Source organism: Pseudophryne corroboree, chromosome 3, assembly GCF_028390025.1.
Source record: "Pseudophryne corroboree isolate aPseCor3 chromosome 3, aPseCor3.hap2, whole genome shotgun sequence".
Classification (NCBI taxonomy): domain Eukaryota; kingdom Metazoa; phylum Chordata; class Amphibia; order Anura; family Myobatrachidae; genus Pseudophryne; species Pseudophryne corroboree.
In genome coordinates, this window is record NC_086446.1 from 9,888,981 (window position 1) to 10,123,756 (window position 234,776).

Genomic DNA, 234,776 nt, shown 5'->3' on the forward strand with positions numbered 1-234,776 from the left:
GCTGCCGGGTATTTTCCCCTCCCCCTTTCAACCATGTGGTGCAGTCTTTGGAATCATGGGAGCTTTAATAAAATGGAGTCTAGCTTCTGTCCCATGCGGTATTGTAGGGTTAGGGACTGCCAGTATGGGTAAGGTCAAGTATTTTCTCCACAAAGATTCTCAGCATTGAATAACTGCGCAGCGATTGTTCCTCACATGTGTAAGCTTCGCTGCAACCATATTGATCTTCTTGTTATTGTGAGCCAATCTCTCTCTTCTCCTCTTTCTCTCTTATTTTCTCTTAAATAGTAATTGTATTATATTTCCTGTGTAGTTATCTGGTTAGGTAGTCTATGTTATATTGTAGTGTATGATTTGTATTTGTATTAATTCTTTTGCAAGTATATCATTCATAATATATATATCAGGCGTTGGACCCTGAGCACGGTATCTGTGTATTTCTTATAGTGTTAAGTATTCTCAGAGCGTCGGTGACGCTAGAACAGCTTTAAAGGTAATAAGGTTATACTGTGTTGCATTTACACTCTACCACTACACAGAGGTTTACAGTATAAGTACATTCCTTAAGGTATAGTTAAGGGAGTACCCTTGCGGTACTTTTTGCGCCAATTGCGTACTGTGTTCTTTAACCTTTAACGTGTTTTTAATAAGATAAATATTTAGCTTTGTTAGATGGGGGCTCTGGTCCGGGATATCACGATCTTAATGATGCACTGTACATTACAAACGCGGCTGTAATTGACCGGCTAATGATGGACATCTCGCAAAATGCCGAAAGAAAAAAAAAAAAAACATCCACGTTAATGTATTGTGGTATCAGTAAGACGCTGATAGGAAATTTTAAGGGACAAGGCATTTCTCATAATATTTAAGATGCTAAAATGTATTTTTATTGTCGCAAAACCAGGTTCAAATGGATCATATCGTGTTTGATTAAGATTAGATTGTTTATCTGTTTAAGTAGGTTTAAAAGTACATTTAAAAGTTACTTTGGGAGCTAGCATGGTGATTTTCTTTATGGCAGGAGAGGCCGCATGGTCTGTCCACCATTTTGTGTGACCCTCATGGAGGTGGAAGGGGGAGGAGCAGCGGCCATTTTGGGAAGGTCAAATTTTTTTATTTTTTTTGAACGGCTGATTTTCAGTTGACTCAGGAAATAATCAGCCATCCATTGTCAAAAAGAAATCATCATTTAATGAGTTTTTTAATGCATTTATTTAATCTATATCATAGTCAATCATAAGTAATAGTGATTGGTACTTATATGTAAAATCTATATGCGTGTGCTTACATCAATGTATGTTATTAGATTAAATTTAGAATTGCATTTTCATCTGTGTACTTTCACATATCTCACCTTCCTGTTTGCCATTTGAATTGATAAACGTGCTAAGAGAGATTTGTCGCTATTTAAATAGTTAAAGTGTAAAAGTAATACATTAAGGGGTAAATTGTAAGACACACGCACAGCTTTACCTGAGATACAAGGAAAGACCTGTGTGGTGCTTGGTAGATGATTACAGTTAAAGATCATCTACATTGATAAACGTGCTAATTGTATTTTTGTGGCCAGCGTACACGTGTCTCTAACAAAAGACTGAGACTCGCGAACGCAACACAAAGGCCGACGCACGCAGCGTATATTACGCAACGGAGCGTACGGGTACGCCCACGTAACTCAAATCACAAGTGTTAATTTTTTTCAACGCGATAAATAGCGCAACGCGGTAAATAACGCAAGGCGATAAATCGCGCAAATCTATTCTAACATTCGAAATTTAAATTAACAGATCCTTCTCCTAATTGGTAACACATCTGGTCTAAAGAGAAATTTCTGCGCAGAAATAGAAATAGAAACAAAAGTGTATATGTGGTGAGTGAGTGTTTGTTTTTACAATTTTTGAGGTTGAACCACAAGAAAAGTCGAGTTCTCGTGAGGTACATGCGTGTAAGTGACGTACATGGTGGCTAGGGAGGCATCCCTGGTTAAAACATACAATTTGAGCATTAGAGTGTAGCAGACCAGGAGGTCATACTGTAACAGACCAGGAGGTCATAGCAGACCAGCAGGTTTAGGTACAGCAGACAAGGAAGTCCGCTATACAGTCCACAGGCACAACACCAAGAAAGGGTTGGTGCAACACCCATATAGGCCATACAAGCTCTGGCTGAAGGAATTCGCAGCCGTAATTTTCGATTCCACTGGTCGCTCCGTACATAAGATTAGTTGCTTATGTGCTGAACTATTGGACCGCACGTAATTGTGTACATTAGTAAACCTGACCGGTACTATTTGTGTACGAAGGTCACAAACGCTATTTGTACATTCTAACGTGATTTGTGTAATTTTTTTTATTTTAAGGGAGGTTCGCTGCTCACTCAGGAACTATCCAACAACCAATAGTTACTGGAAAGAGTAAGTGTTCTTCGGATCACCCTCACAGGTTCCAGTAAATAGAGGTTCAGGTCGCAGGGGCCCTGGGTCGAGTACGCCAGCACCATATCGGTGTGATCAGGTCGTATTGGTCGGCGTGGGCGAGTGAGTGGGGTACTCGGTAAACCGCCACCGTCAGCCTATTTTGAACATTTTGGTTTGCGTAAGGGTTGGCTGAATAAAGCAACACCTTCGAACTATGGGGGCCACTTGTTCAGGTAGGGGGCGATCAACCTCGGTTCGGGTTGATTCAGTGAACCGACCAGTCGGGTCGGCAAGGTATGTAATGTGTGAGAAATACGGAAGTCACACAGAAGCTTTATGTGATGAATGGGAGAGAATGACAGTACATGACGGGGAGAAATTCCCAAGAGTAGGTAGCTTCAGCACAGAAGTGTTAACGAATTTAAGGAGAAGGATATGTCTCATTAAATCAGCAAAGAGACGAATCAAGCATTATGATTGTTTGCAGTTATGGCAACAGGAAAGTGAAATGCAAAGAAATGTAACTTACATACCTAACTTTCATCTTGAGAGGAGAGACATGGCAATGGAGAGGATTATGGTTGCAGAGAAATGGCACAATGTTGTATGATAAAAACGCACTTAGCAACTGTAGTATAGATGATAAGAATAAGTGTAATAAACATAACAATGATAATTGTAATGCTGTTACATGTACAAATGTTATCCTGTGCAAGTCGCACCCCATGTTAAACTTCCCTCAGGATTACCAACAAGAAAGTGAGCCCAGAACGATGTCGGCATCTCTTCCAGCAGCCAGCCTACAAGACATCCAGGTGGACGCGACCAAATTGGTAAAGGCAATAATCAAACCCCTTAACGGAGGGTCAGGTGAGGTCGTGTCCACAGGTACGTACAATGTTTTATATCACGCACAAACAAATGTACCCCATATTGTACGACCAAAACAAGGTGATGTAATTGAGTTTAGTCCTGTCAGGGTGATCACAGTCCCCAATGGGAAGACTGACGATCAGGGAACCATTCCCGTCAAGGACAGTGCAATGCGCCATCCCTGGTCCCGGACAGAATTGAGATCAATCATGTCTGATTACCCAGATCCTAGGAAAGATCTAAGTGTATGATCAAAGATTCACAGAAGGTATATGAACCCCCTAGACAACGACATAATCATGGTATCCAAGGAATCAGGTAGGTACAGGGAAAGCGGTTGATGGTGATGAGCATCCAAGCGTTTGAGGAGGCATCAAATCAACCAAAACCCCAGGCCATTGGCACATGGAGGAACTCAAGGGTTTGTTATCTTTGTAAAGGAGAAGGGCATTATGCCAGCAGCTGTAATAACCCACATAAAGTCAGACCCCCTAGACCCAGAAATGAGCAAAATTAAAACACACACAATTATAATCAGGGACCATATAGGAAGAATTTTGGGCCACACCCATGATATGTGGTCAGGAAAGGTGATCATTAGAACTGATGGTAAGCCTGAGGTAACGGTTAATAAATTGGGAGGTCATTCCCTGAAGACACAGGAATGACCAGGTGAAACGTTGTAAATGTATCTGTGAAATGTTTCTTTTTCTCTCTCCCCATCTCTGACGAATATTGGTAGGATTCAAACATTGCATATATACTTGGTCTTTGCAGAAGTCTACCAAACCCCAGCATGACCTATCCGCATCAATGTATCCTGGCCAGATACAGAAAGTGGAGTATGGTGCTGGGGGGAGGGACTGCGCAAGGAAACCATTAGACATGTAGATATGACAGCCTGATGATCTGACAATGTTTTAAAATGTTTGAAAAATGTTTTTTTTCTCTTTTCCTATTGATGGCTATTGTTGATTTAAGTAATATACACATGCATATAAATTGTTCTCTCTCTTTGTTTTTTTTTGCTGTTGTTGTTTTCTCTCTCTTCTCACTCATGCTTTCATGTTTTAAAGATGGTATGTCACCCATCAGTTAGACAAATGGTAATGCAAGATTTTTGCTCCTTATAGAAAGATCGCTGGTTTGGAGGGAATATTGCATCACCAGAATGTTCGTTTGGAAGACTGAGAGACAGCACCTTTGAGAAGACAGCAGAACAAGAAGAACAACAAGACGAGAGAACTAATTATCGTAACAAGTTTCTCTCCCCCTCAAACTGATTTTCTGTACCCCATTACAAATTTCTTCTTTTCTCCTCCTGTAAGATGGACTTGCCCCGAGAGACTGTGATATGGATTTTCCTGTTGACCATGACGTTGACCCGAGCAGTCTGTTTCGGTGAGAGTACCAGTGAGGTCGAGAAAGGATCCAGAAAGGTTCCAATGACTAAGACGGAGGTGTAAATTTCCAATAGCAACACAAGCAACGAGCAAAGGCGAGTACCGGAAACGATCTAACAGCCATGTTATTTGTAAACATTGTTAGCTGAAAAGAAAACTGTATCTGTAGGCTCTGTAACAATGTAGTTGAGGATGGGTGCATTAAGAAATGCCAATCCAGTTTTAATATCCACATGGACCGGCATCCATTGAGTGACTATCACTCCTTAGTGGGTAGTGTGTTAAATAAGACAGATTGTTGGGTATGCTCTCAAGTACCTTAAGGTCATAGCAAATCAGGGCTAGTACCATTTCCTTTAACGGTAGGGGAGGTACTTGAGCTAAAGGGTGGGAGACCGGTGGACAGGAGGTTTAATATCTCTAGTCCTCCTAGTTTGAAGCTCCACCAATATCATGTGGATAGGTCCCTATTATGTTTTAACATCTCCAATCCCCGAAAGCCGGGAAATTGGGAAGTGTCATGGAGTAATCAAACCATGACCTTTTCGCATAGAGCAGATAGAATGCCTACAGATACAGAGCTTATACGCCACATAGCCAGTAGAGGAAAATCTTTCCGGTATAGGTATACCTTAGGAAATAGGATTACGAGAGTTGGAGAGGTATCACCAGGATACTGTGCACATATCGTACAACCTGATACGTGTACTAAGCAGATGGAAGAATTAGGGTTAGGAGATTTCACATGGAAGGTGTGTAATATGGTTATGTCCTACTCCGTCCCATATGTTCTCCCCGATGATGCATATTTCATATGCGGGAGAAAGGCGTATAAGTGGCTTGCCCCAAACTCTGAAGGATTGTGTTATATTGGAAAAGTACTACCTGAGGTAATGAGTCTAAGGAGTGAGGAAACTGTAATTCCAATGGACTTGATTTATGACCCAACGGTAGAAACAATGATGTGATGAAAATGCGATTTCTACGGTCCGTTTCTTTCACCTGTTTTTCCGTTTTCTCCAAGGTAAAAAGACCCACTTGGACGAGGAGTTTGATGAGCCGATATACAGACAACAGATGGATTAAAGAAGAAGTTTTGACAACCTGATACACAGATTTTTGATGAACTATGCCATGGATCCCCAGTTTCCCTAGAAATTTTAAAATTACGCTAGCCCAACACTTTTGTAAATCTATGGACATTGACAGCTTTTGCTCGCACCTTATGGGCAAAAGCACAAAGAAGACTGCATTCAACAGACACCAAACAAGACCTCAATCGACGAATGTTCATTTACCTGACATAGAATACCACCGCATTTACCGTAATTATGTCTTTTCTTCATTTCTACAACCCTCAGGTAATGACACACATAGTCGATAGGGAATACAGGCACAGATATCAGCAATCACATATCACCCCCATTCATGTATCATCAACTAAAATGTGCTCCCCCATTTTGTTACAACCAAAGCCGAAAAGAGCTCGGTAAAGTTTGACAGCCCATCCACAGACCCGTACCACGGGATAAGAAGGAATTCAAATGTATACTTCGCAATACCTCGAAGCTTGATTTAAAACACGTACGGCACGATGATACATGACCCCCAAGCACGGATTCATACACACATGCTTCTGCTATCTCACTAGGTCATACCCTTTTTCTACCTTCTCCTCTCCTCCCCTACCCAACCATGTAAATGTATTAACCCCTGACATATATTTTTCTCTTTTTGAAATGTTTTAGGAAGTGGCAGTTATTGGTGACTGCCAAAGGGTGGACTGTCAAAGTCAAAAATATTACATAGAGAGAACATACAAACCACACACACATTTAAGTCGATATACTTGCAAATATGCGCAGCGAGCACAGCAATATATGGAAACACACGCATTTGCTCGGACATGGCACGGAGATGGATTCGGCGCTTGTTTCATACAGTACATGGTTATAATAATGTCAAGCACCAGACATCATGGAGATTTAGAATTGGCTGATGAATTGATGTCATGAATATGTATTATCTGAACAGAACCAGATGCGCCCATCATGTTTGGTATTGAAGCAAGCAGAATGATGTGTGGGTTAGTTTGATGCTGGTTGTGAAGTTGTGGGACATTGCAGCGGATAGATATGATTATATGTATAAAAGCTGAGATCACTTTGTTGAGAACAATGGATGATCAAGCCAACCTTTTACTAAGATTTTCAGGGCTGAACCTGATTAACATATACAAAGGAGAGAGAGAGACCCCTCCCCTAGGAACAGACACACAGGAGGATAGTTCCTGTCTGGGGGGGTTGGGGGTCAGTTTTTGCAGGTGGCCTCAGAGAACAGATGTAATGAAGCTACACTCAGAACAAAGCTCCCAGAAGCATGGCTGGATCATCACCAGGCACCAAAGGCTAAGTATTGAATTCACATGGCTAGATAAGGAAATATAGACAGATTGCTTTCTGGTTTAAATAGGATATTGTAACTTGGTTGTGTGATTGTTGGGTGTTTGAGTGATAGATCTGGGAATCTGTGATGGTAGCTGGGACATTAGACAACCTGTAGCATAGCATTTGTGGTATTTGTTTGCCTATGGTGATTTAAAATAGATTGTGCTGGTTAGTTATAATATATCTTGTTAATCATAAATACCACCATGCAGTTACGTTTGAACATGTGCTGGTAGCAATGGCAGGCTGAGATGTGTGGTTACATTGTGATCTGGTCTTGTGATGAATATGCTCTGGTTATTGAGATACTGAAGTTGTTTGGAATGTGAAAGTGAATAAGATGGTTCTAGGAAGTTGGATTGAAATTGTGAAAGGTGATTTAGATGGTTTGGAATTGTAAAATCAGAACATATGCATTGTTCTGAGGCTTGGACAGTTTGGAATAAAATGGAGTCTTGTGTCTTCTGCTATGTGATTGTGGGGTAGCAGAGAGTGCCATGTGTTTGGACCTGCAAATCTAAAATGGCTGCTGCCGGGTATTTTCCCCTCCCCCTTTCAACCATGTGGTGCAGTCTTTGGAATCATGGGAGCTTTAATAAAATGGAGTCTAGCTTCTGTCCCATGCGGTATTGTAGGGTTAGGGACTGCCAGTATGGGTAAGGTCAAGTATTTTCTCCACAAAGATTCTCAGCATTGAATAACTGCGCAGCGATTGTTCCTCACATGTGTAAGCTTCGCTGCAACCATATTGATCTTCTTGTTATTGTGAGCCAATCTCTCTCTCTCTCTCTTCTCCTCTTTCTCTCTTATTTTCTCTTAAATAGTAATTGTATTATATTTCCTGTGTAGTTATCTGGTTAGGTAGTCTATGTTATATTGTAGTGTATGATTTGTATTTGTATTAATTCTTTTGCAAGTATATCATTCATAATATATATATTAGGCGTTGGACCCTGAGCACGGTATCTGTGTATTTCTTATAGTGTTAAGTATTCTCAGAGCGTCGGTGACGCTAGAACAGCTTTAAAGGTAATAAGGTTATACTGTGTTGCATTTACACTCTACCACTACACAGAGGTTTACAGTATAAGTACATTCCTTAAGGTATAGTTAAGGGAGTACCCTTGCGGTACTTTTTGCGCCAATTGCGTACTGTGTTCTTTAACCTTTAACGTGTTTTTAATAAGATAAATATTTAGCTTTGTTAATATTGTAACAGGAGACTTGCCAGAATGTGCTCTGCTACAAAAAATCCACCAACGACCGACTCCAGTCTTGTGCAAAAACAGCAAATAACCTTTATTCAGGTAGCTCAAAAACAAAGATATGCATAAACAAAGATCACTGTCTTGAGTGTAAACTACCAGGGAGGTTAGGCCCTGCCTCACTCCCTCTTACTTAATAAGGAACCCTTCAGGTCCCGGCATCCTGACACTAGTGGCCCAGCCCTCCGGATCCCACTGTCCCTAGCAGGCCTATCACCTGGACACTAATTGCCTTCAGGAGCCCTGACTCATGGGAGAGACTCTGCTTTAAGCCCAGCACCCAGGTGCTGGCTGATGAAGCAGCTGCTTGGGCTAAGAAGCCTATAAGACCTGGTCTGGGCCAAATGGATGGGAACCCGGTCCATCCACACTTCCCACCCACCCCCAGGACCCTGTGTGTAGCTTAAAGGTGGCAAAGTACCTCTCCTGCCACTATATATATATATATATATATATATATATACTACACTAACACACTCCTCCTGCGCTATTTGGTTTCAGAATAGGCAATTAGATTGAATTATCTCTAAGATAGGCTGCCTGGTTCCTTGAAACAGAGGAAAAATGACGCCCAGGGATTTACAAGTACCCTTATACAAAGACTGTTCCTTAACAGGTTTCACAATCAATATTTATACAAGTTTTTGAAACATATAACGGACTGTTCATTTCATAAAAATTTATTAAAACAATTATACAGAAACATGGAGTGTGTCCATCATTATTACATAAACAATACAATGTAATTTCTCCTACAGAGATCCATCAAAGGGATATAGAGGAATGAAGGCAACTTTCTATTGTATCCTTATTCTTCCTCATTAAATATTCGGAGATAACATCAACAAGAAATATGGTAACCCAACGTGTTTCGTCTAGGAACTAGACTTCATCACGGGTGCGTCTAGAAATTATAGAACAACTGTTCAGTAGGTTAAAAAAAATACATAAAAGATACATAAAAAATACAAACAGTCCGAAAAAACAAGGATGGGCAAGACAGGGGAAAAAAGCCAAAACATGGAATGAGCAGTTGATAGTCTTACATGATTAGTCTAAACCTTAAACGATTATTCATAAATGTGGTCCACCGGAAATATTTTTAAACATTAGACATACCTTAGATAATAATGTCTATCCAAGAGAGTAACAAGCCTAGACCTTTGGTCGAATAGGTTCATACGGGGCTTCAAACCATCAATGAGGCGTGAGATAAGAGCATGAATTCAGCCTAATTGAGAATATAACAGGTTCTTAAAGGGATGTTATATCTAGATTTAGTTAAACAATAGAGGTTGAATAATATACCACATACCTCGTGAATCTGGTAACTCAGATTACATAGAGCTCAAAATAGAAGCATTTGTATGAAAAGGGGGAATCAGCAACTTCATGCACACATGGAAGACCTAATGAATTAATTATCGTTAATTAGTGTCTAACCTTATCATAGTAAAAGATATGAATAAGAAAAGGGCCTAATCTCAGAGACCGTTCATTTCATGATTCACTGGTATATAAAACACCTTTATATCAGGGATATAAGGACTAATCTGACCACCGAATTCTTTTATAAAGGGTTACTATTAACCCGTCATATGTCAGATACCGTGACCTTAATTCAAAAATGGGCATATATTACCTCTAGTCTCATTTTTCTGTTGTTTTAGACTAATTAGAAGTGCATGGTTAATCACTTCTATATGGAACACACATGCTGGTGAATCTACACCTTATCAATAAAGTCTCTGTCCCATACTACAATTAGTCTATTATCATTAGGATTCCACAAACACAAAATACAGTGATCATAACGTACCTCGAAGGTCAAATAAGGGTGAAAAATGCAGAAATATATACAGAGTCCTTATGGTATCCTATGGGTATGATACCTAGAGGATTTAATTGAATAGCAGCAGTTAGGACCTATGTTGACTTAGTCCTAATCTGATAACACATGTATACAATCACACTAGTTTAAATCCAAATGACCCAGAGATGTATAAGAACAAAAAATGGGAACTATAAAGAGTCCACTACTTAATTACCAACAGGTGGACAGTTGATGGAAAGAGTACTAAGAGTACAAAATTACACAGCCCAGCATGATGGCTTATATATAAGAGTATATATCAGCAATTTAACAGAGTGTGAATACATATTGGTGTATCGTAAAAAAGAAATCCAGAATCAACTTGAAATAAATAGAGCCTGGTGTAGAATGTCATAACGACAACATACCCTTACCTTCCAAATAGTGATCAGCAGTGAGCCAGTAGTCATGCAATGAAGCATGGGAGATGGGTGCATGCTTATATAGGGGGAGCTTTGATGATCTCACTTCCTTCAGTGATTTTTATTGGTGTTTAAATAACTGTGAATAACTAGTATTATAAAGTAGAAAAAAGGGATCTTTATTAATACCCAATTACATTATTAATATATAAATATTTTACAGCATGTGACAATTACAATAGACCTAAAGTTAAGCCACATAGAGCTTAATTAATTAACTTTCCCATAATGCCCTATTGAGGCTAGTGTCTATATGGGTTAGGTGTGATTCTGAGTGACAGCTCACGGGACCAATAGAGATATAAGTAAAAGTGGAGGCGGGACATATAATTTCCACGCTTGTTCTCTTAATATGAGTCTGAACAGGCCTCCCCCAAAAGGCTACTACCGTTGCCCACAGCAACGATAAACATGCGGCATGTCATCACGCTGACGCCAGAGCTGAGAACCCTATTCTCCGGCGCCGCGGGTTGTTTCTCAAACCGGGATGACAAAGAGGCTGATCAGTCACGTGAACGGAAGACGCTGGGATGGGACGGCTTACGTTCCATCTCCATGGTGACCCTTACGTCACCATTCCTCCATGGGCATTTCTTTCTGTGATACGGTCACATGTTGTATAATGCGGCAACAGTGAATTATAAGTAAATCTAAGTCATACAGACATAAATATATATATATATATATATATATATATATATATACACAGACACTTACTTGTAGTTCGGTACTCATTAAATGCACGCATATTACCCTGGTGTCCTCGTCCAGCATGGCCTAGCCAAGAAAAGAGAACAATTGTAGGAGCGACGGCACTCAGAGGCTTTTTGGAACACAAAGTAATTTATTCACAAAGTAACATGAGGCAGCACGTCAACGTTTTGGTGCACAACGCAACATCTTCAGGATTTATTTAACAAAAGCACGACATATACACTACACGGATGAGTCACATTATTATGACAACTTTCTAAATTTGACAGTGCCAGCACATTGCCCATAAAGTACGGCACATGTCGTACATTGGCTTGGTGGGTATATAAGACATGCCAAAGTCCGTTTGCACACCTATCACTTGTTACTGACATTGTGAATAACCAAACCAAAAACTGGGGAGCAGCACGGGTCATTGATGTGAGAGGTGAATGGCGGCAATGAAGGCGCGGGAGGACTGAGCGAAACACGATGGTGGAGCAGCTCACCGTAAATCTGCTGTGGTGGTTACATTTTTGGAACCCTTTAATGAAAGTACCTACAGTCAGATTTTGGACATTTGCCAGGACACAGCTCCAATGTCTGTTACAAAGTAATTGGCAAATATTTGTCTGACGTTGTTTGCTGTTGTGCCTCCTCGTGCTGTGGGTTCTCGTGGGAAATCTTCCAAGCCTGTTATTGTTGTAGTATCCTCAATCTGAAAACCATCTCTAGCCCGAACAAAATTATGGAGAATGATAAAAGCCTTGACAATGTCAAGTGCAAAATCGGGATTGACATTAGTTGGTCTGTGGAAAATTCTCCACTTGTTAGTTAGAATGCCTAACGAGCATTCCAAATATCTACGGGCTCTACTCAGGCGGTAGTTCAAAATAATTTTTTCTTGCGTCAGGTTTTGGCCACCATAAGTTCGTAGTAGATGCTTATGAAGTGCAAGTGCTCCGTTACCAACAAACACATATGGCACTTTAGGACTTTCAGTTCCTGGTAGACATTTCTCGTCCGGCAGTTGGTGTGTGTTTGTTACAATTGACCTCCACAGACTAGATCTTTTCCAGATAGCAGAGTCGCAGTCTTTACCAAAACCAAGCCATTAAGACTACAGAATAGTAATTGAAGTACATTGAACTGCTACTGGATGGACAAATTAGTATATGTTTGCCATCTAATGCCCCTATGCAATGTGGGAAGTTTGCATTTTTTCTCAAAATCAGCTGCTATCGATTGCCAATGCTCTTTTGTAGGTGTAGGTAGACATTCTGATTGCATGACTGACCAAATCGCTCAGCACACTTCTTAAATTATCTGAACTGCAGTTGAAATTCCGATTCGATAAGTATAATGAAGATCAGTAAAAGTGCACCCACTTGCTAGATATCTGAAAAGAACAAATACAAACTATGAGTAATTGTTCAGTAGGTCTTTCTTAAACATTACAAAATGAAAAACATTTATATTGTTATTGAATCATATTGTTCTAGGTAAAGAAGTGATGAGAAGAAGGAGCAATATCCGAGACTCCTTTTTAAAGTCGTTCAAAAAAATTGAAGAAAGTAAGAGATCTGGAGCTGGGGCAGTGAAGCATAAGAAATATGTGTTTCATGACCAGATGCAATTCTTTAAAAAACTGTATGCGTCTAGGGTTGCTGAAGAAAATTTCCCTCAGGATGTGATGGAAGATGCTGTTAGTGAAAACTCCATTCCTGAAAATGAGGTCGAAAACACAACAGTTACTCCACCACCACCAGCAGCCAGTGCCACACATGGTGGTTTTCGGCCACAAACACGCCGCCGTAAGCCGGATGAAATAGAATTAAAAATGCTAAAGGCTCTGGAACCTGAAAAACCAAATCGACATCTATCGTTCTTTCAGGGGATCATGCCTGCCTTAGAGAAATTAGATGAAGATGAAATCTTACAATTCCAAATAGGGGTTCTACAACTTATTTCTAATATAAATCAGCAAAAATGGAGATCCTTGCAGCCTTCGCCCCTGCCTTATCAGTCTACGCCAATGCACCAAACACTGTCGATGCCTCTACAACAACCTTATGCTCAAAATCCTATTCAACAAACACAACCTCCGCTAACATCTCAATTGTACCCACATTCTGAAATCATGCCTCCAATAAAGAGCCCTCAAAGTTGTCCTTCTCAGACTCTATCCTCAGCACCGTCTACTGGTTCATACACTTCTGTGGACTTTGCATCACTGCATCCATTATAAACAGCAATCTAGGCCGGATTCATCCAAAAATCACACACATGCAATTGAATTCCGACCATTGCCAGTTTCTTATATTTGTTACCTAATGTTTTGGTTATAACTTGAGTGCAAATATTGTTCATACTTAAAATATGTCCATTTTCAATCTGAAATAAAAACATTGTACCTTCAAATGTCTCCGATTTACTTACCTTGGTGCAACTGCTAACATTTGAACAGGTTGAATACAATTTTGCATTTTAGAGTTGTCATGTTGAATATGGTCTCTCAGCCGCGTATGTAATTCGTCAAAAGATGACAAGGACATGCGAAAATAATTTAAGAATTTATTCTCATCTGCTTGTAGGTCTTGAAATAGTGAGTTGAATGTATCCAATTCATCTCTTCTTAAGTTAATTGGCTGAACCCAATAAAGGCGGTTACGCCTCTGGGCTCGGCGGTGACGATATAACAACCACATCGCAATAATGCGTTTGCCATCCATGTGATAATGGTGCTCAGTCACACACACACTGTGAAATGCAGCTGCTGTTGTACATGCCTCCTTCATCCAAATTTATAACCACAACATTAAAACCGGCTGCATGTGAAAGGCACTGCCGGCCGGCAAAAATACGGACAGCTTTTGTCTGGCTTTTTGCGATTCGGTCAAAACCGGGTAGTGTGTAACAGCCCTCAGGGACTTAGTGTGGTGACCCAGCTGAGTTTACTTAGCTAAAAGGGCGCGGTGTGGCTGGCTCCATTTTCTATGTCTCCCTGCGGGCTCTGTGTGGGTTATACTGTGTTTTCGCCTTCTGTGTGTGGGTCTGTGTGTTTCCCTTCACATTACCATGTCCAGGGACTGTGTTTCCTGCACAGCAGAGTATCTGTCCTCTCCCGGAGACTCTCTACCGTGTACCCAGAATAATGCACATTCTCAGGCTAGTGGGTCAGAACCCACATGGTTAGATTCCATTAAGGGGATGATGTCTAATATTTCTACTAAATTATCCCATACTGAGAAAGAGACGCAATACAGTCTATGGAGATTCAGTCCCATACCAGCGTCTCAGACCCCTGCCATTTGCCCACAAAAGTGTACTCTGGCCCAGCTCATGCAGGCTGATACTGATGACGATACATCAGACACAGAGGGGGATGCTGTTCTGTCACAAGGAATACAGGCCTTGATAGAAGCTATTAGAGATGCCCTGCACATTCCGGATAAGGTGGTGAAGGTAGAGGAGGAATCTTATTTTAATGTAAAAAATAAATCCTCAGCTACTTTTCCAGCATCAAAGGAATTGATTGCCCTGTATGAAGAAACTTGTGCAAAACCTGACAAAAAGTTTCAGATCCCTAAAAGGTTAATTACATCCTTTCCCTTTCCTCTGGAGGATAGAAAAAAATGGGAAACCCCGCCTATTGTGGACACATCGGTGTCTAGGTTGTAACGTAATATAGTCTTACCTGTTCCTGGGGCAGCAACCTTAAAGGACACGGCTGACCGCAAGGTCTCAAATCTTTATACACTGCTGCTGTTAGAAAAGGCATTGGTAATCCAGTCGATGGTGCGGGATGTTCTAAAACCAGCCCGGATATCGGTGCATCTATGCATTCGTCTTCTGGGGAAGATGGTAGCCTCTTGCGAGGCTGCAAGACCCTTCCAGCTGAATCTGTTGGACAGATGGTCCGGATAACATCTTCACATGCACCAGAGGATACATCTGTCACCAAAAGCCAGGATTTGTCTTCTGTGGTGGCATCAGACTTCTCACCTGACCGAGGGTCGACGGTTCGGGGTTCAAAATTGGATTCTACTAACCACAGACGCAAGCCTCAGAGGTTGGGGAGCAGTCACCCAAGGGGAACAGTTCAAAGGACGGTGGTCAAGTCAGGAAACCATTCTTTCGATCAACATTCTGGAGCTAAGGGCCATATACAACGCCCTTCTACGGGCATCGCATCTTCTTCAAGATCACGCCATTCAAGTTCAGTCGGACAATGTAACGGCAGTGACGTACATAAAGCGACAGGCGGAATGAAGAGCAGAGCAGCAGTGTCAGAGGTAACAAGGATTCTCCTCTGGGCAGAAAGACACACAGTGGTGCTGTCAGCAATCTTCATTCCAGGAGTAGACAACTGGGAAGCGGACTTCCTCAGCAGACATGACCTCCACCCAGGAGAGTGGGGCCTTCACCAGCAGGTGTTCGAGTCCTTGACACGTCGGTCGGGAACTCCTCAAATAGACATGATGGCCTCTCGTCTCAAGTAGAAGCTCAGGCGGTATTGTTCCAGGTCGAGGGATCCACAAGCAGTGGCGGTGGACGCTCTGGTGACTCCGTGGGTCTACTAGATGATATACGTCTTTCCGCCTCTTCCATTGATCCCAAGAATTCTCAAAAAAACAAAAAGGGAAAAGGTTCAAGCAATTCTCATTGCTCCGGACTGGCTAAGTAGGGCCTGGTACGCGGATCTACTAGAGATGCTCCTAGAGGACCCGTGGCCTCTTCGAGAGGATCTTCTAGAACAGGGGCCGTTCGTTTAACAAGACTTAACACGGCTACGTTTGACGGCATGGAAGTTGAACGTCAAATTCTAGCCCAGAAGGGGATACCGGACAAGGTTATTTCAACCCTGATCCAGGCCAGGAAAGGGGTAACGTCTAAACATTACCACCGTATTTGGAAAAAATATGTCTCATGGTGTGAAAACAGGAAATTTCCTACAGTGGAATTTCAACTGGGATGTTTTCTCCTTTTACTACAGTCAAGTGTGGATGTGGGCCTATGTTTAGGCTCCTTAAAAGTCCAGATTTCGGCCTTATCCATTTTCTTCCAGAAACAATTGGCTTCCCACCCTGAAGTTCAGACGTTCTTGAAGGGGGTTCTGCACATCCAACCGCCCTTTGTGCCTCCCACGGCACCTTGGGATCTCAACATGGTGTTGCAGTTTCTACAGTCAGAATGGTTTGAGCCTTTACAGGAGGTTGACATAAAGTTTCTTACGTGGAAGACCGTTACACTTTTGGCCTTAGCTTCAGCCAAGCGGGTGTCCGAACTGGGGACGTTGTCTCACAAAAGCCCCTATTTGATTTTTCATGAAGATAGGGCTGAACTCAGAACTCATCAGCAATTTCTTCCTAAGGTGGTGTCTGTGTTTCATATCAACCAACCTATTGTGGTTCCGGTGCTTACTGACACCTCTGCTACCTCAAAGTCCTTGGATGTTGTGAGGGCTTTGAAGATCTATGTGAAGTGGACAGCTCGTCACAGAAAGTCTGACTCGTTGTTTATTCCCTATGATCCCAAGAAAATTGGGTGTCCTGCTGCAAAGCAGTCTATTGCTCGCTGGATCAGGCTTACTATCCAGCAGCTTCTTCTATGGCAGGATTGCCGGTTCCTAAAGTACGGCCCACTCTACTAGTTCGGTGGGTTCTTCCTGGGCCGCTGCACGGGGTGTATCAGTTTTATAGCTCTGCCAAGCGGCTACTTGGTCAGGTTCAAACACGTTTTCTAAGTTCTACAAGTTTGGTACTTTGGCCTCTGAAGACCTGCAGTTTGGTCAATCAGTTCTGAAGGAACCTCAGCACTCTCCCACCCAGTTTGGGAGCTTTGGTACATCCACATGGTACTAATGTGGACCCCAGTATCCTCTAGGACATAAGATAAAATAGGATTTTAATTACCTACCGGTAAATCCTTTTCTCGTAGTCCGTAGAGGATACTGGGCGCCCGCCCAGTGCTTCGTGTTTCCTGCTCTGTTACTTCATTAAGTATTATTGTTATTCAGCTGTTGCTGTTCCTGTTCAAGTTGGGTTAGCTTGGCTTTCCTCTTGTTTGTGTGTGCTGGTTCGTATCTCACCACTGTTCTGTTACATCCTTCCTCAGGATATGTCTGTCTCCTTGGGCACAGTTTCTAGAGTCTGGTAGGAGGGGCATAGAGGGAGCAGCCAGTGCACACTATTGATTTCTTCAAGTGCCTAAGGCTCCTAGTGGACCCGTCTATACCCCATGGTACTAATGTGGACCCCAGTATCCTCTACGGACTACGAGAAAAGGATTTACCGGTAGGTAATTAAACTCCTATTTAAAAAAACAACAACAACTTGTGGCACAGGGTTTTTCCTGCAAAGGGGTTTTGGTATTCAATTGCTGGGCTGAAAGTGAGACACAGTGATTTCTATAGAAATCACAGTATCTTTTTTTCTTGGCACCCTGGCTGCACCATCCTTGATAACTAATTAAGCAATTGGAGATTTCCAATTAGCTTAATTAGTCTGTAATTACCTTTTTAAAGCGGGGTCTTCTGCGTCCAGCGTTGGGAGCTGGGTCTTCTGTAGCAGCGGTGTGTGTAAGTGTTTATGAGTGTCTGTAATTGCATGAGGTAGTGAATGTGTGTATGAGTGGGCATGACCCCCCTTTCACCCTTTTCCCGTGTAGCGTATTCACCCCCCAAGCTGGCCACTGGAAGAACTGCATCTCCCAGAAGCCCATGCACTTCTTAGCAGCCCCCTTAGTGTAAAGATGGAGGGAAGATCACCAGTTGCAGGATTTTCAGTGAGAAAGCATTGTCACTGCTCCATCCCTCACAGGGTAACCCGCACATTAGCAGCAAATACAATATTCAATTGACACATTCCCGAGAACTAAAGTAGACGCACGTTTCACTGTAAAACAGCATTCTCAAGGCTGAATCCGATTGTCACAGCTGTGACTATCTTTATTTATTAGTTGGAGCCAGTCATCCTCCATCCTGAGTTCATGTGAGTAATCCTACCAATCGGGATCGTCCATTTCCGTCCTGATGTCACATCACGTGGTATTCAGTATAAACAAGCCTGCCAAGTCACCTGATCCATATCTCCCCAATCACAGTAAAACTGTTCCAGATACCAGGTAATCTTTTGTAGTCACGTTACTTAACCCCGCGTGGTATATGTATATAACTCATCACATGATCAGTTTCTCCACCAGTCATATTAGGGATCTGTTATTACAAGCTTCAACAATTATAAATGATAAACAAATGTGTTATTGTATCCATTATTATCACTATTAATTTTATTATTAAAAAACACAAATTGCCCCCCCCCTGATATAAAAAAATAATAATAAAAAAAATATATATATACACACACACACACACGCCACACACACATTGGGTCCGACAGGAAAAAACTAATACATTGTCCCCAAAGGAAAAAATAAAATACATTGCCCTCCCAGGAAAAAAAAATATAGTTGCCCAGCAGCCCAGAGAAGACTGACCTGGTCTGTCAGTAGCAGACAAACATAGAGGAGTGAGGGCTTCAGCCAGTTCGGGGGCATGTGGCCCTGCAGGAGGTGCTGACTGTGGTCTGATAGGGGCCCTGCAGCGGGGAGTGCCCATGTTGCTGCTGATGGGAGTGATGATGCTACCTTCCACTCAGCCTCCTCGCAACATACCTGCTTGAAAACCAACAGCAGAGCAGGTAAAAACAACTCGGCAGGCGGGTGGTGTACAGTGGGGCAAGTACCTATGCATCTTTGCCAGTTACAGGACTCAGCGGGCCGCTACGCAGAGGCGACTTCAAAGTGGTCTTCACGAAGGGGACTGTACGAAGGTGAAGATCTCCAGGCTGCTGTTGCGGGGCAGCTGGACGGGAAGCCGGGGCTGGTCACAGAGGTGCTATCCTGCATGGGGGTCAGGGAGCGGACGATGGCAACTGCTGGCAGTGGTGATGGGTAGTCTCTTATGGCCCAAGGTACATTGTGGGAGCACGGACCAGTATAGTAGTGATGCTGTTCCATCTGCTCTGCTCTCCGTCCACCATGTGTCACCACTGTGAAATATAATCCCTGTGCAAGGTTTTTGAAGACAATAGGTTGAGAACATCCCCCAAATTCCCCCCAGAGTCTGAAGGCTGCAAGGACCTTGCAGATAGTAGGGGTCTATTTACTAAGCTTTGGAGAGTGGTAACTTACCAGCCAATCAGGTGCTAAATGCCATGTTACAGCTAGCATTTTTTTGCAGTCCAGCGATCAGATAGTCGCCGCATACAGGGGAGTGTATTTTAGCTGTGCAAGTGTGCGGTACATAAAAACTTTGTGCAGTTCACATCAGCCTGTCCAGGGCCGGAATTGATGTCAGACACCTTCCCTACGAACGCTTAGGCACGCCTGCGTTTTTCCAACCACTCCCAGAAAACGGTCAGTTGACACCCACAAACGCCTTTTTCCTGTCAGTCTCCTTGCGATCCGCTGTGCGAATGGATTCTTCGTAAAACCCATCGCACAGCAACGATCTGCTTTGTACCTGTACAACGCGCCTGCGCATTGCGGTGCATACGCATGCGCAGTTCTGACCTGATCACAGAGCTGCAAAAACCACTAGCGAGCAATCAGGTCTGAATTAGGCCCTGTGTTTGGAAAAATGACAGGAGCTGATTGGTTGATACTTTATCTTTCTCCACTATATCTCTCTATAAGGCTTAGTAAATAGACTTCTTAGTCACTAAGTTCTTCTCAAATTGAAGCCAGTTTGGTCCTTGTAGATAATGTGGTAAGGTGACTTTCAGTTATCTAAAACTTTTATAGCCTACATTTAGAAGTGAAATGGGACAACAGGAGGCTGGTAAGGTGGGGGCAGGTGAAAATGGTAAGTGATGTTCGTATGTGAACGAAGAAAGAATTATATGGGGCCAGAACTTTGTCTTCATAAAAGCTCCTAAGGACGTTTAGAATATTTTTTTCTCGCTCTGATGGAATATATCAAACTCATCATGTAAGGATACAGAGCCTGTCCTATCATTCTGCAAAAGGCTACACAGTAGTTTCCCATTCTTGTCAATCTGGTGGTGAAACAAGAACCTACCAGCGTGGAGATGTAGCGTAGATATATATGTCACCTATGTACTGCACTAATGAACCAAACTGCATCCTGCATTCCACATGTATGAATTTAGTACTGGTGGTGGGGAGTGTTTTCGTAGATTGGAGGTTTGTAATACACTTTAGACTGGGCCCATGGAAAATGCATAAAAAATGTAAAAATATCTCCCAGGAAGACCGTCTTGGCCACCTGCCAGAATAAACTCGGATCCATTAGGTGCTGGGGTGGAGTGGACAAAGAAATGCCATGCCTTGCATTTGTGTGTGAGAAGGCCAGGTTCCCAGGTAAAACACAACTGCATACCATTACTTGTTCTTCTGGTTGGCACAGATTGGGGTATGATCAGGCAAGCCAATAGGCCCTATGCCAGTATCATTTTGTCAGGAAGTCAATGAATCGGAATGATGGACATAATTAAATCTCAAAAGTTAATTATGAATGGAAGAAAGGAACGTAACGACCTCATCTAGAGGAACTCTGAGACACCAGCTGCCTAAAAAAGGTCCACAGCAGTGGAATGGGGAAAGGAGTCCATGGGAACTGTACAGCTGTTAGGCTCCACTGTAGCAGGCAGGCTTTGAACCCCATGTGGAGAATAGGCAGTCCCCAAGTGGCAGCTACTGTAGCTGTAGCCAAGATGTCGGCCAGTTGTGTACCAGATAATTGCTGCATATGTCAGCTTTGGTGAGGTGAAGGTTGAGGAGCTACTAGTTGTCCACATCAGATGGAAGTCGGCTGTGACAAACAAAGAGACCAGTCAGCAGCAGCAGGCACAAATCAGAGGGTAGGCCGCAGAGACAGAGCAGCCTAACCAAAGCCAGGGAGTGATGATGAAGGGGCTCAGTCCAAACCAAAGGGGCAGCAGTGGAAGTTACTGAGGCAGGTAAGCCAGCGGCAGAAATGGAAAAGGGGATTGATATCCTAGTAGCCAAATATCCATGCTTATGTTGGCCACAGGAAGTTCATGGTTAGTAGCCATCGATGTTCCTGGTTCGATGGAAATAGTTTTACTATTTGATGCTGGGATTGCAGTGTTTGCCACCATTGCCTGACAACTTCTGATGTTCACCTTCTACTGCAGACACCCAGAAGCGATGTTGTGTATGTGTGAAACTTCAAACTGGACTGCGCATGCGCAGTGTACAGACATTGGTGGTTTAACCATGGATCGCTACATATCATCGCAGAACAAGCTGCAATGGCAGCATTTCCACCACTATTGGGTGGCCATCCCTAACCTCCCGTCCTCCTCCACAGGCTCCCAAGCCTCGTCCCTTACCTGTATTGTTATAATACTTTTCTTACAGCAGCCAGTATTTATTGAGAGTGGTTACCCTAAGGAGCTGACTCAAGAATCTATAAAAAATTTTTTTTAATGTAAACTGAAAATAATTATCAGCAAAGGGCCTGATTGAGAGATGGACACAAAGATGATATATTCGTAGCTGATTGTTTATTGGCGGACTGCGCATACGTGTAACTCGCTGTGCGTGTTTCCAAATGGTCACAGAGAGGATTCTTTCACAAAGTGGTTGACAGCTAGGGACCGTTTGTGAGAGGCAACGGGGGTGTAACACCATCAATGTAGAAGTAGCATAACTGCTTAAGGGCGTGTCTGAGGCTTCGACTGCCATCTTTTATGCAGCTGCAATGTCTCCGCCATCTTATTTCCTATGGGCATCTTACAATGTAGCTGCTATTTTCCTTGTCTCTGCCATCTTACTTCCTGTAGCCATGCTGCAATGTCTCCACCATCTTACTTCCTCTGGGTATTCTGCAGTGTCTCCGCCATCTTATTTCCTGTGGCCATGCTGCAATGTCTCCGCCATCTTACTTCCTCTGGGTATTCTGCAGTGTCTCCGCCATCTTACATCCTGCAGGTATTCTGCAATGTCTCCCCCATCTTACTTCCTGCGGTTATTCTGCAATGTCTCCGCCATCTTATTTCCTGCGGGTATTCTGCATGTGTCTCCGCCATCTTACTTCCTGCGGGTATTCTGCAATGTCTCCGCCATCTTACTTCCTGCGGCCATGCTGCAACGTGTCCGCACCATCTTACTTCCTGGGGCTGCGCTGCAATATGCCCTCCATCTTACTTCCTGGGGCACGCTGCAATGTCCCTGCCATCTTACTTCCTGCGGCCGCAGTGTAATGTCTCCTCCATCTTACTTCCTGCGGCTGTGCTGCAATGTCTCTGATATCTTACTTTCTGTGGCCGTACCGCAATGTCTCCTCCATCTTACTTTCTATGGCCGCACTGAAATGTCCCCGCCATCTTATTTCCTGCGGCCGCACTGAAATGTCTCCTCCATCTTACTTCCTGCGGCCATGCTGCAATGTCTCCGATATCTTTTTTTTTGCAGCCGCATTGCAATGTCTTCTCCATCTTACTTCCTGCGGCTGTGCTGTAATGTCTCTGCCATCTTACTCTTTGCGGCAATGCTGCAATGTGTCCGCCATCTTACTTCCTTGGGCCCTCTGCAATATGCCCGCCATCTTACTTTCTGGGGGTGCGCTGCAATGTCCCAGCCATCTTACTTCCTGCGGGTATTCTGCAATATCTCTGCCATGTTACTTCCTGCGGCCATGCTGCAATGTGTCCGCCATTCTTACTATCTGCGGCTGCACTGCAATGTCTCTGCCATCTTACTCCCTGCGGCAACATACCCTCCAACTGTACCTTTTTAATAGGTACAGTACCTTTTTTATATGGTCTGTACCTATTTTCGGCTCTCCAAACTTCCATTGAAAGTATAGGAAAAGGGGCGTGGTCACGCCCCTTTACACGTGGCCACGCCCCTTTTTCTAATTTGTATCGATTTTTGTGTGTAAAATGTTGGAGAGTATGCGGCAATGCTGCAATGTATCCGCCATCTTACTTCCTTGGGCCCGCTGCAATATGCCCGCCATCTTACTTTCTGGGGGCGCACTGCAATGTCCCAGCCATCTTACTTCCTGCGGGTATTCTGCTATGCCTCTGCCATGTTACTTCCTGCGGCCATGCTGCAATGTCTCTGCCATCCTACTATCTGCGGCCGCACTGCAATGTCTCCTCCATTTTACTTCCTGCGGCCGTGCTACAGTGTGTCCGCCATCTTATTTCCTGGGGCTACACTGCACTGTCCCAGTCATCTTATTTTCTGCGGCCATGCTACAATGTCTCCGCCATCTTACTTCCTGGGGCTGCACTGCAATGTGTCCTCCATTTTACTTCCTGGGGGCGCACTGCAATGTCCCAGCCATCTTACTTCCTGCGGGTATTCTGCTATGCCTCTGCCATGTTACTTCCTGCGTCCATGCTGCAATGTCTCTGCCATCCTACTATCTGCAGCCGCACTGCAATGTCTCCTCCATTTTACTTCCTGCGGCCGTGCTACAGTGTGTCCGCCATCTTACTTCCTGGGGCTACACTGCACTGTCCCAGTCATCTTATTTTCTGCGGCCATGCTACAATGTCTCCGCCATCTTACTTCCTGGGGCTGCACTGCAATGTGTCCTCCATTTTACTTTCTGGGGCCACGATGCAATGTCCCCGCCATCTTACTTTCTGGGGGCGCACTGCAATGTTCCAGCCATATTACTTCCTGCGGGTATTCTGCAAATTCTCTGCCATGTTACTTCCTGCGGCTATGCTGCAATGTGTCCGCCATCTTACTTCCTGCTGGTTTTCTGCAATGTCTCTGCCAGGTTACTTCCTGCGCCCATGCTGCAATGTGTCCGCCATCTTACTTCCTGCGGCCGTGCTACAATGTCTCCCCCATCTTACTTCCTGGGGCTGCAATGCACTGTCCCAGCCATCTTATTTCCTGCGGCCATGCTACAATGTCTCTGCCATCTTACTTCCTGGAGCTGCGCTGCAATGTCCCCGCCATCTTACTTTCTGGGGGCGCGCTGCAATGTCCCATCCACCTTTCTGCCTGTGAGTATTCTGCAATGTCTCTGCCATGTTAATTCCTGCGGCCATACTGCAATGTGTCCTCCATCTTACTTTCTATGGCCGCACTGAAATGTCCCACTGGCCGCACTACAGTGTCTCCTCCATCTTACTTCCTGCGGCCGTGCTGCAATGTCTCTGCCATCTTACTCCCTGCAGCAATGCTGCAATGTGTCCGCCATTTTACTTCCTTGGGCCCGCTGCAATATGCCTGCCATCTTACTTTCAGGGGGGGGGGGGGTGCTGCAAGGTCACCTCTATATTACTTCCTGCGCCCGCGCTGCAATGTCTCCGGCATCTTACTTCCTGTGAACGTGCTACAATGTGTCTGCCATCATTGCTTCCTGTGGGTATCCTGCAATGTCTCCGCCATCTTACCTCCTACTGGTATCCTGAAATGTCCCTGCCTAGTTGGATTAGACACCGGACACGTGTAGTCAGCTGGATGAGCATTAGGAGGTGACATTACACATGAGAGAGAATAAATAAGATGATGGCGATGAGGATGTGATACATCCGCTTCCTAACTGCAATGTAACATCTCCTGGGTGATAAAGTGCAGTACTATATATGTATGCCCCTGTACTGTATACTGCGTGTCACACCTATACTGTAACATGTGAGGGTACCTGTACTATAACTGACACTACATTCTGTATATAAATAATATAATAACACTTTATATCCATTATCTACCATATATCACAGCGAGCTATGCACATAAGGAGTAATGTAATGACTCACTGAATTGGCTACACGTCTTATATATACCAGCAGCCATAACCAGGTGCCGCCAGGGGGCAGTCACACACTATAATGTTATCGGGAGCCAGACGCGGCCATTATCCTATAGCCACAGCTATGAGACCTATGAGTGACGTTCACGTCCGCTGCTAACGTGTGACGCGTAGTGGAGGCGGGGCCACAGAGGCCGACGCCGCCATTACAGTTTCTGACGCTCGGTGCGCACTGAAGGTAAAATGTCCAGTATTATTATATAGGGGAGAGGGGACTGTACAGTGATATATGAGGAGGAATAACACAGCTCCCGGCACACGCTGATATGTGGTATTATTATTATATAGGGGAGAGGGGACCGTACAGTGATATATGAGGGGAATAACACAGCTCCCGGCACACACTGATATGTGGTATTATTATTATTATTATTATATAGGGGAGAGGGGACCGTACAGTGATATATGAGGGGAATAACACAGCTCCCGGCACACACTGATATGTTGTATTATTATTATATAGGGGAGAGGGGACCGTACAGTGATATATGAGGGGAATAACACAGCTCCCGGCACACACTGATATGTGGTATTATTATATAGGGGAGAGGGGACTGTACAGTGATATATGGGGGGAATAACACAGCTCCCGGCACACGCTGATATGTGGTATTATTATTATTATATAGGGGAGAGGGGACCGTACAGTGATATATGGGGGGAATAACACAGCTCCCGGCACACGCTGATATGTGGTATTATTATTATTATATAGGGGAGAGGGGACCGTACAGTGATATATGAGGGGAATAACACAGCTTCCGGCACACGCTGATATGTGGTATTATTATTATATAGGGGAGAGGGGACTGTACAGTGATATATGAGGAGGAATAACACAGCTCCCGGCACACGCTGATATGTGGTATTATTATTATATAGGGGAGAGGGGACCGTACAGTGATATATGAGGGGAATAACACAGCTCCCGGCACACACTGATATGTGGTATTATTATTATTATTATTATATAGGGGAGAGGGGACCGTACAGTGATATATGAGGGGAATAACACAGCTCCCGGCACACACTGATATGTTGTATTATTATTATATAGGGGAGAGGGGACCGTACAGTGATATATGAGGGGAATAACACAGCTCCCGGCACACACTGATATGTGGTATTATTATATAGGGGAGAGGGGACTGTACAGTGATATATGGGGGGAATAACACAGCTCCCGGCACACGCTGATATGTGGTATTATTATTATTATATAGGGGAGAGGGGACCGTACAGTGATATATGGGGGGAATAACACAGCTCCCGGCACACGCTGATATGTGGTATTATTATTATTATATAGGGGAGAGGGGACCGTACAGTGATATATGAGGGGAATAACACAGCTTCCGGCACACGCTGATATGTGGTATTATTATTATATAGGGGAGAGGGGACTGTACAGTGATATATGAGGAGGAATAACACAGCTCCCGGCACACGCTGATATGTGGTATTATTATTATATAGGGGAGAGGGGACCGTACAGTGATATATGAGGGGAATAACACAGCTCCCGGCACACACTGATATGTGGTATTATTATTATTATATAGGGGAGAGGGGACCGTACAGTGATATATGAGGGGAATAACACAGCTCCCGGCACACACTGATATGTTGTATTATTATTATATAGGGGAGAGGGGACCGTACAGTGATATATGAGGGGAATAACACAGCTCCCGGCACACACTGATATGTGGTATTATTATATAGGGGAGAGGGGACCGTACAGTGATATATGGGGGGAATAACACAGCTCCCGGCACACGCTGATATGTGGTATTATTATTATTATATAGGGGAGAGGGGACCGTACAGTGATATATGAGGGGAATAACACAGCTTCCGGCACACGCTGATATGTGGTATTATTATTATATAGGGGAGAGGGGACAGTACAGTGATATATGAGGGGAATAACACAGCTCCCGGCACACGCTGATATGTGGTATTATTATTATTATATAGGGGAGAGGGGACCGTACAGTGATATATGAGGGGAATAACACAGCTCCCGGCACACACTGATATGTTGTATTATTATTATATAGGGGAGAGGGGACCGTACAGTGATATATGAGGGGAATAACACAGCTCCCGGCACACACTGATATGTGGTATTATTATATAGGGGAGAGGGGACCGTACAGTGATATATGGGGGGAATAACACAGCTCCCGGCACACGCTGATATGTGGTATTATTATTATTATATAGGGGAGAGGGGACCGTACAGTGATATATGAGGGGAATAACACAGCTTCCGGCACACGCTGATATGTGGTATTATTATTATATAGGGGAGAGGGGACAGTACAGTGATATACGAGGGGGAATAACATAGCTCCCGGCACACGCTGATATGTGGTATTATTATTATATAGGGGAGAGGGGACCGTACAGTGATATATGAGGGGAATAACACAGCCTCCAGCACACGCTGATATGTGGTATTATTATATAAGGGAGAGGGGACCGTACAGTGACATACGAGGGGGAATAACACAGCTCCCAGCACACGCTGATATGTGGTATTATTATTATATAGGGGAGAGGGGACCGTACAGTGATATATGAGGAGGAATAACACAGCTTCCGGCACACGCTGATATGTGGTATTATTATTATATAGGGGAGAGGGGACAGTACAATGATATATGGGGGGAATAACACAGCTCCCGGCACACACTGATATGTGGTATTATTATTTCTCTAAACGTCCTAGTGGATGCTGGGGACTCCGTCAGGACCATGGGGATTAGCGGCTCCGCAGGAGACAGGGCACAAAAATAAAGCTTTAGGATCAGGTGGTGTGCACTGGCTCCTCCCCCTATGACCCTCCTCCAAGCCTTAGTTAGGTTTTTGTGCCCGTCCGAGCAGGGTGCAATCTAGGTGGCTCTCTTAAGGAGCTGCTTAGAAAAAGTTTTAGGTTTTTTATTTTCAGTGAGTCCTGCTGGCAACAGGCTCACTGCATCGAGGGACTTAGGGGAGAGAAGTTCAACTCACCTGCGTGCAGGATGGATTGGCTTCTTAGGCTACTGGACACCATTAGCTCCAGAGGGAGTCGGAACACAGGTCTCACCCTGGGGTTCGTCCCGGAGCCGCGCCGCCGACCCCCCTTGCAGATGCTGAAGATTGAAGGTCCAGAAACCGGCGGCAGAAGGCTTTTCAGTCTTCATGAAGGTAGCGCACAGCACTGCAGCTGTGCGCCATTGTTGTCACACACTTCACACCATTAGGTCACGGAGGGTGCAGGGCGCTGCTGGGGGCGCCCTGGGCAGCAATGTATAATACTTTTTATGGCTAAAAAATACATCACATATAGCCCTTGAGGCTATATGGATGTATTTAACCCCTGCCAGATATCTCAAACTCCGGGAGAAAAGCCCGCCGGAATAGGGGGCGGGGCTTATTCTCCTCAGCACACAGCGCCATTTTCCTGCTCAGCTCCGCTGTGAGGAAGGCTCCCAGGACTCTCCCCTGCACTGCACTACAGAAACAGGGTAAAACAGAGAGGGGGGGCACTTTTTTTGGCGATATTTTATATATTTAAGCTGCTATAAGGATACAACACTTATATAAGGTTGTTCCCATATATATTATAGCGCTTGGGTGTGTGCTGGCAAACTCTCCCTCTGTCTCCCCAAAGGGCTAGTGGGGTCCTGTCTTCAATAGAGCATTCCCTGTGTGTCTGCTGTGTGTTGGTACGTGTGTGTCGACATGTATGAGGACGATGTTGGTGTGGAGGCAGAGCAATTGCCGATAATGGTGATGTCACCCCCCAGGGAGTCGACACCGGAATGGATGGCTTTGTTTATGGAATTACGTGATAATGTCAGCACATTACAAAAATCAGTTGACGACATGAGACGGCCGGAAAACCAGTTGGTACCTGCCCAGGCGTCTCAGACACCGTCAGGGGCTGTAAAACGCCCTTTACCTCAGTCGGTCGACACAGACCCAGACACGGACACTGAATCTAGTGTCGACGGTGATGAAACAAACGTATTTTCAAGTAGGGCCACATGTTATATGATCACGGCAATGAAGGAGGCTTTGCATATCTCTGATACTGCAAGTACCACAAAAAGGGGTATTATGTGGGGGGTGAAAAAACTACCTGTAGTTTTTCCTGAATCAGAGGAATTGAATGATGTATGTGATGAAGCGTGGGTTAACCCAGATAGAAAAGTGCTAATTTCAAAAAAGTTATTGGCATTATACCCTATCCCGCCAGAGGTTAGGGCGCGCTGGGAAACACCCCCTAAGGTGGATAAGGCGCTCACACGCTTATCAAAACAAGTGGCGTTACCGTCTCCTGATACGGCCGCCCTCAAGGATCCAGCTGATAGGAGGCTGGAAACTACCCTAAAAAGTATATACACACATACTGGTGTTATACTGCGACCAGCCATCGCCTCAGCCTGGATGTGCAGTGCTGGGGTGATCTGGTCGGATTCCCTGACTGAAAATATTGATACCCTGGATAGGGACAGTATTTTACAGACTTTAGAGCAATTAAAGGATGCTTTTCTTTATATGCGAGATGCTCAGAGGGATATTTGCACTCTGGCATCGAGAGTAAGTGCGATGTCCATATCTGCCAGAAGAAGTTTATGGACACGACAGTGGTCAGGTGATGCGGATTCCAAACGGCATATGGAAGTATTGCCGTATAAAGGGGAGGAATTATTTGGCGTCGGTCTATCGGATCTGGTGGCCACGGCAACGGCCGGGAGATCCACCTTTTTACCTCAGACCCCCTCCCAACAGAAAAAGACACCGTCTTTTCAGCCGCAGTCCTTTCGGTCCTATAAGAACAAGCGGGCAAAAGGACAGTCATATCTGCCCCGAGGCAGAGAAAAGGGTAAGAGAGGGCAGCAAGCAGCTCCTTCCCAGGAACAGAAGCCCTCCGCGGGTTCTGCAAAGCCCTCAGCATGACGCTGGGGCTTTACAAGCAGACTCAGAAACGGTGGGGGGTCGACTCAAGAATTTCAGCGCGCAGTGGGCTTGCTCACAGGTGGACCCCTGGATCCTGCAGATAATATCTCAGGGTTACAGGTTGGAATTCGAGAAGTCTCCCCCTCGCCGGTTCCTAAAGTCTGCTCTGCCAACGTCTCCCTCAGACAGGGCGACGGTATTGGAAGCCATTCACAAGCTGTATTCTCAGCAGGTGATAGTCAAGGTACCCCTCCTACAACAGGGAAAGGGGTATTATTCCACACTATTTGTGGTACCGAAGCCGGACGGCTCGGTAAGACCTTTCTCTGACGTCCTAGTGGATGCTGGGACTCCGTAAGGACCATGGGGAATAGCGGCTCCGCAGGAGACAGGGCACAAAATAAAAGCTTAAGGATCAGGTGGTGTGCACTGGCTCCTCCCCCTATGACCCTCCTCCAAGCCTCAGTTAGATTTTTGTGCCCGGCCGAGAAGGGTGCAATCTAGGTGGCTCTCCTGAGCTGCTTAGAATAAAAGTTTAGTTAGGTTTTTTTATTTTCAGTGAGTCCTGCTGGCAACAGGCTCACTGCATCGTGGGACTAAGGGGAGAAGAAACGGACTCACCTGAGTGCAGAGTGGATCGGGTTTCTTAGGCTACTGGACACTAGCTCCAGAGGGACGATCACAGGTTCAGCCTGGATGGGTCACCGGAGCCGCGCCGCCGTCCCCCTTACAGAGCCAGAAGAGACGAAGAGGTCCGGTGAAATCGGCGGCAGAAGACATCCTGTCTTCAGACTAAGGTAGCGCACAGCACCGCAGCTGTGCGCCATTGCTCTCAGCACACTTCACACTCCGGTCACTGAGGGTGCAGGGCGCTGGGGGGGGAGCGCCCTGAGACGCAATATAACAGAATACCTTAGGTGGCAAAACAGAATACATCACATATAGCTCCTGGGCTATATGGATGTATTTTAATCCCCTGCCATTTTACACAAAAAAGCGGGAGATAAGGACGTCGTGAAGGGGCGGAGCCTATCTCCTCAGCACACAAGCGCCATTTTCCCTCACAGCTCCGCTGGAAGGACGGCTCCCTGACTCTCCCCTGCAGTCCTGCTTCAGAATCAGGGTAAAAAAGAGAAGGGGGGGCACGTTTGGCAGCAAATAAATATATTAACAGCAGCTATAAGGGAGTAACACTTATATAAGGTTATCCCTGTATATATATATAGCGCTGGGTGTGTGCTGGCAGACTCTCCCTCTGTCTCTCCAAAGGGCTAAGTGGGGTCCTGTCCTCTATCAGAGCATTCCCGGTGTGTGTGCTGTGTGTCGGTACGCGTGTGTCGACATGTATGAGGAGGAAAATTATGTGGAGGCGGAGCAGTTGCCTGTGTTGGTGATGTCACCCCCTAGGGAGTCGACACCTGACTGGATGATTGTATTTAAACAATTAAGTGATAATGTCAGCAATTTGCAAAAAACTGTTGACGACATGAGACAGCCGGCAAATCAATTAGTGCCTGTCCAGGCGTCTCAGACACAGTCAGGGGCGCTAAAACGCCCGTTACCACAGTGGGTCGACACAGACCCTGACACAGATACTGAGTCTAGTGTCGACGGTGACGAGACAAACGTAATGTCCAGTAGGGCCACACGTTACATGATCACGGCAATGAAAGAGGCATTGAACCTTTCTCTATCGTCCTAGTGGATGCTGGGGTTCCTGAAAGGACCATGGGGAATAGCGGCTCCGCAGGAGACAGGGCACAAAAGTAAAGCTTTTCCGATCAGGTGGTGTGCACTGGCTCCTCCCCCTATGACCCTCCTCCAGACTCCAGTTAGATTTTTGTGCCCGGCCGAGAAGGGTGCAATTCTAGGTGGCTCTCCTAAAGAGCTGCTTAGAGAGTTTAGCTTAGGTTTTTTATTTTACAGTGAGTCCTGCTGGCAACAGGATCACTGCAACGAGGGACTGAGGGGAGAAGAAGTGAACTCACCTGCGTGCAGGATGGATTGGCTTCTTGGCTACTGGACATCAGCTCCAGAGGGACGATCACAGGTACAGCCTGGATGGTCACCGGAGCCGCGCCGCCGGCCCCCTTGCAGATGCTGAAGTTAGAAGAGGTCCAGAATCGGCGGCTGAAGACTCTGACAGTCTTCTAAAGGTAGCGCACAGCACTGCAGCTGTGCGCCATTTTCCTCTCAGCACACTTCACACGCTGTCACTGAGGGTGCAGGGCGCTGGGGGGGGGCGCCCTGGGAGGCAAATGTAAACCTATATACTGGCTAAAAATACCTCACATATAGCCCCCAGAGGCTATATGGAGATATTTAACCCCTGCCAAACTTCACTAAAAGCGGGAGACGAGCCCGCCGGAAAAGGGGCGGGGCCTATCTCCTCAGCACACAGCGCCATTTTTTCTCTCACAGAAAGGCTGGAGAGAAGGCTCCCAGGCTCTCCCCTGCACTGCACTACAGAAACAGGGTTTAAACAGAGAGGGGGGCACTAATTGGCGATATAAATATATATATAAAGATGCTATTAGGGAGAAACACTTATATAAGGTTGTCCCTATGTAATTATAGCGTTTTTTGGTGTGTGCTGGCAAACTCTCCCTCTGTCTCTCCAAAGGGCTAGTGGGGTCCTGTCCTCTGTCAGAGCATTCCAGGTGTGTGTGCTGTGTGTCGGTACGTGTGTGTCGACATGTATGAGGACGATGTTGGAGGAGGCGGAGAAATTGCCTGTAATGGTGATGTCACTCTCTAGGGAGTCGACACCGGAATGGATGGCTTATTTAGGGAATTACGTGAAAATGTCAACACGCTGCATTGTCGGTTGACGACATGAGACGGCCGACAAACAATTAGTACCGGTCCAGGCGTCTCAGAAACACCGTCAGGGGTTTTTAAAAAAACCGCCCATTTACCTCAGTCGGTCGACACAGACACGGACACTGAATCCAGTGTCGACGGTGAATAAACAAACGTATTCCTCATTAGGGCCACACGTTAAGGGCAATGAAGGAGGTGTTACATATTTCTGATACTACAAGTACCACAAAAAAGGGTATTATGTGGGAGTGAAAAAACTACCTGTAGTTTTTCCTGAATCAGATAAAATAAAATGAAGTGTGTGATGATGCGTGGGTTTACCCCGATAGCAAATATTGGCGTTATACCCTTTCCCGCCAGAAGTTAGGGCGCGTTGGGAAACACCCCTTAGGGTGGATAAGGCGCTCACACGCTTATCAAGTGGCGTTACCGTCTCCAGATACGGCCGCCCTCAAGGAGCCAGCTGATAGGCAGCTGGAAAAATATCCTAAAAAGTATATACACACATACGGTGGTTATACTGCGACCAGCGATCGCCATCAGCCTGGAGATGCAGTGCTGGGTTGGCTTGGTCGAATTCCCTGACTAAAAATGTTTTATTGATATAGAGCATTTAATAGGATGCATTCTATATATATGCATGCGAGATGCACAGAGGGATATTTGCACTCTGGCATCAAGATAAGTGCGTTGTCCATATCTCCCAGAAGATGTCATGGACACGACAGTGGTCAGGTGATACAGATCCCATACGGCACATGGAAGTATTGCCGTATAAAGGGAAGGAGTTATTTGGGGTCGGTCCATCGGACCTGGGGGCCACGGCTACAGCTGGGAAATCCAACCTTTTTACCCCAAGTTACATCTCAGCAGAAAAAGACACTGTCTTTTCAGCCTCAATCCTTCCGTTTCCCATGTGGGCAAGCGGGCAAAAGGCCAGTCATATCTGCCCAGACATAGAGGAAAGGGAAGTAGACTGCAGCAGGCAGCCCCTTCCCAGGAAAAGAAGCCCTCCACCGCGTCTGCCAAGTCCTCAGCGTGACGCTGGGGCCGTGCAAGCGGACTCAGGTGAGGTGGGGGGTTAGTCTCAAGAGTCTCAGCGCGCAGTGGGATCACTCGCAAGTTGACCCCTAGATCGTACAAGTATTATCCCAGGGGTACAGATTGGAGAGTCGAGACATTTTTTCCTCGCAGGTTCCTGAAGCCTGCTTTACCAACGGCTCCCTCCGACAGGGAGGCAGTATTGGGAAAAAATTCACAAGCTGTATTTCCAGCAGGTGATAATCAAAGTACCCCTCCTACAACAAGGAAAAGGGTATTAGTCTTCCACACTATATTGTGGTACTGAAGCCAGACGGCTTGGTGAGACATAGTCTAAATCTGAAATCTTTGAACACTTACATAAAAAGGTTCAAATCAAGATGGAGTCACTCAGAGCAGTGATAGAGAACCGGAAAAAAGGGGACTATATGGTGTCCCTGGACATCAAGGATTACCTCCATGTCCAAATTTGCCCTTCTCAACAAGGGTACCTCTGGTTCGTGATACAGAACTGTCAATATCAGTTTCAGACGCTGCCGTTGAATTATCCACGGCACCCCGGGCCTTTACCAAGGTAATGGCCGAAAAGATGATTCTTAAAAGAAGAAAGGCATCTTAATTATCCCTTACTTGGACGATATCCTGAAAGGGGCAAGTTTCCAGAGAACAGTTGGAGGTCGGAAAAGAACTATCTAAAGTAGTTCTACGACAGCACGAGTGGATTCTAAATATTCCAAAAATCGCAGCTGTTTTCCGATGATACGTCTGCTGTTCCTAGGAATGATTCTGGGCATAGTCCAGAAAGAGGTATTTCTCCTGGAGGGGAAAGCCAGGGAGTTATCCGACCTAGTCAGAAACCTCCTAAAACCAGGCCAAGTATCAGTGCATCAATGCACAGGAGTCCTGGGAAAAATGGTGGCTTCTTACGAAGCGATTCCATTCGGCAGATCTCACGCAAAAACTTTTCAGGGGGATTTGCGGGACGAATGGTCCGGATCGCATCTTCAGATGCATCAGCGGATAACCCTGTCTCCAAGGACAAGGGTGTCTCTTCTGTGGGGGCTGCAGAGTGCTCATCTTCTAGAGGGCAGCACGTTCAGCATTCAGGACTGTGTTCTGGTGACCACGGATGCCAGTCTGAGAGGCTGGGGAACAGTCACACAGGGAAGAAATTTCCAAGGAAGTGTGGTCAAGTCTGGAGATTTCTCTCCACATGAATATACTGGAGCTAAGGGCAATTTACGATGCTCTGAGCCTAGGAAGACCTCTGCTTCAAAGTCAACCGGTGCTGATCCAGTAGGACATCATCATGGCAGTCGCCCACGTAAACAGACGGGGCGGCACAAGAAGCAGGAGGGCAATGACAGCAAGGATTCTTCGCTGGGCGAAAAATCATGTGATAACACTGTCAGCAGTGTTCATTCCGGGAGTGGACAACTAGGAAGATTTCCTCAGCATGAATGAATTCCACCCGGAAAAGTGGGAACTTCATCTGGAAGTTTCCACATGTTTGTAAACCGTTGGGAAAGACCAAAGGTGGTTATGATGGCGTCCCACATGAAGCGCCAGGTCTAGAGACCCTCAGGCAATAGCTGGGACGCTCTGGTAACACCGTGGGTGTACCAGTCGGTGTATGTGTTCCCTCCTCTGCCTTTCATACCCAGTGTATGGAGAATGATAGGAAGGAGAGGAGTAAGAACTATACTCGTGGCTCCGGTTTGGCCAAGAAGAACTTGGTACCCGGAACTTCAAGAGATACTAGAAAGGATCTTGATTCAGCAAGAATCATGTCTGTTCCATGACTTACCGCAGCCGCGTTGACGGGTGAACGCCGGATCCTAAGGGAAAAAGGCATTCCGGAAGAGGTCATCCCTACCCTGGTCAGAGCCAGGAAGGAGGTGACCGCACAACATTATCACTGCTTAGGTGAAAATGTGTTCCATGGTGTGAGGCCAGGAAGGCTCCACGGAAGAATTTCAACTAGGTTAATTCCTACATTTCCTGCAAACAGGAGTGTATATGGGTCTCAAATTGGGGTCCATTAAGGTTCAAATTTCGACCGGTCGATTTTCTTCCAGAAAGAAATTGGCTTCAGTTCCTGAAGTCCAGAAGTTGTTAAGGGAGTACTGCATATACAACCCCCTTTTGATGTCTCCAGTGGCACTGGGCGATCTCAACGTAGTTTGGGATTCCTAAAATCACATTGGTTTAAACAACTCAAATCTGTGGATTTGATATATCTCACATGGAAAGCGACCATGCTGTTGGTCCTGGCCTCGGCCAGGCGAGTGTCAGAATTGGCGGCTTTATCTCACAAAGCCATATCTGATTGTCCATTTCGGACAGAGCAAAGCTGTGGACTCGTCCCCAGTTTCTCCCTAAGGTGGTGTCAGCGTTTCACCTGAACCAGCTTATTGTGGTACCTGCGGCTACTAGGGACTTGGAGGACTCCAAGTTGCTGGATGTTGTCAGGGCCCTGAAAATATAGTTTCCAGGTCGGCTGGAGTCAGGAAATCTGACTTGCTGTTTATCCTGTATGCACCCAACAAGCTGGGTGCTCCTGCTTCTAAGCAGACTATTGCTCGTTGGATTTGTAGTACAATTCAGCTTGCACATTCTGTGGCAGGCTTGCCACAGCAAAAAATATGTAAATGCCCATTCCACAAGGAAGGTGGGCTCATCTTGGGCGGCTGCCCGAGGGGTCTCGGCATTACAACTCTGCCGAGCAGCTACGTGGTCGGGGGAGAACACGTTTGTAAAATTCTACAAATTTGATACCCTGGCAAAAAGAGGACCTGGAGTTCTCTCATTCGGTGCTGCAGAGTCATCCGCACTCTCCCGCCCGTTTGGGAGCTTTGGTATAATCCCCATGGTCCTTTCAGGAACCCCAGCATCCACTAGGACGATAGAGAAAATAAGAATTTACTTACCGATAATTCTATTTCTCGGAGTCCGTAGTGGATGCTGGGCGCCCATCCCAAGTGCGGATTATTCTGCAATACTTGTACATAGTTATTGTTACAAAAATCGGGTTATTGTTGTAGGAAGCCGTCTTTCAGAGGCTCCTTTTGTTATCATACTGTTAACTGGGTTTAGATCACAAGTTGTACGGTGTGATTGGTGTGGCTGGTATGAGTCTTACCCGGGATTCAAAATTCCTCCCTTATTGTGTACGCTCGTCCGGGCACAGTACCTAACTGGAGTCTGGAGGAGGGTCATAGGGGGAGGAGCCAGTGCACACCACCTGATCGGAAAAGCTTTACTTTTGTGCCCTGTCTCCTGCGGAGCCGCTATTCCCCATGGTCCTTTCAGGAACCCCAGCATCCACTACGGACTCCGAGAAATAGAATTATCGGTAAGTAAATTCTTATTTTCTGACACTACAAGTACCACAAAGAAGGGTATTATGTGGGGTGAGAAAAAACTACCAATATTTTTTCATGAGTCAGAGGAAATAAATGAGGTGTGTGAAAAAGCGTGGGTTTCCCCCGATAAAAAACAGCTAATTTCTAAAAAATTATTAGCATTATATCCTTTCCCGCCAGAGGTTAGGGCGCGTTGGGAAACACCCCCTAGGGTGGATAAGGCGCTCACACGTTTATCAAAACAAGTAGCGTTACCGTCTCCTGATACGGCTACCCTCAAAGAACCAGCTGATAGAAGGCTGAAAAATATCCTAAAAAGTATATACACACATACTGGTGTTATACTGCGACCAGCAATCGCCTCAGCCTGGATGTGCAGTGCTGGAGTCGCATGGTCGGATTCCCTGACCGAGAATATTGATACCCTGGATAGGGACAATATTTTGTTAACTATAGAACATTTAAAGGATGCATTACTATATATGCGTGATGCACAGAGGGATATTTGCACCCTGGCATCAAGAGTAAGTGCTATGTCCATCTCTGCCAGAAGAGCGTTATGGACGCGACAGTGGTCAGGGGATGCGGATTCCAAACGGCACATGGAAGTATTGCCGTATAAAGGGGAGGAGTTATTTGGGGCTGGTCTATCGGACCTGGTGGCCACGGCAACGGCTGGAAAATCCACCTTTTTACCCCAGGGCACTCCACATCAGCAGAAAAAGACACCGTCTTTTCAAACTCAGTCCTTTCGTTCCCATAAGTACAAGCGAGCAAAAGGCCATTCTTTTCTGCCCCGGGGCAGAGGAAGAGGAAAAAGACTGCACCATGCAGCCGCTTCACAGGAGCAGAAGCCCTCCCCTGCTTCTGCCAAGTCTTCAGCATGACGCTGGGGCTTTACAAGCAGACTCAGATATGGTGGGGGCCCGTCTCAAGAATTTCAACGCGCAGTGGGCTCACTCGCAAGTGGATCCCTGGATTCTACAGGTAGTATCGCAGGGGTACAAACTGGAATTCGAGGCGTTTCCCCCTCGTCGGTTCCTGAAGTCTGCTTTACCAAAGTCTCCCTCCGACAGGGAGGCAGTTTTGGAAGCCATTCACAAGCTGTATTCCCAGTAGGTGATAATCAAGGTACCCCTCCTGCAACAAGGAAAGGGGTATTATTCCACGCTGTTTGTGGTACCGAAGCCGGACGGCTCGGTGAGACCAATTTTAAATCTGAAATCCTTGAACACTTACATAAAAAGGTTCAAATTCAAGATGGAGTCACTCAGAGCAGTGATAGCAAACCTGGAAGAAGGGGACTATATGGTGTCTCTGGACATCAAAGATGCTTATCTCCACGTCCCGATATACCCTTCTCACCAAGGGTACCTCAGGTTTGTAGTACAAAACTGTCATTATCAGTTTCAGACGCTGCCGTTTGGATTGTCCACGGCACCTCGGGTCTTTACCAAGGTAATGGCCGAAATGATGATTCTTCTACGAAGAAAAGGCATTTTAATTATCCCTTACTTGGACGATCTCCTGATAAGGGCAAGATCCAGGGAACAGTTAGAAGTCGGAGTAGCACTATCTCAGGTAGTGTTACGTCAGCACGGGTGGATTCTAAATATTCCAAAATCGCAGCTGATTCCAACGACACGTCTACTGTTTCTAGGAATGATTCTGGACACAGTCCAGAAGAAGGTGTTTCTCCCGGAGGAGAAGGCCAGGGAGTTATCCGAGCTAGTCAGGAACCTCCTAAAACCAGGACAGGTCTCAGTGCATCAGTGCACGAGGGTCCTGGGGAAAATGGTGGCTTCTTACGAAGCGATTCCATTCGGAAGATTCCATGCAAGAACATTTCAGTGGGATCTACTGGACAAATGGTCCGGATCGCATCTGCAGATGCATCAGCGGATAACCCTGTCACCAAGGACAAGGGTGTCTCTCCTGTGGTGGCTGCAGAGTGCTCATCTACTAGAGGGCCGCAGATTTGGCATTCAGGATTGGATCCTGGTAACCACGGATGCCAGCCTGCGAGGCTGGGGAGCAGTCACACAGGGAAGGAATTTCCAGGGCCTGTGGTCAAGCTTGGAAACGTCTCTTCATATAAACATTCTGGAATTAAGGGCCATTTACAATGCCCTAAGTCAAGCAAAACCTCTGCTTCAGGGTCAGGCGGTGTTGATCCAATCGGACAACATCACGTCAGTCGCCCACGTAAACAGACAGGGCGGCACGAGAAGCAGGAGGGCAATGGCAGAAGCTGCAAGGATTCTTCGCTGGGCGGAAAATCATGTGATAGCACTGTCAGCAGTATTCATTCCGGGAGTGGACAACTGGGAAGCAGACTTCCTCAGCAGACACGACCTTCACCCGGGAGAGTGGGGACTTCACCCAGAAGTCTTCCACCTGATTGTAAACCGTTGGGAAAAACCAAAGGTGGACATGATGGCGTCACGTCTAAACAAAAAACTGGACAGATATTGCGCCAGGTCAAGGGACCCTCAGGCAATAGCAGTGGACGCTCTGGTAACGCCGTGGGTGTACCAGTCAGTGTATGTGTTCCCTCCTCTGCCTCTCATACCAAAAGTACTGCGAATCATAAGAAGGAGAGGAGTAAGAACTATACTCGTGGTTCCGGATTGGCCAAGAAGGACTTGGTACCCGGAACTTCAAGAGATGCTCACGGACGAACCGTGGCCTCTACCTCTAAGAAAGGACCTGCTACTGCAGGGGCCTTGTCTGTTCCAAGACTTACCGCGGCTGCGTTTGACGGCATGGCGGTTGAACGCCGGATCCTAAAGGAAAAGGGCATTCCAGAAGAAGTCATCCCTACTCTGGTCAAAGCCAGGAAGGAAGTAACCGCAAAACATTATCACCGCATTTGGCGTAAATATGTTGCGTGGTGTGAGGCCAAGAAGGCCCCTACAGAGGAATTTCAACTGGGTCGTTTCCTGCATTTCCTGCAAACAGGACTGTCTATGGGCCTAAAATTAGGGTCCATTAAGGTTCAAATTTCGGCCTTGTCGATTTTCTTCCAGAAAGAACTGGCTTCAGTACCTGAAGTTCAGACATTTGTGAAAGGGGTGCTGCACATACAGCCTCCTTTTGTGCCTCCAGTGGCACCTTGGGATCTCAATGTTGTATTGAGTTTTCTAAAATCACATTGGTTTGAACCACTTTCCACTGTGGACTTAAAATATCTCACGTGGAAGGTGTCGATGCTGTTAGCCTTGGCTTCAGCCAGGCGTGTGTCAGAATTGGCGGCTTTATCATATAAAAGCCCTTACTTAATTTTTCATTCTGACAGGGCGGAATTGAGGACTCGTCCTCAATTTCTACCTAAGGTGGTTTCTGCATTTCACATGAACCAACCTATTGTGGTGCCTGCGGCTACTAGGGACTTGGAGGACTCCAAGTTGCTAGACGTTGTCAGGGCCCTGAAAATATATGTTTCCAGGACGGCTGGAGTCGGGAAAACTGACTCGCTGTTTATCCTGTATGCACCCAACAAGCTGGGTGCTCCTGCTTCAAAGCAGACGATTGCTCGTTGGATTTGTAGTACAATTCAGCTTGCACATTCCGTGGCAGGATTGCCACAGCCAAAATCAGTAAAAGCCCATTCCACAAGGAAAGTGGGCTCATCTTGGGCGGCTGCCCGAGGGGTCTCGGCTTTACAACTTTGCCGAGCAGCTACTTGGTCAGGGGCAAACACGTTTGCTAAATTCTACAAATTTGATACCCTGGCTGAGGAGGACCTGGAGTTCTCTCATTCGGTGCTGCAGAGTCATCCGCACTCTCCCGCCCGTTTGGGAGCTTTGGTATAATCCCCATGGTCCTTACGGAGTCCCAGCATCCACTAGGACGTCAGAGAAAATAAGATTTTACTTACCGATAAATCTATTTCTCGTAGTCCGTAGTGGATGCTGGGCGCCCATCCCTAGTGCGGATTGTCTGCAATACTTGTACATAGTTATTGTTACAAAAAAATCGGGTTGTTCTTGTTGTGAGCCGTCTGTTCAGAGGCTCTTACGTTGTCATACTGTTAACTGGGTTCAGATCACAAGTTGTACGGTGTGATTGGTGTGGCTGGTATGAGTCTTACCCGGGATTCAAAATCCTTCCTTATTGTGTACGCTCGTCCGGGCACAGTATCCTAACTGAGGCTTGGAGGAGGGTCATAGGGGGAGGAGCCAGTGCACACCACCTGATCCTAAAGCTTTATTTTTGTGCCCTGTCTCCTGCGGAGCCGCTAATCCCCATGGTCCTGACGGAGTCCCCAGCATCCACTACGGACTACGAGAAATAGATTTATCGGTAAGTAAAATCTTATTTATTATTATATAGGGGAGAGGGGACAGTACAGTGATATATGGGGGGAATAACACAGTTCCCGGCACACGCTGATATGTGGTATTATTATATAGGGGAGAGGGGACCGTACAGTGATATATGAGGAGGAATAACACAGCTTCCGGCACACGCTGATATGTGGTATTATTATTATATAGGGGAGAGGGGACAGTACAGTGATATATGAGGGGGAATAACATAGCTCCCGGCACACGCTGATATGTGGTATTATTATTATATAGGGGAGAGGGGACCGTACAGTGATATATGAGGGGAATAACACAGCCTCCAGCACACGCTGATATGTGGTATTATTATATAAGGGAGAGGGGACCGTACAGTGACATACGAGGGGGAATAACACAGCTCCCAGCACACGCTGATATGTGGTATTATTATTATATAGGGGAGAGGGGACTGTACAGTGATATATGGGGGGAATAACACAGCTCCCAGCACACACTGATATGTGGTATTATTATTATATAGGGGAGAGGGGACCGTACAGTGATATATGAGGGGAATAACACAGCTCCCGGCACACGCTGATATGTGGTATTATATAGGGGAGAGGGGACTGTACAGTGATATACTAGGGGGAATAGCATAGCTCCCGGCACACGCTGATATGTGGTATTATTATTATATAGGGGAGAGGGGACCGTACAGTGATATATGAGGGGAATAACACAGCCTCCAGCACACGCTGATATGTGGTATTATTATTATATAGGGGAGAGGGGACCGTACAGTGATATATGAGGAGTAATAACACAGCTCCCGGCACACGCTGATATGTGGTATTATTATTATATAGGGGAGCGGGGACCGTACAGTGATATATGAGGAGGAATAACACAGCTCCCGGCACACGCTGATATGTGGTATTATTATTATATAGGGGAGAGGGGACAGTACAGTGATATATGGGGGGAATAACACAGCTCCCGGCACACACTGATATGTGGTATTATTATTATATAGGGGAGAGGGGACAGTACAGTGATATATGGGGGGAATAACACAGCTCCCGGCACACGCTGATATGTGGTATTATTATATAGGGGAGAGGGGACCGTACAGTGATATATGAGGAGGAATAACACAGCTTCCGGCACACGCTGATATGTGGTATTATTATTATATAGGGGAGAGGGTACAGTACAGTGATATGCGAGGGGGAATAACATAGCTCCCGGCACACGCTGATATGTGGTATTATTATTATATAGGGGAGAGGGGACCGTACAGTGATATATGAGGGGAATAACACAGCCTCCAGCACACGCTGATATGTGGTATTATTATATAAGGGAGAGGGGACCGTACAGTGACATACGAGGGGGAATAACACAGCTCCCAGCACACGCTGATATGTGGTATTATTATTATATAGGGGAGAGGGGACAGTACAGTGATATGAGGGGGAATAACACAGCTCCCGGCACACACTGATATGTGGTATTATTATTATATAGGGGAGAGGGGACCGTACAGTGATATATGAGGAGGAATAACACAGCTTCCGGCACACGCTGATATGTGGTATTATTATTATATAGGGGAGAGGGGACAGTACAGTGATATATGGGGGGAATAACACAGCTCCCGGCACACACTGATATGTGGTATTATTATTATATAGGGGAGAGGGGACAGTACAGTGATATATGGGGGGAATAACACAGCTCCCGGCACACGCTGATATGTGGTATTATTATATAGGGGAGAGGGGACCGTACAGTGATATATGAGGAGGAATAACACAGCTTCCGGCACACGCTGATATGTGGTATTATTATTATATAGGGGAGAGGGGACAGTACAGTGATATACGAGGGGGAATAACATAGCTCCCGGCACACGCTGATATGTGGTATTATTATTATATAGGGGAGAGGGGACCGTACAGTGATATATGAGGGGAATAACACAGCCTCCAGCACACGCTGATATGTGGTATTATTATATAAGGGAGAGGGGACCGTACAGTAACATACGAGGGGGAATAACATAGCTCCCGGCACACGCTGATATGTGGTATTATTATTATATAGGGGAGAGGGGACTGTACAGTGATATATGGGGGGAATAACACAGCTCCCGGCACACGCTGATATAGTGTTCACTCTAGGAATTTTTTAGGGCAGGGTGCTGATCACGGGTAGGGCACATTTTTCATTCGGGAGGGCACATTTTTCAATTAGAAGGGCAAAATTAGGTACATACTATAATGCTTGGTCCTCCCATTCCCACATGATAAAGAATGGGCAGTGCGCGCCAAAGGCGAAAATTTAGGGGCGTTGTTTTTCGTGGGGTTAGGGGCATGGCCACATAATAGTGGCAATTCACATTACACCACACAATAGTGCAGCTAATACACACTGCACCAGGTAGAACCTCCTATACACACTGCGACAGGTAGAGCACGTTATACATATTGCGCCAGGCAGAGCACATTCTACACTTTGCGCCAGGCAGAGCACGTTATACACATTGCGCCAGGTAGAGAGCACTGAGACACACTGCACCAGGTAGAGAGCACTGAGACACACTGCACCAGGTAGAGAGCACCGAGAAACATTGCACCAGGTAGAGAGCACTGAGAAACATTGCACCAGGTAGAGAGCACCGAGAAACATTGCACCAGGTAGAGAGCACTGAGAAACATTGCACCAGGTAGAGAGCACCGAGAAACATTGCACCAGGTAGAGAGCACCGAGAAACATTGCACCAGGTAGAGAGCACCGAGAAACATTGCACCAGGTAGAGAGCACTGAGAAACATTGCACCAGGTAGAGAGCACCGAGAAACATTGCACCAGGTAGAGAGCACCGAGAAACATTGCACCAGGTAGAGAGCACCGAGAAACATTGCACCAGGTAGAGAGCACCGAGAAACATTGCACCAGGTAGAGAGCACCGAGAAACATTGCACCAGGTAGAGAGCACCGAGAAACATTGCACCAGGTAGAAAGCACTGAGACACATTGGAGGAGGAGGGGGGGGGGGGGGGGTAGATGGTTCCGCACACACATAAGACAAGGGGTAGTGGGGCCACACACAGGGGGTTGGGGGGGGCAGGAGGGCACAAGGTGTCACACACACGGGGGGGGGGGGGGGGGGGGCGCACAAACCAGGGTGAGGGGGGTAAAGTGTGCCACACACAAAGGCTGGGGGTAAATGGGGTCACATGCAGGGGGTGGGGGCAGGATATGGCAATGCATTAAAATACATGTTCATTACTTTGTGTGTATCTACTTACTCACACTCTGGCAGCTGAGGGTCACACTCCGGTAGATGGGTACGCTGGCCAGTGGCACTGGCTGGTGGGAGATGGGGGCTGCCCGCGGGTGTCTGGCCATGCACACAGAGAGGAGGGAGGGCTGGGTTTGCCTCGGCGGGAGAGGCAAACCCAGCCCTCCTGTATCTCGCAGAGGAGGGGAGATGCGGCGGCTGACAACTAAGGATGGACGAGGTGGGCGGGCGGGACGGACGAGGTGGGCGGGACAGATGGGGCGGTACAGACGGGGCGGGCCGCGGAGGTCTCTGTCTCTCATGCTGGGAGACAGTGTGACTGTGATTAAGCACACTGGATTACTGCAGTAATGTGTCCGGTGGCTTGGCGGGGTCCGGCGGGCAGCAAAGTGCGGGGCGGGAGGGCGCACACAAATGGGCAGGGCGGCATTCAGGTGTCTAAAAAAGGGGCAGGGCGCAGCGCCCTGTGAAAGACACCTAGAGTGAACACTATGATATGTGGTATTATTATTATATAGGGGAGAGGGGACCGTACAGTGATATATGAGGGGAATAACACAGCTCCCGGCACACACTGATATGTTGTATTATTATTATATAGGGGAGAGGGGACCGTACAGTGATATATGAGGGGAATAACACAGCTCCCGGCACACACTGATATGTGTTGTTATTATTATATAGGGGAGAGGGGACCGTACAGTGATATATGGGGGGAATAACACAGCTCCCGGCACACGCTGATATGTGGTATTATTATATAGGGGAGAGGGGACCGTACAGTGATATATGAGGAGAATAACACAGCTTCCGGCACACGCTGATATGTGGTATTATTATTATATAGGGGAGAGGGGACAGTACAGTGATATACGAGGGGTAATAACATAGCTCCCGGCACACGCTGATATGTGGTATTATTATTATATAGGGGAGAGGGGACCGTACAGTGATATATGAGGGGAATAACACAGCCTCCAGCACACGCTGATATGTGGTATTATTATATAAGGGAGAGGGGACCGTACAGTGACATACGAGGGGGAATAACACAGCTCCCAGCACACGCTGATATGTGGTATTATTATTATATAGGGGAGAGGGGACCGTACAGTGATATATGAGGAGGAATAACACAGCTTCCGGCACACGCTGATATGTGGTATTATTATTATATAGGGGAGAGGGGACAGTACAGTGATATACGAGGGGTAATAACATAGCTCCCGGCACACGCTGATATGTGGTATTATTATTATATAGGGGAGAGGGGACCGTACAGTGATATATGAGGGGAATAACACAGCCTCCAGCACACGCTGATATGTGGTATTATTATATAAGGGAGAGGGGACCGTACAGTGACATACAAGGGGGAATAACACAGCTCCCAGCACACGCTGATATGTGGTATTATTATTATATAGGGGAGAGGGGACCGTACAGTGATATATGAGGAGGAATAACACAGCTTCCGGCACACGCTGATATGTGGTATTATTATTATATAGGCGAGAGGGGACAGTACAGTGATATATGAGGGGGAATAACACAGCTCCCGGCACACGCTGATATGTGGTATTATTATTATATAGGGGAGAGGGGACAGTACAGTGATATATGGGGGGAATAACACAGCTCCCGGCACACACTGATATGTGGTATTATTATTTCTCTATCGTCCTAGTGGATGCTGGGGTTCCTGAAAGGACCATGGGGAATAGCGGCTCCGCAGGAGACAGGGCACAAAAAGTAAAGCTTTAGGATCAGGTGGTGTGCACTGGCTCCTCCCCCTATGACCCTCCTCCAAGCCTCAGTTAGATTTTTGTGCCCGGCCGAGAAGGGTGCAATCTAGGTGGCTCTCCTGAGCTGCTTAGAAAAGTTTAGCTTAGGTTTTTTATTTTACAGTGAGTCCTGCTGGCAACAGGATCACTGCAACGAGGGACTTAGGGGAGAAGAAGTGAACTCACCTGCGTGCAGGATGGATTGGCTTCTTTGGCTACTGGACATTAGCTCCAGAGGGACGATCACAGGTACAGCCTGGATGGTCACCGGAGCCTCGCCGCCGGCCCCCTTGCAGATGCTGAAACGAGAAGAGGTCCAGAATCGGCGGCAGAAGACTCCTCAGTCTTCTTAAGGTAGCGCACAGCACTGCAGCTGTGCGCCATTTTCCTCTCAGCACCCTTCACACGGCAGTCACTGAGGGTGCAGGGCGCTGGGAGGGGGGCGCCCTGGGAGGCAAATGAAAACCTTTTTTGGCTAAAAATACCTCACATATAGCCTCCGGGGGCTATATGGAGATATTTAACCCCTGCCAGAATCCGTTAAGAGCGGGAGACGAGGCCGCCGAAAAAGGGGCGGGGCCTATCTCCTCAGCACACAGCGCCATTTTCCCTCACAGAAAGGCTGGAGGGAAGGCTCCCAGGCTCTCCCCTGCACTGCACTACAGAAACAGGGTTAAAACAGAGAGGGGGGGCACTAATTTGGCGTTAGAAATATATAAAAAAGATGCTATAAGGGAAAACACTTATATAAGGTTGTCCCTATATAATTATAGCGTTTTTGGTGTGTGCTGGCAAACTCTCCCTCTGTCTCTCCAAAGGGCTAGTAGGTCCTGTCCTCTATCAGAGCATTCCCTGTGTGTGTGCTGTGTGTCGGTACGTGTGTGTCGACATGTATGAGGACGATGTTGGTGGGGAGGCGGAGCAATTGCCTGTAATGGTGATGTCACTCTCTAGGGAGTCGACACCGGAATGGATGGCTTATTTAGGGAATTACGTGATAATGTCAACACGCGCCAAGGTCGGTTGACGACATGAGACGGCCGACAAACAATTAGTACCGGTCCAGACGTCTCAAAAACACCGTCAGGGGTTTTAAAACGCCCGTTTACTTTAGTCGGTCGACACAGACACAGACAGGGACACTGAATCCAGTGTCGACGGTGAATAAACAAACGTATTCCTTATTAGGGCCACACGTTAAGGGCAATGAAGGAGGTGTTACATATTTCTGATACTACAAGTACCACAAAAGAGGGTATTATGTGGGATGTGAAAAAACTACCGTAGTTTTTCCTGAATCAGATAAATTAAATGAAGTGTGTGATGATGCGTGGGTTCCCCCCGATAGAAAATATGGGCGGTATACCCTTTCCCGCCAGAAGTTAGGGCGCGTTGGGAAACACCCCTTAGGGTGGATAAGGCGCTCACACGCTTATCAGAACAAGTGGCGGTACCGTCTATAGATAGGGCCGTCCTCAAGGAGCCAGCTGACAGGAGGCTGGAAAAATATCATAAAAAGTATATACACACATACTGGTGTTATACTGCGACCAGCGATCGCCTCAGCCTGGATGTGCAGAGCTGGGGTGGCTTGGTCGGATTCCCTGACTAAAAATATTGATACCCTTGACAGGGACAGTATTTTATTGACTATAGAGCATTTAAAGGATGTATTTCTATATATGCGAGATGCACAGAGGGATATTTGCACTCTGGCATCAAGAGTAAGTGCGATGTCCATATCTGCCAGAAGATGTTTATGGACACGACAGTGGTCAGGTGATGCAGATTCCAAACGGCACAAAGGTGTATTGCCGTATAAAGGAAGAGGAGTTATTTGGGGTCGGTCCATCGGACCTGGTGGCCACGGCAACTGCTGGAAAATCCACCGTTTTTACCCTAAGTCACATCTCTGCAGAAAAAGACACCGTCTTTTCAGCTTCAGTCCTTTCGTCCCTATAAGAGTCATATCTGCCCAGGGATAGAGGAAAGGGAAGAAGACTGCAGCAGGCAGCCCATTCCCAGGAACAGAAGCGTTCCACCGCTTCTCACAAGCTCTCAGCATGACGCTGAGACCGTACAGGACCCCTGGATCCTACAAGTAGTATCCCAGGGGTACAGTTTGGAATGTCGAGACGTTTCCCCTGCGCAGGCTCCTGAAGTCTGCTTTACCAAGGTCTCCCTCCGACAAGGAGGCAGTATGGGAAAAAATTCACGAGCTGTATTCCCAGCAGGTGATAATTAAATTACCCCTCCTACAACAAGAAAAGGGGTATTATTCCACACTATATTGTGGTACTGAAGCCAGAAGGCTAGGTGAGACCTATTCTAAATCTAAAAAAATTTGAACACTTACAAAGGTTCAAATCAAGATGGAGTCACTCAGAGCAGTGATAACGAACCGGGAAGAAGGGGACTATCTGGTGTCCCGAGACATCAGGGATGCTTACCTCCATGTCCCAAATTTGCTCTTATCACTAAGGGTACCTCAGGTTCGTGGTACAGAACTGTCACTATCAGTTTCAGACGCTGCCGTTTGGATTGTCTACGGCACCCCGGGTCTTTACCAAGGTAATGGCCGAAATGATGGTTCTTCTTCGAAGAAAAGGCGTCTTAATTATCCCTAACTTGGACGATCTCCTGATAAGGGCAAAGTCCAGGGAACAGTTGGAGGTCGGAGTAGCACTATCTCGGATACTGTTACAACAGCAGGGGTGGATTCTAAATATTCCAAAATCGCAGCTGATCCCGACAACAAGTCTCCTGTGCTTAGGGATGATTCTGGACACAGTCCAGAAAAGGGTGTTTCTCCCGGAAGAGAAAAGCCAGGGAGTTATCCGAGCTAGTCAGGAACCTCCTAAAATCAGTGCATCATTGCACAAGGGCCATGGTAAAAAAATGGTGACTTCCTTCGAAGCAATTCCAGTCGGCAGATTTCATGCAAGAACTTTTCAGTGGGATCTGCTGGACAAATGGTCCGGATCGCATCTTCAGATGCATCAGCGGATAACCCTATATCCAAGGACAAGGGTGTCTCTCCTGTGGTGGTTACAGAGTGCTCATCTTCTAGAGGGCCGCAGATTCGGCATTCAGTTTTGGATGTTGGTGACCACGGAGGCCAGCCCGAGAGGCTGGGGAGCAGTCACACAAGGAAAAAATTTCCAGGGAGTGTGATCAAGTCTGGAGATTTTTCTCCACATAAATATAGCTAAGGGTAAAATTATAATGCTCTAAGCTTAGCAAGACCTCTGCTTCAAGGTCAGCCGGTATTGATCCAGTGGGATAAAACATCACGGCAGTCGCCCACGTAAATAGACAGGGCGGCACAAGAAGCAGGAGGGCAGTGGCAAAAACTGCAAGGACTTTTCGCTGGGCGGAAAATCATGTGATAGCACTGTCAGCAGTGTTTCATTCCGGGAATGGAAACTGGGAAGCAGACTTCCTCAGTAGGCACGACCTCCACCCGGCAGAGTGGGAACTTCATGGGGAAGTTTTCCACATAATTGTAAACCGTTGGGAATTACCAAAGGTGGACATGATGGCGTCCCGTCTGAACAAAAAACGGGACAGGTATTGCGCCAGGTTAAGAGACCCTCAGGCAATAGCTGTGGACGTTCTGGTAACACCGTGGGTGTACCAGTCGGTGTATGTGTTCCATCCTCTGCTTTTCATACCTAAGGTACTGAGAATTATAAGACGTAGAGGAGTAAGAACTATACTCATGGCTCCGGATTGGCCAAGAAGGACTTGGTACCCGGAACTTCAAGAGATGCTCACAGAGGACTTATGGCCTCTGCCGCTAAGAAGGGACTTGTTTCAGCAAGTACCATGTCTGTTCCAAGACTTACCGCAGCTGCGTTTGACGGCATGGCGGTGGAACGCCGGATCCTAAGGGAAAAGGCATTCAGGAAGAGGTCATTCCTACCCTGGTCAAAGCCAGAAAGGAGGTGACCGCACAACATTATCACCACATGTGGCGAAAATATGTTGCGTGGTGTGAGGCCAGGAAGGCCCCACGAAGAAATTTCAACTCGGTCGATTCCTGCATTTCTTGCAAACAGGAGTGTCTATGGGCCTCAAATTGGGGTCCATTAAGGTTCAAATTTCGGCCCTGTCGATTTTTCTTCCAGAAAGAATTGGCTTCAGTTCCTGAAGTCCAGAAGTTTGTCAAGGGAGTATTGCATATACAACCCCCTTTTGTGCCTCCAGTGGCACTGTGGGATCTCAACGTAGTTCTGGGATTCCTCAAAACACATTGGTTTAAAACCAGTCAAATCTGTGGATTTGAAGCATCTCACATGAAAAGTGAACATGCTCTTGGACCTGGCCTGGACCAGGCGAGTGTCAAATTGGTGGTTTTTTTCTCAAAAAAGCCCATATCTGTTTGTCCATTCGGACAGGGCAGAGCTGCGGACTCGTCCCCAGTTCTCTCCCTAAGGTGGTGTCAGTGTTTCACCTGAACCAGCTTATTGGGGTGTCTTGCGCCTACTAGGGACTTGGAGGACTCCAAGTTGCTAGATGTGGTCAGGGCCCTGAAAATATAGGTTCCAGGACGGCTGGAGTCAGGAAAACTGACTTGCTGTTATCCTGTATGCACCCAACAAACTGGGTGCTCTTGCTTTTAAGCAGACTTTTGCTAGTTGGATGTGTAATACAATTCAGCTTGCACATTCTGTGGCAGGCCTGCCACAGCCAAAATATGTAAATGCCCATTCCACAAGGAAGGTGGGCTCATCTTGGGCGGCTGCCCGAGGGGTCTCGGCTTTACAACTTTGCCGAGCGGCTATTTAGTCAGGGGCAAACACGTTTGTAAAATCCTACAAATTTGATACCCTGGCTAAGGAGGACCTGGAGTTCTCTCATTCGGTGCTGCAGAGTCATCCGCACTCTCCCGCCCGTTTGGGAGCTTTGGTATAATCCCCATGGTCCTTTCAGGAACCCCAGCATCCACTAGGACGATAGAGAAAATAATAAGAATTTACTTACCGATAATTCTATTTCTCGGAGTCCGTAGTGGATGCTGGGGTTCCTGAAAGGACCATGGGGAATAGCGGCTCCGCAGGAGACAGGGCACAAAAGTAAAGCTTTCCGATCAGGTGGTGTGCACTGGCTCCTCCCCCTATGACCCTCCTCCAAGCCAGTTAGGTACTGTGCCCGGACGAGCGTACACAATAAGGGAGGAATTTTGAATCCCGGGTAAGACTCATACCAGCCACACCAATCACACCGTACAACTTGTGATCTAAACCCAGTTAACAGTATGATAACAGCGGAGCCTCTGAAAAGATGGCTCACAACAATAATAACCCGATTTTTGTAACTATGTACAAGTATTGCAGATAATCCGCACTTGGGATGGGCGCCCAGCATCCACTACGGACTCCGAGAAATAGAATTATCGGTAAGTAAATTCTTATTTCTCTATCGTCCTTGTGGATGCTGGGGTTCCTGAAAGGACCATGGGGGATAGCGGCTCCGCAGGAGACAGGGCACAAAAAGTAAAGCTTTCCGATCAGGTGGTGTGCACTGGCTCCTCCCCCTATGACCCTCCTCCAGACTCCAGTTAGATTTTTGTGCCCGGCCGAGAAGGGTGCAATCTAGGTGGCTCTCCTAAAGAGCTGCTTAGAGAAAGTTTAGCTTAGGTTTTTTATTTTACAGTGAGTCCTGCTGGCAACAGGATCACTGCAACGAGGGACTTAGGGGAGAAGGAGTGAACTCACCTGCGTGCAGGATGGATTGGCTTCTTGGCTACTGGACATCAGCTCCAGAGGGACGATCACAGGTACAGCCTGGATGGTCACCGGAGCCGCGCCGCCGGCCCCCTTGCAGATGCTGAAGTAAGAAGAGGTCCAGAATCGGCGGCTGAAGACTCCTGCAGTCTTCTAAAGGTAGCGCACAGCACTGCAGCTGTGCGCCATTTTCCTCTCAGCACACTTCACACGGCAGTCACTGAGGGTGCAGGGCGCTGGGAGGGGGGCGCCCTGGGAGGCAAATGAAAACCTTTTTTGGCGAAAAATACCTCACATATAGCCCCCAGAGGCTATATGGAGATATTTAACCCCTGCCAAGATTCACTAAATAGCGGGAGACGAGCCCGCCGAAAAAGGGGCGGGGCCTATCTCCTCAGCACACAGCGCCATTTTCTCTCACAGAAAGCCTGGAGAGAAGGCTCCCAGGCTCTCCCCTGCACTGCACTACAGAAACAGGGTTAAAACAGAGAGGGGGGGCACTGATTTTGGCGATATTGAGATATATATAAAGATGCTATAAGGGAAAACACTTATATAAGGTTGTCCCTATATAATTATAGCGTTTTGGTGTGTGCTGGCAAACTCTCCCTCTGTCTCCCCAAAGGGCTAGTGTGGGTCCTGTCCTCTGTCAGAGCATTCCCGGTGTGTGTGCTGTGTGTCGGTACGTGTGTGTCGACATGTATGAGGACGATGTTGGTGAGGAGGCGGAGAAATTGCCTGTAATGGTGATGTCACTCTCTAGGGAGTCGACACCGGAATGGATGGCTTATTTAGGGAATTACGTGAGAATGTCAACACGCTGCAAGGTCGGTTGACGACGTGAGACGGCCGACAAACTATTAGTACCGGTCCAGGCGTCTCAGAAACACCGTCAGGGGCGTTAAAAACGCCCATTTACCTCAGTCGGTCGACACAGACACAGACACGGACACTGAATCCAGTGTCGACGGTGAATAAACAAACGTATTTCTCATTAGGGCCACACGTTAAGGGCAATGAAGGAGGTGTTGCATATTTCTGATACTACAAGTACCACAAAAAAGGGTATTATGTGGGAGTGAAAAAACTACCTGTAGTTTTTCCTGAATCAGATAAAATAAAATGAAGTGTGTGATGATGCGTGGGGTTACCCCGATAGCAAATATTGGCGTTATACCCTTTCCCGCCAGAAATTAGGGCGCGTTGGGAAACACCCCTTAGGGTGATAAGGCGCTCACACGCTTATCAAGTGGCGTTACCGTCTCCAGATACGGCCGCCCTCAAGGAGCCAGCTGATAGGAAGCTGGAAAGATATCCTAAAAAGTATATACACACATACGGTGGTTATACTGCGACCAGCGATCGCCATCAGCCTGGAGATGCAGTGCTGGGTTGGCTTGGTCGGATTCCCTGACTGAAAATATTTTATTCATATAGAGCATTTAATAGGATGCATTCTATATATATGTACGTGAGATGCACAGAGGGATATTTGCTCTCTGGCATCAAGATAAGTACGTTGTCCATATCACCCAGAAGATGTCATGGACACGACAGTGGTCAGGTGATACAGATCCCATACGGCACATGGAAGTATTGCCGTATAAAGGGAAGGAGTTAGTTGGGGTCGGTCCATCGGACGGCAACAGCTGGGAAATCCAACCTTTTTACCCCAAGTTACATCTCAGCTGAAAAAGACACCGTCTTTTCAGCCTCAATCCTTCCTTTCCCATGAGGGCATGCAGGCAAAAGGCCAGTCATATCTGCCCAGACATAGAGGTAAGGGAAGTAGACTGCAGCAGGCAGCCCCTTCCCAGGAAAAGAAGCCCTCCACCGCGTCTGCCAAGTCCTCAGCATGACGCTGGGGCCATGCAAGCGGACTCAAGGTGGGGGGGTAGTCTCAAGAGTCTCAGCGCGCAGTGGGATCACTCGCAGGTTGACCCCTAGATAGTACAAGTATTATCCCAGGGGTACAGATGGGAGAGTCGAGACATCTTCTCCTCGCAGGTTTCTGAAGTCTGCTTTACCAACGGCTCCCTCCGACAGGGAGGCAGCATTGGAAACAATTCACAAGCTGTATATCCAGCAGGTGATAAATCAAAGTACCCCTCCTACAACAAGGAAAAGGGTATTATTTTTCCACACTATATTGTGGTACTGACGCCAGACGGCTTGGTGAGACATAGTCTAAACTGAAATCTTTGAACACTTACATAAAAGGTTCAAATCGAGATGGAGTCACTCAGAGCAGTGATAGCGAACCGGAAAAAAGGGGACTATATGGTGTCCCTGGACATCAAGGATTACCTCCATGTCCAAATTTGCCCTTCTCAACAAGGGTACCTCTGGTTCGTGGTACAGAACTGTCAATATCAGTTTCAGACGATGCCGTTTGAATTATCCACGGCACCCCGGGCCTTTTACCAAGGTAATGGCCGAAAAGATGTTTCTTCAAAGAAAAAAGGCATCTAAATTATCCCTTACTTGGACGATATCCTGAAAAGGGCAAGTTCCAGAGAACAGTTGGAGGTCGGAAGAGCACTATCTAAAGTAGTTCTACGACAGCACGACTGGATTCTAAATATTCCAAGAATCGCAGCTGTTTTCCGACGATACGTCTGCTGTTCCTAGGAATGATTCTGGGCATAGTCCAGAAAAAGGTGTTCCTCCGGGAGGAAAAAGCCAAGGAGTTATTCGACCTAGTCAGAAACCTCCTAAAACCAGGCCAAGTATCAGTGCATCAATGCACAGGAGTCCTGGGAAAAATGGTGGCTTCTTACGAAGCGATTCCATTCGGCAGATCTCAGGGGATTTGCTGGACGAATGGTCCGGATCGCATTTTCAGATGCATCAGCGGATAATCCTGTCTCCAAGGACAAGGGTGTCTCTTCTGTGGGGGCTGCAGTTTGCTCATCTTTTAGAGGGCAGCACACTCAGCATTCAGGACTGTGTTCTGGGGACCACGGATACCAGCCTGAGAGGCTGGGGAGTAGTCACACAAGGAAAAAATTTCCAAGGAAGTGTGGTCAAGTCTGGAGACTTCTCTCCACATGAAAATACTGGAGCTAAGGGCAATTTACAATGCTCTGAGCCTAGGAAGACTCCTGCTTCAAAGTCAACCGGTGCTGATCCAGTAGGACATCATCATGGCGGTCGCCCACGTTATCAGACGGGGCGACACAAGAAGCAGGAGGGCAATGACAGCAAGGATTCTTCGCTGGGCGGAAAATCATGTGATAACACTGTCAGCAGTGTTCATTCCGGGAGTGGGCAACTGGGAAGATTTCCTCAGCATAAATGAATTCCACCCGGAAAAGTGGAAACTTAATCTGGAAGTTTCCACATGATTGTAAACCGTTGGGAAAGACCAAAGGTGGTTATGATGGCGTCCCACCTGAAGCGCCAGGTCAAGAGACACTCAGGCAATAGCTGGGACGCTCTGGTAACACCGTCGGTGTACCAGTCGGTGTATGTGTTCCATCCTCTGCTTTTCATACCCAATGTATTGAAAATGATAGGAAGGAGAGGAGTAAGAACTATACTCGTGGCTCCGGTTTGGCCAAGAAGGACTTGGTTCCCGGAACTTCAAGAGATACTAAGAAGGGTCTTGATTCGGCAAGAACCGTGTCTGTTCCGGGACTTACCGCAGCTGCGTTGACGCCAAGGCGGGTGAACGCCGGATCCTAAGGGAAAGAGGCATTCCGGAAGAGGTCATCCCTACCCTGGTCAGAGCCAGGAAGGAGGTGACCGCACAACATTATCACCACTTAGGTGAAAATATGTGCCAGGGTGTGAGTCCAGGAAGGCTCCACGGAAGAATTTCAACTAGGTTACTTTCTACATTTCCTGCAAACAGGAGTGTCTATGGGTCTCAAATTGGGTCCATTAAGGTTCAAATTTCGGCCTGTTGATTTTCTTCCAGAAAGAAATTGGCTTCAGTTCCTGAAGTCCAGAAGTTGTTAAGGGAGTACTGCATATACAGCCCCTTTGATGTCTCCAGTGGCACTGGGCGATCTCAACGTAGTTTTGGGATTCCTAAAAAATCACATTGGTTTAAACAACTCAAATCTGTGGATTTGATATATCTCACATGGAAAATGACCATGCTGTTGGTCCTGGCCTCGGCCAGGCGAGTGTCAGAATTGGCGGCTTTATCTCACAAAGCCATATCTGATTGTCCATTCGGACAGAGCAAAGCTGCGGACTCGTCCCCAGTTTCTCCTTAAGGTGGTGTCAGCGTTTCACCTGAACCAGCTTATTGTGGTACCTGCGGCTACTAGGGACTTGGAGGACTCCAAGTTGCTGGATGTTATCAGGGCCCTGAAAATATAGTTTCCAGGTTGGCTGGAGTCAGGAAATCTGACTTGCTGTTTATCCTGTATGCACCCAACAATGCTGGGTGCTTCTGCTTCTAAGCAGTCGATTGCTCGTGGGATTGGTAGCACAATTCAACTTGCACATTCTGTGGCAGGCCTGCCACAGTCTAAATCTGTTAAGGCCCATTCCACAAGGAAGGTGGGCTCATCTTGGGCGGCTGCCCGAGGGGTCTCGGCATTACAACTTTGCCGAGCAGCTACGTGGTCGGGGGAGAACACGTTTGTAAAATTCTACAAATTTGATACCCTGGCAAAAGAGGACCTGGAGTTCTCTCATTCGGTGCTGCAGAGTCATCTGCACTCTCCCGCCCGTTTGGGAGCTTTGGTATAATCCCCATGGTCCTTTCAGGAACCCCAGCATCCACAAGGACGATAGAGAAAATAAGAATTTACTTACCGATAATTCTATTTCTCGGAGTCCGTAGTGGATGCTGGGCGCCCATCCCAAGTGCGGATTATCTGCAATACTTGTACATAGTTATTGCTAACTAAATCGGGTTATTGTTGTTGTGAGCCATCTTTTCAGAGGCTCCGCTGTTATCATACTGTTAACTGGGTTCAGATCACAGGTTGTACAGTGTGATTGGTGTGGCTGGTATGACTCTTACCCGGGATTCAAAATTCCTCCCTTATTGTGTACGCTCGTCCGGGCACAGTACCTAACTGGAGTCTGGAGGAGGGTCATAGGGGGAGGAGCCAGTGCACACCACCTGATCGGAAAGCTTTACTTTTTGTGCCCTGTCTCCTGCGGAGCCGCTATCCCCCATGGTCCTTTCAGGAACCCCAGCATCCACTACGGACTCCGAGAAATAGAATTATCGGTAAGTAAATTCTTATTTTTCTCTATCGTCCTAGTGGATGCTGGGGTTCCTGAAAGGACCATGGGGATTATACCAAAGCTCCCAAACGGGCGGGAGAGTGCGGATGACTCTGCAGCACCGAATGAGAGAACTCCAGGTCCTCCTTAGCCAGGGTATCAAATTTGTAGAATTTAGCAAACGTGTTTGCCCCTGACCAAGTAGCTGCTCGGCAAAGTTGTAAAGCCGAGACCCCTCGGGCAGCCGCCCAAGATGAGCCCACCTTCCTTGTGGAATAGGCATTTACATATTTTGGCTGTGGCAGGCCTGCCACAGAATGTGCAAGCTGAATTGTATTACACATCCAACTAGCAATAGTCTGCTTAGAAGCAAGAGCACCCAGTTTGTTGGGTGCATACAGGATAACAGCAAGTCAGTTTTCCTGACTCCAGCCGTCCTGAAACATATTTTCAGGGCCCTGACAACATCTAGCAACTTGGAGTCCTCCAAGTCCCTAGTAGGTGCAAGGCACCACAATAAGCTGGTTCAGGTGAAACACTGACACCACCTTAGGGAGAGAACTGGGGACGAGTCCGCAGCTCTGCCCTGTCCGAATGGACAAACAGATATGGGCTTTTTTGAGAAAAAACCATCAATTTGACACTCGCCTGGTCCAGGCCAGGGCCAAGAGCATGGTCACTTTTCATGTGAGATGCTTCAAATCCACAGATTTGACTGGTTTTAAACCAATGTGATTTGAGGAATCCCAGAACTACGTTGAGATCCCACAGTGCCACTGGAGGCACAAAAGGGGGTTGTATATGCAATACTCCCTTGACAAACTTCTGGACTTCAGGAACTGAAGCCAATTCTTTCTGGAAGAAAATCGACAGGGCCGAAATTTGAACCTTAATGGACCCCAATTTGAGGCCCATAGACACTCCTGTTTGCAGGAAATGCAGGAAACGACAGAGTTGAAATTTCTTTGTGGGGCCTTCCTGGCCTCACACCACGCAACATATTTTCGCCACATGTGGTGATAATGTTGTGCGGTCACCTCCTTTCTGGCTTTGACCAGGGTAGGAATGACCTCTTCCGGAATGCCTTTTTTCCTTAGGATCCGGCTTTCCACCGCCATGCCGACAAACGCAGCTGCGGTAAGTCTTGGAAAAGACATGGTACTTGCTGAAGCAAGTCCCTTCTTAGCGGCAGAGGCCATAAGACCTCTGTAAGCATCTCTTGAAGTTCCGGGTACCAAGTCCTTCTTGGCCAATCCGGAGCCATGAGTATAGTTCTTACTCCTCTACGTCTTATAATTCTCAGCACCTTAGGTATGAGAAGCAGAGGAGGGAACACATACACCGACTGGTACACCCACGGTGTTACCAGAACGTCCACAGCTATTGCCTGAGGGTCTCTTGACCTGGCGCAATACCTGTCCCGTTTTTTGTTCAGACGGGACGCCATCATGTCCACCTTTGGTATTTCCCAACGGTTTACAATCATGTGGAAAAAACTTCCCGATGAAGTTTCCACTCTCCCGGGTGGAGGTCGTGCCTGCTGAGGAAGTCTGCTTCCCAGTTTCCATTCCCGGGATGAAACACTGCTGACAGTGCTATCACATGATTTTCCGCCCAGCGAAAAGTCCTTGCAGTTTTTGCCATTGCCCTCCTGCTTCTTGTGCCGCCCTGTCTGTTTACGTGGGCGACTGCCGTGATGTTTTTCCCACTGGATCAATACCGGCTGAGCTTGAAGCAGAGGTCTTGCTAAGCTTAGAGCATTATAAATTTACCCTTAGCTCCAGTATATTTATGTGGAGAAAAGTCTCCAGACTTGATCACACTCCCTGGAAATTTTTTCCTTGTGTGACTGCTCCCCAGCCTCTCGGGCTGGGCTCCGTGGTCACCAGCATCCAATCCTGAATGCCGAATCTGCGGCCCTCTAGAAGATGAGCACTCTATAACCACCACAGGAGAGACACCCTTGTCCTTGGATATAGGGTTATCCGCTGATGCATCTGAAGATGCGATCCGGACCATTTGTCCAGCAGATCCCACTGAAAAGTTCTTGCGTGAAATCTGCCGAATGGAATTGCTTCGTAGGAAGCCACCATTTTTACCAGGACCCTTGTGCAATGATGCACTGTTTTTAGGAGGTTCCTGACTAGCTCGGATAACTCCCTGGCTTTCTCTTCCGGGAGAAACACCTTTTTCTGGACTGTGTCCAGAATCATCCCTAGGCACAGCAGACGTGTCGTCGGGATCAGCTGCGATTTTGGAATATTTAGAATCCACCCGTGCTGTTGTAGCAGTATCCGAGATAGTGCTACTCCGACCTCCAACTGTTCCCTGGACTATGCCCTTATCAGGAGATCGTCCAAGTAAGGGATAATTAAGACGCCTTTTCTTCGAAGAAGAATCATCATTTCGGCCATTACCTTGGTAAAGACCCGGGGTGCCGTGGACAATCCAAACGGCAGCGTCTGAAACTGATAGTGACAGTTCTGCACCACGAACCTGAGGTACCCTTAGTGAGAAGGGCAAATTTGGGACATAGAGGTAAGCATCCCTGATGTCCCGGGACACTATATAGTCCCCTTCTTCCTGGTTCGTTATCACTGCTCTGAGTGACTCCATCTTGATTTGAACCTTTGTAAGTGTTCAAAAATTTTTTTAGAATAAGTCTCACCTAGCCTTCTGGCTTCAGTACCACAATATAGTGTGGAATACCACCCCTTTTCTTGTAGTAGGAGGGGTAATTTAATTATCACCTGCTGGGAATACAGCTTGTGAATTTTTTCCCATACTGCCTCCTTGTCGGAGGGAGACCTTGGTAAAGCAGACTTCAGGAGCCTGCGAAGGGGAAACGTCTCGACATTCCAATCTGTACCCCTGGGATACTACTTGTAGGATCCAGGGGTCCTGTACGGTCTCAGCGCCATGCTGAGAACTTGTCAGAAGCGGTGGAACGCTTCTGTTCCTGGGAATGGGCTTCCTGCTGCAGTCTTCTTCCCTTTCCTCTATCCCTGGGCAGATATGATCTTATAGGGACGAAAGGACTGAGGCTGAAAAGACGGTGTCTTTTTCTGCAGAGATGTGACTTTGGGTAAAAACGGCGGATTTTCCAGCAGTTGCCGTGGCCACCAGGTCCGATGGACCGACCCCAAATAACTCCTCTTCCTTTATACGGCAATACACCTTTGTGCCGTTTGGAATCTGCATCACCTGACCACTGTCGTGTCCATAACATCTTCTGGCAGATATGGACATCGCATTTACTCTTGATGCCAGAGTGCAAATATCCCTCTGTGCATCTCGCATATATAGAAATGCATCCTTTAAATGCTCTATAGTCAATAAAATACTGTCCCTGTCAAGGGTATCAATATTTTTAGTCAGGGAATCCGACCAAGCCACCCCAGCTCTGCACATCCAGGCTGAGGCGATCGCTGGTCGCAGTATAACACCAGTATGTGTGTATATACTTTTTATGATATTTTCCAGCCTCCTGTCAGCTGGTCCTTGAGGACGGCCCTATCTATAGACGGTACCGCCACTTGTTTTGATAAGCGTGTGAGCGCCTTATCCACCCTAAGGGGTGTTTCCCAACGCGCCCTAACTTCTGGCGGGAAAGGGTATACCGCCCATAATTTTCTATCGGGGGGAACCCACGCATCATCACACACTTTATTTAATTTATCTGATTCAGGAAAAACTACGGTAGTTTTTTCACATCCCACATAATACCCTCTTTTGTGGTACTTGTAGTATCAGAAATATGTAACACCTCCTTCATTGCCTTTAACGTGTGGCCCTAATAAGGAATACGTTTGTTTATTCACCGTCGACACTGGAATCAGTGTCCCTGTCTGTGTCTGTGTCGACCGACTAAAGTAAACGGGCGTTTTAAAAACCCCTGACGGTGTTTTTGAGACGTCTGGACCGGTACTAATTGTTTGTCGGCCGTCTCATGTCGTCAACCGACCTTGCAGCGTGTTGACATTATCACGTAATTCCCTAAATAAGCCATCCATTCCGGTGTCGACTCCCTAGAGAGTGACATCACCATTTCAGGCAATTGCTCCGCCTCCTCACCAACATCGTCCTCATACATGTCGACACACACGTACCGACACACAGCACACACACAGGGAATGCTCTGATAGAGGACAGGACCCACTAGCCCTTTGGAGAGACAGAGGGAGAGTTTACCAGCACACACCAAAAACGCTATAATTATATAGGGACAACCTTATATAAGTGTTTTCCCTTATAGCATCTTTTTTATATATTTCTAACGCCAAATTAGTGGCCCCCCCTCTCTGTTTTAACCCTGTTTCTGTAGTGCAGTGCAGGGGAGAGCCTGGGAGCCTTCCCTCCAGCCTTTCTGTGAGGGAAAATGGCGCTGTGTGCTGAGGAGATAGGCCCCGCCCCTTTTTCGGCGGCCTCGTCTCCCGCTCTTAACGGATTCTGGCAGGGGTTAAATATCTCCATATAGCCTCCGGAGGCTATATGTGAGGTATTTTTAGCCAAAATAGGTATTCATTTGCCTCCCAGGGCGCCCCCCTCCCAGCGCCCTGCACCCTCAGTGACTGCCGTGTGAAGTGTGCTGAGAGGAAAATGGCGCACAGCTGCAGTGCTGTGCGCTACCTTTAGAAGACTGAGGAGTCTTCTGCCGCCGATTCTGGACCTCTTCTTACTTCAGCATCTGCAAGGGGGCCGGCGGCAAGGCTCCGGTGACCATCCAGGCTGTACCTGTGATCGTCCCTCTGGAGCTGATGTCCAGTAGCCAAGAAGCCAATCCATCCTGCACGCAGGTGAGTTCACTTCTTCTCCCCTAAGTCCCTCGTTGCAGTGATCCTGTTGCCAGCAGGACTCACTGTAAAATAAAAAACCTAAGCTAAACTTTTCTAAGCAGCTCTTTAGGAGAGCCACCTAGATTGCACCCTTCTCGGCCGGGCACAAAAATCTAACTGGCTTGGAGGAGGGTCATAGGGGGAGGAGCCAGTGCACACCACCTGATCGGAAAGCTTTACTTTTGTGCCCTGTCTCCTGCGGAGCCGCTATTCCCCATGGTCCTTTCAGGAACCCCAGCATCCACTAGGACGATAGAGAAAAGAATTTACTTACCGATAATTCTATTTCTCGGAGTCCGTAGTGGATGCTGGGCGCCCATCCCAAGTGCGGATTATCTGCATTACTTGTACATAGTTACAAAAATCGGGTTATTATTGTTGTGAGCCATCCTTTCAGAGGCTCCGCTGTTATCATACTGTTAACTGGGTTCAGATCACAGGTTGTACAGTGTGATTGGTGTGGCTGGTATGAGTCTTACCCGGGATTCATAAATCCTTCCTTATTGTGTACGCTCGTCCGGGCACAGTACCTAACTGAGGCTTGGAGGAGGGTCATAGGGGGAGGAGCCAGTGCACACCACCTGATCCTAAAGCTTTACTTTTTGTGCCCTGTCTCCTGCGGAGCCGCTATTCCCCATGGTCCTTTCAGGAACCCCAGCATCCACTACGGACTCCGAGAAATAGAATTATCGGTAAGTAAATTCTTATTTATTATTATATAGGGGAGAGGGAACAGTACAGTGATATATGGGGGGAATAACACAGTTCCCGGCACACGCTGATATGTGGTATTATTATATAGGGGAGAGGGGACCGTACAGTGATATATGAGGAGGAATAACACAGCTTCCGGCACACGCTGATATGTGGTATTATTATTATATAGGGGAGAGGGGACAGTACAGTGATATATGAGGGGGAATAACATAGCTCCCGGCACACGCTGATATGTGGTATTATTATTATATAGGGGAGAGGGGACCGTACAGTGATATATGAGGGGAATAACACAGCCTCCAGCACACGCTGATATGTGGTATTATTATATAAGGGAGAGGGGACCGTACAGTGACATACGAGGGGGAATAACACAGCTCCCAGCACACGCTGATATGTGGTATTATTATTATATAGGGGAGAGGGGACTGTACAGTGATATATGGGGGGAATAACACAGCTCCCGGCACACGCTGATATGTGGTATTATATAGGGGAGAGGGGACTGTACAGTGATATACTAGGGGGAATAGCATAGCTCCCGGCACACGCTGATATGTGGTATTATTATTATATAGGGGAGAGGGGACCGTACAGTGATATATGAGGGGAATAACACAGCCTCCAGCACACGCTGATATGTGGTATTATTATTATATAGGGGAGAGGGGACCGTACAGTGATATATGAGGAGTAATAACACAGCTCCCGGCACACGCTGATATGTGGTATTATTATTATATAGGGGAGCGGGGACCGTACAGTGATATATGAGGAGGAATAACACAGCTCCCGGCACACGCTGATATGTGGTATTATTATTATATAGGGGAGAGGGGACAGTACAGTGATATATGGGGGGAATAACACAGCTCCCGGCACACACTGATATGTGGTATTATTATTATATAGGGGAGAGGGGACAGTACAGTGATATATGGGGGGAATAACACAGCTCCCGGCACACGCTGATATGTGGTATTATTATATAGGGGAGATGGGACCGTACAGTGATATATGAGGAGGAATAACACAGCTTCCGGCACACGCTGATATGTGGTATTATTATTATATAGGGGAGAGGGGACAGTACAGTGATATGCGAGGGGGAATAACATAGCTCCCGGCACACGCTGATATGTGGTATTATTATTATATAGGGGAGAGGGGACCGTACAGTGATATATGAGGGGAATAACACAGCCTCCAGCACACGCTGATATGTGGTATTATTATATAAGGGAGAGGGGACCGTACAGTGACATACGAGGGGGAATAACACAGCTCCCAGCACACGCTGATATGTGGTATTATTATTATTATATAGGGGAGAGGGGACCGTACAGTGATATATGAGGAGGAATAACACAGCTTCCGGCACACGCTGATATGTGGTATTATTATTATATAGGGGAGAGGGGACAGTACAGTGATATATGGGGGGAATAACACAGCTCCCGGCACACACTGATATGTGGTATTATTATTATATAGGGGAGAGGGGACAGTACAGTGATATATGGGGGGAATAACACAGCTCCCGGCACACGCTGATATGTGGTATTATTATATAGGGGAGAGGGGACCGTACAGTGATATATGAGGAGGAATAACACAGCTTCCGGCACACGCTGATATGTGGTATTATTATTATATAGGGGAGAGGGGACAGTACAGTGATATACGAGGGGGAATAACATAGCTCCCGGCACACGCTGATATGTGGTATTATTATTATATAGGGGAGAGGGGACCGTACAGTGATATATGAGGGGAATAACACAGCCTCCAGCACACGCTGATATGTGGTATTATTATATAAGGGAGAGGGGACCGTACAGTAACATACGAGGGGGAATAACACAGCTCCCAGCACACGCTGATACGTGGTATTATTATTATATAGGGGAGAGGGGACTGTACAGTGATATATGGGGGGAATAACACAGCTCCCGGCACACGCTAATATGTGGTATTATTATTATATAGGGGAGAGGGGACCGTACAGTGATATATGAGGGGAATAACACAGCTCCCGGCACACACTGATATGTTGTATTATTATTATATAGGGGAGAGGGGACCGTACAGTGATATATGAGGGGAATAACACAGCTCCCGGCACACACTGATATGTGGTATTATTATATAGGGGAGAGGGGACCGTACAGTGATATATGGGGGGAATAACACAGCTCCCGGCACACGCTGATATGTGGTATTATTATATAGGGGAGAGGGGACCGTACAGTGATATATGAGGAGGAATAACACAGCTCCCGGCACACGCTGATATGTGGTATTATTATTATTATATAGGGGAGAGGGGACCGTACAGTGATATATGAGGAGAATAACACAGCTTCCGGCACACGCTGATATGTGGTATTATTATTATATAGGGGAGAGGGGACAGTACAGTGATATATGAGGGGAATAACACAGCCTCTAGCACACGCTGATATGTGGTATTATTATATAAGGAAGAGGGGACCGTACAGTGACATACGAGGGGGAATAACACAGCTCCCAGCACACGCTGATATGTGGTATTATTATTATATAGGGGAGAGGGGACCGTACAGTGATATATGAGGAGGAATAACACAGCTTCCGGCACACGCTGATATGTGGTATTATTATTATATAGGGGAGAGGGGACAGTACAGTGATATATGGGGGGAATAACACAGCTCCCGGCACACACTGATATGTGGTATTATTATTATTATATAGGGGAGAGGGGACAGTACAGTGATATATGGGGGGAATAACACAGTTCCCGGCACACGCTGATATGTGGTATTATTATATAGGGGAGAGGGGACCGTACAGTGATATATGAGGAGGAATAACACAGCTTCCGGCACACGCTGATATGTGGTATTATTATTATATAGGGGAGAGGGGACAGTACAGTGATATATGAGGGGGAATAACATAGCTCCCGGCACACGCTGATATGTGGTATTATTATTATATAGGGGAGAGGGGACCGTACAGTGATATATGAGGGGAATAACACAGCCTCCAGCACACGCTGATATGTGGTATTATTATATAAGGGAGAGGGGACCGTACAGTGACATATGAGGGGGAATAACACAGCTCCCAGCACACGCTGATATGTGGTATTATTATTATATAGGGGAGAGGGGACTGTACAGTGATATATGGGGGGAATAACACAGCTCCCGGCACACGCTGATATGTGGTATTATATAGGGGAGAGGGGACTGTACAGTGATATACTAGGGGGAATAGCATAGCTCCCGGCACACGCTGATATGTGGTATTATTATTATATAGGGGAGAGGGGACCGTACAGTGATATATGAGGGGAATAACACAGCCTCCAGCACACGCTGATATGTGGTATTATTATTATATAGGGGAGAGGGGACCGTACAGTGATATATGAGGAGTAATAACACAGCTCCCGGCACACGCTGATATGTGGTATTATTATTATATAGGGGAGCGGGGACCGTACAGTGATATATGAGGAGGAATAACACAGCTCCCGGCACACGCTGATATGTGGTATTATTATTATATAGGGGAGAGGGGACAGTACAGTGATATATGGGGGGAATAACACAGCTCCCGGCACACACTGATATGTGGTATTATTATTATATAGGGGAGAGGGGACAGTACAGTGATATATGGGGGGAATAACACAGCTCCCGGCACACGCTGATATGTGGTATTATTATATAGGGGAGATGGGACCGTACAGTGATATATGAGGAGGAATAACACAGCTTCCGGCACACGCTGATATGTGGTATTATTATTATATAGGGGAGAGGGGACAGTACAGTGATATATGGGGGGAATAACACAGCTCCCGGCACACACTGATATGTGGTATTATTATTATATAGGGGAGAGGGGACAGTACAGTGATATATGGGGGGAATAACACAGCTCCCGGCACACGCTGATATGTGGTATTATTATATAGGGGAGATGGGACCGTACAGTGATATATGAGGAGGAATAACACAGCTTCCGGCACACGCTGATATGTGGTATTATTATTATATAGGGGAGAGGGGACAGTACAGTGATATGCGAGGGGGAATAACATAGCTCCCGGCACACGCTGATATGTGGTATTATTATTATATAGGGGAGAGGGGACAGTACAGTGATATATGGGGGGAATAACACAGCTCCCGGCACACACTGATATGTGGTATTATTATTATATAGGGGAGAGGGGACCGTACAGTAATATATGGGGGGAATAACACAGCTCCCGGCACACGCTGATATGTGGTATTATTATATAGGGGAGAGGGGACCGTACAGTGATATATGAGGAGGAATAACACAGCTTCCGGCACACGCTGATATGTGGTATTATTATTATATAGGGGAGAGGGGACCGTACAGTGATATATGAGGAGTAATAACACAGCTCCCGGCACACGCTGATATGTGGTATTATTATTATATAGGGGAGCGGGGACCGTACAGTGATATATGAGGAGGAATAACACAGCTCCCGGCACACGCTGATATGTGGTATTATTATTATATAGGGGAGAGGGGACAGTACAGTGATATATGGGGGGAATAACACAGCTCCCGGCACACACTGATATGTGGTATTATTATTATATAGGGGAGAGGGGACAGTACAGTGATATATGGGGGGTATAACACAGCTCCCGGCACACGCTGATATGTGGTATTATTATATAGGGGAGATGGGACCGTACAGTGATATGAGAGGAGGAATAACACAGCTTCCGGCACACGCTGATATGTGGTATTATTATTATATAGGGGAGAGGGGACAGTACAGTGATATGCGAGGGGGAATAACATAGCTCCCGGCACACGCTGATATGTGGTATTATTATTATATAGGGGAGAGGGGACCGTACAGTGATATATGAGGGGAATAACACAGCCACCAGCACACGCTGATATGTGGTATTATTATATAAGGGAGAGGGGACCGTACAGTGACATACGAGGGGGAATAACACAGCTCCCAGCACACGCTGATATGTGGTATTATTATTATATAGGGGAGAGGGGACCGTACAGTGATATATGAAGAGGAATAACACAGCTTCCGGCACACGCTGATATGTGGTATTATTATTATATAGGGGAAAGGGGACAGTACAGTGATATATGGGGGGAATAACACAGCTCCCGGCACACACTGATATGTGGTATTATTATTATATAGGGGAGAGGGGACAGTACAGTGATATATGGGGGGAATAACACAGCTCCCGGCACACGCTGATATGTGGTATTATTATATAGGGGAGAGGGGACCGTACAGTGATATATGAGGAGGAATAACACAGCTTCCGGCACACGCTGGTATGTGGTATTATTATTATATAGGGGAGAGGGGACAGTACAGTGATATACGAGGGGGAATAACATAGCTCCCGGCACACGCTGATATGTGGTATTATTATTATATAGGGGAGAGGGGACCGTACAGTGATATATGAGGGGAATAACACAGCCTCCAGCACACGCTGATATGTGGTATTATTATATAAGGGAGAGGGGACCGTACAGTAACATGCGAGGGGGAATAACACAGCTCCCAGCACACGCTGATACGTGGTATTATTATTATATAGGGGAGAGGGGACTGTACAGTGATATATGGGGGGAATAACACAGCTCCCGTCACACGCTGATATGTGGTATTATTATTATATAGGGGAGAGGGGACCGTACAGTGATATATGAGGGGAATAACACAGCTCCCGGCACACACTGATATGTTGTATTATTATTATATAGGGGAGAGGGGACCGTACAGTGATATATGAGGGGAATAACACAGCTCCCGGCACACACTGATATGTGGTATTATTATATAGGGGAGAGGGGACCGTACAGTGATATATGGGGGGAATAACACAGCTCCCGGCACACGCTGATATGTGGTATTATTATAAAGGGGAGAGGGGACCGTACAGTGATATATGAGGAGGAATAACACAGCTCCCGGCACACGCTGATATGTGGTATTATTATTATTATATAGGGGAGAGGGGACCGTACAGTGATATATGAGGAGAATAACACAGCTTCCGGCACACGCTGATATGTGGTATTATTATTATATAGGGGAGAGGGGACAGTACAGTGATATACGAGGGGTAATAACATAGCTCCCGGCACACGCTGATATGTGGTATTATTATTATATAGGGGAGAGGGGACCGTACAGTGATATATGAGGGGAATAACACAGCCTCTAGCACACGCTGATATGTGGTATTATTATATAAGGGAGAGGGGACCGTACAGTGACATACGAGGGGGAATAACACAGCTCCCAGCACACGCTGATATGTGGTATTATTATTATATAGGGGAGAGGGGACCGTACAGTGATATATGAGGAGGAATAACACAGCTTCCGGCACACGCTGATATGTGGTATTATTATTATATAGGGGAGAGGGGACAGTACAGTGATATATGGGGGGAATAACACAGCTCCCGGCACACACTGATATGTGGTATTATTATTATTATTATTATATAGGGGAGAGGGGACAGTACAGTGATATATGGGGGGAATAACACAGTTCCCGGCACACGCTGATATGTGGTATTATTATATAGGGGAGAGGGGACCGTACAGTGATATATGAGGAGGAATAACACAGCTTCCGGCACACGCTGATATGTGGTATTATTATTATATAGGGGAGAGGGGACAGTACAGTGATATATGAGGGGGAATAACATAGCTCCCGGCACACGCTGATATCTGGTATTATTATTATATAGGGGAGAGGGGACCGTACAGTGATATATGAGGGGAATAACACAGCCTCCAGCACACGCTGATATGTGGTATTATTATATAAGGGAGAGGGGACCGTACAGTGACATACGAGGGGGAATAACACAGCTCCCAGCACACGCTGATATGTGGTATTATTATTATATAGGGGAGAGGGGACTGTACAGTGATATATGGGGGGAATAACACAGCTCCCGGCACACGCTGATATGTGGTATTATATAGGGGAGAGGGGACTGTACAGTGATATACTAGGGGGAATAGCATAGCTCCCGGCACACGCTGATATGTGGTATTATTATTATATAGGGGAGAGGGGACCGTACAGTGATATATGAGGGGAATAACACAGCCTCCAGCACACGCTGATATGTGGTATTATTATTATATAGGGGAGAGGGGACCGTACAGTGATATATGAGGAGTAATAACACAGCTCCCGGCACACGCTGATATGTGGTATTATTATTATATAGGGGAGCGGGGACCGTACAGTGATATATGAGGAGGAATAACACAGCTCCCGGCACACGCTGATATGTGGTATTATTATTATATAGGGGAGAGGGGACCGTACAGTGATATATGAGGAGGAATAACACAGCTCCCGGCACACTCTGATATGTGGTATTATTATTATATAGGGGAGAGGGGACAGTACAGTGATATATGGGGGGAATAACACAGCTCCCGGCACACACTGATATGTGGTATTATTATTATATAGGGGAGAGGGGACAGTACAGTGATATATGGGGGGAATAACACAGCTCCCGGCACACGCTGATATGTGGTATTATTATATAGGGGAGATGGGACCGTACAGTGATATATGAGGAGGAATAACACAGCTTCCGGCACACGCTGATATGTGGTATTATTATTATATAGGGGAGAGGGGACAGTACAGTGATATGCGAGGGGGAATAACATAGCTCCCGGCACACGCTGATATGTGGTATTATTATTATATAGGGGAGAGGGGACCGTACAGTGATATATGAGGGGAATAACACAGCCTCCAGCACACGCTGATATGTGGTATTATTATATAAGGGAGAGGGGACCGTACAGTGACATACGAGGGGGAATAACACAGCTCCCAGCACACGCTGATATGTGGTATTATTATTATATAGGGGAGAGGGGACCGTACAGTGATATATGAAGAGGAATAACACAGCTTCCGGCACACGCTGATATGTGGTATTATTATTATATAGGGGAGAGGGGACAGTACAGTGATATATGGGGGGAATAACACAGCTCCCGGCACACACTGATATGTGGTATTATTATTATATAGGGGAGAGGGGACAGTACAGTGATATATGGGGGGAATAACACAGCTCCCGGCACACGCTGATATGTGGTATTATTATATAGGGGAGAGGAGACCGTACAGTGATATATGAGGAGGAATAACACAGCTTCCGGCACACTCTGATATGTGGTATTATTATTATATAGGGGAGAGGGGACAGTACAGTGATATACGAGGGGGAATAACATAGCTCCCGGCACACGCTGATATGTGGTATTATTATTATATAGGGGAGAGGGGACCGTACAGTGATATATGAGGGGAATAACACAGCCTCCAGCACACGCTGATATGTGGTATTATTATATAAGGGAGAGGGGACCGTACAGTAACATACGAGGGGGAATAACACAGCTCCCAGCACACGCTGATACGTGGTATTATTATTATATAGGGGAGAGGGGACTGTACAGTGATATATGGGGGGAATAACACAGCTCCCGGCACACGGTGATATGTGGTATTATTATATAGGGGAGAGGGGACCGTACAGTGATATATGAGGAGGAATAACACAGCTCCCGGCACACGCTGATATGTGGTATTATTATATAGGGGAGAGGGGACCGTACAGTGATATATGAGGAGGAATAACACAGCTCCCGGCACACGCTGATATGTGGTATTATTATTATATAGGGGAGAGGGGACAGTACAGTGATATATGGGGGGAATAACACAGCTCCCGGCACACTCCGATATGTGGTATTATTATTATTATATAGGGGAGAGGGGACCGTACAGTGATATATGAGGAGTAATAACACAGCTCCCGGCACACACTGATATGTGGTATTATTATTATATAGGGGAGAGGGGACCGTACAGTGATATACGAAGGGGAATAACATAACTCCCGGCACACGCTGATATGTGGTATTATTATTATATAGGGGAGAGGGGACCGTACAGTGATATATGAGGTGAATAACACAGCCTCCAGCACACGCTGATATGTGGTATTATTATATAAGGGAGAGGGGACCGTACAGTGACATACGAGGGGGAATAACACAGCTCCCAGCACACGCTGATATGTGGTATTATTATTATATAGGGGAGAAGGGACTGTACAGTGATATATGGGGGGAATAACACAGCTCCCGGCACACGCTGATATGTGGTATTATATAGGGGAGAGGGGACTGTACAGTGATATACTAGGGGGAATAGCATAGCTCCCGGCACACGCTGATATGTGGTATTATTATTATATAGGGGAGAGGGGACCGTACAGTGATATATGAGGGGAATAACACAGCCTCCAGCACACGCTGATATGTGGTATTATTATTATATAGGGGAGCGGGGACCGTACAGTGATATATGAGGGGGAATAACACAGCTCCCGGCACACGCTGATATGTGGTATTATTATTATATAGGGGAGAGGGGACAGTACAGTGATATATGGGGGGAATAACACAGCTCCCGGCACACACTGATATGTGGTATTATTATATAGGGGAGAGGGGACCGTACAGTGATATATGAGGAGGAATAACACAGCTCCCGGCACACGCTGATATGTGGTATTATTATATAGGGGAGAGGGGACCGTACAGTGATATATGAGGAGGAATAACACAGCTCCCGGCACACGCTGATATGTGGTATTATTATTATATAGGGGAGAGGGGACAGTACAGTGATATATGGGGGGAATAACACAGCTCCCGGCACACGCCGATATGTGGTATTATTATTATTATTATATAGGGGAGAGGGGACCGTACAGTGATATATGAGGAGGAATAACACAGCTCCCGGCACACGCTGATATGTGGTATTATTATATAGGGGAGAGGGGACCGTACAGTGATATATGGGGGGAATAACACAGCTCCCGGCACACGCTGATATGTGGTATTATTATATAGGGGAGAGGGGACCGTACAGTGATATAAGGGGGGAATAACACAGCTCCCGGCACACGCTGATTTGTGGTATTATTATTATATAGGGGAGAGGGGACAGTACAGTGATATATGGGGGGAATAACACAGCTCCCGGCACACGCTGATATGTGGTATTATTATTTTCTCTGACGTCCTAGTGGATGCTGGGAACTCCGTAAGGACCATGGGGAATAGCGGCTCCGCAGGAGACTGGGCACAAAAGTAAAGCTTTAGGACTACCTGGTGTGCACTGGCTACTCCCCCTATGACCCTCCTCCAAGCCTCAGTTAGATTTTTGTGCCCGGCCGAGAAGGGTGCATTCTAGGAGGCTCTCCTGAGTTTCTTAGTAAAAGTTTAGTTTTAGGTTTTTTATTTTCAGTGAGACCTGCTGGCAACAGGCTCACTGCATCGAGGGACTAAGGGGAGAAGAAGCGAACCTGCCTGCTTGCAGCCAGCTTGGGCTTCTTGGCTACTGGACACCATTAGCTCCAGAGGGACCGAACACAGGCCCAGCCTCGGAGTCCGGTCCCAGAGCCGCGCCGCCGGCCCCCTTACAGAGCCAGAAGCAAGAAGAGGTCCGGAAAATCGGCGGCAGAAGACATCAGTCTTCACCAAGGTAGCGCACAGCACTGCAGCTGTGCGCCATTGCTCCTCAGGCACACTTCACACTCCGGTCACTGAGGGTGCAGGGCGCTGGGGGGGGGCGCCCTGAGCAGCAATAAAAACACCTTGGCTGGCGAAAATACATCACATATAACCCCCATGGCTATATGGATGTATTTTAACCCCTGCCAGAATACAGCAAAAAGCGGGAGAAAAGTCAGCCGAGAAGGGGGCGGAGCCTATCTCCTCAGCACACTGGCGCCATTTTCCCTCACAGCTCCGCTGGAAGGACGTCTCCCTGACTCTCCCCTGCAGTCCTGCACTACAGAAAAGGGTAAAATAAGAGAGGGGGGCACTAATTAGGCGCAGTATTAATTAAACAGCAGCTATAAGGGGAAAAACACTTCTATAAGGTTATCCCTGTATATATATATAGCGCTCTGGTGTGTGCTGGCATACTCTCCCTCTGTCTCCCCAAAGGGCTAGTGGGGTCCTGTCCTCTATCAGAGCATTCCCTGTGTGTGTGTGCTGTGTGTCGGTACGATTGTGTCGACATGTATGAGGAGGAAAATGGTGTGGAGGCGGAGCAATTGCCTGTAATGGAGATGTCACCCCCTAGGGAGTCGACACCTGAGTGGCTGAGCTTATGGAAGGAATTACGTGACAGTGTCAGCTCTTTACAAAAGACAGTTGATGACATGAGACAGCCGGCTACTCAGCTGGTGCCTGTCCAGGCGTCTCAAAAGCCATCAGGGGCTCTAAAACGCCCGTTACCTCAGATGGCAGATACAGACGCCGACACGGATACTGACTCCAGTGTCGACGATGAAGTGACGAATGTGACTTCCAGTAGGGCCACACGTTACATGATTGAGGCTATGAAAAGTATTTTACATATTTCTGATAATACGAGTACCACTAAAAAGGGTATTATGTTTGGTGAGAAAAAACTGCCTGTAGTTTTTCCTGCATCTGAGGAATTAAATGAAGTGTGTGATGAAGCGTGGGTTTCCCCCGATAAAAAACTGATAATTCCTAAAAGGTTATTGGCATCATACCCCTTCCCGCCAGAGGATAGGGCACGTTGGGAAACACCCCCTAGGGTGGATAAAGCGCTCACACGTTTGTCTAAACAGGTGGCACTACCGTCTCCTAATACGGCCGCCCTTAAGGAACCTGCTGACAGAAAGCAGGAGAATATCCTAAAATGTATATACACGCACACGGGTGTTATACTGCGACCAGCAATCGCCTCAGCCTGGATGTGCAGTGCTGGGGTGGCTTGGTCTGATTCCCTGACTGACAATATTGATACCCTAGATAGGGACAGTATATTACTGACTATAGAGCATTTGAAAGATGCATTTCTATATATGCGTGATGCACAGAGGGATATTTGCAGACTGGCATCAAGAGTAAGTGCGCTGTCCATTTCTGCCAGAAGAGGGTTATGGACGAGGCAGTGGTCAGGTGATGCTGGTTCCAAAAGGCATATGGAAGTATTGCCTTATAAAGGGGAGGAGTTATTTGGGGTAGGTCTATCAGACCTGGTGGCCATGGCAACTGCTGGGAAATCCACATTTTTACCCCAGGTAGCCTCTCAACATAAGAAGACGCCATATTATCAGGCGCAGTCCTTTCGGCCCCATAAGGGCAAGCGGGCAAAAGGCTCCTCATTTCTGCCCCGTGGCAGAGGGAGAGGAAAAAGGCTGCAGCAAACAGCCAGTTCCCAGGAACAGAAGCCCTCTCCCGTTTCTGCCAAGTCCTCAGCATGACGCTGGGGCTTTACAAGCGGACTCAGGCTCGGTGGGGGCCCGTCTCAAGAATTTCAGCGTACAGTGGGCTCACTCACAGGTGGACCCCTGGATCCTTCAGGTGGTATCTCAGGGGTACAAATTGGAATTCGAGACGTCTCCCCCTCGCCGTTTCCTAAAGTCTGCTTTACCGACGTCTCCCTCCGACAGGGAGGCGGTATTGGAAGCCATTCACAAGCTGTATTCCCAGCAGGTGATAATCAAGGTACCCCTCCTGCAACAGGGAAAGGGGTATTATTCCACGCTGTTTGTGGTACCGAAACCGGACGGCTCGGTGAGACCTATTTTAAATCTGAAATCCTTGAACACTTACATACAAAGGTTCAAATTCAAGATGGAGTCACTCAGAGCGGTGATTGCGAACCTGGAAGAAGGGGATTATATGGTGTCTTTGGACATCAAGGATGCTTACCTCCATGTCCCAATTTGCCCTTCTCACCAAGGGTACCTCAGGTTTGTGGTACAGAACTGTCACTCAGTTTCAGACGCTGCCGTAGGGATGGTCCACGGCACTCCGGGTCTTTACCAAGGTAATGGCCGAAATGATGATACTCCTTCGAAGGAAGGGAGTTTTAGTTATCCCGTACTTGGACGATCTCCTGATAAGGGCAAGATCCAGGGAACAGTTGGTAGTCGGGGTAGCACTATCTCAAGTAGTGTTGCGACAGCACGGTTGGATTCTCAATATTCCAAAATCGCAGCTGATCCCGACGACACGTCTTCTATTCCTAGGGATGATTCTGGACACAGTCCAAAAAAAGGTGTTTCTCCCGGAGGAGAAAGCCAGGGAGTTATCCGAACTAGTCAGAAACCTCCTAAAACCAGGCCAAGTGTCAGTGCATCAATGCACAAGGGTCCTGGGAAAAATGGTGGCTTCCTACGAAGCAATCCCATTCGGCAGATTCCACGCAAGAACTTTCCAGTGGGACTTGCTGGACAAATGGTCCGGATCGCATCTTCAGATGCATCAGCGGATAACCCTGTCACCAAAGACAAGGGTGTCTCTCCTGTGGTGGTTGCAGAATGCTCATCTTCTAGGGGGCCGCAGATTCGGCATTCAGGACTGGGTCCTGGTGACCACGGATGCCAGCCTGCGAGGCTGGGGAGCAGTCACACAGGGAAGAAATTTCCAGGGCTTGTGGTCAAGCCTGGAGACATCACTTCACATAAATATCCTGGAGCTAAGGGCCATTTACAATGCCCTAAGCCAAGCAAGACCTCTGCTTCAAGGTCAGCCGGTGCTGATCCAGTCGGACAACATCACGGCAGTCGCCCACATGAACAGACAGGGCGGCACAAGAAGCAGGAGGGCAATGGCAGAAGCTGCAAGGATTCTTCGCTGGGCGGAAAATCATGTGATAGCACTGTCAGCAGTGTTCATTCCGGGAGTGGACAACTGGGAAGCAGACTTCCTCAGCAGGCACGACCTCCACCCGGGAGAGTGGGGACTTCACCCAGAAGTCTTCCACATGATTGTAAACCGTTGGGAAAAACCAAAGGTGGACATGATGGCGTCCCGCCTCAACAAAAAACTAAAAAGTTATTGCGCCAGGTCAAGGGACCCTCAGGCGATAGATGTGGACGCTCTGGTAACACCATGGGTGTACCAGTCAGTGTATGTGTTCCCTCCTCTGCCTCTCATACCCAAGGTACTGAGAATTATAAGGCGGAGAGGAGTAAGAACTATACTCGTGGCTCCGGATTGGCCAAGAAGGACTTGGTACCCGGAACTTGAAGAGATGCTCACAGAGGACCCGTGGCCTCTACCTCTAAGAAGGGACCTGCTCCAGCAAGGACCCTGTCTGTTCCAAGACTTACCGCGGCTGCGTTTGACGGCATGGCGGTTGAACGCCGGATCCTGAAGGAAAAAGGCATTCCGGAAGAAGTCATTCCTACCCTGATCAAAGCCAGGAAGGATGTGACCGCAAAGCATTATCACCGCATTTGGCGAAAATATGTTGCGTGGTGCGAGGCCAGGAAGGCCCCAACGGAGGAATTTCAACTGGGTCGATTCCTGCATTTCCTGCAAACAGGAGTGTCTATGGGCTTAAAATTAGGATCCATTAAGGTTCAGATTTCGGCCCTGTCGATTTTCTTCCAGAAAGAACTGGCTTCAGTTCCTGAAGTTCAGACGTTTGTCAAGGGGGTGCTGCATATACAGCCTCCTTTTGTGCCTCCAGTGGCACCTTGGGATCTCAATGTAGTTTTGGGGTTCCTAAAATCACATTGGTTTGAACCGCTTAAATCTGTGGATTTGAAATATCTCACATGGAAAGTGGTCATGCTGTTGGCCCTGGCTTCGGCCAGGCACGTGTCAGAATTGGCGGCTTTATCTTATAAAAGCCCTTACCTGATTTTTCATACGGACAGGGCAGAATTGAGGACTCGTCCTCAATTTCTCCTTAAGGTGGTTTCAGCGTTTCACCTGAACCAGCCTATTGTGGTACCTGCGGCTACTAGGGACTTGGAGGACTCCAAGTTGCTGGACGTTGTCAGGGCCCTGAAAATTTATGTTTCCAGGACGGCTGGAGTCAGAAAATCTGACTCGCTGTTTATCCTGTATGCACCCAACAAGCTGGGTGCTCTTGCTTCTAAGCAGACTATTGCTCGTTGGATTTGTAGTACAATTCAGCTTGCACATTCTGTGGCAGGCCTGCCACAGCCAAAATCTGTAAATGCCCACTCCACAAGGAAGGTGGGCTCATCTTGGGCGGCGGCCCGAGGGATCTCGGCTTAACAACTTTGCCGAGCAGCTACTTGGTCAGGGGCAAACACGTTTGCAAAATTCTACAAATTTGATACCCTGGCTGAGGAGGACCTGGAGTTCTCTCATTCGGTGCTGCAGAGTCATCCGCACTCTCCCGCCCGTTTGGGAGCTTTGGTATAATCCCCATGGTCCTTACGGAGTTCCCAGCATCCACTAGGACGTCAGAGAAAATAAGAATTTACTTAACGATAATTCTATTTCTCGTAGTCCGAAGTGGATGCTGGGCGCCCATCCCAAGTGCGGATTGTCTGCAATACTTGTACATAGTTATTGTTACCTAAATCGGGTTATTGTTGTTGTGAGCCATCTATCCAGAGGCTCCTCTGTTATCATACTGTTAACTGGGTTCAGATCACAAGTTGTACGGTGTGATTGGTGTGGCTGGTATGAGTCTTACCCGGGATTCATAAATCCTTCCTTATTGTGTACGCTCGTCCGGGCACAGTATCCTAACTGAGGCTTGGAGGAGGGTCATAGGGGGAGGAGCCAGTGCACACCAGATAGTCCTAAAGCTTTACTTTTGTGCCCAGTCTCCTGCGGAGCCGCTATTCCCCATGGTCCTTACGGAGTACCCGGCATCCACTACGGACTACGAGAAATAGAATTATCGGTAAGTAAATTCTTATTATTATATAGGGGAGAGGGGACCGTACAGTGATATATGAGGAGTAATAACACAGCTCCCGGCACACACTGATATGTGGTATTATTATTATATAGGGGAGAGGGGACCGTACAGTGATATATGAGGAGGAATAACACAGCTCCCGGCACATGCTGATATGTGGTATTATTATATAGGGGAGAGGGGACCGTACAGTGATATATGGGGGGAATAACACAGCTCCCGGCACACGCTGATATGTGGTATTATTATATAGGGGAGAGGGGACTGTACAGTGATATATGGGGGGAATAACACAGCTCCCGGCACACGCTGATATGTGGTATTATTATTATATAGGGGAGAGGGGACCGTACAGTGATATATGAGGGGAATAACACAGTCTCCAGCACACGCTGATATGTGGTATTATTATTATATAGGGGAGAGGGGACCGTACAGTGATATATGAGGAGTAATAACACAGCTCCCGGCACACGCTGATATGTGGTATTATTATTATTATACAGGGGAGAGGGGACCGTACAGTGATATATGAGGAGGAATAACACAGCTCCCAACACACATTGATATGTGGTATTATTATATAGGGGAGAGGGGACCGTACAGTGACATACGAATGGGAATAACACAGCTCCCGGCACACGCTGATATGTGGTATTATTATATAGGGGAGAGGGGACTATACAGAATAACAGCTCCCGGCACACACTGATATGTGGTATTATTATTATATAGGGGAGAGGGGACCGTACAGTGATATATGAGGAGTAATAACACAGCTCCCGGCACACGCTGATATGTGGTATTATTATTATTATATAGGGGAGAGGGGACCGTACAGTGATATATGAGGGGAATAACACAGCCTCCGGCACACACTGATATGTGGTATTACTATTATATAGGGGAGAGGGGACCGTACAGTGATATATGAGGAGTAATAACACAGCTCCCGGCACACGCTGATATGTGGTATTATTATTATATAGGGGAGAGGGGACCGTACAGTGATATATGAGGAGGAATAACAGAGCTCCCAACACACACTGATATGTGGTATTATTATATAGGGGAGAGGGGACCGTACAGTGACATACGAGGGGGAATAACACAGCTCCCAGCACACGCTGATATGTGGTATTATTATTATATAGGGGAGAGGGGACTGTACAGTGATATATGGGGGGAATAACACAGCTCCCGGCACACGCTGATATGTGGTATTATTATATAGGGGAGAGGGGACTGTACAGTGATATACGAGGGGGAATAACATAGATCCCGGCACACGCTGATATGTGGTATTATTATTATATAGGGGAGAGGGGACCGTACAGTGATATATGAGGGGAATAACACAGCCTCCAGCACACGCTGATATGTGGTATTATTATTATATAGGGGAGAGGGGACCGTACAGTGATATATGAGGAGTAATAACACAGCTCCCGGCACACGCTGATATGTGGTATTATTATTATTATATAGGGGAGAGGGGACCGTACAGTGATATATGGGGGGAATAACACAGCTCTCGGCACACGCTGATATGTGGTATTATTATTATATAGGGGAGAGGGGACCGTACAGTGATATATGAGGGGAATAACACAGCCTCCGGCACACACTGATATGTGGTATTACTATTATATAGGGGAGAGGGGACCGTACAGTGATATATGTGGAGTAATAACAAAGCTCCCAACACACACTGATATGTGGTATTATTATTATATAGGGGAGAGGGGACAGTACAGTGATATATGGGGGGAATAACACAGCTCCCGGCACACACTGATATGTGGTATTATTATATAGGGGAGAGGGGACCGTACAGTGATATATGAGGAGGAATAACACAGCTCCCGGCACACGCTGATATGTGGTATTATTATTATTATTATATAGGGGAGAGGGGACCGTACAGTGACATACGAGGGGGAAAAACACAGCTCCCAGCACACGCTGATATGTGGTATTATTATTATATAGGGGAGAGGGGACTGTACAGTGATATATGGGGGGAATAACACAGCTCCCGGCACATGCTGATATGTGGTATTATTATATAGGGGAGAGGGGACTGTACAGTGATATACGAGGGGGAATAATATAGCTCCCGGCACATGCTGATATGTGGTATTATTATTATATAGGGGAGAGGGGGCCGTACAGTGATATATGAGGAGGAATAACACAGCTCCCGGCACACGCTGATATGTGGTATTATTATTATATAGGGGAGAGGGGACAGTACAGTGATATATGGGGGGAATAACACAGCTCCCGGCACACGCCGATATGTGGTATTATTATTTTCTCTAACGTCCTAAGTGGATGCTGGGGACTCCGTCAGGACCATGGGGAATAGCGGCTCCGCAGGAGACAGGGCACAAAAATAAAGCTTTAGGATTAGGTGGTGTGTACTGGCTCCTCCCCCTATGACCCTCCTCCAAGCCTCAGTTAGGTTTTTGTGCCCGTCCGAGCAGGGTGCAATCTAGGTGGCTCTCCTAAAGAGCTGCTTAGAAAAAGTTTTTAGGTTTTTTATTTTCAGTGAGTCCTGCTGGCAACAGGCTCACTGCATCGAGGGACTTAGGGGAGAGAATTTCAACTCACTTGCGTGCAGGATGGATTGGATTCTTAGGCTACTGGACACCATTAGCTCCAGAGGGAGTCGGAACACAGGTCTCACCCTGGGGTTCGTCCCGGAGCCGCGCCGCCGACCCCCCTTACAGATGCTGAAGATTGAAGGTCCGGAAACAGGCGGCAGAAGGCTCTTCAGTCTTCATGAAGGTAGCGCACAGCACTGCAGCTGTGCGCCATTGTTGTCACACACTTCACACCAAGCGGTCACGGAGGGTGCAGGGCGCTGCTGGGGGCGCCCTGGGCAGCAATATTTAATACCTTTATGGCAAAAGAATACATCACATATAGCCATTGAGGCTATATGTATGTATTTAACCCATGCCAGATATCTAAAACTCCGGGAGAAAAGCCCGCCGAAATAGGGGGCGGGGCTTATTCTCCTCAGCACACAGCGCCATTTTCCTGCTCAGCTCCGCTGTGAGGAAGGCTCCCAGGACTCTCCCCTGCACTGCACTACAGAAACAGGGTAAAACAGAGAGGGGGGGCATTTTTTGGCGATATACTGGATATATTTAAGCTGCTATAAGGAACAACACTTATATAAGGTTGTTCCCATATATATTATAGCGCTTGGGTGTGTGCTGGCAAACTCTCCCTCTGTCTCCCCAAAGGGCTAGTGGGGTCCTGTCTTCGATAAGAGCATTCCCTGTGTGTCTGCTGTGTGTCGGTACGTGTGTGTCGACATGTATGAGGACGATGTTGGTGTGGAGGCAGAGCAATTGCCGATAATGGTGATGTCACCCCCCAGGGAGTCGACACCGGAATGGATGGCTTTGTTTATGGAATTACGTGATAATGTCAGCACATTACAAAAATCAGTTGACGACATGAGACGGCCGGCAAACCAGTTAGTACCTGCCCAGGCGTCTCAGACACCGTCAGGGGCTGTAAAGCGCCCTTTACCTCAGTCGGTCGACACAGACCCAGACACAGACACTGAATCTAGTGTCGACGGTGATGAAACAAACGTATTTTCAAGTAGGGCCACACGTTATATGATCACGGCAATGAAGGAGGCTTTGCATATCTCTGATACTGCAAGTACCACAAAAAGGGGTATTATGTGGGGGGTGAAAAAACTACCTGTAGTTTTTCCTGAATCAGAGGAATTAAATGATGTATGTGATGAAGCGTGGGTTAACCCAGATAGAAAAGTGCTAATTTCAAAAAAGTTATTAGCATTATACCCTTTCCCGCCAGAGGTTAGGGCGCGCTGGGAAACACCCCCTAGGGTGGATAAGGCGCTCACACGCTTATCAAAACAAGTGGCGTTACCGTCTCCTGATACGGCCGCCCTCAGGGATCCAGCTGATAGGAGACTGGAAACTACCCTAAAAAGTATATACACACATACTGGTGTTATACTGCGACCAGCCATCGCCTCAGCCTGGATGTGCAGTGCTGGGGTCGTCTGGTTGGATTCCCTGACTGAAAATATTGATACCCTGGATAGGGACAGTATTTTATTGACTATAGAGCAATTAAAGGATGCTTTCCTTTATATGCGAGATGCTCAGAGAGATATTTGCACTCTGGCATCGAGAGTAAATGCGATGTCCATATCTGCCAGAAGGAGTTTATGGACGCGACAGTGGTCAGGTGATGCGGATTCCAAACGACATATGGAAGTATTGCCGTATAAAGGGGAGGAATTATTTGGCGTCGGTCTATCGGATCTGGTGGCCACGGCAACTGCCGGAAAATCCACCTTTTTACCTCAGACCCCCTCCCAACAGAAAAAGACACAGTCTTTTCAGCCGCAGTCCTTTCGGTCCTATAAGAACAAGCGGACAAAAGGACAGTCATATCTGCCTCGGGGCAGAGGAAGGGGTAAGAGAGGGCAGCAAGCAGCCCCTGCCCAGGAACAGAAGCCCTCTCAGGGTTCTGCAAAGCCCTCAGCATGACGCTGGGGCCTTACAAGCGGACTCAGGAGCGGTGGGGGGTCGACTCAAGAATTTCAGCGCACAGTGGGCTTGCTCACAGGTGGACCCCTGGATCCTGCAGGTAGTATCTCAGGGTTACAGGTTGGAATTCGAGAAGTCTCCCCCTCGCAGGTTCCTAAAGTCTGCTTTGCCAACGTCTCCCTCAGACAGGGCGACGGTATTGGAAGCCATTCACAAGCTGTTTTCTCAGCAGGTGATAGTCAAGGTACCCCTCCTACAACAGGGAAAGGGGTATTACTCCACGCTATTTGTGGTACCGAAGCCGGACGGCTCGGTAAGACCTATTCTAAATCTGAAATCTTTGAACCTGTACATACAAAAATTCAAGTTCAAGATGGAGTCACTCAGAGCAGTGATAGCGAATCTGGAAGAAGGGGACTTTATGGTGTCCCTGGACATAAAGGATGCTTACCTGCATGTCCCAATTTGCCCTTCACATCAAGGGTACCTCAGGTTCGTGGTGCAAAACTGTCATTATCAGTTTCAGACGCTGCCGTTTGGATTGTCCACGGCACCTCGGGTCTTTACCAAGGTAATGGCCGAAATGATGATTCTTCTGCGAAGAAGAGGCGTATTAATTATCCCTTACTTGGACGATCTCCTGATAAGGGCAAGGTCCAGAGAACAGCTGGAGGACGGAGTAGCACTAACCCGACTAGTGCTGCAACAACACGGGTGGATTCTGAATTTTCCAAAATCTCAGTTGACCCCGACGACACGTCTGCTGTTCCTGGGAATGATTCTGGACACGGTTCAGAAAAAGGTGTTTCTTCCGGAGGAGAAAGCCAGGGAGTTATCCGAACTTGTCAGGAACCTCCTAAAACCAGGGAAAGTGTCTGTGCATCAATGCACAAGAGTCCTGGGAAAGATGGTGGCTTCTTACGAAGCGATTCCATTCGGCAGATTCCACGCACGGACAAATGGTCCGGATCACATCTGCAGATGCATCAGCGGATAACCTTATCGCCACGGACAAGGGTGTCTCTTCTGTGGTGGTTGCAGAGTGCTCATCTGTTAGAGGGCCGCAGATTCGGCATACAGGACTGGGTCCTGGTGACCACGGATGCCAGTCTGAGAGGCTGGGGAGCGGTCACACAGGGAAGAAACTTCCAGGGAGTATGGTCAAGCCTGGAGATGTCTCTTCACATAAATATACTGGAGCTAAGAGCGATTTACAATGCTCTAAGTCTGGCAAAACCCCTGCTTCAGGGTCAGCCGGTGTTGATCCAGTCGGACAACATCACGGCAGTCGCCCACGTAAACAGACAGGGCGGCACAAGAAGCAGGACAGCAATGGCAGAAGCTGCAAGGATTCTTCGCTGGGCGGAAGATCATGTGATAGCACTGTCAGCAGTATTCATTCCGGGAGTGGACAACTGGGAAGCAGACTTCCTCAGCAGACACGATCTACACCCGGGAGAGTGGGGACTTCATCCAGAAGTCTTCCACATGATTGTGAACCGTTGGGAAAAACCAATGGTGGATATGATGGCGTCCCGCCTCAACAAAAAACTGGACAGGTATTGCGCCAGGTCAAGAGACCCTCAGGCAATAGCTGTGGACGCTCTGGTAACACCGTGGGTGTTCCAGTCAGTGTATGTGTTCCCTCCTCTGCCTCTCATACCAAAAGTACTGAGAATTATACGGCAAAAGGGAGTAAGAAAGATACTAGTGGCTCCGGATTGGCCAAGAAGAACTTGGTACCCGGAACTTCAAGAGATGCTCACGGAGGATCCGTTACCTCTAAGACGGGACCAGCTTCAGCAGGGACCGTGTCTATTCCAAGACTTACCGCGGCTGCGTTTGACGGCATGGCGGTTGAACGCCGAATTCTAAGGGAAAAAGGCATTCCGGAAGAGGTCATTCCTACACTGGTAAAAGCCAGGAAGGAGGTGACTGCACAACATTATCACCGCATTTGGAGAAAATATGTTGCGTGGTGTGAGGCCAGGAAGGCCCCCACGGAGGAATTTCAACTGGGTCGATTCCTACATTTCCTGCAAACAGGATTGTCTATGGGCCTCAAATTGGGGTCCATTAAGGTTCAAATTTCGGCCCTGTCGATTTTCTTCCAGAAAGAATTGGCTTCAGTTCCTGAAGTCCAGACTTTTGTAAAAGGAGTACTACATATACAGCCCCCGGTTGTGCCCCCAGTGGCACCGTGGGATCTTAATGTAGTCTTGGATTTTCTCAAATCCCATTGGTTTGAGCCGCTCAAATCGGTGGAGTTGAAGTATCTTACATGGAAAGTAACCATGCTACTGGCCCTGGCTTCAGCCAGGAGAGTATCAGAATTGGCGGCTTTATCATATAAGAGCCCATATCTGATTTTCCATACGGACAGGGCAGAACTGCGGACGCGTCCTCATTTTCTGCCTAAGGTGGTGTCAGCGTTTCACCTGAACCAGCCTATTGTGGTGCCTGCGGCTACTAACGATTTGGAGGATTCCAAGTTGTTGGACGTGGTCCGGGCATTGAAAATATATATTTCAAGAACGGCGGGAGTCAGAAAGTCTGACTCACTGTTTATATTGTATGCACCCAACAAGATGGGTGCTCCTGCTTCTAAGCAGACGATTGCTCGTTGGATTTGTAGCACAATTCAACTTGCACATTCTGTGGCAGGCTTGTCACAACCTAAATCTGTCAAGGCCCATTCCACAAGGAAAGTGGGCTCATCCTGGGCGGCTGCCCGGGGGGTCTCGGCATTACAACTCTGCCGAGCTGCTACTTGGTCAGGGGCAAACACGTTTGCAAAATTCTACAAATTTGATACCCTGGCTGAGGAGGACCTTGAGTTCTCTCATTCGGTGCTGCAGAGTCATCCGCACTCTCCCGCCCGTTTGGGAGCTTTGGTATAATCCCCATGGTCCTGACGGAGTCCCCAGCATCCACTTAGGACGTTAGAGAAAATAAGAATTTACTTACGATAATTCTATTTCTCGTAGTCCGTAGTGGATGCTGGGCGCCCATCCCAAGTGCGGATTGTCTGCAATACTTGTACATAGTTATTGTTACAAACAAATTCGGGTTGTTATTGTTGTAAGCCGTCTGTTCAGAGGCTCCTACGTTTGTCATACTGTTAACTGGGTTCAGATCACAAGTTATACGGTGTGATTGGTGTGGCTGGTATGAGTCTTACCCGGGATTCAATATCCTTCCTTATTGTGTACGCTCGTCCGGGCACAGTATCCTAACTGAGGCTTGGAGGAGGGTCATAGGGGGAGGAGCCAGTACACACCACCTAATCCTAAAGCTTTATTTTTGTGCCCTGTCTCCTGCGGAGCCGCTATTCCCCATGGTCCTGACGGAGTCCCCAGCATCCACTACGGACTACGAGAAATAGAATTATCGGTAAGTAAATTCTTATTATTATATAGGGGAGAGGGGACCGTACAGTGATATATGATGAGTAATAACACAGCTCCCGGCACACACTGATATGTGGTATTATTATTATATAGGGGAGAGGGGACCGTACAGTGATATATGGGGGGAATAACACAGCTCCCGGCACACGCTGATATGTGGTATTATTATATAGGGGAGAGGGGACTGTACAGTGATATATGGGGGGAATAACACAGCTCCCGGCACACACTGATATGTGGTATTATTATATAGGGGAGAGGGGACTGTACAGTGATATATGAGGGGGAATAACATAGCTCCCGGCACACGCTGATATGTGGTATTATTATATAGGGGAGAGGGGACCGTACAGTGATATATGAGGAGGAATAACACAGCTCCCGGCACACGCTGATATGTGGTATTATTATTATATAGGGGAGAGGGGACAGTACAGTGATATATGTGGGGAATAACACAGCTCCCGGCACACGCTGATATGTGGTATTATTATTATTATTATATAGGGGAGAGGGGACCGTACAGTGATATATGAGGAGTAATAACACAGCTCCCGGCACACACTGATATGTGGTATTATTATTATATAGGGGAGAGGGGACCGTACAGTGATATATGAGGAGGAATAACACAGCTCACGGCACATGCTGATATGTGGTATTATTATATAGGGGAGAGGGGACCGTACAGTGATATATGGGGGGAATAACACAGCTCCCGGCACACGCTGATATGTGGTATTATTATATAGGGGAGAGGGGACTGTACAGTGATATACGAGGGGGAATAACATAGATCCCGGCACACGCTGATATGTGGTATTATTATTATATAGGGGAGAGGGGACCGTACAGTGATATATGAGGGGAATAACACAGCCTCCAGCACACGCTGATATGTGGTATTATTATTATATAGGGGAGAGGGGACTGTACAGTGATATATGGGGGGAATAACACAGCTCCCGGCACACGCTGATATGTGGTATTATTATATAGGGGAGAGGGGACTGTACAGTGATATACGAGGGGGAATAACATAGCTCCCGGCACACGCTGATATGTGGTATTATTATTATATAGGGGAGAGGGGACCGTACAGTGATATATGAGGAGGAATAACACAGCCTCCAGCACACGCTGATATGTGGTATTATTATATAGGGGAGAGGGGACCGTACAGTGACATACGAGGGGGAATAACACAGCTCCCAGCACACGCTGATATGTGGTATTATTATTATATAGGGGAGAGGGGACTGTACAGTGATATATGGGGGGAATAACACAGCTCCCGGCACACGCTGATATGTGGTATTATTATATAGGGGAGAGGGGACTGTACAGTGATATACGAGGGGGAATAACATAGATCCCGGCACACGCTGATATGTGGTATTATTATTATATAGGGGAGAGGGGACCGTACAGTGATATATGAGGGGAATAACACAGCCTCCGGCACACACTGATATGTGGTATTACTATTATATAGGGGAGAGGGGACCGTACAGTGATATATGAGGAGTAATAACACAGCTCCCGGCACACGCTGATATGTGGTATTATTATTATATAGGGGAGAGGGGACCGTACAGTGATATATGAGGAGGAATAACACAGCTCCCAACACACACTGATATGTGGTATTATTATATAGGGGAGAGGGGACCGTACAGTGACATACGAGGGGGAATAACACAGCTCCCGGCACACGCTGATATGTGGTATTATTATTATATAGGGGAGAGGGGACCGTACAGTGATATATGAGTAGTGTTCACTCTAGGATTTTTTTAGGGCAGGGTGCTGACCTTGGGGAGGGCACATTTTTGATTCGGGGAGGGCACATTTTTGATTCGGGGAGGGCACATTTTTGATTCGGGGAGGGCACATTTTAATTTAGAAGGGCAAAATGGTGTACATACTGTAATATGTATGCAGGTGTCTTAAACTTGCAGCACATTGTAGCTTATAAACCATCCTGGGACACCTTCGCTTCAATCTGACAGCACATTTTAAGTTTAAATGTGCCGTCAGATTGAAGTGAAGGTGTCCCAGAATGGTTTATATATCATTAATGTGCTGCCAGTTTATTTCTGAAGTGTCTCAATAGGGTTTATATAGTTTATTAAACTATATAAATCCTATTGAGACACTTCAGAGTTAAACTGGCAGCACATGTTTCTATATAAACCCTATTGAGACACTTCAGAAAAAAAACTGCCAGCACGTGTTGCTATATAAACCCTATTGAGACACTTAAAAAAAACCTGCAGCACATATTGCTATATAAACCCTATTGATACACTTCAGAGTGAAATTGGCAGCACGTGTTGCTATATAAACCTGATTGAGACACTTCAGAAATAAACTAGCGCACATCGTATTTTAAATGTGCTGTCAGATTGAAGCGAAGGTGCCCCAGGTTGGTTTATATAACATTCATGTGCTGCCAGTTTATTTCTGAAGTGTCACAATAGGGTTTATATAGTTCATTAAACTATAAGATTAGTTGAATGCTGCCAGATTAAAACTAAAGGGGCACCAGGCGACCCATATACAGTAGGATAAATAGCTTAGTGTGGCAGCACTAGTCTTAGATGATGTTTGTGTGTCAATTCAACTTACTGGGGGCTGATGCTGCAGGAGTGATCGCGCTGGTCCCCCGTCACACACCGCGGAGCTGGAAGAAAATGCCCGCCACACTGATCCTACCCGGCATCCTCTTTTATTGGGTCATGTGCACAGAGGAGGGCTGGGTTTGCCTCGGCAGGAGAGGCAAACCCAGCCCTCCTCATCTCACCAGCAGCCTACAGTATTGCCGAGACCCGAGTGCTGTGAGCGCATTAGCGCGACAAGCCTGAGGCAGCGGCAGGGAGGCGTGGCAGCATGGCGGGAGCAGTGGCAGCGTAGCGGGAGGAGTGACGGCGCTGACAGCGATGCGAGAGGAGTGGCAGTGCGGAGAGAGGAGTTTCAGTGCGGCCCGGCGCGGCAGTCCTTTAGTAATCAGCAGGGCGGCAGGGCGGGCACAAACGGGCAGGGCGCATTCTGACACTTGGAAAAGGGGCAGGGCGCAGCGCCCCGCGAAAGAAGGCTAGAGTGAACACTATATGAGGAGGAATAACACAGCCTCCAGCACACGCTGATATGTGGTATTATTATATAGGGGAGAGGGGACCGTACAGTGATATATGAGGGGAATAACACAGCTCCCGGCACACGCTGATATGTGGTATTATTATTATATAGGGGAGAGGGGACCGTACAGTGATATATGAGGGGGAATAACACAGCTCCCGGCACACGCTGATATGTGGTATTATTATTATATAGGGGAGAGGGGACCGTACAGTGATATATGAGGAGGAATAACACAGCTCCCGGCACATGCTGATATGTGGTATTATTATTATATAGGGGAGAGGGGACCGTACAGTGACATACGAGGGGGAATAACACAGCTCCCAGCACACGCTGATATGTGGTATTATTATTATATAGGGGGGAGGGGACTGTACAGTGATATATGGGGGGAATAACACAGCTCCCGGCACACGCTGATATGTGGTATTATTATATAGGGGAGAGGGGACTGTACAGTGATATACGAGGGGGAATAACATAGATCCCGGCACACGCTGATATGTGGTATTATTATTATATAGGGGAGAGGGGACCGTACAGTGATATATGAGGGGAATAACACAGCCTCCAGCACACGCTGATATGTGGTATTATTATTATATAGAGGAGAGGGGACCGTACAGTGATATATGAGGAGGAATAACACAGCTCCCGGCACACGCTGATATGTGGTATTATTATTATATAGGGGAGAGGGGACCGTACAGTGATATATGAGGGGAATAACACAGCCCCTGGCACACGCTGATATGTGGTATTATTATTATTATATAGGGGAGAGGGGACTGTACAGTGATATATGAGGAGGAATAACACAGCTCCCGGCACACGCTGATATGTGGTATTATTATTATATAGGGGAGAGGGGACAGTACAGTGATATATGGGGGGAATAACACAGCTCCCAGCACACACTGATATGTGGTATTATTATATAGGGGAGAGGGGACCGTACAGTGATTTATGAGGAGGAATAACACAGCTCCCAGCACACGCTGATGTGTGGTATTATTATTTCTCTAACGTCCTAAGTGGATGCTGGGACTCCGTAAGGACCATGGGGAATAGCGGCTCCGCAGGAGACAGGGCACAAAATAAAAGCTTGAGATATCAGGTGGTGTGCACTGGCTCCTCCCCCTATGACCCTCCTCCAAGCCAGTTAGATTTTTGTGCCCGGCCGAGAAGGGTGCAAACTAGGTAGCTCTCCAGAGCTGCTTAGAATAAAAGTTTAGTTAGGTTTTTTTATTTTCAGTGAGTCCTGCTGGCAACAGGCTCACTGCATCGTGGGACTAAGGGGAGAAGAAGCGAACTCACCTGAGTGCAGAGTGGATTGGGCTTCTTAGGCTACTGGACGTTAGCTCCAGAGGGACGATCACAGATTCAGCCTGGATGGGTCACCGGAGCCGCGCCGCCGTCCCCCTTACAGAGCCAGAAGAGACGAAGGTCCGGTGAAAGCGGCGGCAGAAGACATCCTGTCTTCAAGACTAAGGTAGCGCACAGCACCGCAGCTGTGCGCCATTGCTCTCAGCACACTTCACACTCCGGTCACTGAGGGTGCAGGGCGCTGGGGGGGAGCGCCCTGAGACGCAATATAACACACATATACCTTAGCTGGCAAAAGGAATACATCACATATAGCTCCAGGGCTATATGGATGTATTTTTTCCCCTGCCATTTTACACAAAAAAGCGTGAGTTAAGGACGTCGTGAAGGGGCGGGGCCTATCTCCTCAGCACACTGGCGCCATTATTCCCTCACAGCTCCGCTGGAAGGACGGCTCCCTGATTCTCCCCTGCAGTACTGCATCTGATTCAGGGTAAAAAAGAGAAGGGGGGTCATTTTGGCAGCAAATAACTAGATTAACAGCAGCTATAAGGGATTAACACTTATATAAGGTTATCCCTGTATATATATAGCGCTGGGTGTGTGCTGGCAGACTCTCCCTCTGTCTCTCCAAAGGGCTAAGTGGGGTCCTGTCCTCTATCAGAGCATTCCCGGTGTGTGTGCTGTGTGTCGGTACGCGTGTGTCGACATGTATGAGGAGGAAAATGAGGTGGAGGCGGAGCAGTTGCCTGTGTTAGTGATGTCACCCCCTAGGGAGTCGACACCTGACTGGATGATTGTGTTTAAGCAATTAAGTGATAATGTCAGCAATTTACAAAAAACTGTTGACGACATGAGAAAGCCGGCAAATCAATTAGTGCCTGTTCAGGCGTCTCAGACACCCTCAGGGGCCCTAAAACGGCCGCTACCTCAGTGGGTCGACACGGATCCAGATACAGATACTGAATCTAGTGTCGACGGTGACGAGACAAACGTAATGTCCAGTAGGGCCACACGTTACATGATCACGGCAATGAAAGAGGCATTGAACCTTTCTGACACTACAAATACCTCAAAGGCGGGTATTATGTGGGGTGTGAAAAAACTGCCAATAGTTTTTCCTGAGTCTGAGGAAATAAATGAGGTGTGTGATAAAGCGTGGGTTTCCCCCGATAAAAAACAGCTAATTTCTAATAAGTTATTAGCACTATACCCTTTCCCGCCAGAGGTTAGGGCACGGTGGGAAACACCCCCTAGGGTAGATAAGGCGCTCACACGTTTATCTAAACAAGTAGCGTTACCGTCCCCTGATACGGCCACCCTCAAAGAACCAGCTGATAGGAGGCTGGAAAATATCCTGAAAAGTATATACACACATACTGGTGTTATACTGCGACCAGCAATCGCATCAGCCTGGATGTGCAGTGCTGGAGTCGCATGGGCGGATTCCCTGACTGAGAATATTGATACCCTGGATAGGGACAATATTCTGTTAACTATAGAACATTTAAAGGATGCATTGCTATATATGCGTGATGCGCAGAGGGATATTTGTACCCTGGCATCAAGAGTAAGCGCAATGTCCATCTCTGCCAGAAGAGCATTATGGACCAGACAGTGGTCAGGGGACGCAGATTCCAAACGGCACATGGAAGTATTGCCGTATAAGGGGGAGGAGTTATTTGGGGCTGGTCTAACAGACCTGGTGGCCACGGCAACGGCTGGAAAATCCACCTTTTTACCCCAGGTTACTTCACATCAACAGAAAAAGACACAGTCTTTTCAAACTCAGTCCTTTCGTTCCCATAAGTACAAGCGAGCAAAAGGTCACTCTTTTCTGCCCAAGGGCAGAGGAAGAGGAAAAAGGCAGCACCATGCAGCCGCTTCCCAGGAGCAGAAGCCCTCCCCTGCTTCTGCCAAGTCTTCAGCATGACGCTGGGGCTTTACAAGCAGACTCAGACACGGTGGGGGCCCGTCTCAAGTATTTCAACGCGCAGTGGGCTCACTCGCAAGTGGATCCCTGGATTCTACAGGTAGTATCACAGGGGTTCAAACTGGAATTCGAGGCGTTTCCTCCTCATCGGTTCCTGAAGTCTGCTTTACCAAAGTCTCCCTCCGACAGGGAGGCAGTTCTGGAAGCCATTCCCAAGCTGTACTCCCAGCAGGTGATAATCAAGGTACCCCTCTTACAACAGGGGAAGGGGTATTATTCCACACTATTTGTGGTACCGAAGCCGGACGGCTCGGTGAGACCAATATTAAATCTAAAATCTTTGAACACTTACATAAAAAGGTTCAAATTCAAGATGGAGTCACTCAGAGCGGTGATAGCGAACCTGGAAGAGGGGGACTATATGGTGTCGCTGGACATCAAGGATGCTTATCTCCACGTCCCAATATATCCTTCTCACCAAGGGTACCTCAGGTTTGTAGTACAAAACTGTCATTATCAGTTTCAGACGCTGCCGTTTGGATTGTCCACGGCGCCTCGGGTCTTTACCAAGGTAATGGCCGAAATGATGATTCTTCTACGAAGAAAAGGCATCTTAATTATCCCTTACTTGGACGATCTCCTGATAAGGGCAAGAACCAAGGAACAGTTAGAAGTCGGAGTGGCACTATCTCAGGTAGTGCTAAGTCAGCACGGATGGATTCTAAATATTCCAAAATCGCAGCTGATTCCAACGACACGTCTACTGTTCTTAGGAATGATTCTGGACACAGTCCAGAAGAAGGTGTTTCTCCCGGAGGAGAAGGCCAGGGAGTTATCCGAGCTAGTCAGGAACCTCCTAAAACCAGGACAGGTCTCAGTGCATCAGTGCACAAGGGTCCTGGGAAAAATGGTGGCTTCTTACGAAGCGATTCCATTCGGAAGATTCCATGCAAGAACTTTTCAGTGGGATCTACTGGGAAAATGGTCCGGATCGCATCTTCAGATGCATCAACGGATAACCCTGTCGCCAAGGACAAGGGTGTCTCTCCTGTGGTGGCTTCAGAGGGCTCATCTACTAGAGGGCCGCAGATTTGGCATTCAGGATTGGATCCTGGTAACCACGGATGCCAGCCTGAGAGGCTGGGGAGCAGTCACACAGGGAAGGAATTTCCAGGGCTTGTGGTCAAGCATGGAAACATCTCTTCATATAAACATTCTAGAACTAAGGGCCATTTACAATGCCTTAATTCAAGAAACTGCAAGGATTCTTCGCTGGGCGGAAAATCATGTGATAGCACTGTCAGCAGTGTTCATTCCGGGAGTGGACAACTGGGAAGCAGACTTCCTCAGCAGACACGACCTTCACCCGGGAGAGTGGGGACTTCACCCAGAAGTCTTCCACCAAATTGTAAACCGTTGGGAAAGACCAAAGGTGGACATGATGGCGTCACGTCTAAACAAAAAACTGGACAGATATTGCGCCAGGTCAAGGGACCCTCAGGCAATAGCAGTGGACGCTCTGGTAACGCCGTGGGTGTACCAGTCAGTGTATGTATTCCCTCCTCTGCCCCTCATACCGAAAGTATTGAGAATCATAAGAAGGAGAGGAGTAAGAACTATACTCGTGGTTCCGGATTGGCCAAGAAGGTCTTGGTACCCGGAACTTCAAGAGATGCTCACGGACGAACCGTGGCCTCTACCTCTAAGACAGGACCTGCTACTGCAGGGGCCTTGTCTGTTCCAAGACTTACCGCGGCTGCGTTTGACGGCATGGCGGTTGAACGCCGGATCCTGAAGGACAAGGGCATTCCAGAAGAAGTCATCCCTACTCTGGTAAAAGCCAGAAAGGAAGTAACCGCAAAACATTATCACCGCATTTGGCGTAAATATGTTGCGTGGTGTGAGGCCAAGAAGGCCCCTACACAGGAATTTCAACTGGGTCGTTTCTTGCATTTCCTGCAAACAGGACTGTCTATGGGCCTAAAATTAGGGTCCATTAAGGTTCAAATTTCGGCCCTGTCGATATTCTTCCAGAAAGAACTGGCTTCAGTACCTGAAGTTCAGACATTGTGAAAGGGGTGCTGCACATACAGCCTCCTTTTGTGCCTCCAGTGGCACCTTGGGATCTCAATGTTGTGTTGAGATTTCTAAAATCACACTGGTTTGAACCATTGTCTACGGTAGATTTAAAATATCTCACGTGGAAGGTGTCGATGCTGTTGGCCTTGGCCTCAGCTAGGCGTGTGTCAGAATTGGCGGCTTTATCATGTAAAAGCCCTTACCTAAATTTTCATTCTGACAGGGCGGAATTGAGGACTCGTCCTCAATTTCTACCTAAGGTGGTTTCTGCATTTCACATGAACCAACCTATTGTGGTACCTGCGGCTACTAGGGACTTAGAGGACTCTAAGTTGCTGGACGTTGTCAGGGCCTTGAAAATATATGTTTCCAGGACGGCTGGAGTCAGGAAAACTGACTCGCTGTTTATCCTGTATGCACCCAACAAGCTGGGTGCTCCTGCTTCAAAGCAGACGATTGCTCGTTGGATTTGTAGTACAATTCAGCTTGCACATTCCGTGGCAGGATTGCCACAGCCAAAATCAGTAAAAGCCCATTCCACAAGGAAAGTGGGCTCATCTTGGGCGGCTGCCCGAGGGGTCTCGGCTTTACAACTTTGCCGAGCAGATACTTGGTCAGGGGCAAACACGTTTGCTAAATTCTACAAATTTGATACCCTGGCTGAGGAGGACCTGGAGTTCTCTCATTCGGTGCTGCAGAGTCATCCGCACTCTCCCGCCCGTTTGGGAGCTTTGGTATAATCCCCATGGTCCTTACGGAGTCCCAGCATCCACTTAGGACGTTAGAGAAAATAAGATTTTACTTACCGATAAATCTATTTCTCGTAGTCCGTAGTGGATGCTGGGCGCCCATCCCTAGTGCGGATTGTTTGCAATACTTGTATATAGTTATTGTTACAAAAAATTCGGGTTATTATTGTTGAGCCATCCTTTCAGAGGCTCCTTTAAATTTATCATACTGTTAACTGGGTTCAGATCACGAGTTGTACGGTGTGATTGGTGTGGCTGGTATGAGTCTTACCCGGGATTCAATATCCTTCCTTATTATGTACGCTCGTCCGGGCACAGTATCCTAACTGGCTTGGAGGAGGGTCATAGGGGGAGGAGCCAGTGCACACCACCTGATATCTCAAGCTTTTATTTTGTGCCCTGTCTCCTGCGGAGCCGCTATTCCCCATGGTCCTTACGGAGTCCCAGCATCCACTACGGACTACGAGAAATAGATTTATCGGTAAGTAAAATCTTATTTATTATTATATAGGGGAGAGGGGACCGTACAGTGATATATGAGGAGGAATAACACAGCTCCCAACACACGCTGATATGTGGTATTATTGTTATATAGGGGAGAGGGGACTGTACAGTGATATATGGGGGGGAATAACACAGCTCCCGGCACACGCTGATATGTGGTATTATTATATAGGGGAGAGGGGACTGTACAGTGATATACGAGGGGGAATAACATAGCTCCCGGCACATGCTGATATGTGGTATTATTATTATATAGGGGAGAGGGGGCCGTACAGTGATATATGAGGAGGAATAACACAGCTCCCGGCACACGCTGATATGTGGTATTATTATTATATAGGGGAGAAGGGACAGTACAGTGATATATGGGGGGAATAACACAGCTCCCGGCACACGCCGATATGTGGTATTATTATTATTATATAGGGGAGAGGGGACCGTACAGTGATATATGAGGAGTAATAACACAGCTCCCGGCACACACTGATATGTGGTATTATTATTATATAGGGGAGAGGGGACCGTACAGTGATATATGAGGAGGAATAACACAGCTCCCGGCACACGCTGATATGTGGTATTATTATATAGGGGAGAGGGGACCGTACAGTGATATACGAGGAGGAATAACACAGCTCCCGGCACACGCTGATATGTGGTATTATTATATAGGGGAGAGGGGACTGTACAGTGATATATGAGGGGGAATAACATAGCTCCCGGCACACGCTCATATGTGGTATTATTATATAGGGGAGAGGGGACCGTACAGTGATATATGAGGAGGAATAACACAGCTCCCGGCACACGCTGATATGTGGTATTATTATATAGGGGAGAGGGGACTGTACAGTGATATATGAGGGGGAATAACATAGCTTCCGGCACACGCTGATATGTGGTATTATTATATAGGGGAGAGGGTACCGTACAGTGATATATGAGGGGAATAACACAGCCTCCAGCACACGCTGATATGTGGTATTATTATTATATAGGGGAGAGGGGACCGTACAGTGATATATGAGGAGTAATAACACAGCTCCCGGCACACGCTGATATGTGGTATTATTATTATTATACAGGGGAGAGGGGACCGTACAGTGATATGTGAGGAGGAATAACACAGCTCCCAACACACACTGATATGTGGTGGTATATAGGGGAGAGGGGACTGTACAGTGATATATGGGGGGAATAACACAGCTCCCGGCACACGCTGATATGTGGTATTATTATTATTATATAGGGGAGAGGGGACCGTACAGTGATATATGAGGAGTAATAACACAGCTCCCGGCACTCACTGATATGTGGTATTATTATTATATAGGGGAGAGGGGACCGTACAGTGATATATGAGGAGGAATAACACAGCTCCCGGCACATGTTGATATGTGGTATTATTATATAGGGGAGAGGGGACCGTACAGTGATATATGGGGGGAATAACACAGCTCCCGGCACACGCTGATATGTGGTATTATTATATAGGGGAGAGGGGACCGTACAGTGATATATGGGGGGAATAACACAGCTCCCGGCACACGCCGATATGTGGTATTATATTGGGGAGAGGGGACTGTACAGTGGTATATGGGGGGAATAACACAGCTCCCGGCACACGCTGATATGTGGTATTATTATATAGGGGAGAAGGGACTGTACAGTGATATATGAGGGGGAATAACATAGCTTCCGGCACGCGCTGATATGTGGTATTATTATTATATAGGGGAGAGGGTACCATACAGTGATATATGAGGGGAATAACACAGCCTCCAGCACACGCTGATATGTGGTATTATTATTATATAGGGGAGAGGGGACCGTACAGTGACATACGAGGGGGAATAATAAGAATTTACTTACCGATAATTCTATTTCTCATAGTCCGTAGTGGATGCTGGGGTGGGGACTCCGTAAGGACCATGGGGAAAGCGGCTCCGCAGGAGACTGGGCACATCTTAAAGAAAGCTTTAGGACTATCTGGTGTGCACTGGCTCCTCCCCCTATGACCCTCCTCCCAGCCTCAGTTAGGATACTGTGCCCGGACGAGCGTACACAATAAGGAAGGATTTTGAATCCCGGGTAAGACTCATACCAGCCACACCAATCACACCGTATAAACTGTGATCTGAACCCAGTTAACAGCATGATAACAGAGGAGCCTCTGAAAGATGGCTCACAACAATAATAACCCGATTTTTGTAACAATAACTATGTACAAATATTGCAGACAATCCGCACTTGGTGATGGGCGCCCAGCCATCCACTACGGACTATGAGAAATAGAATTATCGGTAAGTAAATTCTTATTTTCTCTAACGTCCTAAGTGGATGCTGGGGACTCCGTAAGGACCATGGGGATTATACCAAAGCTCCCAAACGGGCGGGGAGAGTGCGGATGACTCTGCAGCACACAAATGAGAGAACTCCAGGTCCTCCTCAGCCAGGATATCAATTTTGTAGAATTTTACAAACGTATTTGCTCCTGACCAAGTAGCTGCTCGGCAAAGTTGTAAAGCCGAGACCCCTCGGCAGCCGCCCAAGATGAGCCACCTTCCTTGTGGAGTGGGCATTTACAGATTTTTGGCTGTGGCAGGCCTGCCACAGAATGTGCAAGCTGAATTGTACTACAAATCCAACGAGCAATATCTGCTTAGAAGCAGGAGCACCCAGCTTGTTGGGTGCACACAGGATAAACAGCGAGTCAGATTTTCCTGACTCCAGCCGTTCTGGAAACATATATTTTCAGGGCACTGACAACGTCTAGCAACTTGGAGACCTCCAAGTCCCTAGTAGACGCAGGCACCACTAATAGGTTGGTTCAGGTGAGACGCTGAAACCACCTTGGGGAGAAACTGAGGACGAGTCCTCAATTCCCGCCCTGTCCGAATGGAAAATCAGATAAGGGCTTTTTCAGGATAAAGCCGCCAATTCTGACACGCGCCTGGCCCAGGCCAGGGCCAACAGCATGACCACTTTCCATGTGAGATATTTTAACTCCACAGATTTAAGTGTTCAAACCAATGTGACTTTTGGAACCCAAAACTACATTGAGAATCCCCAAAGTGCCACTGGAGCACAAAAGGAGGCTGTATATGCAGTACCCCTTTTACAAACGTCTGAACTTCAGGGACTGAAGCTAGTTCTTTTTGGAAGAAAATTGACAGGGCCGAAATTTGAACCTTAATGGACCCCAATTTCAGGGCCCATAGACACTCCTGTTTGCAGGAAATGTAGGAATCGACCCCAGTTGAATTTCCTCCGTCAGGCTTTACTGGCCTCGCACCACGCAACATATTTTCGCCAATTGCGGTGATAATGTTTTTGCGGTTACATCCTTCCTGGCTTTGATCAGGATAGGGATGACTTCATCCGGAATGCCTTTTTTCCTTCAGGATCCGGCGTTCAACCGCCATGCCGTCAAACGCAGCCGCGGTAAGTCTTGGAACAGACAGGGTCCTTGCTGGAGCAGGTCCCTTCTTAGAGGTAGAGGCCACGGGATCCTCCGTGAGCATCTCTTGAAGTTCGGTTACCAAGTCCTTCTTGGCCAATCCGGAACCAACGAATATAGTGCTTACTCCTCTCCATCTTATCAATCTCAGTACGTTGGGTATGAGAGGCAGAGGAGGAACACATACCCTGACTGGTACACCCACGGTGTTACCAGAGCGTCTACAGCTTATTGCCTGAGGGTCCCTGGACCTGGCGCAATACCTGTCGAGTTTTTAATCATGTGGAAGACTTCTGGGTGAAGTCCCCACTCTCCCGGGTGGAGGTCGTGCTGAGGAAGTCTGCTTCCCAGGTTGTCCACTCCCGGAATGAATACTGCTGACAGTGCTATCACATGATTTCCGCCCAGCGAAGAATCCTTGCAGCTTCTGTCATTGCCCTCCTGCTTCTTGTGCCACCCTGTCTGTTTACGTGGGTGACTGCCGTGATGTTGTCCGACTGGATCAACACCGGCTGACCTTGAAGCAGAGGTCTTGCTAAGCTTAGAGCATTGTAAATGTCCCTTAGCTTCAGGATATTTATGTGAAGTGATGTCTCCAGGCTTGACCATAAGCCCTGGATATTCCTTCCCTGTGTGACTGCTCCCCAGCCTCGCAGGCTGGCATCCGTGGTCACCAGGACCCAGTCCTGAATGCCTAATCTGCGGCCCTTTAGAAGATGAGCACTCTGCAACCACCACAGGAGGGACACCCTTGTCCTTGGTGACAGGGTTATCCGCTGATGCATCTGAAGATGCGATCCGGACCATTTGTCCAGCAGGTCCCACTGGAAAGTTCTTGCGTGGAATCTGCCGAATGGGATTGCTTCGTAGGAAGCCACCATTTTACCCAGAACCATTGTGCATTGATGCACTGAGGACTTGGTTCGGTTTTAGGAGGTTCCTGACTAGCTCTGGATAACTCCCTGGCTTTCCTCCTCCGGGAGAAACACCTTTTTCTGGACTGTGTCCAGGATCATCCCTAGGAACAGAAGACACGTCGTCGGAACCAGGTGCGATTTTGGAATATTGAGAATCCAATCGTGCTGCCGCAACACTACCTGAGATAGTGCTACACCGACCTCCAACTGTTCCCTGGATCTTACCCTTATCAGGGAATTGTCCAAGGAAGGGATAACTAAAATTCACTTCCTTCGAAGGAATATCATCATTTCGGCCATTACCTTGGTAAGACCCCGGGTTGCCGTGTACCATCCATACGGCATCGTCTGAACTGATAGTGACAGTTCTGTACCATAAACCTGAGGTACCCTTGGTGAGAAGGGTAAATTTTGACATGAAGGTAAGCATCCTTGATGTCCCGAGACATCATGTAGTCCCCTTCTTCCAGGTTCGCAATCACTGCTCTGAGTGACTCAATCTTGAATTTGAACCCTCTGTACGTAAGTGTTCAAAGATTTTAGATTTAGAATCGGTCTCACCGAGCCGTCCGGCTTCGGTACACAACAGTGTGGAATAATACCCCGTTCCCTGTTGCAGGAGGGGTATCTTGATTATCACCTGCTGGGAATACAGCTTGTGAATGGCTTCCAAAACTGTCTCCCTGTCAGAAGGAGACATCGGTAAAGCCGACTTTAGGAAACGGCGAGGGGAGACGTCTCGAATTCCTAATTTGTACCCCTGAGATATCACCTGAAGGATCCAGGGGTCTACTTGCGAGTGAGCCCACTGCGCGCTGAAATTCATTGAGACGGGCCCCCCCACCGTGCCTGATTCTGCTTGTAAAGCCCCAGCGTATACTGAGGGCTTGGCAGAGGCGGGAGAGGGTTTCTGTTCCTGGGAACTGGCTGATTTCTGCAGCCTTTTTCCTCTCCCTCTGTCACGGGGCAGAAATGAGGAACCTTTTGCCCCGCTTGTCCACGAAAAGACTGCGCCTGATAATACGGCGTCTTCTCATGTTGAGAGGCGACCTGGGGGTACAAACGTGGAATTCCCAGCTGTTGCCGTGGCCACCAGGTCTGAAAGGACCGACCCCCAAATAACTCCTCCCTTAATAAAGCAATACTTCCAAATGCCGTTTGGAATACGCATCACCTGACCACTGACGTGTCCATAACCCTCTACTGGTAGAAATGGACAACGCGCTTAGACTTGATGCCAGTCGGCAAATATTCCGCTGTGCATCACGCATATATAAAAATGCATCTTTGAAATGCTCTATAGGCAAAAAATATACTTGTCCCCTATCTAGGGTATCAATATTTTCAGTCAGGGAATCCGACCACGCCAACCCAGCACTGCACATCCAGGCTGAGGCGATTGCTGTCGCAGTATAAACACCAGTATGTGTGTAAATACCTTTTAGGATACCCTCCTGCTTTCTATCAGCAGGATCCTTAAGGGCGGCCATCTCAGGCGAAGGTAGAGCCCTACAAGCGTGTGAGCGCTTTATCCCCCCTAGGGGGTGTTTCCCAACGCACCTAACCTCTGGCGGGAAAGGATATAATGCCAATAACATTTTAGAAATTATCCGTTGTTATCGGGGGGAAACCCACGCATCATTTAATTTCTCAGATTCAGGAAAACTACAGGTAGTTTTTCCTCACCGAACATAATACCCCTTTTTTTGGTGGTACTCGTATTATCAGAAATGTGTAAAACATTTTTCATTGGCCCTACTGGAAGTCACATTCGTCTCTTCACCGTCGACACAGGAGTCAGTATCCGTGTCGGCGTCTATATCTGCCATCTGAGGTAACGGGCGCTTTAGAGCCCCTGACGGCCTATGAGACGTCTGGACAGGCACAAGCTGAGTAGCCGGCTGTCTCATGTCAACCACTGTCTTTTATACAGAGCTGACACTGTCACGTAATTCCTTCCAACAGTTCATCCACTCAGGTGTCGACCCCCTAGGGGGTGACATCACTATTACAGGCAATCTGCTCCGTCTCCACATCATTTTTCTCCTCATACATGTCGACACAAAAGTACCGACATACAGCACACACACAGGGAATGCTCTGATAGAGGACAGGACCCCACTAGCCCTTTGGGGAGACAGAGGGAGAGTTTGCCAGCACACACCAGAGCGCTATATATATACAGGGATAACCTTATATGTGTTTTTCCCCTTATAGCTGCTGTATAGTTAATACTGCGCCTAATTAGTGCCCCCCTCTCTTTTTTTAACCCTTTCTGTAGTGTAGTGACTGCAGGGGAGAGACAGGGAGCTTCCCTCCAACGGAGCTGTGAGGGAAAATGGCGCCAGTGTGCTGAGGAGAAAGGCTCCGCCCCTTTTTCGCGGACTTTTCTCCTGCTTTTTTATGGATTCTGGCAGGGGTTAAATGCATCCATATAGCCCAGGAGCTATATGTGATGCATTTTTTTGCCATCCAAGGTGTTTTTATTGCGTCTCAGGGCGCCCCCCCCCAGCGCCCTGCACCCTCAGTGACCGAAGTGTGAAGTGTGCTGAGAGCAATGGCGCACAGCTGCAGTGCTGTGCGCTACCTTGTTGAAGACAGGACGTCTTCTGCCGCCGATTTTCCGGACCTCTTCTGCCTTCTGGCTCTGTAAGGGGGCCGGCGGCGCGGCTCTGGGACCCATCCAAGCTGGGCCTGTGATCGTCCCTCTGGAGCTAATGTCCAGTAGCCTAAGAAGCCCAATCCACTCTGCACGCAGGCGAGTTCGCTTCTTCTCCCCTTAGTCCCTCGATGCAGTGAGCCTGTTGCCAGCAGGTCTCACTGAAAATAAAAAACCTAATCTAAAACTTTCACTAAGAAGCTCAGGAGAGCCCCTAGTGTGCACCCTTCTCGTTCGGGCACAGAGATCTAACTGAGGCTTGGAGGAGGGTCATAGGGGGAGGAGCCAGTGCACACCAGATAGTCCTAAAGCTTTCTTTAAGATGTGCCCAGTCTCCTGCGGAGCCGCTTTCCCCATGGTCCTTACGGAGTCCCCAGCATCCACTTAGGACGTTAGAGAAAACACAGCTCCCAGCACACGCTGATATGTGGTATTATTATTATATAGGGGAGAGGGGACTGTACAGTGATATATGGGGGGAATAACACAGCTCCCGGCACACGCTGATATGTGGTATTATTATATAGCGGAGAGGGGACTGTACAGTGATATATGAGGGGGAATAACATAGCTCCCGGCACACGCTGATATGTGGTATTATTATTATATAGGGGAGAGGGGACCGTACAGTGATATATGAGGAGGAATAACACAGCTCCCAGCACACGCTGATATGTGGTGTTATTATGTAGGGGGGAGGGGACCGTACAGTGATATATGAGGGGAATAACACAGCTCCCGGCACACGCTGATATGTGGTATTATTATATAGGGGAGTGGGGACCGTACAGTGATATATGAGGAGGAATAACACAGCTCCCGGCACACGCTGATATGTGGTATTATTATATAGGGGAGAGGGGACTGTACAGTGATATATGAGGGGGAATAACACAGCTCTAGGCACACGCTGATATGTGGTATTATTATTTTCTCTGACGTCCTAGTGGATGCTGGGAACTCTGTAAGGACCATGGGGAATAGACGGGTTCAGAAGAAGACTGGGTACTCTAAAAGAAAGATTAGGTACTATCTGGTGTGCACTGGCTCCTCCCTCTATGCCCCTTCTCCAGACCTCAGAATCTGTGCCCGGCCTGAGCTGGGTGCTCCTAGTGGGCTCTCCTGAGCTTGCTAGAAAGAAAGTATTTGTTAGGTTTTTTATTTTCAGTGAGATCTGCTGGCAACAGACTCACTGCTACGAGGGACTGAGGGGAGAGAAGCAAACCCACCTGCTTGCAGCTAGCTTGTGCTTCTTAGGCTACTGGACACCATTAGCTCCAGAGGAATCGAACACCGGGCCCGACCTCGATCGTCCGTTCCCGGAGCCGCGCCGCCGTCCCCTTTGCAGAGCCAGAAGACGGAAGACGACGAAAAACGGCGGCTGAAGACTCCTGTCTTCATTAAGGTAGCGCACAGCACTGCAGCTGTGCGCCATTGCTCCCTCAGCACACCACACGATCCGATCACTGGTGGGTGCAGGGCGCTGGGGGGGGCGCCCTGGGCAGCAATTAGTATACCTTTTTGGCAAAACTGCACATAATACAGTTTATATAAGCTGTATATGTGCCTAAACCCCCGCCATTAACATTATTAAAAAAGCGGGAGAAGCCCGCCGCGGAGGGGGCGGGGCTTTCTCCCTCAGCACACCGGCGCCATTTTTTCTTCACAGCTCCGCTGGAAGGACGCTCCCCTGGCTCTCCCCTGCAGTATACACTACAACAAGGGTAAAAAGGAGAGGGGGGGGCACATAAATTTAGGCGAAAAAGGTGATATAAGCAGCTATTGGGAAAAAATCACTCTTTGATTAGTGTAAATCCCTGTGTTATATAGCGCTGTGGTGTGTGCTGGCATACTCTCTCTCTGTCTCCCCAAAGGACTTTGTGGGGTCCTGTCCTCAGTCAGAGCATTCCCTGTGTGTGTGCGATGTGTCGGTACGGCTGTGTCGACATGTTTGATGAGGAGGGTTACGTGGATGCGGAGCAGGAGAAAATAAGTGTGGTGTCGCCCCCGACGGGGCCGACACCGGAGTTGATGGATATGTGGAAGGTGTTAACCGACAGTGTCAATTCTCTACATAAAAGGTTTGATGACGCAGCCCGCGCCTGCCCAGGAGTCTCAGAGACTACCAGGGGCTCATAAACGCCCGCTAGCTCAGATGGCAGACACGGAGTCTGACTCCAGTGTAGATGAGGATGAGACAAATGTACAGTCCACAAGGGCCATCCGATGCATGATTACTGCAATGAAAAATGTATTGCACATATCTGACATTAACCCGGTTACCACCAAGAAGGGTATTATGTTTGGGGAGAAATAGCTGCCAGTGACACTTCCCCCATCTGATGAGTTAAATGAATTGTGTGAAGCGTGGTGTTCCCCTGATAAGAAACTAGTGATCTCTAAGAGGCTACTGATGGCGTACCCTTTCCCGGCAGTGGATAGGTTACTTTGGGAAACATCCCCTAGGGTAGACAAGGCGCTCACACGCTTATCAAAAAAGGTGGCACTGCCGTCTCAGGATACGGCCGCCCTAAAGGAGCCTGCAGATAGAAAGCAGGAAGCTATCCTGAAGTCTGTGTGTACACACTCAGGTACTATACTGAGACCTGCAATTGCGTCAGCATGGATGTGTAGTGCTGCAGCAGCATGGACTGATACCCTGTCAGACAACATTGATTCCCTCGACAGGGATACTATTTTGCTAACCATAGAGCATATAAAAGACATCGTCTTATATATGAGGGATGCACAGAGGGACATTTGCCGGCTGGCATCTAGAATTAATGCAATGTCCATTTCTGCCAGGAAAGTATTATGGACTCTGCAGTGGACAGGTGATGCTGATTCTAAAAAACACATGGAGGTTTTGCCTTATAAGGGTGAGGAATTGTTTGAGGACGGTCTGTCGGACCTCGTATCCACAGCAACAGCTGGGAAATCGACTTTTTTACCTCAGGTTCCCTCACAGCCTAAGAAAGCACTGTATTATCAAGTACAGTCCTTTCGGCCTCAGAAAGGCAAGCGGGTCAGAGGTGCATCCTTTCTGCCCAGGGGCAGGGGTAGAGGAAAGAAGCTGCATCAGGCAGCCAGTTCCCAGGAACAAAATCCTCCCCCGCTTCCTCTTAGTCCACCGCATGACGCTGGGGCTCCACAGGTGGAGCCAGGTGCGGTGGGGGCCCGTCTACGGAACTTCAGCGACCAGTGGGTTCGCTCGCAGGTGGATCTCTTGGTTATACAAGTGGTATCTCAGGGATACAAGCTGGAGTTCGAGGCGACTCCCCCTCGCCGTTACCTCAAATCAGCCTTGCCAGCTGCTCCCGGGGAAAGGGAGGTAGTACTGGCGGCAATTCACAAGCTGTACCTCCAGCGGGTGATAATCAAGCTTCCCCTCCTTCAACAGGGACGGGGTTTCTATTCCACAATGTGTTTGGTACCGAAACCAGACGGTTCGGTGAGACCCATTCTAAATTTGAAATCCTTGAACACTTATATAAGGAAGTTCAAGTTCAAAATTGAATCGCTCAGGGCGGTTATTGCAAGCCTGGAAGAGGGGGATTTTATGGTGTCACTGGACATCAAGGATGCTTATCTGCATGTCCCCATTTACCCGCCTCACCAGGAGTACCTCAGGTTTGTGGTACAGGACTGTCATTACCAATTCCAGACGTTGCCGTTTGGTCTGTCCACGGCACCAAGGGTTTTTACCAAGGTAATGGCAGAAATGATGATACTCCGACGAAGGAAGGGAGTTATAATTATCCCGTACTTGGACGATCTCCTTATAAAGGCAAGGTCCAAGGTGCAGTTGTTAGTCAGCGTAGCACTATCTCGGGAAGTGTTGCAACAGCACGGCTGGATTCTGAATATCCCAAAGTCGCAGCTGATTCCTGCGACGCGTCTGCTGTTCTTGGGCATGATTCTGGACACAGAACAGAAGAAGGTGTTTCTCCCCGGGGAGAAGGCCCAGGAATTGTCATCTTTGGTCAGGAACCTCCTGAAACCAAAACAGGTGTCGGTGCATCAGTGCACGTGGGTCCTGGGAAAGATGGTGGCTTCTTACGAAGCAATTCCCTTCGGCAGATTCCATACAAGGATCTTTCAGTGGGATCTGTTGGACAAATGGTCCGGATCGCATCTTCAGATGCATCGGTTGATCACCCTGTCCCTGAGGGCCAGGGTGTCTCTGCTGTGGTGGCTGCAGAGTGCTCATCTTCTCGAGGGCCGCAGATTCGGCATACAGGACTGGGTCCTGGTGACCACGGATGCGAGTCTCCGAGGATGGGGGGCAGTCACTCAGGGAAGAAACTTCCAAGGACAGTGGTCAAGTCAGGAGACTTCCCTACACATAAATATACTGGAACTAAGGGCCATTTACAATGCCCTGAGTCAAGCAGAGCCCCTGCTTCAAAACCAACCGGTGCTGATTCAGTCAGACAACATCACAGCAGTCGCCCATGTAAACCGACAGGGCGGCACAAGAAGCAGGATGGCGATGGCAGAAGCCACAAGGATTCTTCGATGGGCGGAGAATCACGTGCTAGCACTGTCAGCAGTATTCATTCCGGGAGTGGACAACTGGGAAGCAGACTTCCTCAGCAGGCACGACCTCCACCCGGGAGAGTGGGGCCTTCATCCAAAAGTCTTCACACTGATTGTAAATCGTTGGGAACGGCCACAGGTGGACATGATGGCGTCCCGCCTCAACAAAAAGCTAAAAAGATATTGCGCCAGGTCAAGGGACCCTCAGGCGATAGCTGTGGACGCACTAGTGACACCGTGGGTGTACCAGTCGGTTTATGTGTTCCCTCCTCTTCCTCTCATACCCAAGGTACTGAGGATAATAAGGAAAAGAGGAGTAAGAACTATACTCATCGTTCCGGATTGGCCAAGACGAACTTGGTACCCAGAACTACAAGAAATTATCTCAGAGGACCCATGGCCTCTGCCTCTCCGACAGGACCTGCTACAGCAGGGGCCCTGTCTGTTCCAAGACTTACCGCGGCTGCGTTTGACGGCATGGCGGTTGAACGCCGGATCCTAAGGGAAAAGGGCATTCCAGATGAAGTCATTCCTACCCTGATAAAAGCTAGGAAGGATGTGACAGCAAAGCATTATCACCGCATATGGCGAAAATATGTTGCTTGGTGTGAGGCCAGGAAGGCCCCAACGGAGGAATTCCAGCTGGGTCGATTTCTGCTCTTCCTCCAGTCAGGGGTGTCTATGGGCCTAAAATTGGGGTCCATGAAGGTCCAGATTTCGGCCCTCTCTATTTTCTTTCAAAAAGAACTGGCTTCACTGCCTGAAGTTCAGACGTTTGTTAAGGGAGTGCTGCATATTCAGCCCCCTTTTGTGCCTCCAGTGGCACCTTGGGATCTCAATGTTGTGTTGGATTTCCTGAAATCACATTGGTTTGAGCCACTTAAGACCGTGGAGTTAAAGTATCTCACGTGGAAGGTGGTGCTGTTGGCCTTAGCTTCGGCTAGGCGTGTGTCAGAATTGGCGGCTTTGTCATGTAAAAGCCCCTATCTGATTTTCCATATGGACAGGGCGGAATTGAGGACTCGTCCCCAATTTCTCCCAAAGGTGGTATCAGCGTTTCATTTGAACCAACCTATTGTGGTGCCTGCGGCTACTCGGGACTTGGAAGACTCCAAGTTGCTGGACGTAGTCCGGGCCCTGAAAATGTATGTTTCCAGGACGGCTGGAGTCAGAAAAACTGACTCGCTATTTATCCTGCATGCACCCAACAAGTTGGGTGCTCCTGCTTCAAAGCAGATTATTGCTCGCTGGATCTGTAGCACGATTCAGCTGGCACATTCTGCGGCTGGACTGCCGCATCCTAAATCAGTAAAAGCCCATTCCACAAGGAAGGTGGGCTCTTCTTGGGCGGCTGCCCTAAGGGTCTCGGCTTTACAGCTTTGCCGAGCTGCTACTTGGTCGGGTTCAAACACATTTGCAAAATTCTATAAGTTTGATACCCTGGCTGAGGAGGACCTTGAGTTTGCTCATTCGGTGCTGCAGAGTCATCCGCACTCTCCCGCCCATTTGGGAGCTTTGGTGTACTCCCCATGGTCCTTACGGAGTTCCCAGCATCCACTAGGACGTCAGAGAAAATAAGAATTTACTCACCAGTAATTTTATTTCTCGTAGTCCGTAGTGGATGCTGGGCGCCCGTCCCAAGTGCGGACTCTCTGCAATACATGTATATAGTTATTGCTTAACTTCAGGGTTATTGTTATGAGCCATCTTTTGAATGAGGCTCAGTTTTTTTGTTCATACTGTTAACTGGGTATAGTTATCACGAGTTGTACGGTGTGATTGGTTTGGCTGGTATGAGTCTTACCCTGGATTCCAAATCCTTTCCTTGTAATGTCAGCTCTTCCGGGCACAGTTTCCATAACTGAGGGCTGGAGGAGGGGCATAGAGGGAGGAGCCAGTGCACACCAGATAGTACCTAATCTTTCTTTTAGAGTGCCCAGTCTCCTTCGGAGCCCGTCTATTCCCCATGGTCCTTACGGAGTTCCCAGCATCCACTACGGACTACGAGAAATAGAATTACCGGTGAGTAAATTCTTATTATATAGGGGAGAGGGGACAGTACACTGATATATGAGGAGGAATAACACAGCTCCCGTCACACGCTGATATGTGGTATTATTATTATATAGGGGAGAGGGGACCGTACAGTGATATATGAGGGGGAATAACACAGCTCCCGACACACGCTTATATGTGGTATTATTATTATATAGGGGAGAGTGGACCGTACAGTGATATATGGGAGGAATAACACAGCTCCCGGCACACGCTGATATGTGGTATTATTATTATATAGGGGAGAGTGGACCGTACAGTGCTATATGAGGGGGAATAACACAGCTCCCGACACACGCTGATATGTGGTATTATTATTATATAGGGGAGAGGGGACAGTACAGTGATATATGAGGGGGAATAACACAGCTCCCGACACACGCTGATATGTGGTATTATTATTATATAGGGGAGAGTGGATCGTACAGTGATATATGGGAGGAATAACACAGCTCCCGGCACACGCTGATATGTGGTATTATTATTATATAGGGGAGAAGGGACTGTACAGTGATATATGAGGGGGAATTACACAGCTCCCGGCACACGCTGATATGTGGTATTATTATTATATAGGGGAGAGGGGACCGTACAGTGATATGTGAGGGGAATAACACAGCTCCCGGCACACGCTGATATGTGGTATTATTATTATATAGGGGAGAGGGGACTGTACAGTGATATATGAGGGGGAATAACACAGCTCCCGGCACACGCTGATATGTTGTATTATTATTATATAGGGGAGAGGGGACCGTACAGTGATATATGAGGAGTAATAACACAGCTCCCAGCACACGCTGATATGTGGTATTATTATTATTATTATTATATAGGGGAGAGGGGACCGTACAGTGATATATGAGGAGGAATAACACAGCTCCCAGCACACGCTGATATGTGGTATTATTATTATATAGGGGAGAGGGGACCGTACAGTGATATATGAGGAGGAATAACACAGCTCCCGGCACACGCTGGTATGTGGTATTATTATATAGGGGAGAGGGGACCGTACAGTGATATATGAGGGGGAATAACACAGCTCCCGGCACACGCTGATATGTTTGTTTATTATTATATAGGGGAGAGGGGACAGTACAGTGATATATGAGGAGGAATAACACAGCTCCCGGCACACGCTGATATGTGGTATTATTATTATATAGGGGAGAGGGGACAGTACAGTGATATATGAGGAGGAATAACACAGCTCCCGGCACACGCTGATATGTGGTATTATTATTATATAGGGGAGAGGGGACCGGACAGGGATATATGAGGAGGAATAACACAGCTTCCGGCACACGCTGATATGTGGTATTATTATGTAGGGGGTAGGGGACCGTACAGTGATATATGAGGGGAATAACACAGCTCCCGGCACACGCTGATATGTGGTATTAATATTATATAGGGGAGTGGGGACCGTACAGTGATATATGAGGAGGAATAACACAGCTCCCGGCACACGCTGATATGTGGTATTATTATATAGGGGAGAGGGGACTGTACAGTGATATATGAGGGGGAATAACACAGCTCCCGGCACACGCTGATATGTGGTATTATTATTTTCTCTGACGTCCTAGTGGATGCTGGGAACTCTGTAAGGACCATGGGGAATAGACGGGTTCCGAAGGAGACTGGGCACTCTAAAATAAAGATTAGGTACTATCTGGTGTGCACTGGCTCCTCCCTCTATGCCCCTCCTCCAGACCTCCGTTATAATCTGTGCCCGGCCTGAGCTGGGTGCTCCTAGTGGGCTCTCCTGAGCTTGCTAGAAAGAAAGTATTTGTTAGGTTTTTTATTTTCAGTGAGATCTGCTGGCAACAGACTCACTGCTACGAGGGACTGAGGGGAGAGAAGCAAACCCACCTGCTTGCAGCTAGCTTGTGCTTCTTAGGATACTGGACACCATTAGCTCCAGAGGAATCGAACACCGGGCCCGACCTCGATCGTCCGTTCCCGGAGCCGCGCCGCCGTCCCCCTTGCAGAGCCAGAAGACGGAAGACGACGAAAAACGGCGGCTGAAGACTCCTGTCTTCATTAAGGTAGCGCACAGCACTGCAGCTGTGCGCCATTGCTCCCTCAGCACACCACACGATCCGATCACTGGTGGGTGCAGGGCGCTGGGGGGGGGGGGGCGCCCTGGGCAGCAATTAGTATACCTTTTTGGCAAAACTGCACATAATACAGTTTATATAAGCTGTATATGTGCCTAAACCCCCGCCATTAACATTATTAAAAAAGCGGGAGAAGCCCGCGGGGCTTTCTCCCTCAGCACACCGGCGCCATTTTTTCTTCACAGCTCCGCTGGAAGGACGCTCCCCAGGCTCTCCCCTGCAGTATACACTACAACAAGGGTAAAAAAGAGAGGGGGGGCACATAAATTTAGGCAAAAAAGGTGATATAAGCAGCTATTGGGAAAAATTCACTCTTTGATTAGTGTAAATCCCTGTGTTATATAGCGCTGTGATGTGTGCTGGCATACTCTCTCTCTGTCTCCCCAAAGGACTTTGTGGGGTCCTGTCCTCAGTCAGAGCATTCCCTGTGTGTGTGCGGTGTGTCGGTACGGCTGTGTCGACATGTTTGATGAGGGTTACGTGGAGGCGGAGCAGGAGAAAATAAGTGTGGTGTCGCCCCCGACAGGGCCGACACCGGAGTTGATGGATATGTGGAAGGTGTTAACCGACAGTGTCAATTCTTTACATAAAAGGTTTGATGACGCAGTCCTGGGACAGCTGGCTTCTCAGCCCGCGCCTGCCCAGGAGTCTCAGAGGCTACCAGGGGCTCATAAACGCCCGCTAGCTCAGATGGCAGACACAGATGTCGACACGGAGTCTGACTCCAGTGTAGATGAGGATGAGACAAATGTACAGTCCACAAGGGCCATCCGATGCATGATTACTGCAATGAAAAATGTATTGCACATATCTGACATTAATCCGGTTACCACCAAGAAGGGTATTATGTTTGGGGAGAAAAAGCTGCCAGTGACTTTTCCCCCATCTGATGAGTTAAATGAATTGTGTGAAGAAGCGTGGTGTTCCCCTGATAAGAAACTAGTGATCTCTAAGAGGCTACTGATGGCGTACCCTTTCCCGGCAGTGGATAGGTTACTTTGGGAAACATCCCCTAGGGTAGACAAGGCGCTCACACGCTTATCAAAAAAGGTGGCACTGCCGTCTCAGGATACGGCCGCCCTAAAGGAGCCTGCAGATAGAAAGCAGGAGGCTATCCTGAAGTCTGTGTACACACACTCAGGTACTATACTGAGACCTGCAATTGCTTCAGCATGGATGTGTAGTGCTGCAGCAGCATGGTCTGATACCCTGTCAGACAACATTGATTCCCTCGACAGGGATACTATTTTGCTAACCATAGAGCATATAATAGACATCGTCTTATATATGAGGGATGCACAGAGGGACATTTGCCGGCTGGCATCTAGAATTAATGCAATGTCCGTTTCTGCCAGGAGAGTATTATGGACTCGGCAGTGGACAGGTGATGCTGATTCTAAAAGGCACATAGAGGTTTTGCCTTATAAGGGTGAGGAATTGTTTGGGGACGGTCTCTCGGACCTCGTATCCACAGCAACAGCTGGGAAATCGACTTTTTTACCTCAGGTTCCCTCACAGCCTAAGAAAGCACCGTATTATCAAGTACAGTCCTTTCGGCCTCAGAAAGGCAAGCGGGTCAGAGGTGCATCCTTTCTGCCCAGGGGCAGGGGTAGAGGAAAGAAGCTGCATCAGGCAGCCAGTTCCCAGGAACAAAAATCCTCCCCTGCTTCCTTTAAGTCCACCGCATGACGCTGGGGCTCCACAGGTGGAGCCAGGTGCGGTGGGGGCCCGTCTACGGAACTTCAGCGACCAGTGGGTTCGCTCGCAGGTGGATCTCTTGGTTATACAAGTGGTATCTCAGTGATACAAGCTGGAGTTCGAGGCGACTCCCCCTCGCCGTTACCTCAAATCAGCCTTGCCAGCTGCTCCCGGAGAAAGGGAGGTAGTACTGGCGGCAATTCACAAGCTGTACCTCCAGCGGGTGATAATCAAGGTTCTCCTCCTTCAACAGGGACGGGGTTTCTATTCCACAATGTTTGTGGTACCGAAACCAGACGGTTCGGTGAGACCCATTCTAAATTTGAAATCCTTGAACACTTATATAAGGAAGTTCAAGTTCAAAATGGAATCGCTCAGGGCGGTTATTGCAAGCCTGGAAGAGGGGGATTTTATGGTGTCACTGGACATCAAGGCTGCTTATCTGCATGTCCCCATTTACCCGCCTCACCAGGAGTACCTCAGGTTTGTGGTACAGGACTGTCATTACCAATTCCAGACGTTGCCGTTTGGTCTGTCCACGGCACCAAGGGTTTTTACCAAGGTAATGGCAGAAATGATGATACTCCGACGAAAGAAGGGAGTTATAATTATCCCGTACTTGGACGATCTCCTTATAAAGGCAAGGTCCAAGGTGCAGTTGTTAGACAGCGTTGCACCATCTCGGGAAGTGTTGCAACAGCACGGCTGGATTCTGAATATCCCAAAGTCGCAGCTGATTCCTGCGACGCGTCTGCTGTTCTTGGGCATGATTCTGGACACAGAACAGAAGAAGGTGTTTCTCCCCGGGGAGAAGGCCCAGGAATTGTCATCTCTGGTCAGGAACCTCCTGAAACCAAAACAGGTGTCGGTGCATCAGTGCACGTGGGTCCTGGGAAAGATGGTGGCTTCTTACGAAGCAATTCCCTTCGGCAGATTCCATGCAAGGATCTTTCAGTGGGATCTGTTGGACAAATGGTGCGGATCGCATCTTCAGATGCATCGGTTGATCACCCTGTCCCTGAGGGCCAGGGTGTCTCTGCTGTGGTGGCTGCAGAGTGCTCATCTTCTCGAGGGCCGCAGATTCGGCATACAGGACTGGGTCCTGGTGACCACGGATGCGAGTCTCCGAGGATGGGGGGCAGTCACTCAGGGATGGAACTTCCAAGGACAGTGGTCAAGTCAGGAGACTTCCCTACACATAAATATACTGGAACTAAGGGCCATTTACAACGCCCTGAGTCAAGCAGAGCCCCTGCTTCAAAACCAACCGGTGCTGATTCAGTCAGACAACATCACAGCAGTCGCCCATGTAAACCGACAGGGCGGCACAAGAAGCAGGATGGCGATGGCAGAAGCCACAAGGATTCTTCGATGGGCGGAGAATCACGTGCTAGCACTGTCAGCAGTATTCATTCAGGGAGTGGACAACTGGGAAGCAGACTTCCTCAGCAGGCACGACCTCCACCCGGGAGAGTGGGGCCTTCATCCAAAAGTCTTCACACTGATTGTAAATCGTTGGGAACGGCCACAGGTGGACATGATGGCGTCCCACCTCAACAAAAAGCTAAAAAGATATTGCGCCAGGTCAAGGGACCCTCAGGCGATAGCTGTGGACGCACTAGTGACACCGTGGGTGTACCAGTCGGTTTATGTGTTCCCTCCTCTTCCTCTCATACCCAAGGTACTGAGGATAATAAGGAAAAGAGGAGTAAGAACTATACTCATCGTTCCGGATTGGCCAAGAAGAACTTGGTACCCAGAACTACAAGAAATTATCTCAGAGGACCCATGGCCTCTGCCTCTCCGACAGGACCTGCTACAGCAGGGGCCCTGTCTGTTCCAAGACTTACCGCGGCTGCGTTTGACGGCATGGCGGTTGAACGCCGGATCCTAAGGGAAAAGGGCATTCCAGATGAAGTCATTCCTACCCTGATAAAAGCTAGGAAGGATGTGACAGCAAAGCATCATCACCGCATATGGCGAAAATATGTTGCTTGGTGTGAGGCCAGGAAGGCCCCAACGGAGGAATTCCAGCTGGGTCGATTTCTGCACTTCCTCCAGTCAGGGGTGTCTATGGGCCTAAAATTGGGGTCCATGAAGGTCCAGATTTCGGCCCTCTCTATTTTCTTTCAAAAAGAACTGGCTTCACTGCCTGAAGTTCAGACGTTTGTTAAGGGAGTGCTGCATATTCAGCCCCCTTTTGTGCCTCCAGTGGCACCTTGGGATCTCAACGTTGTGTTGGATTTCCTGAAATCACATTGGTTTGAGCCACTTAAGACCGTGGAGTTAAAGTATCTCACGTGGAAGGTGGTCATGCTGTTGGCCTTAACTTCGACTAGGCGTGTGTCAGAATTGGCGGCTTTGTCATGTAAAAGCCCCTATCTGATTTTCCATATGGACAGGGCGGAATTGAGGACTCGTCCCCAATTTCTCCCAAAGGTGGTATCAGCGTTTCATTTGAACCAACCTATTGTGGTGCCTGCGGCTACTCGGGACTTGGAAGACTCCAAGTTGCTGGACGTAGTCCGGGCCCTGAAAATTTATGTTTCCAGGACGGCTGGAGTCAGAAAAACTGACTCGCTATTTATCCTGCATGCACCCAACAAGTTGGGTGCTCCTGCTTCAAAGCAGACTATTGCTCACTGGATCTGTAGCACGATTCAGCTGGCACATTCTGCGGCTGGACTGCCGCATCCTAAATCAGTAAAAGCCCATTTCACAAGGAAGGTGGGCTCTTCTTGGGCGGCTGCCCTAAGGGTCTCGACTTTACAGCTTTGCCGAGCTGCTTCTTGGTCGGGTTCAAACACATTTGCAAAATTCTATAAGTTTGATACCCTGGCTGAGGAGGACCTTGAGTTTGATCATTCGGTGCTGCAGAGTCATCCGCACTCTCCCGCCCGTTTGGGAGCTTTGGTGTAATCCCCATGGTCCTTACGGAGTTCCCAGCATCCACTAGGACGTCAGAGAAAATAAGAATTTACTCACCGGTAATTTTATTTCTCGTAGTCCGTAGTGGATGCTGGGCGCCCGTCCCAAGTGCGGACTCTCTGCAATACATGTATATAGTTATTGCTTAACTTCAGGGTTATTGTTATGAGCCATCTTTTGAATGAGGCTCAGTTTTTTGTTTATACTGTTAACTGGGTATAGTTACCACGAGTTGTACGGTGTGATTGGTGTGGCTGGTATGAGTCTTACCCTGGATTCCAAATCCTTTCCTTGTAATGTCAGCTCTTCCGGGCACAGTTTCCATAACTGAGGTCTGGAGGAGGGGCATAGAGGGAGGAGCCAGTGCACACCAGATAGTACCTAATCTTTCTTTTAGAGTGCCCAGTCTCCTTCGGAGCCCGTCTATTCCCCATGGTCCTTACGGAGTTCCCAGCATCCACTACGGACTACGAGAAATAGAATTACCGGTGAGTAAATTCTTATTATATAGGGGAGAGGGGACAGTACACTGATATATGAGGAGGAATAACACAGCTCCCGTCACACGCTGATATGTGGTATTATTATTATATAGGGGAGAGTGGACCGTACAGTGATATATGAGGGGGAATAACACAGCTCCATTTTTATTATATAGGGAAGAGGGGACCGTACAGTGATATATTGGGAGTAATAACACAGCTCCCGGCACACGCTGATATGTGGTATTATTATTATTATATAGGGGAGAGGGGACCGTACAGTGATATATGAGGAGGAATAACACAGCTCCCGGCACACACTGATATGTGGTATTATTATATAGGGGAGAGGGGACTGTTCAGTGATATATGAGGGGGAATAACACAGCCCCTGGCACACGCTGATATGTGGTATTATTATTATATAGGGGAGAGGGGACCGTACAGTGATATATGAGGGGGAATAACACAGCCCCTGGCACACGCTGATATGTGGTATTATTATTATATAGGGGAGATAGGACCGTACAGTGATATGAGGGGGAATAACACAGCTCCCGGCACACGCTGATATGTGGTATTATTATTCTATAAGGGAGAGGGGACTGTACAGTGATATATGAGGGGGAATAACACAGCCCCTGGCACACGCTGATATGTGGTATTATTATTATATAGGGGAGAGGGGACCGTACAGTGATATATGAGGGGGAATAACACAGCCCCTGGCACACGCTGATATGTGGTATTATTATATAGGGGAGAGGGGACCGTACAGTGATATATGAGGAGGAACAACACAGCTCCCGGCACACGCTGATATGTGGTTTTATTATTATATAGGAGAGAGGGGACAGTACAGCGATATATGAGGGGAAATATTTTATATAGTGTCATTATCCGAAGCCTTACCTCCGGCGGGGTCTCCTAGGGGTTACCGTCCCAGTGGTTGACGCAGCTGCGGCGGTGGGGAGCTTTTGGTGGCGGGTCCTCCGTGACATGTGCGGCTTCTGGAGACCAGTGGCCTGGATCTGGAGAGCTACAGTCTTCATTTATTCAAAGTTAAAGTTCTTCAGCCTCGTCTTTAATCACAAACCAGTCTTTCAGTTCTTCAAAACCAGTGTTCTTCAACCTTTTCTTCCAATCACAAACAACGGTTTTAAGTTCTTCACAACCGAAGTTCTTCAGCCTCATTCTTCAAGTCATTAACCATAAACTTCAGTTCTTTTATTCAGTGTCTTACAATCCCTCAAGTATCAGCGTACAGTTTGCTACTCATTAAAACTGCAGTTATCCTTCTACGGAGTCCTCCTTCTTTCCTTATGCTCACCTGCCAACTCTAACACTTATTATAATTACATTCAGCCGCCTCGTTTACTTCCTTCACAGGCAGCTATCCCTTCAGCAAAAGCTTGGTTGTCGGAACCCCAACTTATGCTGAGCGTGACAGTAAGCACTGACCACATGGATCCGGCGAGTGAGCAGGCTACCAGGGGCGAAGCCTTTGCAGATATCCTGACCCGTTTAAGCGGGAATCAAATCAAAATCCCGACGGTCGAAATCCCGACATGTACAAAATATCGACATGTAAAATGCCGACAGGTCAAAATGCCAACATGAGTTTTTCATGATTTTTTCATTGAAACCGACCTGTTCATACTTTACCATCCCAGTGGACCTGGAGGGGGAATATAATAGTGTGCCGAGCGCAGCGAGCCATGCGAGGAGACGCAGTACACATATATGGTGTCTATGTCGACATACACACACAAAAACAAAGAAAAACGCATGTCAGTATTTTGACCTGTCAGCATTTTATATGTCGCTATTTTGACCTTGTCTGTATTCTAAATGTCGGGATTTTGTCCATGTTGGGATTTCGACCTTGTCGGGATTTTGAACGTCAGTCATTGCTGTCGGGATTTTGACTGCCAGGATTTTGATTGGAGGTATTTCATACCGATCCCGTTTAAGCAAGCAGGAAGCCATGCAGGCATAGTTTGTACAATTCATGCAGAATATGTCCACTCATCTAGATTCTCTTCATGCTGCCATATCCACATCCCGGTCACCAGCTCCAGCATCCAGTCCTCCTGTGTTGATATCAGTTCCTCATTTACAGCTGCCGCCACCTAGTAAATTCGACGGTAGTCCAAAGCAATGCCGAGGTTTCCTCATTCAATGTGAGATCCAATTCAAGCTACAGTCTAATTTCTCTAACGTCCTAGTGGATGCTGGGAACTCCGAAAGGACCATGGGGAATAGCGGCTCCGCAGGAGACTGGGCACAACTAAAGAAAACTTTAGGTCACCTGGTGTGCACTGGCTCCTCCCACTATGACCCTCCTCCAAGCCTCAGTTAGATTTTTGTGCCCGGCCGAGCTGGATGCACACTAGGGGCTCTCCTGAGCTTCTAGAAAGAAAGTATATGTTAGGTTTTTTATTTTACAGTGAGACCTGCTGGCAACAGGCTCACTGCACCGAGGGACTAAGGGGAGAAGAAGCGAACCTACCTGCTTGCAGCTAGCTTGGGCTTCTTAGGCTACTGGACACCATTAGCTCCAGAGGGATCGACCGCATGGAACTGGCCTTGGTGTTCGTTCCCGGAGCCGCGCCGCCGTCCCCCTTACAGAGCCAGAAGCAAGAAGAGGTCCGGAAAATCGGCGGCAGAAGACATCAGTCTTCACCAAGGTAGCGCACAGCACTGCAGCTGTGCGCCATTGCTCCTCATGTACACCTCACACTCCGGTCACTGATGGGTGCAGGGCGCTGGGGGGGGCGCCCTGAGCAGCAATAAAAACACCTTGTCTGGCAAATATATCACAATATATAGCCCCAGAGGCTATATATGTGATAAATACCCCTGCCAGAATCCATTAAAAAGCAGGAGAAAAGTCCAAAAAAGGGGCGGAGCTATCTCCCTCAGCACACTGGCGCCATTTTTCCCTCACGGCTTAGCTGGAGGGAAGCTCCCTGGCTCTCCCCTGCAGTCTGCACTACAGAAAAGGGTTAAAAAGAGAGGGGGGGCACTAAATTTAGGCGCAGTAAATATAATAGCAGCTATAGGGGACATAATTCAGTTAGTCCCTGCATTATATAGCTCTCTGGTATGTGCTGGCATACTCTCACTCTGTCTCCCCAAGGGGCTTTTGTGGGGTCCTGTCCTCTGTTAGAGCATTCCCTGTGTGTGTGCGGTGTGTCGGTACGGCTGTATCGACATGTTTGATGAGGAAAATTATGTGGAGGCGGAGCAGATGCCTATAGAAGTGATGTCACCCCCTGCGGGGCAGACACCTGAGTGGATGGTCTTATGGAAGGAATTACGTGCAAGTGTCGACTCCTTACACAAAAAATTTGGCGACATGCCAAATGCGGGACAGCCGGCTTCTCAGCTCTTGCCTGCCTAGGCGTCTCAAAGGCCATCAGGGGCTCTAAAACGCCCGCTACCTCAGATGGCAGACGCAGATGTCGACACGGATACTGACACCAGTGTCGACGACAATGAGTCTAATCTAATGTCCACTAAGGCCATTCGTTGCATGATTGAGGCAATGAAAGAGGTGTTACACATTTCTGATATAAACCCAGGTACCACTAAAAAGGGTATTATGTTTGGGGAGAAAAAACTACCCGTAGTTTTTCCCCCATCGGAAGAATTAAATGAAGTGTGTGAAGAAGAGTGGGCTTTCCCCGATAAAAGATTGGTAATCTCTAAAAAGTTACTAATGGCGTTCCCTTTCCCGCCAGAGGATAGGGCATGTTGGGAAACACCTCCTAGGTTGGATAAAGCGCTCACACGTTTGTCTAAAAAGGTGGTACTACCGTCTCCGGATACGGCCGCCCTTAAGGAGCCTGCAGATAAGAAGCAGGAGGCGATCCTGAAGTCTGTATACACACACTCAGGCATTATACTTAGACCAGCTATTGCGTCAGCATGGATGTGCAGTGCTGCCGCTGCGTGGTCAGATTCCCTGTCAGAAAATATTGACACCCTAGACAGGGACACTATTCTGCTAACCATAGAGCATATAAAAGACTCAGTCTTATACATGAGAGATGCACAGAGGGAGATCTGCCGGCTGGCATCTAAAATAAGTGCATTGTCCATTTCTGCTAGGAGAGGCTTATGGACTCGGCAGTGGACAGGGGATGCAGATTCTAAAAGGCACATGGAAGTTTGGCCTTATAAGGGTGAGGAGTTATTCGGGGATGGTCTCTCGGACCTAGTTTCCACAGCAACAGCTGGGAAGTCAGCATTTTTACCCCATGTTCCCTCACAGCCTAAGAAGGCGCCGTTTTATCAGGTACAGTCCTTTCGGACCCAGAAAAACAGGCGAGGAAAAGGCGGGTCCTTTCTGTCCAGAGGCAGAGGTAGGGAAAAAAGGCTGCAACAAACAGCAGGTTCCCAGGAGCAAAAGTCCTCCCCCGCTTCTTCCAAGTCCGCCGCATGACGGTGGGGCTCCACAGGCGGAGCCAGGTACGGTGGGGGGCCGCCTCAAAAATGTCAGCGATCAGTGGGCTCGCTCACAGGTGGATCCCTGGATCCTTCAAATAGTATCTCAGGGGTACAAACTGGAATTCGAGGCGTCTCCACCACACCGGTTCCTAAAATCTGCCTTGCCGATTACTCCCTCAGAATGGGAGGCTGTGCTAGCGGCAATTCACAAGCTGTATTCCCAGCAGGTGATAATCAAGGTGCCCCTACTTCAACAAGGACGGGGTTACTATTCCACACTGTTTGTGGTACCGAAACCGGACGGTTCGGTGAGACCCATTTTAAATGTGAAATCCTTTAACACATACATAAAAAAATTCAAGTTCAAGATGGAATCGCTCAGGGCGGTTATTGCAAGCCTGGACGAGGGGATTACATGGTATCCCTGGACATCAAGGATGCTTACCTGCATGTCCCCATTTACCATCCTCACCAGGAGTACCTCAGATTTGTGGTACAGGATTGCCATTACCAATTCCAGATGCTGCCGTTTGGACTGTCCACGGCACCGAGGGTATTTACCAAGGTAATGGCGGAAATGATGATACTCCTTCGAAAAAAGGGAGTTTTTAATTATCCCGTACTTGGACGATCTCCTAATAAAGGCGAGATCCAGGGAGCAGTTGTTGGTAGGAGTAGCATTATCTCAGGAGGTGCTACACCAGCACGGTTGGATTCTGAATATTCCAAAGTCACAGCTGGTTCCGACGACACGTCTACTGTTCCTGGGTATGATTCTGGACACAGTCCAGAAAAAAGTGTTTCTCCCGGAGGAGAAAGCCAAGGAGTTGTCATCTCTAGTCAGAGACCTCCTGAAACCAAAACAGGTCTCGGTGCATCACTGCACGCGAGTCCTGGGAAAGATGGTGGCTTCTTACGAAGCAATTCCTTTCGGCAGGTTCCATGCCAGAATTTTTCAGTGGGACCTGTTGGACCAATGTTCCGGTTCGCATCTTCAGATGCATCGCCTAATAACCCTGTCTCCAAGAACCAGGGTGTCTCTGCTGTGGTGGCTGCAGAGTGCTCATCTTCTAGAGGGCCGCAGATTCGGCATACAGGACTGGGTCCTGGTGACCACGGATGCCAGCCTTCGAGGCTGGGGGGCAGTCACACAGGGAAGAAATTTCCAAGGACTATGGTCGAGTCAGGAGACTTCCCTACACATAAATATTCTGGAACTAAGGGCCATTTACAATGCCCTAAGTCAGGCAAAACCCCTGCTTCTACACCAACCGGTACTGATCCAGTCAGACAACATCACGGCAGTCGCCCATGTAAACCGACAGGGCGGCACAAGAAGCAGGATGGGCGGAAAATCACGTACTAGCACTGTCAGCAGTGTTCATTCCGGGAGTGGAAAACTGGGAAGCAGACTTTCTCAGCAGGCACGACCTCCACCCGGGAGAGTGGGGACTTCATCAGAAGTCTTCACACTGATTGTAAATCGTTGGGAACGGCCACAGGTGGACATGATGGCGTCCCGCCTAAACAAAAAACTAGAGAGATATTGCGCCAGGTCAAGGTACCCTCAGGCGATAGCTGTGGACGCTCTAGTGACACCGTGGGTGTACCAGTCAGTTTATGTGTTCCCTCCTCTGCCTCTCATACCCAAGGTACTGAGGATAATAAGGAAAAGAGGAGTAAGAACTATACTCGTGGTTCCGGATTGGCCAAGACGAGCGTGGTATCCGGAACTTCAAGAGATGATCTCAGAGGACCCATGGCCTCTGCCGCTCAGACAGGACCTGCTGCAGCAGGGGCCCTGTCTGTTCCAAGACTTACCGCGGCTGCGTTTGACGGCATGGCGGTTGAACGCCGGATCCTAAAGGAAAAGGGCATGCCGGAGGAAGTCATTCCTACGCTGATTAAAGCCAGGAAAGATGTATCTGCGAAACATTATCACCGCATATGGCGGAAATATGTTCCTTGGTGTGAGGCCAGAAAGGCCCCAACAGAGGAATTTCAGCTGGGTCGATTTCTGCACTTCCTGCAGTCAGGAGTGACTATGGGCCTAAAATTAGGCTCCATTAAGGTGCAGATCTCGGCTCTGTCGATTTTGTTCCAAGAAGAACTAGCTTCACTACCTGAAGTTCAGACATTTGTAAAAGGAGTGCTGCATATTCAGCCTCCTTTTGTGCCTCCAGTGGCACCTTGGGATCTCAACGTGGTGTTGAATTTCCTAAAATCACATTGGTTTGAGCCACTAAGAACCGTGTATCTGAAATATCTTACGTGGAAAGTGGTCATGTTATTGGCCTTGGCTTCGGCCAGGCGTGTATCAGAATTGGCGGCTTTGTCATGTAAAAGCCCTTATCTGATTTTCCATATGGATAGGGCAGAATTGAGGACTCGTCCCCAGTTTCTCCCTAAGGTGGTATCAGCCTTTCACTTGAACCAACCTATTGTAGTGCCTGCGGCTACAAGGAACTTGGAGGATTCCAAGTTACTGGACGTAGTCAGGGCCTTGAAAATTTATGTTTCCAGGACGGCTAGAGTCAGAAAAACTGACTCGCTATTTATCCTGTATGCACCCAACAAACTGGGTGCTCCTGCTTCTAAGCAGACTATTGCTCGCTGGATTTGTAGCACAATTCAGCAGGCGCATTCTGCGGCTGGACTGCCGCATCCTAAATCAGTAAAAGCCCATTCCACAAGGAAGGTGGGCTCATCTTGGGCGGCTGCCCGAGGGGTCTCGGCTTTACAACTTTGCCGAGCTGCTACTTGGTCAGGGGCAAACACGTTTGCAAAATTCTACAAATTTGATATCCTGGCTGAGGAGGACCTTGAGTTCTCTCATTCGGTGCTGCAGAGTCATCCGCACTCTCCCGCCCGTTTGGGAGCTTTGGTATAATCCCCATGGTCCTTTCGGAGTTCCCAGCATCCACTAGGACGTTAGAGAAAATAAGATTTTACTCACCGGTAAATCTATTTCTCGTAGTCCGTAGTGGATGCTGGGCGCCCATCCCAAGTGCGGATTGTCTGCAATACTTGTACATAGTTATTGTTAACAAAAGGGTTATTGTTGAGCCATCTGTTGAGAGGCTCAGTGTTTTCATACTGTTAACTGGGTATAGTATCACGAGTTATACGGTGTGATTGGTGTGGCTGGTATGAGTCTTACCCGGGATTCAAAATCCTTCCTTATTGTGTCAGCTCTTCCGGGCACAGTATCCTAACTGAGGCTTGGAGGAGGGTCATAGTGGGAGGAGCCAGTGCACACCAGGTGACCTAAAGTTTTCTTTAGTTGTGCCCAGTCTCCTGCGGAGCCGCTATTCCCCATGGTCCTTTCGGAGTTCCCAGCATCCACTACGGACTACGAGAAATAGATTTACCGGTGAGTAAAATCTTATTTTTTCATCTGAACGGACAATGATTGCATACATCTTAACTGGACGAGCTCTGGACATGACTTCACCATTGTGGGAGAGAACTGATCCCATACTCTCGAACTACCCGGAATTCGTGGCAACTTTTCGTAGGATCTTTGACAAGCCGGGCCGGACTATGTTTGTTTCTCTGGAGATTCTGTGTCAAGGAACCCGCTCCGTAGGCCAGTACGTGATCCAATTCCGTACGACCTTCTGAACTGAGCTGGAATAAGGAGGCTCTCATTGCTACCTTCTGGAATGGTCTTTCCGACAGAATTAAAGATGATCTGGCCACTCAAGACGTGCCAACTAAGCTCGACCAGTTAAATTTCTTTGTGCAATAAACTAGATCTGAGATATAAAGAGCGTTGTCTCGAACACACGAGGTTTGAGGGACCCAAATCTCGGGCCAGTCCCACTCCCAAGACCATCCTCACCTTCTACTGAAAAACCCATGAAAGTCAACCGTTCTCGTTTCACCGAGCAACGTCAAAGACGCAGACAAGGCAGCCTTTGTATGTATTGTGGTGCGGCCAACCACTTTGTTAGTCTTGTATTCAACGGCCGGGAAACTCCCGCTCCCAGTTTACGCAGGAGAGGTTAAGTTACGAGCATTCCACAAACTACTTACCAGGATGGAGTCGTCATTGTCTGTCTGTCTGGAACTTCCTTCTTCTTCTCTTCATGTTGCAGCGCTTTTAGATTCTGGAGCTGCTGAAAGTTTTATTACTTCCACCTTAGTCCAACATTCTAAAATACTGACCGTTCGTTTAGAGCGCGCTATTTCTATCACCGCGGTAGATGGAAGTTATATCCCTGAAGGGATCATCACCCTCCGTACTGTTCCTCTGAAGATGAAAGTTTGTATTCTCCATTCTGAAGCTATCTCTTTCCTGGTAATTCCCAAAGCCTATCAAAAAATAATCCTCAGGTTCCCGTGGTTACAGAAGCACAACCCCCACTTGGATTGGCAAACTATGGATGTGCTCGTCTGGGGGGAGTCCTGTTCCCAGAGTTGTCTGTCCACTGTCAAGCCAGTTCTTACACTACACTCTTCTAGCCTTCCAGACATTTACCGGCCCTTTTTAGACGTCTTCAGTAAGCAGGAGCGGACACTTTGCCTCCCTACCGCAGTTGGGATTGTCCTATTGATTTATTGCCTGGTAAAACACCTCCCAGAGGCCGAATTTATCCTTTTATCTCTCCCGGAAACCCAAGAGATTTCTGAGTACATACAGGAGAATTTGGCCAAAGGATTCCTTCAACCTTCCTCTTCTCCAGCTGGGGCAGGGATCTTTTTCGTTAAAAAGAAGGACGGGGGCCTGCGGCCTTGCTTTGATTACCGGGGCCTTAATGAGGTTCCAGTTAAGAACAGGTACCCCTTTCCCTTGATCCCCGAATTATTCGACAGAGTAAAGGGAGCTACCATTTTCACTAAAATGGACCTACGTGGGGCTTATAACCTTGTATGCATTCGCACAGGAGATGAGTGGAAGACTGCGTTCAATACCCACGATGGGCATTACTAATATCTGGTGATGCCCTTTGGTCTATGCAGTGCTCCAGCAGTTTTTCAGAATTATGTCAGTGAGCTTTTTCGAGATCTACTCTACAAGTGTCTGGTTATGTATCTGACAATATCCTGATATTCTCCAAAGATGTGAAGGTCCATCGCGAACAAGTCAAAGAAGCTAAGAACTCGGGACAGCCCATTAAATGCTATATACACTACACTGTTGACTGTTCCTTGGACATGGTAACAGATAGATAGTATAGGGTTTATATGTGTAATATAGACCTTTGTATAGAAGTGCAAGTTGCTCCATTTACTTTTTTTATTTCTCATTTTCATGTTAGTGAAGGAGACAACCGGTGAGTGCGAGTCATCCAGAAGCTCTCCCCGTGTGTCAGGAGGACTGAGCAGGACCCAGAGCCCCATCACGGTGCCTCCACCTCACTCACTGATACATGAGAGACACAATGACCAGAAGATCCTGGAACTCTCCAACAAGATCATTCAGCTGCTGACTGGAGAGGTGACTCCTGGGAATGGGGCATTATACAGTAACACCAGGGGACGTGTCTGGGTGATGACTGAAGAGGTGACTGCGGGGAATGGGGCATTATACAGTAACACCAGGGGATGTGTCTGGGTGTTGACTGGAGAGGTGACTGCTGGGAATAGGACATTATACAGTAACACCAGGGGGCGCGTCTGGGTGATGACTGGAGAGGTGACTGCGGGGAATGGGGCATTATACAGTAACACCAGGGGATGAGTCTGGGAGTTGACTGGAGAGGTGACTGCTGGGAATAGGACATGATACAGTAACACCAGGGGACGCGTCTGGGTGATGACTGGAGAGGTGACTGCTGGGAATGGGACATTATACAGTAACACCAGGGGATGTCTCTGGGTGATGACTGTATCACTGTGTGTGTCAGGTTCTTATAAGGTGTCAGGATTTCACTGTATATGTCTCCATGCAGGAGGAGGAGTATATAGAGGAACACAGGGGTCTGTACAAGGACGTGATGATGGAGAATCACCGGCCCCCGACATCACTGGGTAAGAGTAGACTGTCATGTATTGTACAAGGGAGAGCAGGTATGGGGGCCCCTATATACACACATCATCTGATAATCACATATATACACTGTACTCAGTCACTGTGTGTCTCCTACAGATGGGCCCAGTAACAGAGATACCCCAGAGAGATGTCCCCATCCTCTGTATTCCCAGGATTGTACAGAGGGGAATCACAGGATCCCACAGGAGGGTCAGGTAGGTGGGATTTACCAAAGTGACACTCTGTATGTTACTGTAGAGAAGCTGTGTCTCTCACATTCTTCTGTTTTATCTCAATATAGGTACTAATAAAGTGTTGTTGATTTATGGGTTATTTAGGGTGAAGATCTGACTGTTATTAAGGTAGAAGATATAGAGGGAGAAGAAGAGACGTATGTGACTGATATGAAGGCAGAAGATATAGAGGGAGAAGAAGAGACGTATGTGACTGATATGAAGGTAGAAGAAACAGAGGGAGAAGAAGAGACGTGTGTGACTGATATGAAGGCAGAAGATATAGAGGGAGAAGAAGAGACGTATGTGACTGATATAAAGGCAGAAGATATAGAGGGAGAAGAAGAGACGTATGTGACTGATATGAAGGCAGAAGATATCGAGGGAGAAGAAGAGACGTACGTAAGGGGTGATCAGCAGTGTAAGGAGGAGGAAATCCCTACAGATATCAGCACAGGTGAGTAATAAACACTTATCATGGAAAAGAGTCACATAAATAAAATGCTGTATATTATTGCTCTGTGGGAATAGCAGCCATGTATTAGACACAGCAGTACCTTTCATCTACCAATAAAACACAGGTTCAGGGGCACATGTACAATCTCCTGGGGTAGATGGCTGTGCCCAGCATCTGAGAGATCACACAGGTCTAAGGTTTCTAGTGCAGCTGTACTCAACCAGTTTTATTAAGCAGAAAAATAAACTAAAACATCTAAATAAACACCTTGTCATCTGGTGCTAACGAAACGTAAGTCACTCCTAACACTGCGAAACCATAACAGTCACCCAGAATAGCTCACTTGCATCCAGTAGCATGTTTTCTCTCAGAGACTTTGCAGTCCCTTTTCCCCAGGCTCATAGAGACCTAAAGATCAGGCTAGCAGCCTTTTAACACCCTCATGCAGGTGAAATCACTTATTTGCCTGCTCTGAGGTAACAAGTCAAAGACCGGGACTGGGTCTTATGGATGGAGCCCACCCTCCTTTCTCACATCCATACCCCAGGACCCCTTAACTGTCTGTTACTAAATGCCAAAAAGCTCTCATCAGAACCAATACAACATTTCTGGGGTTTAAAAAAAAATATAGGTATACCTGCATGCCACCACTATTCCAGTGACCCAACAAAATGAGAGATATTATGTCCAAGACCCCTGGGCAGTAGGAGATAGGCATCCGCACTCTCAGAGTACACCAAGGCGTTTCTACTACATTGGCGTCTTTTTTTCTAGCCGATTTAAGTGAAGTTAAGGCTGAGGCGTAAATTACTGTTGTGAATTGTGAAAATACAAAATAGCCTCAGACTCCTCCCATATAGACTTCTGGTATAATTAAATTAATTTCTCTGACGTCCTAGTGGATGCTGGGGACTCCGAAAGGACCATGGGAATAGCGGCTCCGCAGGAGACTGGGCACAAAAGTAAAAGCTTTAGGACTACCTGGTGTGCACTGGCTCCTCCCCCTATGACCCTCCTCCAAGCCTCAGTTAGATTTTTGTGCCCGAACGACAAGGGTGCTCACTAGGTGGCTCTCCTGAGCTGCTTAGTAAAAAGTTTAAGTATAGGTTTTTTATTTTCAGTGAATCCTGCTGGCAACAGGTTCACTGCACCGAGGGACTAAGGGGAGAAGAAGCGAACTCACCTGCGTGCAGAGTGGATTGGGCTTCTTAGGCTACTGGACATTAGCTCCAGAGGGACGATCACAGGCCCAGCCATGGATGGGTCCCAGAGCCGCGCCGCCGGCCCCCTTACAGAGCCAGAAGACTGAAGAGGTCCGGAAAATCGGCGGCAGAAGACGTCCTGTCTTCAATAAGGTAGCGCACAGCACCGCAGCTGTGCGCCATTGCTCTCGGCACACTTCACACTCCGGTCACTGAGGGTGCAGGGCGCTGGGGGGGGGGGCGCCCTGAGACGCAATAAAAACACCTTATATGGCAAAAAATACATCACATATAGCTCCTGGGCTATATGGATGCATTTAAACCCTGCCAATTTTTCCTTAAAAAAGCGGGAGAAAGGCCGCCGAGAAGGGGGCGGAGCCTATCTCATCAGCACACTGGCGCCATTTTTCCTCACAGCTCCGTTGGAGGGAAGCTCCCTGACTCTCCCCTGCAGTCCTGCACTACAGAAACAGGGTAAAACAAGGGAGGGGGGGCACTAATTGGCAGATAAATCTATACAGCAGCTATATAATAAGAATTTACTTACCGATAATTCTATTTCTCGGAGTCCGTAGTGGATGCTGGGGTTCCTGAAAGGACCATGGGGAATAGCGGCTCCGCAGGAGACAGGGCACAAAAAGTAAAGCTTTAGGATCAGGTGGTGTGCACTGGCTCCTCCCCCTATGACCCTCCTCCAAGCCAGTTAGGTACTGTGCCCGGACGAGCGTACACAATAAGGGAGGAATTTTGAATCCCGGGTAAGACTCATACCAGCCACACCAATCACACCGTACAACTTGTGATCTAAACCCAGTTAACAGTATGATAACAGCGGAGCCTCTGAAAAGATGGCTCACAACAATAATAACCCGATTTTTGTAACTATGTACAAGTATTGCAGATAATCCGCACTTGGGATGGGCGCCCAGCATCCACTACGGACTCCGAGAAATAGAATTATCGGTAAGTAAATTCTTATTTTCTCTATCGTCCTAGTGGATGCTGGGGTTCCTGAAAGGACCATGGGGATTATACCAAAGCTCCCAAACGGGCGGGAGAGTGCGGATGACTCTGCAGCACCGAATGAGAGAACTCCAGGTCCTCTTTTGCCAGGATATCAAATTTGTAGAATTTTACAAACGTGTTCTCCCCTGACCACGTAGCTGCTCGGCAGAGTTGTAATGCCGAGACCTCTCGGGCAGCCGCCCAAGATGAGCCCACCTTCCTTGTGGAATGGGCCTTAACCGATTTAGACTGTGGCAGGCCTGCCTCAGAATGTGCAAGTTGAATTGTGTTACAAATCCAACGAGCAATCGACTGCTTAGAAGCAGGCGCACCCAACTTGTTGGGTGCATACAGTATAAACAGCGAGTCAGATTTTCTGACTCCAGCTGTCCTTGAACATATTTTCAGGGCCCTGACAACTTCTAGCAACTTGGAGTCCTCCAAGTCCCTAGTAGGTGCAAGGCACCACAATAAGCTGGTTCAGGTGAAACACTGACACCACCTTAGGGAGAGAACTGGGGACGAGTCCGCAGCTCTGCCCTGTCCGAATGGACAAACAGATATGGGCTTTTTTGAGAAAAAACCACCAATTTGACACTCGCCTGGTCCAGGCCAGGGCCAAGAGCATGGTCACTTTTTATGTGAGATGCTTCAAATCCACATATTTGACTGGTTTTAAACCAATGTGATTTGAGGAATCCCAGAACTACGTTGAGATCCCACAGTGCCACTGGAGGCACAAAAAAGGGGTTTGTATATGCAATACTCCCTTGACAAACTTCTGGACTTCAGGAACTGAAGCCAATTCTTTCTGGAAGAAAATTTACAGGGCCGAATTTGAACCTTAATGGACCCCAATTTGAGGCCCATAGACACTCCTGTTTGCAGGAAATGCAGGAAACGACCGAGTTGAAATTTCTTTGTGGGGCCTTCCTGGCCTCACACCACGCAACATATTTTCGCCACACGTGGTGATAATGTTGTGCGGTCACCTCCTTTCTGGCTTTGACCAGGGTAGGAATGACCTCTTCCGGAATGCCTTTTTTTCCCTTAGGATACGGCTTTCCATCGCCATGCCGACAAACGCAGCTGCGGTAAGTCTTGGAACAGACATGGTACTTGCTGAAGCAAGTCCCTTCTTAGCGGCAGAGGCCATAAGACCTCTGTAAGCATCTCTTGAAGTTCCGGGTACCAAGTCCTTCTTGGCCAATCCGGAGCCATGAGTATAGTTCTTACTCCTCTACGTCTTATAATTCTCAGCACCTTAGGTATGAGAAGCAGAGGAGGGAACACATACACCGACTGGTACACCCACGGTGTTACCAGAACGTCCACATCTATTGCCTGAGGGTCTCTTGACCTGGCGCAATACCTGTCCCGTTTTTTTTTTTTTTTTTTTTTTTTTTTTTTTTTTTTTTTTGGACGGGACGCCATCATGTCCACCTTTGGTATTTCCCAACGGTTTACAATCATGTGGAAAAAACTTCTCAATGAAGTTTCCACTCTCCCGGGTGGAGGTCGTGCTGAGGAAGTCTGCTTCCCAGTTTCCATTCCCGGGATGAAAAACTGCTGACAGTGTTATCACATGATTTTCCGCCCAGCGAAAAGTCCTTGCAGTTTCTGCCATTGCCCTCCTGCTTCTTGTGTCGCCCTGTCTGTTTACGTGGGCGACTGCCGTGATGTTTTTTTTTTTTTCCACTGGATCAATACCGGCTGACCTTGAAGCAGAGGTCTTGCTAAGCTTAGAGCATTATAAATTTACCCTTAGCTCCAGTATATTTATGTGGAGAAAAGTCTCCATACTTGATCACACTCCCTGGAAATTTTTCCCTTGTGTGACTGCTCCCCAGCCTCTCAGGCTGGGCTCCGTGGTTACCAGCATCCAATCCTGAATGCCGAATCTGCGGCCCTCTAGAAGATGAGCACTCTATAACCACCACAGGAGAGACACCCTTGTCCTTGGATATTGGGTTATCCGCTGATGCATCTGAAGATGCGATCCGGACCATTTGTCCAGCAGATCCCACTGAAAAGTTCTTACGTGAAATCTGCCGAATGGAATTGCTTCGTAGGAAGCCACCATTTTTACCAGGACCCTTGTGCAATGATGCACTGTTTTTAGGAGGTTCCTGACTTGCTCGGATAACTCCCTGGCTTTCTCTTCCGGGAGAAACACCTTTTTCTGGACTGTGTCCAGAATCATCCCTAGGCACAGCAGACGTGTCGTCGGGATCAGCTGCGATTTTGGAATATTTAGAATCCACCCGTGCTGATTGTAGCAGTATCCGAGATAGTGCTACTCCGACCTCCAACTGTTCCCTGGACTATGCCCCTATCAGGAGATCGTCCAAGTAAGGGATAATTAAGACGCCTTTTCTTCGAAGAAGAATCATCAATTCGGCCATTACCTTGGTAAAGACCCCGGGGTGCCGTGGACAATCCAAACGGCAGCGTCTGAAACTGATAGTGACAGTTCTGCACCACGAACCTGAGGTACCCTTAGTGAGAAGGGCAAATTTGGGACATAGAGGTAAGCATCCCTGATGTCCCGGGACACTATATAGTCCCCTTCTTCCTGGTTCGTTATCACTGCTCTGAGTGACTTCATCTTAATTTGAACCTTTGTAAGTGTTCAAAAAAATTTTTTAGAATAAGTCTCACCTAGCCTTCTGGCTTCAGTACCACAATATAGTGTGGAATAATACCCCTTTTCTGTAGTAGGAGGGGTAATTTAATTATCACCTGCTGGGAATACAGCTTGTGAATTTTTTCCCATACTACCTCCTTGTCGGAGGGAGACTTGGTAAAGCAGACTTCAGGAGCCTGCGAAGGGGAAACGTCTCGACATTCCCATCTGTACCGCCCGGGATACTACTTGTAGGATCCAGGGGTCCTGTACGGTCTCAGCGCCATGCTGAGAACTTGTCAGACGCGGTGGAACGCTTCTGTTCCTGGGAATGGGCTGCCTGCTGCAGTCTTCTTCCCTTTCCTCTATCCCTGGGCAGATATGATCTTATAGGGACGAGAGGACTGAGGCTGAAAAGACGGTGTCTTTTTCTGCAGAGATGTGACTTAGGGTAAAAAACGGTGGATTTTCCAGCAGTTGCCGTGACCACCAGGTCCGATGGACCGACCCCAAACAAGTCCTCTTCCTTTATACGGCCATACTGTGCCGTTTGGAATCTGCATCACCTGACCACTGTCGTGTCCATAACATCTTCTGGCAGTTATGGACATCGCGTTTATTCATGATGCCAGAGTGCAAATATCCCTCTGTGCATCTCGCATATATAGAAATGCTCTATAGTCAATAAAATACTGTCCCTGTCAAGGGTATCAATATTCTCAGTCAGGGAATCCGACCAAGCCACCCTAGCTCTGCACATCCAGGCTGAGGCGATCGCTGGCCGCAGTATAACACCAGTATGTGTGTATATACTTTTTATTATATTTTCCAGCCTTGTCAGCTGGTCCTTGAGGACGGCCCTATCTATAGACGGTACCGCCACTTGTTTTGATAAGCGTGTGAGCGCCTTATCCACCTTAAGGGGTGTTTCCCAACGCGCCCTAACTTCTGGCGGGAAAGGGTATACCGCCCATAATTTTCTATCGGGGGGAACCCACGCATCATCACACACTTTATTTAATTTATCTGATTCAGGAAAAACTATGGTAGTTTTTTCACATCCCACATAATACCCTCTTTTGTGGTACTTGTAGTATCAGAAATACGTAACACCTCCTTCATTGCCTTTAACGTGTGGCCCTAATAAGGAATACGTTTGTTTATTCACCGTCGACACTGGATTCAGTGTCCCTGTCTGTGTCTGTGTCGACCGACTAAAGTAAACGGGCGTTTTAAAACCCTTGACGGTGTTTTTGAGACGTCTGGACCGTACTAATTGTTTGTCGGCCGTCTCATGTCGTCAACCGACTTTGCAGCGTGTTGACATTATCACGTAATTTCCTAAATAAGCCATCCATTCCGGTGTCGACTCCCTAGAGAGTGACATCACCATTACAGGCAATTGCTCCGCCTCCTCACCAACATCGTCCTCCTACCTGTCGACACACACGTACCGACACACAGCACACACACAGGGAATGCTCTGATAGAGGACAGGACCCACTAGCCCTTTGGAGAGACAGAGGGAGAGTTTGCCAGCACACACCAAAAACGCTATAATTATATAGGGACAACCTTATATAAGTGTTTTCCCTTATAGCATCTTAATATATATATAAGCATATCGCCAAATTAGTGCCCCCCCTCTCTGTTTTAACCCTGTTTCTGTAGTGCAGTGCAGGGGAGAGCCTGGGAGCCTTCCCTCCAGCCTTTCTGTGAGGGAAAATGGCGCTGTGTGCTGAGGAGATAGGCCCCGCCCCTTTTTCGGCGGCCTCGTCTCCCGCTCTTAACGGATTCTGGCAGGGGTTAAATATCTCCATATAGCCTCCGGAGGCTATATGTGAGGTATTTTTAGCCAAAATAGGTATTCATTTGCCTCCCAGGGCGCCCCCCTCCCAGCGCCCTGCACCCTCAGTGACTGCCGTGTGAAGTGTGCTGAGAGGAAAATGGCGCACAGCTGCAGTGCTGTGCGCTACCTTTAGAAGACTGAGGAGTCTTCTGCCGCCGATTCTGGACCTCTTCTTACTTCAGCATCTGCAAGGGGGCCGGCGGCAAGGCTCCGGTGACCATCCAGGCTGTACCTGTGATCGTCCCTCTGGAGCTGATGTCCAGTAGCCAAGAAGCCAATCCATCCTGCACGCAGGTGAGTTCACTTCTTCTCCCCTAAGTCCCTCGTTGCAGTGATCCTGTTGCCAGCAGGACTCACTGTAAAATAAAAAACCTAAGCTAAACTTTCCTAAGCAGCTCTTTAGGAGAGCCACCTAGATTGCACCCTTCTCGGCCGGGCACAAAAATCTAACTGGCTTGGAGGAGGGTCATAGGGGGAGGAGCCAGTGCACACCACCTGATCCTAAAGCTTTACTTTTTGTGCCCTGTCTCCTGCGGAGCCGCTATTCCCCATGGTCCTTTCAGGAACCCCAGCATCCACTAGGACGATAGAGAAAAGGGAAAAACACTTATATAAGGTTATCCCTGTATATATATAGCGCTCTGGTGTGTGCTGGCAAACTCTCCCTCTGTCTCCCCAAAGGGCTAGTGGGGTCCTGTCCTCTATCAGAGCATTCCCTGTGTGTGTGCTGTGTGTCGGTACGTTGTGTCGACATGTATGAGGAAGGAATTACGTGATAGTGTCAGCACTTTACAAAAGACTGTTGACGACATGAGACAGCCGGCAAATCAGTTATTACCTGTACAGGCGTCTCAAACACCGTCAGGGGCTCTAAAGCGCCCGTTACCTCAGATGGTCGACACAGACCCAGACACGGACACTGACTCCAGTGTCGACGGTGAGGAAACAAACGTATTTTCCAGTAGGGCCACACGTTACATGATCACGGCAATGAAGGAGGTTTTGAACATTTCTGATACTACAAGTACCACAAAAAAGGGTATTATGTGGGGTGTGAAAAAACTACCCGTAGTTTTTCCTGAATCAGATGAATTAAATGAGGTGTGTGATGAAGCGTGGGTTTCCCCCGATAAAAAACTGCTAATTTCTAAAAAATTATTGGCATTATACCCTTTCCCGCAAGAGGTTAGGGCGCGTTGGGAAACACCCCCTAGGGTAGATAAGGCGCTCACACGCTTATCAAAACAAGTGGCGTTACCGTCTCCTGATACGGCCGCCCTCAAGGAACCAGCTGATAGGAAGCTGGAAAATATCCTTAAAAGTATATACACACATACTGGTATTATACTGCGACCAGCAATCGCCTCAGCCTGGATGTGCAGTGCTGGGGTGGCTTGGTCGGATTCCCTGACTGAAAATATTGATACCCTGGACAGGGACAGTATATTATTGACTATAGAGCATTTAAAGGATGCATTTCTATATATGCGAGATGCACAGAGGGATATTTGCACTCTGGCATCAAGAGTAAGTGCGCTGTCCATTTCTGCCAGAAGAGGGTTATGGACGCGACAGTGGTCAGGTGATGCGGATTCCAAGCGGCATATGGAAGTATTGCCGTATAAAGGGGAGGAGTTATTTGGGGTCGGTCTATCGGACCTGGTGGCCACGGCAACGGCTGGGAAATCCACCTTTTTACCCCAGGTCACCTCTCAGCAGAAAAAGACACCGTCTTTTCAGGCTCAGTCCTTTCGTCCCCATAAGGGCAAGCGGGCAAAAGGCCACTCATATCTGCCCCGGGGCAGAGGAAGGGGAAAAAGACTGCAGCAGGCAGCCTCTTCCCAGGAACAGAAGCCCTCCCCCGCTTCTGCCAAGTCCTCAGCATGACGCTGGGGCCTTACAAGCGGACTCAGGCACGGTGGGGGCCCGTCTCAAGATTTTCAGCGCGCAGTGGGCTCACTCGCAAGTGGACCCCTGGACCCTGCAGGTAGTATCTCAGGGGTACAAATTGGAATTCGAGACGTCTCCCCCTCGCCGGTTCCTGAAGTCTGCTTTACCAACGTCTCCCTCCGACAGGGAGGCGGTATTGGAAGCCATTCACAAGCTGTATTCCCAGCAGGTGATAATCAAGGTACCCCTCCTACAACAGGGAAAGGGGTATTATTCCACGCTGTTTGTGGTACCGAAGCCGGACGGCTCGGTGAGACCTATTTTAAATCTGAAATCCTTGAACACTTACATACAAAGGTTCAAATTCAAGATGGAGTCACTCAGAGCAGTGATAGCGAACCTGGAAGAAGGGGACTATATGGTGTCTCTGGACATCAAGGATGCTTACCTCCATGTCCCAATTTGCCCTTCTCGCCAAGGGTACCTCAGGTTTGTGGTACAGAACTGTCACTATCAGTTTCAGACGCTGCCGTTTGGATTGTCCACGGCACCCCGGGTCTTTACCAAGGTAATGGCCGAAATGATGATTCTTCTTCGAAGAAAAGGCGTCTTAATTATCCCTTACTTGGACGATCTCCTGATAAGGGCAAGGTCCAGAGAACAGTTAGAGGTCGGAGTAGCACTATCTCAAGTAGTACTACGACAGCACGGGTGGATTCTAAATATTCCAAAATCGCAGCTGATTCCGACGACACGTCTGCTGTTCCTAGGGATGATTCTGGACACAGTCCAGAAAAAGGTGTTTCTCCCGGAGGAGAAAGCCAGGGAGTTATCCGACCTAGTCAGGAACCTCCTAAAACCAGGCCAAGTGTCAGTGCATCAATGCACAAGGGTCCTGGGAAAAATGGTGGCTTCTTACGAAGCGATTCCATTCGGCAGATTCCACGCAAGAACTTTTCAGTGGGATCTACTGGACAAATGGTCCGGATCGCATCTTCAAATGCATCAGCGGATAACCCTGTCTCCAAGGACAAGGGTGTCTCTCCTGTGGTGGTTACAGAGTGCTCATCTTCTAGAGGGCCGCAGATTCGGCATTCAGGACTGGGTCCTGGTGACCACGGATGCCAGCCTGAGAGGCTGGGGAGCAGTCACACAGGGAAAAAATTTCCAGGGCTTGTGGTCAAGCATGGAAACGTCACTTCACATAAATATCCTGGAACTAAGGGCCATTTACAATGCCCTAAGTCAGGCAAGGCCTCTGCTTCAGGGTCAGCCGGTGTTGATCCAGTCGGACAACATCACGGCAGTCGCCCACGTAAACAGACAGGGCGGCACAAGAAGCAGGAGGGCAATGACGGAAGTTGCAAGGATTCTTCGCTGGGCGGAAAATCATGTGATAGCACTGTCAGCAGTGTTCATTCCGGGAGTGGACAACTGGGAAGCAGACTTCCTCAGCAGACACGACCTCCACCCGGGAGAGTGGGGACTTCACCCAGAAGTCTTCCACATGATTGTGAACCGTTGGGAAAAACCAAAGGTGGACATGATGGCGTCCCGCCTCAACAAAAAACTGGACAGATATTGCGCCAGGTCAAGGGACCCTCAGGCAATAGCTGTGGACGCCCTGGTAACACCGTGGGTGTACCAGTCAGTGTATGTGTTCCCTCCTCTGCCTCTCATACCCAAGGTACTGAGAATCATAAGAAGGAGAGGAGTAAGGACTATACTCGTGGCTCCGGATTGGCCAAGAAGGACTTGGTACCCGGAACTTCAAGAGATGCTCACGGAAGACCCGTGGCCTCTACCTCTAAGAAAGGACCTGCTCCAGCAGGGACCCTGTCTGTTCCAAGACTTACCGCGGCTGTGTTTGACGGCATGGCGGTTGAACGCCGGATCCTGAAGGAAAAAGGCATTCCGGATGAAGTCATCCCTACCCTGATCAAAGCCAGGAAGGATGTAACTGTGCAACATTATCACCGTATTTGGCGTAAATATGTTGCGTGGTGTGAGGCCAGGAAGGCCCCTACAGAGGAATTTCAACTGGGTCGTTTCCTGCATTTCCTGCAAACAGGACTGTCTATGGGCCTAAAATTAGGGTCCATTAAGGTTCAAATTTCGGCCCTGTCGATATTCTTCCAAAAAGAACTAGCTTCAGTTCCTGAAGTTCAGACGTTTGTCAAGGGAGTACTGCATATACAGCCTCCTTTTGTGCCTCCAGTGGCACCTTGTGATCTCAATGTAGTTTTGGGTTTCCTAAAATCACATTGGTTTGAACCACTCACCACTGTGGACTTAAAATATCTCACATGGAAAGTGGTAATGCTGTTAGCCCTGGCTTCAGCCAGGCGTGTCTCAGAATTGGCGGCTTTATCCTATAAAAGCCCTTACCTAATTTTTCATACGGACAGGGCAGAATTGAGGACTCGTCCCCAATTTCTCCCTAAGGTGGTTTCAGCGTTTCACTTAAACCAGCCTATTGTGGTACCTGCGGCTACTAGGGACTTGGAGGATTCCAAGTTGCTGGACGTAGTCAGGGCCCTGAAAATATATGTTTCCAGGACGGCTGGAGTCAGAAAATCTGACTCGCTGTTTATCCTGTATGCACCCAACAAGCTGGGTGCTCCTGCTTCTAAGCAGACTATTGCTCGTTGGATTTGTAGTACAATTCAACTTGCACATTCTGTGGCAGGCCTGCCACAGCCAAAATCTGTAAAAGCCCATTCCACACGAAAAGTGGGCTCATCTTGGGCGGCTGCCCGAGGGGTCTCGGCTTTACAACTTTGCCGAGCAGCTACTTGGTCAGGGGCAAACACGTTTGCTAAATTCTACAAATTTGATACCCTGGCTGAGGAGGACCTGGAGTTCTCTCATTCGGTGCTGCAGAGTCATCCGCACTCTCCCGCCCGTTTGGGAGCTTTGGTATAATCCCCATGGTCCTTTCGGAGTCCCCAGCATCCACTAGGACGTCAGAGAAAATAAGAATTTACTTACCGATAATTCTATTTCTCATAGTCCGTAGTGGATGCTGGGCGCCCATCCCAAGTGCGGATTGTCTGCAATACTTGTACATAGTTATTGTTACAAAAATCGGGTTATTATTGTTGTGAGCCATCTTTTCAGAGGCTCCTCTGTTATCATGCTGTTAACTGGGTTCAGATCACAAGTTGTACGGTGTGATTGGTGTGGCTGGTATGAGTCTTACCCGGGATTCAAAATCCTTCCTTATTGTGTACGCTCGTCCGGGCACAGTATCCTAACTGAGGCTTGGAGGAGGGTCATAGGGGGAGGAGCCAGTGCACACCATGTAGTCCTAAAGCTTTTACTTTTGTGCCCAGTCTCCTGCGGAGCCGCTATTCCCATGGTCCTTTCGGAGTCCCCAGCATCCACTACGGACTATGAGAAATAGAATTATCGGTAAGTAAATTCTTATTTTTAAGTGAAACCATTGTCTGTAATTAGCCCCTTATATACACCGATCAGCCATAACATTAAACCCACCTGCTTAATATTGTGTTGGACCCTCTCGTGCCACTAGAACAGCTCTGATCCGTCAAGGCATGGACTCCACAAGACCTCTGATTGTGTCCTGTGTTTTTAGCTCCAAGACATTAGCGGCAGTTCCTTTAATTCCTGTAAGTTGCAAGGTGGGGCCTCCATGGCTTAGACTTTTGTAGCACATCCCACAGATGCTCGAACAGATTGAGATCTGGGGAACTGGAGAACACCTTGAAGTCTTTGCCGTGTTCCTCAACCATTTCTTGAAAAATTTAGCAGAATGCAGAACTATATTATATAAGTTTAAAAGAAAAAACATTAATCTAATGGACATTCAAGTGTGAATTTTAAACATAATTCCATTTCACTTCATATGGGCGCAGTCTCGAATTGCTTTGCTTTTTCGCATCCTATTGGTTCCCACTAACAGGGGTTCCTCCAAGAGTTGCAGCTAACCTATTGAATGAGGGTGAGATAAGTGTATTTCTCTTACGTCCTAGAGGATGCTGGGGACTCCGTAAGGACCATTGCGTATAGACGGGCTCCGCAGGAGACATGGGCACCTATAAAGAACTTTTAGTATGGGTGTGCACTGGCTCCTCCCTCTATGCCCCTCCTCCAGACCTCAGTTAGATCCTGTGCCCAGCGGAGAATGGGTGCACTGCAGGGGAGCTCTCCTGAGTTTCTCTGAATAAGAATTTTGTTAGGTTTTTTTGTTTTTCAGGGAGCACTGCTGGCAACAGGCTCCCTGCATCGTGGGACTGAGGAGAGAGAAGCAGACCTACTTAAGTGATAGGCTCTGCTTCTTTGGCTACTGGAGACCATTAGCTCCAGAGGGAGTCGGAACGCAGGTCTCCCCCTGCTGTTCGTCCCAGAGCCGCTCCACCGTCCTCCTCACAGCGCCGAAAAATAGAAGCCGGGTGAGTATAAGAAGCAAAGAAGACTTCAAGGCGGCAGAAGACTTCAGATCTTCACTGAGGTAACGCGCAGCGGTAATGCTGCGCGCCATTGCTCCAACACACTACACACACTGACAGGCACTGATGGGTACAGGGCGCAGGGGGGGCGCCCTGGGCAGCAATATAAACCTCTGGACTGGCATTATATAGATATTAGGCTGCGGAGGCAGTTAAGATATAAATCCTCCGCCATTTTTTATACAATTGAGAGGGACCAAAGCCCGCCGCTGGAGGGGGGCGGAGCTTGGTCCCTCGGCACTAACCAGCGCCATTTTCTCCACAGAGCACTGCAGAGAAGCTGGCTCCCCGGACTCTCCCCTGCTGAACACGGTGACAGAGGGCTGGAAGGGGGGGGGGGCACTTTTAAGGCGCAGTGAGTGTATTACACGATTATTATAATTTCTCTTACGTCCTAGAGGATGCTGGGGACTCCAAAAGGACCATGTGGTATAGACTGGATCCGCAGGAGCTTGGGCACACTAAAAAGACTTAAAACTGGGTGTGAACTGGCTCCTCCCTCTATGCCCCTCCTCCAGACCTCAGTTAGACTTTGTGCCCAGGAGTGACTGGATGCACACTAGGGGAGCTCTACTGAGTTTCTCTAGAAAAATACTTTTGTTAGGTGTTTTATTTTCAGGGAGCCCTGCTGGCTACAGGCTCTGGGAGGGGGGGGGGGGGCGCCCTGGGAGGCATGTTACTGAAGTTTTGTAAGGGCAGCATATGACCCCTGCCGGCATTTTACCTGAGTTTGAATTTTGCGGGCCGAAGCCGCCGGGAAGGGGGCCGAGCTTCGGTCCGCGGCTCACACGCACCATTTTCTCCCTGCACCAGACGGAGGGAGAGACGCTGCCGGGACCTCCACGCTGATTTCAAGTAAAGGGGGCATCTCCAGAGGGGAGCCGCAGTGGGTTACCAGTCTTTTTGATAATAAGGCAGCGCTGGGTACATATATTCGTGTACCAATATACAGGCGCTGGGGTGTGAGCTGGCATACTCCCTCTGTCTCCTCTTCTGGGCTGCATTGTGGGCCTATCACCTTGCTGGGATGGTTCTGTGTGTGTTGTGTGTCGGTATTACGTGTCGACATGTCTGAGCCTGAATGTTATTCACCAGAGGAGGTTATGGGAGGTGGGGATGCGGGGCTAGATGTAGCACTGTCGACGCAGCGGACTCCTGATTTACTAGCACTCAATACAATAAATTCCAATGTAGCTTCTTTATCTAAGAGGTTAGATAAGTCTGAGTCACAGACGCAGGTGTGGAAAAAGTCCATGGAGGAGGCTTTATTTCAGGTACAGACCCCATCCGGGTCCCATAAGAGGCCTTTTACTCAGGTGGGGGATACGGATACCGACACGGACTCTGTTTCCGAGGTCGATTTCACTGAGGCTGCGTTACACCAACGATTAGTTAAGAGTATTCAGTATATGATTGTGGCTATAAAGGATGTTTTGCAGATTTCTGATGAACCTGCGGTACAGGAAACAAGTATTTGCTTGTTCAAGGGAAAGAAACCTGAGGTGAAGTTTCCCTCCTCTCATGAAATGAATACTCTTTGTGAAAAGGCTTGGGAGTCGCCTGATAAGAAATGGCAGATTCCCAAGAGGATTTACATGGCGTATCCTTTCCCCTCTGATGACAGGGAAAAATGGGAGACATCTCCAACTGTTGATAAAGCTCTATCCTGTTTGTCTATGAAGGTGGCGCTTCCGTCTCCTGACACGGCAGCTCTCGAGGATCCGGCGGATCGCAAGTTGGAGACGTGTCTGAAGTCCATTTTAGCTAATACGGGACGGGTGCATTGCTCAGACCTGCTGTGGCGTCGGTATGGGTGAGTAGTGCTATTGCTAAATGGGCTGAGAATTTAGCTAGTGACATGGATACTCTTGATAAAGACAATGTCCTTCTAACTCTCGGTTATATTAAGGACGCTGCGGATTACCTAAAGGACTTGGCAAGGGACGTCTGTCTCTTGGGATCAAGGACCAATGCCATGTCTATATCTGCCAGGAGGGCCTTGTGGATCCATCAATGGAATGCTGATGCCGACTCCCAAGAGGTCTATGGAAGCTCTACCATTTAAAGGTACTGTATTGTTTGGGGATGGCCTGGTGAACCTAGTCTCGACCGCGACTGCGGGTAAGTCCTCTTTTCTTCCTTATGTTCCCACACAACAGAAAAAGGCACCACATCAACAAATGCAGTCCTTTCGTCACAATAAATACAGGCGTGGGAAAGGTTCGTCTTTCCTCGCCTTAAAGGGTAGAGGACGGGGAAGAAAACTTCCTGCAGCCTCAGGCGCACAGGACCAGAAGTCCTCCCCGGCTGCTACCAAGTCCACCGCATGACGCTGGGGCTTCCCTGGGGGAGTCCAGACCGGTGGGCGCTCGTCTTCAGGTATTCAGCCAGGTCTGGATTCAATCAGACCTGGATCCTTGGGTGTTAGAAATCGTGTCTCAAGGATACAAACTGGAGTTTCATCAGATGCCCCCCCCACCGGTTCTTCATTTCGGTATTACCAGTGGTTCTTCCGGACAGGGAGGTGGTCCGGGCGGTGATTCAAAAATTCTGTCTACAGAAGGTCATTGTTCCCGTCCCTCCATCCCAGCGGGGGGAGGGGTTCTACTGGAGCCTCTTTGTGGTACCGAAACCAGACGGTTCGGTCAGACCAATTCTAAATCTAAAATCCCTCAATCCATACTTGAAAGTCTTCAAGTTCAAGATGGAATCCCTTCGAGCAGTGATTACCAGCCTGGATGGGGGGGGGGATTTTATGGCGTCAGTTGACATAAAGGATGCCTACTTACATGTGCCGATATATTCTCCACATCAGGCTTTCCTCAGGTTTGCGATACAGGATTCTCATTACCAATTTCAGACGTTGCCGTTTGGGCTTTCCACGGCTCTCAAGGATTTTCAACAAGGTCATGTCAGAAATGATGGTTCTTCTTCGCAAACAGGGGGTTTCAATTATCCCGTACTTGGATGATCTCCTGATAAAGGCGAGGTCCAAGGAACGATTGCTGAGAAGTGTAGAGTTGTTACTATCGGTTCAGCGACAGCACGGTTGAGTGCTCAATTTGCCGAAATCCCAGTTGATTCCGACCACTCTGCTTCCTTTTCTGGGCATGATTCTGGACACGGAGTTACAGAAGGTATTCCTTCCAGAAGAAAAGGCTCGGGAACTGCAGACGATGGTCAGAGAACTTCTGAAGCCGACGAGTGTGTCGATCCATTATTGTACTCTGGTTCTGGGGAAGATGGTTGCGGCGTACGAAGCCATTCCATTTGGCAGATTTCACGCCCGCGTGTTTCAGTGGGACTTGCTGAGCAAATGGTCCGGATCTCATCTACACATTCACCGGAAGATAAGTCTATCTCCCAGAGCCAGAATTTCTCTCCTGTGGTGGCTACAAGCTCATCACCTCCTGTGGGGATGCTGATTCGGTATCCAGGATTGGGTACTTCTGACGACAGATGCAAGTCTCTGGGGCTGGGGCGCAGTCACCCAAGGAAGAAATTTCCAGGGAAAATGGCCGCTCCAGGAAGCCTGTCTCCACATAAATATTTTCGAGTTAAGAGCCATTTACAACGGCCTGCTCCAAGCAAGAAGTCTTTTTCAGGATCGACCGGTCCTGGTACAGTCAGACAACATCACAGCGGTGGCTCATATAAACCGGCAAGGTGGAACGAGGAGCAGAGAGGCAATGGCGGAGGCCACAAAGATCCTTCGCTGGGCTGAACATCACGTCAGCGCACTGTCAGCAGTTTTCCTACCGGGGGTGGACAACTGGGAAGCGGATTTCCTCAGCAGACACGACCTCCATCCGGGAGAGTGGGCTCTGCACCAAGAGGTATTTGCAGAAGTGACAAGACGCTGGTGAATTCCGTTGATAGGCATGATGGCGTCTCGGCTCAACAAGAAGCTCCCGAGGTATTGTTCCAGGTCAAGGGACCCACAAGCCACTGCAGTGGACGCCCTGGTGTCTCCGTGGGTCTTCTAGTCGGTGTATGTGTTCCCTCCACTTCCTCTCATTCCAAAGGTACTGGGGATCATTCGTCGAGCAAGGGTTCAGGCGATTCTCGTTGTCCCAAACCGGCCAAGAAGGGCCAGGTACCCGGATCTTCAGGACTTGCTGGTGGAAGATCCTTGGCCGCTTCCTCTAAGAGAGGATCTGTTGTTGCAGGGTCCATGCGTGTTTCCAGACTTACCGCGGCTGCGTTTGACGGCATGGAGGTTGAGCGCCAGATCTTAGCTCGTAAGGGTATTCCCAGGGAAGTCATTCCAACTCTCATTAAGGCTAGGAAAGAGGTTACGGCGAAACACTATCACCATGTCTGGAAGGAAGTATGTTTCCTGGTGTGAGCTTAAAAAGGCTCCTGCGGAGGATTTTCACTTGGGTCGTTTTCTCCACTTTTTACAGGCGGGCGTAGATGCAGGCCTGAATTTGGGTTCCATCAAAGTGCAACTTTCAGCTTTGTCTTATTTTCTTTCAAAAAGAGTTAGCTGCCCTCCCAGAGGTTCAGACCTTTGTGAACGGTGTAATGCATATCAATCCACCGTTTGTACCTCCTGTAGGTCCATGGGACCTTGATGTCGTCTTACGGTTTCTCATGTCTTCCTGGTTTGAACCTTTGCGTAAGGTTGAGTTGAAATTTCTCACTTGGACGGTCGTTATGCTTTTGGCGCTGGCATCTGCCAGGCGATTGTCGGAATTGGCAGCTTTATCTCATAAGAGCCCATACTTGATTTTTCATTTGGATAGGGCGGAATTGAGGACTCGTCAACAATTTTTATCGTAGGTGGTTTCTTCATTTCACATTAACCAACCTATTGTGGTTCCGGTAGCTACGGAAGAGGTGGCCATTCCAAAATCTCTGGCTGTTGTAAGAGCGTTAAAAGTATATGTTTCTAGGATAGCTGTTACTAGGAAAACTAAAGCTTTGTTTGTTTTGTATGCGGCCAACAAGATTGGTCATCCCACTTCAAAACAGACTATTGCACGCTGGATTTGTAGTACGATCCAGCAGGCTCATTCTTCGGTAGGACTGCCGGTGCCGAAATCGTTTAAAGCCCATTCTACCAGGAAAGTGGGCTCATCTTGGGCGGCTGCCCGAGGTGTCTCGGCGCTACAGCTTTGCCGAGCAGCTACTTGGTCGGGTTCGAACACTTTTGCTAAGTTCTATAAGTTTGATACACTGGCCGATGAGGACCTAGTGTTTGCTCAGTCGGTGCTGCAGAGTCGTCCGCACTCTCCCGCCCGTTCTGGAGCTTTGGTATAATCCCCATGGTCCTTTTGGAGTCCCCAGCATCCTCTAGGACGTAAGAGAAAACAGGATTTTGGTACTCACCGTTAAATCTTTTTCTCCTAGTCCGTAGAGGATGCTGTGCGCCCGTCCCAGTGCGGACTATTACTTGCAGTGTGTTTTCTTACTGATTAAGTTAGTTTGTACACGAGTTGTGTATTGGTTTGTTGCAGCTGGTTGCTGGAGTTTTATGCATACTGTTATCTGGTTTGGCGTTATTCCGGTTGTACGGTATGTTTATGGTGTGGGCTGGTAGTTTGGTAGCCCTTAGTTAAAACAAAAATCTTTCCTTGTAGTGTCCATCTCTCCTGGGCACAGTTCCTATAACTGAGGTCTGGAGGAGGGGCATAGAGGGAGGAGCCAGTTCACACCCAGTCTTAAGTCTTTTTAGTGTGCCCAAGCTCCTGCGGATCCCGTCTATACCTCATGGTCCTTTTGGAGTCCCCAGCATCCTCTACGGACTAGGAGAAAAGGATTTAACGTGAGTACCAAAATCCTGTTATAAAAGCGCTATATCTGGGAATTTGTTTCCAGTGTTAGTTGGCGCTGGGTGTGTGCTGGCATACTCTCTCTCTCTCTCTCTCTCTCTCTCTCTCTCTCTCTCTCTCTCTCTCTCTCCAAATGGCCTTGTTGGGGAACTGTCCCCTTATAGATATATCCCTGTGTGTGTGGGGGTGTCGGTACGTGTGTGTCGGCATGTCTGAAGCGGAAGGCTCATACAAGGAGGAGGTGGAGCAGATGATTGGTGTGTCTCCGTCGGCAACGCCGACTCATGATTGGTTGGACATGTGGAATATGTTAAATGCAAATGTGACCTTATTGCATAAGAGAATGGACAAAGCAGAGGCCAGGGAAAAAGCAGGGAGTCAATCCACGGATTGGAATTGTTCACAGGGCCCTTCAGGGTCTCAAAAATGTCCCTTATCCCAAATAGCAGACACTGATACCGACACGGATTCTGACTCCAGTGTCGACTACGATGATGCAAAGTTACACCCAAGGGTGGCCAAAAGCATTCATTATATGATTATTGCAATAAAAGATGTTTTGCATATCACTAATGACCCCTCTGTCCCTGACACGAGGGTGCGCATGTATAAGGAAAAGAAACCTTTCCCCCATCTCATGAACTGAATGAAGTATTTGAAAAAGCTTGGGAATCTCCAGACAAAAAACTGCAGATTCCCAAGAGGATTCTTATGGCGCATCCTTTCCCCGCACAGGACAGGGTACGGTGGGAATCCTCGCCCAGGGTGGACAAGGCTTTAACGCGCCTGTCCAAGAAGGTAGTGCTACCGTCTCCAGACACGGCAGCCCTCAAGGATCCTGCTGATCGCAGACAGGAAACTACCTTAAAATCTATTTATACGCATACGGGTGCTTTGCTTAGGCCGGCGATAGCGTCGACATGGGTATGTAGCGCAGTTGCAGCGTGGACAGATACCTTGTCAGCTGACTTTGATACCCTAGACAGGGATACCATTTTACTGACCATAGGTCACATTAAAGACGCAGTCTTATATATGAGAGACGCTCAAAGAGACGTGGGGCTGCTTGGCTCCAGAGCCAACGCCATGGCTATTTCTGCGAGGCGAGCTCTGTGGACCCGCCAATGGACTGGTGATGCAGATTCAAAGAAGCATATGGAGGTTTTATGTTACACGGGTGAAGTTTTGTTTGGGGATGGTCTCGCGGACCTGGTTTCCACAGCTACTGCGGGTACATCTACTTTTTTACCTTTTGTTCCCCAACAGAAAAAGAACTCCACAGTATCAGATGCAGTCCTTTCGGTCGCATAAGGCCAGAAGACGTCGGGGCTCCTCTTTCCTCACCAGAGGTAAGGGCAGAGTAAAGAGAACACCTGCTTCTGCTAGTTCCCAGGAGCAGAAGTCCTCCCCGGCTTCTGCTAAATCCACCGCATGACGCTGGGGCTCCACAGAGGGAGTCCGCACCGGTGGTGGCACATCTTCGACTCTTCAGCCTGGTCTGGGTTTTGTCAGACGTGGATCCTTGGGCAATGGAGATTGTTTCCCAAGGCTACAAACTGGATTTCAAAGAGGTGCCCCCTCGCCGATTTTTCAAGCTGGCCTTGCCAGCTTCTTCCTTGAAGAGGGAAGTAGTATTGGCTGCAATTCCAAAGCTGTGTCAACAGCAAGTGATTGTCAAGGTTCCCCTGGTCCAGCAGGGTAAAGGGTACCATTCAACCCTGTTCGTGGTCCCGAAGCCGGATGGTTCGGTCAGACACATTTTAAATCTAAAATCCCTAAACCTGTACTTGAAAAAGTTCAAATTCAAGATGGAATCACTCCGGGCAGTGATCTCCAGCCTGGAAGGGGGGGATTTTATGGTATCACTGGACGTGAAGGATGCCTACCTTGTCCCCATATATCCCTCTCATCAGGAGTACAGGACTGTCATTACCAGTTTCAGACGTTGCCGTTTGGCCTTTCCACGGCCCCGAGGATTTTCACCAAGGTGATGGCGGAAATGATGGTGCTCCTGCGCAAATAAGGAGTCACAATTATCCCATACTTGGGCGATCTCCTGATAAAGGCGAGATCACTTGCTGAAGAATGTGTCGCTCTCCCTGAGAGTGCTCCAACAGCACGGTTGTATTCTCAATCTGCCAAAGTCACAATTGGTTCCAGCGACTCGACTATCATTCCTAGGCATGATTCTGGACACGGAACGAAAGAAGGTTTTTCTCTCGTCAGAAAAAGCCCAGGATCTCCAGAACATGGTCCGATACCTGCTAAAGCCAAAAAGAGTGTCAGTTCATCAATGCACTTGAGTTCTGGGGAAAATGGTGGCAGCCTACGAGGCCATCCCCTTCGGCAGGTTTCATGCGAGGACTTTTCAGTGGGACTTTCTGGACAAGTGGTCCGGGTCCAATCTACAGATATCAGAAAATAACACTGTCCCCCAGGGCGAGTATCTCTACTGTGGTGGCTGCACAGTGCTCACCTTTTAGGGGGTCGCAGGTTCGGCATTCAGGACTGGCTTCTGGTAACCACGGACGCGAGCCTCCGAGGGTGGGAAACAGTCACCTAAGCAAGAAATTTTCAGGGAATATGGTCAAGCGAGGAGGCTTGTCTGCACATCAACGTGCTGGAATTAAGGGCCATATACAACAGCCTTCGACAAGCGGAGAATCTACTTCGCAATTTACCGGTTCTGATTCAATCAGACAAGTCACAGCCGTGGCTCATGTAAACCGCCAAGGCGGGACAAGGAGCAGAGTCGCGATGGCGGAAGCCACCAGGATTCTTCGCTGGGCGGAAAATCACATAAGCGCTCTGTCAGCTGTCTTCATTCCGGGAGTGGACAACTGGAAAGCAGACTTCCTCAGCAGACACGATCTCCATCCAGGAGAGTGGGGACTTCATCAAGAAGTCTTTGCAGAGATAACGAGTCTCTGGGAGTTCCTCAAATAGACATGATGGCATCACGCCTCAACAAGAAGCTTCGGAGGTATTGTGCCAGGTCAAGGGACCCTCAGGCAGTAGCAGTAGACGCCCTGGTGACACCATGGGTGTTTCAGTCTGTCTATGTGTTCCCTCCTCTTCCTGTCATCCCAAAAATATTGAGGATCATAAGACACAAAAGAGTGAAGACAATACTAATTATTCCAGACTGGCCTCGAAGGGCCTGGTACTCAGATCTTCAGGAAATGCTCACAGAAGATCCTTGGCCTCTTCCTCTCAGGGAGGACCTGTTGCAGCAGGGGCCCTGCGTGTTCCAAGACTTACCACTGTTACGCTTGACGGCATGGCGGTTGAACGCCGAATCCTAGCTGGGAAATGTATTCCGGAGGAGGTCATACCTACTCTGATAAAGGCTAGGAAGGAGGTGACGGCGAAACATTATCACCGTATTTGGAGGAAGTATGTCTCTTGGTGTTAAACCAAGAAAACTCCTACGGAAGATTTCCATCTGGGCCGTTTTCTCCACTTCCTACAGACAGGAGTGGATATGGGCCTGAAGTTAGGCTCCATTAAAGTACAGATTTCGGCCCTATCTATATTCTTTCCGAAGGAAATGTCTTCTCTCCCAGAAGTCCAGACTTTTGTAAAGGGAGTACTGCACATCCAGCCTCCTTTTGTGCCCCCAGTGGCACCATGGGACCTTAAAGTGGTGTTACAGTTCCTTAAATCACACTGGTTTGAACCCCTTCAAACGATTGAATTAAAATTTCTCACCTGGAAGGTGGTCATGTTATTAGCCTTGGCTTTCGCAAGGCGGGTGTCTGAATTGGTGGCCTTGTCTCACAAGAGCCTCTACTTGATTTTTCATGTGGATAGAGCAGAGTTGAGGACTCGTCCTCAATTTTTGCCTAAGGTGGTGTCTTCATTTCATATGAATCAACCCATTGTGGTACCTGTGGCTACGAGTGACTTGGAGGACTCCAAGTCCCTGGATGTAGTCAGGGCCTTAAAGATTTATGTAGCCAGAACGGCTAGAGTTAGGAAAACAGAGGCTCTGTTTGTCCTGTATGCAGCCAACAAGGTTGGCGCGCCTGCTTCAAAGCAGACTATTGCTCGCTGGATCTGTAACACGTTTCAGCAGGCTCATTCTATGGCTGGATTGCCGTTACCAAATTCCGTGAAGGGCCCTTCCACTAGGAAGGTGGGCTCTTCTTGGGCGGCTGCCCGAGGCGTCTCGGCTTTACAGTTGTGCCGAGTAGCTACTTGGTTGGGGTCAGACACTTTTGAAAAATTCTACAAGTTTGATACCCTGGCTGATGAGGACCTCGCGTTTGCTCAATCGGTGCTGCAGAGTCATCTGCACTCTCCCGCCCGGTTTGGAGCTTTGGTATAAACCCCATGGTCCTTACGGAGTCCCCAGCGTCCTCTAGGACGTAAGAGAAAATAAGATTTTAAACCTACCCGGTAAATCTTTTTCTCCTAGTCCGTAGAGGATGCTGGGCGCCCGTCCCAGTGCGGACTTACTCTGCAAGACTTGTACATAGTTGTTGCTTACATAAGGGTTATGTTACAGTTGGAATCGGTCTTTGACTGATGCTGTGTTTTGTTCATACTGTTAACTATTTGCATATTTCCAGGTTACATGGTATGATTGGTGTGGGCTGGTATGAATCTTGCCTTTTTAGATTTACAAAATCCTTTCCTCGTATTGTCCATCTCCTCTGGGCACAGTTCTCTTACTGAGGTCTGGAGGAGGGGCATAGAGGGAGGAGCCAGTGCACACCCATACTAAAAGTTCTTTATAGTGCGCATGTCTCCTGTGGAGCCCGTCTATACCCCATGGTCCTTACGGAGTCCCCAGCATCCTCTACGGACTAGGAGAAAAAGATTTACCGGTAGGTTTAAAATCTTATTTTCCCTTTGCAGTCGACACAGACGCTGACAGGATAGGCACGCGCAGCTCCTCCAGTGTGACTCCAGATTACCCCAGGGGTCATAGCAGGAGGGGAGCGACTATTAGTGTACTAAGTCCTTTATCAGGGTACTTAGACTGCGACCCGGCTAAGCTTGGCATTAGCGGTAAGGACGCGGTGGGGGCTGGCTCCAAATGACTGTCTCTCCCTGAAGGGCTCTTTGTGGGTTACTTGTGCTTAACCTTTTTCTGTGTGTGTGCTGTCACATTTACATTATGTCAGGCAAAGAGTGTGTTTCTTTTTCATCCACTAGGGGTCACTGGAGTACTCTTGGGATATGGACGGCTGCCGCAGGAACAGGGCACTGAATATTTAAATTTAGAACTCTCCTTCCCTCCATATCCCAGAGTACCTCAGTGTTTTTTCTGTGCTCACGCACTAACCAGGCTTGTGTGGAGCTTCCACACTTATTTTGAATATGTTTTATATTTTTATTTATTATTTTTTCTTTTTAACAACTTTATCCACATCCCTTCCCCCCTTCCAAAAGGCGTGGGTCCGGGATAGTGGAAGCTGCTACAAGCAGCTGTGGCGTGTTGGTCCTCACTACACAGCACCCTCACAGCCAAGTGCAGACAACCTGCAGGAAAGGCTGGACGGAGCTTGCAGAGAAGCCCTGTCATAGCCCCTCACCACAGGTGTCCAGGTAGGTTGGGGGACGGAGCGGTCAGCTCACGCTGCCGCCCCGCTGTGTGGGTACACTGTACTGTAAAGCGCCGCCCGCCGCTATGTAAGCTGCCCACCGCCGCTGATTGATCTTGTGAGCGGATACCGAACCCGCTCAGAGCCGCGTCGGCCGCACTTTCTTCAAACCATAGCCACCGCTCCCGCTATCCGCTCCCCGGCTCCCTCTACCTCGCTCCCCGGATACTTGTAAGTTCCCCGGCTCCGTGTACCCGCTTCCCGCTGGAATAGACAGCGGTACACGGAGCACAGGGGGGGGGGGGGGGGGGGGGGGAGGGGAGTCTCTCAGCAGCTGCACGGGGGGGGAGAGAAGTGTACCCATAGCAGCAGCAGTATGAAACGCTGCATGGGTTATAAAACAGCATAGGCTATTAAGCCTTTATTAACAGAATTTGTTATTAAGCAGATTATTCACAGGTTATATATGTTTTGCACAAAATTATAACCTGTACTGTGATTATAAGTGTAAGCATGGCATGGGGGCCATTTTAACCATGCTTCCTGTTCTTCCTGTTGCGATTCCAGAACGTTCCTGTCCTACATCTCTACTCCACCGGAGGCGCAGGGGTATTAGTGGGAATTTTGGATCACATTTCATATAGTACTGGCCACGTGTACTGCACTTGGCCAGATATATATATATATATATATATATAGACACACCGTAGTACTATTTTACGAAGTCGTGCAAGTTGTCTGTGTTTGTATATTGTATTGTCTGTCTGCATAATGAGTAAGGCACCAGCAAAAACTGTAAGAGTGTGTTACCGGATGTATCTACCACATGTACAGTATGTTCTGTGGATTCAGCTACGAATACAATTTCTGCTCCGGTTTCAAAGCCGGTTTCATCCCCGAACCCTCCATGGGCTATGCTAACAGATGTCATGGCTGGATTGCAATCAGAATTGGCCGCCGCTCGACAAGAGCGGGAAGCGGCAAGATCTGTGTCTAGGGTGAGACCGCTAGAACTACCGGAGGGGTCTCAGCCTTGCCATAAGTCCAAGTCCATTTTGGGTACAAGGGATAAATGTCATTTGTCTTATGATTTACCAGTTTCTGCTATGTTGCATTCTGATGATTCTATGCCAGACCTCACTGCACAAGATGAGGGTGAGGAGGGCGAAGTAGACCAGCAGTCAGATATTGAAGTTTTTGACAGCCCAGGCATTGATAATCTCATCAGAGCGTTGCGTCAGTCTCTGACGTTTACGGAAACTGAGGAGCCTCTGACAAATGATGAAGTCGTCTTTACTAAACGAAAGAGATCTCCAATGTGTTTTCCTGTTTCGGAATCTCTTAATAAGATGTTAGTAGAAACACAAAAGAATCCAGATAAACTGTTTTCTATACCTCGCAGATTTAAGTCTAGTTACCAGTTTCCAGAGTCTGTGCCATGTACATGGGAGAATCCGCCAATGGTGGATTAGTCTGTCAAAACTTACAAAGAAATTAACCATACCAGTACCAACGGCTACTACGCTTAAAGACCCTTCAGACCGTAAAATAGAAGCTATGCTAAAGTCCATGTATATAGCAGCAGGAGTGTTGCTTAGACCTGGGTTGGTTGGCATTTGGGTCACTAAGGCGCTAATTGTATGGATAAACAGAACTCAAGTCTGCCCTACATGACGATCACCTTATACTTCTCACTGATCAAATCTGTGAAGCTGCTGAATATCTATGTACAGCTTCTACTGACGTCTGTCAGCTCACTTCTCGCATTTCATCGTCGCTAGTTACAGTACGACGAGCACTCTGGCTGCATTCTTGGCAAGCGGAGGCAGAGGTCAAAAGAGGTATCGAGGCGTTACCTTACGGTGGTGAGAAGTTGTTTGGTCCTGAATTGGACAAATGGATTTCTGAGGCCACGGGAGGAAAGTCTGTTTTCTTACCATTGCCTCCAACGGTACCTAGACGGAAATACTCTGGCCCGGCATTCAAATCCTTTAGACCTCAGCCCTTTCGAGGTCATGGTAGAGGAACAGCCACGCCTGGTAGACGAGGTTGAGGACGTGTTTTACAACAAATCAACACCAGTCGTCAGGGCGCTAAGGTCACCAAGCCAGTGGCATGACGGGCTCCCAGCCCATCTCGGATCTCCAATTGTGGGAGCACGCCTTCAGACGTTCCATTTGGCATGGTTCCATACATCCACAGATGGGTGGGTCCGCAATTTAGTGTTAAAAGGTTACAAAATAGAGTTTGACGGTCTCCCGCCACTGCGGTTTTTCAAGACAGGACTGCCTCTCTCGGACGACAAGAGGGCGGTTCTGAAAATTGCCATTCAGTCCCTTCTGGATTCAGCAGTTTTGATAACGGTCCCTGTACAACAACAAGGCCAGGGTTATTATTCCAGTCTGTTTGTGGTACCAAAACCGGATGGCTCCGTCAGGCCAATATGGAACTTAAAGGGTCTCAATCAGTACGTCACTTACTACGGATTCAAGATGGAATCTCTGCGGTAAGTAATTGCAGGTTTAGAGCCACACAAATTCATGATTGCGCTAGATCTCAAGGATGCGTGCTTACACATTCCGATTTGGCCACCTCATCAGAGGTTCTTGCGTTTTGCAGTACGGCAGAACCATTACCAGTTTCAGGCTCTACCGTTTGGCCTCTCATCAGTTCCTCGGGTATTCACCAAAGTGATGTCTGTGATGATAGCTCATCTCAGATCCCTGGGAGTGATAATAGTTCCGTACTTGGACGATCTGCTCATCAAAGCTCCGTCTCAACAGATGCTCCTCCAACATGCGTTGATAACGTACAATGTACTAGTTCAGCACGGTTGGATTGTCAACTTCAAGAAATCGCATCTAATTCCGTCTCAACGACTTCAATTCCTAGGTATGATTCTCGATACGGTAAATCAAAGAATTTACCTACCAGAACAGAAGGTACAGATTATTCGTCATCTGGTACAATTAGTGCTCAAGCCACTCACAGTCTCGGTACATTTGTGCATTCGCCTCTTAGGCACAATGGTGGCGGCTTTCGAAGCACTTCAGTTCGGAAGCTTTCACTCACGTCCTTTTCAACTGGATGTGCTCGCACAGTGGTCGGGCTCGCATCTGCAGATTCACCACAGGGTGAGGTTGTCGCCACGGGCCAGGGTATATCTACTCTGGTGGCTCAAAGTACACAATCTAACCGCAGGGAAGCGGTTTGGCGCCTGGAATTGGATAATTCTAACGACGGACGCGAGTCTGAGGTTGGGGAGCTGTAGTTTAAAATTGTCAGCTCCAGGGTCTCTGGGCGGATCACGAAAGATTGCTGTCTATAAATGTCCTGGAACTCCAGGCAATTTACAGTGTGCTACGACAAGCAGTACACATGCTTCGGTCTCAGACTGTTCAGGTGCAGTCAGGCAACGCAACGGCGGTAACGTACATCAACAAACGAGGAGGAACGAGAAGCCGCATGGCCATGCGGGAAGTAGCTCGAATCCTCAATTGGGCTGAGCATCACCAAGTGGTATTGTCGGCAGTGTTCATTCCGGGAGTGGACAACTGAGAGGCGGATTATCTCAGCCGTCTGGATTTTCATCCAGGAGAATGGGCATTAAATCCAGAAGTGTTTCACATGTTGGTCCAGAGGTGGGGTTACCCTCAAGTGGACCTGATGGCATCTCGCCACAATCACCAAATGCCCCAGTATGTGTCCAGAACGCGAGATCCAAAGGCAGTGGATGCTCTCACAATCGCGTGGCCGTACAGCCTTGTGTATCTGTTTCCACCGTTTCCGCTGCTCCCTCTGTTGCTAAAACGGATCAAAAGAGAGTCCGCCACAGTCATACTAGTGGCGCCTCATTGGCCTCGGAGAGCTTGGTTCTCGGATCTCCGCGGACTACTCGCAGACGATCCTTGGCCGCTCCCACTACATCCGGACCTGTTACAACAGGGTCCGTTCCGTTACCCCGATTTAGCGCGGCTGCGTTTGACGGGGTGGCTGTTGAGACCGCCCTCTTAAGAAGAGAGGGCATTCCAGAATTGGCTATACCAACCATGTTGCGAGCTAGGAAGCCAGCTACGGCAGCTCATTATTACAGAATTTGGCGTGCCTATATAAGTTGGTGTGAAGCTCAGAAGTTTCCGACATCATCTTTCAAGTTATCCCGTCTTTTGTTATTTCTACAGACGGGGTTAGATGGAGGACTGCGTTTATCTACACTAAAGGTGCAGGTATCTGCTTTGTCAATTTACTTTCAAAGACGATTGGCTCTATTGCCGTCTGTACACACTTTTCTGCAAGGTGTCCTCAGAGTACAGCCTCCATTCATTCCACCTACAGCGCCATGGGACTTGAATCTGGTTTTAGATTTCTTACAGTCTTCATATTTTGAACCCTTACAACAAGTGGATATTAAGTTTCTCACTTGGAAAGCAATTTTTCTCCTAGCCTTAGCTTCAGCAAGGCGTGTTTCAGATTTGGGTGCCTTGTCATGCAAGCCACCGTATTTGGTGTTTCATGATGACAGAGCGGAACTTCGGACGAATCCCGCTTTCTTACCAAAGGTATTGTCATCTTTTCACATCAATCAACCAATAGTAGTTCCTGTGTTAACAGGAGATTCGGAAACTTTAGATGTGCTACGCGCACTACGCATTTATGTATCCCGAACGTCTACAGTTCGTAAGATGGATACGTTGTTTGTTCTCTATGATGCTGCCAAGATGGGTTGGCCAGCTTCTAAGCAGACCTTATCCAGATGGATTAAACTGACCATACGTTAGGCTTACCTTCATGCTAGGTTACAGCCGCCTACATCCGTAACAGCTCATTCCACACGTTCTGTGGGACCTTCATGGGTAGCTGGTCGTGTGGCTTCTATGACGCAGTTTTGCCGTGCGGCTACATGGTCATCAGTGCACACGTTTGAGCGTTTTACAAGTTTGATACGTTTGCGGCATCAGCATCTAGCTTTGGCCGCCTAGTTTTACAGGTGCCAAACAGCTCTCCCGCCCACGGGGGAAGCTTTGGTACGTCCCAAGAGTACTCCAGTGACCCCTAGTGGATGAAAAAGAAAATAGGCTTTTGGTACTTACCAGGTAAATCCTTTTCTTTGAATCCATAGGGGGCACTGGACGCCCACCCAGAGCAGTTTTACGTGGTTTGTGGTAAGTTCAGGGGATCTTATGGTAACACATTCTCACCGACTGGTTCAAAGTTTCAAGTTCTATCGGTTATGGTGTCACCTGTTTAGTTGTCAGTAACGTTATGTGTCAACTTTATTGTTGTCCGTTATGTTAGATGTAATTCTCCATTGTCAACCTCTCGATAGCTTCTGTTCAGCTCAGTAAAAAACACTGAGTTACTCTGGGATATGAAGGGGAGGAGAGTTTTAAATTTAAATTTTCAATGGCCTGTTCCTGAGGAAGCCGTCCATATCCCAAGAGTACTCCAGTGCCCCCTATGGATTCAAAGAAAAGGATTTACCTGGTAAGTACCAAAATCCTATTTTCTTGTACAGCGGAGTGTTCCTCTTCACCGGGGTTCACAGACTAGCAGGGCTGTACCGGAGTGGGTTAATTCTCTTAAAAGAATGATCTCCACTCTTTCTACAAAATTGTCCCGCAAACTGTGGATGAGTTTATGAACAGAGACTCAGTCCCTCCTCCCATTTGTCAGAAAAAGCGATCTCTGGCTCATATCCTGCAATCTGACTGATGGGTCAGACTTGGAGGATGGTGAGGTAGACTTGGAGGGGGATGCTGCTCTGTCACAGGTAATTGAGGCTATGATATAAGCTATCAGAGATGTTCTGCATATTCCTGATAAGGTGTCAAGAGGAGTGTGAGGAATCTTATTTTAATGTAAAGAAGAAGCCCTCCGTAACTTTTCCTGTGTCAATGGAATTGAATACCCTGTTTGAAGAACCATGGGTTAATCCTGATAAGAAGTTTCAGATCCCTTAAAGGTTGCTCTCATCTTTTCCTCTGTAGGATAGGAAAAAATGGGAAAATCCACCGATAATGGACGCATCAGTCTCTAGGCTGTCACGTAATATTGTATTGCCTGTTCCTGGTGCAGCCTCCCTGAAAGACACGGCTGAACGTAAATTGAGACTACACTCAAATCATTGTACACAGCTGCTGGAGTGGCCCAAAGACCCACTATTGCATGTGCATGGATCACTAAAGCCATTGCAAAATGGTCAGGTAACCTAAATGAGGGGTTGGATTCCTTATCTAGGGGGATGTTGTCTTACTCCTGCAGCACATACATGACTCTGCAAACTTTATGGTGGAAGCCATAAAGGAAATAGGCATACTTAATGCACACACCACCGCTATGGCAGTGTTGGCACGCAGGGGCTTGTGGCTACACCAGTGGACTGCTGACGCGGACTCCAGGAAAGGCGTGGAAGGCCTACCATTCACAGGAGAGGCCTTGTTTGGAGATGAATTAGACAAATTGATCTCCACAGCTACTGTGGGTAAGTCTACGTATCTTCCTTCCACAGCCACCCCCCCCCACCAAGAAGACTTATTCAGCTTCTAAGTTACAATCCTTTCGGACGGCCAAGTTCAAGGGCAAATCCAGAGGTGCTTCTACATTCTCCAGCGGCGCAAGAGGTACACCACGCATACCAGCAACAGCAGGTGCTCAGGAACAGAGCTCAGGTTCTGCTTCCTCAAAGACTTCAGCATGACGGTGGACCGCAATACCTGGAAGGCTGTCAGGTGGGAGCCCGACTACAATTCTTCAGTCAGATCTGCTCAAGTTCATGCCAGGATCCCTGGGTCATGAATCTTATTTCCCAGGACCACAGACTGGAGTTCCAAAAGCTCCTACCTCACAGATTCTCCAGGCTTGCCAGTTTCACAAGAGACAAGTATAACTTTACAACATGCCATCCAAAACCTGGTACAGACTCAGGTCATTGTTCCATTTCCACCTCATCTACTAAACAAGGGGTACTATTCCAACTTGTTCGTAGTACCGAAGCCAGACAGTTCGTTAAGACCGATTCTGAACCTAAAGTCTTTGTACCCGCACTTACGAATGTTCAAATTCAGCATGGAGTCTCTGAGAGCGGTGATCTCACGTCTGGAGGAGGGGGAATTCCTAGTGTCTCCGGATATCAAGGATGCGTACCTTCATATTCCGATCTGGCCGCCTCATCAGGCTTATCTCCGGTTTGCACTGCAGTTCTGTCACTACCAGTTCCAGGCCCTGCCATTTGGCCTCTCCATGGCACCGAGGGTGTTCACCAAGGTGATAGCAGAAACGTTTCTACTCCGCAAACAGGGAGTGAACATAATTCTGTACCTGAATGATCTCCTGATAAAAGCGCCGTCCAGGGAGAGGTTGCTGGACAACATTGCTCTCTCAACCAAACTCCTCTAGGATCACGGGTGGATTCTGAACCTTCCAAAATCTCACCTAGAGCTAACACGGAGGCTCCCATTCCTGGGACTGATACTGGACATGGAGTCACAAAAGGTGTTCCTACCATTGGAAAGGGCATTGGTGATCCAGTCGATGGTTAGGGATGTCCTGAAGCCAGCCCGGGTGTCTGTGCCTCTGTGCATTCGCCTTCTGGGGAACATGGTGGCCTCTTACGAGGCACTTCAATATGGAAGGATTCACGCAAGACCCATCCAGCTCAATCTGTTGGACAAATGGTCTGGATCGCATCTTCACATGCACCAGAGGATCCGTCTGTCGCCAAAGGCCAGGATCTCCCCTCTGTGGTGGCTACAGTCTTCTCACCTCATCGCAGGACAGAGGTTCTGAATTCAGAACTGTATTCTGTTAACCACAGACGCAAGTCTCAGAGGTTGGGGAGCAGTCGTCCAGGGGGTGCAGTTTCAGGGAATATGGTAAAGTCAGGAAGTCATCCTTCCAATCAACATTTTGGAACTCAGGGCCATAAACAACGCCCTTCTGCAGGCCTCACATCTTCTTCAAGATCGGGCAATTCAGGTCTAGTCTGACAATGTGACGGCAGTAACGTACATAAACAGACAGGGCGGAACGAAAAGCAGAGCAGCAATGTCAGAGGTGTCAAGAATTCTCCTCTGGGCAGAAAGAAATGCTGTGGCGTTGTCAACGGTTTTCATTCTGGGAGTAGTCAACTAGGAAGCAGACTTCCTCAGCAGACATGACCTGCACCTGGGGAAATGGGGCCTTCACCCGGAAGTGTTCCGTTTCTTGACAAGTCGATGGGGATATCCACAGATCGACATGATGGCCTCTCGTCTCAACAAGAAGCTCAGGCAGTGGCGATAAACGCCCTGACAACTCCATGGGTCTATCAGATGGTGTACCTGATTCCTCCACTCCCTCTGATCCCAAGAATTCTTAAACGAATAAAAGGGAAAAGGTTCAAGCAATACTCATTGCTCCTGACTGGCCAAGAAGAAGGGCCTGGTACGCGGACCTTCTGGAGATGCTCCTCGAAGATCCGGGGCCTCTACCTCTTTGTGAGGATCTTCTGCAACAGGGCCCATTCGTCTATCAGGACTTACCGCGGCTACGTTTGACAGCATGGAAGTTGAACGGCTGGTTCTAGCCAGGAGAGGGATACCTGACAAGGTTATCCCGACTATGATCCAAGCCAGAAAGTGGGTAACGTCTAAGCATTACCATCGTATTTGGAAGAAATGCGTCTCTTGGTGTGAGAGCAGAAATTATTATGTGGTGGAATTTCATCTGGGACGTTTTCTTCTTTTTCTGCAGGCAGGCGTGGATGTGGGCCTGTGTCTGGGCTCCATAAAAGTCCAGATTTCTGCCTTTTCCATTTTCATTTAGAAACAATTGGCTTCTCTCCCTGAGGTCCAGACCTTCTTGAAAGGTGTTCTGCACATCAAACCTCCCTTTGTGAATCCCACGGCACCTTGGGATCTCAATGTGGTACTGCAGTTCCTCCAATCGGACTGGTTTGAACCGTTACAGAAGGTGGACGTAAAATTTCTTACGTGGAAGACCGTCACATTGTTGGCCTTGGTTTCAGCAAGACATGTGTCGTAGCTGGGGCTTTGTCTCACAAAATTCCCTATTTAATTTTCCATGAGGACAGAGCTGAACTCGGAACTCGTTAGCAATTTCTTCCTAAAGTGGTGTCCGCATTTCACATCAACCAACCTATTGTGGTTCGGGTTGTCACCGACACCTCTGCTACTTCAAAGTCTTTGGATGTTGTGAGGGCTTCGAAGGTGTATGTGAAAAGAACAGCTCGTCACAGAAAGACGGACTCGCTGTTTGTTCTTTATGATCCCAATAGGATTGGATGTCCTGCATCAAATCACACAATTGCACGCTGGATCAGACTTACTATACAGCATGTTTATTCCATGGCAAGTTTGCAGACTCCAAAATCTATACAGGCCCACTCAACTAGGTCAGGGTTCTTCCTGGGCGGCTACCCGGGGTGTCTCAGCTATGCAGCTCTGTTGAGCAGCTACTTGGTCAAATTTGAACACGTTTGCTTTGTTCGATACTTTGGCCCCTGAGGACCTTCAGTTTGGTCAATCAGTTCTGCAGGAACCTCGGTACTCTCCCACCCGGTTTGGGAGCTTTGGTATATGCCCATGGTACTAAATGGACCCCAGTATCCTCTAGGACGTAGGAGAAAATAGGATTTTAATTACCTACCGGTAAATCCTTTTCTCGTAGTCCGTAGAGGATACTGGGCACGCGCCCAGTGATTCGTTCTTCCTGCACTGTTACTTGGTTAAGTATTGTTGGTTCAGCCGTTGCTGTTCCTGTTTCAAGTTTGGTTAGCTTGGCTTTCCTCTTGTTGGGTGTGCTGGTTCGGAATCTCACCACTATCCTTATCTATCCTCTCAAAAGTATGTCCGTATCCTCGGGCACAGTTTCCTAGACTGAGTCTGGTAGGACGGGCATAGAGGTACAAACTAGCCCACACTATCAAATTTTTAAAGTGCCCATGGCTCCTAGTGGACCCATCTATACCCTATGGTATTAAATGGACCCCAGTATCCTCTACGGACTACGAGAAAAGGATTTACCGGTAGGTAATTTAAAATCCTATTTTTGTCCTTTTAATTATTTTGACAATGGTTAATATTAGAGTTGCACAACCTATTATAGCCCAAGGGTAGCATGGAAGGGACTGCAGTTAAACTTTACATGCATATAAACATGTAAAAGACCCCAAGTTAACTATTGTATAAAGAGGACCCACTTTGCTGTATAACAGACTTTGCCATATTGTTACACAATCCCCCATGGGGGCACATAAACAGCTGCAGAGTTTGTATAAATGGGGATATGGTCCAATGTCAATGGGAATATAATACAAATTTATGTAACTAAAAACATTCAGACAATTCTCTACTGACTCCATTCAGCGTGATGTGCCATTCTGGAATAGCACATTGTGGCTGCCGGCATTACAGGTTATTCCCTCGCACCCATAGAGGTGTGAGAGAAAACAATGTCGTCTCTACCTTTAAACAAAAAGTATCAATACATTTATTTTATTTCCAACAGATGAATGCACAAGCAAGAACGCCCCTAAACAATATCTGATATTGCCTCCAGATTCTAAAATACAAGAAAACATCACTCAAGATTCTCCAAGAGAAAACCCCTTTACCCCAAATGTGCATCCAGATATATCATCTAATCCCTCTGACCATGAGGAATGTTCCCCTGGTAGATCACATAATATTGCACCTAGTACAGCTCATAGAGGTGATATATTTTCCTGTTCTGAGTGTGGGAAATGTTTCCCATCAAAATTACTTCTTAATAGACATCACAGAAATCACACAGATGAGAGGCAATTTCCATGTTCTGAGTGTGGGAAATGTTTTACACACAAATCAATTCTTATTTCACATCAGAGAATTCACACAGGTCTGCGGCCATTTGAATGTTCTGAATGTGGAAAATGTTTTAAACGCAAATCAGCTGTTGTTACACATCAGAGAAGTCACACAGGTGAGACGCCATTTCAGTGCTCTGTATGTGGGAAATGTTTTACACGTAATTCAGCATGTATTAGACATCAGAGACATCACACAGGTGAGAAACCATTCCCATGCTCTGAGTGTGGGAAATGTTTTACACGTAAAGCATGTCTTATTAGACATCTGAGAAATCACACAGGCGAGAGACCATTTCCTTGTTCTGAGTGTGGGAAATGTTTTACACGCAACTCATTTCTTGTTGCACATCAGAGAACTCACACAGGTGAGAAGCCATTTCCATGTTCTGAATGTGGGAAATGTTTTATACAAAACTCAGCTCTTGTGGAACATCAGAGAAGTCACACAGGTGAGAGGCCATATCCGTGTTCTGAATGTGGGAAATGTTTTACACAGAAATCAGCTCTTGTAAAACATCTGAGAACCCACACAGGTGAGAAGCCATTTCCATGCTCTGAGTGTGGGATATGTTTTACATGGAAATCAAGTCTTGTTGAACATCAGAGAAGTCACACAGGTGAGAGGCCATTTCAATGCTCTGACTGTGGGATATGTTTTACATGGAAATCACGTCTTGTTAGACATCAGAGAAGTCACATAGGTGAGAGACCATTTTCATGCTCTGAATGTGGGAAACGTTTTACATATACATCAGCTCTTATTATACATCAGAGAACTCACACAGATGAGAAGCAATTTCCATGATCTCAGTGGGAAATAAAATCTTGTTGCACATCATAAAATAAATAAAATATTCCTGATGGATATGAATCAAGTTTGCAGCAATAAAAATGTCTCTTACGTCCTAGAGGATGCTGGGGTCCATTTAGTACCATAGGGGGTATAGACGGGTCCACTAGGAGCCATTGGCACTTTAAGAGTTTGAGAGTGTGGGCTGGCTCCTCCCTCTATGCCTCCTACCAGACCCAGTTTAGAAAATGTACCCGGAGGAGTCGGTCACAGCTAGGGGAGCTCTATAGAGCTTCTTTAGTAAAAGTAATTTTTTAGAGTTTATTATTTTACAGGGAGGCTGCTGGCAACAGCCTCCCTGCTTCGTGGGACTAAGGGGGGTAGTAGTGTCCTCCCTGCGGGGTCTGAGCCACTATCTCCGCTGACAGGACACTGAGCTCCTGAGGGGATCGAACGTTCCCCGCCACGGGACCGCTCAACCCGGCAGCATGCCGCCACCCCCTTACAGAGCCAGAAGATCAGAAGAGGCGAGATATGGCGGCACAAGGGTAGGAGCGCAGCGCTGAGCGACTGCGCTCCTGGAAGGCACAGTGTTGGCGCTTTGAGGGGCGTCCTGAGCCAGCGTCTTAATACCCTACACTGGTCACAGACGCTAACCGGAGACTGAATCCTCAAGGGGCGGGGCTTCTCAGAGCGGACCCAGCAACGTTCAGCGTAATTTTCCTGCCTGCAGTTCCTGTTATCCTGTGCGGTACCAGGGGGTTGTAGAAGGGAGGGGAGGCGGTGAATTAGATCTGTACAACTATTTCAGTACACAGTAGGCGCTGATAAGGGGTGTCCTATATATATATATATATATATATATCGGCGCTGTGAGTGGGTTGGCTCTGATCTCTGTGTCTCTCTTGCCATTCTCAGGGGGCAAACTCTGTCTAACCTACCGTGTGTGTGTGTGGAGTGTTTGGGGTCTTCAATCAGCTATGTCCAGGGACTCTGTGTCATATGCAGCTGAGGACATGTCCTCTGAGGATGATACCATTCCATGTAATCAGGATTGCACTGTTAGCACAGATACCAGCAAGGGAGTCTGAATGGTTAGCCTCTGTTAAAGCTATGATTTATCAGATTTCTACTAGGGTTGCTCAGAATGAATCTGCAACTCAGGTTTTACAGAATTCTATGCCAGTTTGGTCTGGTTCTGTTACTTCAGGCCCCCCCTGTGGGTTCCCACAAACGTGCTCATGCAAGAAGACACGGATACCGACTCTGACACGGCAGACGGTGATGATGACGTACTCAGGGGCTGCACCCCTTTTGCAATCTTGCAAAAGGGGTGCAGTTGATGATAGAGGCTATTAGAGATGTGTTACATATTACTGACACAACACCTGAACAAGTTGAGGAGGCTTACTTTACTGACAGTAAGAAAGCCTCGCTAACCTTCCCTGCGTCCAAGGAATTAAATGCTATTTTTGAAAAAGCATGGGAAAATCCAGAGAAAAAATTCCACCTTCCTAGGAGGGTTCTGATTGCTTTCCCCTTTGCTGAGAAGGATAGAAAGTAATGGGAAAACCCACCCATAGTGGACGCGTCTGTATCCGGACTCTCAAAAAAGGTGGTTTTTACCTGTCCCAGGATCAACCGCCTTAAAGGAGCCGGCTGATTGCAAGATCGATACTACGCTAAAATCCATATACACGGCTTCAGGGGTGATACTACGTCCTACTATTGCCTGTGCATGGATTTCCAAAGCTATAGTAAAGTGGTCAGGCACGTTACTTGATGAGTTGGATACGTTAGATAAGAGTGACATTGAATTGTTACTCTGTATCATTCAGGATTCTGCAGGTTTTATGGTGGAATCCATGAAAGACCTTGGTTCGATGGCTGCAGGAATTTCTTCCATGTCCGTCTCAGCTCGTCGAGGACTGTGGCTGCGCCAGTGGTCTGCCGACACGGAATCCAGAAGAGGTGTGTAGACCCTACCCTACACAGGTCAGGCTCTCTTTGGGGAAGCACTTGATGCGTGCATCTCCACAGCTACAGCGGGTAAGTTCCCTTTTCATCCCTCAGCAGCTCCGGCTACGAAGAAACCTTTTTCTTCACCTGCATCTCAGTCCTTTCGGGTTTCTAAACCGAGAAAGACCAAACCGGCCAACACGTTCTTTAGAGGGGGCCGACCAAAGTCCAAGAAACCTGCTGCGGCAGGTTCCCAAGAACAGCCTTCTTTTGGTGCGCCAAAGTCCTCCACATGGCGGTGGATGGCACAGCCTGGAGGTAGGGCCGGTGGGGGCGAGACTCAGACATTTCAGTCACGTCTGGGTGTCGTCCGGCCTGGACCCCTGGGTACTAGATATTGTGTCCCAGAGGTACCTGCACAGGTTCTTCACATCGGGCTTGCCAGCTTTGCTGGCAGACAGGGCTACCCTACAGGGAGCCATCCAGAAGTTGGTGGAGGCACAGTTCATTGTACCAGTCCCTCCTCAAATGAAGAACACAGGTTTCTATTCAAACCTTTTTGTGGTACCGAAACCGGATGGTTCGGTCAGACCCATTCTGAATTTAAAATCATGAAATCCCTTTCTGAGGGAGTTCTAGTTCAAAATTAAGTCTCTAAGGGCAATGATACCAGGTCTGGTGGGGGGCGAATTCCTGGTATTCCTGGATATCAAGGATGCGTTACTCCACATTCCGATTTGGCTGCCACTTCAAGCTTATCTCAGATTCGCTCTGTTGGACTGTCGTTTTCAGTTCCAGGCCCTACCATTCGGCCTATCCACAGCACCAAGAGTATTCACCAAGGTGATGGCGGAAATGATGGTTCTCCTCTGCAGGCAGGGGGTGAACAATTCTGTATCGGGACGATCTGCTGATAAAGGCATCGTCCAAGGAGAAACTTTTTCAGTCAATAGCTCTCACGACCCAGCTTCTCAAGGAACATGGTTGGATCCTAAATATCCCAAAATCGCATTTGGAACCACCCAGGAATAATCCTCGACACGGAGGTGCAGAGGGTGTTTCTTCCAGAGGAAAAGGCGTTGTGATACAGGCAATGGTCCAGGATGTCCTGAAGCCAGCCCGGGTGTCGGTTCATCAGTGCATTCACCTTCTGGTAAAGATGGTGGCCTCTTACGAGGCTCTGCAGTACGGGTGGTTTCATGCTCGGGCCTTCCAACTGGATCTCCTGGACAAGTGGTCAGGATCCCATCTGCACATGCACCAGAGAATACGTCTGTCTCCTAAGGCCAGGATTTTACTCCTCTGGTGACTGCAATTACCTCACCTTCTGGAGGGCTGCAGGTCCGGAATTCAGGACTGGATCGTTCTAACCACGGATGCAAGTCTCCGGGGCGCAGTCACTCAAGGGGAAACCTTCCAAGGAAGGTGGTCAAGTCTGAAAGCCGGCCTGCCGATAAACATTCTGGAACTAAGAGCCATATATAACGGTCTTCTCCAAGCGGCCCATCTTCTGAGAAATCAGGCCATTCAAGTGCAGTCAGACAACGTAATCACAGTGGCTTACATAAACCGACAAGGCGGAACGAAGAGCATAGTTGCAATGTCAGAGGTAACTAAGATCATCCTCTGGGCAGAAAAGCATGCGTTGGCTCATTCCGGGAGTAGACAACTGGGAAGCGGACTTCCTCAGCAGACACGATCTCCATCCAGGAGAGTGGGGTCTCCATCCGGAGGTGTTAACGGAGGTGACAGATCTTTAAGGGCATGGCCAAAATCGAAATGATGGCCTCTCATCTCAACAAGAAGCTTCAGCTGTATTGTTCCAGGTCGAGGGACCTGCAACAGTGGCGGTGGACGCCCTAGTGACTCCGTGGGTGTTCCAGTCCGTGTACGTGTTTCCTCCACTTCCACTCATTCCAAGAGTTCTCAAACTCATAAGGAGAACAAGAGTTCAGGCAATCCTCATTGCTCCGGACTGGCCAAGAAGGGCGGATCTTCTGGATCTACTGCTAGAAGAGCCAAGGCATCTTCCTCTTCGGGAGGACCTGTTACAACAGGGGCCGTTCGCCTATCAAGACTTACCACGGCTACGTTTGACGGCATGGAGGTTGAATGCCAGATACTAACTCGGATGGGCATTCCGAACAAGGTTATTCCTACCCTGATGCAGGCTAGGAAATGAGTAACATCTAAACATTACCATCGTATTTGGAAAAAATATGTATCTTGGTGTGAGTCCAAGAAGTTTCATACGGTGGTTCAACTGGGACGGTTACACCTCTTCCTGCAAGCAGGTGTGGATATGGGCCTAAGATTAGGATCCGTAAAAATCCAGATTTCGTCCCTATCCATTTTCTTCAAGAAACAATTGGCTGCCCTCCCTGAGGTTCAGACTTTTGTGAAGGGAGTTCTGCACATCCAACCTCCCTTTGTTCCGCCTACGGTGCCTTAGGATCTTAATGTGGTGTTGCAGTTTCTCCAGTCGGATTGGTTTGAACCTCTACTGGAGGTTGAGGTCAAGTTTCTCACGTGGACGTCTGTCACTTTGTTGGCCTTAGCTTCTGCTAGATGTGTGTCGGAGTTGAGGGCTTTGTCATGTAAAAGCCCATACTTGATCTTGCATGAAGATAGAGTTGAGCTCCGGACACGTCAATAGTTTCTTCCTAAGGTTGTGTCGGCATTTCATATCAGCCAACCTATTGTGGTGCCAGTTGCGACTGACTCCTCAATTTCATCCAAGTCCTTAGATGTAAGGGCTCTAAAGATCTATGTGAGGAGGACTGCTCGTCACAGAAAGTCGGACACTCTCTTTGTCCTATATGATCCCAAGAAAATTGGGTGTCCTGCTTCTAAGCAGACGATATCTCACTGGATCAGGTTCACTATCCAGCATGCTTATTTTATGGCAGGCTTGCCGTGCCCTACGTCTGTTAAGGCCCACTCTACTCGTAAAGTGGGTTCTTCCTAGGCAGCTGCCTGGGTTGTCTCGGCTTTGCAACTCTGCCGAGCAGCTACTTGGTCGGGGTCGAACACGTTCGCAAAGTTCTACAAGTTCGATACTTTGGCCTCTGAGGACCTAAAGTTTGGTCAAGTGGTTCTGCAGGAGCCTCCGCGCTCTACCTCCCGTTCTGGGAGCTTTGGTACATCCCCATGGTACTAAATGGACACCACCATCCTCTAGGACGTAAGAGAAAATAGGGCTGGGCGCGCGCCCAGCGCTTCGTTATCCAGCAGTAGTTATTTAGTTCAGTACTGTTTAGTTCTTGGTAAGTACTGTTTTGTTACTTGATAAGTAATTTTGTTCAGCCGTTGCTGATGTTTCAAGCTAGTTAGCTTGGTTTGCCTTGTGTGTGAGCTGGGGTGAATCTCGACACTATCTGTGTCCAATACTTCTCTCGAAGATATCCGTCTCCTCGGGCACAGTTTCTAGACTGGGTCTGGTAGGAGGGGCATAGAGGGAGGAGCCAGCCCACACTCTCAAACTCAAAGTGCCAATGGCTCCTAGTGGACCCGTCTATACGCCCTATGGTACTAAATGGACCAGCATCCTCTACGGACTACGAGAAGAGGATTTACCGGTAGGTATTTGAAATCCTATTTTTGCATATTACACATATTTTATAAATATACATAGTAGACATCAATAAATGTAATAAATGTGTGCGCTTAAATGTATTATAACAACGCTAAGTAATTGGCAAGTTATAGCTTCAGACAAACAGTATACAGGTATTAACATATTAAATTGTTCTTTCACAACGTTGGAAGCCGTGATCAACCGAAATCTGGGGACTTGTGATTTCCTTATCTGATCAATGTCACTCTCTACAGTAATAACACAATCACTTTGTTATGTAGGGTCTTAAATCGTATATAATCCTGGCAATTTGCTGGAGTTATTTGGGTTCCTGGCCACTCTTATATTATCTGTGTCAATACTCTGTAATGGAAGGTGTGCAATTTGTCATCGTTATGGAGATCACTAAGGAATAAAGCCTGTAGAATGTAAGCTTGCGAGCAGGGCCCTCCTACCTCTTTATCTGTTATTACTCTTGTTCATATTTTGTTACCAATTGTATAACGTAACTGAATTAGGAATATGTTCATGCTGTATAGGTAAATGTTTAAAAATTTAAATTCTGTATTAAAAATCTTGCACCCCATCTCTAATCCTATAGCTAGTGGGGTTACTCAGTTTTTCCCCCCAAAAGGTGCAAGTCTGAGTTGGTCTCACTGTCCTAGATTGCCATTGGAACCTTCCCTTATTAAGCTGGAAGACACCGCCTGGACATTTTAAGTCGATAATATTTCCAGCACTTGTGGTTATTCTATCTGCCGCCTGCTCTCACCATAAAATTACTTCTGGGAATGACCCGGACACTGACCCCATGGTGACTCATGACACCTCTGCTGCCAGTGTCATCAGACAGCAGAGTCCAGCACCAGGTGCCCATGCTATACTTATCTAGTATCTCCTTGGCAAGCTTCCTACTATGAGTCCGACACAAGACTAGACAGCTCTTTTCCTTGTATCCATAGACAATAGTGACTGTTGGGTGTTTGGTGACTACATTTACTTTTCTCCTGCCTTCACCTGGGGGATCATTGCCATCATGGTGTTGAGATAAGGGCGCCTGGAAACATCAATTAATTAGGTTATAAAGTTCTTTCTTCATTTGCTTCTAGGTCTACTGGGAATAGTTTGGCCTTCTATTCATACTTTTAGCCTCTTTTGTGTCCATGGCAAAAGCAGAGAAGTTGTAAGGCCTAAGTCCCAGCGTTCTGGAGCAGGCAGGTTTGGGCTATTTGCCATCCATGCGCTAGACCCATAACCAAGTTGTAAACATGAAGGGTAGGAGTACTATTCTGAGGCTCCCATGGTGGGTGCTTGTCTATTTAGTTTTAGGAAAAAGTGGTTAAAGTCCACTTTGGATACTTGGATGAAGAAAATTGTTACCAGGGGGTACACCATAAACCTGAGTCTCTGAATATAGTTTCTCTGACGTCCTAGTGGATGCTGGGGACTCCGTAAGGACCATGGGGAATAGACGGGCTCCGCAGGAGACTGGGCACTCTAAAGAAAGATTTAGGACTATCTGGTGTGCACTGGCTCCTCCCCCTATGACCCTCCTCCAAGCCTCAGTTAGATTTCTGTGCCCGGCCGAGCTGGTTGCACACTAGGGGCTCTCCCATTTTACTATTTAATAGTAATAGCCTCAACAAAACACTGTATACTAAACAGTAAATAGTAAGTTAAATAGTAAATAGTAAACAGTATAGTAAAATTACTATTTTCCAGTAGGGCCACACGTTATATGATTTTGGCAATAAAGGAGATGTTACATTTAGCTGATACTACAGGTACCACTAAACAGGGTATTATGTGGGGTGTGAAAAAACTACCAGTAGTTTTTACCGAATCAGAAGAATTAAATGACGTGTGTGATGAAGCGTGGGGTGCCCCGATAAAAAACTGCTAATTTCAAAGAAGTTATTGGCTTTATACCCTTTCCCGCCAGAGGTTAGGGAGCGCTGGGAAACACCTCCTAGGGTGGACAAAGCGCTAACACGCTTATCAAAACAAGTGGCGTTACCCTCTCCTGAGACGGCCGCACTTAAAGATCCATCAGATAGGAGGATGGAAAATATCCAAAAAGGTATATACACACATGCAGGTGTTGTACTACGACCAGCTATTGCGACTGCCTGGATGTGCAGTGCTGGGGTAGTTTGGTCAGAGTCCCTGATCGAAAATATTGATACCCTGGACAGGGACAATATTTTACTGTCGTTAGAACAAATAAAGGATGCATTTCTTTATATGCGTGATGCACAGAGAGATATCTGCACAATATTAAATATTAATATTAAATAGTAAATAGTGTTAAATAGTATTTAATAGTAATTGTCCAGTAGCCTAAGAAGCCCAAGCTACCACCAGTTAGGTAGGTTCGCTTCTTCTCCCCTTAGTCCCTCGCTGCAGTGAGCCTGTTGCCAGCAGGTCTCACTGTAAAATAAAAAAATAAGAATTTACTTACCGATAATTCTATTTCTCGGAGTCCGTAGTGGATGCTGGGGTTCCTGAAAGGACCATGGGGAATAGCGGCTCCGCAGGAGACAGGGCACAAAAAAGTAAAGCTTTTACCAGATCAGGTGGTGTGCACTGGCTCCTCCCCCTATGACCCTCCTCCAGACTCCAGTTAGATTTTTGTGCCCGGCCGAGAAGGGTGCAATCTAGGTGGCTCTCCTAAAGAGCTGCTTAGAGAAAGTTTAGCTAGGTTTTTTATGTTACAGTGATTCCTGCTGGCAACAGGATCACTGCAGCGAGGGACTGAGGGGAGAAGGAGTCAACTCACCTGCGTGCAGGATGGATTGGCTTCTTGGCTACTGGACATCAAGCTCCAGAGGGACGATCACAGGTACAGCCTGGATGGTCACCGGAGCCGCGCCGCCGGCCCCCTTGCAGATGCTGAAGACAGAAGAGGTCCAGAATCGGCGGCTGAAGACTCCTGCAGTCTTCTAAAGGTAGCGCACAGCACTGCAGCTGTGCGCCATTTTCCTCTCAGCACACTTCACACAACAGTCACTGAGGGTGCAGAGCGCTGGGGGGGGCGCTCTGAGAGGCAAATAAAAACCTTATTAGAGGCAAAAAAATACCTCACATATAGCCCACAGAGGCTATATGGAGATATTTAACCCCTGCCTAACTTCAAAAATAGCGGGAGACGAGGCCGCCGAAAAAGGGGCGGGGCCTATCTCCTCAGCACACAGCGCCATTTTCTCTCACAGAAAAGCTGGAGAGAAGGCTCCCAGGCTCTCCCCTGCACTGCACTACAGAAACAGGGTTAAAACAGAGAGGGGGGGCACTGATTTTGGCGATATTGTATATATATATAAAAGATGCTATAAGGGAGAAACACTTATATAAGGTTGTCCCTATATAATTATAGCGTTTTTGGTGTGTGCTGGCAGACTCTCCCTCTGTCTCCCCAAAGGGCTAGTGGGTCCTGTCCTCTGTCAGAGCATTCCCGGTGTGTGTGCTGTGTGTCGGTACGTGTGTGTCGACATGTATGAGGACGATGTTGGTGAGGAGGCGGAGAAATTGCCTGTAATGGTGATGTCACTCTCTAGGGAGTCGACACCGGAATGGATGGCTTATTTAGAGAATTACGTGAGAATGTCAACACGCTGCAAGGTCGGTTGACGACATGAGACGGCCGACAATCTATTAGGACCGGTCCAGGCGTCTCAGAAACACCGTCAGGGGTTTTAAAAACGCCCATTTACCTCAGTCGGTCGACACAGACACAGACACGGACACTGAATACAGTGTCGACGGTGAATAAACAAACGTATTTCTCATTAGGGCCACACGTTAAGGGCAATGAAGGAGGTGTTACGTGTTTCTGATACTACAAGTACCACAAGAAAGGGTATTATGTGGGAGTGAAAAAACTACCTGTAGTTTTTCCTGAATCAGATAAAATAAAATGAAGTGTGTGATGATGCGTAGGGTTACCCCGATAGCAAATATTGGCGTTATACCCTTTCCCGCCAGAAATTAGGGTACGTTGGGAAACACCCCTTAGGGTGATAAGGCGCTCACACGCTTATCAAGTGGCGTTACCGTCTCCAGATACGGCCGCCCTCAAGGAGCCAGCTGATAGGAAGCTGGAAAAATATCCTAAAAAGTATATACACACATACGGTGGTTATACTGCGACCAGCGATCGCCATCAGCCTGGAGATGCAGTGCTGGGTTGGCTTGGTCGGATTCCCTGACTGAAAATATTTTATTCATGTAGAGCATTTAATAGGATGCATTCTATATATATGTATGTGAGATGCACAGAGGGATATTTGCTCTCTGGCATCAAGATAAGTGCGTTGTCCATATCTCCCAGAAGATGTCAGGGACACGACAGTGGTCAGGTGATACAGATCCCATACGGCAGATGGAAGTATTGCTGTATAAAGGGAAGGAGTTATTTGGGGGTCGGTCCATCGGACCTGGGGACCACAGCAACAGCTGGGAAATCCAACCTTTTTTACCCCAAGTTACATCTCAGCTAAAAAAGACACCGTCTTTTCAGCCTCAATCTTTCCTTTCCCATGAGGGCATGCAGGCAAAAGGCCAGTCATATCTGCCCAGACATAGAGGTAAGGGAAGTAGACTGCAGCAGGCAGCCCTTTCCCAGGAAAAGAAGCCCTCCACCGCGTCTGCCAAGTCCTCAGCATGACGCTGGGGCCGTGCAAGCGGACTCAAGGTGGGGGGGTAGTCTCAAGAGTCTCAGGGCGCAGTGGGATCACTCGCAAGTTGACCCCTAGATCGTACGAGTATTATCCCAGGGGTAAAGATTGGAGAGTCGAGACATCTTCTCCTCGCAGCTTCCTGAAGTCTGCTTTACCAACGGCTCCCTCCGACAGGGAGGCAGCATTGGAAACAATTCACAAGCTGTATATCCAGCAGGTGATAATCAAAGTACCCCTCCTACGACAAGGAAAAGGGTATTATTTTTCCACACTATATTGTGGTACTGAAGCCAGACGGCTTGGTGACACATAGTCTAAATCTAAAATGTTTTGAACACTTACATAAAAGGTTCAAATCGAGATAAAGTCACTCAGAGCAGTGATAGCGAACCGGAAAAAAGGGGACTATATGGTGTCCCTGGACATCAAGGATTACCTCCATGTCCAAAATTTGTCCTTCTCATCAAGGGTACCTCTGGTTCGTGGTACAGAACTGTCAATATCAGTTCAGACGATGCCGTTTGAATTATCCACGGCACCCCGGGCCTTTTTACCAAGGTAATGGCCGAAAAGATGTTTCTTCAAAGAAAAAAGGCATCTAAATTATCCCTTACTTGCACGACCTAAAAAGGGCAAGTTCCAGAGAACAGTTGGAGGTCGGAAGAGCACTATCTAAAGTAGTTCTTCGACGGCACGACTGGATTCTAAATATTCCAAGAATCGCAGCTGTTTTCCGACGATACGTCTGCTGTTCCTAGGGATGATTCTGGACACGGTTCAGAAAAAGGTTTTTCTTCCCGAGGAAAAAGCCAAGGAGTTATCCGACCTGTCAGGAACCTCCTAAAACCAGGAAAGGTGTCTGTACATCAATGCACAAGAGTCCTGGGAAAAATGGTGGCTTTTTACGAAGCAATTCCATTCGGCAGATTCCATGCAAGAATTTTCCAAAGGGATCTGTTGGACAAATGGTCAGGGTCGCATCCTCAGATGCACCTGCGAATAACCCTGTCGCCAAGAACAAGGGTATATCTTCTGTGGTGGTTGCAAAAGGCTCATCTATTGGAGGGCCGCAGATTCGGCATACAGGATTGATCCTGGTGACCACGGACGCCAGCCTGAGAGGTTGGGGAGCAGTCACACAAGGAAGAAACTTCCAGGGGGTATGGACGAACCTGGAAAAGTCTATTCACATAAACATTCTGGTACTAAGAGCAATCTAAAATGCTCTAAGCCAGGCGGAACCACTCCTGCAAGGAAAACCGGTGTTGATTCAGTCGGACAACATCACGGCGGTCGCCCATGTAAACAGACAGGGCGGCACAAGAAGCAGGAGTGCAATGGCAGAAGCTGCCAAGATTCTTCGCTGGGCGGAGAATCACGTAATAGCACTGTCAGCAGTGTTCTTCCCGGGCGTGGACAACTGGGAAGCAGACTTCCTCAGCAGACACGATATTCACCCGGGAGAGGGGGGTCTTCATCCAGAAGTCTTCCACATGCTAATAAACTGTTGGGAAAGACCAATGGTAGACATGATGGCGTCTCGCCTCAACAAGAAACTGGACAAGTATTGCGCCAGGTCAAGAGATCCACAGGCAATAGCTGTGGACGCACTGGTAACACCTTGGGTGTACAAATCAGTATATGTGTTTCCTCCTCTGCCTCTCATACCAACGGTATTGAAGATTATACGGTGAAGAGGAGTAAGAACAATACTAGTGGCTCCGGATTGGCCAAGAAGGACTTGGTACCCGGAACTTCAAGAGTTGGTCACGGACGACCCGTGCCCTCTACTTCTGAGAAGGGACCTGCTACAACAGGGTCCCTGTCTCTTTCAAGACTTACCGCGGCTGCGTTTGACGGCATGGCGGTTGAACGCCAGATCCTAAAAGGGAAAGGCATTCCAGAAGAAGTCATTCCTACCTTGATTAAGGCAAGGAAGGAAGTCACCGCGAAACATTATCACCGCATTTGGCGAAAATATGTCGCGTGGTGCGAGGATCGGAGTGTTCCGACGGAGGAATTTCAACTGGGTCGTTTCCTACATTTCCTACAATCAGGATTGTCTATGGGTCTCAAATTGAGATCTATTAAGGTTCAAATTTCGGCCCTGTCAATATTCTTCCAAAAAGAATTGGCCTCAGTTCCTGAGGTACAGACCTTTGTTAAAGGAGTACTGCATATACAGCCTCCTGTGGTGCCTCCGGTGGCACCGTGGGATCTAAATGTAGTTTTAGATTTCCTCAAATCCCATTGGTTTGAACCATTGAATAAGGTGGATTTTAAATATCTCACATGGAAAGTGACTATGTTACTGGCCCTGGCTTCCGCCAGGAAAGTATCTGAATTGGCGGCTTTATCTTATAAAAGCCCTTATCTAATCTTCCATTCGGATAGGGCAGAACTGAGGACTCGTCCGCATTTTCTCCCTAAGGTGGTATCAGCGTTTCACCTGAACCAACCTATTGTGGTGCCTGCGGCCACTGGCGACTTGGAGGACTCCAAGTTGTTGGACGTTGTCAGAGCCTTAAAAATATACATTTCAAGGACGGCTGAAGTCAGAAAATCTGACCCGCTGTTGATACTATATGCACCCAACAAGTTGGGTGCCCCTGCTTCTAAGCAGACGATTGCTCGTTGGATTTGTAACACAATTCAACTTGCTCATTCTGTGGCAGGCCTGCCACAGCCTAAATCTGTTAAGGCCCATTCCACAAGGAAGGTGGGCTCATCTTGGGCGGCTGCCCGAGGGGTCTCGGCATTACAATTCTGCCGAGCAGCTACGTGGTCGGGGGAAAACACGTTTGTAAAATTCTACAAATTTGATACCCTGGCAAAAGAGGACTTGGAATTCTCTCATTCGGTGCTGCAGAGTCATCCGCACTCTCCCGCCCGTTTGGGAGCTTTGGTATAATCCCCATGGTCCTTTCAGGAACCCCAGCATCCACTTAGGACGATAGAGAAAATAAGAATTTACTTACCGATAATTCTATTTCTCGGAGTCCGTAGTGGATGCTGGGCGCCCATCCCAAGTGCGGATTATCTGCAATACTGTACATAGTTATTGTTAACAAATTCGGGTTATATTGTTAAGGAGCCATCTTTAAGAGGCTCTTTCTGTTATCATACTGTTAACTGGGTTTAGATCACAAGTTGTACGGTGTGATTGGTGTGGCTGGTATGAGTCTTACCCGGGATTCAAATTGCCTCCCTTATTGTGTACGCTCGTCCGGGCACAGTACCTAACTGGAGTCTGGAGGAGGGTCATAGGGGGAGGAGCCAGTGCACACCACCTGATCTGGTAAAAGCTTTACTTTTTTGTGCCCTGTCTCCTGCGGAGCCGCTATTCCCCATGGTCCTTTCAGGAACCCCAGCATCCACTACGGACTCCGAGAAATAGAATTATCGGTAAGTAAATTCTTATTTTTTTATTTTACAGTGAGACCTGCTGGCAACAGGCTCACTGCAGCGAGGGACTAAGGGGAGAAGAAGCGAACCTACCTAACTGGTGGTAGCTTGGGCTTCTTAGGCTACTGGACACCATTAGCTCCAGAGGGATCGAACACAGGACCCAACCTCGTCGTCCGTTCCCGGAGCCGCGCCGCCGTCCCCCTTACAGAGCCAGAAGCAAGAAGGTCCGGAAAATCGGCGGCTGAAGACTTCTGTCTTCTCCAAGGTAGCGCACAGCACTGCAGCTGTGCGCCATTGCTCCTCATGCACACCACACACTGCGGTCACTGCTGGGGGGGGGGCGCCCTGAGCAGCAATATTAACACCTTGGCTGGCAAACTAACACCATATATAGCGCCAGGGGCTATATAGGTGTATATTAACCCCTGCCAGAAACGTTAAAATAGCGGGAGAAAGCCCGCCGAAAAAGGGGTGGAGCCATCTCCCTCAGCACACTGGCGCCATTTTCCCTCACAGCTCCGCTGGAAGGATCGCTCCCTGGCTCTCCCTTGCAGTCCTGCACTACAGAAAGGGTAAAAAAGAGAGGGGGGGCACAATTTAGGCGCAGTATATATAATATATAGGCAGCTATAAGGGAAAACACTCTTTATAGGTGATATCCCTGTGATATATAGCGCCCTGGTGTGTGCTGGCATACTCTCCCTCTGTCTCCCCAAAGGGCTTTGTGGGGTCCTGTCCTCTGTCAGAGCATTCCCTGTGTGTGTGCTGTGTGTCGGTACTGCTGTGTCGACATGTATGATGAGGATAATGATGTGGAGGCGGAGCAAATGCCTGTGAATGTGATGTCACTCCCTGCGGGGTGACACCTGTGTGGATGGACTTATGGAAGGAATTACGTGACAGTGTCAGCTCCTTGCATAAAAGGTTTGACGACATAGGACAGCCGGCTACTCAGCTTGTGCCTGTCCAAGCGTCTCAAATGTCATCAGGGGCTGTAAAACGCCCGCTACCTCAGATGACAGATACAGATGTCAACATGGATACCGACTCCAGTGTCGACGATGATGAGACGAGTCTACCCTCCAATAGATCCACCCGTTACATGATTGAGGCAATGAAAAATGTATTACACATTTCTGATGATACCCCAGGTACCACAAAAAAGGGTATTATGTTTGGTGAGAAAAAACTACCAGTAGTTTTTCCTGCACCTGACGAATTAAATGAGGTGTGTGAGGAAGCGTGGACTTCCCCAGATAAGAAATTGATCATTTCTAAACGGTTAATGGCAGCGTACCCTTTCCCGCCAGAGGATGGGTCACGTTGGGAAACACCCCCTGGGGTAGATAAAGCGCTGACACGCTTATCAAAGAAGGTGGCACTACCGTCTCCGGATACGGCCGCCCTAAAAGAACCTGCTGATAGAAAGCAAGAAAATACCCTAAAAGCTATATACACACACACTGGCATTATATTGAGACCCGCTATTGCATCGGCTTGGATGTGCAGTGCTGCAGCTGCGTGAAACATTGATACCATGGCTAGGGACAATATTTTGCTGGCGATTGACCATATAAAAGACGCTGTCTTATACATGCGTGATGCACAGAGGGATATTTGCCGGCTGGCATCAAAAATAAGCGCTATGTCCATTGCCGCCAGAAGGGGGTTATGGACTAGGCAATGGTCAGGTGATGCCGACTCAAAGCGGCACATGGAAGTTTTACCCTATAAAGGGGTGGAACTTTTTGGGCAGGGCCTTTCAGACCTCGTTTCCACAGCTACTGCTGGGAAATCGACCTTTTTGCCACAGGCTACCCCACAGCAAAAGAAAGCACCGTATTATCAGGTACAGTCCTTTCGGCCCCAGAAAAATAAGAGGGCTAGAGGCTCATCCTTTCTGCCGAAGGGCAGAGGTAGGGGGAAAAAGCTGCAACACACAGCTAGTTCCCAAGAGCAGAAGTCCTCCCCTGCGTCCGGTAAGTCCACAGCATGACGCTGGGGCTGCTCAGGCGGAACCGGGAACGGTGGGGGCCCGTCTCAGAAATTTCAGCGCACAGTGGGCTCTCTCACAGGTGGATCCCTGGGTCCTTCAAATAGTATCTCAGGGGTACAGGCTGGAATTCGAGACATCTCCCCCCCGCCGTTTCCTAAAATCTGCCCTACCGGCAACTCCCTCTGCCAGGGAGGCAGTGTTGGTGGCTATTCAGAAACTATATTCACAGTAAGTGATTGTCAAAGTACCCCTCCTTCAACAAGGACAAGGTTACTATTCCACAATGTTTGTGGTACCGAAACCGGACGGTTCGGTGAGACCCATCTTAAATTTTAAATCCTTGAACACTTATCTCAGAAGGTTCAAGTTCAAGATGGAATCGCTCAGGGTGGTTATTGCGAGCCTGGAGGAGGGGGATTACATGGTCTCCCTGGACATCAAGGATGCGTACCTGCATGTCCCCATTTACCCTCCGCACCAGGAGTACCTCAGATTTGTGGTACAGGACTGTCACTATCAGTTCCAGACGCTGCCGTTTGGGTTATCCACGGCACCGAGGGTCTTTACCAAGGTAATGGCCGAAATGATGATACTCCTTCGCAAGAAGGGAGTTTTAATTATCCCGTACTTGGACGATCTCCTGATAAAGGCGAGGTCCAAAGAACAGTTGGTAGTGGGGGTAGCGCTTTCTCGGGAAGTGCTACAACAGCACGGCTGGAGTCTCAATATTCCAAAGTCGCAGCTGGTCCCAACGACACGTCTTCTGTTCCTGGGAATGATTCTGGACACAGACCAGAAAAGAGTGTTTCTTCCAGTGGAAAAAGCCGAGGAGTTGTCATCTCTAGTCAGAGACATCCTAAAACCAGGAAAAGTGTCGGTACATCAATGCACACGAGTCCTGGGGAAAATGGTAGCTTCATACGAAGCAATTCCATTCGGAAGGTTCCACGCAAGGACGTTCCAGTGGGACCTGTTGGACAAATGGTCCGGGTCCCATCTCCAGATGCAACAGCGGATAACCCTATCGTCAAGAACCAGGGTGTCGCTGCTGTGGTGGCTGCAGAGGGCTCATCTACTAGAGGGCCGCAGATTCGGAATACAGGACTGGGTCCTGGTGACCACGGATGCCAGCCTTCGGGGCTGGGGTGCAGTCACAAAGGGAAGAAATTTCCAAGGACTGTGGTCAGATCAGGAGATTTCTCTTCACATAAATATCCTGGAGCTAAGGGCCATTTACAATGCCCTAAGCCAGGCAAGGCCCCTGCTTCAGAACCAGCCGGTACTGATCCAGTCAGACAACATCACGGCGGTCGCCCATGTAAACAGACAGGGCGGCACAAGAAGCAGGATGGCGATCGCAGAAGCCACAAGGATTCTCCGATGGGCAGAGAATCATGTGTTAGCACTGACAGCAGTGTTCATTCCGGGAGTGGACAACTGGGAAGCGGACTTCCTCAGCAGGCACGACCTCCACCCGGGAGAATGGGGACTTCATCCAGAAGTCTTCCAAAGGCTGGTAAACCGGTGGGAAAGACCACAGGTGGACATGATGGCGTCCCGCCTCAACAAGAAGTTGAAAAGATATTGCGCCAGGTCAAGAGACCCTCAGGCGATCGCTGTGGACGCTCTAGTGACACCGTGGGTGTACCAGTCGGTTTATGTGTTTCCTCCTCTACCTCCCATACCCAAGGTACTGAGAATAATAAGAAGGCGAGGAGTGAGAACTATACTCGTGGTTCCGGATTGGCCAAGAAGAACTTGGTACCCGGAACTTCAAGAGATGCTTGCAGAGGACCCTTGGCCTCTGCCGCTCAGACAAGACCTGCTGCAGCAGGGACCCTGTCTGTTCCAAGACTTGCTGCGTTTGACGGCATGGCGGTTGAACACCGAATCCTAAAGGAAAAGGGTATTCCGGAGGAAGTCATCCCTACCCTGATCAAAGCCAGGAAGGATGTCACCGCAAGGCATTATCACCGCATTTGGCGGAAATATGTTGCTTGGTGTGAGGCCATGAAGGCCCCGATGGAGGAATTTCAACTGGGTCGATTCCTGCACTACCTGCAAGCAGGGGTGATGTTGGGCCTCAAATTGGGGTCCATCAAGGTCCAGATTTCGGCTCTGTCGATTTTCTTCCAGAAAGAACTGGCTTCACTGCCTGAAGTTCAGACGTTTGTCAAAGGAGTTCTGCATATTCAGCCTCCTTTTGTGCCCCCAGTGGCACCTTGGGATCTCAATGTGGTTTTGGCATTCCTAAAATCACATTGGTTCGAACCACTTACGACTGTGGATTTCAAATATCTCATGTGGAAAGTGGTCATGCTGTTGGCCCTGGCTTCGGCCAGGCGGGTTTCAGAATTGGCGGCTTTGTCTTGTAAAAGCCCTTATCTGATTTTCCATATGGATAGAGCAGAATTGAGGACTCGTCCTCAGTTTCTCCCAAAGGTGGTCTCAGCTTTTCACTTGAACCAACCTATTGTGGTGCCTGCGGCTACTAGGGACTTAGAGGATTCCAAGTTGCTGGACGTAGTCAGGGCCCTGAAAATGTATGTTTCCAGGACGGCTGGAGTCAGAAAAACTGACTCGCTGTTTATCCTGTATGCACCCAACAAGCTGGGTGCTCCTGCTTCTAAGCAGTCTATTGCGCGCTGGATTTGTAGCACTATTCAGCTTGCGCATTCTGCGGTAGGATTACCGCAGCCTAAATCAATAAAAGCCCATTCCACAAGGAAGGTGGGCTCATCTTGGGCGGCTGCCCGAGGGGTCTTGGCTTTACAGCTTTGCCGAGCAGCTACTTGGTCAGGGGCAAACACATTTGCAAAATTCTACAAATTTGATACCCTGGCTGAGGAGGACCTGGAGTTCTCTCATTCGGTGCTGCAGAGTCATCCGCACTCTCCCGCCCGTTTGGGAGCTTTGGTATAATCCCCATGGTCCTTACGGAGTCCCCAGCATCCACTAGGACGTCAGAGAATATAAGAATTTACTCACTGGTAATTCTATTTCTCGTAGTCCGTAGTGGATGCTGGGCGCCCATCCCAAGTGCGGATTGTCTGCAATACTTGTACATAGTTATTGTTACAAAAATCGGGTTGTTATTGCGAGCCATCTATTCAGAGGCTCCATTGTTATACTGTTAACCGGGGTTATATGGTGGGATTGGTGTGGCTGGTATGAGTCTTACCCGGGATTCAAAATCCTTCCTTATTGTGTCAGCTCTTCCGGGCACAGTTCCTAACTGAGGCTTGGAGGAGGGTCATAGGGGGAGGAGCCAGTGCACACCAGATAGTCCTAAATCTTTCTTTAGAGTGCCCAGTCTCCTGCGGAGCCCGTCTATTCCCCATGGTCCTTACGGAGTCCCCAGCATCCACTACGGACTACGAGAAATAGAATTACCGGTGAGTAAATTCTTATTTTTTTCAACGCTTTTACCCGCAAATCCGAGGAAACGTCTGGCTCTACAGGGAGTGATTCAGAAGTTGCTTTTGACATGGTTTGTACTCCAATCTATTATTGGTTTAGAAGCGAGACAGATCTTTCAGGTCCATTCTAAATGTAGTCCCTCAGAATTCAACTTCTGGATGTGTTCAAACAGTACATAGACTAGATGGGGTCAGCAAGACCTAGACTTGATGGCACTACAATGAAGAGCAACACCAGTGGTGGAAGAGTGGTTCTGCCATGGATCGTGACGCCCTCTAATTTATCTGTTCCCACCGGTGGCCACGCTACCGAGACTTCTATAAAACAGATGGAGCATAGGCTATTCTGGTGGGTCCCCATTGGCTAAGGAGGGCTAGGCTACTCAGATATGCTAGGCATGCTGGTGTTCCTCTGAGGCATTTTTCTCATCCTTCAGAACTGTTAAGCCAGGTTCTGTTCAGTCATTCCACATGTTCTTGACTGGCTTTGATAGTTTAGTTAATAAAGCTGTGATTTATATATCATTGAGTCTTTAAATCCTGTGTGAATGGAAAAGTTTCCGAACTTACAAAGTGGCAATGTTAGTCTTGTTTTTCCAGGAAGGTCTTCATGTGGGGTTGTGATGTGGATCTCGGAATGTGCAGATACCACCTTGGTTAGTTTTCCTTTAGGGGATACTGCCATTAATCCCTGAGGTTGAATCCTCTTCAGATGGGGTTCTTCATGTACAATCTCCTTAAGTTTCTTCGGTGGTCCTGTGGTACTTGAATTTGGTTCTTCAAGCATTGCAAGAGTCATCCTTTGAGCCATTGGAGTCTGTAGACATAAAGTTACTAACCTTGAAGGTGGTTTCTCTGCTGACCATCTGTTCTCTGCTGACCATCTGCCCAATTAACTAGTGTATAAAGAGGACCCACTTTGCTGTATTACAGTCTTTGCTGCATTGTTACACAATCCCCATGGGGACACATAAACAGCAACAGAGTTTGCATAAATGAGGATTTGGTCCACTGTCAATAGGTATATAATACAAATTTATGTAACTAAAAAACATTCAGACCATTCTCTACTGACTCCATTCAGCGTGATGTGCCATTCTGGAATAGCACCTTGTGGCTGCCAGCATTACAGGTTATTCTCTCGCACCCATAGAGGTGTGAGAGAAAACAATGTCGTCTCTACCTTTAAACAAAAAGTATCAATACATTTATTTTATTTCCAACAGATGGATGCACAAGCAAGAACTCCCCTAAGCACTATCTATTATTGCCTCCAGATTCTAAAATACAAGAAAACATCACTCAAGATTCTCCAAGAGAAAACCCCTTTACCCCAAATGTGCATCCAGATATATCATCTAATCCCTCTGACCATGAGGAATGTTCCCCTGGTAGATCACATAATATTGCACCTAGTACAGCTCATAGAGGTGATATATTTTCCTGTTCTGAGTGTGGCAAATGTTTCCCATCAAAATCACGTCTTAATAGACATCACAGAAATCACACAGGTGAGAGGCAATTTCCATGTTCTGAGTGTGGGAAATGTTTTACACTAAAATCAATTCTTATTTCACATCAGAGAATTCACACAGGTCAGCGGCCATTTGCATGTTCTGAATGTGGAAAATGTTTTAAACGCAAATCAGCTGTTGTTACACATCAGAGAAGTCACACAGGTGAGAAGCCATTTCAATGCTCTGTATGTGGGAAATGTTTTACACGTAAATCAGCATGTACTAGACATCAGAGACATCACACAGGTGATATGTCCTTTCCATGCTCTGAGTGTGGGAAATGTTTTACACGTAAAGCATGTCTTGTTAGACATCTGAGAAATCACACAGGCGAGAGACCATTTCCTTGTTCTGAGTGTGGGAAATGTTTTACACGCAAATCATTTCTTGTTGCACATCAGAGAACTCACACAGGTGAGAAGCCATTTCCATGTTCTGAATGTGGGAAATGTTTTATACAAAACTCAGCTCTTGTGGAACATCAGAGAAGTCACACAGGTGAGAGGCCATTTCCATGTTCTGAATGTGGGAAATGTTTTACACAGAAATCAGCTCTTGTAAAACATCTGAGAACCCACACAGGTGAGAAGCCATTTCCATGCTCTGAGTGTGGGATATGTTTTACATGGAAATCAACTCTTGTTAAACATCAGAGAAGTCACAGAGGTGGGAAACCATTTTCATGCTCTGAATGAGGGAAATGTTTTACATATACATCAGCTCTTATTATACATCAGAGAAAAGCACAGATGAGAAGCCATTTCCATGATCTAAGTGGGAAATAAAATCTTGTTGCACATTATAAAATAAATAAAATATCCCTGATGCATATGAATCAAGTTTGCAGCAATACAAATTTTGCATATTATACACATTTTATAAATACACTTAGTAGATATCAATAAATGTAAAAGTGGTGTGCTTAAAGGTATTATAACCGCTTAGTAATTGACAGCATTGAAGGGACTGCAGTTAAACTTTACATGCATAGACATGTAAAATACCCCAAATTAACTAGTGTATAAAGAGGACCCACTTTGCTGTATAACAGACTTTGCTACATTGTTACACAATCCCCATGGGGGAACATAAACAGCTACAGAGTTTGTATAAATGGGGATATGGTCTAATGTCAATGGGAATATAATACAAGTTTATGTGACTAAAACATTCAGACCATTCTCTACTGACTCTATTCAGCGTGATGTGCCATTCCGGAATAGCACATTGTGGCTGCCGGCATTACAGGTTTTCCCTTGCACCCCATAGAGGTGTGAGAGAAAGCAATGTCGTCTCTACCTTAAACAAAAAGTATCAATACATTTATTTTATTTCCAACAGATGGATGCACAAGCAAGAACTCCCCTAAGCACTGTCTATTATTGCCTCCAGATTCTAAAATACAAGAAAACATCACTCAAGATTCTCCAAGAGAAAACCCCTTTACCCCAAATGTGCATCCAGATATATCATCTAATCCCTCTGACCATGAGGAATGTTCCCCTGATAGTTCACATAATATTGCACCTAGTACAGCTCATAGAGGTGATATATTTTCCTGTTCTGAGTGTGGGAAATGTTTCCCATCAAAATTACGTCTTAATAGACATCATAGAAGTCACACAGGTGAGAGGCCATTTCCATGTTCTGAGTGTGGGAAATGTTTTACACTAAAATCAATTCTTGTTTCTCATCAGAGAATTCACACAGGTCAGCGGACATTTGCATGTTCTGAATGTGGAAAATGTTTTAAATGCAAATCAGCTGCTGTTACACATCAGAGTAGTCACACAGGTGAGAAGCCATTTCCATGCTCTGAATGTGGGAAATGTTTTACACGTAAATCAGCACGTGTTAGACATGAGAGACATCACACAGGTGAGAGTTCCTTTCCATGCTCTGAGTGTGGGAAATGTTTTACACGTAAATCATGTCTTGTTAGACATCAGAGAACTCACACAGGTGAGAAACCATTTCCATGTTCCGAATGTGGGAAATGTTTTATACAAAACTCATATCTTGTTGAACATCAGAGAAGTCACACAGGTGAGAGACCATTTCCATGTTCTGAGTGTAAGAAATGTTTTACTTCTAAATCAACTCTTGTTAGACATCAGAGAAGTCACACAGGTGAGAGGCCATTTCCATGCTCTGAGTGTGGGAAATGTTTTACATGGAAATCAAGTCTTGTTAAACATCGGGGAAGTCACACAGATGAGAGACCATTTTCATGCTCTGAATGTGGGAAATGTTTTACATATAAATCAGCTCTTATTATACATCAGAGAACTCACACAGATGAGAAGCCATTTCCATGATCTTAGCGGGAAATAAAATCTTGTTGCACATCATAAAATAAATAAAATATCCCTGATGGATATGAATCAAGTTTGCAGCAATACAAGTTTTGCATATTACACATACTTTGTAAATACACACAGTAGACATCAATATAAAAAGTGTGTGCTTAAAGGTATAACAACACTAAGTAATTGGCAAGTTATAGCTTCAGACAAACCGTATATTAACATATTAATTTGTTCTTTCACAACGTTAAAAGCCGTGATCAATCGAAGTCTGGTGACTTGTGATTTCCTTATCTGATCAGTGTCACTCTCTACAGTAATAACACAATCACTTTGTTATGTAAGGTCTTAAATCATATATAATCCTGGCAATTTGCAAGAGTTATTTGGGTTCCTGGCCACTCTTATATTATCTGTGTCAATACTCTGTAATGGAAGGTATGCAATTTGTCATTGTTATGGAGATCACTAAGGAATAAAGCCTGTAGAATGTAAGCTTGCGAGCAGGGCCCTCCTACCTCTTTATCTGTTATTACTCTTGTTCATATTTTGTTACCAATTGTATAACATAACTGAATTAGGAATATGTTCACGCTGTATAGATAAATGTTGCAAAATTAAAATTCTGCATTCAAAAGCTAGCACCCCATCTCTAATCCTATAGCTATTGGGGTTACTCAGTTTTCCCCCCAAAAAAGGTGCTAGTCTGAGTTGGTGTCCCTATCCTAGATTGCCATTGGAACCTTCCCTTATTAAGATGGAAGACACCACCTGGACATTTTAAGTCGATATTATTTCTCTTACGTCCTAGAGGATGCTGGGGACTCCGTAAGGACCATGGGGTATAGACGGACTCCGCAGGAGACGGGCACTATAAAGAACTTTTAGTACGGGTGTGCACTGGCTCCTTCCTCTATGCCCCTCCTCCAGACCTCAGGTTTTGTGCCCAGAGGAGATAGGGTGCATTACAGGGGAGCTCTCCAGAGTTTCTCTGAAAAAGAATTTTGTTAGGTTTTTTATTTTCAGGGAGCACTGCTGGCAACAAGCTCCCTGCATCGTGGGACTGAGGAGACAGAAGCAGACCTACTTAAGTGATAGGCTTTGCTTCTTAGGCTACTGGACACCATTAGCTCCAGAGGGAGTCGGAACACAGGTCTCACCCCGCCGTTCGTCCCAGAGCCACGCCGCCGTCCTCGCAGAGCCGGAAGATAGAAGCCGGGTGAGTATAAGAAGAAATGAAGACTTCAAGGCGGCAGAAGACTTCAGATCTTCACTGAGGTAAGCACGCAGCGGTAAGTGCGCGCCATTGCTCCCACACACTACACATGGAACAGGCACTGATGGGTGCAGGGCGCAGGTGGGGCGCCCTGGGCAGCAATAAACCTCTGGACTGGCAATAAGGGTACATTTGGCTGCGGAGGCATTAAATGCAGAGATCCCTGCCATTTTTTTGTATTTTGAAGCGGGACCAAAGCCCGCCGCTGGAGGGAGCGGAGCTTGATCCCTCAGCACTAACGGCGCCATTTTCTCCACAGAACGCTGCAGAGAAGCTGGCTCCCCGGACTCTCCCCTGCTGAACTCAGTGACAGAGGGCTGAAAAGAGGGGGGGGGGGCATTTTTAAGGCGCAGTGAGTGTTTACACATTGATTATATAGCGCTATCTGGGTTTTATTCCAGTGTCAGTTGGCGCTGGGTGTGTGCTGGCATTCTCGGTCTCTCCAAAGGGCCTTGTTGGGGAATTGTCCCCCTATAGATATATCCCTGTGTGTGGGGGGTGTCGGCACGTGCGTGTCGGCATGTCCGAAGTGGAAGGCTCGTCCAAGGAGGAGGTGGAGCAGATGAGTGGTGTGTCTCCGTCGGCAACGCCGACTCATGATTGGATGGACATGTGGCATATGTTAAATTCAAGTGTCGCCTCATTACATAAGAGACTGGACAAAGCAGAGTCCAGGGAGAAAGCAGGGAGTCAATCCACGGATTGAACTGGGTCTCAAAAACGTCCATTATCCCAAATAGTAGACACTGGTACCGACACGGATTCTGACTCCAGTGTCGACTACGATGATGCAAGATTACACCCAAGGGTGGCAAAAAGTATTCAGTGTATGATTATTGCAATAAAAGATATTTTGCGTATCACTGATGACCCCTCTGTCCCTGACACGAGGGTACACATGTTTAAGGAAAAGAAACCTGTGGTAACCTTTCCCCCATCTCATGAGCTTAACGAGTTATTTGCAAAAGCTTGGGAAACTCCAGATAAAAAACTGCAGATTCCCAAAAGGGTTCTTATGGCGTATCCTTTCCCTGCACAGGACAGGGTACGTTGGGAATCCTCTCCCAGGGTGGACAAGGCTTTAACACGCCTGTCCAAGAAAGTGGCGCTACCGTCTCCGGACACGGCAGCCCTCAAAGATCCTGCTGATCGCAGACAGGAGACTACTTTAAAGTCTATTTATGCACATACAGGTGCTTTGCTCAGACCGTCAATAGCATCGGCATGGGTATGTAGCGCAGTTGCAGCATGGACAGATACCTTGTCAGCTGACCTTGATACCCTAGACAGGGATACCATTTTATTAACCTTAGCCCACATTAAAGGCGCAGTCTTATATATGAGGGACGCTCAAAGAGACATTGGGCTGCTTGGTTCCAGAGCCAATGCCATGGCTATTTCTGCGAGACGAGCTCTATGGACCCGCCAATGGATAGGTGATGCAGACTCAAAGAAGCATATGGAGGTTTTACCTTACAAGGGTGAAGTGTTGTTTGGGGAGGGGCTCGCGGACCTGGTTTCCACAGCTACCGCGGGTAAATCTACCTTTTTACCTTTTGTTCCCCAACAGCAAAAGAAAACTCCACAGTATCAGATGCAGTCCTTTCGGTCACATAAGTCCAGAAGAGGTCGGGGCTCCTCCTTCCTTGCCAGAGGTAAGGGTAGAGGAAAGAGAACACCTGCTTCGGCTAGTTCCCAGGAGCAGAAGTCCTCCCCGGCTTCTACAAAATCCACCGCATGACGCTGGGGCTCCCCTAAGGGAGTCCGCACCAGTCGGGGCACGCCTTCGACTTTTCAGCCAGATCTGGGTTCTTTCAGACGTGGATCCTTGGGCGATGAAAATTGTTTCCCAAGGCTACAAGCTGGAATTCGAAGAGGTGCCCTCTCGCCGATTTTTCAAGTCGGCCTTGCCAGCTTCACCCCCGGAGAGGGAAGTAGTGTTAGCTGCAATTCAAAAGCTGTGTCAACAGCAAGTGGTTGTCAAGGTTCCCCTGGTCAAACAGGGAAAGGGTATTATTCAACCCTGTTTGTGGTCCTGAAGCCGGATGGTTCGGTCAGACCCATTTTAGATCTAAAATCCCTAAACCTGTACTTGGAAAAAGTTCAAATTCAAGATGGAATCGCTCCAAGCTGTAATATCCAGCCTGGAAGGGAGTGATTTTTTAGTGTCACTAGACATAAAGGATGCATACCTTCATGTCCCCATATATCCCCCTCATTAGGAGTCCCTGAGATTCGCTGTACAGGATTGTCATCACCAGTTTCAGACGTTGCCGTTTGGGCTTTCCACAGCCCTGAGGATTTTCACCAAGGTGATGGCGGAGATGATGGTGCTCCTGCGCAGGCAGGGAGTCGCAATTATCCCATACTTGGACGATCTCCTGATAAAGGCGAGATCGAGAGATCAATTGCTGAAGAGCATGTCGCTCTCCCTGAAAGTGCTGCAACAGCATGGTTGGATTCTCAATCTGCCAAAGTCACAATTGGTTCCAACAACTCGGCTATCATTCCTAGGCATGATTCTGGACACGGCACAAAAGAGGGTTTTTCTCCAATTGGAAAAAGCCCAGGATCTCCACAACATGGTCAGAGACCTGCTAAAACCAAAAAGAGTGTCTGTTCATCAATGCACTCGAGTTCTGGGAAAATAAGTTTTTAAACCTACCGGTAATTTTTTTTTCTCCTAGTCCGTAGAGGATGCTGGGCGCCCGTCCCAGTGCGGACTAAATCTGCAAGACTTGTATATAGTTGTTGCTTACATAAGGGTTATGCTACAGTTGACATCGGTCTTTGACTGATACTGTTTTTGTTAATACTGTTAACTGGTTGCATATATTCCAGATTATACGGTGTGGTTGGTGTGGGCTGGTATGAATCTTGCCCTTAGATTAACAAAATCTTTTCCTCATATTGTCCATCTCTGGGCAGTTTCTCTAACTGAGGTCTGGAGGAGGGGCATAGAGGGAGGAGCCAGTGCACACCCATACTAAAAGTTCTTTATAGTGCCCATGTCTCCTGCGGAGCCCGTCTATACCCCATGGTCCTTACGGAGTCCCCAGCATCCTCTACGGACTAGTAGAAAAAAATTTACCGGTAGGTTTAAAATCTTATTTTCCGGCACTTGTGGTTATTCTATCTGCCACCTGCTCTCACCATAAAATGACTTCTGGGAATTACCCGGACACTGACCCCATCATGAATCATGATACCTCTGCTACCAGTGTCATCAGGCAGCAGAGGCCAGCACCAGATGCTCATGCTATACTTATCCAGTATCTCCTTTGCAAGCTTCCTACTATGAGTCAGACACAAGACTAGACAGCTCTTTTCCTTGTATCCATAGACAACAGTGACGGTTGAGTGTTTGGTGACTACATTTACTTTTCTTCTGCCTTCACCTGGGGGATCACTGCCATTATGGTGTTGAGATAAGGGCACCTGGAAACATCAATTAATTTGGTTATTCATTCTCTGAATATGTTTTCCCACATTGGTGTATGTGCTGCTGCCAGGATAGCTCCATAATACAGTCCAGGAAAGGGTAACAGTTTAGCTTTCCTTTTTCTCAATTAGCCGAATATATTGTATAGTATTTACACTAGACAATATAAGGAGTTACCTCTAGAAGACGATGGATGAGGGAATACCAGATTACTAACAAATAACTTGAGTATTGTGTGGAGTCATATTGCAGTGGTATTATGTAAAGAGATCACTGGATATATAATCTACACATCCACTCCCTATGTACCGGTATGTTGTCATATTATATGATTACAACTAATATTATGAACCACCTAGCTGCAAAAGATGAGTCTGGCTTGTTCTATGCATATACCTACTCTGCAACAATGTCTAGAGTCCACCTCAAAAAAAAAAAAGTTACCTTACCCAGATAATCAGGAGGGGGCTCCCTGCAGTGCTCACTGGGGAAATCCAAATTGTGTGGGGATAACATCCTTTGAAAAAATAAAAAGAATGAAAATGGTAAAGGGATTTTAAATCCTATCTCTCCCCACTATATAAGTTAGAATGATGGGAGTCCCCTCTTACAAATAAGCCCACAAAAGATAATGTCTCATAAATGGGGAATATATCAATGTTCGAAGAGTGTGCTGTTGCCTTCCTGGGGTACAGGAGCCGATGGCCCACTCAGGTCCCATTGTTGACCCCACGGCACAAGGCTCTCTTCTGGGCTCATGGACACTGTCCCTGGATTCAATATGACTGGGAAAGTGTAGCGTGGTAAGACCAGTTAAGACTCCAGCTGTTTCGGACAGATGGCCAATTATGTCTGTGGAGAAAACCCCATGAACCCCACATGCCAATAAGGGACAGTCCGGGGGAGAGGTTGTTATGGTGTAGGGTATTTTCAGCTGGCAAGCATTAAACCCTGATATATCTGCAGACATGCAAACACATATGGTACAATAGACAATTTACATAACCCTAAGTGGGCACTATTTTCATGTAGTGTAGGAACTGTTAATACTCGGAGAAGCTGTGAAGGGGCTCGGCAGATTACCATGTATTTGCAAATATATGCAACAAATATCTCAAATTCTGTTACCATATAGTTTTCAAATAAGTACTATTTAGTGTGTAGGGGGAGAACAGCAACCCCTCCTTTCTGTTTGACATCACTGACTGGTGGATGCAAACAGAAAGGGTGGTGCTTGCTCCCCACCCTCATGGTATCCCCCTGCACACTAAATAGTCTTTGCTACAATATTTGAAAACTATATGTTAATAGAATTTCTGAGATTTGCAAATACATGGTAAGCTGCCGAGACCCTTCACGGCCTCTCTAATTATTGACAGTCCCCACACTACATGATAATAGTGCCCACTAAGCCATGTAATTGTCTATTGTAGGTTCTGTGTGCTAGAACTTTCTGTGGAAATGTTCCACTGATGAACCATACAGGTATATGGGGATTTACAATTGCTGTAAATTTCTACTGATCCAATAACGATAATGCATTGCTTAGTGTGGTTAGAGCTGCCCCCTGATGCTAAACACTAATTGATAATAGCTCTGTAAAAAGTGTCCATGTTCCAATATTGTATGTGTATCGCCTTTTATAATCCCTTCTACAGAGGGATGTGTAAAGTTTCTTGTAAGAACTATTGCTTACAAGATCCTGCATATGATGCTTATGACCTGCTGTAATACTATAATGTACAGCTGAGAGCTAACACTTTAATCCAGTCCATGGCTGTCCTTATTGAACCCAATGTCCTGAGTCAAGGCTCTGCCTGCTATCCTTCAGTCTTGATCCAGAGTTTGCGGTTTGAAGGAACCAGCCAGATATCACAGGCAAAGCAGCTCTACATACTACCCAGATGTAGGTGGGTTCAGGTGCTGTTGAGTGAGCCAGATGTTGGCCGTGATTACTCTCCTACAACTAGTGCACATGTGACAGCCACAGTGTATCTCATACATCAGGAGACATCAGCCCCTATTATACACCTGCTCTCCCCTTCACGTCATGTCACTGTGTTTCAGCCTAGAGATCTGACCAGTTTTCTCTCCACACTCTGGTGTATTTCAAACATCAGAGGCCATCAGGCCCTATTATACTCCTGCCTCCCCCTCAAATCATGTCACTGTGTGTTACCAGCCCAGAGATCTGACCAGTCTCCCCACACTCTGGTGTATCTCATACATCAGGAGCCATCAGCCCCTATTATACTCCTGCTCTCCCCTCACATGTCACTGTGTGTTACCAGCCCAGAGATCTGACCAGTCTCCTCACGACACTCTCTGGTGTATCTCATACATCAGGAGTCATCAGCCCCTATTATACTCCTGCTCTCCCCCTCACATCATGTCACTGTGTGTTACCAGCCCAGAGATCTGACCAGTCTCCTCCCCACACACTCTGGTGTATCTCATACATCAGGAGCCTTAAGACCCTATTATACTCCTGCTCTGCCCCTCACATCATGTCACTGTGTTACCAGCCCAGAGATCTGACCAGTCTCCTCCCCACACACTCTGGTGTATCTCATACATCAGGAGCCATCAGCCTGTATTATACTCCTGCTCTCCTCCTCACATCATGTCTCCGTAACAGGAAATGCACCACCGGAATTACAAGAAAACATGCAATGACAACCCTAACATAACATATATTGTTTCAGTATATATATATTTTTTCCAACAGACGGATGTACAAGCACGAATGCCGCTAAGCGATACCTAATGTTGTCTACAGATTCTAAAATACAAGCAGACATCAATCAAGATTCTCCAGGAGATATCCCCATTACCCTAAATGTGCATCCAAATATATCTTCTAATACCTCTTTGCATAAGAAATGTTCAGCCTATAGATCAGATATTGCTGCACATAGTACAGCTCATAGAGGTGATGTATTTTCCTGTTCTGAGTGTGGAAAAGGTTTCCCAGCAAATTCACATCTTGTTATACATCACAGAAGTCACACAGGAGAGAAGCCGTTTCCATGCTCTGAGTGTGGGAAATGTTTTACAAATAAATCAGATCTTGCCAAACATCAGAGAATACACACAGGTGTGAAACCGTTTCCATGTGCTGAGTGTGGGAAATGTTTTACACTAAAATCACATCTTGTTACACATCAGAGAACTCACACAGGGGAGAAACCGTTTCCATGCTGTGAGTGTGGGAGATGTTTTACACATCAATCAGATCTTGCTAGACATCAGAGACGTCACACAGGTGAGAAACCATTTCCTTGCTTTGAGTGTGGGAAATGGTTTGTTCATAAATCAGAACTTGTTAGACATCTCAGAACTCACACAGGTGAGAGGCCATTTCCATGCTCTGAGTGTGGGAAATGTTTTACACAGAGAACATCTCTTAAATTTCATCAAAGGTCACACAGGTGAGAGGCTATTTCCATGCTCTGAGTGTAGAAAATGTTTTACACAGCAATCAAATCTTGCTATACATCAGAGAAGTCACACAGGTGAGAGGCCATTTCCATGTTCTGAGTGTGGGAAATGTTTTGTACTGAAATCATATCTTGTTACACATCAGAGAAGTCACACAGTTGAGAGGCCATTTTCATGCTCTGAGTGGGAAATGTTTTACACAAAAATCAAAGCTTGTCGCACATCATAAAATATCCATGACTTGATGGATGTGAATTAAGTTTGCAGCAATACTGTACATATTACATATTGCACATATTTTATAAATGCACAGCAGACGAATAAATTCAGAGTTTGTACTTAAAGGTATTTGTTATTACTCAGTCTTGTTTTATTACTGTTTTGTTCCCAATTGTAAAGAGTAATGGAATGTTGGAACTATATAATTATGGGGGGATACAGTAAGGATCACTGAGGCAATACTGCATTTTCCCCCGATGTTCGTGCCCTGCGCACGCATGTGCAGAGTGTGTCCTGCGATCTCAGTACAGGGATGTGAACACTGCCTGATTTACAGGCAGAGGTGTTCAGGGGGAGAGTTTGGGGTGTGCGGTGTTGGGAAAAATGGCAAGGCCAAGGACAGCGTTACGAAACGCAGTTTCCTTGGCCTCGCAAGCCGTACTGCGATGGCAATCCTGAGTAAGGTTACCGAGGTTCATCACAGATGCGATACAAAAGTTTTGCAATTGCAATCCTACTAAATTAAGACCTAGATGTAAACAAATCTGGACGCTGTAAATGATGCCTTCAAAATGTACCTCCTGCCCATCTGTATCCCTGGGATTAATCAGTTTTGTTGTTTAACGTGCCTGCTTTCCATAAGATGGCTTCTGGGGATAACCCGGTCACTGACACCCTCATGAATCGTGATACTTCTGGCACGTGCATGAAGCGTCAAGCCATCACCAGACGTGCATGCTATACTTATCTAACATCTCCTTGGCCAGCATCCCACTATGAGTCAGGTCAATCAGAAGCAAACACATAGACAGTTCTTTTCCCATAGACATTAGAGTAGTGTGTGGATATTTGATGGCTACAACTCCTTTACTCCTCCCTCCACCTGTGGGTCCACCATGGTGTTGAGATAAGGCTATCTGGAATATTAGGTAATGCTGTGAGGATTCCATGTATATGTGTTAGCCAAACTCGCTTATACCTCTAGCGTAGCGCCCTGGTTCCTTTTCCAAGTTCTACAGCTGAGTGGGTGGCTGCAAAACAGGGTCCAACTGAGAGAGATGCCGCTGGTGACGTCATGCTTCCCAGGATGCGGCTTCTCCAAAACTTTGGCCTAATGTGTCCCTTGGACAGTAACCGAGATTCCATACTTCCAGCTTATGTCAGGAACTGAAGTCCACCACAATGGTACAGTCTTTATATTTCTTTGTCAGGCACAGGGAGTGGTTGGCTTCTACAATATAGCATGTGAGATGAGTACTGTCTTGGACAACATGAGGCCACATGCTATGGCCAGGTCCAACATTCCACAGGAGAGGGCTCTGGCTAGGAGTGTTGTTCCCTAGCAGCCCATTCACAAGTTCTCTGGACTCATTCCATGGGGAGGTGATGTTCTCTCCCCAAACACATCACAACACATTGCAAAACATAATACCATATCAATATCTTCACGTGTCAACACATGTTATATGCATTCTGTAAGTATCAGGTTTTAGAGATATTCACTGTTCACAACAGTATGTGATACACCAGCTTTGCACTCTCCTGATTATCTGTTCTTCCTGCACTTACATACTTAGAAGCATAAACAGGCAGTAAAAGTACACTCTCTGGGCTACTACCCCTGGATGGGTAAAGTTGCAGGGTTAGTAATGAGCTGGAGGGGCAGTTGAGTCATCACATTTACCTCCCCCACTTTTGTCAGCTGCTGCTGCTTAGTCACCCAAAAGATTCAGGATCCCATTAGACTGAGTAGGGCTTGCACCTTGGGACAAACAATTGTGTACTCAAGTTGTCACCTGGGCCTATGTGCCCTTATTCTAGGTCTGGGTTTCGCAGTTCAGTATTTAAAACCTACAGAGTCCCAGGTACTGGGTTTAGCCACCCTGCTCAAATGTGGGCAACTAACATCAGCGGAGGTTCATCCCTCCTATTTGGGGAACCTCACTCCCTTCAACTCTGGTGCACCAGGAAGGAGCATAATCTGTGGCAATAGGCCCACATCCGAGAACTAGGCAGGGGATCTCCATCGATGAATAATAATAGGGCTGAAGTTGGCTGCAGGGAGTATCTGCACTTCTCACAGTTCTCAAAAGCCAATGTCTCATCTGGAACTTCTGCACTGTCCTCTTGGATAACCTCCACCGTCAGCCCACTTGACTTAGTAACTGGTGGGGTATCTCTTTGGGTTTTAAACTCTGAAGCCTCCAGAATTATCTACACAACTTGCTCTGCAGGGTGCTGGGTTGGAGAAGGGGTTGCAAGTGGTGTTTCCCAACATCAACTTGATCTGCATTTGCTTGGATGTTACTTAGGGCCAGCAAGTCCACTGGCATATAGTTACAGTCCACAACACTTTCAGGGGCCTTACAGTAGAGCAACACATTCCATTCTAATTCCTGCTCTGATCTTGTGTTAGCAGCCTTTGATACCCATGTCCCTTTTAAATCAGATGGTATGTACCATCATTCAGATTTCAGCTACTTATTCTCCAAATTGCTAAATGGGTACATTCCTTCATAACCGTCTTTGACGTTAGGATGGCAGGGTATACACAGGACACTTCCTCCTTAGAATTTGCTGGACAACCTGGACAAGATGCCACCCTCAACTGGTATGCTCAGGAATTGGGACAATACTACATCAATGGTGATCTCTTGGACACAATCTTCAAAGATCTCCTGGCAGCTGGTTAGGAGGTCTCCATCTACCACCTTGGAAAAAGGGAAGAGGTAGTGCAGCTCCTCCTGGGGTGCCTGGTTTGTGGTCACCACATTTTACTCCTAGCCTTTCCCAGTCTAGTACTTGGTACACCAGCTTCCCTTTTGGTGTGGGAGAAGCTGTTACAAACAGTGACTTTCAGCCTCTTCTGGCATTGGAAATTTTGACAAAAATCATCACAGTCTCTAAGTTATGGTCTGCCATGGTGATATTTTTTGATGCAGCCCTTACACCGTACTCTTGGTTCTGCTTGTTCTGTGCCATGTGTGATACCCTGTTAGAGTAATCATCTGTAATGATATATATGGGACATTACTGTGCATATATGAACATTTGTAAAAAAAAAAAAACTGATAGGACACTAACGTTCCTGGAGATACTGTACACAGGTAATCCTCACAGAGGGGTGGAGTTATACAGTGCAGGGTGTGATCTGTCTCTGAGGAGAGGAGCAGAGTGATTTGGTTGAAGAGTGATTCGTCCTGTCAGGAGAACTCCTGAGGGAGCAGGTAAGTGTGGGAGCTGCAGTACTGTCAGGCTCCTTACGTGCTGTGAGGTGGATCTTTCCCCATGAAGGACAGTCCTGAGGTGGCTCCTAACCTCGCATAGGGCTAGTAGTGGGCAGCAGTTGAGGGAAAAGCCCACAGGAGTAGACAGGATCCCACTGTGCGAGTTACTGACAGCCCAAAGCTTCATACAGACTACTGGAAAGGTATTATAGCTGTACACCATGACACCACATGTCAGCTGCAGATTATCACAGCAAATAGAGACTGGCCATATACAAGTGCAGACGATTAAAAAAAACTGTTTACAAGTGGATCTGTTTCACTGCAACACCCCCTTCTCATATATTCGCAGACACCGTTACAGGACAGCTGGGCCGACATCTGAGTCGGGTCCGGAATGAACCACCCAGCACAGCCCTGACTAAGCCCTAGTGTCCTGTGCAGACCTTAATGGTAGGGGTCCTTACTGTCCTACCCACTGAAAGGAACATACAGCCCAGAGTCAGCTGCAGCCTTCGTTACATCAGCTACAAGGATAGACAGCGGAGCAGTTGTTGAGAGCTGTCAGTATTGCAGGAGAAAGCATTCCGCTAGAATACAGACATAAAAAAACTACTGCACCTTGAGGAAGAAAGTCATTCTGCAGGCTGCAAGATAGTAAAAACATTGGGGGTCATTCCGAGTTGTTCGCTCGTTATTTTTTCTCGCAACGGAGAATTTAGTCGCTAATGCGCATGCGCAATGTCCGCAGTGCGACTGCACCAAGTAAATTTGCTATGCAGTTAGGTATTTTACTCACGGCATTACGAGGTTTTTTCTTCGTTCTGGTGATCGTAATGTGATTGACAGGAAGTGGGTGTTTCTGGGCGGAAACTGGACGTTTTATGGGAGTGTGAAAAAACGCTACCGTTTCTGGGAAAAACGTGGGAGTGGCTGGAGAAACGGAGGAGTGTCTGGGCGAACGCTGGGTGTGTTTGTGACGTCAAACCAGGAACGAAACTGACTGAACTTATCGCAGATGCCGAGTAAGTCTGGAGCTACTCAGAAACTGCTAAGAAGTGTCTATTCGCAATTTTGCTAATCTTTCGTTCGCAATTTTGATAAGCTAAGATACACTCCCAGTAGGCGGCGGCTTAGCGTGTGCAAAGCTGCTAAAAGCAGCTTGCGAGCGAACAACTCGGAATGAGGGCCATTATTCCACCTTTTATTTAACCCGGTGCACCATTTATATGAGAGCTCATATCAGCAGTCATTCAATTACTATTCAGTAGGCAAAAGAGACAGCACCAAGTATCTAAGGGCCTAATTCAGACCTGAACACAGCAGGAAAATCTTTAATGGGCAAAACCATGTGCAGTGCAGGTGGGCCGGGCTGCCATCAGAAGTTCTCCCCCACCCAAAAAAACCATAAAATGTATATATATATATATATATATATATATATATATATATATACAGGTTGAGTATCCCTTATCCAAAATTCAAAATCACACATTTTTGTTTCCCCTACTGAGATAATGACATATATATTATATATTATGTGTATATATAGATATATTATATCGATATATAATATAATATATATGTATATGTGTCATTATCTCAGTAGGGGAAACAAAAATGTGTGATTTTGAATTTTGGATAAGGGATACTCAACCTGTATATATATATATATATATATATATATATATACAAATTTGGTTCAATCCGGCACTCAGTAAATTATGGTCTCCTTAAATATTTGCTCTGGTGCCCTCCCTGGGTCGGTAACCCTGTAATAGCATGCAGAAAGGATGGGCGGCACTCTCCAGGCTTTAAGGTTTCAATAGTGTCCTTTAATCCTATGTTACGTTTCGGGCTTGCGCCCGTCGTCAGGGAGTGCCGCCCATCCTTTCTGCATGCTATATATATTTATATATATATATATATTAAAATAAATGTATATTATTACAAAAATCCTATCCACATAGAGTAACACCATATTATTCCCTTTGGACCATATTAAATGCACACAGTAATGCCCCAAACACAGTAATGTCACTGTCACCATATTATACCCCACACAGTAATGCCCCTGACACCATGTTATGCCCCTATCACCATATTATGACCCCCATAGTAATGCCTCTGACACCATATCATGCCCCTACATTAATACCCATGTCATCATAGTATGCCCCACAGAGTAATTATGTCAGTACTTGCTCATTGTCAGAGGTTCTCATTGTCAGGGGTTCTGCTCATTGTCAGGGGTTCTGCTTGTTAGGGGTTCTGCTTGTTGTCAGGGGATTTCTCTCCCTCCCCGGCTGCTGCTCATGCTGCTGTCCATCCCGGCATATCCACCACCACCAGCATCGCTCTATTGAAACTGTCCCTCCCAAAATGGCTGCCACCTCAGAGGAGACAGATATTAAAGATTCTAGATTGCCAACTCTAGTATCTTTAAAATCTGTCTCCTCTGAAGCGGCGGCCATATTGGAATCTACATTTTTAACAGAGCTATGCGGATGTACGGGTACGGGAGGCGCGCGGCGGCATGAGCAGCCAGGGCCCTCTCTTCTCCGTCAGAGAGGCTGAGCCTGGGACAGCAGTGCCCCCAGCACCCCCTTGATGGTGACCTTGTAGGTGGGACAGATATAACATGTGCAGAGAGAGTTAGATTTGGGTGGGTTATTTTGTTTCTGTGCAGGGTAAATACTGGCTGCTTTATTTTTACACTGCAAATTATGATTTCAGTTTGAACACACCCCACCCAAATCTAAAGGGGGTACACACGGAGAGATCCATGCTTAAATTCTAAGCAATCTGACTAGATTGCTTAGAAGTGAAGCATGGATCTCTCCGTGTGTATGCTTCACAGGTACTAGACTGGCTAGCATGCAGGCACAATCTAGCACATCGCTCATTTCATCGCTGGGTGAAATCATGCCACCCAACCTTGTTAAAAATCCAAAGGGGGACCCTGGCGTGATCTGTGAGCTGCTAGCCTGCCCCCTATCCCTCTGTCACCTGTGAATAAATGCTGTGTGCATGCCGTGTCTATTCACCGCTGGGCAGCAGTGACAGGAGCCTTCCAACTGCCACCCCATCCCCCCTACACCGCTGGACAGTCCCAAAAAAACGTGACTGTCCCACAAAAATCAGGACTGTTTGGAGGTATGGTGAAATGAGCGGCTCCTCCTTCCCTCCATCGCGCTGTGTGTGGGGGAGAGATATTTGTTGAGCATTCTGTGCTAGATCGCTTAGCACACATCTCTGGGAGAAATCTCCCCGTCTGTACTGGCCTCAATTCTCTCTGCACATGTTACATCTGCCCCCCCCCATCCCCCTGCAGTGCACATGGTTTCGCCCATTAGCTAACCAAGTTGCTGCTGCGATCAGGTCTGAATTAGGCTCTATGGGGGTCATTCCGAGTTGTTCGATCATTGCCGATTTTCGCAACAGCGCAATTAAGGCAAAAATGCGCATGCGCATGCTTCGCAGTGCGCATGCGGTTAGTATTTTAACACAAAACTTAGTAGATTTACTCACGTCCGAACGAAGATTTTTTATCGTTGAAGTGATCGTAGTGTGATTGACAGGAAGTGGGTGTTTCTCGGCGGAAACTGGCCGTTTTCTGGGAATGTGCGGAAAAATGCAGGCATGTGAGGGAAAAATGCAGGAGTGTCTGGAGAAACGGGGGAGTGGCTGGGTGAACGCTGGGCGTGTGTGTGACGTCAAACCAGGAACGAAACTGACTGAACTGATCGCTATTTGTAAGTCTCGAGCTACTCAGAAACTGCTAAGAAATTTCTATTCACAATTCTGCGAATCTTTCGTTCGCTATTCTGCTAAGCTAAGATACACTCCCAGAGGGTGGCGGCCTAGCGTTTGCTAAAAGCAGCTAGCGAGCGAACAACTCGGAATTACCCCCTATGTACACTGACTGTAAGGGACATAGGGGGTCATTCCGAGTTGATCGCTAGCTGCTGTTCGTAGTGCAGCAATCAGGCAAAAAAAAATCAGCATTCCAGCGCAGCACCGCAATGCGCACGCTTGTCGTACGGGTACAAAGCGCTTTGTGCTTTTGCTATGGTTCTAAGAAAGATTCCTTTCGCACCGCTGAATGCTGGAAGATTGACATGAAGTGGGCGTTTCTGGGTGGCAACTGACCGTTTTTAGGGTGTGTTTGTAAAAACGCAGGCGTGTCTGAAAAAACGCAGGCATTCGCTTGGCGGGTGTCTGACGTCTAAAGCCGTCCCTCCATCGTTAGAATCAACGCACACGAGGAGTAACTACAGGGCTGGTCTTGTTTTGCACAAAATGTTTTTGCAGGCGCTCTGCTGCACAAGCGTTCGCACTCCTGCAAAGCGAAAATACACTCCCCCCGTGGGCGGTGACAATGCGTTTGCATGGCTGCTAAAAGCAGACAGCGAGCGATCAACTCGGAATGAGGGCAATAATAAACTAATTGCTAGCAATAGTTGCATGCCTGCTAAACCGAAGGTAAAAGCAGGATTCTAAATAGAATCTAATCTTAAAACAGTGTTTAAGGTTATCAACTAAATCATTTAAAGACAGCAGCACAAAGTGACACTTTAAGAGTGATGTAAATGTAATGTTATTTATAATGTACAGATGGAGCCTCTCATCTAGTGTGGCTCCATCACAAACGTGCAACTGTTGGCAGGACTAGGCGATCCAGCTACGAGAGTGCACAGAGACGCTCCCATTTAAGTGAATGGTGCGCGTGTGCATCTCTGTTTCATTTCATTCTCTGAGATGTTGTCATAGTTATATTCTAAAGAAAAACGCTGTGATCGTATGGTACAGAGTCTGCCGGAAAACAAACTTTTATTTCAGGTGTTTCAAGTAGCTGTCAGGAGCGACATTTCTCTCTAAGTTTCCAGTGTAATAAAACTGTACTTTTTGTTTGGTGTGTACTACTGTTATAAGATTGGAGAATAATACAGTGTATTCATCAGAATATTGTTAGTTTGTAATCAAGTTTAATCTTCAAAGGACATCCAGCGTGAGGATACTGGGTTTATATGCACTTATTATGGGAGCAGCCTTCAGAAAGGCCGTCCTTTACAGCTCAGTTACCCCAGTGCCCGATACGGGTCGGGAATCACACAGTAAGGACACAATAACAAGGTAAAAAACGCACCTTTATTTTCATACACACTAATTATACAGGAAAATCCGTAACCACACTTTGTGCAATATATACAGGTAGCATTAATAACAATTACAGTTAAGATTATATCAGAGAAAGAACCACACAAAAGCAACAACTCCTGCCCCTACACAGTCACTAGCCACCTCAGGGAATACTTGCGTTTGGCGACTCCTGGTGGGTGCTGGTTGTTGGAAGGGTCGATGGTGTCTGTCTTGCTGATCCCAGCTGCATGGCCTGTGTCCTCTACCCACCAGATGTAGAGCATGCTGACTAGTCACCCGGCTCCAGCCGGCACACCAGTCACACACCTGGGACAGCTCCCGATGGAGCAAATGCTTAGCTGCATATACTGGGCCCTCTCCGCAGAGCCAGGTCTCCAGACAAACGGGCTGACAGGATCTCTCGACCCCTGGCCTCATTCCAAAACCTCACAAGGCAGGAGCTTCACTCAACTGACTATAAAAGCCCTTTCCGCGTGACCTTTTAAAACTTCTGATGCTGGTAAAGATAGGAGACAATTCTTTCTCTGGGATTGGTTGGCTCTTGAATCCCAGAATGTACATGTCCACAGAGTTCTGTGCAGGTATTGGCTGGTTCTTGAATCCAAGAAATGTAAAACGTCCCTTGAGCAGCTTGGCTCCCTGCTGGGCTGGTGCCTGGGGGTCTGGAAAGGGCTCTGGTAGAACAAAGCCAGGTAACTATGCTGATAAGGAGGTAGATCAAATTGGTATACGAAAAATGAGTCTTGATTAACCCCGTGTAGTCATTTGTGATGTCACAAGCCCTTTAGCTGACTGCTGTTTCCTGTGAAGGAGGGCTGCAACAGAGGGGGTGTCAGCCTTGCACTTCCTGTTTATCACACAGCCAGATGTCAACAAGCCCTTGTACCCATTCAATAAACAGTACATTAATGTGACAGACACATATCAGGCTCAAAAAGTGTTTAACCTAGGTTAAATTCAGGCACAAAAATGGGGTGATGTTCTAATTTAGCTGCTGCTACAAAGACAGGATTAGTCAGTCCTGTGTACTAACTGAGAACAACAAACAAAGAAATGGAATGCAGCGCTTAGATATAAAAATAATATAAATAGATTTGTATATAGGAGTATCTTAAAAAAAAAAAGCTTGTGGAGATGAATGGATTGAAAGTGAAAAACAATCGATTTAATAGAACAATTGACAATACAGACAATATACTGAAATTTGTGCTGATTAAAAAATTAAAAACAACCAGAACCACCACAAAGGCTGCTGTGATAGTAATGTCCGTTCCTTAATTTTGTTGGACTTTAAGTTGGATAGGTGCAGATGGATAAATGAAGGGCTGATGGTACAGTCCTTAAATAACATTACCACTGTAATAGCCGCTGGAGGAAGAAGTCCCATAGGAGAAGACCCTTTTTAAATGGGTGAAGTCGCTGGGGACCTGAATCCTCACCAGGTTTGCGGTGGCCTCAATGCTGAGTGGATGGACAGTGGTGCCAAATGGTGATGGTATTCATCAATTGCATCTGCACAAAACTGTGGAGGTCCGATAAAGGTCCGGATACAACAGGAGCAGCGTCCAAATAAATGGTGGACAATCTGGAATAACACTGACGCGTTTCACTGCAGAACCTGCAGCTTTTTCAAAGGTGAACTGGCAGTTCTAAAGGCTTCATATTTATACCCTTAATAGCTGCTAATCAGCCCGCACCTGTTCAATCCATTCATCTCAATTAGCTCACTTTCTCCACAAAACATATATGTACATAGATATAAACTATACTGATTCAAATAAAATACAGACTCTTCACAAATATATCGAATTTTAAGTGTAGTTTTATATTAAAAAGAAGACAGTTTACAAATTACTTCTGGGTTAGATAAAAAGAGCGATCATGTGACTCTGTCTATAGGAACAAAATCAATTCCTGGGTCAAGTAGCACTGTTGCTTAGCAACATGATGCAGAACCTCCGTTAAGCATCATAGAGGGCATAATACACTGCTCAAAAAAATAAAGGGAACACTTAAACAACACAATGTAACTCCAAGTCAATCACACTTCTGTGAAATCAAACTGCCCACTTAGGAAGCAACACTGATTGACAATCAATTTCACATGCTGTTGTGCAAATGGAATAGACAACAGGTGGAAATTATAGGCAATTAGCAAGACACCCCCAATAAAGGAGTTGTTCTGCAGGTGATGACCACAGACCACTTCTCAGCTCCTATGCTTTCTGGCTGATGTTTTGGTCACTTTTGAAAGCTGGTGGTGCTTTCACTCTAGTGGTAGCATGAGACGGAGTCTACAACCCACACAAGTGGCTCAGGTAGTGCAGCTCATCCAGGATGGCACATCAATGCGAGCTGTGGCAAGAAGGTTTGCTGTGTCTGTCAGCGTAGTGTCCAGAGCATGGAGGCGCTACCAGGAGACATGCCAGTACCTCAGGAGACGTGGATGAGGCTGTAAGAGAGGGCAACAACCCAGCAGCAGGACCGCTACCTCTGCCTTTGTGCAAGGAGGAACAGGAGGAGCACTGCCAGAGCCCTGCAAAATGACCTCCAGCAAGCCACAAATGTGCATGTGTCTACTCAAACGATCAGAAACAGACTCCATGAGGGTGGTATGAGGGCCTGACGTCCACAGGTGGGGGTTGTGCTTACAGCCCAACACCGTGCAGGACGTTTGGCATTTGCCAGAGAACACCAAGATTGGCAAATTCGCCACTGGCACCCTGTGCTCTTCACAGATGAAAGCAGGTTCTCACTGAGCACATGTGACAGACATGACAGAGTCTGAAGACGCCAAGGAGAACGTTCTGCTGCTTGCAACATCCTCCAGCATGACCGGTTTGGCCGTGGGTCAGTAATGGTGTGGGGTGGCATTTCTTTGGGGGGCCGCACAGCCCTCCATGTGCTCGCCAGAGGTAGCCTGACTGCCATTAGGTACCGAGATGAGATCCTCAGACCCCTTGTGAGACCATATGCTTGTGCGGTTGGCCCTGGGTTCCTCCTAATGCAAGACAATGCTAGACCTCATGTGGCTGGAGTGTGTCAGCAGTTCCTGCAAGACGAAGGCATTGATGCTATGGACTGGCCCGCCCATTCCCCAGACCTGAATCCAATTGAGCACATCTGGGACATCATGTCTCGCTCCATCCACCAACGCCACATTGCACCACAGACTGTCCAGGAGTTGGCGGATGCTTTAGTCCAGGTCTGGGAGGAGATCCCTCAGGAGACCATCCGCCACCTCATTAGGAGCATGCCCAGGCGTTGTAGGGAGGTCATACAGGCACGTGGAGGCCACACACACTACTGAGCCTCATTTTGACTTGTTTTAAGAACATTACATCAAAGTTGGATCAGCCTGTAGTGTGTTTTTCCACTTTAGTTTTGAGGGTGACTCCAAATCCAGACCTCCATGGGTTAATAAATTTGATTTCCATTGATAATTTTTGTGTGATTTTGTTGTCAGCACATTCAAATATGTAAAGAACAAAGTATTTAATAAGAATATTTCATTCATTCAGATCTAGGATGTGTTATTTTAGTGTTCCCTTTATTTTTTTGAGCAGTGTATATATTGCGCCCTCTTGGTGATACTAATAGCATTTTGTCTCGCTACCACTCTTAAGGCCCAACACAATTTTTCTCAATTATAACTTCAGCAAAATAAATGTACTGAGTATTAAGCAGTAAACATAATACCCTATTATAACAACAAATACTAATATTAAAAACCAATAAAAAACAATAGGGGAGGGGGCAGGAAACTGAAAAGGAGGGTTGCCCTATCTTAAGTGGTGGACACAAGGCTCTGGAAAAAAGAGTTTCAGACCTTATATCAAATTATCATGTTCAGTTCTACTGACTCATTGAGTCCTTCTGGAAATATGCTATTCATCTTAAACAGCTATAGAGCCTTTTGTATACATAACTTTTTGTATTTATCCCCTCCTCGTAGGGTCTTTGGAATGTGTTCTATACCGATCAATTTCAGACACGCTGGATTCCCTTGGTGGTGGTCACTGAAATGTTTAGGAACACTATGGGTCTGAACCCTTTTCAGAATATTCCTGCGGTGTTCTAAGAAGCGAGTTTTTAAAGAACGAGTAGTATGACCTATATATTTCTTGTTACAACCACAGATCAACATGTAAATTACATAGGAAGTTTCACAATTAATGAAATGTTTAATTTCATATGTTTTGTCGTGGTCATCTAACTGAATTTTATGGGTCCTATTTTGAATGAAGTCACAGGTTATACATCTGTTTTTCCCGCACCTATGGCACCCTTTAGCTTTTTTCAACCAGCCACCGTTGTCCGTACTCCCACTGGCGGGCATCGAGGCCGGTTTAAGGTGACTGGGTGCTAATAGATTTTTCAGAGATTGATTCTTTTTAAAAATGAACCTAGGATCTTGAGGCAGAAAGGAGGAGAGATGAGCATCTTGCCTCAAGATGTTAAAGTTCCGGGAAACAATATTCTGGATCTCAGAATGGCAGTTGTTAAAGGTGGAAATGAAAGCCACCTCTTCTTCAGGGTGAATTTGGCCTTCTTGTCTCTTTTGGTGGAACTTAGTAGGTGGCTTCTATCTAGCTTTTTTACGTCATCTAATGCATTCCTAAGCAGTGATTCAGGATAACCTCTTACAATGAAGGAATGGAACATCTGTTTGGCTCAGGGATATATTCCATGATAGGCATAACAGGATTTTAATACCTACCGGTAAATCCTTTTCTCCTAGTCCATAGAGGATGCTGGGGTCCACTTATTGACCATGGGGTGCAGACGGTTCCACATGAGCCATGGGCACTCTTTAAGACTTCAATGGGTGTGAAGAACTGGCTCCTCCCTCTATGCCCCTCCTCCAGACTTCAGTTATAGGAACTGTGCCCAGGGAGACGAACATTTCGAGGAAAGGATTTACTTTAATACTAGTGCTGAGATACATACCAGCTCACACCTCAACCATGCCGCACACATAGCAATCAACATAACACACGCCAACTTGTGTATAACTAAACTGCAGGTAAAGTACGCACTGGGACGGGCGCCCAGCATCCTCTACAGACTAGGAGAAAAGGATTTACCGGTAGGTATTAAAATCCTGTTTTCTCATACGTCCTAGAGGATGCTGGGGTCCACTTCATGAACATGGGGTTTATACCAAAGCTCCAGTACGGGCGGGAGAGTGAGGATGACCCTGCAGCACCGATTGACCAAACTTGAGGTCTTCATCGGCCAAGGTATCAAACTTGTAGAATTTTGCAAACGTGTTTGACCCCGACCAAGTAGCTGCTCGGCAAAGTTGTAATGCCGAGTCTCCCCGGGCAGCCGCCCAGGATGAGCCCACCTTCCTAGTGGAATGGGCCTTCACTGACTTCGGCAACGGCAATCCAGCTGTAGTATTAGCTTGCTGAATCGTACTTCTGATCCAACGTCCAATAGCCTGCTTGGAAGCAGGACACCCAATCTTGTTGGGAGCATACAGGACAAACAAAGACTCTGTTTTCCGAATTCGAGCTGTTCTAGCGACATAAATCTTCAAAGCTCTAACCACATCTAGAGACTTTGACTCACTGAACGTGTCAGTAACCACTGGCACCACAGGGTGGTTTATGTGGAAAGAAGAAACCACCTTTGGAAGAAAATGTTGGCGAGTTCGCAACTTTGCCCTATCTTCATGGAAAATCAGGTAAGGGCTCTTGTGAGACAAGGCCCCCAATTCAGACACTCGCCATGCGGATGCCAATGCCAAAAGCATCACCACTTTCCAAGTGAGAAACTTCAACTCTATCTCTCGTAGAGGCTCAAACCAATCCAATTTAAGGAACTGCAACACCACATTAAGGTTCCATGGTGCCACTGGAGGCACAAAAGGAGGCTGGATGTGCAGAACCCCTTTCACGAAGGTCTGAACCTCTGGAAGAGAGGCCAATTGTTTTTGGAAGAACACTGACAAGGCCGAAATCTGGACCTCGATTGACCCCAATCGGAGGCCTGCCTCCACACCAGCCTGCAGAAAAATGGAGAAAACGTGCCAAGTGAAACTCTTCCGTAGGAGCCTTCTTGGATTCACACCAAGACACATACTTTCTCCAAATATGTTGGTAATGTTTCGACGTTACTCCTTTCCTGGCCTGAATAAGTGTGGGAATGACTTCTTTCGGAATACCCTTACGGGCTAGGATCCAGCGCTCAACAGCCATGCCATCAAACGTAGCCGCGGTAAGTCCTGATACATGCACGGCCCCTGCTGCAGCAGGTCCTCGCGAAGAGGAAGAGGCCTAGGATCTTCTATGAGCAACTCCTGAAGATCTGGGTACCAAGCCCTCCTTGGCCAGTCTGGGGCAATGAAGACTGCTCGAACCCTTGTTCTTCTTAGGATCCTGAGAACTTTTGGGATCAGCAGAAGTGGAGGGAAGACATACACTGACTGGAATACCCACTGGGTCACTAGCGCATCCACTGCTATTGCTTGAGGGTCTCTCGACCTGGAACAATATTTCTGAAGCTTCTTGTTGAGACGAGATGCCATCATGTCTACTTGAGGAACTCCCCAAAGACTTGTCACCTCTGCGAAGACTTCTTGGTGGAGGCCCCACTCTCCTGGATGGAGATCGTGTCTGCTGAGGAAGTCTGCTTCCCAGTTGTCAATGAAAATTGCTGACAGAGCTTTTGCATGCCTTTCTGCCCAGAGGAGGATCTTTGTCACCTCTGCCATTGCTGCACTGCCTGTTTATGTACGCGACTGCTGTTACATTGTCCGACTGGATCTGCATGGGATGATCTTGAAGAAGATGTACCGCTTGTCGGAGGCCGTTGTAAATGGCTCTCAATTCCAGCACGTTTATGTGAAGGCAGGCTTCCTGACTTGACCATTTTCCTTGGAAGCTTTCCCCCTGAGTGCCAGCTCCCCAGCCTCGGAGACTTGCATCCGTGGTTACCAGGACCCTGTCCTGAATCCCGAATCTGCGTCCCTCTAGTAGGTGCGGACTGGCTAGCCACCACAGGAGTGAAATCCTGGCTTTTGACGACAGGACTATTTTTCGGTGCATGTGAAGGTGGGATCCCGACCACTTATCCAACAGGTCCCACTGGAATACTCTGGCATGGAACCTGCCAAACTGTATGGCCTCGTAAGCCGGCACAATCTTCCCCAACAACCGAATACACTGGATGGTTTCAATAATTGTTTTACCATTTTCTGGATTTCCAGAGCCTTTTCCACCGGAAGTAATACTCTCTGAACTTCCGTGTCCAGAATCATCCCGAGAAAAGACAATCTTGTTGTTGGTTCCAATTGTGACTTTGGATAATTTATGATCCAGCCGTGTTGTTGGAGTATCGACAGGGAGAGCGTGATGTTTTGTAACAGCTGCTCCCTGGATCTCGCCTTTATCAGGAGATCATCCAGATAAGAAATTATATTGACTCCTTTTTGACGGAGGACCATCATCTCCGCCATCACCTTGGTGAATACCCTCGGCGCTGTGGAGATATCGAAAGGTAATGTCTGGAACTGGTAATGGCAATCCTGAACCGCAAATCTCAGATAGGCCTGGAGAGGAGAATAAATGAGAACATGCAGGTAAGCATCATTGATGTCTACCGACACCATGTAATCCCCCTCCTCCAGACTGGAAATCACTGCCCGGAGTGATTCCATCTTGAACTTGAACCGTTTCAAGTAGAGATTCAAATTTATTTAGGTTCAGGATCGGACTGACTGAGCCGTCCGGCTTCGGAACTACAAAGAGGCTTGAATAAAACCCCTCCCCTTGTTGTGGCAAAGGCACCAGGACTACGACCTGGTCCTGACATAATTTTTGGATTACCGCAGTTACTGCTTCTCTTTCTGGAAGAGAAGCTGGTAAGGTTTATTTGAAAAATCGGCATGGGGGAACGTCTTGAAACTCCAGCTTGTATCCCTGGGATACTATTTGCAATACCCAGGGATCCAGGCCAGACAGAATACAACCTTGGCTGAACAGTTTGAGACGTGCCCCCACCCGAGCGGCCTCCCGCAAGGGAGTTCCAGCGTCATGCTGAAGATTTGGCAGAAGTAGGGGTAGACTTCTGCTCCTGGGAACCTGGAGCCGCTGTGGGCTTCTTTCCCCTTCCTCTTCCCCTTCCTGCAAAGAAGGGGGAACCTCTCGCTCTTTTGTATTTATTGGGCCGAAAGGACTGCATGTGTGTGTGATAGGTCTTTTTTGCCGGTGCAGCTGCAGAGGGCAAAAACGTTGACTTACCTGCGGTAACCGCCGATCCTAACGCATCCAGACCATCGCCAAATAAGGTCTCACCTTTATATGGGAGAGCCTCCATGTTTCTTTTGGAATCCGCCACCGCGTTCCACTGGCGAATCCACAATGCCCGCCTAGCTGATACTGCCATGGTAGCGGCTTGTGAACTCAAGAGTCCAATATCTGTCATCGCTTCTAGCATGTAGGCGGCAGCGTTTTTGATATACCCTAACTTAAGGAGTATCTCATCTTTATCAACCGTGTCAATTTCTGATGACACGCTGTCTGACCATTTTTCAATAGCGCGACTGACCCACGTGCAGGCAATAGTGGGTCTGAGCAGTGTACCATTGGCTACATAAATGGATTTCAATGTAGTTTCCATCTTACGGTCTGCCGGCTCTTTTAGTGAAGCCGTGCCAGGTGCAGGTAGAATTACCTTCTTTGTCAACCTGGATAGTGCACTGTCTAACACAGGGGGCGATTCCCATTTTTTCCTGTCCTCTGCTGGGAAAGGGTAAGCTACCTGAATCCGCTTAGGAATATGAATTTTTCTCAGGATTCACCCACATCCCTGCAAAGAGAGCATTTAGCTCGTGGGAAGGAGGGAACGTGACTTTGGATTTCTTTTCCTTACATAAATAAGCCTTCTCCTGAGGTACAGGCGAGGCTTCTGTAACTTCCAACACGTCCCTTATAGCCACAATCATATATTGTATATTTTTTTGCCAATTTATGATCTATTTCTCTAGAGTCACTATCGTCGACACAAGAATCAGAGTCCGTGTCGGTATCAGTATACACAAATGGTCTCCTATGTGACCCAGGGGGGGCCGCCTGCAGAAGGAAGAACTGAGTCCTGAAAAATCACATCTTCCACAGATTTTCTCCAGCACTCAGCATGAGATTCAGACTTATCTAATCTTCTATTGATATGATGCATACTATCACGTATTTCTTTCACCCATGCAGGCTCTTGGTGTGCCGGCAGCGCCACCACATTACAACTCTCTGTCCCTAAATTGCCTTCCTCCGGGGAAGAACTCCCTGCCTCAGACATGCCTCACGCGTGTACAGCACACACTCACAGACACACTGGGAGTTATAAGGGGACAGACCCACAGCAAAATCTGTCAGAGGGACACAGTATAGGAGCAGCCAGTTCACAACCCCAGTGCCAGTATGTAATGTCTGTGAACACAGAATGCCCACAGACAACAGCGCTATTACACAGTAATTCACACTTGTAATGCACCACAAAACGCTTTGTGCCCCCCTTATTTGCGGTATCCGTTCACATGGTCGACCATGTTATGGTCGACAGTTATTAGGTCGACCACTATTGGTCGACATTGACATGGTCGACATGGACACATGGTCGACACATGAAAAAGGTCGACACATGAAAAGGTCGACATGAGTTTTTTAACTTTTTTTCTTTTGGGGAACTTTTCCATACTTGCGATCCACGTGGACTACGACTGGAACGGTAATCTGTGCCGAGCGAAGCGGTAGCGGAGCGAAGGCACCATGCCCGAAGCATGGCGAGCGAAGCGGTGCACTAATTGGGGTTCCCAGTCACTTTACGCAAAAAACGACACCAAAAAAGTAAAAAAACTCATGTCGACCTTTTCATGTGTCGACCTTTCATGTGTCGACCATTTTCATGTGTCGACCATGTGTCCATGTCGACCTAATGACTGTCGACCATAACATGGTCAACCATTCATACCGGAACCCTTATTTGCACCCTGTACTTATTGCCAGAAGTGGAGGAAAGGCCCAGCGTTGTCTCTGCAGCTGAGGAGAGAGAGGAAATGGCGCTGAGCAGTGTGCTGGCTGCCTGAGGAAGAAACTCCGCCGCCGCAAATGGCGCTTTTTTCACTCAGCAAGGTCTGTTATTATTTATACTGGCGGGGGTAGGGCTGTGCCAGCGGCATCTTTTGCCCCCTTTGCACCAGTTTAAGGTAATATTTTGCTGCCCAGGGCACCCCCCCTCCCTACGCCCTGCACCCTGCAGTGCTCTGTGTGTGTGGGCAGCAATGGTGCGCTGCGCTCCCGCCAGCCGTGGCGTACCTCAGCCATCACTTTAGTTGCTAGAAGATCTATCTTCTCATACTTACCTGTCTTCAGACTGCTGGCTTTGCGAGGGGGGTGACGGCGTGCTGTGGGAGTGAGCATCTAGGCACAGCTAGCGTTCAGTTCCCTTCAGGAGCTAATGGTGTCCTGTCAGCCAGAAGCAGAGCCATGAAACTCTTCAGGAAGTTGGTTCTGCTTCTGCCCCCTCAGTCCCACGAAGCAGGGAGTCTGTTGCCAGTTCTCCGTGAAAATAAAAAACCTAACATAAGTCTGTTTCAGAGAAACTCAGTAGAGCTCTCAGAGTGCATCCAGTCTGCCTGGGCACATTTCTAAAACTGAAGTCTGGAGGAGGAGCATAGCGGGAGGAGCCAGTTCTCACCCATTGAAAAGTCTTAAAGAGTGCCCATGGCTCCTGCGGAACCGTCTCTACCCCATGGTCAATAAGTGGACCCCAGCATCCTCTAGGACGTATGAGAAAACCTATATATACGCAGGACTATTTCCCACCGCAGGCACACATCTGGTACCTAGCAAAATCAGTATCACCTACTTGGATTGTTCAGTATAACATCATATTCTTGTCCAACATACAGTCCTGTTATGTTCGCTGCATACAGTAGTACGGGGTATACAGCTCAGATGCGAATATCAGCCGGGTGTTATAAAGGATAACATACCATTATCTCCGGCATTCTGCCATCACTGCTGAAGCGCAGTGTCATACGCCAGAGGCGGCGTTCGCCGCGCTTACCCCTGCGTGCTTGCTGGTCTGTGTTGCGGCCTCCGCCTTCAGTGGTCCACGGGCTCCGGCGTCTGGCTGGCGCGGCTCCCGGCGGTTCTCCAGGGCAGGGGCGCCGCCATGACACCCGGCATCACGTGGGCGTGGAGCAGGTGATGTCATCAGACTGTTCCGCCAATCCAGCGGAGGCGGGAGATTCAAAGTCAGACGCCGGGCAGAGCCTCGGTGCCTGAGTATCGTCTCTTTTCTGAAGTGTATGCCAGAGCTCCCGTACGCAGTGTGTCTCCCAGCAGCTATACTCCTTTGCACCTAGCATTCAGGGTGCCTTCCTGCAGCACAGTCTCCAGTGATCCGAGCAACTAGTGTGTTCCTCTGCAGTGCAGTTGCCAGCGCTCCCTGGATTCAGCAAGGCCTGCGGGCCGTACCAACCTTAGTGCTTCCAGCGTTCAGTGTCATCTACCATCGCTCACAAGTTCTTCATTCATCAGTGTCTTTAAAACATCTTTCACCAATTCTTCAGTGTCATTTACCATCGCTCACAAGTTCTTCATTCATCAGTGTCTTTAAAACATCTTTCACCAATTCTTCAGTGTCATTTACCATCGCTCACAAGTTCTTCATTCATCTGTGTCTTTAAACATCGCTCACAAAATCTTCAGTGTCCTTCATCATTGCTCATGAATTCTTCAGTAACTTTTTGACATTGCCTACAAGTTCACGTTCTTTCATGTGCCGCTGTATTGCTCCCTTTCATTAATAAAGTTCCTCAGCATTCTTTTACCAAACCTAACTAATAGAGTCTTGTATGAGGAAATCCTATATCCGACCATCCCTGCTCCGACCCTCATGTGGTTCCTATTCCCGACCATCGGAAGAACCCCCAAGTCCACAACATCCCCAACCCAGGTCAGTGACAGTATACTCAGGCCACATGGACCCGGGGGATCGGAACCCAGGGGCAAGCGCCATCCAGGATCTGGTTTCCCGAGTTCAAAGTCAGGAGGCGGCACAAAGCCAAGTGATGCAGTATCTCCAGGAGTTATCTGGTCGGCTGGATCAAATTCAGGCTTCTCTGGCTTCAGTAGTCCCGGCTCCAGCTCCAGTACCCGCTTCAGTAGTTGTCCCTGGTAATGTTCAATCCCTGTCTGGAACCAGGTCACGCCTTCAGCTCCCCACTCCCTCTCACTATAACGGGAATCCAAAGAATTGCCATGGTTTTCTCAACCAATGCGAGGTACATTTTGAACTTCTCTCACACAACTTCCCCACAGACCGATCCAAGGAAGCATACATTATTTCCTTGCTTGAAGGTTCAGCGTTGGATTGGGTGTCTCCGTTATGGGAGCGTTCTGACCCGTTGGTGTCCAGTTACACCAACTTTATCACGTCATTCCGTAGGATCTTCGATGAGCCCGGCAGAACGACCGCTGCTTCTTCGGATTTGCTCCGAGTCCGACAAGGCTCCTGTTCAGTGGGACAGTATGTGATTCATTTCCAAACCATAGCTTCGGAACTGCGCTGGAATAATGATGCTCTCCGGGCCGCTTTCTGGAATGGGCTCTCTGACCATCTAAAGGACAAACTGATCACTAGGGACTCGCCAGATTCCTTAGAAGAGTTGATCTCACTCTGTGTAAAGGTGGATCTTCGTATGCAGGAATGAGGTGGTGAACGTAGTCGGACTGAAAAATCCAGAGTCCGGTCTCTCCCGACTAAGCAAACGATCACTCCAGACGAACCTATGCAAATTAATCGATCTCGGCTGTCTCCGGAAGAACGACAGCGCCGTCGTGAGGGTAGACTCTGTCTCTACTGTGGAGCTGCGGATCACTTTCTCAAGTTTTGTAAGTCCCGTCTGGGAAACGGGCAGTCCTAGCTTGTTCCGGAGGAGTCGAGTTAGGGGTTACATCTAAACCTTCTCCGACAGTGGACTGTTTACTCTCCGTGTCCTTGTTTTCTGGGTCTTTAGCCAAACTGTCACACACCAGAGGCGGCGTTCGCCGCGCTTACCCCTGCGTGTCTGCTGGTCGGTGTTGCGGCCTCTGCCTTCGGTGGGCCACGGGCTCCGGCGTCTGGTTGGCGCGGCTACCGGCGGTTCTCCGGGGCATGGGCACCGCCATGACACCCGGCATCACGTGGACGGGGGGCAGGTGACGTCATCAGACTGCTCCACCAATCCAGTGCTGGCAGGAGATTCAAAGTCAGACGCCGGACAGAGCTTCAGTGCCTGAGTATCGTCTTTCCCTGACGTAGATGCCAGTGCTCTTGTTCCCGGCAAGGATTTCTGCAGTTGTACTCCAGTATCTCCGGCATTTCCAGCGGCCAGTTCGCTACACCGGCTCCAGTGTATTCAGCGGCCGGTAATCTCTCTGCGTACCAGTCATCCGTGTTCCTAGTAATCAGCGTCTCAAGCCTCCGTTCTCAAATTCCGCAAATCCAACAGAATCTCAAGTCTCCGTTCTCAAGTTCCACAAATACAACAGCGTCTCAGTCTCCGTTCACAAGTTCTACAAATTCACAGCGTCTAAAACCCCTGCACTTCAATTCCTCACATCATCAGCGTCTCAGTCTCCGTTCTCAAGTTCTACGAATCCACAGCGTCTAAAACCCCTGCACTTCAGTTTCTCACATCATCAGCGTCTCAATCTCCGTTCTCAAGTATTACAAATCCACAGCATCTAAAACCCCTGCACTTCAGTTTCTCACATCATCAGCGTCTCTGTCACCACTCACAAGTTCTTCAACCATCTGTGCTGTTAATCATCATTCATAAGCTCCATAAGTTATCAGTGACTTTCAAACATCACCCACAGTTTCTTCAATTACCAGCATCCCCAATACTGCTTGCTAAACCCTTCAGTGGGTCTGGACATTTCCTCATTTATTCCTTTTTGGCATTTGACTTTAAGTTGTTTTCCTTTGCAGTAAAGCTCCTTAATATTTCATCAAACTCCACTGTCAGCGTCCTGTATGAGGAAATCCTATATCAGGCCTTCCCTTTTCCAGCTCAGTTGTGGTTCCTCTTCCCAACCATCGGAAGAATCCCCGAGTTCACAACACCCTCAGTCTAGGCCAGTGACAGTATACTCAGGCCACATGGACCCGGGGAATCGGAACCTAGAGGCAAGCGCCATGCAGGACCTAGTTTCCCGAGTACAGAGTCAGGAAGCAGCACAGAATCAGGTGATGCATTATCTCCAGGAGTTATCTGGTCGGCTGGATCAAATCCAGACTTCGCTGGCTTCAGTGGTACCAGCTCCAGTTCCAGTATCCGCTCCAGTGGTTGTCTCTGGCAATGTCTCTTCCTTGTCTGGAACCAGGTCACGCCTTCAGCTTCCCACTCCTCCTCGTTATAACGGGAATCCGAAAAATTGCCGTGGATTCCTCAATCAGTGTGAGGTACATTTCGAACTCCTCTCACACAACTTTCCTACTGATCGGTCTAAAGTGGCATACATTATCTCATTACTTGAGGGTTCAGCGTTGGAGTGGGTGTCACCGTTGTGGGAGCGATCAGATCCGTTAGTTTCCAGTTATACTAACTTCTTGGCGTCATTCCGAAGGATCTTTGATGAGCCTGGCAGGATGACTGCTGCCTCAGCTGACTTGCTCCGAGTTCGACAAGGTTCTCGTACAGTGGGACAGTACGTAATTCACTTTCAAACTATAGCTTCTGAACTGAGCTGGAATAATGATGCCCTTCGGGCTGCTTTTTGGAATGGGCTCTCGGATCGTTTAAAAGACGAATTGATTACTAGAGATCTGCCAGATTCCTTGGAACAGTTGATCTAATTCTGTGTAAAGGTGGATCTTCGTATGCAGGAACGAGGTGGTGAACGTAGTCGTTCTGACCGGTCGAGGCTCCGATCTCTTCCTTCTAAGCAGACAGTCAATTCCAGTCCAGACGAACCCATGCAGATTAATCGGTCTCGGCTGTCCCCAGAAGAGCGTCAGCGTCGGCGTGAGGGTAGACTCTGTCTCTACTGTGGAGCCGCGGATCATTTCCTCAAGTCTTGCAAGTCTCGCCCGGGAAACGGGCAGTCCTAGCTTGTTCCGGAGAAGTCAAGCCAGGGGTTGTTTCTCAATCTTCTCCGGCAGTGGAGTGTCTACTTTCAGTATCTTTGTTTTCTCAGTCTGAAGTCAAAACCGTTAAGGCACTGTTGGACTCAGGAGCTGCGGGGAATTTTATTTCTCTTTCCTGCGCCCAGAATTTGGGATTGACGTTACAGTCGGTCGAACGACCTATTACGATAACTGCTATTAATGGTACCCAAATTCCTAATGCACTGATTACAAGTCATACTATGCCAATCAAGCTGCAAGTGGGAGCTTTGCACCCAGAACATCTGGAGTTCCTTGTGATTCAAGAGATGTCTCACGATATCGTCCTTGGTCTTCCCTGGCTTAAGCTTCACAACCCTCACGTCGACTGGAAGTCGACACAGATAATTTCTTGGAGTCCTTTCTGTCACTCGAATTGTCTTACTCCTGTCTACCCACTTCGTGCATCGTCTAAGTCGGACGGAGAGCTTATTCCAGAGGCATATCAGGAGTTTACAGATGTCTTCTCGGAACAGGCGGCCGATAAATTGCCCCCGCATAGACCCTGGGATTGTCCTATTGAGCTTGTTTCGGGGAAAATGCCACTTCGCGGTCGTACCTATCCTTTGTCAGTACCTGAGACTCAAGCCATGTCAGAATATATCAAAACTAATCTGCAGAAGGGATTCATCCTCCCCTCCACTTCTCCAGCAGGAGCAGGCTTCTTCTTTGTGAAGAAAAAAGATGGAGGCCTGAGGCCATGTATCGATTATCGTGGTCTTAATGAAGTCACCATTAAGAACAAGTATCCTCTGCCGCTCATCACGGAGCTGTTCGATAGAGTTTGTGGAGCTCGAGTCTTTACTAAGCTCGATTTAAGGGGAGCTTATAACTTAATACGTATCCGACAAGGGGACGAATGGAAGACGGCCTTCAATACTAGGGACGGGCATTATGAGTACCTGGTAATGCCGTTTGGCCTCAGCAACGCCCCCGCCGTCTTCCAGGGATTCATTAATGAAGTTTTTCGGGACATGTTACACCTAAAGGTGGTGGTATATTTGGACGACATCCTGATATTTTTGAAGAATCTCTCTGAGCACAGAATACAAGTTAAGGAGGTACTCCTTCGGTTGCGAGAGAACCATCTTTATGGCAAGATTTCCAAGTGCACCTTTGAGGTCCCATCTATTCCATTTCTGGGCTACATTATTTCAGGAACAGAGTTGCGTATGGATCCGGAGAAACTTTCTGCCATTCGGGACTGGACTCAGCCTCTTTCCCTGAAAGCAGTGCAATGATTTCTAGGGTTCGCAAATTACTACCGGAAATTCATAAGGGGTTTCTCTACTATTGTGGCACCTATTACTGCCCTAACCAAGAAAGGGGCTGACCCAAGCCATTGGTCCTCTGAAGCAGTAGCAGCATTCGCTCAGTTGAAGGCAGCCTTTATGACCGCTCCGGTACTTCAGCAGCCAGACTTCCTAAAACCATTCTTTCTGGAGGTTGATGCTTCTACGGTAGGCATAGGTGCTGTACTTTCACAGTACGCTCCAGATGGGAAGTTACATCCGTGTGGTTTCCATTCTCGCAAGTTCTCCCCTGCTGAATTAAATTACACCATTGGAGATAAAGAGCTGTTGGCAATGAAATCTGCCATAGAAGAATGGAGATATCTTCTGGAGGGTGCTAAACACTTAATTACGATTTTTACGGATCACAAGAATTTACTGTATCTCAAGACAGCCCAGTGCTTGAATCCCCGTCAAGCAAGATGGGCGCTCTTCTTTGCTCGGTTTTCATTTGTCATTAAGTACCGGGCTGGAACTCTTAACACCAAGGCGGATGCCCTATCCCGTTCCGTAATGGCTTCGGATGAGGAGAATACCGTTGAAAAGGCGTTGATCCTCAGTCCCGTCTCTATCTCTGCGGCTCCCACTGCGTTGGGTCCTCCTCCTGGAAGAATGTCTGTGCCAGCTCAATTTCGACCAAAATTGTTGCAGTGGGCTCACATTTCCAAGTTTTCTGGCCATCCGGGAGTTCAAAAGATGTGGGAATTTCTGCGAAGATCTTACTGGTGGGACACTATGAAGAAGGACGTCCAAGAGTATGTCAACTCGTGTTCTCAATGTGCTCAGCATAAAACTCTACGTCTGCCTCCTGCGGGATTGTTGCACCCACTGTCCATTCCTAAGAGGCCTTGGACTCATATCTCTATGGACTTTGTTACTAAACAAGGGTCATAACACCGTCTGGGTGATTATCGACCGATTCTCTAAGATGGCACATTTTGTTCCGTTGACCGGGTTACCATCAGCTTCTAAGTTGGCTTTGTTATTCATTCAGGAACACTTCCGCCTGCACGGGTTACCTCTGGAAATAGTCTCGGATCGAGGGGTACAGTTTACGGCAAGATTCTGGAGAGCCCTCTGCACGGCTCTACAAATAAAACTCAAGTTTTCATCTGCTTATCATCCACAGACCAATGGGCAAACTGGACGCGTCAATCAAGATTTAGAGACTTTTCTCCGTGTTTACCTCTCTCCCTCACAAGATAATTGGGTGGAGTTGTTGCCTTGGGCTGAGATCGCCCATAACCATCTATATCACTCCTCGACTGGTGAGTCTCCATTTTTTATTAATTACGGATTTCATCCCCAAGTTCCGGAATTACCCATTTGTCCTCCAGAGGAAGTTCCTGCTGCAGCCTCTACTCTCCGGCATTTCAGTCAAATCTGGAGTCGAGTTCATGCCAACCTCAAGAGAGTTTCCAGTCGCTATAAGTTCTTTGCGGATAGGAAGCGACGGGCAGCTCCTCAGTACAAGGTTGGTGACAGGGTATGGCTCTCTACCCGCAATCTCCGTTTAAAGGTGCCCACTATGAAGTTCGCTCCAAGGTTCATTGGTCCTTATCCCGTGTTACAAGTCCTGAATCCGGTTGCCTGCAAATTGGGATTGCCTTCCCATCTCCGGATACCAAATTCCTTCCATGTCTCTCTTCTTCATCCTCTTGTTTTGAACCGGTTTCATTCCAAGTCCCCAAGGCCAACCTCTGCAGAGGCTGAAGAGGGTACGGACTTTGAGATCAAAGCTATTCTTGATTCTCGCTATCTTCACAAGAATCTACAGTATTTGGTGGAATGGAAAGGTTTTGGCCCCGAGGAAAGGAGCTGGGTCAAAGCTACTGAAGTTACGGCTCCCCGACTGGTGCGGGTGTTCCATTCCAGACATCCAACAAAACCTGGAAAGTGTCCAGGGGCCACTCCTGGAGGAGGGGGTACTGTCACACACCAGAGGCGGCCTTCGCCGCCCTTACCCCTGCGTGTCTGCTGGTCGGTGTTGCGGCCTCTGCCTTCGGTGGGCCATGGGCTCCGGCGTCTGGTTGGCGCGGCTACCGGCGGTTCTCCGGGGCATGGGCGCCGCCATGACACCCGGCATCACGTGGACGGGGGGCAGGTGACGTCATCAGACTGCTCCGCCAATCCAGTGCTGGCGGGAGATTCAAAGTCAGACGCTGGACAGAGCTTCAGTGCCTGAGTATCGTCTTTCCCTGATGTAGATGCCAGTGCTCTTGTTCCCGGCAAGGATCTCTGCAGTTGTACTCCAGTGTCTCTGGCATTTCCAGCGGCCAGTTCGCTACACCGGCTCCAGTGTATTCAGTGGCCGGTAATCTCTCTGCGTACCAGTCATCCGTGTTCCTAGTAATCAGCGTCTCAAGCCTCCGTTCTCAAGTTCCGCATATCCAACAGCATCTCAAGTCTCCGTTCTCAAGTTCCACAAATCCAACAGCGTCTCAGTCTCCGTTCACAAGTTCTACAAATCCACAGCGTCTAAAACCCCTGCACTTCAATTCCTCACATCATCAGCGTCTCAGTCTCCTTTCTCAAGTTCTACGAATCCACAGCGTCTAAAACCCCTGCACTTCAGTTTCTCACATCATCAGCGTCTCAATCTCCGTTCTCAAGTATTACAAATGCACAGTGTCTAAAACCCCTGCACTTCAGTTTCTCACATCATCAGCGTCTCTGTCACCACTCACAAGTTCTTCAACCATCTATGCTATTAATCATCATTCATAAGCTCCATAAGTTATCAGTGACTTTCAAACATCACCCACAGTTTCTTCAATTACCAGCATCCCCAATACTGCTTGCTAAACCCTTCAGTGGGTCTGGACATTTCCTCATTTATTCCTTTTTGGCATTTGACTTTAAGTTGTTTTCCTTTGCAATAAAGCTCCTTAATATTTCATCAAACTCCACTGTCAGCGTCCTGTATGAGGAAATCCTATATCAGGCCTTCCCTTTTCCAGCTCAGTTGTGGTTCCTCTTCCCAACCATCGGAAGAATCCCCGAGTTCACAACACCCTCAGTCTAGGCCAGTGACACAAACCTGTTAAGGCCCTGCTGGACTCCGGGGCTGCAGGGAATTTTATTTCTCTTTCTTGCGTTCAAAAACTGGGTTTACAGTTACAACCCGTCGAACGACCTATTATGTTGACTGCCATCAATGGTACCCAAATTTCTAATGGTCTTATTTCAAGTCGCACAGTGCCAATCAAACTGCAGGTTGGAGTTCTACATCAAGAACATCTGGAGTTCTTAGTGATTCGGGAGATGCCACACGATCTGGTTCTTGGTCTTCCTTGGCTTAAAGTACACAACCCTCACGTCGACTGGAAGTCGTCACAAATAGTATCTTGGAGTTCATTCTGTCATTCTAATTGTCTCACTCCTGTTTATCCGCTCCGTGTATCTTCCAAGTCGGATGAGGAGCTCATTCCGGAGGCCTATCGGGAGTTCGCAGACGTGTTTTCGGAACAGGCGGCCGATCAGTTACCACCCCATAGACCCTGGGACTGTCCCATTGAGCTCATCCCAGGGAAGATGCCACCCCGGGGGCGCATTTATCCTTTGTCATTGCCTGAGACCCAAGCCATGTTGGACTATATCAAGTCTAATCTGCAGAAAGGCTTAATTCGCCCCTCTACTTCCCTGGCGGGAGCAGGCTTCTTCTTTGTGAAGAAGAAGGACGGAGGGTTGAGGCCATGCATTGACTACCGCGGCTTAAATGAGATCACCATTAAGAACAAATACCCTTTGCCGCTCATCACGGAACTATTTGATAGGGTTGATAGGAGCCCATGTCTTCACGAAGCTCGACTTAAGGGGAGCTTATAATTTGATTCGTATTCGACAGGGGGACGAATGGAAGACGGCCTTCAATACCAGGGACGGGCATTACGAGTATCTGGTAATGCCGTCTTCCAAGGTTTTGTGAATGAAATCTTTTGAGATATGTTATACCTAAGTGTAGTGGTATACTTGGATGACATTCTGATATTTTCTAAGAATCTCACGGAGCATAGAATTCAGGTCAAGGAGGTACTTCTTCGTCTACGAAGAAATAATCTCTATGGTAAGATCTCCAAATGTACCTTTGAGGTTCCTTCAATTCCATTTCTTGGTTACGTCATCTGAGGTACGGAGCTTCGCTTGGACCTGGAAAAACTCACTGCTATTCGGGACTGGACTCAGCCTCTTTCTTTGAAAGCGGTACAAAGGTTTCTGGGTTTTGCGAATTACTACCGGAAATTCATAAAGGGATTCTCTACCATTGTGGCACCTATTACTGCTCTAATCAAAAAGGGGTCTGACCCAAGTCACTGGTCTTCTGAAGCTATAGCAGCATTCGCTCAGTTGAAAGCAGCCTTTATGTCCGCTCCAGTACTCCAGCAACCGAATTTTTCAAAACCATTCTTCTTGGAGGTCGATGCTTCCTCGGTCGGCATCGGTGCTGTGCTCTCACAGTACTCCTCTGACGGGAAGTTGCATCCATGTGGTTTCCATTCTCGCAAGTTCTCTCCTGCTGAACGAAACTACACCATCGGAGATCAGGAACTCTTGGCAATAAAATCTGCCCTGGAAGAATGGAGATATCTTTTGGAAGGTGCTAAACACCTAATTACGATTTATACCGATCACAAGAACTTGCTGTATCTCAAGACAGCCCAGTGCTTGAATCCCCGTCAAGCTAGATGGGCGCTCTTCTTCACTCAATTCTCATTTGTCATTAAATACCGGTCCGGGATGCTTAACACCAAAGCTGATGCTTTATCTCGCTCCTTGACGGCTTCAGATGAGGAGAACTCCGTTGGAAAGACTTTGATTCTCAGTCCAGTTTCTATTTCAGCAGCTCCCACCGCTCTGGGTCTTCCTCCTGGGAGAATGTCTGTGCCAGCTAAATTCCGACCAAGGTTGTTGCAGTGGGCTCATGTTTCCAAGTTTTCCGGTCATCCTGGAGTTCAAAAGATGTGGGAGTTTCTACGAAGATCTTACTGGTGGGACACTATGAAGAAGGATATTCAAAGTTATGTCAACTCATGTCCTCAGTGTGCTCAGCACAAAATTTTTCATTTGCCTCCTGCGGGGTTGTTGCATCCACTGTCCATTCCTAAGAGGCATTGGACCCATATCTCTATGGACTTTGTCACCGAATTGCCCCTCTCCAAGGGTCACAATACAGTCTGGGTAATTATTGACCGTTTCTCTAAGATGGCACATTTTGTACCTTTGACCGGGTTACCATCAGCTCCCAAGTTGGCTTTGTTATTTATCCGGGAACATTTCCGCCTGCACGGGTTACCTCAGGAAATCGTCTCTGATCGGGGGGTACAGTTCACTGCAAGATTCTGGAGAGCCCTCTGTACAGTCTTACAAATAAAACTCAAGTTTTCATCCGCTTACCATCCACAAACCAATGGGCAAACTGAACGTGTCAATCAAGATTTAGAGACTTTTCTCCGTGTTTACCTCTCTCCCTCGCAAGATGATTGGGTGGAACTGTTGCCATGGGCCGAGTTTGCCCATAATCATCTGTACCACTCTTCGACCGGTGAGTCCCCATTTTTCATTAATTATGGTTTTCATCCCCAAGTTCCAGAATTACCCATTTGTCCTCCGGAGAATGTTATTGCTGCAGCCTCTACTCTCCGGCACTTCAGTCAAATTTGGAGTCGAGTCCATGCTAACCTCAAGAGAGTCTCCAGCCGCTATAAGTTCTTTGCGGATAGGAAGCGACGAGCGGCTCCCCAATATAAGGTTGGTGACAGGGTATGGCTCTCTACCCGCAATCTTCGGTTAAGGGTGCCCACTATGAAGTTCGCTCCGAGGTTTATTGGTACTTATCCCGTGTTACAAGTCCTGAACCCGGTTGTCTGCAAATTGGGATTGCCTTCCCACCTCCGGATACCAAATTCCTTCCATGTGTCTCTCCTTCGCCCCCTTATTTTAAACCGGTTCCATTCAAAATCCCCGAGGCCAACCTCTGCAGAGACTGAAGCTGGAACGGACTTTGAAATCAAAGCTATTCTTGACTCTCGTTATCTTCACAAGAATCTACAGTATTTGGTGGAGTGGAAAGGTTTTGGCCCCGAGGAGAGGAGCTGGGTCAAGGCTACGGAAGTTATGGCTCCCCAACTGGTGCGGATCTTCCATTACAGACATCCAACAAAACCTGGGAAGTGTCCGGGGGCCACTCCTGGAGGAGGGGGTACTGTCACACGCCAGAGGCGGCGTTCGCCGCGCTTACCCCTGCGTGCTTGCTGGTCTGTGTTGCGGCCTCCACCTTTGGTGGTACACGGGCTCCGGTGTCTGGCTGGCACGGCTCCCGGCGGTTCTCCGGGGCAGGGGCGCCGCCATGACACCCGGTATCACGTGGGCGGGGAGCAGGTGACGTCATCAGACTGTTCCGCCAATCCAGCGGAGGCGGGAGATTCAAAGTCAGACGCCGGGCAGAGCCTCGGTGCCTGAGTATCGTCTCTTTTCTGAAGTGTATGCCAGAGCTCCCGTACGCAGTGTGTCTCCCAGCAGCTATACTCCTTTGCACCTAGCATTCAGGGTGCCTTCCTGCAGCACAGTCTCCAGTGATCCGAGCAACTAGTGTGTTCCTCTGCAGTGCAGTTGCCAGCGCTCCCTGGATTCAGCAAGGCCTGCGGGCCGAACCAACCTTAGTGCTTCCAGCGTTCAGTGTCATCTACCATCGCTCACAAGTTCTTCATTCATCAGTGTCCTTAAACACCGCTCACCAATTCTTCAGTGTTAAATTACCATCGCTCACAAGTTCTTCATTCATCAGTGTCCTTAAACACCGCTCACCAATTCTTTAGTGTTATTTACCATCGCTCATAAGTTCTTCATTCATCAGTGTCTTTAAAACATCGTTCACCAATTCTTCAGTGTCATTTACCATCGCTCACAAATTCTTCATTCATCAGTGTCTTTAAAACATCGTTCACCAATTCTTCAGTGTCATTTACCATCGCTCACAAGTTCTTCATTCATCTCTGTCTTTAAACATCGCTCACAAAATCTTCAGTGTCCTTCATCATTGCTCATGAATTCTTCAGTAACTTTTTGACATTGCCTACAAGTTCACGTTCTTTCATGTGCCGCTGTATTGCTCCCTTTCTTTAATAAAGTTCCTCAGCATTCTTTTACCAAACCTAACTAATAGAGTCTTGTATGAGGAAATCCTATATCCGACCATCCCTGCTCCGACCCACCTGTGGTTCCTATTCCCGACCATCGGAAGAACCCCCGAGTCCACAACATCCCCAACCCAGGTCAGTGACACGCAGGACCAGGCTGGCCAAAAACACGTGGCATGATGCTTGCCTGGCTGCGTTCCGTCACATCCAGTGATGTTTCTCATTCAATAAATCAAATTCCATTTCAAATTTCTTGTCATTCATTCCCTGATATTGGGCTCCTCCCCTTACCTCTCCAACTTACTTCATGGAACCTAAGTCAAGACAGCAAGTTCCTCCGAGCCTAGTAAAAGGGAAAGGTATTCCGTTGTACATTTTTATACTTACCTGGATGTCACACATGCTCTGGCTGCACTTGCCTGTTATGGGGCCCATACACTTATACGAAATGGCATACAATCATGCGATTTCAATCGCATCTGTGCAATCAATCGCATGATTGTATGCACATATTGTGCACCATGCTTTGCGATGCGCAGGCACGCCGGTCGGACATCGCGTTGCATGGTCTTATTTGCAGCACTTAATATTTATCGCATTGCAGTGCGATCGCATGTGTTTTTGTTAACACATGCGATATATCGCACTGCGATGCGCGATTGGGCACCCGCCGGGGTTGGCCAGAGGCCACTCCCACTCAGCGGTGACGTGCCCATCACATGATTACCATGCGATCTATCGCATGATCGCATGGTAATCACTTTGGCAGTTCAGGTGCAATTTGATCGCACCTGAACTGCTGGTGCGATGCCCCCGATGACGCGTCACGGTGCATTGCACAATTGTATGATGGTATTAGATCCACATGGGACCACAGCATTAGGAACCATCATACTCACACTTTGTAATTGCCTCAACTGATTGCTGATGTATTGGGGCCTGTCACAACTGAGGGCCTGAGCTGACGGGAGGCAGCCTCAGTTGTAGGGGCTGAGATGTACCGAAACCTGGGAGGTTGTATCAGACCCCTGGACATGTAAGTAACATGAATAATAACTGCCCGAAGGCGTGACCACGACAACTTGGATAAAAGTCAATGATGTTTATTATGACAACTCCGCAACACAGCAGCAGTAAAAGAAAACGTAAAAGTCAGCAAATAATAAATACAGTTCCTGGGTACTACAGGATGGCAGGAGCCACAGGGCACTGGTAGTGTGAGATAGTTCTTATGATCTTCTAGATGGAAAGTCCTTACCAGGCCCGACTGTAGCAATGGAGATAACCCAGGATTGTGCCAGCTGATGTTCCAGGAAAAGCTGGGTTGCTGAAGGTAAAACAGCTGCTGTGGATACTGGCTGGAACCAGACTGTTGTTAGCACGGAGTGGATACTGGCTGGAACCAGTTAAATAATAGATGAACTTGGGAGCGATGAAATATGAACTGAAATGTAGAATTTGAGAGCGGAGAAATAATAATACCGGTGGAGAGTGGTAAAGTGTAGAAAGGACACCGGCCCTTTAAGGGAAGCTGTACTCTGCTGGAAGCTGAGCTGGAAGCAGGTAATGCTGTAGCTGGAAACAGATGAATCCACAATGGATTGGAGAGTCAGGCTACACCGCAGGTGGAATGCTGGTGCGGGTCTCTATTGTGGAAGTCTTGAGACAGGAGCTGGAACCTGGAAGACAATCATAGGAGAGAGACAAACAGGAACTAGGTTTGACAACCAAAGCACTGACGCCTTCCTTGCTCAGGCACAGTGTATTTATACCTGCAGCAAGGAAGGGATTGGCTAGGCAATTATGCAGATTAACAATACTGACAACAGATTGGAGGAAATGATCAGCTGACAGAATCCAAGATGGCTGCGCCCATGCAGACACTTGGAGGGAAGTTTGGTTTGTAATCCATGTGGTAATGAAAACAGTAATGGCGGCGCCGGCCACTGGAGACAGGAGACGCCAGGCTGACAAGTGCACATCCAACCACGCGGACACAGCGGAGGCCGCGGCTGACGTAATCGCCACTCTGACACTCTGCATGCAGAAGCTCAGGGACGGCGGCGGAGGCCGCGGGAGACGCCATGCCAGATGTAATAAGGCGTTACTGTGACAGCGTCTCAGAGAGACAGGAGAGGATGCAGGAATGTGAACATTAGGATAACAGATGGGATCCGGTCCTGGAGCGCTGAGCCAGCCTTAGGAGGCATCTGATGGGTAAGAAATGGCGTCCAGATACCCGGATCGTGACAGCACCCCCCCCTTTAGGAGTGGCCCCAGGACACTTCTTTGGCTTTTGAGGAAACTTGGAATGGAATCTCCGGACCAAGGCAGGAGCATGGACATCAGAAGCATTGGTCCATGAACGTTCCTCAGGGCCGTAACCCTTCCAGTCAATAAGATACTGTAGTTGACCATAACGGTGACGTGAGTCCAGGATCTTGGCCACTTCATACTCAACGCCTCGTTGAGTTTGGACTTTCGGAGTTGGAGGAAGTGAGGAATGAAACCGATTCAAGATCAGCGGTTTCAACAGGGAAACATGGAATGTCCTGGGTATTTTTTAAGAAGGGAGGCAACTGGAGTCTGTAAGCAACAGGATTGATGACTTGTTCAATCTTGAAAGGACCGATATAGCGAGGTGCAAACTTCATACTGGGAACTCTTAACCTCAAATTCTTCGTGGATAACCATACCCGATCACCCACCTTGAGAGCAGGAACTGCTCGACGCTTCTTATCCGCAAACTTCTTGTACCTGAACGATGCCTTGAGCAGAGCTGATCGTACGCTCTTCCAGATATTGGCAAACTGATGCAAGGTGATATCCACTGTGGGAACAGAAGTTGCTGGAAGCGGTTGGAACTCAGGGACTTTAGGGTGGAATCCAAAGTTGGTGAAGAATGGTGTTGAAGAAGATGAAGAATGATACTGGTTGTTATGACAGAACTCGGCCCAGGGAAGTAATTGAACCCAGTCATCTTGAGAGGAGGACACATAGATGCGGAGGAAGGCCTCCAAGTCCTGATTCACCCTCTCGGTTTGACCATTGGTCTGAGGATGGTAAGCCGTGGAAAACTTTAGCTTGACTTGGAGGACTTGACATAAACTTCGCCAGAATTTGGCTGTGAATTGAACTCCTCGATCTGAGATAATTTCTTCAGGAAGACCGTGGAGTCGGAAGATCTCTTGTATGAATACTTGAGCCAACTTGGAAGCTGACGGTAGACCGGTGAGAGGAATGAAGTGTGCCATCTTGGTGAACCGGTCAACTACCACCCAGATGGTATTGAACTTGTTGCACATGGGTAAGTCTGTAATGAAATCCATCGACAAGTGGGTCCATGGTCGACGGGGAACGGATAGTGGAACCAGTTGCCCCGCAGGCGACTGGCGGGATACTTTATGTTGGGCACACTTTGGGCAAGATGCAATAAACTCCGAGACGTCTTTTTTCAGAGTTGGCCACCAATAGGACCTAGAGATAAACTCCAGGGTTTTTTGGATACCTGTATGTCCGGCAAAACGGGAAGCATGGGCCCAATGCATGAGCTTCTTCCTTAGCATCGGCTTCACAAAACTTTTCCCTGATGAGGGCGTAGAGTCCATCCCTACCGTGGAGAATGCCAACGGATTTATAATAGGATGCTTGTCTGAAGACTCTGACTCATTTTCTTGCTCCCATGAGCGGGAAAGGGCATCGGCCTTGCGATTCTGAGAGCCCGGACAGAACTGGAGTTTAAAGTCGAACCTGGAAAAGAAAAGTGCCCATCTGGCCTGACGAGGGTTGAGACATTGTGCGCCCTTCAGGTATAAAAGGTTCTTGTGGTCTGTAAGTATGGTGATTAAATGAGAAGCTCCCTCCAACAGATACCTCCACTCTTCTAGAGCGAGCTTGATGGCTAGCAACTCCTGGTCGCCAATGGCATAGTTGCGCTCAGCTGGGGAGAACTTCCGGGAGAAGAAACTGCAAGGATGTAAATGGCCATCTTTAGCCCTCTGAGATAACACCGCTCCTACTCCAACGGAGAAGGCATCCACCTCTAGGATGAAAGGAGAGTCGATGTCAGGCTGTTTCAGGACAGGCGCAGAGATGAACCTCTGTTTTAAAAGATGAAAAGCTTGCATGGCTTCTTCAGACCACTTGGACGGGTTAGCACCCTTCTTGGTGAAAGCAGTAATAGGCGCCACAATGGTGGAAAAGTCTCGTATAAACTTTCGGTAATAATTGGCGAACCCTAAGAACCTCTGGACCCCTTTGAGGGTTAAGGGTACCGGCCAATTCTGAATTGCTTGTAGTTTCTCAGGATCCATCTCTAGTCCGGAACCGGACACAATGTACCCTAGAAACGGAATGGACTTGACTTCAAAGACGCATTTTTCTAATTTGCAATAGAGATGATTGACACGGAGACGGGACAGAACCTCTTTAACCCAAAAACGATGTTCCTCTAAATCGTTGGCAAAAATGAGGATATCGTCTAGATAGACCACGACATGACGGTATAGAATGTCTCTGAAGATCTCATTGACAAAATGCTGGAAGACAGCTGGAGCATTGCTCAATCCGAAGGGCATGACGAGGTACTCATAATGTCCGTCATGGGTGTTAAAGGCGGTCTTCCACTCGTCACCCTCACGGATCCGGATGAGATTGTATGCACCTCGCAAGTCCAGCTTTGTAAAGATGGTAGCTCCGCTAACTCTGTCAAAGAGCTCAGTAATCAGGGGTAAAGGATAACGGTTCTTGATGGTAATGTCGTTCAAACCTCTGTAGTCGATGCACGGCCGCAGACCACCATCTTTCTTTTTTACAAAAAAGAAGCCTGCGCCGGCTGGGGAAGAAGAAGGTCGAATGAACCCCTTTGCTAGGTTCTCTTTAATGTATTCCTCCATAGAATGCGTCTCAGGCAGAGACAACGGATAAGTTCGGCCTCGAGGTGGAACCTTCCCTGGAACGAGATCAATCGGGCAGTCCCATTCTCTATGAGGAGGAAGGATATCAGCAGAAGCTTTACTGAACACATCCGTGAAATCTTGATATGGAGGAGGTGGAACATCAGACGACCTGGGGGAGGAAGAACAGACAGGCAATACTTTAAACAAACATGTCTCTGCACAGGAGGAGCCCCATGCCAGGATTTGCGTAGTCGTCCAATCAATTGTAGGATTGTGAAGACGGAGCCATGGAAGGCCCAGGACCACAGGATGTGTGGCTCTTGGAATCACTAAAAGTGAAATAAGTTCGGAATGAAGAACTCCCACTCTCAGACGAACTGGTAGAGTCCTTAGAGCAATAACAGTATCAAAAATTTTACTGCCATCCACGGCAGTTAAGGAAAAGGAGGAAGGAAGTCTCTCGGTGGGTAGGGACCACCGTTTAACATAGGCTTCAGTAATAAAGTTCCCAGCTGCTCCGGAATCAAGGAGGGCAATGACGTTCCGATAACGTTGAGCAACTTGAAGCGAGACTGGGAGATTACAATCATGAGGAGATGGAGAGGAGATCATTACTCCTAGCCGGCCCTCTCCTGGGCGAGCTAGGGTTTGGAGTTTTCCCGGACGTTCGGGACAGGCATTGATGGTGTGAGACGGAGCTGCACAGTAAAGACAAAGAGACTCAGAGAGGCGTCTTCGGCGCTCAGCAGGAGTTAAACGGGAACGGCCAATTTGCATGGGCTCATCTTTAGATGGTGACAGTTGACGAGGAGGAGGAGCAGAAGATTTTGGAGCAGATGATCTTCCACGCTCAGTTGCTCTCTCTCTGAAACGTAAATCAACTTTCGTGCAGAGTGAGATTAGCTCATCTAACTTAGAAGGTAAGTCTCTGGTAGCTAACTCATCTTTAATAAGCTCAGATAAGCCATGCCAGAATGCAGCATACAGGGCCTCGTCGTTCCATGCCAGTTCGGATGCCAGGATCTGGAACTGTATCAGATATTGTCCTACAGTACGTGACCCCTGGCGTAAACGGAGAATCTCGGATGAAGCTGAGGTTACCCGGCCTGGCTCGTCGAAGATGCGCTTGAATGTTGACACGAATGCAGTGTAAGAAGATAGCAGGGTGTCGGACCTCTCCCATAACGGTGATGCCCAGTCAAGGGCGGAGCCACTGAGAAGAGAGATAATGTAGGCAATTTTTGTACGGTCACTGGGAAAATTGCCAGGTTGTAGCTCAAACTGAATCTCACACTGGTTGAAAAATCCCCTGCAGAATCTTGGAGATCCGTCAAATTTTGCTGGCGTTGGAAGATGAAGACGTGGAGCAGAAATGGGTAAGGTGGGTGGGGTTATAACTGAAGTCACTGTGGTTGACGCACCAGATGCGCCTGATCCACGGAGAGTTGTCTGAATCCCATCCAGCCGAGTAGAGAGATCCTGGAGACAGCGGATGATGTGGCCCTGTGCAGCCTCCTGATGTTCTAGTCGGGCTGCCAGTTCTTGCATCGGCCTGGCCGCTTGATCCTGGTCTCCGGCTGGATTCATTAGGTCAGTGCTTACTGTCACAACTGAGGGCCTGAGCTGACGGGAGGCAGCCTCAGTTGTAGGGGCTGAGATGTACCGAAACCTGGGAGGTTGTATCAGACCCCTGGACATGTAAGTAACATGAATAATAACTGCCCGAAGGCGTGACCACGACAACTTGGATAAAAGTCAATGATGTTTATTATGACAACTCCGCAACACAGCAGCAGTAAAAGAAAACGTAAAAGTCAGCAAATAATAAATACAGTTCCTGGGTACTACAGGATGGCAGGAGCC

General features: G+C 47.6%; 2 protein-coding genes and 1 long non-coding RNA gene across 3 annotated transcripts; 2 read left to right on the forward strand and 1 right to left on the reverse strand.

Annotated features, from left to right (window-relative positions):
• Window positions 1–8,876: 8,876 nt before the first annotated feature.
• Window positions 8,877–10,785, reverse strand: LOC135057030 (uncharacterized). Its single transcript, XR_010244113.1, has 5 exons — window positions 10,655–10,785; window positions 10,227–10,299; window positions 9,723–9,816; window positions 9,527–9,638; window positions 8,877–9,311 (listed from the first exon to the last, which is right to left on the reverse strand). It is a non-coding gene; the product is annotated as an uncharacterized LOC135057030 (long non-coding RNA).
• A 14,543-nt stretch (window positions 10,786–25,328) lies between these two features.
• Window positions 25,329–188,298, forward strand: LOC135057008 (oocyte zinc finger protein XlCOF22-like). The gene is made up of 7 exons (XM_063962866.1): window positions 25,329–25,404; window positions 127,393–127,566; window positions 128,021–128,099; window positions 128,218–128,315; window positions 128,439–128,790; window positions 185,061–185,345; window positions 186,693–188,298. The coding sequence occupies exons 3-7, from the start codon at window positions 128,066–128,068 to the stop codon at window positions 187,667–187,669; spliced, it is 1,746 nt and encodes a 581-aa protein (XP_063818936.1). The 5' UTR covers window positions 25,329–25,404; window positions 127,393–127,566; window positions 128,021–128,065; the 3' UTR covers window positions 187,670–188,298.
• On the forward strand, window positions 185,351–186,752 carry LOC135055724 (gastrula zinc finger protein XlCGF71.1-like; the record flags this gene model as incomplete). Its single annotated transcript, XM_063960109.1, has 1 exon — window positions 185,351–186,752. A coding segment is annotated over one exon (696 nt), but the record flags the coding sequence as incomplete, so codon positions are not given.
• Window positions 188,299–234,776: the final 46,478 nt, after the last annotated feature.

Excerpts from the sequence above, each read along its gene's own strand:
- LOC135057008 (XM_063962866.1), top strand. The coding sequence starts at position 128,066 with ATGATGGAGAATCACCGGCCCCCGACATCACTGG. Across the intron at positions 128,791-185,060 it reads CCCTACAGATATCAGCACAG|ATGGATGCACAAGCAAGAAC; the intron begins GTGAGTAATAAA and ends TATTTCCAACAG. Across the intron at positions 185,346-186,692 it reads ACATCACAGAAATCACACAG|ATGGATGCACAAGCAAGAAC; the intron begins GTGAGAGGCAAT and ends TATTTCCAACAG.